At 36.5% G+C, this 206,005-nt stretch overlaps 26 protein-coding genes, 1 long non-coding RNA gene and 1 other non-coding gene across 40 annotated transcripts; 9 read left to right on the top strand and 19 right to left on the bottom strand.

Annotated features, from left to right (window-relative positions):
• Positions 1–16,918: 16,918 nt before the first annotated feature.
• LOC110610386 (FCS-Like Zinc finger 8) lies at positions 16,919–19,563 on the bottom strand. Its single transcript, XM_021750292.2, has 4 exons — positions 18,650–19,563; positions 18,437–18,483; positions 17,477–18,349; positions 16,919–17,312 (listed from the first exon to the last, which is right to left on the bottom strand). Exons 3-4 carry the CDS (start codon positions 18,325–18,327, stop codon positions 17,207–17,209), a joined length of 957 nt encoding a protein of 318 aa, XP_021605984.1. The 5' UTR covers positions 18,328–18,349; positions 18,437–18,483; positions 18,650–19,563; the 3' UTR covers positions 16,919–17,206.
• Positions 19,564–21,606: 2,043 nt separating this feature from the next.
• TRNAR-UCU lies at positions 21,607–21,679 on the bottom strand. The gene has a single exon. It is a non-coding gene; the product is annotated as a tRNA-Arg (tRNA).
• A 45,165-nt stretch (positions 21,680–66,844) lies between these two features.
• On the bottom strand, positions 66,845–67,977 carry LOC110611972 (uncharacterized N-acetyltransferase p20). The gene has a single exon (XM_021752564.2). The coding sequence runs from the start codon at positions 67,783–67,785 to the stop codon at positions 67,270–67,272; it is 516 nt and encodes a 171-aa protein (XP_021608256.1). The 5' UTR covers positions 67,786–67,977; the 3' UTR covers positions 66,845–67,269.
• An 87-nt stretch (positions 67,978–68,064) lies between these two features.
• On the top strand, positions 68,065–69,062 carry LOC110611971 (uncharacterized N-acetyltransferase p20). Its single transcript, XM_021752563.2, has 2 exons — positions 68,065–68,257; positions 68,343–69,062. Exon 2 carries the CDS (start codon positions 68,352–68,354, stop codon positions 68,916–68,918), a length of 567 nt encoding a protein of 188 aa, XP_021608255.1. The 5' UTR covers positions 68,065–68,257; positions 68,343–68,351; the 3' UTR covers positions 68,919–69,062.
• Positions 69,063–71,239: 2,177 nt separating this feature from the next.
• Positions 71,240–73,124, bottom strand: LOC110611974 (non-specific lipid transfer protein GPI-anchored 5). The gene is made up of 3 exons (XM_021752565.2): positions 72,050–73,124; positions 71,793–71,849; positions 71,240–71,596 (listed from the first exon to the last, which is right to left on the bottom strand). The coding sequence occupies exons 1-3, from the start codon at positions 72,366–72,368 to the stop codon at positions 71,463–71,465; spliced, it is 510 nt and encodes a 169-aa protein (XP_021608257.1). The 5' UTR covers positions 72,369–73,124; the 3' UTR covers positions 71,240–71,462.
• On the top strand, positions 71,552–72,161 carry LOC110611975. The gene is made up of 3 exons (XR_002487408.2): positions 71,552–71,693; positions 71,773–71,863; positions 72,020–72,161. It is a non-coding gene; the product is annotated as an uncharacterized LOC110611975 (long non-coding RNA).
• A 941-nt stretch (positions 73,125–74,065) lies between the features above and the next one.
• LOC110611480 (TELO2-interacting protein 1 homolog) lies at positions 74,066–84,454 on the bottom strand. Its single transcript, XM_021751854.2, has 17 exons — positions 84,000–84,454; positions 83,278–83,464; positions 82,274–82,582; positions 82,050–82,139; positions 81,095–81,577; positions 80,842–80,949; positions 80,107–80,237; positions 79,871–80,000; positions 78,877–79,237; positions 78,255–78,778; positions 77,983–78,162; positions 77,743–77,901; positions 77,335–77,409; positions 76,496–76,670; positions 75,937–76,133; positions 75,102–75,317; positions 74,066–74,812 (listed from the first exon to the last, which is right to left on the bottom strand). Exons 1-17 carry the CDS (start codon positions 84,206–84,208, stop codon positions 74,165–74,167), a joined length of 4,182 nt encoding a protein of 1,393 aa, XP_021607546.1. The 5' UTR covers positions 84,209–84,454; the 3' UTR covers positions 74,066–74,164.
• Positions 84,455–85,810: 1,356 nt separating this feature from the next.
• Positions 85,811–86,836, bottom strand: LOC110611483 (non-specific lipid transfer protein GPI-anchored 5). Of its 2 annotated transcripts, none has more exons than XM_021751860.2 (3): positions 86,399–86,836; positions 86,237–86,311; positions 85,811–86,149 (listed from the first exon to the last, which is right to left on the bottom strand). In XM_021751860.2, exons 1-3 carry the CDS (start codon positions 86,724–86,726, stop codon positions 86,022–86,024), a joined length of 531 nt encoding a protein of 176 aa, XP_021607552.1. In that variant the 5' UTR covers positions 86,727–86,836; the 3' UTR covers positions 85,811–86,021. The 2 variants fall into 2 exon arrangements, with proteins under 2 accessions (XP_021607552.1, XP_021607553.1); XM_021751861.2 differs by having other exon boundaries at positions 86,237–86,278.
• A 1,931-nt stretch (positions 86,837–88,767) lies between these two features.
• LOC110611482 (non-specific lipid transfer protein GPI-anchored 20) lies at positions 88,768–89,856 on the top strand. The gene is made up of 3 exons (XM_021751859.2): positions 88,768–89,221; positions 89,299–89,391; positions 89,478–89,856. Exons 1-3 carry the CDS (start codon positions 88,882–88,884, stop codon positions 89,705–89,707), a joined length of 663 nt encoding a protein of 220 aa, XP_021607551.1. The 5' UTR covers positions 88,768–88,881; the 3' UTR covers positions 89,708–89,856.
• Positions 89,857–93,266: 3,410 nt separating this feature from the next.
• On the top strand, positions 93,267–95,175 carry LOC110611685 (non-specific lipid transfer protein GPI-anchored 25). Its single transcript, XM_021752073.2, has 4 exons — positions 93,267–93,773; positions 94,095–94,157; positions 94,317–94,517; positions 94,608–95,175. Exons 1-4 carry the CDS (start codon positions 93,416–93,418, stop codon positions 94,742–94,744), a joined length of 759 nt encoding a protein of 252 aa, XP_021607765.2. The 5' UTR covers positions 93,267–93,415; the 3' UTR covers positions 94,745–95,175.
• A 1,424-nt stretch (positions 95,176–96,599) lies between these two features.
• On the bottom strand, positions 96,600–97,394 carry LOC122723330 (putative B3 domain-containing protein At4g03170). The gene has a single exon (XM_043955143.1). It carries the CDS (start codon positions 97,339–97,341, stop codon positions 96,601–96,603), a length of 741 nt encoding a protein of 246 aa, XP_043811078.1. The 5' UTR covers positions 97,342–97,394; the 3' UTR covers position 96,600.
• Positions 97,395–98,941: 1,547 nt separating this feature from the next.
• On the bottom strand, positions 98,942–102,899 carry LOC110611481 (probable RNA helicase SDE3). Of its 3 annotated transcripts, XM_021751856.2 has the most exons (6): positions 102,811–102,899; positions 102,679–102,732; positions 101,661–102,439; positions 101,410–101,571; positions 99,797–101,260; positions 98,942–99,486 (listed from the first exon to the last, which is right to left on the bottom strand). In XM_021751856.2, coding segments are annotated over exons 2-6 (2,649 nt in total). In that variant the 5' UTR covers positions 102,680–102,732; positions 102,811–102,899; the 3' UTR covers positions 98,942–99,243. The 3 variants fall into 3 exon arrangements, with proteins under 3 accessions (XP_021607548.1, XP_043811077.1, XP_021607547.1); XM_043955142.1 differs by lacking the exon at positions 102,679–102,732 and having other exon boundaries at positions 102,811–102,873; XM_021751855.2 differs by having other exon boundaries at positions 102,679–102,871.
• Positions 102,900–103,682: 783 nt separating this feature from the next.
• On the bottom strand, positions 103,683–105,579 carry LOC110610727 (proteasome subunit beta type-2-A). Its single transcript, XM_021750784.2, has 3 exons — positions 105,330–105,579; positions 105,117–105,240; positions 103,683–104,270 (listed from the first exon to the last, which is right to left on the bottom strand). Exons 1-3 carry the CDS (start codon positions 105,485–105,487, stop codon positions 103,944–103,946), a joined length of 609 nt encoding a protein of 202 aa, XP_021606476.1. The 5' UTR covers positions 105,488–105,579; the 3' UTR covers positions 103,683–103,943.
• Positions 105,580–110,937: 5,358 nt separating this feature from the next.
• Positions 110,938–116,248, bottom strand: LOC110610809 (type IV inositol polyphosphate 5-phosphatase 7). The gene is made up of 13 exons (XM_021750888.2): positions 115,549–116,248; positions 115,365–115,449; positions 114,845–114,913; positions 114,656–114,740; positions 114,445–114,549; positions 113,645–114,344; positions 113,341–113,534; positions 113,019–113,127; positions 112,788–112,936; positions 112,342–112,594; positions 111,594–111,666; positions 111,326–111,499; positions 110,938–111,237 (listed from the first exon to the last, which is right to left on the bottom strand). The coding sequence occupies exons 1-10, from the start codon at positions 115,555–115,557 to the stop codon at positions 112,372–112,374; spliced, it is 1,728 nt and encodes a 575-aa protein (XP_021606580.1). The 5' UTR covers positions 115,558–116,248; the 3' UTR covers positions 110,938–111,237; positions 111,326–111,499; positions 111,594–111,666; positions 112,342–112,371.
• A 5,226-nt stretch (positions 116,249–121,474) lies between these two features.
• Positions 121,475–131,524, top strand: LOC110611304 (DExH-box ATP-dependent RNA helicase DExH16, mitochondrial). 7 transcript variants are annotated; one of them, XM_021751536.2, is made up of 17 exons: positions 121,475–121,625; positions 121,794–121,932; positions 122,313–122,439; positions 122,959–123,080; positions 123,190–123,380; positions 124,704–124,844; positions 125,429–125,551; positions 126,796–126,873; positions 127,267–127,435; positions 127,851–127,963; positions 128,060–128,140; positions 128,732–128,797; positions 129,501–129,565; positions 129,753–129,798; positions 129,881–129,997; positions 130,271–130,362; positions 130,434–130,929. In XM_021751536.2, exons 2-17 carry the CDS (start codon positions 121,863–121,865, stop codon positions 130,546–130,548), a joined length of 1,716 nt encoding a protein of 571 aa, XP_021607228.1. In that variant the 5' UTR covers positions 121,475–121,625; positions 121,794–121,862; the 3' UTR covers positions 130,549–130,929. The 7 variants fall into 7 exon arrangements, 6 of the variants coding, with proteins under 6 accessions (XP_021607228.1, XP_021607233.1, XP_021607229.1 ...); XM_021751541.2 differs by having other exon boundaries at positions 121,560–121,625; positions 121,791–121,932; positions 122,316–122,439; XM_021751537.2 differs by having other exon boundaries at positions 121,560–121,625; positions 121,791–121,932.
• Positions 131,525–131,683: 159 nt separating this feature from the next.
• LOC110611305 (pentatricopeptide repeat-containing protein At3g22670, mitochondrial) lies at positions 131,684–133,530 on the bottom strand. The gene has a single exon (XM_021751542.2). The coding sequence runs from the start codon at positions 133,427–133,429 to the stop codon at positions 131,783–131,785; it is 1,647 nt and encodes a 548-aa protein (XP_021607234.1). The 5' UTR covers positions 133,430–133,530; the 3' UTR covers positions 131,684–131,782.
• Positions 133,531–133,917: 387 nt separating this feature from the next.
• Positions 133,918–135,779, top strand: LOC110611734 (protein RDM1). Its single transcript, XM_021752159.2, has 3 exons — positions 133,918–134,100; positions 134,785–134,959; positions 135,260–135,779. The coding sequence occupies exons 1-3, from the start codon at positions 133,933–133,935 to the stop codon at positions 135,619–135,621; spliced, it is 705 nt and encodes a 234-aa protein (XP_021607851.2). The 5' UTR covers positions 133,918–133,932; the 3' UTR covers positions 135,622–135,779.
• A 1,613-nt stretch (positions 135,780–137,392) lies between these two features.
• LOC110611732 (pentatricopeptide repeat-containing protein At2g22410, mitochondrial) lies at positions 137,393–139,805 on the top strand. The gene has a single exon (XM_021752155.2). It carries the CDS (start codon positions 137,627–137,629, stop codon positions 139,721–139,723), a length of 2,097 nt encoding a protein of 698 aa, XP_021607847.1. The 5' UTR covers positions 137,393–137,626; the 3' UTR covers positions 139,724–139,805.
• A 234-nt stretch (positions 139,806–140,039) lies between these two features.
• Positions 140,040–144,430, bottom strand: LOC110611733 (serine/threonine-protein kinase STY13). Its single transcript, XM_021752156.2, has 6 exons — positions 142,981–144,430; positions 142,041–142,162; positions 141,472–141,677; positions 141,185–141,359; positions 140,753–140,887; positions 140,040–140,397 (listed from the first exon to the last, which is right to left on the bottom strand). The coding sequence occupies exons 1-6, from the start codon at positions 143,291–143,293 to the stop codon at positions 140,188–140,190; spliced, it is 1,161 nt and encodes a 386-aa protein (XP_021607848.1). The 5' UTR covers positions 143,294–144,430; the 3' UTR covers positions 140,040–140,187.
• Positions 144,431–147,985: 3,555 nt separating this feature from the next.
• On the top strand, positions 147,986–153,691 carry LOC110611730 (protein tesmin/TSO1-like CXC 2). Its single transcript, XM_021752154.2, has 10 exons — positions 147,986–148,332; positions 149,390–149,550; positions 149,626–150,349; positions 151,120–151,595; positions 151,721–151,789; positions 152,166–152,346; positions 152,427–152,522; positions 152,598–152,664; positions 152,827–152,983; positions 153,068–153,691. The coding sequence occupies exons 1-10, from the start codon at positions 148,282–148,284 to the stop codon at positions 153,408–153,410; spliced, it is 2,325 nt and encodes a 774-aa protein (XP_021607846.1). The 5' UTR covers positions 147,986–148,281; the 3' UTR covers positions 153,411–153,691.
• Positions 153,692–154,204: 513 nt separating this feature from the next.
• Positions 154,205–162,761, bottom strand: LOC110611233 (protein NETWORKED 1A). Of its 2 annotated transcripts, none has more exons than XM_021751422.2 (4): positions 162,414–162,761; positions 161,554–161,825; positions 155,907–160,063; positions 154,205–155,573 (listed from the first exon to the last, which is right to left on the bottom strand). In XM_021751422.2, the coding sequence occupies exons 2-4, from the start codon at positions 161,654–161,656 to the stop codon at positions 154,431–154,433; spliced, it is 5,403 nt and encodes a 1,800-aa protein (XP_021607114.1). In that variant the 5' UTR covers positions 161,657–161,825; positions 162,414–162,761; the 3' UTR covers positions 154,205–154,430. The 2 variants fall into 2 exon arrangements, with proteins under 2 accessions (XP_021607114.1, XP_021607115.1); XM_021751423.2 differs by having other exon boundaries at positions 162,500–162,761.
• Positions 162,762–164,892: 2,131 nt separating this feature from the next.
• LOC110611234 (protein NETWORKED 1A) lies at positions 164,893–168,490 on the bottom strand. The gene is made up of 2 exons (XM_021751427.2): positions 168,354–168,490; positions 164,893–168,146 (listed from the first exon to the last, which is right to left on the bottom strand). Exons 1-2 carry the CDS (start codon positions 168,454–168,456, stop codon positions 164,914–164,916), a joined length of 3,336 nt encoding a protein of 1,111 aa, XP_021607119.1. The 5' UTR covers positions 168,457–168,490; the 3' UTR covers positions 164,893–164,913.
• A 5,175-nt stretch (positions 168,491–173,665) lies between these two features.
• On the bottom strand, positions 173,666–176,590 carry LOC110611235 (protein NETWORKED 1A-like). Its single transcript, XM_021751428.2, has 2 exons — positions 176,110–176,590; positions 173,666–175,792 (listed from the first exon to the last, which is right to left on the bottom strand). Exons 1-2 carry the CDS (start codon positions 176,210–176,212, stop codon positions 173,784–173,786), a joined length of 2,112 nt encoding a protein of 703 aa, XP_021607120.1. The 5' UTR covers positions 176,213–176,590; the 3' UTR covers positions 173,666–173,783.
• A 2,844-nt stretch (positions 176,591–179,434) lies between these two features.
• Positions 179,435–182,070, bottom strand: LOC110612368 (40S ribosomal protein S3a). The gene is made up of 7 exons (XM_021753140.2): positions 181,913–182,070; positions 181,775–181,822; positions 181,552–181,657; positions 180,409–180,546; positions 180,118–180,303; positions 179,820–180,020; positions 179,435–179,711 (listed from the first exon to the last, which is right to left on the bottom strand). The coding sequence occupies exons 1-7, from the start codon at positions 181,921–181,923 to the stop codon at positions 179,616–179,618; spliced, it is 786 nt and encodes a 261-aa protein (XP_021608832.1). The 5' UTR covers positions 181,924–182,070; the 3' UTR covers positions 179,435–179,615.
• Positions 182,071–184,389: 2,319 nt separating this feature from the next.
• LOC110612314 (leucine-rich repeat extensin-like protein 6) lies at positions 184,390–185,866 on the bottom strand. The gene has a single exon (XM_021753068.2). It carries the CDS (start codon positions 185,593–185,595, stop codon positions 184,504–184,506), a length of 1,092 nt encoding a protein of 363 aa, XP_021608760.1. The 5' UTR covers positions 185,596–185,866; the 3' UTR covers positions 184,390–184,503.
• Positions 185,867–188,353: 2,487 nt separating this feature from the next.
• Positions 188,354–189,801, bottom strand: LOC110611187 (leucine-rich repeat extensin-like protein 6). Its single transcript, XM_021751351.2, has one exon. The coding sequence runs from the start codon at positions 189,729–189,731 to the stop codon at positions 188,559–188,561; it is 1,173 nt and encodes a 390-aa protein (XP_021607043.1). The 5' UTR covers positions 189,732–189,801; the 3' UTR covers positions 188,354–188,558.
• A 4,109-nt stretch (positions 189,802–193,910) lies between these two features.
• On the top strand, positions 193,911–198,302 carry LOC110610633 (stress-induced-phosphoprotein 1). Of its 2 annotated transcripts, none has more exons than XR_002487241.2 (8): positions 193,911–194,161; positions 194,955–195,048; positions 195,139–195,189; positions 195,293–195,466; positions 195,663–195,842; positions 195,962–196,081; positions 197,011–197,099; positions 197,179–197,313. XR_002487241.2 is itself a non-coding variant. In XM_021750654.2 (8 exons), exons 1-8 carry the CDS (start codon positions 193,998–194,000, stop codon positions 197,919–197,921), a joined length of 993 nt encoding a protein of 330 aa, XP_021606346.1. In that variant the 5' UTR covers positions 193,916–193,997; the 3' UTR covers positions 197,922–198,302. The 2 variants fall into 2 exon arrangements, 1 of the variants encoding a protein (XP_021606346.1); XM_021750654.2 differs by lacking the exon at positions 197,011–197,099 and adding an exon at positions 197,846–198,302 and having other exon boundaries at positions 193,916–194,161; positions 197,179–197,312.
• A 569-nt stretch (positions 198,303–198,871) lies between these two features.
• LOC110610632 (sulfate transporter 3.1) lies at positions 198,872–203,451 on the bottom strand. 2 transcript variants are annotated; one of them, XM_021750652.2, is made up of 12 exons: positions 202,975–203,450; positions 202,680–202,887; positions 202,307–202,478; positions 202,116–202,181; positions 201,188–201,301; positions 200,815–200,931; positions 200,433–200,559; positions 200,056–200,342; positions 199,785–199,975; positions 199,607–199,692; positions 199,447–199,523; positions 198,872–199,364 (listed from the first exon to the last, which is right to left on the bottom strand). In XM_021750652.2, exons 1-12 carry the CDS (start codon positions 203,288–203,290, stop codon positions 199,176–199,178), a joined length of 1,950 nt encoding a protein of 649 aa, XP_021606344.1. In that variant the 5' UTR covers positions 203,291–203,450; the 3' UTR covers positions 198,872–199,175. The 2 variants fall into 2 exon arrangements, with proteins under 2 accessions (XP_021606344.1, XP_021606345.1); XM_021750653.2 differs by having other exon boundaries at positions 199,187–199,369; positions 202,975–203,451.
• Between the last annotated feature and the right edge of the window lie 2,554 nt (positions 203,452–206,005).

The following is a 206,005-nucleotide window of genomic DNA, read 5'->3' as shown; positions in this document are numbered from 1 at the left end:
TTTACTTGATAAATTTACATATACTTTATTTTTATTTATAAATTGGAATACAAAATAATTTGTTGGTCATGCATTGCATTGACGGTTGAATGTGACGCAAGAAGAAAATTGACAACATGAGCAAGGATGGACCAAGGAGTTTGATCTCCTCGTTTTCCCCGGCAATAATGCTGACTACTTTTTGGCATGATTACAGCAATAAGCTCTTTCAAACAATTCTTTTTTTTTTTTTTTCAAATTTTCATATCACGATCCATTATTTTAGGCAATCACATTACTTCTACTATTTATATATATATATATGCAACTCTTTTTTTTAGAAAAAATGAAATATTCATTAAAGACTTAGCAAACAACCTAAAGAATAACAATCCAAAGAAACTCCAGGCTAATCTGGGGGTCCAACTCGGATTCAGCAACACGATCTGACCATCTATGCACTGTCGCCGAAGGAAAATACAAAGTTCTCAAAACTGTTGGCTCCCAGACGAGATCATCAAACCAGACATAGGAAACTAATCAAAGCTAGGAGGAAATAAGGGATCAAAGGCAAACAACCCTGGAGCTCTAACAAACTCGGAAAAGCAGGATTGAGCCATGCAAGGAAGACATGCAGTTGCTTGCTACACCTTGTCTCTAGATTAAGATCAAGAGTAGCATAGATTGCTCCCTTAATGATCCTTGCAAAAGCAAACTTCCAAAGAAGAAAGAAAAAAAGACAACAATAGCTTCAGCTGCAAAAAGACACCACCAAAAAATAAAAAAGAAAAAAAATAACAATACTCCAACTCAGGGATAGAGAGGGAGACCCATAACTGGATCAAGGAAAGGGAGGCCTCCCCGCTCGCAGACCAAAGAGAGCTGATAAAACGGCAAAACAGAAGGGCAGTTGCCTAGAAAATGAACCAGCAAATTAAGAAAAAGAAAGTTTTCTATTCTGGTAAGAGAGAAGCAAATTTCTTACCAGAATATTCTTCCAATTTTCCATTAAACATGATGTCATACTGACATTCTTTAGCATCACCACTGAAATGGAAAGCAATCAATTATTAGAAGATTTCTCATAGATTTTCCACATTTAAATTTTGTGGTTGGTTTATGGATACTTTTCTCAGTCCATGCTACAAACGTTGCTTTCATCTTACATAGTAGTTTACAATCATCTTGACTTCATTTAGATTTTTGGACTCGTGGCCGACTATGATAGGTCTGTTTCATAAGCTTAATAATTTACTACTAAAAAAATTATTTTAGTTCTTTTTTCCTCCTTAGCAAATAAGTTTAGAGTCCTTCATTTCTAAAATGAAAGTTCTATGCAAAGACTATCAATTGAAAGATCTGGCCATCTGGGGCCTGCCTGGCCAGCTGCTGCTTGACATATAAATGCATTAATAATTAAATTAGAAGTATATATTTTTTTTTCTACATAAAAATTTAAGCACTTATTCTGACATGTACATCTCTCCAATTAATAATTTTATTAATATATTTATAAATGATAAATTTCCAACCCATTTAATTTCTGATAAAAAAAAGAGAAAAATATTATGTTAATTTTATATTAATTTAGCAATATGGAGAGACATTAAGTCAAGTTGCAACCAATGAAATTAACCAAATTGCTGCAATTTTGGCATTATTCTATTTATTGTAATGGGAAATTATATATGTTCATGATCAATCCTTTCTTCCAAAGCAAACCATCAAAAGGGTTCATTATTGAGATAATGAATGAAAGTAATAATCAACTAGTAAGTATATCATCAATTTCCACAAAATAAACATTATTGTCAAGTAGGTGTGTGTAATAATAATAATCTTTGCCTTTTGAAATATTCAGTAATAAATTAAAAGTTGATTATCAATTCTCAACATGAACATTTCCTAGTCAGAACAGCTATCATTACACTCTAAAGAGTCAAAAGAAATTGTGACTAAAATAGATTATTAAATCTTATGTTGATTATCTACCACCTTAATTAATTGTCTCACTGAGAATACCCTTTTTTTTTTTCAATCAAGAAAGGACCAAGAATTAATTGGGATTATTATCATTTAATCAGAAATTAATACTCATCATGTCAATAAATCAATTATTACAAAGACTTTGGTGGTGCACACAAGCACTTGCACTCTTAAATTTCATGTCAATTCAATAATGAAGAACCACATGCTTCCATGCTTCATGATTCAAACAATCTTGGAAAAAGAAGAACATCAGTAGACAAGCAACTCTAAATCTTGAGCTACTGAACTATAAACATTTGCTGAGTTAATTCCACATGACTCTGCAACAAAATTTTGAAGAAAAAACAACAATAAGAACATTCTATTGAGTTTTTGTCCTTGAAGTTGAAGTACTAGTTTTCCTTTACAGCTTGATTGTATTGTGCTTGTAGTGCCAATCTCTTAAATAAGTAACGATATGAGTTTGATTATAGTTAACAGCAAAAGGAAAAACTATGGTTCAAAATTCTGGCCAATAAAAATACATTAATAAAAGCTAGCTATGAGACAAAGAAAGTACTATTACAAAAGAATCTAGGGATGTTACTAACTTACTATTCATACATTTGAATTGATATTTCAGAGAGAAACATAAATATATTAAGTGTGGCCCATTTATGCTGCAAAAGGTTACCTTCAATAGTGTAAATTCATAATTACTTTTTTCTTTTTTAAATAGAGATTTTAAGTTTGAGTCTTTACTATAGAAGTATTTATAAAAATTTTAGAAAAACTCTTTATTCTCTTTTAATAATCCAGTTCCATATGACGTGAATTTAGATTATTTGAATCAGTAAATTTCGAATACTGTCTATAAACAAACAGAATCTCCAAAATTATTCATTATTTAAAGCTTCCTGGCTTTTCAAATAGAAACGCAAATCTGCAGTCAAATGTATACTGCTGATGTATATAGATCCACAAACAAGTTAAGGACAAATCTGTGGGGTTTGCTAGGCTTGAACAGTAGCCAATTAATACAACAGATGTTCAAGAATTGGCCAAGTTTTAGTTTGGTCATGTCATGCATCCAAGTAAGCAAGGACTTGTCCGGTAGATGCCAGGCAAAATTGCAGTGGCCACAATGGTTTTTTCTACTGGCTGTATCTTCCAGGAATCACAAGTTGATCCATTATGGCATTGGAAAATTGTATGTTGTCTGAATACAAGGACAATTCTTCACTAAAAACAAAATGGGTACTCGTTAATCTTGGAGTTTGATAGGTTTATTTTTCAATTTTTGGTATGCAAAAAAACAATAATCAAACTGGTTTTTGAGATTTCTCCCTGTATGGATATGTGCAATGGTTCCTCAATTAATTTATATTTTAATAAATAAATTTGAAAATATAGAGTTGTATTATATTGGTTCTCTTCTATTTAGTCGCCAAAAAATACTAATTAATCTTTTTTATTTTTTCACTTTTCTCTTATTTTCTTTTCAAACCGAAGGAAAATAAATGTTTTTTTTATATTAGCTATTTTTCTCTTTATTTTTCTTTCTTTTCTAATTATCTTTCCATTTTTTCCGTTTTCCTTTGTATCTTATTTTTCACTATTCCAAACAAGCTTATAAACATGGGTTAATAGTTTATGCCAAGTTATCTATGTATAGCCAAGCCACTCAAAGGAGATGTAAAATCAAAAGAAACAACAACTATCAACTCTTGTTTATTATTTGTCTAGTGAATTATGGCATTAGCTTGGATTCCCATTAATGGAGATTAGTTAGCCATATCTTAATTTAACTATATATAAATGCATAATCTTTTCCAGCATGGTTTCTGGGGGTTTTTAGCTCTATATCCATTGTTCTAGGTCAATGATTCCTCACATGGGATTTTGTGAGGAGGTTTGAGTTAGTTAAAAATTTAATGCCCTTCACATGGTATCCCACATGCATTAATCTTCTTGCTCTTACCTTTCAACCAAGGATTCCTCTCTTCCCCACCCAACCAATGATTCCTCATCACCCACTCCTCCTACCAAATATCATTTAACTCTTGCAACCCTAAAACCCTTCCTTATCATTGCCATTTTAAGGACTTACAAATATATATAATTAAGCAAGGTTTACTTTTTTATGTTTGTTATTGCGGGCAATCCTTTAAACCCAAAAACCAATTATACTCAATCATGATTTTGCTCTCCAATTTGCTTCTGCATGCTTGTCATCATCATCATAAATCATTGTCATTAGATGGAAGATGTTGGTTGGCTTTGCCTGTTATTTTATTAAGTGGGACACCATCTATTTTCATTTTTTATATTTGGGTACTTCCCCTTTGTGTTGTTCATTTTGCTTCAATCATATGGGGCTCAAAAAACTATTTCAACTTCCAACTCCCAGCTGCCTACTATTGTAGGATCTTTTGGCCTAAGCTCTGTAATTGCCAACAATGCCCATCACTTAAAAAAAAGAAAAAGAAAAGTTAATATTTCAATTAACTCGAATGTATTCGTAAATCCAAGTTGGTGTGGATGAAACAAAGACAAACTGGACAACACGAGACGACATTGATATGCCCATACCCATTATTTAGTAGATAAACACTGGAGCAAGTCTTATCAGGTGGGAACCATATGCCTAAAAGCCGCACATGCAGCTCAATGGAATAATTTCACATAAAAGTTATTCTTACTATATGATTAATTAAATTCAGTTTTTTTTAATAAAAAAAAATCGTACATATATAGAAAGCTGAAGTAAGTATGAACAGCAATAAATAATTCCCAAAATTAAAGTTAAATTTTTAATGTAGGAAAGAAATAATGGTTTTCATCCAGCACCAGTGAACATGTGACCCACTTAGATGAAACTGGATTTATTTGTGTTAATTGAAAAAGTTCAGTGCTGATTAGATCATTAAAGTGAGCCAACTTGAACATCTAACACCATTGCCAAATGTTAAATTCAAATGAAAAAAATTCAGTCCTTGTGAAAAAGAAAGACTGTAGAGGATTATAGTGATTGAACTTGAACTTATGGGACGAGACAAGAATTTATAAAATTTTTTGTATATATTTAAATATATAAATTCGTTCAATTGAAAAATAACATATTATAATAAAATATATTAAATATTATCTAAAATATAGAATTAAATATAATATTTTAAGCTGGTGTGTGTTCTACGGCTTTAAAATTAGGATAATGGGCCCAATTTTCAGTTGGGGGAAGGAGAGTAGAGAGAGTTAAATTTGGAGGACCCCACCACGTGGGAAGCAACATCAGCTTGCCGCATGAGCATTCCTGTCTCCTTCACATGTGGGTGGGCTAGCTATTGTTCCCAAATCTGACCTTCTTGTTGGTTTCTAATGCTGTCCAAAGAGTCGACCTGAAGAACAAATGTGTTTTTATGGTGGGGTTCAGGGAAAGTTGATGGACCACAAAAGAAGAAGCAATAAGAGATTTGGAGTTTGTACTCGCTGAGATTATGCATTTTTCAAGTTTACAACTTAAAGAGAGATGATGTTATGATCTCCCTTTCGTTAGTGCAGGGAAGAGTATACCTCGGCAAGTCTTCAACTCATATGTAATTAGCTTCAGTTTCCAGTAAATTTAATGCCAACAAGTTCATTCCTTTATTCTACGACAGTAATGAAATATAACCCCAACCAATGATGCGATTAAGGTGACAAGCTCGACATCTTCTGATCGAAGTCAGATGGAGTGAAACATATGTGATTCATTATTTGAAATAACAAAAGAAGCATACAGCAACATCCTCTGGAATTTGGACCCATCAAGCTTCCTCATGGTAGGATTCAAGATGCCTACCCATTTCCATCCACTGACCTGTATGCGTCTATCAAAACTGTAACTCTTCAAGGCAATCAAATTATTTTAACATCAGCAAAAATTTCCTTCCTACTTCCTAGGCAAGTAGAGCACCAGCAGGGAAGATCTCTGAAAGCACAGTGGCTTTAAACATGATCCCAAAGCTCATAAAAACCTCCAATGACCAACCATAAGTTCAATAAAACAGAGTGTGGGAGTTAGTATAAATATGCAATTAAATACCTAACAAATTCCAAGCTGTGACTAAGTTGATGGTAACATTTGCCATTCACATATCTAGCAACAGTGACAGGTTCACAACTCTATCCAAGCATTTTTACAAATACAAAAAATGCAACAAGAATTCCTGAAATAAGGAAGTATGACCTTCTTCGATAACCAAAAACGAGGGACAGAAACACTCCAACCAAACAGTTTATTCAAAAGAAATACAAAAAAGAAATATTTTGTCGAAGCCATTGAAATAGTAACTGTTGGAGACTCGGCTTTTATCCAATTATATTGCGAGCGCTGAGCAGCAGAAGATGCGGCCCATTCGCAATATTCTTCTTCACTAAGCATCGGCCTCATCTGTCTCTGAATATCCTAGGCCTCTGCACCGACTCATATGAAAACCTCTAGCCCGTGCCAAAATTAGCCTTGTAGTTTTATCTTATTGTAATGTTAGTATTTTACATTTATTTTCGTTTAAGAATTTTCTGTTTGGGTCAAATATTAAGGATTTATTTCAACACTGAAATACGACAAATCTCAGCATAATAAAAAAAAAAAAGAAAGAACTTGTATTTGTGATGTACTATCTGCATGGATGTCTCTTTCTTCCATCATAATAACGCAAATTCACTGTTAAAAATGAAAGGATTAGTCAAAAACAATGAGCAAAAGATAGAAGTAGAAACCACTAATTATTGTAAATAATTTATAAATAAAGGAAAATAACAAAAGCAGCAAAAAAAAAAAAAAAAAAAACAATTGAATATAGATGAGACATGCTAGGGCCATCTTAAATTTGATTGATTGCAACATTAATATTATTAAAAAAATTATTTTAATACATGATTAAGAGAATTCCTAAGATGCAAGACATCGAAATCAGAAGCCGTCTTAGTATGTTTATTTTAGGCAAAATGGAAATACAAACTTTTTACAAATAGATTAAATTAAATAAAATTAAAAATATTAGTTATAATTGAAAAAAAAAAAAACCAAAAGGTTTGGGTATTTTTTATTTTATTTGTAGGATTCCAAATGAGGGCAATCATTCTGCTTGGGATGCTAACAACCCTGTTTACTAATTTAAAAATTAGGTAAGAAAGTTGACAAGGAGATGATGACACCAAGTTAATAATCTCATTGAATGCTGCGTTTAGCATTTTCCTGGGAAACAAAGAGGGCAGGGAACCAATTCCTGGTGGCCTGCATATGGATAAAAGGGAGAAGTGAATGCAGCAAGAGCTATAGCAGTAGTAGAAGTAGTACATGAAAATTCTCAAGCCTTGATTATAGGCAATGGTCCCAATTTGATTCCAAATTAGGTCAGTCCACTAGCAGTGTTGGCTGCGCTGGGCACTGGGCAGCACGCATGCCCTAGGACCGCCTTGTCTGCCTCTAACATCCACCTTTTGATTATTATTTAGTGGGGTTTCATGCTTCACTTCTATAACACAAGACACGGTCCGAGCCAAAAATCTGAATCCTTTTAAGCTGTATTTTAATGGAATGAATAGAGATTTTATAAAACAAAGTAAGGTAATAAAAGATAAATATTTTTTTTTTTTGCACTCCAAGGTTTAGTCTGGTGGAAAGTGCATTCTGTAAGTTTGAAAGGTCTAAGTTTCGACTCCCCCAAAACCTATTTCTCAAAAAAAAAAGATAAATATTTTTTTTTATAATTATTAAATATAAAAAATTATTATCTAAACCGGATCTATAGAGGTTTGTTATATTCGTAAGAATATAAAGAGGAAAAAAAAAACTCGTGTGTGGGATTGAGCAAAATATTAGCGATAGCAACTCTTGAGCACTTAGAAAAAGCATAAAAATATATTGTGCTTTGCTTTATGCAGATGCCGCATAAGGCTTTAGTTCTTTCTACCATCAATTTTGGACTCTAAAAAAAATTCCCCTCAAATTCTCTTTCTTCTGCCTTCAAGGAAACTATACGAAACTAAAATCTGTAAATTTCCTTTTGAACTGCCATCATTTTAATTATTATAAAATAATTACAATATAGTTGTTCTTTAACTACAAAAAAGATAAAAATTTCTATTTTAAGATTATTTAAATGAAGGATAATATCGAAAAAAAAAGAAGAAAAATAATATTTTAAATAATAATATATTCATTTCCATATTAATGAAATAACCATTATTTATATTTGGGGACTGAAATCTCTAGCAAAAGAAAAGTTAACGATCCATATTCTATTCAAAGAAAACACAAGAAAACTATGAAAAAAAGGGATTACAACGAATTTTGGTGACAATTTTATTAGTGACCCCAAAGCATAGAGAAAAAAGGAAAAAGAAAAGAGAAAGAGGAAGAATTATTGCATTTCTTTCCATGATTGCATATAATTTATTTTAAAAAAAATTCCTTAAAGTTATGTTGAAATTTATATTAGACTGAAATTAAATTTTATTTATACTGAATCGATTTATTAAGAGATAAAATATTTTTAGCAAATATTTACTATATATAAAATAATAAATATTATAAAATATTCGACTTACACTGAAAAATACCGAATTCTAGAAAAAATTTTAATAAAGTAAAAACTTGTTGCTAATGATAATTACTTATAAGTATTATAGAGTCCTTTTAAAATCTTTACTCATGCAAATCAATTAATTTGGAGTAAACTTTAAATATAAAAAAAAAATGAAGATATGATGTCAGAAATATTATTGTGTCAATTTTAAATTACTAGATTAGATTTTCTCTTTGGACTATATTAAGGAGATGTTCTCCAGTATCAATTTAGTGCACTTAAAATAAGAGATACAGCTCTTATCTTTACCAACCAGACTAAAAATATTAGATTAAGATCATTCTGGTTAACAAAGACATACTCAAAATCATTAAAATAATCAATTAGGCTTGAAAAAACATAAACTAAATGAGAGAGGGGCTCTCCATAATAAGAAAAGAAAATAATCTACTTTAATTAAGCTCATTGGTCCTCTGTTCTTTCACCACAAGTTATATAAAACAAATAAAAGATAATGTAAAACTGATGCGGACCCAGACCACGCCTAATATTTGAAATGGCGGACCACCGTAAACGCAATAATTGATCAGTAAAACTTATTTTAATAATAATTTTTATTACGAGTGTTAAAATCACTATTAAAATCTCAATTCGAAAAATTCATCTAAAGATTTACGGTTGTAAAGTGCTTTCGACTATGTAATGGCTAGTTACAAGGCTTAAAAATATTATTTAAGACCTTAAAATGGCCTCTGAAATTTTTTATTATTATTTTTAAATTTTTTAAAATCTTTTTATATGTTTATTTAAAATAGACGTCATATTTTGTGAGATATCTTATTTTTCTATTCAGAATTATACGCTTTTCTCTAAATCTATTTAGAATTTACTTTTGAATACTTTTTACGCTGTGTCAAGTGATATCAGAACATGGCGACCAATGGCAATGACGGTGCTCTCCGTGACGATGATTAGGAGGGTGGAGCCCACAAGGGGACAGGATGTTACAACGATTGGAGCAACACTTTGAGCAACAGATAGAGCGTTTGTCCAGACATTTTGAAGAACGCTTTCAGGAGCTTGCAGATCGTCTGGATGCTTTAGGAGTCAGACCAAACAGGGAAAGGAATGATGATAGGAGACAACTAGGATATGCTGCTCGTGGTGAACCTATCAATAGACTAAACCCAACACGTAGGCAACTTGCTTACGAGGAGGATGATTCGGAAGAAGAATTCCATTTAGAATAACCTCGGTTCGATCTAGAACCACCTCGGTTCAATCGAAATCAACGAAGGGCTGGTTATGAACAGAGGTAGTACGAAGCTCGAGATAGTGGAGATTTTTTATTACGGGTAGATATTCCTTACTTTAATGATAGCTTAGGAATTGGAAAATTTTTAGATTGGATTGCTGAGATAGAAAGGTACTTCGAATATCCGGAGACTCTGGTAGAAAGGAGAGTAAAATTAGTTGTCTATCGTTTGAAAAGGATGGCTTCGGCTTGGTGGGAGCGAGTACAATCTAAGCTGAAAAGAGAAGGGAAATTTTCTATCCGAACCTAGTATAGGATAAAACATTTGCTGAAGTTAGAATTTTTACCACCTGATTATGAACAAATTCTGCTCCAACAGTATCAGAGGTGTCAGCAGGATAGTAGGACAGTTCATGAGAATACAACTAAATTTATGAGGCTAGCGGAGCAAAATAATTTGTTAGAGTTTGAAGGGCAACAAAATGCCTTGATATTTAGAAGGGTTACTATTGACTTTGAAAGACATAATTTGCGCACAAGTAATTTGATTTTTGAGTGAAGCAAAGAATTTAGCTCTAAAGGCTGAATTAATACAGCAGGAAAGAGGCAGGAGGAATTTTAGGAGATTCAGAGATGTTGTGGGATCAGAGGGTGTGAATAAAGCTACTACGAACTAGCTAGAGCATAGTAATTTTAGAAACTTTAACAGACAGCCTATGGGCAATAAGGTAGCAGGCAAGCAACCTTTGAATGCGGGCCGAGATAAAGAAGTGAAGAAGGTAGATAACCCCTATGCAAGACCTTATGTTGGAAAGTGTTATCAGTGTAATCAGTAAGGTCATAAATCAAATGAGTCTTTTACCCAGAAGATAGTTAACATGTTGGATCGAGAGAAAGAAGATGAGGAGATAAACTGTGAACTAGATAGGTCTGATGAAGAAGGGGGGAATATGAATTAGATGATGGGTAGACCTATGTTGTGCGGCGGATGATGCTAGTTCCTAAGTGTGTAGAGAAAACACAACGGCATCAGTTGTTCAGAACTCGTTGTACAATTAGTGACAGGACGTTTGGTGTTATAGTGGACAGCATAAGCTGCAAGAATATCATTGAGAGGGAGACTGTGAAAAAGTTGAAGCTGCCTGTTGAGAAGCACCTGAAACCTTATTCATTGGGGTGGATTAAATCTAATACTGAGAAAATAAACATGACAGAATGCTGTAAATTGCCTTTCTCTATAGGCAAATACCATGATACTGTATATTGTGATGTAGTAGATATGGATGTGTGCCAACTTTTGTTTGGCACGCCTTGGCAATATGATGTTGATGCGCAACATTCTGAAAGGAGTAATGCTTATAAGCTAGAGAAAGATAGTGTAAAGTTTTTATTGCTTCATTTGAAGAGTAAACCTGACATACAATATAAGAGTACATTTTTTACTTTGACAGAAAACTTTACTACTGAAGTTAAGGAAACAGGGCAGGTACATGTTCCGATAGTGAAGCAGATTTTGATGAATGAGCTTGAAAATTAAATAGAGGAGCAACCAGAGTCGGTTTGTCCTCTATTACAGGAGTTCAAAGAATTGATGGGAGAGGACACACCAGATAGGTTACCACCCATGAGAGGTATTTAGCACCAAATTGTTCTTATTCCTAGTGCTAACCTTCCTAATTTATCTCATTACAGGATGAATCCGAGAGAGAGTGATATTTTAAAGGGAAAGGTAGAAGAATTGCTGTGGAAGGGGCTGATTCGAGAGAGTTTGAGTCCGTGTGCAGTGCTAGATTTATTGAAGGATGAAAGCTAGAAAATGTGTGTTAACAGTCCGACAATCAATTGAATTATGGTGGGCTACAAGTTCCCAATTCCAAGGTTGATGATATGCTAGATAAATTGCATGGAGCGAAGTAGTTTTCAAAGATGGATTTGAAACATGGATATTATTAGATTCAAATTAAACCAAGTGATGAATGGAAGACAACGTTCAAAATCAAAAAGGGACTCCATGAGTGGTTGGTTATGCCCTTCGGGCTGTCCAATGCTCTTAGTACATTCATGAAGCTAATGAACCAGGTACTTAAATCATTTATTGGCAAGTTTATTGTGCTTTATTTTGATGTTATTTTCATATATAGTAGTAGTGAAAAGGAGCACATGGCCCACTTGAGAGCTATACTCGTTGCTTTGAAAGATAATCTTTTATATGTTAATCTCAAGAAGTGCAGTTTTCTAACTCAAAGATTAGTGTTCTTAGGATTTGTAATTTCGGATGAGAGTGTTCATGTTGATGAGACTAAGATTATAGCAATCAGAGACTGGCCCATGCCTAAAAACATTTCTGAATTATGCAGCTTCCATGGGTTAGCTACATTTTACAGGAGGTTCATCAAAAACTTCAGTAGTATTGCTGCCCCAATGACAGAGTGTCTGAAGAAAGGGAAGTTTCAGTGCGGAGAAGAGGCAACCAATAGCTTCACTGTCCTTAAAAAGAAGCTATGCACAACATTGATACTTATACTTCTACATTTTGACAAGTTATTTGAAGTAGATTGTGATGCTAGTGGAGTGGAAATCGGAACTGTTTTATCTTAAGAGAAGAGGCCAGTTGTATTTTTTAGCGAGAAGCTCAATGATGCAAGACGCAAATGGAGCACTTATGATAAGGAATTCTATTCTGTATTTTGTGCTCTTAAAACATGATAATATTACCTATTTGCAAATGAGTTCGTGCTTTATTTAGACTATGAGGCCTTGAAGTACTTACAATCCGAAATTTCTCGGATGTCGAAGCCTTCTAGAAGGGTAAAATAAAGATTTTCTAAAATGTTTTATATGTTTTTATGGTTTTAATAAAGAAAGAAAATTGAGTTTTGAAAGAAAATGTTTTGGAGGAGAAACTCATGTTCGGCCGCCGAACCTCATGTTCGGCCGCCGAACATGGTGGAGTTGCGGAGGCACTTTTGGCCCCCAAAGGTGGTCTGGCCAGCCACCTATAAATGGCCCCCTGTCCGAAAATGGGCGAGTTTTCTCTCTCCATTTCCGGGCAAGGTGAGTCTCCGCCACCCCCTTGTTGATCTTGTGTTTCCTCCTCAAATCCTTCAAGATTTTTATGAGTTTTTACCATGTTTTGAATATTTTAAGCTGAGATCAAAGTTTTGAGGCTTGGAGAACCCCGGAGCTCGTTCCTCCATATCTCCAAGTTTGGGATCGCATCTCCTCTCGATCTTCAAGAGGTAAGTGTAGATCCTCATCTTCTCTTATGTTTTTAAGTAAGTTTTATGAAGGGTTAAGGGGTTTTGATGCATGTTTAGGCTACTTGTAAAATGTTAGGGTTTATGTTAGTTAGATGGTAAATGTATGCTTAATGTGATGTTTGTTGGGGTATAGGCTAGTTTTATGCCCCTATATGCTTGATTAAGTGTTTATGCATGTTTTAGAATAGTTGAATGCATGTTGGAAAGTTAGGATGGCTGATTGTGGGATGGCAGAATCGGGTTCTGCCACCCAGGAGGATCCAGGTTCGGCCGCCGAAGCAAGGTTCGGCCACCGAAGCAAGGTTCGGCCGCCGAAGCAAGGTTCGGCCACCGAAGCAAGGTTCGGCCGCCGAAACAAGGTTTGGCCGCTGAACCTGCCAAAAGACGTTGTTTTGGCCGCCTAAACTCGCCCCCAAAAGTTTGGACTTTCGGCTCTGGAGGGGAGTTTCGGCCGCCGAACCTGCCCCCGAAAGTGGGTGAATTTCGGCTCTGTGGGGACCTTCGGCCGCCGAACCTGCCGCCGAAAGTCCCCTGCCCAGCCTTCCTTTGCCTATTTTTCCATGCATGTTTATGATGTTTTAGGGAATTTTTGGGGAGATGTTTAGAGTCATGTTAGAGTATATTTGGTCCCTCATTTGAGTCCACCTGTGTAGGATCGGACCTGAGGAACCGAGGTGATCAGCAATGAGATAACTGCTTCAGAGTTAGTTCAGAGTCAGCTAGAGGTGAGTGGAACTAAACTAATCTTTTATTTCGAAGAATCAAATGTTTTAAGCATGTTCATGCATCATGATATATAATAGGTTGTTTGCATTAGAATTCACGAATATGACGCATCGCATTATTCATTGTGGGTGTGGATGGACAACAAGACGACCCATTAGCCCTCTAGATATTATGTTATGTAACAGAAGTCCTGAGAAGCCCCACCGAGGGCCGGGCACAGAGCTTATGTATGTAATAGAAGTCTTGAGGAGCTCCACCAAGGGCCGGACACATAGTAGAGGGATTTTTGGGTCAATCTATCTGTGATGTGATTTGTTTGTGATGTGATGCATTTCATGAAAGCATATGTTTATTAAATTGTTTTTACTGTTCTGCTCATTGGGCTTTTGTAGCTCACCCGGCTTTTGTAGCTCACCCCTCTCCCCTAACCCCCAGGTTTGCAGGTTCAGGATAGACCGAGAAGTCGTCAAGGTTGAAGGTTGTATTAAGTGTAATAGTTTTAGTAGTGGACATGTAATGTAAAACGGTATAATATAATGTAATGTAGAGATATGTTTCATGGTTTAGTATTGTGTTTGGCCCTATTAGTAGTGGTAATCCCTTTTTGTACATGATCTATATGAAATGTTTTAATAATGAGAAATGTTAAACCAAGCTTGATGTATGTTATGTTGACCCAACTAGAGCATTTGATAAGGGCTCTAGTGTGGGGTTTTATGTCTACAGTTATGGTGCATGCACAGGTTAAGCTTGGTATATGAAAAGTTTAAAGTTTTTATGAAAATGTATGATCATGTATGAGATTTTATCAGATGTACAAGTTGTATGTTAGGCTTGCTATGGGTTCCGGTGACCTTAAGTCGATCTAAATCCTAGTGCCGGTAGCGGTCCGATTTCCGGGTTGTTACATGCATGCACGGTGGTGTCAATATCTGCAGAAGTTTTCTTTTATTTTGAAGCATAATTCGGATGTATAGAATTGGGTATTTGATGCTTTGAGCCGGAGGGTGACACTACTGTTGACTTTATGTAACAGCCCGGACGTGAACCCCGGCACTGTTACCGTTCAAAACTTTTCTTTCATACATCCAACTCAACCTGAACATGCACTGTACATAGTCATAATCATAAACATGATCCCTCTGTGGGATCTCATCAATGCCCCAATGGGCGATACATCATAAGATGAGTTGGCTTTCATGAACATGTATGGGATTAAACAGGTTTTCAGGATGTATGTTTGGCTTGCTACGGGTCCCGGCGGCCTTAAGTCGACCCGGATCCTAGCGCCGATAGCGGTCCGATTTTCGGGTCGTTACACTTTGAGTCAAGAGATAATTGGATTTGAGCAGTTGAAAGGAGAGTGTGCACAGGATGATGATTTTGTTGAGATATGGTTCCAGGTATCTACTAATCACCCAGTTTCTTCATTTTATTTATCTGACGATTACTTGATGCATAAGAACCAGTTGTGCATTCCAAAGACCTCCTTAAGGGAGAAGGTGATTAGTGACTTGCATAGAGTCGGATTGGCAGGTCACTTTGGGAGAAATAAGACTCTGATAGCCATCAAACAAAGGTTTTATTGGTCATACCTGAGAAGGAATGTCTGTATATTTGTGGAGAAGTATTACACTTGCCAGAGATCCAATGGCCAGTATAAAAATACTGGGTTATACTTGTCTCTTCCAGTTCCAGAAAAACATTTGGAAAGATTTATCTATAGACTTTATGCTGAGACTGCCTCCCACACAAAGAGGCATTAATTCTGTTTTTATTGTGGTTGATAGGTTTTTCAAGATGTCACACTTTATTCCTTGCAGAAAAACCTTAGATGCAGTCACTGTTGCTAGGTCATTCTTCAAAGAAGTCATCCGTCTTCATGGGGTTCTAAAATCTATTACTTTAAATCATGACAGCAAGTTCCTTAACTATTTCTAGAGGATACTATGGAAACTGTTTGACTCTTCCCTGCAGTTCAGCAGTACCACTCACTCATAGACTGATGAGCAAACAGAAGTAGTCAACTGAGCCCTAGGCAATCTAATTTGCAGTCTTTGTAGGGATAAACAAAAGCAGTGAGATTTTATTCTTTCTCAAGCTGAATTTACTTATAACAGTGTGGTACATAGTGCCCTTGGCCGTTCACCTTTTTCTGTTGTCTATATCAAGGTGCTACAACATATGTTGGATTTGATCAAGCTGTTAAAAGGTATAAATGCTAGTGTTCTAGCAAAGCACATGGCGGAGCAGATTATAAATGTGCAGAAGAAAGTCAAACAGAAGTTGGAGCAAGTAAACTCAAAATGCAAGCAAGCTGCAGATGAGCATAGACGATGAGAAGTCTTCCATGTTGGAGATGCAGTGATGGTGTTCCTGCGTAAGGAGAGGTTCCAAGTTGATACATACAGCAAGCTGCAGCCCAAGAAATATGGATCATATTCAATACTCAAACACATCAATGACAATGCTTATGTAATAGATCTTTCAGACACCATGGGTATCTCCAAGACATTTAATATGGCGGATATATTCAGGTACCATGACTTTGATATTTCTTTGTATTCAAATCTTCTGCTTCACTCAAGGTTGAGTTCTTTCTCAGTGGAGGAGATTGATACGAACGAGATGGACCGTAATACTTAGAACGGGCGAATCGGCCCAAACGCGATCACTGAACAGCAAAAAACTTTTTTACCATAACTTTTACCGTAAGTGTTAGAATCGCTATTAAAACTCTAATTCGAAAAACTCATCCAAAGATCTATATTTGTTTTGTGCCTTCGGCTATATAACAGCCTGTTACGAGACTTAAAAATACTCTTTAGGACCTTAAAATGATCTCTGAAATTTTTTTATCAGTATTTTTAAAATTTTTTTATACACTTATTTAAAATAAACACCATATTTTATAAAACAATTTATTTTTATATTTAAAATTATACACTTCTCTCAAAATTTATTTAAAATTTACTTTTTCAATATTTTTAATTTTTTTAAAAATTTTTTTATATACAAATATGACAATTTATTTTTTTATTTAAAATTATACACTTTTCACTGATATTTACTTTTGAAAAGCTGCGTTAAAAACCATTAGTCATCCATCATCATTACACCAACTTCTGAAACCAAAAACTGTGGACAAAACCATCATCAATCACCCAATAATTATCAATTAATATTCAACAAAATTCCAACTCTACACATAGTTTCAGCCTTTCACTCCCTTAAATTTTACAAAGGGGATGAATCACTGGAAACAGATTCATGAACCACCTTTGATTATGCTTAATAAACATCATTAACATTAATAATCTGGTCTGTCTGAATTTTGATGTGAAAAATTGGATGATCATAACATTACCAGTACAAAGTTGTCCTAATTGAAATGGTTTAGTTCTTGGGTGGCTGTTTGGTTTTAAGGAAAGTATTAACAGGAGATTTCATGAACAAGTTCCATAGACATCTTCAGGCTCCAGCTTATCTAATCCCTCCTCTAATAGCATCTCCTGGTATCTGCATTCTCTGCTGCAGAATGCTTTCTCACCTCTGCATCACAATTCAACCATTGCTTAGAATTACAATCAGAATTTTTTTCCATATCTGCAGCCAAATTCTAAGGTAAAGTTCCTTTTCTGATGTGAAAGTTACCAAACTTGCAGGATTTCGCAGAAAGAATTGGAAACATACCAGAAAAGGGAACTTGAACAAACCTGTACATGTAAATGTCTCTTCCATGCCCAAGATTCTTCTTGCAAGCATAACAGAAGCTTAAGAAATTATCTGATGAATAATTTGATCCTTCGTCCAAAAACCTAGTAGTCTCTGCCCTCGAATCAGAAAACTCAACAATACCACAGCATGTCTCAACAATGCAATCGTCAAATATATGGGTGGTTCTTGGATTAGGCCCATATGAGATCACACATGTATAATCCTCAGAAAGCTCCATCTCACTGGCAGAGAGACAACCGTTGAAAACACGGGGTGAATTTGGAGTATCCATACCAGAATTGGCTGAACTGCAGGCTGATTTCTTAGCTGGAGAATGAGAGAACCCAGAAGAGAAAGAACCCAATTGAGAATTCCTTGTTTTGATACCGAAATCAGCAGGAGATTTGGGAGATTCAGTTGGTGAATGAAATGGAGGAGGCAAAGGGGGAACTTGGATCTTTAACTGTGAGCCGAATAGAATCATTCTGCTTTCAGGTTTTGAGAAATTGGGGTCAGTTTTATCATCATTAAGAGCATCAACAATGCCAAGGCCAATGCCTTTGGAGTCTAGCTTGTCCCAGGTACGCCTGGTCTCCGATTCTGGGGTTTTAGGGGTGGGGAGATCAGGCAAGAAGGGATTTTTGAGCCCAGAGAAGGGTTTGCTATCGAGAATTGAAGTTGGGCTCATGACTGCCTCAGCTGTTTCAGAGAAATTCTTGAAGGTGAAGCCGGTAAACAACCTAGGAAAAGAACTGGGTTTTCTGTATTTGTTTGTTGGAGATAGAATTGTGCTAAAGTCCGCCATTAGAGCTTGCTTACTACTTGTTACTCTGGATCTCTTTCTTATCATCACTCAAAATACTATATTCCCACTGCAAAAAGAGCAGAATCAAATTAAAAAGACTTCTTAGCCGAAGGATAATCCAAGAAAAAAAAAAAGAAGAATGAGGGAAATTTACCAGGAAAAGTTTGTATCTTTACTCAGAAATAGCCATTTATTCCATGGCTGAAATCAAGACAAACCAAAATTTGATAGAAATTCGTGAGCTTGTGATTTGTTTGAATGTTTTTATTAGGAAAAGAAAGGCAAAAAAGTGGTGGCAGTACAGTCAAAACCACCATCTTTACTAAACCCAGAAATGAGAAAGACAAGAATAGGATCCATGAAGTACCTCCTCTCTCTGTGCTAAAGCTTTGTGAGCTCCATTTCTAAGCACAGGCGATAAATCAAAGGACGCACTTTCCCCCCGTCTTTCTCTCAATCTCCGCCTCAAACACTCAACAAGAATCACTGGGATTCAGAACCGATATGCAAAGAGATCCTCACGAGTCATGATCAAGAGAACAGACGTGCATGCACCAGACATCACCAGGCTCCAGTAACAGACCAAGCTTTTGTATTTTTTGTTTTGAGCTTTTCTTTCTTTTGGTTCTTTTCTTTTTTTTATCTTTCCTTTTTAAAGATGTCCTATATATAAATTCAGCGGTTGTACTAGCGGTATTTCAACTAAAACAAATAAATAAAAGTGAATTTATCATCATCAGAAAAACAAACAAAAAAATAAAAAAGTTCATCAAATTCGAAGCTCTGAAAGGAGACAAGACCCAAGTTGCGGAACCCCAAGAACTCATGCAAGTTAAAATTCCAACATGAAAACAAAAGAAGTGATTAAGGGTGCGAATGGTGAATGAATGATCTCTCACTTGTTCCCCCTTCCCCTTAGTGGGCTATCTTTTTCTATCCTTTTGGCTCATTTAAAGTTTAAGCCCCACTACATCAGTGACCAGACCTGAAAAATCGCCATGAAGCCGCAGAGAGGACACTGAAAGTGGAGGGAGAGAAAGAAAACTCGTGGGATTGAGGAGAGAGAGAGAGAGGGGGTGCATGGAAATTAGTGGGTTTGATAAAAACACTCCATTGGCCTAGAAATGGCAGTTTTTTTTTTCACGTTGGTTTTATGCCAAGAAGTGCGTTCTTCTATTTGGACAGAGGAGTTTGAAGTTTGAACAGTAAATTGTTAGATGATGGCTTGGTTTTCCTCACCAGAATCACTCGAAATGGGAATATGGAAAAACACAAACTCGAAGGCTGACGAGAGATTGCCCAACAATCAGTTTGTGATACATCAAAGTCACGCTCGCGCACGGCTTCTTCTCATTTGGCTCGGCTTCTCTGTTGTACACACATGACCACACCCACATGCACCCGTAAATTGGAGTGACGAGTTCAAAAAAAAAAAAAAAGAGTGACTATATGCTATTAAAATTGAAATAATTGAATAAATTCAATAAATTTAAATTTTTAATTTATTTTTTTTTATTTTTTAATTTAATTTGATTTGATTTTAATTTTTTAAAAAAAATAATTATTTATAATTTAATTTAATTTTAATAAAAAAATTAATAAAATCAAATTGATTAATTAACAATACTAATATTATTATTTTAATAATTTTATAAAAACTTTAAATATTTTAATTAAAATTTAAAATATTAAAAATAAAATATTTATTAAAAAATTTTAACTAATAAATTTAATTTCTATTCAAATTCACTCACTACACCATCAACAGATATATAAGTGACGGTAAATTCTACCCAGATGTTATTATATGAGTCAATTTACCAAAAATTTATTAAATTTAAATTCATTAATCTTAGGATTTATCTCCGTTTATATTCTAGTCTATCATTAAAGTGTACAGTGAGGTCCCTGGGGACAAAACCAGAGTTCAGTGGGCCCCTTTTGTCAGTGATAATTACTGGACCCGCTCCTTCTTATGCTATCTACTGGGACCTTAAACTCAGGAGAACGTCACGTCAGGGCTCAGGCACCGTTTTGGGTTCCTCTTCCTGCCATTATCATTGCCGATGGCCCATTGCATATTTAACTTCAAAACTATCTTATTTCAAAAAATAATAATATAATGAATTAAAATTTATTCAATAATAAAATCAAAATTTCTCAATAAATATATTATACTATTATCTAAAATCAGATGAACTAATTCTAGTTTTAAAGATTCAAGATAAGATCAAAAGGTTTTTTTTCTTTTAATTTTTTTTTGTTAAATTAACAGTTAAAATTAATTAATACACTAAAAATATTTTAATATATTTTTTAAAATAAAATATTAATTAATGAGTTGTTCTAATAATTAAAAATTTTTTGAAACAAAAACCCTTCATCTTATAATTTTCTATAGAATATAATGGCCCACAAACAAAAGTGGATCCCACACTACAGAGGGTGTTATGGTGTGTCATCACCTCAATAGTCAAGCCAGATAAAATATTTTTTTATTATTTTTGGAAATTAAAATAATAGTATTTAATGATAAGGTTAATTACAACAGCTACCTAGCAAAATGACAAGAATGGCCTTGGAGTTTCAATCGATGCTGATGCTAGACGGGGACAAAGTAGGAAGTGAATAACAGAAAGGCAGAATCTGGAGGGCCCGCTTGGATGATGAGAAGTACAGTGTTAATGATGGTGGTTGGTCAGGGATTACTACAATGGCCCACACTCCCACGCCACCACCTTTTCTATCACCACTCTTCCCCTTCGCTTCCCATACGTGAATGGAAAACGAAGATTTTTTGTTTTTTTTGTTTTTTTTAAATCGAAATTAATCTATTAATTTTATAACATTAAGATTATTGTTCATTTCCGTGCTTATCCAATAAATAAATTGTATTAAGAATTTCATTATAACATTTTTTTTAACACACAGTAATATATATTAACATCACTCCTAAAAAAATAAATAAATTTAGAAAGGATATATCATCTTATTTAACCCATTAATAAATTAAATTAAATTAAATGAAAAAAAAATTAACTGCTCAATCAAACTAAATACAACTTAATTAAATTAGAAATACAATACATGTATCACGACAATAATTTATTATTTAAAAAATTACTAAATACACTGCCCAATAAAATCTCTAAATTTAAATTAAAAAAAATTATGTGTAATATTATTATAAAACTTTTGATATTATTCTATGATTTTTGGAAAACTCAAATACATAATAATTTAGACGGCATAGAAAAAGCATTATTTTAAAATAAATTTAATTTTAGCAAATAAAAGAGAAAATAATTAGGAAAAAAAAATAAACACGCTCGGTGGGACTCGAACCCACAATCGTCTGATTAGAAGTCAGACGCCTTATCCATTAGGCCACGAGCGCTTGTTGCTTTCTGTTTATAAATTATTATAAATTGATTACTAATGATAAACCTTATTAAGGTAAAAATCGTCTTTGATAAATGCATTAATAGTATTCATAACAATTAAATTAAAATTAATTTGATCTAATTAAATTTTAACATATAAAAAATATTTTATAATATTAATGAATATATTCTAATTTTAAAGACATTAACAATTCAATTAAATAATATTGAATCATAATTTAAGATTTCTTAATTATTAGAATTAATAAAATATATTCATTTAAAATATGATTGATGAAACTTAAAAAAAAGTAATAAGAACAATATAATAATAATAATATATTAATTAAATTAAAACAAGCCTATCAAAATTATAATTTAGTGTTTTATTTAATTATAAAATCTACAAAATTATACATCAAAAATAGTAAAGAACGTAAATTATGTTTGAAAAAAAAAATATCAACCTTTTTTATTTTTAATAATACTAACAGATTTATAATAATTACTAAATCTATTGTGATCGTAAAAGCCAAATTGTCCCTAAGAAGAGGAACAGAATCTTGGAATTACATCATATATCCATCCAACTCTCAAGTGTGATCAAATGATTATCGTTGTGGTATGAGTTAAGGATTATAATTAAGATATGAATCTTGAAATCTTGCTAATGCTGCCGAGATCTGATAGTGATAAGATTGTAATATTTGGTGAGGTTAATGGAATCCTTAAAGAGTAAATAAATATACGTATTAGAATCGCATACAAGAAAGTAATAGAGCTATTTTAGATATATTAAGTGTTTTTCAGTAGCAGATGCGTAAACGGTATTTTCAAAAGATAACGATTATGATTTTATTTTTGTTTAGTAGGAATATATATTTATGGTCGTACGTAGTACGTAGTATGTCTATTGCATATCCCATTTGAAAAGATAATTATACTTTTGATAATTTTTTTAGGCAACGCGTTAATGATGGACGATTAATTCAATAATACTTAGCTGGTTAAGACTATACTTTGACACATATGCTATATTAGTATTATTATGATATGTGCATAAAAATTTTAGTACGATGGATAAATATGGACTTAAAACTCAATAATATTTAGCTGGTTAAAACTATGCTTTAACACATATGCTATATTAATATTATTATGATATATGCATAAAAATTTTAGTACGATAGACAAATATGAATTTAAAACCAACGATAGACTAGATCAATAACAAACTGAAATCTCTCAAATGTCTCGATCGAACTTTGGACCAGACTAATAGATCTTAATTTGTTATAACTAATAGTATCCAAATCAAAAGTTTACACATCAGGGTTTATATTTATTTATTATCACTTGCTAATAATCTTTATCTAATGTACAATGGGTCTGGTTTGAAAACCTCAACCCTATAACTATGCATATGTGAATATATGCTTTAATATGAATTATATTAAAGTAGTTAATAGTTATCTTGATTAATAAGTACCAATTAGGGGTCCATAACCTATGTGTCAATGATGCATTATTATTATGATAATAGATAGCACATAAAGTATATCAAAAGCAGGTTCCTTGAATTATTCAATGGATCTATAATTATTATATTCTCACTGCTTAACATAATATGATTTGCCCAGTAGATCCAAGAATCCTCATTACAATATCCTAGGGTTAGGTCTTATTTTATACTTGATGACCGCTGGATTTCCCTATCCCCAATTCTGAGCCTAGATTACGGCCACGACCCATGAAAGGAAGGCCCGCACGCCCTCTCAAAACAAGCCCAGATCATCAGACCCCTGAGGCCGGACTCCACCAGATTCTACCTCATCGAGGTCGGCCCAGCCCGTATAACCTTCCCATGGATTCCTTCTCCTCCTGGGTTCAGCGTCCAACCCAGCACTCGGCCCAGTCCAGAATCCAGAACGAGACTCGTCATACAGCCTGGCAGATCCGCTCGAGCGTACGCACGGGGGAGAATCAGAGGTTGTTACGCATGGAGCAGGCGCCTGATATCCTCGTACGCCCATATCTGTATGGCAGAGACGCGTGGCCCAACCAGATGAGAGCCGTCGTACGTCACCAGCAAGCAGAAAGAAAGGATAAAAGGGATACCCCTCTAGAGAGATAAGCCAAACCTTATTCTTCAATACCAAATGTAATACCCGGCTCGTTCAGGCATCGAAATTCCTACCGTCCGGTGGAATCTCGGATGTCGGATTCGTTTTAAGGGGTATGGCAAGGGTAACCTGAAGTTGTCTACACGGTTTTCTAAAGGTTTTCTAACATGGTTTTACGTGTTTTATGGTTTTGACGGAAAGGAAATGAGGTTTGAAGAGAAAAGGTCAAGGAGGGAAAAACAGAGGTTTGGCCGCCGAAGGTATGTTCGGCCGCCGAAGGTGGTAGAGTTTGTGCCCCTGAAAGCTAGGTTCGGCCGCCGAAGTTGGCTGAGGTGCGGGTGCACGTTTGGCTGCCAAAGATGGTTGACCAAGCCACCTATATAAGCCCCTTAGGTCGGTTCAAGAGGTAAGTTTTCTTCCTCTTCCCACCCAAGGTGAGCTCATGTCCTCCTTGAGATGATTTCATGATTTTTGCAAGTTCTTGCATGGTTTTTAATGATTTTATCCTTGTTTTGAAGAGTTGTGAGCTTTGAGCAAGGTTTTGGAGTTTGAAGCTCTTGAAGCTTGGTTTCTCCATGTTTTGAAGTTAGGATCACACCAACTCTAGTTCTTGAAGAGGTAAGTGTGGATCCTTATGTTTTATGGTGTTTTAAGCAAGGTTTATGGAGGGATAAAGGGTAGGTTTGCATGGTTTGCATGAGTTGTGCATAAAGGGGTTTATGCATCCTTTATGCCTTTGTTTGCTATATGTGGTTCTGTGATGTTGTGTGTGGGAGTTTAAGGTTGTTTTAAGCTCCTATAGGTGTGGTTAAGGGTTTGTGCATGGTTTTAAGAGGTTATATGCATGTTAAGAGGGTTAGGAAGGTGTAGGGAGGCTGTTGGTGCATGGATCTGGGTTCTGGAGGAACTCAGGTTCGGCCGCCGAACCCTTGAGGAGGTGGGATAGGCCGCCTAAACTCGCCCCCGAAGGTTTGGACTTTCGGCTCTGGAGTGGAGTTTCGACCGCCGAACCTGCTGCCGAACATGCCTGACTTTTGTCTCTGGAGAGGACTTTCGGCCGCCGAAAGTGCAGCCGAAGGTGCCCTGTTTTGCCTTCCTTTGCATGTTTTTCCATGCATGTCTATGGTGTTTTAGGGGGTTTTTGGGGAGATGTTTCAGAGTTATGTTAGAGTTGTTTGGCACCTCATGTGAGTCCACCTGTGTAGGATCGGATCTGAGGCGAGGTGTTTAGCTCCAGTGTGAGAGTTGGCCCAGAGTTAGCCACAGCTTGGCTTCAGGTGAGTAGAACTAACTATGCATGTTTTAAAGCGAATGGTTAAGATAGTGACAGTATGAGCATGAGACACGCATCATGGATGCCATCTGATACTAGGTTGTACTGCATTAGAGATCACGACTATGCTGCATTGCATTGTTCTTGTTGAGGGGATGGACCAAGGCGATCTCAGTAGCCCGCTACCTGTTATGTCTAGATAAGACCTTTGGGAGCTCCGCAGTTAGGGGCCGGGCTCTAGTACATGTAGTGACCTGAGAGTCCGTAGGGACCGGGCACCGACAGAGGGAGTTCTGGGATCATGTCTAATCCGAGATGTGATATGTTTGTGCTATGCCACATTCCATGAAAGCATGTAATGAATGAACTGTTTTATGGTTTCTACTCACTGGGCTCTAGTAGCTCACCCCTTTCCCTTAACCCCAGTTTTGCAGGGTCAGAGTTCAGCAGAGTGAGCTGTGGGAAAAGCAGAGTTTAAGCATGGGTTGCCGTATTTGGCTGTAATAGCATAGCTAGGTTGTGATAGAGTGGCATGTATATGTATGAAAGAAACTTAATGTATATGTTGATGCAAGATATGTAAAGATTAAAGGATGTTATGTTATGTTATGTATGTTTGTATAGTATAGTTGTGGACATGATGTATGGACATGATGTGTATACAGGTTATGCATGGAAAGAGCTTGTGGTAAAGAGATAGAGTATAATGAGATAATGTCTAGAGTTGTGCTTTGCCCAGTGTGTGCTGAATCCCTAGCGTATGCATGTGTCCTGTTTTCCGTTTCTTGATGAGAAATGTGTCAAGCTAGGCTTAACATATGCTGTGTTTCTAAAACTCCAGTGATCAGGGAAGAAAGGGTATAAAACCCCTTGACCCATCTGAGAGGGAAGAAAGGGTATAAAACCCCTTGACCCATAAAGGAAAGTAAGTGGGTTCTATGTTTTCAGTTTAGTAGTAGATCACTGGTGTAGGCCTTGACGGCTGTGATTTTAAGGTTAAGCCTGGTAGTTTTACAGAAAAGGTTTTCAAAGCTAGTGTTTAGTTGGCTCATGTATGGGATTGAGCAGGTACCCAGAGTTCAGTAGCAGGCTTGCTACGGGTCTAGGCGGCCTTAAGCCGATCTGGATCCTAGCGCCGAGCAGTTTGGAGCCGTTACAGAGGAGTATCGATTTCCTGGCTGTTACACCAAAACCCTTGTAAAACCCTATTCTATTGGATCTCAGATCATCAATTGGCGCCGTCTATGGGAAACGACGGAGATCTTTTCATCACCGAAGTTTTCACTCTTAACAAAACCCACTGAGATCCACGATGGCTAATCACCAAGAAAGTAACCTTAACGTCCCAAATGACCTAAGCTCTGCCCAAGAGGGGCAACAATTCTCCTTTTCTAGTCCTACGACATTAAACAACCAAACACCTGTTCCTCTTAATCCCTCGCCAAGTTTGGCAGGGAATACTCCCGCTGTTACCTTGTCTAACCAAGATCTTCAAAACATGGCTTTCCAGTTACAGAATACCGCCCACTGGTTGGGGCAGATAATGCAACAGAGAGGCCTCAACACCCCAGTAAATACACTCCCGGTTGCAGAGGAACCTCAGACCAATGACCCCCGACCTGCACCTGACCGTCTTCAAACCAGCAGCCGCGATACTGAAGAAAGAGGAAGAAAAGCCGGCGAAGAGGAAGGACTGGAGGCCCAAATCCATGCGAGGAGGGCGAGAGAGATGATAAAAAATGAGGAGGTGGATAACTATTCCGCCGAAATAACCGGGTGGACGGGAGCTGAAGCAGAGGAGGAGGAGTACCACCTGGAGAAAAAACCCAGTCCAGAAGACGAGAAGGTGGACCAAAAGTTGAAGAAATTGAGAGAACAGCTCCTCGCCGAGCTAGGTAAGAAAGACCAAAGCCAAACCTCTTTGCCTACTTCTTCCCCTTTCTCAAAGTGGGTGCAGCAAGAGACTGTCCCTAAGAAGTTTATGATGCCATCAATGGCGGCTTATGATGGAACTGGTAACCCGAGGGAGCACGTCATGAACTATAAGACCTTCATGGAGTTGCAAACTCTGTCAGATGCCTTAATGTGTAAAGTATTTCCAACGATGCTCTCGGGACCAGCGCGGGCGTGGTTCAACAGCCTTGAGGCCGGAAGTATCAGGAGTTTCGGAGACCTAGCCATTCACTTCATCAGTCGATTCATAGCCGGGGTGCCAGCAGAGAGGAAGACGAGCTACTTAGAGACAGTAAGGCAGAGAGAGGGTGAATCACTCAGAGAGTATGTCGCTGGTTTCAATATGGAGGCCTTGCAGATTCCCGATCTCGATGAAGGAAGGGCGGTAGAGGCAATGCAAAAGGGCACGACCTCTGCCGAGTTCTTCGGTTCCTTAAGCAGAAAGCCTCCGACCTCCCTGGCCGAGCTGATGCAGAGAGCGGAGAAGTATATAAGGCAGGATGACGCCTTAGTAACAAGCCGATTTGCCAAAAGGATGACAGGAAAAGAAAAAGCCTCAGAAGAAAGGAGGCCGGAGAAACACGAAAAGAAACACGGCAAGAGGCCCGAGCCGTACAAGCAGGCCTGGGAGCGAAGGGATCAAAGGCCTCCCCCTCCACGAGTCCCTGAGTCAAGATTGCCTCCCCCTTGGATCCCTGAGAAGCCGACTCCACTAAATGTGTCCAGAGCCGAAGTGCTCATGGCTATCCAGAATAAGGAATTCCTCCAGTGGCCCAAACCTATGAAGTCGGAAGCAGACCAACGGAATCCTGACAAATATTGTCAATATCATCGGACGCATGGCCACGATACCAACAACTGCTTCCAATTGATAGCAGAGATCGAGAGGTTAATAAAGAGGGGGCACCTCAAGAACTTTGTAAAGAAATCAGAGGGACAAAGGCCTCAATCCAGCTCGGCGGTTCAGGTGCTGAGGAGAACAGGAACGGGACCAGTGAACGATGGATCCAGCGGGACCATCAACATGATTGTTGGAGGAACGGGAGGTCGGATGGGCCGCCGAGGGAAGAAGAGAAATCGGGAGGGAGAGAGCAGCAGTACTGAGGTCATGCAAATCGTTGACCACTCTCCTATGACCATCACCTTCTCTTCAGAACATGCTCAAGGTATTCAGATGCCCCATGACGACGCGCTTGTCATTGAAGCCGTCATTCATAATTATCGGGTAAAGAAGGTCTTAGTGGATGACGGGAGTAAAGTCAACTTGCTACCATACCGGGTTTTTCAGCAGATGGGAATTCAGGAAGAACAGTTGGTCCGAGACTAGGCACCAATCAAGGGGATCGGAGGAGTACCGGTGCTCGTGGAAGGGAAGGTGAAGCTGGCTCTTACCTTGGGTGAAGCACCCAGAACTCGTACTCACCACGAGGTATTTTTAGTGGTCAAACTTCCGTTAAGCTATAATGTGATCTTGGGGAGGCCTGCACTGTTCAATTTCGAAGCTGTCACCAGTATCAGGTATTTGGCGCTTAAATTTCCAACAGAAGAAGGAGTGGGAATAGTCCGGGGCAGCCAGGAAGAGGCAAGAGCAGTATACTTAGCCACAGTAGCAGAACCAAGCTCCACTGAAAAAGCTTTTGACTCGGAAGTTCTAGAGGTTCGGGATGAGAAAACAGAAGCCAGGACAGAACCGGTGGGGGAGCTGGAGATCTTCCCTTTGTCAGAAGCAGAGGTAGAAAAAGTCTTCAGTCTCAACGCCGGCCTCACTAAAGAACAAAAAGCTGAAGTCATGGCCCTGATCCGAGGTCATGCGTCTAGTTTCGCCTGGAAGCCCTCCGACATGCCTGGAATTGACCCTAAGGTTATGACACACAAACTGAATGTACTCCCCAAGGCCAAGCCAGTAAAGCAGAAGAAGAGAGTAGTAGGGAGAGAGAAGCAGCAGGCCACCAGGGAGGAGGTGCAGAAACTCGAGGAGGCAGGCTTTATTAGGGAAGTTATGTACCCACAATGGCTAGCAAATCCTGTATTAGTCAAAAAAGCCAATGGCAAATATAGGATATGCATAGATTTTACTGACCTAAATAAGGCCTGCCCTAAAGATTGTTATCCACTTCCTGATATTAATAAAATGGTCGACTCTACGGCCGGTTTCGATTATATGTCTTCTTTGGATGCTATGTCTGGTTATCATCAAATCCCAATGGAAAGGTCGGATGAGGAAAAGACCTCGTTTATAACTGAAGATGGGACTTATTGCTACAGAGCTATGCCATTCGGATTGAGGAATGCCGGGGCAACGTACCAAAGATTGATGAATAAAATCTTCAAAAATCAAATTGGCAGGAATGTAGAAGTTTATGTAGATGATATGGTGGTCAAAAGCCCAAATTTCCAGCAGCACATAGCAGACTTGAGGGAGGTATTCGGGGTATTAAACCAGTACAGAATGAAGTTGAATCCAGCAAAATGTGCTTTCTTTATTAGAGGAGGAAAATTCTTGGGATTCATGGTGAGCGGAAAAGGCATCGAACCTAACCCGGAGAAGGTAGAAGCCATATTAAAAATGCCAGAGCCGACCTGCGTAAGGGACGTCCAAAGACTAACCGGAAGAGTAGTAGCACTCAACCGATTCATGTCAAGGTCAGCAGAAAAATGCTTACCCTTTTTCAAAAAATTGAGGAAGGTGCCAAACTTTGAATGGACAGAAGACTGCCAAAAGGCCTTCGCAGAGCTTAAAAGATATCTCAGCTCACCCCACGTGCTCAGTAGTCCTATGAAAGGAGAAGAACTCTTGATATACTTGGCAGCCTCAGAACAAGCAGTCAGCGCAGTGTTAGTAAGGGAGGAAGAAGGGGAGCAGAAACCCATTTTTTACGTCAGCAAGGTACTCAGAGATACCGAGGTCAGATATTCGAACATCGAAAAAATGGCTTACGCCCTATTGCTGGCAGTCCGGAAATTCAAAGTTTACTTGGAAGGCCACCAAGGAGTTGTGATGACAGACCAACCCTTAAAGAAGATTCTACGCAGGCTGGAAACTTTAGGTCGGATGTTGGCTTGGTCCGTAGAGATCAGCCCTTACTGTCTAGAATATCGACTCAGGACAGTTATAAAGTCTCAAGCTTTGGCTGACTTCATAGCAGAGTGCTCATTCAACGAGGGGCAGGGAGGATCATCCTCAAGGATAGCAGGACAGGAACGTGAGGGGGAGCCTCATCCAGAATTTAACTGGAAGCTGTATGTAGACGGAACATCAAGCACTGAGGGCAGTGGTGCCGGAATATTGCTTAAGGGGCCAGAGGATTTTAAGGTATGTTACGCCTTACGTCTAGAGTTCAAAGCCTCGAATAATGTGGCAGAATATGAAGCCCTGATAAATGGGATGTTGGTGGCACTGGAAGTGGGAGTAACCGATCTCGAGATAAACAGCGACTCTCAGCTGGTGATCAACCAAGTAACAGGGATGTATCAGGCTAAAGACCCCCTTATGCAGAGTTACCTGGCTAAAGTAAAAACTTTAAAAGCCGAGCTCACAAGTCGAGGAGTAACCATCAGATTTTAAAGAATACCCCGAGAGGAAAATGAGGAAGCAGATATGCTTAGCCGATTATCCAAAGAAGAACTGGAACAACTTCCCGATGAAGTGTACATACAACAGGTCCATACACCTGCTTTTAATAAAACTAACACAATATTGCAGGTAGAACAGAACCCGACTTGGATGACCCCTTACTTAGAGTACCTGGAGAAAGGTAAACTCCCCGAGGATAAAAATGAAGCCAAAAAGATAGCAGCTCGTGCCGCTAACTACCAAGCGATAAGGGGGACCTTATACAGAAAAGGAAAGTCCAGTCCGTGGCTCCGATGCGTGAACCCGGAGAGGCTACGAAGGTGATGGAAGAAATACATAGAGGCATGTGTGGAGCCCACGAGGGAGGAGGGACATTAGCTAATAAAGTATTCAGGCAAGGGTATTATTGGCCCACTGTTAAAAAAGAAGCAGAAGAGTTCGTCCGAAGATGCGACGTATGCCAGAGATTTGCTAATGCCATCAAAACTCCAGCCACTCCTCAAGCTAGCATATCCAGTCCATGGCCTTTCTCGCAATGGGGAATTGACATCCTGGGACCCTTCCCCAAAACCACGGGGCAGAGGAAATTTGTAGTGGTGGCTGTAGAGTACTTCTCGAAATGGCCAGAGGCAGAAGCAATAGCCACAATCACAGCTAGAAAGATGATAGATTTTGTGTGGGGGCATATCATCTGCAGATTTGGTGTACCCAGAGTGCTTATTTCAGATAATGGCCGACAGTTTAATTGCAGCACCTTCAGAGCTTTCACAACGAACATGGGGATCTGGCATAAATTCTCCTCTGTGGCTCATCCTCAAACTAACGGCCAAACAGAGGTCACCAACAGAGCCATCCTACAAGGATTAAAAAAGCGACTAGATGGGGCAAAAACAAATTGGGCAGAAGAACTCAACAGCATCCTGTGGGCACTCCGAACCACTCCTAGAGCACCCACTAAAGAAATGCCCTTTGCACTTGCCTATGGTACAGAGGCCGTAGTCCCAGTTGAATTGCAGATTCCTACTCATCGAGTCCAATTTGCTAGCGAGAGCACTAACGATGACAAGCTAAGAAGCAACCTGGATGTCCTTGAGGAAATCAGGGACGAAGCTCAAATCCGAACTGCCGCCTATCAACAACGGGCAGCACGATACTACAACCAAAAGGTCAGAGAAAGAAGCTTGAAAGTGGGAGATCTAGCCTTAAGAAACCTGGAAGCCACTGGAAAAAGGGCGGCAGCTAGTAAGCTAGCACCAACCTGGGAGGGTCCGTTCAAAGTAACAAAAATAGTCCGGCCAGGAGTATACCGGATTGAAGATATGCAAGGGAACCATGAGCCCCACGCTTGGAATATTCAACACCTAAAGAGGTATTTCCCCTGATATAGTTGTAAAGAAAAACATTGTATTCTGATAAATATGAAGGAAACAAGTTCTTTACACAATGAGATTATCTTTATTATCATGAATAATATTTCTCCATGAAAAAGAAAGGTAGGTGTATAGGATCCCGTAAGATCTCCTGGAACGAAAACAGCCGGTGAGGCCCCGAGGTCGTCTCGGAAATACAAAAATGACCAGGATCCCGTAAGATCTCCTGGAACGAAAACAGCCGGCGTGGCCCCGAGGTCGTCCCGGAAATACAAAAATGACCAGGATCCCGTAAGATCTCCTGGAACGAAAATAGCCGGCGAGGCCCCGAGGTCGTCCCGGAAATACAAAAATGACCAGGATCCCGTAAGATCTCCTGGAACGAAAACAGCCGGCGAGGCCCCGAGGTCGTCCCGGAAATACAAAAATGACCAGGATCTCGTAAGATCTCCTGGAACGAAAACAGCCGGCGAGGCCCCGAGGTCGTCCCGGAAATACAAAAATGACCAGGATCCCGTAAGATCTCTTGGAACAAAAATAGCCGGCGAGGCCCCGAGGTCGTCCCGGAAATACAAAAATTACCAGGATCCCGTAAGATCTCCTGGAACAAAAACAACCGGCGAGGCCCCGAGGTCGTCCCGGAAATACAAAGAAGACCGGGATCCCCTAAGAACTCCCGGGAAAACAAAGAAAAAATAGCCGGCGAGGCCCTGAGGTCGTCCCGGAAACACAAAGAAGATCGGGATCCCCTAAGAACTCCCGGGAAAACAAAGTAAAGGCCTTAAGACCATCTTTAAGCAAAAATTCCACATATCATATGTAGGGACAATGCATCAAAATACAGTTCCGACCTCACAAAAAGATGCGTCCAAAGGCATCAAAGAAAGGCCAAACTCCGATCTCCCGAAGGAGTTCGGAGCACTACGGCCAAAAGGTACTGAACTTAAAAAGTGATCGCTGACGCTAAGCTCAGCTTACAAAGAGGTCTAGACAGCAAAATAGCCCGGAAGATATCCAGGGATATACGAAGCATCACAAGCCATAGGCGTAAAAGCCTAAGTGAAGAGTAAAGAGCCGAGCTCTCAGCTCGGATATAAAAAAAATAAAATAAAATAAAAAAAAAACAATTCCATACGAAGCTGAAGGACCGCGCTCATAACTCGAGTTCGTCAAATAGACATCCGAGCTCATAACCAAGGAAGCCGAAAAAATTATTTACTCCCTCAACACTCATGCAATGAAAGGTTGAGGAGGTCAAGGGGGCAATTTGGAAAGAAAGGACCTCAGCTTCATTTCATGACAAGACAGAACTAAAAGCAAAAAGGCAGCCCTGCTAATCACCAGTAGAAGGTATGTGCTTTGACTTATAAGTTCAGACAATCGAGCTCATGACTAAAGGCTAATCTAGTTCAGAAAAAGCTTATAAATAAAAATATACAATGTAAGCATTACAGTTACGAGAAGGAGAGATAAATTATAAAGCAGCTCAAGTCAAAAGAAATTCAAATTTCATTAAGAATACAGGGTTGTTACAATCTATTTATCGGACGAGGTTGAAGGAAAGATAGTCCTTAAGGGACTTACATTTGTAAGAACATCCTCGCCTACATTATGTTTATTGTAATATCCGGCTAGAGTCCGGCACCGGAATTCCTGTTGTCTGGTGGAATCCGGGGTGTCGGAATTCTATAAAACAGGTAGGATTTATGTTGTACTAAGAGGTGTGATTTGTGTTGATGTGTTAAGGTTAATGGAAGTGAGTTTTGAGTTGAAATGACCTAAGGCAGTTGAGCCAAGTTCGGCCGCCGAAGGTAAGTTCGGCCGCCGAAAGTGCTCAAGGTTCGGCTTCCGAAGTTTAAGTTCGGCCCCCGAATGTTGCATGGTTTTGCATGCGATTGGGCAGCCGAAGCTGAGTTGGCTGGTCAGCTGAGTCATGGATTTTGACAGATGTTGGCCTCAGATTCTTGCCATGGAATAGGCCACGTCTCTCATGACTCATCTGCACATGTTTTGGTTGATTATACAGAAGGTTGAGGTGTTTGCAAAGGTGTTGAAAGTTGAGAGAACTCAAGCTACGTTTTTGAGGTTTTGAGAGGTTGAAGAGAAGTTGATCCGTTTCCCTTGTTCAGTACGTGTATCTTCCTGTTTACAGAGGTAAGGGAAGATCTAGAACCTGTTTATATGGTTTCTGAAGGTTTTATGGGGTTAAAGGAAAGAGATGCATACTTAAGTTATTAATGGTAGTTTTGATGATTTATGCATGTATACATGTTTATGTGTTATGTTTGTTTTGTTGTTTGGGGTTATTAGATAGTTTTGGACCCCTGTGAACATATACTTGAGTATATGTGTGTTGACTAGTTGAAGTATACATGTTTGGAGATGTTGAAGGGAAGGAGATGGTTTGCCGTTGAAGCTGAGTTCTAGATGAACTCAGGTTCGGCAGCCGAAAGTTCATTCGGCCGCCGAACCTCCTGCATGGTGGCTTGGTTGCCACAGCTTGCCCCCGAGTGTTTTTGCATGTTCGGCTCTGTTTGGGGGATTCGGCCGCCGAAGGTGCCGCCGAAGGTGCTTGAGTTTCGTCTCTGGAGAGGACATTCGGCCGCCGAACCCGCCGCCGAAAGTGTTCTGTCCAGCTTTTCTTTTGTATGTTTTGCATGAGCTTTAGAGTAAGATTAAAGGGATTCTTGGGTAGTTCAATAGAGTTAGTTTGGTCCCTCATTTACGTCTTTATGTGTTTATACAGACCAGAGGAACCAGAGAGAGCAGCAGTGAGTACTGCTCCAGAGTTTACTGAACCTGCAGAGTCAGTCCAGAGCCAGAGGTGAGTGGAACTAAACTTAGTGCTTTTAATGAAACAATGGAATGTTTTAGCATATCTCATGCATCATGATTATGCAAATAGGTTGACTGCATTAGTATTCACGAATATGTTGCATTGCATTGTTAATTGTTGGTGTGAGTAAATGCTGAATGATCCAATAGTCTCTGAGTTAAGACCAGGAGCCTTTGACTACGCCCTGGCAGGTATAGTAAAGACCAGGAGCCTTTGACTATGCCCTGGCAATGGTAAGTACAGAGGTGTTATACACATATACATATATGACAGGAAGACCAGGTGCTCGATTCTACGCCCTGGCACGGAAGTTACTGAGGCTATGTGGTGACAGGTTTACTCTTGATGTGGCTTGTCTGTGTTATGACGCATTCCATGAGATCATATGTTATGACTGATTTTATTATTCTACTCACTGGGCTATAGAGCTCATCCCACTCCCTTAACCCCAGTTTTGCAGGTTCAGTGGTCAGTGTACAGGGACAGTTCAGCAAAGTGAAGAAAGAGTAAAAGAGCTTGTAATAGTATAGAGTGGACATGTAAATTGTAAAGAGATGTTATAGTTGTGTATAACGTTAGAGTTGTGCTTGCCTTAGTTGTATTGTATTGTGTTGTAAAGCTTTTGTTACATACATGATCTGTATATGTATATATGTTTTATAACCAGGCTTAACAGGCATGAGTTAACCCATCTAGAGCAAGCTCTAGTCAGGGGTACAGAGTACAGAGTACAGAGTACAGAGTACAGAGTACATAGTACAGAGTACAGAGATAGTGCATGCACAGGTTAAGCCTTGGTTCAGCAAAGAGTTTTTATTTTCACAGAAAAGGTATCATGTATGAGTTTTACAGGTACACAGAGAGTATTGCAGGCTTGCTACGGGTTCTGGCGGCCTTAAGCCGACCTGAATCCTAGCGCCGGTGACGGTCCATTTTGGGGTCGTTACAGATTGGTATCAGAGCCCTAGGTTCATATGATCGGACCTATAGAGAGAGTGTCGGGCTCATAGAGATTAGAGTTGGTCAAGCACAATAGGAATCACGTCCACTAGGATAGGATGTTGAGTCCTGTCTTTTTGATGCTATGAGATGCATATGCATGTGTTTTGATGATTAAGATATATGTGTTTATGTGCTGATATGCTATAGTATGTATTGTTTTCAGAGTTAAGATGCGAGGAACTCGTCGATCAGCTCGATTGACTGGAGTCCCATCAGATAGTGAGGGAGTAGCTGCTCGTCCTCCTGCATTGCCAAGGGCAAGGTCTCAGAGATCTAGCAGGGAAGGTATGTCAATAGACCCTAGAAGGTCTGTGGACGAGAGCAGAAGAGGAATAGTTAGAGGAGGTAGATCAGAGGAAGAGAGGGAGGCTATGGAGACTGATCCGTCTATGGATGAAGGTATGGGAGAATCTTTGGGAGGTGTTCAGGCCTCAGGATTTGATTATCCAGCTGTTTTTCAGGATCCAGAGTATCCGATGGAGGGTATGTCGGAGTACTCTCGCTTTGACCCATATCCTACATACATGCCATATATGCCATATCCTCACTATTATCCATCATATCCACCATATCCTATGTATCCACCCTCCCCTATACATCCAAGTGCAGCACACCCAGAAATAAATGAACCAGTACCACCACCAGAACCAATAGCCCCTGTTGACAGACATCAACCTAGCTCCTCTGGAGGTAAGGTGCAAATGACGGAGTACTTGAAATTAGATGCTCCTAAATACAACACGGGAGATGATCCATTTGATTACCTCAGAGCAGTTAGGATGATAACTAGTGAGTTGGGAGCAGACGATAGGAGAGCCATTGAGATGGCAGGTTTCACATTAAAATGCAAGAAAGCCAGAGAATGGTTTAAGAACTATGTGGAACCCAGAATGGACAGCATATCATGGGGAGAGTTCGCCAATGAGTTTGCAGGGTGGGCTTTTCCTGATAGTTCCAGGGAGATGAAGATAATTGAGTTTGAACAGTTGAGACAAACAGATGAGATGACTGTTGATGAGTTCACAGATAAGTTCCTGGATCTGCTTCAGTACGTGGGTCAGGCCTATGATACTGATCAGAAGAAAGCAAGGAGATATACCATGAGACTTCATCCTAGGTATTCTTCTTTGATCCTTCCAGCAGAAAAGGAGAGTTTTCACTCTATTATAGATGCAGCCAGGAAGATGGAAGCTAGTGCCAATATTCAGAAACAGTCAAAGGCACAGGCTTCGGGTTCTAAGGCCCCCAGTTCAGGTTCTACAGGCAGTAAGAGATGGGATAGAGCGAGAGGAACAAGGAAAGGGTTCTGGAGTAAAGTCAAGTCAGGTCTGGGAATGGGTAGTGGCTCAAGCTCTGGCACAGCTGTTCCAGCATGTAGGAGATGTGGGAGACCACATAGAGGAACTTGTCAGTTGGGATCTACAGCTTGTTTTAGATGTGGACAGGAAGGGCATATTGCTCGAGAGTGTCCTCAGGTGACTTTTGTGGCACCTTCCAAGCAGATGAGTTCAGGCAGTGTAGCACAGCCAGTAGGGCAGCCAGCAGCTTCAGCTATGCCTCAGGGTAGTGGTAGAGGTAGAGGGAGAGGGGCAGCCTCTACTTCAGCAGCAGGTTCCCGAGGTGGAAATCCTGTAGCCCCAGCACGGATTTTCACCATGACTCAGGAGGAGGCTAACATGTCGAACACAGTGGTGTCAGGTAATCTCATCATTGGGTGTTCAGATGTGTATGCTTTGATGGACCCCGGTGCTTCTCATTCCTTTATTGCTTCGAGAGCCATAGAGAGATTGGGTTTGATCAGTTCTGAGTTAGAGTATCCTCTCTGGGTCAGTGGACCTAGATGTGACCCATCAGTGGCAGTGTCAGTCTGTCGTTTCAGTCCAGTATTCATAGAGGGTAGATGCCTTCCAGCTGACCTTGTGGTTCTAGACTTGACAGATTTTGATGTCATTCTAGGGATGGATTGGCTATCTGCATATAGTGCTACTTTGGACTGTAGAGAGAAGATAGTGAGTCTCAAAGACCAGGATGGGTCAGAGTGTGTCTTCAGAGGAGACAGGAGAGGTACACCCAGAGGTATGATTTCAGCCCTTCAGGCTCGTCGTTTGCTTAGGAGGGGTTGTCAGGGGTTTCTAGCTCAGGTGAGAGAGCTAGACAGTCAGGTTAGGGAACCAGCCGCAGTACCAGTAGTGCGAGAGTTTCTTGATGTTTTCCCAGACGAACTTCCAGGACTACCACCTGGTAGGGAGATAGAGTTTGAAATAGAATTGCTGCCTGATACCAGACCTATCTCTATTCCTCCCTACAGGATGGCACCAGCAGAGTTAAAAGAGTTAAAAGAGCAGTTACAGGACTTGGTAGATAAGGGTTTCATCCGCCCTAGTACCTCACCTTGGGGTGCTCCAGTACTTTTTGTCAGAAAGAAGGATGGATCCCTCAGACTTTGTATTGACTACAGACAGTTAAACAAGGTCACTACCAAGAATAGATATCCTCTGCCTAGGATTGATGATCTATTTGACCAGCTAGCTGGAGCAGATTGTTTCTCTAAAATAGATCTGAGATCCGGGTATCATCAGTTGAGAGTCAGAGAGACAGATGTGCCTAAGACAGCATTCCGGACCAGATATGGGCACTATGAGTTCTTAGTGATGCCGTTCGGGTTGACTAATGCCCCTGCAGCATTCATGGATCTCATGAATAGAGTTTTCAGCGAGTTTCTGGATCACTTTGTGATTGTCTTTATTGATGACATCTTAGTGTATTCCAGAGATGCAGAAGAACATGCCCAGCATCTGCGGAGAGTTTTGCAGACACTGAGAGAGCATGGTTTATATGCCAAATTCTCTAAGTGTGAATTTTGGTTGAGGAGCATTGCCTTCTTGGGACATGTGGTATCAGCAGATGGGATTGAGGTAGACCCCAGGAAGGTTGAGGCTGTAGCTAACTGGCCCAGACCTACTACAGTGACTGAGATTAAAAGCTTTCTGGGACTGGCAGGTTACTACAGGAGGTTCGTACAGGATTTCTCAAAGATAGCTGCTCCTATGACCAAACTGACTCAGAAGAACCAGAAGTTTATCTGGTCAGACTGGTGTGAAGAGAGCTTTGAGGAGCTCAAGCGGAGATTGACCACGGCACCAGTGTTAGCTCTGCCTGTCAGTCATGAGGATTTCACAGTGTTCTGTGATGCATCTCGAGTGGGATTGGGCTGTGTATTGATACAGAGTGATAGGGTGATAGCTTATGCTTCGAGACAGTTAAAGAAGCACGAGTTGAATTACCCCACCCATGACCTTGAGATGGCAACAGTTATCTTTGCACTCAAGATGTGGAGGCATTACCTCTATGGGGTTACATGCGAGATCTTCACTGATCATAAGAGTTTACAGTACATCTTGAGTCAGAGAGAGCTAAATTTGAGGCAGAGGAGATGGGTAGAATTGCTCAGTGATTATGATTGTAAGATCCAGTATCATCCGGGTAAGGCGAATGTTGTGGCAGACGCCTTAAGTCGAAAGTCACTAGGCAGTTTATCGTATATAGCAGCAGAGCGGAGACCAATAGTGATGGAGCTTTATAAGCTCTTCGAAGAGGGGTTACAGTTAGAGTTGTCTGGTACAGGTGCGTTGATAGCACAGATGAGAGTGACACCTGTGTTTCTGGAGCAGATCGCTCAGAGACAACATGAGGACCCTGAGTTGATGAAAATTGCCAGGACTGTTCAGTCAGGCAACAGTGCAGAGTTCCGATTTGATAGCAAAGGGATCCTTCGTTATGGGAGTCGACTTTGTGTACCAGATAGGGGCAGTGTGAAGGAAGACATTATGAGGGAAGCTCATAATGCGAGGTATAGTGTTCACCCAGGAGCCACCAAGATGTACCAGGATCTCAAAAGGATCTATTGGTGGCCAGCCATGAAGAAAGAAGTGGCGCAATTTGTGACAGCCTGTGAGGTTTGCCAGAGGGTGAAACTAGAGCATCAGAAACCAGCAGGAATGCTTAACCCATTGCCGATTCCAGAGTGGAAATGTGTAACGTCCCGAAAATCGGACCGCTACCGGCGCTAGGATCCGGGTCGACTTAAGGCCGCCGGGACCCGTAGCAAGCCTGACATAAAACCTGTGAACCCGTATAATCCCATACATGATCAACAACATGCATAAAAATTAAAACTTTTCTTCATACATACTGTCACCAACTAACTCAACCTGTGCATACTCTGAACATATACATAACATAGTCCCTCTGTGGGATCTCATCAAGCCTTAAAGGCAAAATAACCTGTGTTGAGTTAGTTTACATAAACATCATAACATAAGATCATGTACATACAAAAGGGATTAACAATATACTATGGTCAAGCACAACTCTATCCTCAATAACCTCATTACATAACATACTGAATATTTTTACATTTCATCATAATACAATTGTCATGTCCACAATCTAACTATTACATGCATATGACTTTTTCTCTTCTTGCCTTCTCTATCTATCCCGTACCTGCAAACCTGGGGGTTAGGGGAGAGGGGTGAGCTAGATGCCCAGTGAGTAGAACTATAAAAAGAATATTTAAAACATGCTATCATGAAATGCGTCACTGCGCAAACAAATCACACCACGGATGGACTGATTCAAAAATCCCTCAACTCCATGCCCGGCCCTATTATGGGCACCACAGGACTTCGTATTGCCCGGCCCTATTATGGGCACCACAGGACTTCGTACTCGGAGTTATTGCCCGGCCCTATTATGGGCACCACAGGACTTCGTATTCAGAAGGCTAATGAATCATCCTAATGTCCATCCACTATCATCTATCACAACAATGCAATGCGGCATATTCGTGAATTCTAATGCAAACAACCTATAATATGATCATGATGCATGAAGCATGATAAAAGCATTTCATTTCTTAATTTAAAAGGTTAAGTTTAGTTCCACTCACCTCTGGCTGACTCTGACAAACTCTGTAGCAGCTGGCTCACTGCTGGGGTCCTTGGTTCCTCGGGTCCGAACCTACACAGGTGGACTCCAATGAGGGACCAAACATACATAAACATAACTCTAATATATCCCCCAAAACCCCCCCTAAAATATCATGAAAACATCACATGAAAATATGCATGAAATGGCTGAACAGGGCACTTTCGGCGGCACCTTCGGCGGCCGAAAGTCCCAGACAGAGACGAAACTCAGGTAGGTTCGGCGGCACCTTCGGCGGCCGAAAGTGCCAGACAGAGACGAAAGTCTCTCTTCGGGGGCAACTTCGGCAGCCGAAAGGCCTGCCTCCCCAGCCATGTTCGGCGGCCGAAAGTACCTTCGGCTGCCGAACCTGGTTTCTGCCAAAGGGCAGAAACTTGGCTCCCTTTGCACATTTCGCCTCCAAACCTTCCAAACATGCATATTTTTCAACCAAAGCATGCATACAAGTTCCTAGGGGCCTCAAACATGCATATACCCCATCTACAACACTTCAATCACACACAATCAAGCTACATTGTTCAAAAAGTCATAAAAAACCCATAGGTTCAACATATAACCTAACATGCATTTCTACCCATAGATCTTGCATAAAACTTACTTAAAACACATAAGGAGCTTAAGATCGGCTCTTACCTCTTGAAGATCGAGAGAGAGACGACCTAAACTTGGAGACCCACGAAAATGAGCTCCTGAGTTCCCAAAGCTCCAAAACTTGGTTTAAATGTTCAAAACTTGCAATGTGAGTTTAAAACTCAAGAAAAATGGAAGAGATTTGGAGGAAGAACACAAGAGTTGCAAAGGGAAGGTCGGAAGCTTGCTGTGGCCAAAAATGGGAGAAAGCTCGCCCATTTCGGCTAAGTGCCCCATTTATAGGTGGCTGGCCAGGCCACGTTCGGGGGCCGAAAGTGCCTCCGCATCCATGCAATGTTCGGCGGCCGAACTTGACTTTCGGCGGCCGAACCTGAACTTCCCTAACTCATGCTTTCGGGGGCCTAACGTGCCTCCAAAACGCATGCATGTTCGGCGGCCGAACTTGGCTTTCGGCGGCCGAACCTGGGTTTTCCTCCAATGCTATTTTCATGCAAAAACTCATTTAATTCACACTTAAAATCATTTAAAATGCATGAAAACATTTTTATAAAACATGGTTCTACCCTTCTAGAGGTCTCCGACATCCGAGATTCCACCGGACGGTAGGAATTCCGATACCGGAGTCTAGCCGGGTATTACATTCTCCCCCCTTTAAGAACATTCGTCCCCGAATGTTCCTCACTAGCGTAAGCATAGCAAAACAACATAACATACACACATAAACACATAGAGACTAACCTTAAAAGAGATGAGGATATTGCCGGAGCATAGACTCCTGTGTCTCCCAAGTGCATTCCTCTATATTGTGGTGGTTCCACAGGACTTTCACCATCGGGATTTCCTTGTTTCTCAGCTTCCTGATCTGGGTGTCTAGGATCCGTACTGGCTGCTCAACATAGGTGAGATCCTCTTGGATCTCCACATCAGGTTCACTAAGAACCTTGCCCGGATCTGACACGAATTTTCTCAACATAGAAACATGGAAAACCGGATGGATTCTTGCCATAGAAGCAGGTAAATCCAGCTTGTACGATACATTCCCAACCTTTTGCAAGACTTCAAAGGGTCCGATGTACCGCGGAGCCAGCTTACCCTTCTTCCCGAACCGAACCACTCCTTTCATTGGAGACACCTTAAGCAATACCAGATCCCCCCTCCTGAAACTCTACTAGTCTTCTGCGGATGTCTGCATAACTCTTCTGTCTGCTCGCAGCTGTCTTGATTCTTTCTCTGATTAAGGGTACCACCCTGCTGGTGATCTCTACTAGTTCAGGCCCTGCCAAGGCCTTTTCTCCAACTTCCTCCCAGCAAACAGGTGACCTACACTTTCTCCCATATAAAGCTTCATATGGAGCCATCCCGATGCTAGCATGATGGCTGTTATTGTAGGCAAACTCCACCAAAGGTAGATGCTGCCTCCAAGAACCGCCAAAGTCCAGCACACACATTCTCAGCATATCTTCTATGGTCTGGATGGTCCTCTCTGACTGTCCGTCTGTCTGTGGATAGAAGGCAGTGCTGAAATCCAACCTAGTACCCATGGCATCCTGCAGACTCCGCCAAAACCTGGAGGTGAACTGGGGTCCTCTATCTGACACAATAGAAACAGGAACCCCATGCAGTCTGACTATCTCATCAATGTACACCTGCGCCAACTTGTCCACAGAATAGCCACTCCTGACTGGGATGAAGTGAGCAGATTTGGTGAGTCTGTCCACAATCACCCATATGGAGTCCAATCTGTTGGACGTCGCCGGTAACCCCACTACGAAGTCCATAGCTATATTCTCCCATTTCCACTCTGGAATAGGTAGCGGGTTAAGCATTCCAGCCGGCTTCTGATGTTCCAGCTTCACACTCTGACAAACTTCGCAGGCTGACACAAACTGTGCCACTTCTCTCTTCATAGCTGGCCACCAATAAACTTTCTTCAGATCTTGATACATCTTGGTGGCTCCGGGGTGAATGCTGTATCTTGCATTATGAGCCTCCCTCATAATGTCTCCTTTTAGCCCTATGTCATCTGGTACACATAAACGACTCCCATAGCGGAGGATCCCCTTGTTGTCGAATCTGAACTCGCTGTCTTTGCCTGACTGAACAGTCCTGGCAATCTTCACTAACTCTGGGTCCTCATGCTGTTTCTTAGCCACCTGCTCCAGAAACACGGGTGTCACTTTCATCTGAGCAACCAAGGCACCTGTACCAGACAACTCCAACTGTAGACCTTCCTCAATGAGCTTGTAAAACTCCTTCACCACTGGTCTCCTCTCTGCCGTGATGTGGGATAGACTGCCTAGTGACTTCCGGCTTAAAGCGTCTGCCACGACATTCGCCTTACCCGGATGATACTGAATCTTGCAATCATAGTCACTTAGCAGCTCCACCCATCTCCTCTGTCTCAAGTTCAAATCTCTTTGACTCAGGATGTACTGTAGGCTCTTATGATCTGTAAAGATCTCACATTTAACCCCATAGAGGTAGTGCCTCCACATCTTGAGTGCAAAGATTACTGCTGCCATCTCAAGGTCATGCGTGGGGTAATTCAACTCATGCTTCTTCAGCTGCCTAGAAGCATAAGCAATCACCCTCTCATTCTGCATAAGCACACAACCCAGTCCCACACGGGACGCATCACAAAAGACTGTAAAGTCCTCTCCACTAGATGGCAGGGTTAAAACTGGTGCTGAAGTCAACCTCTTCTTAAGCTCTTCAAAACTCTCTTCGCACTGGTCGGTCCACAGAAACTTCTGATTCTTCCTGGTTAGTCTGGTCAGAGGAGTTGCTATCTTTGAGAAGTCCTGAACGAACCTCCTGTAGTAACCTGCCAAACCCAAGAAACTCCTGATCTCTGTCACTGAAGTGGGTCGAGGCCAGTTAGCCACAGTCTCTGTCTTCTTGGGGTCTACCTCTATTCCATTCTCTGACACTACATGCCCCAAGAATGAAATGCTCCTCAGCCAGAACTCACACTTTGAGAATTTGGCATACAAGCCATGCTCCCTCAAGGTCTGCAAAACCAACCGCAGATGATGGGCATGCTCCTCTGCATTCCTGGAATACACTAAGATATCATCTATGAAGACAATAACAAAGTGATCCAGGTACTGGTTAAACACTCTGTTCATGAGGTCCATGAATGCTGCAGGGGCGTTAGTTAACCCGAACGGCATTACAAGGAACTCAAAATGCCCATATCTGGTCCTGAAAGCCGTCTTTGGCACATCCTCTTCCCTGATCCTCAACTGATGATACCCGGACCTCAGATCTATTTTGGAGAAACAACCCGCTCCTGCTAGCTAGTTGAATAGATCGTCGATCCTTGGCAATGGGTACTTGTTCTTAGTAGTGACTTTGTTCAACTGTCTGTAGTCGATACAAAGTCTAAGGGATCCATCCTTCTTTCTCACAAACAAAACTGGAGCACCCCAGGGTGAGGTACTCGGTCGGATGAAGCCCTTGTCTACCAGCTCCTGCAACTGCTCCTTCAACTCTTTCAATTCTGCTGGTGCCATCCTGTAGGGAGGGATAGAGATCGGTCGGGTTCCAGGCATTAGTTCTATCTCGAACTCTATCTCCCTAGCAGGTGGTAAACCTGGTAGCTCGTCTGGGAACACATCTAAGAACTCCCTAACCACTGGCACCGAGGCGGGCTCTCTAACCTGACTATTAAGCTCTCTCACATGAGCCAAATACCCCTGACATCCCCTCCTGAGCAACCTACGAGCCTGAAGAGCTGATATCAGACCTCTAGGTGTACCCCTCCTGTCTCCTCTGAAGACAACCTCAGACCCATCCTGACCTCTGAACCTGACTACCTTGTCCCTGCAGTCCAAGGTAGCACCATGGGTAGATAACCAGTCCATCCCTAGAATGACATCAAAATCTGTCAAATCTAGAACCACCAGGTCGGCGGACAAGCATCTTCCCTCAACAAATACAGGACTACACTGGCAGACTGACTCTGCCACAGATGGATCACACTTGGGTCCACTGACCCAGAGAGGACACTCTAACCCAGAAGTCATCAGACCTAACCTCCCCACGGCTCTCGGAGCAATAAAAGAATGAGATGCACCAGGGTCCATCAATGCATAAACATCCGAACAACCTATGACGAGATTACCTGCCACCACAGTGTTGGATGCGTCTGCCTCCTGCTGTGTCATTGTGAAGATCCGTGCTGGGGCTGACGGACCTTCACCTCTGAAACCCGCTAAAGAAGAGGCTGCTCCTCTCCCTCTGCCTCTGCCACTGGCCTGAGTCATGGCTGGAGCTGCTGGCTGCGCTACACTGCCTGAAGCTGTCTGCTGGGACTGAGCCATCGGGGCCGCTCTTGGACAATCTCGAGCTATATGCCCCTCCTGACCACATCTAAAACAGGCTGTAGTCCCAAACCGACATACTCCCTTGTGTGGTCTACCACACCTCGCACAAACTACATTATCAGCACCAGAGCTTGAGCCACTCCCAAATCCCAGACTGGACTTGACTTTATTCCAGAACTTATTCTTCTTACCCTTGGGCTTAACCCATCTCTTACTGCCTGAAGCTACTGCACTCAGGGTAGAGGGATCTAACCTTCCCCCACCCGGAGTTTTAGAACCGGAAGACTGTGCCACTGACTGCTTAACTGTCCCCTGAACGATGGCACTGGCCTCCATTTTCCTGGCCATGTCTACTATGGCATGAAAACTCTCTCTGTCCACTGACTGGATCAAGGAGGAATACCTGGAATGAAGTTTCATGACATACCTCCTTGACCTCTTTGAATCTGTGTCCAGACTCTGCCCAGAAAAAGGCAACAGCTCCATAAATCTGTCGGTGAACTCCTCCACACCCATTTCATCCGTCTGCCTCAACTGTTCAAACTCTATCATCTTCAGCTCCCTTGAACTATTGGGAAAAGCCCATCCTGCAAACTCGTTTGCAAACTCTTCCCAAGTCATGCTGTCCACTCTCGGGTTCACATAATTCTTGAACCACTCTCGTGCCTTCTTGCACTTAAGCGTGAACCCGGCCATCTGAATGGCTCTACTGTCATCAGCCCCTAACTCCTCTGTAATAGTCTTGACCTTCTCAAGATACACAAATGGGTCATCCCCTTTTTCATACTGGGGAGCACCCAATTTCATGTAGTCGGTCATCTTAACCTTGCTCCTACTAGCTGAGCTAGGTCTAGGTGGCTGAACAACTGGGGTTGCTGGTTCTGCAGGTGGTGGAGGTGGTGCGACATTTTCTGAGGTAGGGTTTGCTGGACTTGGATAGTAGGGTGGAGGTGGATACATTGGGTACTGAGAGTATGGTGGGTAGTATGGTGGGTATGGCATCTGTGTGGGATAAGGGGTGAAACTAGGGTAATCCGATGTACCTCCCATCGAATACCCGGGATGTTGTGAGAAATGTGGGTAGTGAGGTGGCTGTACAAATCCCGAGGCCTGAGTGCCTCCTTGGGACTCTCCCATTCCTTCTTCTGACATATTGACTCCCAAACTGCCATCCCTCCTCTGTTCTACGTCCATATCATCCCCCATATCCTCTGACGCTCCTCCCTGAACTGTCCCTCTGACTGATCTGCTCCTACCCAGATCCAGAGACCTTCTAGGGTCTCTTGCTACTCTGTCCCTGTTGGACCTGCTAGACATTGCCCTAGGCAATGCTGGAGGACGGGCGCTCATGCCCTCATCCTCAGGTGGTACTCCAGTCAATCTTGCTGATCGACGAGTTCCCCTCATCCTGTTTTCTGAAAAACAGTACACATAGCACAAACATTAGCATCATATGGTTCATGTGGGCACACATGAACCCGCATCACATACATCACATATCATAGCATATCATTAATGCACATGCATATAATCATGGCATTTCACATCATCATGCAAGACAGGACTCCACATCCTATCCTAGTGGACATGATCTTTTCCTATTGTGCTTGACCTTCTATGACATCTATGAGCCCGACACTCTAGGTCCGACCATATGAACCTAGGGCTCTGATACCACTCTGTAACGCCCCGAAAATCGGACCGCTACCGGCGCTAGGATCCGGGTCGACTTAAGGCCGCCGGGACCCGTAGCAAGCCTGACATAAAACCTGTGAACCCGTATAATCCCATACATGATCAACAACATGCATAAAAATTAAAACTTTTCTTCATACATACTGTCACCAACTAACTCAACCTGTGCATACTCTGAACATATACATAACATAGTCCCTCTGTGGGATCTCATCAAGCCTTAAAGGCAAAACAACCTGTGTTGAGTTAGTTTACATAAACATCATAACATAAGATCATGTACATACAAAAGGGATTAACAATATACTATGGTCAAGCACAACTCTATCCTCAATAACCTCATTACATAACATACTGAATCTTTTTACATTTCATCATAATACAATTGTCATGTCCACAATCTAACTATTACATGCATATGACTTTTTCTCTTCTTGCCTTCTCTATCTATCCCGTACCTGCAAACCTGGGGGTTAGGGGAGAGGGGTGAGCTAGATGCCCAGTGAGTAGAACTATAAAAAGAATATTTAAAACATGCTATCATGAAATGCGTCACTGCGCAAACAAATCACACCACGGATGGACTGATTCAAAAATCCCTCAACTCCATGCCCGGCCCTATTATGGGCACCACAGGACTTCGTATTGCCCGGCCCTATTATGGGCACTACAGGACTTCGTACTCGGAGTTATTGTCCGGCCCTATTATGGGCACCACAGGACTTCGTATTCAGAAGGCTAATGAATCATCCTAATGTCCATCCACTATCATCTATCACAACAATGCAATGCGACATATTCGTGAATTCTAATGCAAACAACCTATAATATGATCATGATGCATGAAGCATGATAAAAGCATTTCATTTCTTAATTTAAAAGGTTAAGTTTAGTTCCACTCACCTCTGGCTGACTCTGACAAACTCTGTAGCAGCTGGCTCACTGCTGGGGTCCTTGGTTCCTCGGGTCCGAACCTACACAGGTGGACTCCAATGAGGGACCAAACATACATAAACATAACTCTAATATATCCCCCAAAACCCCCCCTAAAATATCATGAAAACATCACATGAAAATATGCATGAAATGGCTGAACAGGGCACTTTCGGCAGCACCTTCGGCGGCCGAAAGTCCCAGACAGAGACGAAACTCAGGTAGGTTCGGCGGCACCTTCGGCGGCCGAAAGTGCCAGACAGAGACGAAAGTCTCTCTTCGGGGGCAACTTCGGCAGCCGAAAGGCCTGCCTCCCCAGCCATGTTCGGCGGCCGAAAGTACCTTCGGCTGCCGAACCTGGTTTCTGCCAAAGGGCAGAAACTTGGCTCCCTTTGCACATTTCGCCTCCAAACCTTCCAAACATGCATATTTTTCAACCAAAGCATGCATACAAGTTCCTAGGGGCCTCAAACATGCATATACCCCATCTACAACACTTCAATCACACACAATCAAGCTACATTGTTCAAAAAGTCATAAAAAACCCATAGGTTCAACATATAACCTAACATGCATTTCTACCCATAAATCTTGCATAAAACTTACTTAAAACACATAAGGAGCTTAAGATCGGCTCTTACCTCTTGAAGATCGAGAGAGAGACGACCTAAACTTGGAGACCCACGAAAATGAGCTCCTGAGTTCCCAAAGCTCCAAAACTTGGTTTAAATGTTCAAAACTTGCAATATGAGTTTAAAACTCAAGAAAAATGGAAGAGATTTGGAGGAAGAACACAAGAGTTGCAAAGGGAAGGTCGGAAGCTTGCTGTGGCCGAAAATGGGAGAAAGCTCGCCCATTTCGGCTAAGTGCCCCATTTATAGGTGGCTGGCCAGGCCACGTTCGAGGGCCGAAAGTGCCTCCGCATCCATGCAATGTTCGGCGGCCGAACTTGACTTTCGGCGGCCGAACTTGAACTTCCCTAACTCATGCTTTCGGGGGCCTAACGTGCCTCCAAAACGCATGCATGTTCGGCGACCGAACTTGGCTTTCGGCGGCCGAACCTGGGTTTTCCTCCAATGCTATTTTCATGCAAAAACTCATTTAATTCACACTTAAAATCATTTAAAATGCATGAAAACATTTTTATAAAACATGGTTCTACCCTTCTAGAGGTCTCCGACATCCGAGATTCCACCGGACGGTAGGAATTCCGATACCGGAGTCTAGCCGGGTATTACAAAATGGGAGAACATAGCCATGGATTTTGTAGTGGGTTTACCAGCAGCATCCAACAGGATAAACTCTATATGGGTGATTGTGGACAGACTCACAAAATCTGCTCATTTTCTTCCAGTTCGGAGTAACTATTCTGTGGATAAGTTGGCACAAGTCTATCTGGATGAGATAGTGAGATTGCATGGGGTTCCAGTGTCTATAGTTTCAGACAGAGGACCACAGTTCACCTCCAGATTTTGGCGAAGTCTGCAGAGTGCGTTGGGCACAAGATTAGATTTTAGCACTGCTTTCCACCCACAGACTGATGGACAGTCAGAGAGGACCATCCAGACCATAGAGGATATGCTCAGAATGTGTGTGTTAGACTTTGGCGGTTCTTGGAGGCAGCATCTACCTTTGGTGGAGTTTGCCTACAATAACAGCCATCATGCTAGCATTGGGATGGCTCCTTATGAAGCTTTGTATGGGAAGAAGTGCAGATCCCCTGTTTGTTGGGAAGAGATAGGAGAGACGGCTCTTGCAGGGCCAGAGTTAGTGGAGATTACTAGTCGCGTAGTGCCCGTGATCAGAGATAGAATCAGGACAGCGCAGAGTAGACAGAAAAGTTATGCAGACGTTCGCAGGAAACAGTTAGAATTCCAAGAGGGTAGTATGGTATTGCTGAAAGTGTCTCCAATGAAAGGAGTGGTTCGTTTTGGGAAGAAGGGTAAGTTAGCGCCACGGTACATTGGACCCTTTGAGATTTTGCAGAGGATCGGAAATGTGTCGTATAAGCTAGATTTGCCTGCTTCTATGGAGAGGATTCACCCGGTGTTTCATGTTTCTATGCTACGGAAATTTGTGTCAGATCCGGATCAGGTTATTAGTGAGCCTGATGTGGAGATTCTAGGGGATCTCACTTATGTAGAGCAGCCAGTACGGATTCTGGACACACAGATCAGACAGCTAAGGAACAAGGAGATTCCGATGGTGAAAGTTTTGTGGAACCACCATAACCTAGAAGAGTGCACGTGGGAGACGCGGGAGTCTATGCTTCAGCAGTATCCACATCTGTTTTGAGGTGAGTTTCCTCCTTTATTTGTGTGTTTAGGAACATCCGAGGACGAATGTTCTTAAGGGGGGGGAGAATGTAATATCCGGCTAGAGTCCGGCACCGGAATTCCTGTTGTCTGGTGGAATCCAGGGTGTCGGAATTCTATAAAACAGGTAGGATTTATGTTGTACTAAGTGGTGTGATTTGTGTTGATGTGTTAAGGTTAATGGAAGTGAGTTTTGAGTTGAAATGACCTAAGGCAGTTGAGCCAAGTTCGGCCGCCGAAGGTAAGTTCGGCCGCCGAAAGTGCTCAAGGTTCGGCTTCCGAAGTTTAAGTTCGGCCCCCGAATGTTGCATGGTTTTGCATGCGATTGGGCAGCCGAAGCTGAGTTGGCTGGTCAGCTGAGTCATGGATTTTGACAGATGTTGGCCTCAGATTCTTGCCATGGAATAGGCCACGTCTCTCATGACTCATCTGCACATGTTTTGGTTGATTATACAGAAGGTTGAGGTGTTTGCAAAGGTGTTGAAAGTTGAGAGAACTCAAGCTACGTTTTTGAGGTTTTGAGAGGTTGAAGAGAAGTTGATCCGTTTCCCTTGTTCAGTACGTGTATCTTCCTGTTTACAGAGGTAAGGGAAGATCTAGAACCTGTTTATATGGTTTTTGAAGGTTTTATGGGGTTAAAGGAAAGAGATGCATACTTAAGTTATTAATGGTAGTTTTGATGATTTATGCATGTATACATGTTTATGTGTTATGTTTGTTTTGTTGTTTGGGGTTATTAGATAGTTTTGGACCCCTGTGAACATATACTTGAGTATATGTGTGTTGACTAGTTGAAGTATACATGTTTGGAGATGTTGAAGGGAAGGAGATGGTTTGCCGTTGAAGCTAAGTTCTGGATGAACTCAGGTTCGGCAGCCGAAAGTTCATTCGGCCGCCGAACCTCCTGCATGGTGGCTTGGTTGCCACAGCTTGCCCTTGAGTGTTTTTGCATGTTCGGCTCTGTTTGGGGGATTCGGCCGCCGAAGGTGCCGCCGAAGGTGCTTGAGTTTCGTCTCTGGAGAGGACATTCGGCCGCCGAACCCGCCGCCGAAAGTGTTCTGTCCAGCTTTTCTTTTGTATGTTTTGCATGAGCTTTAGAGTAAGATTAAAGGGATTCTTGGGTAGTTCAATAGAGTTAGTTTGGTCCCTCATTTACGTCTTTATGTGTTTATACAGACCAGAGGAACCAGAGAGAGCAGCAGTGAGTACTGCTCCAGAGTTTACTGAACCTGCAGAGTCAGTCCAGAGCCAGAGGTGAGTGGAACTAAACTTAGTGCTTTTAATGAAACAATGGAATGTTTTAGCATATCTCATGCATCATGATTATGCAAATAGGTTGACTGCATTAGTATTCACGAATATGTTGCATTGCATTGTTAATTGTTGGTGTGAGTAAATGTTGAATGATCCAATAGTCTCTGAGTTAAGACCAAGAGCCTTTGACTACGCCCTGGCAGGTATAGTAAAGACCAGGAGCCTTTGACTATGCCCTGGCAATGGTAAGTACAGAGGTGTTATACACATATACATATATGACAGGAAGACCAGGTGTTCGATTCTACGCCCTGGCACGGAAGTTACTGAGGCTATGTGGTGACAGGTTTACTCTTGATGTGGCTTGTCTGTGTTATGACGCATTCCATGAGATCATATGTTATGACTGATTTTATTATTCTACTCACTGGGCTATAGAGCTCATCCCACTCCCTTAACCCCAGTTTTGCAGGTTCAGTGGTCAGTGTACAGGGACAGTTCAGCAAAGTGAAGAAAGAGTAAAAGAGCTTGTAATAGTATAGAGTGGACATGTAAATTGTAAAGAGATGTTATAGTTGTGTATAACGTTAGAGTTGTGCTTGCCTTAGTTGTATTGTATTGTGTTGTAAAGCTTTTGTTACATACATGATCTGTATATGTATATATGTTTTATAACCAGGCTTAACAGGCATGAGTTAACCCATCTAGAGCAAGCTCTAGTCAGGGGTACAGAGTACAGAGTACAGAGTACAGAGATAGTGCATGCACAGGTTAAGCCTTGGTTCAGCAAAGAGTTTTTATTTTCACAGAAAAGGTATCATGTATGAGTTTTACAGGTACACAGAGAGTATTGCAGGCTTGCTACGGGTTCTGGCGGCCTTAAGCCGACCTGAATCCTAGCGCCGGTGACGGTCCATTTTGGGGTCGTTACATTTATTTACAACTGTATCTGGAGGAAGCCCGGCATCCTTTGGGTCAAATGTCTTAGTATCAACAACAGGGGCAATCTCCAACCCTGGATTGAGGTCCTCCCCTCCAGATTCGGGGTCGCCTTTTTCAGACTCAAGGGCTCCCAGGTCCTCCCCATCCGACTCGGATTCTTCTTCAGAAGATACAGCCGACGGACCTCCGACACGACAGTCCCCTCTAGGCATAGGGAAATCATCTTCTCCATACAACACCGGCTCACCATCGGAGTCCACTTCAGCCATACGAAGCTTTACCAGAGGAGTATCAGGAGCATGCCTAGCCTCTCTTATACCGCGATTGTAACCAGTTACATACATGCGGAAGGCTTTCCGAAGAACAACAGCTTTCATGTCTGCAGAGGCTAGATATTCGTCAAGATGTGTTTCACAGGCCTCAGCTACAAATGCCTTCAACTCAGGAGAATCCTTGTAGTCCTGAAGGTGAGCTTCACAGGCCTGCTCAATCTTTCTTTTCAGCTCCTCCGACTCCTGATATTCTGCTAGACACCTCTCGCGTTCTAGCAGGACCTTTCCTTAAGCATGTTTCACCACCTTGAGCAGGGCTGAACATTTACGTTCCAAAGTCCTGACTTCATGGTTAAGCTGTTGATGGCGAAGTTGGGACTCCTCCGCCGATGAAGCCAGGACTCTGATACGTTTAGAGCTCGTGCTCAGCTCGTGCTCAGCTCCTGCTCAAGGACTTCCACCTGAGCTAAGGCCCTCTCCTTCTGAGCATTCACCTCATTCAGGCGAACTTGAAGTCCTTCAGAATCAGCCTTTAAGGCTTCATATTGGCACTGGACTTCATCCCTTTGACTTACAGCCTCATCTCTTTCCTGAAGAGCCGCTGTCATAGAGGACAGCTGCTTTAAAACTTCTACACAACGAACTTCCACCTTAGCTGTCCTCTCATCAGACTCCTGGAGAACCCTGCGAGTACGAGACAACTCTGCTTCCAGGGATTTGGTGTGCTTCGATGCCTCAGCCGCTTTGTCTTCAGCTCTTTTAAGGGCCTCCAACGCAGAGTGCAACTCCGCCTGGAGGGACTGGGAATGTTCCCGGGCAGCTATAAGATTGCCCCTGGCGTCATTGGTGGCAGATATATTCTCCTCCAGGCGCGCCTCTTCGATCCGGCGATCCACGGACTCCCGGAGGGAGTGGTCGCGAGCGTCCACCTCCATAAAAAGACCCGTCACCTAGTAAGGGAGGACAACCATCAAAAGAAAGAAATAAAGAAGACCGAAAGAGAGAGAAAAATAATTTACCATCAAAAGCATCTCCCTGATTGTATTCCCAAGCTCTTCACGAGATCGGGATCGGAAGGACGCTTGCTCCTTGGTAGAACTGGCTAAAAAACCAGTAAGGGCAAGCAGGCATGGATCCGAGGCCTCTGTAGCTCCGCCGAACATCCGTTCTCTAAGAAATTCGGCGACGGCATTGGCCGGAGATTGAGAAGTGATGTCCGCTGCGTTCAGAGTGTCGTTGTCAGTAGAAGACAATAGAGGCACAACAGGAACATTTTTTCCCTTCCCAATAGGAGGAAGGGCAGGAGAAGATCCTTGGGAAACCCTGGGCTTCTTCCGGGCAGGAGGGGCAGGTGTTCCATGAGGCGCTGGACGCTTGTCCCCAGTTTTCCCTACAGAGTCTCCAGACTCCGACCTGACCCCCACAGGGGCAGGGGCATCCTTGGCAGGCGCCTCCAAGACATCATCCTCCACAAGGATGATCTCTTTTCCCTTCCCAGGGGCCTCCTCATCCTCGGTAATGGGGGACTTAAGTTTTCCCCCTACCACCTCTTCAGAAGAACGAGCAAGACCCAACTGTGCCTGTTCAACGACCTCAGTCCGCTCCACAATGGCTAGAGAAACTTCCCTCACACCCTCTGAAGAACCTTGAGCAGACTTAGACTCTTCAATAGGCTTAATAGTCAAGGCCGACTTGCCACGACTAGAGGGCCGAGATGACTTAGAGCCTCGAGAGCTCAGCTTAGGATCTCAAGAGGAAGCCTTGGTAGGAGGTCGGCTAACTTTCTTGGAAGAAGCAACTTGAGCCACCTCTGCAGCGACCTCAGGCACAGAACGCCCAGCCCGAAAGGCATCGAAAATTGCATGCATATTATCCCAAGACAGGACTAAGTTCTTCGGATGCCTGATCTCTTCCATTTCAATGACAGAAGCTGCAAAAACACGAAACTATAAAGGATTAGCGCATTTTATAATATCATTTACAACAAAGAAACAGTCATTGGACGAGGCACTATACCCGTGTCCCAGATATCCCTAAGATTAGACACGAACATACACTTCTCGACGTCATACTTCTTTTCAACAGAAGTCAGTCGAAGCAATCCCACCTGCTCAATAAGGCTCAACCGGGGCAGGTCATTGCAGCCCGGAGGAACATCCTCCCAACTTAGATCCACTCCCCATGATAAGGCGGATTCTAATTTCAGCTCCGCCACAAGGAAATTCTCAACCCATCCCTTTATGGAATCCTTATAGCCCGTGAAAAGAGACAACCCACTACGAGGGGAAAAATAATAGAAATTCTGAACCGCCCTAACGAGACGGAAGAAAGTGACGAACAGACAGGCCGTGGGTGTGAAACCCCAGCTTCGGCAGATGGATTCGAAACAACTCATGAACAGAATAGAATTTGGGGATAACATCCGGGGGGTTACTCCGAAGTATCGGAAAACCTCGACAAAAAAAGGAGTAAAAGGGAAAGGTAGACCGAAATCCCTCTGTTTGAGAAAAAAGACTAGGCAACGCCCCCTCTCGGGATCCATCAAACCAGGGGGGGAGGGTTTGGAAGAACTATCCTTTCATTTTGGAAAGGAGCTCGAATAAGATAAAGCGGAGTATCTAGATACCTCCGAGAAATATGTTTATTTATGGTAGAAAAAGTGATATGCGACCTAAGATTAGCGACATCCGGGAGCTTTGGACCCTCCATGGAAGAGCAAAGAAGCGTACCTGAAAACGCAATAGGGTGGAAAAAATAGAAGAAGTTGCAGGAAAACAGAGAGCAGAAGAGAGCAAATTTCTTCAGAAGACAGAGAGAATTCAAAGTGAAAGGCAATAATGAGATGAAACGTTGTTCTGAGCAGTTTTGTCTTGGAGCGGCGCGATCATTAATTGCTCTCGAAGTTTACCCTCTCAACGGTTAGATAATAACTGGCGAGAAGGTAAAGGGGCAAGGAGATGACCGCTGGGCTTCTCCACCCCTACAAAGGACCAGGCCCACGACAATAGCCCATCAGCCGAAGGCCCACACGCTATCCGCATAAAACAAACTCAAGTCGTCAAAACCTTGAAACCGATCTCCAGTCGAATCTCTCCCTCAGGACGACCTGACACGCAAAATGCACATCATCACCGCTCAGGCAGTAAAAAACTAAGGAAAAAGAGTAAGTCATAGAAAGACCCAAGGAGACAAACAGGAGGAAGCATGATAAAGGTCAGACCAACCTATCACCTAAGAGGGATCATCATTGAGCAAAGGCCAGGAGCCCAGAACGAAGCGATGAAGATGCCTCAGAATCTTACAAAGTTATGGGTCAGAAGCTCAGCCCATTGATCAAAGACAGAGCTCACAGGTCGGTTAGTCCAGCTCGGAAAAAGTAAATTGAAAGCTAAGGGAACTTAGAGCTTGGCTCATTGAACGCAGACAGAGCTCACAGGTCGGTTAGTCCAGCTCGGAGAAAAGTAAATTGAAAGTTATGGGTCAGAAGCTCAACCCCTTGATTAAAAACAGAGCTCGCAGGTCGGTAGGTCTCGCTTGGATGAAGTAAACCGAAAGCGAGCTCGCAGGTCGGTCGGTACAGCTCGGAAAGAGTAAACTAAAAACTGAGACTGGCTAAATGGATCCTGGGTCGGGTTAATTAAAAGGCAAGAAGGAAAAAACAATATCGTAGACTTCTCAGAGAAAACCACGGAGAAAACAGTCTCAACATCTCATTCATAATAAAGAAGGAACAGTTCAAATATGAACGAAAAAATGAAAGTTTCATTACAGCACGTTACGAATACCCACATTACAGAATAAAAAGCTATCCTTAGAGGATTTACATGACCAGATACATCGTCTACGTTTACATCACTATCACCCATCACACTATCCTAGTTTTCGATACAGAGGAACTCTCGGATACGGAAAACGAGCTCTGTAGGTCGGCCGAGCCCCGCTTCGTTATTATAGGGGAACTGAATAAGTTGATTCCCATAAGCATTTCTCACTGTTCCCCTATAGGAAAACATTCGGTTGCCCAAATGTGATGCACGATACATACGAACAAGCTCAGATATTATATGCTGTTCGTATGTCACGCATGAAAAATATAAGTCTTCGAGTTACGGCTAATGTAATACCCGGCTAGAATCCGGCATCGGGATTCCTGCCTTCCGGCGGAATCTAGGGGGTTGGATCTCTCTAGAAGGGGTAAAATGTGTTTTCTAAAATGTTTTTCACATGATTTCATGGTTTTAAATGAAAAAAAGAATTGAGTTTTGAAGAGAAAAGACCAAGGAGGCATTTGCCAGGTTCGGCCGCCGAAAGTGAAGTTCGGCCGCCGAACATGGAAAGGCTTCGGGAGCGCCTTTGGCCTCCGAAAGTCTTGTTTGAACGAGCCAAGGTTCGGCCGCCGAAAGTGAGGTTCGGCCGCCGAACATGCATGAGTTTAGGGGGCACGTTAGGCCGCCGAAGGTCTTCGACCAGGCCACCTATAAAGAGCCCTCAGATCGGAAATGGGCGAGTTTTCTCCCCATTCTCGAGCTCAGGTGAGTTTTTGTCCTCCCTTGGCCGTTTTCATGTTCTTTCTTCATCTCCTTCATGTTTTCATGAGTTCCATGGTTATTTTGAAGAGTTTTAAGCTTGGATCAAGGATTTGGAGCTTGGAGACCCCGGAGCTAGTTTCCTCCACATCTCCAAGGTTCGGGTCACACCAACCCTCGATCTCCAAGAGGTTAGTGTAGATCCTTGCTTTTCCTTATGTTTAATGAAGTTTGAAGTAAGTTTTAAGAGGTTTTAATGTTTGAGTATGGGTAGATATGCATGTTAAGGTTTTTTTGTGGGTTTTATACCCAATGTATGTTATGTGATGTTTGTGTTGTGGAGTTTATGTTAGTTTATGCTCCTTTATGCATGTGGGAGTGAGTATGCATGTTTGGGAGAGAGTATGTAAGGATTTGGGGTGTTTTGAGTTGGTTTTTGGCTTGGCAGAATCGGACCTGTCGTCCAGAGGGGACCAGGTTCGGCCGCCGAAAGGAGTTTCGGCCGCCGAACCTGCATGGGAGGCAGTCTTTAGGCTGCCGAATGTGCCCCCGAAGGAGGGACTTTCGTTTCTGTCCTGGGGTTTCGGCCGCCGAACCTGCCGCCGAACCTACCCGAGTTTCGTCTCTGGAAGGGACTTTCGGCCGCCGAAGGTGCCGCCGAAAGTGCCCTGTCCAGCCGTTTCTTGGGTGTTTTCCATGCATGTTTAAGTGATGTTTAGAGAGGTTTTTGGGGAGTTGTTTATGAGTTGTTAGAATGTGTTTGGCACCTCATTCGAGTCCACCTGTGTAGGATCGGACCCGAAAGACCGAGGAGGCCATTAGTGCTAGCAGGTGCAGAGTCAGTCGGCGTCTGCCAGGAGGTGAGTAGAACTAAACTTAATGTTTTATTTTAAGAAATTCTAATGCCCAAAGCATGAGCATGCATCATGATTATGTATAGTAGGTTGATTGCATTAGAATTCACGAATATGTTGCATTGCATTATTTCATGTTGATGCTGAGGTAGGGTGGACCGAGGCGACTTCAATAGCCCATATCTGTCACGAGTCTTGTCTTAGTCCTTTGAGAGCCGGACAAGTACATGTAGGAAAGTCCATGTGAGCTCTCTGTGGACCAAACACCATGTCATGTATGTTACAGGCCTTTGTGAGCTCCTATGGGGGAGCCGGGCACCGACAGAGGGATTTTTGATGTCATGTCCATCCTCTGAGAGGAAAGTTGCATGCAAAAAGACAGACTCTCAGAAACCAGGGTCCGTGGGGAATAAATATTGCATAAGCCCCGAGGCGGACAAGATTATGTGATTTCTCTGTGCTATGATGCATTTCATGAAAGCATGTAATTAATGAACTGTTTTCTATGTTTCTACTCACTGGGCTTTTTAGCTCACCCCTTTCCCCTAACCCCAGTGTTGCAGGTTTAAGTCAGAGCCCAGAGGCTGCAGGGTAAAGTCAAGGTTCAGATATGCATGTTGTAATAGCTTAGATTATGCTTATGTTTAGTATTTTAGAAGTGGACATGTAATATAAGTTGATGTAATGTAAATGGAGATAATGTATGTAACTGATAGTAGAGTTAATGTTTATGGATTAGAGTGTGCTTGGCCCTATAGACTGGTTAGTCCCTGTTAATGCATGGTTATGTTTATGTTATATGTTGAGTTGAGAACCAAACTTGAGGCATGTAATGTTACCCCATTGGAGTATATGATGAGGACTCCAGTGGAGGTTTTATGATTATATGATTTTATGAAGTATGTTTCATGTCAGGATACATGCTCAGGTTAGGTTTGGGTTCAACAGATGTCCAGTTTTCATGTTTTTATGGTTAAGTTTTAATCATGTATGGGATTTGACCAGGTAATAGTATGTATGTTTGGCTTGCTACGGGTCCCGGCGGCCTTAAGCCGATCTGGATCCTAGCGCCGAACAGTTTGGAGCCGTTACGGCAGGGTATCGGTTTCCGGGCTGTTACAGTTGGTATCAGAGCCAGGTTCCTCGAGAGTACGGTGTTTTGATGCGAAGGTGCTCAGACATCGGAAAGAGGTTGTGCTAGATGTTAGGAGGGCAAGCACATTAAGAGAGATTGAGAGTAAAATCATGTCCACTAGGATAGGATGTTGAGTCCTGTCTTGCTTGATGATGTGTAATGCCATGTGTGATGCATGTGCATTTATGTTGTATTATGGATGTTGATAGTCCCTTAGCTGCGAGATGGCATGATATGTACTGATATGAGATGAGCTGAGAGACCAGGTATGGCCCTTGGCCCAGTTGGTCATGGCATGTTCTGCTATGTTGTAGGCTGTAGGTGACAGGTTCATCCATGATATATGTTGCATGAGGGGTCATGTGTGTATCACATGGACCATATGATATGATGACATGCTATGTGATGTGATGCTTATGTTTGCCTGTGTGCTTGTGTGCCTGTTGTGTTTCAGACAAGCTGAGATGCAAGGTGCTAGGAGCTCTATGGAGTCAGATCCATCTGAGTGGGAAAGTGAGCCTTTTCCCTTTGCAAGGTCGGGTGGAGATGACAGAGCAAGAGACCCTGAAAGGTCTGTAGAAGTCTGCAGAGAAGTTATGGTGCAGAGGAGGGATGTAGGTCTGCAAGTGAATATGGATGAGGAAAGTATGGAAAAGTCTAAGGATTCTAAGAGTTCAAGTTCAGGAGAAGTTGATCCCTCCATGCTGAGTACAGCTACCAAGAGAGGTAGAAAGTGGGGAAGAGCCAGAGCCCCTAAGCAATGGGGCAGGACTAGGAAGGGTAGGTTGTGGAAGAGGTTTAGGCTAGATGCTGAAGATGGTTCGAGTTCTGGCCGAGGTCCTACAAGATGTTTGAGGTGCGGAAGGTTGCACAGAGGGCCTTGTCGAGTTGGGACAACGGCATGCTTCAGGTGCGGACAGGAAGGGCACTTCGCACGTGATTGTCCTACTGCGCCCGGGAGAGTGTGGTCCCAGCAGCGAGCTGCAGGTGATGTGGCTCAAGCCAGTGATCGAGGAAGAGGAGCAGACACATCGGACACAGTGGTGCCAGGTACACTCACTTGTTCATGTTCTGATGTGTGTGTTTTGTACCTCTGGTATGTTCTTGTTAGTTGCTCTAGGAGCCCTCAGACGGTTGAATTGATAGCTTCTGGGTGTAGAGTGTTCTCTTTGGGTTAGTAGACCGGATAGGATCCATCTGTGACTGAGATTCAGGCCAGTGTCCGATGAGGGTAGATGCCTTCCACCCGAGCATGAGGTCCTAGACTTGAGTGTCTGGATGTCAGCCGGGGGATGGATTGGTTTTCTACTTGTGGAGCTGGTAATACTTGCGTCTGCAGCGCAAGGTGGTCGGGATCGAAATGCAGAATGGGTCTGAGGTAAGCTTCAGAGAGGACCGTGTAGGATGCCTAGAAGTTCGATGTCAGCTGTCAGGCTCGTAGAGTGTATAGGAATGGTTAGTAGAGAGTTTTAGTTGAGTTTGAGAGGGCAGCAGGCAGGTCTAGGAACCAGCCTTAGTGCCATAGATAGAGCGAGTGTTCAGAGGTTCCAGGCTAGTATCAGGTTTACCATCGGTCAGGGAGGTAGAGTTTGGTTTAGAGGTGGTACTCGGTACCAGAACCGTTTCTCTCTTTCCTCACAGGATGGCACCTGTAAAGTTATAGGAGGAGTGTAGGAGTAGGAGAGTGCTTGGTAGACAGGGGTTTTATCTGACTCAGTACCTCACTCTGGATTGTTCCAGTATGGTTGTGAGAAACGAAGGATGAATCCTTGAGACTTTGTAACGACTGTAAGCGGTTAAACAAGGTCACTACCAAGGGCAGGTATTCCCACGCAGGATGGATGATCTATTGAGACAGCTAGTAGGAGCTGTTTGTTTTTCCAAGATAGATCTGAAATTCGGGTACTACCTGTGAGAGTTAGAGTTAGTTTTGGGTTAGTAGTGAGAAGAAGCCAGTTAGTAAAGATGAGAAGAGAAGAGTAAGAGCAGAGAAGGAGGAAGATAGAGAAGGATCAGAGTAGCGCAGCAGAAGCTTGTGGAGTTTAGGAACCTGGGAGTTCTTACTCCAGCGTTTGGTGTCTCTCTTTGGAGAGAAGCTTTAGGATTCGCTTGCTTGATTGTATGCTTGTGTTTGTTGTTTTAACATTCGGGGACGAATGTTTTTGTAAGGGGGGTAGAATGTAATACCCGGCTAGAATCCGGCATCGGGATTCCTGCCTTCCGGCAGAATCTAGGGGGTTGGATCTCTCTAGAAGGGGTAAAATGTGTTTTCTAAAATGTTTTTCACATGATTTCATGGTTTTAAATGAAAAAAAGAATTGAGTTTTGAAGAGAAAAGACCAAGGAGGCATTTGCCAGGTTCGGCCGCCGAAAGTGAAGTTCGGCCGCCGAACATGGAAAGGCTTCGGGAGCGCCTTTGGCCTCCGAAAGTCTTGTTTGAACGAGCCAAGGTTCGGCCGCCGAAAGTGAGGTTCGGCCGCCGAACATGCATGAGTTTAGGGGGCACGTTAGGCCGCCGAAGGTCTTCGACCAGGCCACCTATAAAGAGCCCTCAGATCGGAAATGGGCGAGTTTTCTCCCCATTCTCGAGCTCAGGTGAGTTTTTGTCCTCCCTTGGCCGTTTTCATGTTCTTTCTTCATCTCCTTCATGTTTTCATGAGTTCCATGGTTATTTTGAAGAGTTTTAAGCTTGGATCAAGGATTTGGAGCTTGGAGACCCCGGAGCTAGTTTCCTCCACATCTCCAAGGTTCGGGTCACACCAACCCTCGATCTCCAAGAGGTTAGTGTAGATCCTTGCTTTTCCTTATGTTTAATGAAGTTTGAAGTAAGTTTTAAGAGGTTTTAATGTTTGAGTATGGGTAGATATGCATGTTAAGGTTTTTTTGTGGGTTTTATACCCAATGTATGTTATGTGATGTTTGTGTTGTGGAGTTTATGTTAGTTTATGCTCCTTTATGCATGTGGGAGTGAGTATGCATGTTTGGGAGAGAGTATGTAAGGATTTGGGGTGTTTTGAGTTGGTTTTTGGCTTGGCAGAATCGGACCTGTCGTCCAGAGGGGACCAGGTTCGGCCGCCGAAAGGAGTTTCGGCCGCCGAACCTGCATGGGAGGCAGTCTTTAGGCTGCCGAATGTGCCCCCGAAGGAGGGACTTTCGTTTCTGTCCTGGGGTTTCGGCCGCCGAACCTGCCGCCGAACCTACCCGAGTTTCGTCTCTGGAAGGGACTTTCGGCCGCCGAAGGTGCCGCCGAAAGTGCCCTGTCCAGCCGTTTCTTGGGTGTTTTCCATGCATGTTTAAGTGATGTTTAGAGAGGTTTTTGGGGAGTTGTTTATGAGTTGTTAGAATGTGTTTGGCACCTCATTCGAGTCCACCTGTGTAGGATCGGACCCGAAAGACCGAGGAGGCCATTAGTGCTAGCAGGTGCAGAGTCAGTCGGCGTCTGCCAGGAGGTGAGTAGAACTAAACTTAATGTTTTATTTTAAGAAATTCTAATGCCCAAAGCATGAGCATGCATCATGATTATGTATAGTAGGTTGATTGCATTAGAATTCACGAATATGTTGCATTGCATTATTTCATGTTGATGCTGAGGTAGGGTGGACCGAGGCGACTTCAATAGCCCATATCTGTCACGAGTCTTGTCTTAGTCCTTTGAGAGCCGGACAAGTACATGTAGGAAAGTCCATGTGAGCTCTCTGTGGACCAAACACCATGTCATGTATGTTACAGGCCTTTGTGAGCTCCTATGGGGGAGCCGGGCACCGACAGAGGGATTTTTGATGTCATGTCCATCCTCTGAGAGGAAAGTTGCATGCAAAAAGACAGACTCTCAGAAACCAGGGTCCGTGGGGAATAAATATTGCATAAGCCCCGAGGCGGACAAGATTATGTGATTTCTCTGTGCTATGATGCATTTCATGAAAGCATGTAATTAATGAACTGTTTTCTATGTTTCTACTCACTGGGCTTTTTAGCTCACCCCTTTCCCCTAACCCCAGTGTTGCAGGTTTAAGTCAGAGCCCAGAGGCTGCAGGGTAAAGTCAAGGTTCAGATATGCATGTTGTAATAGCTTAGATTATGCTTATGTTTAGTATTTTAGAAGTGGACATGTAATATAAGTTGATGTAATGTAAATGGAGATAATGTATGTAACTGATAGTAGAGTTAATGTTTATGGATTAGAGTGTGCTTGGCCCTATAGACTGGTTAGTCCCTGTTAATGCATGGTTATGTTTATGTTATATGTTGAGTTGAGAACCAAACTTGAGGCATGTAATGTTACCCCATTGGAGTATATGATGAGGACTCCAGTGGAGGTTTTATGATTATATGATTTTATGAAGTATGTTTCATGTCAGGATACATGCTCAGGTTAGGTTTGGGTTCAACAGATGTCCAGTTTTCATGTTTTTATGGTTAAGTTTTAATCATGTATGGGATTTGACCAGGTAATAGTATGTATGTTTGGCTTGCTACGGGTCCCGGCGGCCTTAAGCCGATTTGGATCCTAGCGCCGAACAGTTTGGAGCCGTTACGGCAGGGTATCGGTTTCCGGGCTGTTACAGCTTCAAGAAGATCACAGAGCATATATTCGAAGGCATCGACGGAAACTTGACTGAGTGCGACAGATCTCAGCCTCTCATAATACAGGTACTCCACACCAAAGGGGATAATAAATTGATCATTTTCGCCACCTCCATTTATATCAAAAGCAGACAACATAGACATCGGGAAAATTTCCTTCTCGAAGGGAGGTAAAGTCAAAACAGACCCCCCCAACAGCCCATAGCCTCTTTGGAGCTCGAACAACAACCAGAGGAGGAGGCCAGCCAGATGATCCGAGTAAAACAATTTCAACGACCTGCCAAATGGCTCCACCCATCAACCGCCCTATTAGGAGGACCTCGGAAGCAACCTTCAGACTCCCTCGAGGTAATATCAGATTTTCGAGAGGTTTGGACTGACCCATCTTTATCTCAGGTACTGCAAAAAGTTCCAAACAGAGACAAGTCAGGATAATCTTTTGTCAAGATAATGAAAGCAAGATTAAAGCAAACCCCTGGGACAACAAAGCAATGAAGCCCCGGGCTCACCTCAATCCGTTTGAAGAAGGCGTCAAATAGATCCTTTGCAGAAAAAACAGGAGAATCTCGCTGGAAGGAAAGACTCCCTTTCTCCGACAAAGGCCCTAGAAGTGAAGAGGAGTCAACACTGATATATGCTCAAAATCTGAAGTCTTGGCGCAAAATAACTCTAGACTCTAAGCCCACGATGTCAGGATCTTTAAAAGATATTCATGGGAAAGGAAAAAGAAGCATGTCCAGGCGATAATGACAGGAAAGTAAAGAAGAGCAGAGTATCTGAGAGGTAAGGAAAGGCCAGAAAGGGAAAGAGGCAGATAGGATTCAAGAAATGAGGAATGACAAAAAGATGAAAGGGAGTTATGAAGGCATCTGTACACGAACAGGCGCGGTCATAATGGTTCTCGATATTCACCCCCTCGGCAGTCAGAGCAATAACTGCCAAGAAGGTGAAGGGGCAATTGATGACCGCTGGATTTCCCTATCCCCAATCCTGGGCCTAGATTACGGCCACGGCCCATGAAAGAAAGGCCCGCACGCCCTCTCAAAACAAGCCCAAATCATCAGATCCCTGAGGCCGGACTCCACCAGATTCTACCTCATCGAGGTCGGCCCAGCCCATATAACCTTCCCATGGATTCCTTCTCCTCCTGGGTTCAGTGTCCAACCCAGCACTCGGCCCAGTCCAGAATCCAGAACGAGACTCGTCATACAGCCTGGCAGATCCGCTCGAGCGTACGCACGGGGAGAATCAGAGGTTGTTACGCATGGAGCAAGCGCTTGATATCCTCGTACGCCCATATCTGTATGGCAGAGACGCGTGGCTCAACCAGAGGAGAGCCGTCGTACGTCACCAGCAAGCAGAAAGAAAGGATAAAAGGGATACCCCTCTAGAGAGATAAGCCAAGCCTTATTCTTCAATACCAAAACCCTTGTAAAACCCTATTCTATTGGATCTCAGATCATCAATACTTATACTTCTTCCTACACAATTCAATTGCATCAAATCACACATTAGCAAATCAATAATTGAGCTGTAATATCATAACTATTAATTAATATAATAGACAGGAAGCTTTTCAATTTGCAATTCTATTACATACATCCTAATAATTTATAGTTGCCATCTAATTATCATTACATAATCTGATTAGTGAATTGAAAAATAATAGAAACACATACCTATTCATCCGTTTAAAATAAAGAAAACTTTCGCAAAGAATTTTATTAATTGATTTTTGTTTCTAGTAATTTTATTATTTAGAATGGGAGAATTATTTTTTTAATTTAATAAAATTTTATTTAAAAAATAAGAATTTATTTAATTTTTTATAGTGTGCATTTAGTCCACACGTGGAATTGAATTGAGAAAGTAAGTTATGCGAGAAAAAAAAAAGTAGGTGATAATAATAGTGTGAATTTGTTCTTACTGCATGCGTGCCCTATTGGAAACCATATTGTAGGACCCACATTTACATATTCCTTCTCATTTTATTTGATAGGATTGATGAGTGGTGGTGGCCCACTCTTTCATTCATCACCGTTTCCCTTTTTTTATTATTTTTATTTTTTATAGCAATAAAAAATTCTCATTGCCAGATTCTAATTTAATATCAAAACTTATTGATATGGACATTAAAATTTAATTAAAATAAATTAAATATTTTAATTTTAAAAATTATAAAGATTTAAATAGTTTTAGACAACAAGACAACTACAATGTCCTTGTATTGAATTTTGTCTTGCAAGGAATTTTGTATTTGTCACAAAATCAACTCAACGACAACTTCATGAAAAGAAATTAAAACTTGAAGGATGCCGTTTTGTCCTTTCGATTCTGTCGTCTTCTTATCTTCTTTAATCACGTGCTTGTCTTTCACCACTCGTTAATGCTTAATGCATAAGGAGATGAAAAATACACAAATGAAAAGGCTAAGTACGGTGAAGAATCTCACACGTTTTTCTTTTCTAACTTCTAATGCAAACCCAACCAATCAAATAACAACCAATCCAGGAGGTAACTGGAAGGCCCATGCAGTTCAGTTTGAATGGCCGAACTAGCAGAATTCTATAATGGGCCCACATTATTCAACGCCCCCATTAAATAGAGCTTAGGGTGGTTGCTCGTCTGCACCAGCAAAGATCAAGAACTGACATTTTTAAATTTTGGAAGATTATTCAATGCTAATTTTATTTAAGAGTATGCAACAACTGAGAGAGAGTAGATTGTAATCTTTTGCAATCTGTCCCTGAACGATGATTGATTTGGAGTGATCTCTTTGAACAACATGAATTAAAGAAAATTTGGAAAGGTTCCCTGCGGGAGGAATGAATATCTGGTTTTGAGAGTGGGATGCTCAAATGATAATTTTCTTTCTACTGATCCTGTAATTTTGTTTGTTATCAAGTGTTATGAAAAGGGTTGATTGCTTGTCATTACCAGCATAGATCAAGAAGTTCCATTCTTAATTTCAGTAATGACTAATGAGCATTCTATTACATCTAAAATTCATCAACCATAAGAAAAAGCTTAAAAAGATGAAGTAGGCATGGACAGTTCACAGAAACATGTCTGATGATAAGAAGCTGTAGATAAACATGTCTCTAATTTCACCTTTACAATACCCATATTTCCTTAAGAAACCTTCTTTCAAGAACCCAACTTTTTCAAGTACTCTTTGAGATCCCTTATTCTCTACCTCTACAAGGGCTTCAAGCCTGACCAAATCAGGAAAATCTTTGAACACACTTGAAACTGCAATCTTCAATGCAATTGTGGCTATCCCTTGTCCCCAGTGTTCTGCAGATACTGCATAGCCAACAGGTGCTCTGCATCTACAATCCCCTGATTCTGGCCTGATTGATACGTATCCTATTGAACGATCATCCAAACATATGGACTGACGCCAAGGATGGGGGATGGCAACCTTCTCTATATATTCTAAAGCTTCTTCCCTGGAGGCAATGGTGTTCCATCTTAGATATCTAGTTACTCTATCATCACTAGCCCATTTCAGGAACTCGTCAACATCGGAACAATTAAAGGGACGGAGTGAAATTCTTGAAGGATCCATGAGTGCAGGCAGTAAAATAACGTTAACAGGAAAGGAAATGGAAACAGGCAGAGGGCAATTTTGTTATGAGTTTGTTTCCAGATGGATAGGCAATGAAATTTAATCTCAGATTCCACATCTCTATCCTGTTCAATAATTTTCACCATTTGAAGAATATTTCCTTGGAAAATAAAAGGTTCTTAGCAGCCATGATTTGGCACTTGGTCAAAGGGGAAATTCTATTCCTGTCACCACTTAAATGTCTCCCTCAGATGTGCAGTTTCCCCGTGCCACTATTTGATTGCCACTTGTGCAACTTTTTGCCTAGGCTGAAGGGTCAAACAAGGCGGCCATCACCCATCAGTAGAATTATCTGTTTGTTTTCTCCTCTATTTGTCCTGAAATGATCATACAAGCTTTCCTTGCTCACCACTCGAAGCAAAGCAAAATTGACGTTAGCTTGAACCTAATTGGGTGACCGTTGCAGTTTGAGGTAGTTTATTGCAGCCATTCTTTATTTAAGTAGCATTTTCTCGGGTGTAAACTCAACGATTAATTGCTAATCTATTTTTCTGCAGGTGTACAAAATGGAACAGGAGTCTTTTGCACCAGCAGCAACAGACTTGCAAGAAGGGGGTGATCAATTCTCCAATATCTCTTTTCGTCCATTGGATGTCTCCGATGTTGATGATTTCATGGTCTGGGCTTCTGATGAGAGAGTGACTCACTTTTGTAGTTTTAACCCTTACACTAGCAAGGAAGATGGCATCAACTATATCAAAAACACTGTCATACCCCACCCATGGTTGAGAGCAATATGCCTTAACAACAGGCCTATTGGAGCTATTTCAGTGACAAAGAATTCTGGTAACGACGTATGCAGAGGTGAGCTAGGCTATGTTCTGGCAGCCCGTTATTGGGGCAAGGGAATTGCAACAAAGGCAGTGAAAATGGTGGCCAAAACCATTTTTAGCGAACGGCCAGAACTAGAGAGACTTGAAGCCTTGGTAGATGTAGAAAATGTGGGCTCACAAAGAGTCCTAGAGAAAGCTGGCTTCACGAGGGAAGGTGTTCTGAGAAAGTATTTTATTCGGAAGGGAAGGTCTAGAGACATGGTGATGTTTAGTCTTCTTTCTACTGATCCTGTAATTTGATTGTGTTATTGTTTATACAAAATCTTTTCTGGATATGTCAATTTAAAAGTTGATATCTGAATATGTAATTGCCTTTGGATTGGATCATAAAATTCAAGACCATCTTGATTCCAATGAACAACTGAACATCGTTTTCTCGTTCAACCTAAAAGCTAGGGTTTTGAAGTAATCAAGAACTCAAGCTTTGCCGACGTTAATATGGTTGGAATAGAATCCGTTAATGAAATAGAAATCCCCATGTTAAATAACCAGGGAAAACAGCAAGAGGTATTCGTTCACTATTCAACTCGAGCAGGGATCCATTAAGCCCAAGTAAAAGAAATCCTGAAGGCTCGCCCAATGGGTTAAGCAAAAAGGACTGCATTTTAAAGCAATGTACTTCGGGTGCCATTCGCGGCAAAGTGGACAAGATCGTCCGAGTCAACGACGGGTTCTGTTTCGGAACCGATTATACCCTCCCTCTCTGTATAGATTGCTTATTGCTTCGAGCATGACGATCTCTAGTCTCTACACCCTCGATCTGCTCGTTTACTACATACAGAACTCGAGTTCACCGATTACCTCTAGAATGCTCGTGCCCTCGGGATTACCTTCATTGACCCAAGCCCCTACGATTACCTCACTGGAAAACTCTCCTCCACGATTCCATCGTTGTGTTTAATCGTGTGGGTTGTTTTTGATCTTTCAGATTTGCATTTTGTATGTGATGTTTTTAATCGAGTGGGTTATTGGATTTTGAAGAGAATGGGAGTTTTATAAACATCTGTTTATTGATTAATTTGAAGAAAATTTGCGCAAAATGCTTCCATTGAAATTTATTTGGTGCAGTTATTGGATTTTGGATGCAATTTGAAGATGTGTAGAATCACCAAAGACTCTGAAGCAATGGAATGTTAAGATCATCCAGGTGAGCATTTGCTTCTGCTTCAGTTGCATGATGCTTAAAATCTTTGTTTTGGTTAGGGTTTGTTCTGTTGCTGCTTCCATGTATTATTTTTTCACTGTCCTTTCCATCTTGTTTGCTTTGTGACAACTAACAGGTAACTATAGAAAATTACTAAAATATGCAGATTAGCAAGAAAAAGTGACACCAGGATGGAACGGCAGCATTGGAGTTCAGACAACTGGACTCATAACCTTCTATATTTTGAAAATGTTAGATTGAATTTGAATTATCTATCAATTATGAGCTTGAGATAAAACTTTACAGTTTTCCCATGACATCAATGATCCATCTCTGGGTTTGATAATCCGAGCATGGAAAGTGTTTCTAACCATAGTGATGTAAACATCAAACAAGATTAAAAATAAAAAGAGATTGTTCTTACACTTGGGTTTTATATCCTGCATTATGAGCTTGTTTTAATCTGGCATTATCCATTGGAAGAACATTGATCTTAGGCATTGTTATAATACTCTAATTGGTAAAGAGCCATCCACTTTTGATAGCTGTACCAAGCCAATTTTTGTAGTAGCAGATTCTTTGCTTTTTGCCTAGGAATATTAGTCCATAACTCCATATCCTGTAATACTAGTTGCTATCCCTTGGCTTTTTGCGAGTGAATTTCATGATGCAATAGATCCTCTTATCACCGTAGTCCTTTTATATTTATTCTTCTAATCTTCACACATGGGTTAGAAAGGTGTTAGTATTTTCATTTGTCCATTTACGGCTTATGTAGTTAGGTGAATTAAAATGTATTTTCTAATACCTAATATTCTTCCAAATTTATAACTAATAATGGCCAAGTATTCCTTGTGATCATTTCTGGACCCAGAATTTCAATTCAATTTCCTTTGTTACTGGTATTAGTGCTTAGAGCATATGAGTAACTTGCATATTACATGGTGAACTATAAAAATTTTCAATTCTTTTGCTGCAATTATGAAAATGGCAAATGTATCATGAACATTACGAGATTTTGCAATGTGGTTCAACATTTTGGAATGTTAGGGATGCCTTGTTCTGTACTTATGGAGACGTCCAAGATAAGGTCATTCGTTGCTTATCTGTTGGTCAATTTAAATGCCGTTGGCTTGTTGCAGCTTATACTTTGTTTACAGTAGAAGTAACATGTTTGGAATACAGAATTTGCAGTGTTAAGGTCTGTTTTGACAATGTGCTTCCTTGCATTTTTCTGTGCTTAATGATCTAAGTTTGCTTTGTTAGTAGCATAAACCTTGGTGCATAAAATTATTGTCGACTTAATGCCCTTGATGAACTCTTAGGTAGTTTTTGTTTAGTTCGTTTTGGCCAGTTCTTTTATGCTCATCTTTATTCTGTAGTATTTACCCCTTGATATTTCATAAGAATTTGGCAATGGTATGCTTAGGCCAGCAATAATGGTTTTATTATGAAAGGGAAGAGAGCAACAAATCTATTCAGTAATACAAAAATATACGAACCTCAAATGGGGTCAAGAAAAATAAACAACATGCACCCTCAACCAAAGAGAAATCAATAATAAATTATGAATACAGTAATAATATCTGTGAATATGCAAGATTGAGAAATAGTGAAAGGTGGACTTGCTGATCAGAAAATCAGTATGTCGTGAAGGTTGAAACATATGAAGCTGCAAAAAGAAGGAACGCAAGCAATGAGATTGACAACTTCATGGAGCTTCCACTTGAGGTTCCATCTGCTTCTGTTGATGGTACTGTTTTGGATCCAGTTCCTACAACAAGACAAACAATTTAACCCAGTGAACAGAGTGAAGAATTTCTGCAAAAATTTTAATGGCTCACCAGCAAAGAAGCATTAGTACCTTATTGGTAAGCTAGTTCTAATGTTTTTGTATTGAACATTGTCAAATATATTAAAGTATAAAGCACCTCTATTTGTAATTTGCAGTTTATAAAATCATGCAATACCTGGAGTTCTGGTTGGACCTTCTGTTGTCCCTTCTGGAGAGGCGGCTGGAGAAGCAGCTGTTTACATACAGGTAGTGCAATTAGAATCAAGTCGGATTGAACCTTTGAATGTTCAGTAAATCTCTTTCCATTTAATTGGGATTTTTGCCTATTTTCTTTTTATTGTGTTCCTTGATCAGAATCTTTGAACTATTTTTGACCTTTGGAATCAAAATTTTAAATTTAAGGAGGCTGCGATTGACGAGAGAATTTCTTACCATTGCAAGAACTAATGGGTGGAGTCTGAACATTGCAAGCACCAGGTAAGGCGAGAGCCTGGGTCTGGTTGATGTTGATTCCAAGTGATGAGCCGCCACCCTTTAGAACCTCACACAAGCACTGGGGTGAAGAGCGAACAACACTTGAAAGCTGTGTGCAGCACTGTGAAGATGGAGTTGAGGTGTTCCCTGTGATGTAATTCAGGCATGGTGACATGCTTATTAACACGTTAGTACAACTAGACTGAGCCATAGCTCCTGCCCATAGCATGCTCACAACGATCAGAGCCAAACTCGTTGCTATTTCTCTGTGTGCCATTGAGTCTCTGAAAACGCCTGCAGAATTGGAAGATGTCTGTAATTACTTGAGTTTGATTAATGAGATGGAATTGGGAGGGAAAAGTCTGGCTTTTATAGGAATTTGTGATGAATTATGTGGGTGACCAACTATTCCTAATCTCATTAGGGGCTAATTGGTAAAAAGCTGAAGGTTTGAAACCTGGAACCTTGAAAGCTTTCTAGACGTGGCTTATGACCTTGTGTTGGTTACCAACTTCTGTCTTCAACCGAGTTACGGGTCTTAGGTAGAGAGTAAAAAAATGGGATTCAAACAGGGAGACTTTGAGAAAAATTCTGATTCCTCAGGGCTAAGCATTACGTGTTTCTGACTCCACCTTTACAAGAATTTGGGCTTTTGCCCCTTTCTCTTTTAGGATCCGACTCTTTGTTTGGTAAATCATGGGAGTGGAAGAAGTAAAATAATGAAAGTAAAGTAGGGTGTATATTCCTTTTATTTATTTTTACGTACTTCCCAAATAAAAAAGGAAGATGTCAATTATTCATTATTTTTCTTTCCTTCACTTCCCATATCCAACCAGGCTGTGAGAGATCTTATCTAGAAAGCAGAAAAATTCTAGTGAAAAAGGATTAAATGAGTGGGGGTACGTGTCTTTTTGCTTCGAAACTAAGAAAATTTGACAATGATACCATTTTCTCGCAAGGAATAAGGCACGAATGAGTTCTAAATAGTTTAGTATGGGCTAATTATTTATTGATTAAATATAAGATATACTCGGTGTACGGGGGTGAGCAGAATCCGGTTCAAATCGAAAAAACTGATCGAATCGAATCGATTTAAAAATTTGGTTCGGTTTTTTATACATTTCGGTTTGGTTCGGTTTTAAATTTCAAAAATTTTAGTTATTTCGGTTCGGTTCGATTTTGATCAGAAAAAATCGAAAAAATCGAACCGAACCGATTAGGGATAATAATATGTTTTTTCAATAATATAGAGAAATTAAATTATATTAAAATTAAAATATTTTAATTAAATTTTAAAATACTAAAAATAAAGTGTAAAAAATTAAAAAAATATTAAAAATCGAAACCGATCAAACCAAACCGAATCGAACTGAATCAGACCGGTTCGGTTCGATTCGGTTTCTGACCAAAATCGATTCGGTTCGGTTTTCATAAAAACTAAAATTTCGGTTTTCGGTTTATTCGGTTCGATTCGATTTTGAACCGAACCGACCGAATGCTCACCCCTATGACTGTACGCCACAATTTTTCTTTAGTTTAGTGTGATATTCTGAGATTAGCGAAGTGGTTTTTAAATGGGAACTACGCGTGGAATGGAGAAAAGAAAACACATTTCTTACTGATTTCGCCACGGACGGCAGGTAGATGATTATCATCTTTTTATTATGGATTTAATTCTTTCAAAATGATTTATTTTTTAATTAATTCATAAATTAAATATTAGTGTTGTGAATCCATATGGGCAAATTTTTCCCATAAATACAATCAATCCCTACAAGCCAAGGATCTGCCGAACGAGACTTCTCATATTAAGAAATCAACCTTGTCATTGGTTGCTTAATTATTAACTTATGCTTCGTTAGTGAAATTGGATGTCACCATATTTACATTCCCTTCCATCATCTTACTTCAAATTTGTAACCTCACAATTAGGTTCAAAATAAATAAAAATAAAAGCAATTTACAGAAAAGATAGAAAAAAAAAAGGCGAGAGAGATTATTAAAAAGAAACAGCAGACCACAATCCAGCTCTAGAAATAGACTAATGGCTAAAAGCTACGACTCTGTAAACACCTATACATTCTGAGTACTAAAAACAAGGGCATGTAGTTTCTTAAATACAGTTTCTACAGCAGAAAAGTCAATATCAAAACCGTAGCTTTGTCCTCCATACTGTACATAGAGGTATCCTTTAGGAGAAGATGGTGGGGGCAACAACTGAGAGATGGGTGGAAAACTTGAAGCAGGTGGAGAAGGCAGGTCTTTCTTCTTCAAAGAATAGTATACATCGGCTAATAGAAGCCAAATAAGGTCAGGGTCAATGGATGCAAGTCCATGTAAAGCATTAACAGATGCATCCTGAAGGCCAGAAACACCACTACAAGCTATCCCCACAACCAAACCGCTAACCTTCTTAAGGACCGCTTCCAATGATGAAGCACTTCTTTTGTTTCGGGATAAATCAGCTACCATGTTAAGCACTGCAACCTGGACTTTTAAGTTTGAAACTTCAGCCGCTGTGTCCTCTGAAGAATTAGGAATGCTTCTGTAAGGAAGTTGTAATGGAATTATTTCTTCTTTCGAGAAGGGCTTCCTCTGAAATGGAGATGAGGAAAGCAGTTTCCAAAAATGCGACCCATCAGTGTGGAAGCGGCGCGAAAAGAAATCTCCCCCACAGATTTGCACTACTTTGCTTACCACACTTGTACATCTCCTCACAGCCTGTCAAATGAATGAAATAGCCATTGAAGAGGATGCAACAGAAACAGTTTGTATGTAATAATAATAGTAACAATAATAATACTCCAACTCTTTTACAACATTGATCATAAATAGAGTATAATTATTTTATTTTATTTTTTTCTTCTCAGGCTAATCATAAAACATAATAGAGATTGGAGAATGAACTTGTTGCAACTTGCAAGTTAACTATTCAAAATTTTGACTAACAGTTAATCAAGATAGAATTTTGCATTTACAGTATATAAACTGAAAAAAGGTAAATACATACCACTGGTTTTTTATTTTTAATACAAGCAACAAGGAAGGGCCATATCTTATTCATTGCCGGAAGCAATCTGTTCTCATCAGTTCCTTCCTCTGCAGCATCCAAAGTATCATGAAGCTGATACAATGATTTTGAACGAATCACCTCCTCAATTGTTTCTTTAGTTTCCTTTCCAAACTGATAAGCTTCTTCCACTTTGGCAAGTGTTATGATGCCATCCTAAAAAAATCAGTAGTCATGGAAATGCAGGAGGACCACCCCTAAAAACTAATTCCATGGCGTAAAATTACAGCTACCAATACAAAGGTATATTTCAAACAAGCGATGGAATTAAATAGTTTATAGATCACCTTCAGATATGGAGGGGAAAAATAAACAAAGGAATGCATCACTACAATTAATAGTGGCCATCCATCTTTCTTTCCAACGAATTACATTTTCAACATTTTTGGTTTCATTAGATCCAGTCCAACAATGTCAGCAATGTTTAACAACTATAACATTCACATGATTGCTGCATGTGCAGCAGCAAGTAGTTAGAGGATGAGTGTGGAACAATTCCCATATCAGATGAGAAAGGGGGAAAAAGCCTTAAAAAGAGTGGCCCAGCAAAGTCGATTATATAATCATCAAAAGAAGCCCACAGGCCAAGAATAACGAGAAAGTCACATCCCTAGAGCGCAGACATAAAATACAACACTAATCTTCATAACAACTGGAACCATAATGCAAGAGGCGAAAAACATCTTTAAGTTTCTTATCTAACAGCAGAACAGCTTAAATTCACATATCACAAAAAACACACTAAAAGTTTAAGAACTATCAAAGTAACAGATACCTCAATTATATCCATGGCTATCAAGCATGTTACTTGCTTCACTGAAGTCAGTAGAGGGGTTGCTGCTGTTAAGCATGAACCAGCAATAGATCCGATGATTCTTCTGTATCTTTTGGAATCGTTCAACTTCAACGAAATACTCTCCCATTGCTCTCCGTGAGTGATATCTTCATCAAAAGAAGAACAAAATACTCCATCTTCCATAACATGTCAGGAAGGAAACCAAAATCATAGATACTTAGATAGGGAAAAAATCAGAAACATAATGAGCAAATTCAAGATAGTAAACTAACTGTTCATTATATATATATATATGTAAAATAAGGTGATTGCCCCACTCTCAATTGTTTTTTGAAACCCTGCTCAATGGCACAAGGACATCTTGGACAAAAACTTGTCATTATCTATTGATTTTCTCTGTAATACCCATGTACCCATATGTCCATATCAAGCACTGCAATAACTGATGCCACATCTAAATAAAAAAGGATTACATTACATAATATTAATAATGCTCATATACAGACAAATGGTGCAAAGCAGAACAGAAAGTAATCACCTGATTCCATTTGAGACATGTCAGTGTGATTGTCAAAATTTGATGGTGAAATTTGGCTTGCTTCTTCTCTAACTTCCTTCGTTATGTTGGATTTGACATGCATCAGATACGATTCTGCTCTAGTGGGCAATGAAGAAGCTTCACGTTTTAATGCCCTGGCAATTTCAGCCACAGCCTAAAAATAATAAAATCATTGACTGTAAGATAATTAGTAAGCCAGGGCAAATGACACTGATGTAGATTACAGTGGCAAGCACAGTGCTTCTAAAAATTGGCCCTTGAAGAAGAAATGTCAAAAATAATCCTTCACTCTAATGGTATCAAGCTTTGACTTGATAAAATTTTAAATGAGACTGAACTTGAAAGTGTCTTCAAGGCTGAACATACTTCTGTAAAGTTGGTTTTTGCCTTCTTATAATCTAAAATCACGTAAAAGTTCATAGTACCAAGACTTCAAGTCGTCAGGAGCTATTGTAGGCGAAACAAAAAGAGTGAAAGCAGGAGATATCAAGATGCAGGTACTGAGACAATAACACACAAGCTGACTGTTGTTGCTGTAAATTTTTCTGCCTTATCTAACGGGTGTAAAGGTGAAGAAACCTTAAATCTTTTTTCTGAGTAAAATATAGCCGTTATTCCTATATCAAAAAATTTCTTTTCAGCTCAGTTATTGGGACTAAGAATTTTAAACATATTGAATGGTACCAATGACCATGAAAGGACATTGAACTCTAAATAGCATAAGTTGCAATGGTCAAATTAGTGAAGCAAATTTAGGAACTTAATTTCAAAGCAAGCAAACATAGAGGACTGTAGTATGACAGGTATGTTAATATGACCTTCAAAAAGGGAATAGTTAATTCTGGGTGCTGATGCCTGGCAAGAATCTCAAGTTCTTGTGAAGCAGAACGCATCTGTACAATTTCAAAATTAGATCCATAAGCATTAGAATTCAACAAAATACTAGATGAAGTCAAATTCACAAACATGTACAACACCAACAAGATCAAAAGAAACCATGAGATGCCAGAATAGAAGTCAAGGAAGAAATATATGAACACAAGAGAGTGACAGGGTTTGTGTTTGCAGTTAAAAAGATAAGGTAAGTTAAATTAAATCTTGAAACAGCACAAAATAATAAGACAAAATTTCAATTAATTAGAAAAGGAAACAATTATCATGATTCCTCGGAAATTGAGCAAGTCAACCTTTTAACTTCTATAAGAATATTGAGTATGCAGTCATACCGGTTCCTCCAACAAAGGCAATATTTTATGAGCCACTCCAACATAAGAAAGCATGGAAGCAAGAACACTAGGCACATGCGGGTTAAGATCCAAATGACGTAATTGCTGACATACTGAATCAATTACGTAATCCGCATTTGCCAAGATTAATTGCCCGACCTACAGAATATTAATATAGAAAGAGTCATGAATGGCATAACCCTGTAGCAAACAAATAAAAATTTTGGTCGTACAACTCACTGTTGGATGGCCAGATGTAGAAGCAAGGACATGTAAAACAGCATCAGAAGCACTCCTAACATGGAAGTTTGAGCAAATAAGATTCTCAAGCAAAAGGTAAAGAGATGTGTGAAGAAATCCACTAGAAGAAAAATCTTTTCCCAGGCATACAGCAAAGGTGCCAATTCCATCAATAATAACCTGATTGACAAAACAAGAGGTAGAATTCTATCTTAGTAACAAGCACAAGGAACTGATTAATGATTCATCATGGAAGTAAAAAAGTAAAGTACCTGTTGTAGCATAGCAGTATCATGGAAGAAGTGAGAAGGAATTTCTTCAACTTCACCATCAAGTTGAATGTGAGATGGTTTGGAATCCACTGGAAGATCCCAAACTTCAGATGATAGAAATTCATGTAAAATTCTACCTATGCAATCAATCAAGTGACTCCTACAAGCCTTTGCCAGTGAAAACTTCCAAATAGATTGAGTAAGCTCAGAACATTCATCTGTGCAAGGCTGACCATCAGCAACACTTGCATCAAATTCTTGAATCTCGTGCCTCTTAACAATGGACTTCCGAAGCATTTTCATAAGACTATCGACCGACTGATCTGATAGGCCAAATATCATCTCATTCAAGATACATACTGCAGTGCTGGCCTGCCGCAGTAATTGTCCGGAGCCAGTCCTGCTATACCAAGATTGCCAGCTCTCTTTATTGTATCCTTTGATACGGACCTCGGATATAAGTTTGCGCAGGTAATCAAGTGGGATATCTATAACAACTGACATATACCCTTCACTTTTGAAATCTAGCAACAAGCAAGAAATTGACGTTTGAGTTAAGTACAAAAAGCATATAATGCACAAGTTTAACAAAAGAAATAGAATCTCAATGATATGAATTGACCTGCCATTAAAGATAAACCTACTAGTCTAAGAATTCCTGAAAGAGCCTGATATAATTTCTGACTGCCAACAGCAGCAAACCAAGGAGGCATACGGGGAAGTTTATAGTTATCATCCACAATTTCCAATTGGTATTGAGTTCTTCTTGCTTGACTATCTCTTAGCTTTATATCAGAAGGTGCAGAATCTATGATGGTTTGGTAATCAGTGAGAAAGTGAGAATTAGCTTTCAACTCAGCAACAGAAGGAAGAAATCCAACAGAGGATGGCCTTGCTGAAGTAAGTTTGTGAAGATCACCAGCAAACAATGAATTCTGACTCAGACAGAGGAAAAGAACATCCAAGAATCTTGCAGCTGTTACCTATGGGTATGAAACAGTGCACTTACAAATAGGAACATTTCCTTGTCATAAAAGTGAAAAATGAAAATATAGCCAGAACTGTCCACAAAAGGTACATGGGAAAAGTAGCAAGTTTCTGCCTCAGTAAAGTAGAAAACCAAACCAAGCTACTTATATATTCTCAATTCACCACATTATATTATCAATATTGTAAACAAGTTCCACTTCAAAGTGCAAGTGCAAGGTCCAATCTTGATCCACATGTTGAAAAAAGTTAATGATATGCAGTTACATGTATAATCCAAAGGTCTTTCAGTTGATGAGATGTATATCACAGGATCTTGGGAACTATCCATTAGCTATCTAGTTCTGCAAGTTGTTCATATAACAGGTTCCTCTAAGGATGATTTTGATTCACTGGATATTGAAGGATTGTTTTTTTAGTCAACTACTCAAGTTTTGCGCTCTCCTGTACATACTCTACATACTTAAGTGCAACCCTCTTTTCAGGCAATTTAATAAATTTATAACTCATCAATTTTCGAAATATTTGCTCCCAATGAGATAAAAAATACTGCACAATAATGAAAATCAAAATAGTTGAAAATTTTTATCTTCATAAAACTGCAATTAATAACGGACACAAACACATACCGGAGACAGAAGCTGTTCCAACACAAAGTGAGGACCAGAATAATATATGAGCACAAGCAATTTTTGAGCATGAGAGAGAGCGAGCGAGTCCTCGTTACCCATTACTACTTTTGGAAGCTTCTCAATGAGCCTTCACAATTTAAATACCAGAAACAAAAGGTCATAATAAGAAAATGAATCCAAAATGAGAACTCGATTAAGCTCAACATTCTGTATAATTTACACCAAGTGCAAACCTGCTAAATATTTCAGCAATATCATGTTGTACATGATGTTTTGCACTCGAAGAGAATAAATATCCAATAAATTCCTGAGCGGGTGCAGACACCTCTTCAGAATCATCAACAACCAAGACACAGAGGCACTCCTGCAACAATTTCCTATCAGAATTTGCATCAACTAAAGTGCACTTCAAAGGGTAAAATCCATGCATCTATTGAATAACTTTCCGAAATTAGGCAAGTGAGAAGTGTGCCTCATAGTCTCAGACAGGCTGATCATTGACATGTTAAATTAGGATATAATTTTTCAAGCAGTATTTTGCAGCCAACTCCTACAGGATTGGCTTCTATTAATAAAATGTAATTGGGAGATGGGCCCTCCACAAATGAAGCATGCTCTAGTATCTGATATTACAAATGCATCACAGTGAAATGAACTTATCCAATTGTAGCCTCTGGCTTCTAAGAAGGTTAGAAGACTCAAACTGCCAATAGAGACCATCACCACTGAACAATAAAACACTCCGAATAAATAACTCGATGCTTTTCATACACAGAAAACACAAGAGTGTAGCTCTTATTAAACATTTGTCAGCCACGCAGTCAAGAAAACTTAATAAAAAGAAGTATTTGTACCTGACAGATATTCCACTCCAGTAAATACTAGAAATTAGTAAATACAACAGCAAACTTTAATGAAGAATTGACAGGTTTATAGCACATAAATATCAATTTAAGTTCTCAGCTTACCAAAAGCATCAATCTGCTGTCCTTCAGAGTGTAACTGCACTTTGATAACAGTCCTTGTATGGCAGCCAGTAGTCCTCGTCTAACCTTCTTTGCTGAATGAACACATATCTAAAAGAAGGAAAAAGATTTAGCAGTTAATGGAATAACAAACACACACAGCCAAGAAATCAGTTGAGAATTTTAACTTCAATGTGTATGATATATCCTTGAGTACAAATTATATCTAAATACCAAATGAAATGCAAAAACATACATGTGGAAAGGTGGCACTCAATAATTTATCCAGATGCACTGAAGTTTTCTCAATCCAATCTCTTGTACGATCCACATGCAAAGATCCTATTTCCTTGCCAAATTTATTGTCCCTATTTATTTTTATATCAGATCCATGGGAATCCAAATCCACTGCTACACCAACTGATTCTTCAGCCACAGTTTTACGCGGACCTTGAGTGCTACTGGGCAAATGGCGAAGCTCATCCAGAAGTGAATGGAAAGGTTCATTCTTGTTTGAACTAAATCCAGACATCACATTTAAGGGTATGTCGAGGCTAGATACATTAGCATCATCCTGAAGAACTATCATCAAATACTCGGCCAACCCTCTAATTGCTTGTTCAGTAGCCTCTACACTTCCAGCAGCCCCACTAATTAATGTCTTTGAGACATGCAAAACTTTGGCAAATTGACTAACAACACCAGGCAGAAAGAAAGCTAGCGCATCTGCGGTACCAACCTGCATAGATGATTTCATTATGAAAGTTAGACAATATTGAATATAGGAACAAGCCATTTGCAATAGAAAGCAAGGAATAGACACAAGCTAGAATTGATTTAAGGATTTTTTTTTTCCTTCTCCTTTTCTGTTGAGATATTCTCAAGGTCAGTGTCTACAGCAAAGTTAATTGACTGACAGGAAAACAATCTGTGACTGAATATGTTCTATCAAGTCCTAAAGAAACATCCACCAAAATAGAACAATGACAATTAAAGTTCTCATTGCATCTCAACAAAAACCAACTCCCAAGAAAATCATAGTTGCTTCATAACAACACTATCCACCATCTTTCAAATTTGGACTTCAAGGGTTTCCACGAAAGGTAGGCTCTAACACGGTAAAATCTAATAGAGCACTCAGAAAGAACGCAAATAAATTACCCTAAGTGATGAACTCCAACCACTCACATCTAGACAGTCTATTCATTTACCTTAGATACAAGTATTCGTAAGGTAAAAAATGCTTCAACACGGATCTTTGCATTGCCTCGATGTCCTCGTGCTGCTTCAGTATCTGCAGCCTTTGCACAAAATCAATGGTTCCATAAAAAAGGATGAAATATCTAAGGAAAAACTAACATAAAAAAATTATATGAAGTGTTGGGAATATAATCAATTGTCATGAGCAAAAAGATAACAAGGAAAAGACACGTACCTTGAGAAGAAGTGATAGCCAATGTCCAACAGCAGCTGCAGCAGTTTGTGACTGGAGAAATGCAAGTAAACATTCTCCTCGATCTGAACGATATTTTGGAGTCCCACAGGCTAAAGCTTGTGTATCTACACTTTCTAAGAGTGAAGGCAAACCAAGGCTCTGTCTACATGAGCAAGCTTCATCAATGCAAGGAGGCAAACCTAGTATTAGAGACCTAAAACACTTGATTACTCCTTCACGAAACTCTTCTGAAGCCTCAAGGGGAGAAAGCATAGCCGCATGAGTCAATTTTTTCATAAGTACGACCATCTGTGCACGTGATCACATTTGGCAATTTGAGGCTAAATAAATATGTTCCGGTAATGTAAGTTACATGCACAATTGAAAAAAGGCTTCAAATATATGAAGAAGCATTTACTAGAGTCAATTAGGCTAACATCAAATTCCATGCAGAACAGAAGAGGAAAATGAAATGAATTTTCTCAATAAAATTAAAGCAATGCTTATGTAGATGATCCCCTTAAGGTATAGGATAATCTTTTGATTTTATGCTTCGGTCTACTCTTCTGCCAGGTTACAATAGACTTAAAATATCTGTCTTATAAACAATTCATCTCTTAGCAGTCTCTTGTTTGTATGTGAGACCTTTTTTGTTTGAAACAATCCTTTTTATGCATGGATGCAACCTCTTTGTGTCTTACAGTCGAGCCTCTTTCAGTTTTCCTAATTCCTATCAAAAAATAACCCAGCTAAAGGAAAAAGTTAGACAATAAGCTATTTGTTTTTCAGGCCAGTAAAATAGCACAGGGCATGAAATCATCAGGGGAGGGATCTCAAGTCTAACCTGTGAAAAGTCTAAATGTAAAACTCCATTCAAATGATAAAGCCATGATCCATCAACCAGGTGGTAATTATTTACATAAGAACATTGCTAAAGTGTGTATTGCATAGACATTTAAAAAATGGCTCATGTACAAGGAAAAAGATATTTCCAATTAGACCACCTGATCCACAGATCCCAAATGACACTTCTTCAGAAGCTCCTCCAAACATTGCAGGATGCCTTCCGCCACTTTATCACTCACTTTGTGAGGCAAATTTTTGGAGTCAGCTTTATCCTCAGCATCCTTCTTCGAAGTTCTACTACCAACTGCTGTATCCAATAGAAGCAGCAATGGGAACAAGGTATAGCTGAAACATTTATAAAGAAGCAGAATTGTTAAAGACAACTAAATAACAGACACACACACACACACACACACACAGCGCACATACACAAAAAATCATACTTATGGTAGATAATACTCGGAAACAATGCCACATGCCAATTATATCCAGTTGATAAAGAGAACAAGATTCAACATACACACAACTTGAAATATAAATAAATTAAAATATAAAAATAAGATAAAGAACTCAACTCTGCAGTATTTTTGCCATTACTACGTACTTGATCAAAAGTACCATAATTTTTAGTACCTAAAACAAGTTGTTTAACGGCATGCACTAGCCCATATAACTATATCCGTCTCTTAAAACAACCAGGCTGCTTATCTACAGTTAAAAGAGAACCTACGATGTCTCTCGCTAATGACTAGTGACTCAAAAATTCCCACTCCCTGCAGCAATATATATAATTTATTCCTGCTGAGCCAAAAATTAAGGCAAAGTAAACAATTAATTGAAATTGAAGACGAAATCAATAGACATATACAGTTGAACTTACTCGAAGAAAGGTTGGAGGGCGTCAGAAGGAGAGGTACGAAGGAACTGGAGGAATGAATGGATTGCAGAGGAGTCTTTTTTAGGGTTTTGGAGAAGGGCTAGAAGCTCCAAACAGTAGGGTTTTAGCAGCAAGAAAACACTGCTTCTATGTCGTGCCCCTTCCTCTAGTTGGTCGTCGTCTTCTACTGTGAGATAATCAAAATGTTCCATTCTGAGAACAAAGTTTGGTTCTCTATGGTTTGAGCTCTGGAAGATGACAGAGTCACAGAGAGGCGCGAAACTGAAGTTTCAGTTGTGGAGATTAGACGAAAGAAAAGAAGTGAAGGAAACGGGCATTTTGCAGTGCCTTGGGCCTTTTCAGCTCTGTTTAGACCTGCCTTTCCGTTGCGACATTTCTAATCCATGCCCTGAGAGAAGCGAGAGGAAACGAAGGGAAAGGAAACGAAATTAGAGGTACTTCTAGAAAGGGCCGATTTGAAATGGGAGTCCAACTCATTCAATTAGATTCAAACTAAATTAATTAAAATTAGATTTAGATTAAAAAATAGTTTTTTGATTTAAAAAATATATCATTGAAATTTTATAATTATTAAATTGACTAGAATTTTGACTGAAACAAAAATTAAATCTTTGAAATTCAATTTCAATCTAATCTAAACTTTTAAATTTCCGCTTTCAGTAATAAAATTATTTTTAATATTTTTAATAATACTCAATTATAAATAGATATCCAATATTATTTTTATATATAGCTCAATGAAGATTATTTAATTTCCTTTCAATTTTTTGAAAGAAACATCTGCACAACCTAACAGAAATTTTGCTTAATTTTTTTTCCACTCCCATTTAATTTATATTATTGCTTTCCCAAACAAATGATGGAAATGGGGAGCGAAAAATCGTTTATTCAACGATCTGATTAAATTTTAAAGGATCAAGCTGGCATTTTGCCATTAAATTTTAGTAGGTTGACGTAGAATTTGGAATTAGATGGAGCAGAGAGCACATCTAGGTTTAAATTGAGAAATAGAATTGGATAAATAAATTTTAATTTAATAATTTAATTAATTGAAATATTTAATTTGGTTCAATTATCAGATTATTTGATTTTTAGTTTAATTTAATTTAAATGTGTTAAATAACCGATTAACCGAATTAATCGATTTTATTATATTTTATTATATTAATTCTTATTCAACTCAACCAACACTTCAAACTCAACTTCTTTCCTCTCCTTTTTTTTTCAATCTAATCAGCAGACCAAGTTTAAACGTGTTAAATTTATAAATTTTAATTTTGATATAACTAAATTGAATCGAATTGATTTTTATCGATTTGATTCGGTTTGATTATATCTTAATAATAATTTGATTTGATTTCTAATATTTTTAAAATTCAATTTTCAATATTTTTAGTTTGATTCAAAATCCAACTTAAATTGAACTGATCGATTTCACCATCTAATCGATTTCACCGTCTAATTATATAACTTGTCGAAAAATTCGCACATAAAAACACGAAATTAAATCATCATTAATATAAGTGGAATATATCATGATTTTAAATCTGTTATTAATCGACTGTATATACTAAATATAAATCTAAATTATTAGGTTTAGAAATCAATAATTAAATTTAATTATAGTTAGAACCAAACTAAAATTAAAATGGACATTTTTAATGACATTACGACATCATATAATCATGTGTATCATTCAGATTTGAGAAAATATGAAATATAATATATAGTTTGTAGAGCTAGCGTGTTTCTAAAATTTTGAAGCTCACTGCATTAAGGTTAAACCAGAATAAGAACAAAAACCCTAAAAAGCTTGCTTTTTTATTATAGTAAGATAACAAAGCAAGTGTCACAACAGATTAAGCAAACACAAACCACTCATACGAGATCAAACACTTTAAACTGCACCTTTTGTGGAGGTACTATTACTAATACATTAAAACTAGCACAAAACACCACACGCATAATAAAGAAGAAGCTCAAAAGACACCCCCATATCTAAACTCAGAAGCTGCCAAAAGCTGAGACACATGAAGCCATGAACGTAGCAAAGACAATGAGCTGAATGGTCATATCCATTTTAAGACCATTGGCAGAGCTCGTCGCTGTAGATGGAACTGTTTTTGATCCTCCTGCACCCACCAAACATGAACATAATAAACTATAGTGGATGCTTCGTTTAGCTTGAAAACTAGAACGAAGATGAAATTTAAAGGTACCTGTCACTGAAGAATCAGCAGGCGAACCTTCAGGAGAACCCACTGGAGAATCAGAAATTGAAGGTCCATTAGCAGCTGCCCAAAAATTAAATTATCAAATGCCAAAAGAATTTTACTGGATTCAGTAATTCACTACGAAGTTACAGTGTTTTTTAGTCTTACCCTCATTGCACTTGCTAACAGGAGGAGTTTTCACATTGCAGGCAGCAGGAAGCGCCAAAGCAAGCGTCTTGTTGATAGTAACACCAAATGATGAACCACCGCCATTTAGTACTGAGCAGAGACATTTTGGCTGTGATTGGACAACACTAGCCAATTGCGAGCAGCAAGAAGAAGATGGAGTTGATGAGCTTCCTGAAACATAGTTTAGGCATGGAGCCAGGCCGATGATCACGTTGGTGCAGCCTGATTGAGCCGTGGCTCTTGCCCACCACAACATGGCCACAAGGAGAACAACTAAACCTGTACTGTTGATTCTCCTTGAGGCCATGTTGGATAGTGAAGATGATTCTTCAAAGTGTTACTGAATTCTTTTAATTAAGAGTGTCTGCAGTTGTACAAGATCATAAGCTGATGTGTGGACGGTGGAGTTTAGTGAGAGGAAAGGACTCGTTTATAAGGGCAAGTATTTTGATTTGTTTATTTGGGTGGTAAACTCTACATGTTAAAGCTTGGTGAACTAGAACAGACTACATGAGGTAAGATTTGCAATTTTTTATTAAAAAAATAATTAACGTGTCATTATTCAATGTGATGATGTTTAAGATTCATTGCACAGTAATTAAGCTGCTGGTTGATATGATCATGTGCAGCAGCAAGTAGAAGGGACTTATATTCTGATAACCTAACTTCCAAATTGATTATATATTTTGATATAGATTTGTAATTTTATGGATTTTCCTTAGTTGTCGAAATTTAAGATGCCCATCTCAAGAAAGAAAATTAATAAACAATTAGGATTTAGACGATATGGGCATCTGTCTTTTTAACTTTCTACTTCTGGAATATATAGCTTAGCCACTTGAAATTCAGAATTCATAAATAATTCTTATAGATCTCTAGATGAAATGACCATGTTGGCTGAGAATGAGATCATAACTTCTGGCATTGAGAAATTCTAGAGCGAGGAGGTAATTCAACGTAGGTAATTTTATATAAAAAAGTAAATAAATAATTTTAAGTAATTCGTATAAAATGGCAAGTAAATAAAAAAAGCATTTAAGATAAGACAGTCAGACCCAAAATTTATCTGAATTTATTATGCAAACTGGTCTATTAGCACATAATTTAATCCACGGTTGGATAGGCTGGGTTGATAAGACTCCGGCTGATCAGAGAGAAATCCAGCTCATCTGACATGATAGGGAGCCGGCCCAATTATGCCAGCACGAACGCTCGAAAAGAATTAAATGGTATTATGATGATGGTGGAAAGACCGTAACAGGTGGCACAATTATGCATCACTAGAGGACAAATAAAAAAGATACAACTCGGTCCACGGTTGAGCGGGCCGGGTTGATCAATGCCCGGTCTTATCAAAGAAGAACCCAGCTCATCTGACATGATGGAAAGCATGCCCAATTATACCAGCACGAGCACTAGAAGAAAATTAAATGGCCGTTTGATGACAGTGGAAAGACAGGTACACTCACACATACAACTTTATATAACAGAGGGAGCATTGGCGAATCGTTCAAACTAAATTTAATTATCCACTCATACTAAAATCGTATCATTATCTAATCCACTTTATTTTTTTTGGGAAAAAATTAGTATTATCCCTACATTAAATTTTTAGTAACTTGTCCTTCCATCTGATAACTCAAGAGATCCTAAGAGGTACAGAAAGAGAACACAAGGGAAAAGTTGAAGTTCCCTTCCTCATACCATAATTTTTTATATTCTTTTCTTTGTACTTCCCTCTTTACCGTAAGATTTAACTCTATCACCTCCGATTTCATACTGCCACTTATTATAAGTGGGCTATACTTTTGGTGGTGTGAGCGTGTTTATATATTGTACGGAACATTTATCTTAGACAGTCGACATTTGGTGGATCAACTTAGCTAAAGTAGCAAAGTCGCGTTACAAATATTTTAGATCCAAGTGAGGTCGTCTAGAAGAGATTCTCACACGGGTTTTCAATTATTGGTCGGGTGAGTACCTGACCTGACTTCCTCGGGCTAAACTCTTTTTGTTGTTGGCATTATGGAATCCACGTGGCACCTGCTTATTTGATGTGTGGATTCAAGATTTATCACCATGTTTATATGGATCCATCTTCCACCGTATAATTTTTCTAAGGGAAGATTGTATTATTGTATTGCAGTTGACCCTAAAGGGCAGACCTATCTAAAAAAAGTTAATCATGATATGGCTAATCAAGGGCCACCAAGTGAACAAAATGCCAAGTCAAAATAGGGTCCAGAAGATAATATACGTGGTTAACTCAAACTTCTTGGTTAACACAAGTTAGTTAAGGTAGTTGAGCTTTAATCTACCCAGTTTCCCTCCACTTCCCTACGTAAACTCCTTGTATAAATTCCCTAATTTCTCTACCTTCCTATCACACCAAACACCAAGATCCAATCATCTACAATTTTTCTTCAAACTTCAACAACTCCTAGCTTCCCACAAGAACCCTTATGGAGTTTTTTGTGCCTTTTCGAATGGTGTCAGTAATAGCAATAGCTTTGGCAGTTTTGATTTTCCCTGCTGCTCATGGCCAAATTAATACACCATGCACGCCTTCATTGATGTCTAGCTTCACCCCTTGTATGAATTTGCTCACAAATAGCAGCGCCAATGGCACTTCCCCAACTCAAGATTGTTGCAGTGCACTTAAGAACCTCACAAGTAATGGCATGGACTGTTTGTGCCTCATTGTCACCGGAAGTGTTCCCTTCCAGCTTCCAATCAATAGATCTTTATCCATCTCTCTCCCTAGTGCTTGTAACATGCAGGGCGTCCCAGTTCAATGCAAAGGTAAAATTTTTTTTACACATTTTTTTTTAAGTGCATGTCTAGTGAAAAACACAAACTAATCCATTCTTAGCTTGCAGCTTCTCGTTCCCCACTTCCTGCTCCAGGTCCTGCCTCACTTGGACCAACTCCGCCACCTGTAGTTTCTCCATCTCCTAGTCCTAGTCCTAAAGGTAATTTGCTTGTACATAGGTTATGTCTACTGGTCATTTCCATGTAGTTTGAAGCTTTAACACTAAAATTATATTCCTTGTAGCAGCTTCTGTTGTTCCTGAGCCAACTCCATCCACTCTTCCACCAGAGTCCAGCACAACACCAATCCTGACTCCACCATCACCAACAGTGGATACTGGAGCCCCAACATCGACTACCGGGTCCAGGATCCGCCCAGTTCTAACTCCTCCATCATCTGCTGCTATCTCCTCTTGCAGCTTTTCACATTCTTTTCTTCGGTTGGCAATAGGATTTGTAGTTCTGAAGTACTACTAGGTTGCTATTGTTCCATTTCTGTCCTTATTTATACATTGAGAAATATTCTTTTAGGTGTGTGAGTGCGACTAATGATTTTTTGGGATTATTCCATGATTGAGACACGTATTGGGCTATCATTTATCAAATAAAATTGATATATTTCTGTACAACACATTTGTTAGTGATTAAACATCTGTTTATTTTTGTCTAATAAAAATTTATTCCTTATTTTGCTACGTACTTTGTTGGCTGATGCAAGATCATGGAAGCTTGAAAATGTTTGCAGAAACAGCTATATATATATGCATCACAAACTGATGTTTAGACATCTGGAAAAGTGCGTATGATCATCAGCTAAATTTTCGGGCCTTTCTGAATTAGATAATTGATGCCCATTATTGTACAACCAGATCTGATGTAATAAAAAGAAATATTTTTTACATGATCATCCAGAAACATTAAGTTTCAAGCCTATTCCATTTCATGATATGCTCATGCATCATTCATGCCTCTGTCATCAAATAAGCCTCCTAGTTTGTTAAGTAAAGGTTGTGGATTGTGCTTTTGCAATTCCATGAGTCACAATCTGCATGACAGATCCATTCTCCTAGATTTATTTTGAATTAATAACTAATACTTATATAAGATAATGAAGTACTGATTTTACAAACAAATTAATAAAACCATAAAGCTAGAAACTTTCCCACTCTGCTTTATGAGTAGTAACAATTAGTCTGAGCATTGATCTTCTGATTTTTCCCATAATCTGAATTATTTAAATGTCTAACTAGATTCTGATTATTCTGAATTGTAGAGAAGTAAAGATGGTGAAAAGGAAAAGAAAAAACTGAGGGCACAAAGGGAATGATCTGAGTAACTTAACATACAAACCAGTAAATCACTGATACTGACAATTAGGACAGCAATCATGGGTTTAAGAAAACTGGTTACCTTAAGGTTTGTTTGGGTATCAGCCTTTCTGTTCTGTGTTTTAGCTCCCACTTTAGAAAGCCAAATCCAAGGCTGCTCTATTCAGGTATTTGACTTGGCACGATCCTTTGAAATCAAACAGGAACAATAATTGTGCAGCATCACAATCTTCAAGGGACAGCAACACACGCACCTTCAACTTGAAGTGAAAATACTTGTCCAAAATCAACTCCTACTCGCTTATCACAATTTTTCCGATCTACAGTGCTTCTGATACCGATTAATTTAAGTAATTTAGTACTATTTATTATATATAATTTTAATTTTCGATAGTTTACTGATTTGATGTGAAATGTGGGACATTTCACATCAAGCGACTGAATTTCACAAGAATAGCTGTTTAGTCGTTTAAAAAACTTGATTACAAAATTACAATAAAAAAAATTAAAACAAACTCCGACGCCTCTCAAATAAAAGCAATTTCAACTTTTTTAAAATAATAATTTTTTAATAATAAAATATTAATTTTTATTATTAATTTAAAATAACTTAATAAAAAAGGAAAAAGAAAAACCTAGAACAATGGGAGGGTTTCTTCCGCTTCCTAATGTTTTTTATTTCTCAACTTTTATATTTTAACTTTTAATTTAACTTAAAAAGATAACTAGTTATTAATATTTATAAAATGATATTTTATTAATTTATAAAATGATATTTTATTATTTTAAAAATAACCATGTTTGGAAAGATTGTGTTGTATATTTATATGATTATTGGTGATTAAATTTTATGATTATAGAATTAAGAAAACTCATCGATTCTCTAACCACCAAACCCTTAGTTTTATATTATTAATTATTATTTATAACAATACTATACAATCAAATCAAATAAAAAATAATTATAGAATCATGATAAACTATACAATTTTTGCGAATATTAAATAACACAACCCATTACAAAATTATATAATAGAAGCAATACCATGAAAAACCATACATTAACGATGGAGCATGGTAAACATAATACAAATAAGGCTAAAATAAAATAAAATTAAGCTTATTTGATAAGCACATAAGATACATGCATGCATAAAAGTATAGAGGCTTATCAAAACCTGGGCAGAGTACAGTTGATATACAATAGAGAGAGAGAGAATTAGTGAAGATGGCCACAATCAAAATTGGCTAACCTCTTCTTCTTTTGATGGGCTCATAAATTGGCAATCTTCGAGAACTAATAACAAAGCAAAGCTTGTTCGTCTGGAGATTACGAAACATCCATATGGTAACAAAATCTTCATTCTCTATTAAACCATGCTTTATGAAGAAATTTTTCCACCCTGTTGTTAGAACATAAACCTTTGAAGCCCAAAGCTTGAACGCCATGTCGTACTCATTCCCTTGCATGTCATACGTTTTCACTTTAATGCCTTGACAAGGATTCTCTTCTTCTCTGTTCAACAATGGCAAGAGACACCTTACAACGTCTGCTTTGTTCATAGTTAACCTGCTTTGATCAGGTCTTACGTCGCTTGAAGTCAGCTGCTTCTCGAAGGGCTTGCTGCACTTCCCTATGAGCCCGTCGAGACCCACAACTGGAGGAATTTCAGGCGGCTCATAGGTATCAAAGAACGTGTCTGCTGCAGGTTTCTCTAGCCGTGGTCGTAGCTGTGGCTTTGCTGCAGGTTTCTCTGGCCGTGGCTGTGGCTGTGGCTTTGCCTGCTGGCCTAACACACCATGGTTACTACCAGCCAAACCTTGACGAATTTTTTTGCTTTTGGTTCCTTGACGAATTTTGTTGCTTTTTGTTTCTTCCAATGCAGCAGCAATTAGGGGGTCAAGCTTTTTGTGCTTTAAGTAAAGCAGATCCTCAGCTTGCTTAAAGCAAAGCAGAACCTCAGCGGCTTCCTTCTCATCATATGAGGGTTCCGATGACGAAGGTTCCGTTGATGAGAGTTCCATTAATGTTTTTTTTTCAATATCTGACAATATATAAGATACTCTTGTTTAGAAATTTTAATTTCATACAGAGGTAATTAAACTAGGAAAGGATAAAACCTTTTCTAATTAAACTAGGAAAGTAATCTGTATCAATTTAGGAATAGTGTTATACAGTCCTATTCGTACGTAAAAACTAAAACCTAATTTATTTATAATGCATTATATTATAATTTGGTATATGCGATTAAGAAAATGTCCTGCAAAATAAATTACATGATAATTCCTTTGCTTGAAAGTTTCATTGGTTGAAAATTTTCTTTTCTTAAAAAATATGAGGTATAAACTGCATGCTTAATTTTGCGTAAAAAGATTATTGGTTAAATTGTTTTATTAATATTATGATGCATATATATATAAAGTACTGCTTTTCTATTATATAAAAAAAAACAGTAATCTTTTTTCTAATATTACTACATTATATAAAATTTTTTAATTAAATTAAAAAAACATTGATAATTTATAGAAAATAAAACACTAATAAATTTAGTTTGGTGATAAATTTATCTGAGTAAATACGAGAGATTTCAAATTTTAAAAAAAAAAACCTTATAACACCCTATTGCTTGCCTTGTTTCACATTCAAAAGTGAACATAACCCTGGGTCACCGGTAACATTTGTGTGATCAAAATCGATGCGGCATCGTTCAGTGAGTTGGACGGGTATTTTTGTCAACTCAGATGGACAAACCAGACCTCTTTCCCGCCATTATAAAAGGTACCTGCAAGTCTGTAACAAACCTCTAAACAAATCAAACCAACTAGCAAATTCTCCTCCTCACTTTCTCTCAAAAGCATGACTGCTATTTTTACTTCAATTTTTGCCTCCACTCTCCTCTTCGCCACTGCTTCGCTGCTCCCGCAATCACCGCCGAGTTGCATTGACGAGCTCGTCGCATTCTCCTCGTGCCTCGGCTACGTCTCCGTCGCGCCAAACAACCTGACTGATACGGCTACTTCTCAGTGTTGTGACGCCTTCTCTAAGGCTTTCAATTCCAGAGATGGTAACTGCTTCTGTTATCTTATGAGGCAGCCTCTCATCTTTGGCTTCATGCTTAACAAGTCGAGACTGGTTTCCTTGCCTTCTGTTTGTTCATCTGTGAATGGCGGCTCAGTAATGAAGTACAGAGGATCTCCGGAATTGATTTGTTCAGGTTTGGATTTAAATCGAATCCGTAGTTGATTTCATTGGATCTTTCTTGCAAAATCTTTTTTATTCAAACTCCACATGAAACGTGGTTGGTGTTAATTTTCATTTTTAATTTTGGGCGCAAATTATGAATTTATCTTTTAATAGACAGCTAAAAGAGAAACTATGATCACAGCTTTTGTATTGTCTAACGAAGTAGCTTCCTAGACTCCTAAAAAACCAAAGTAATTCTGTGAACTGTGAATCTGTGATGCCACATAATTATAATTTAGGTTCCATTACCAACGATTCCCTAAAACTATTATATGTATTCTTTGCACTACAGGATCGCCAGCGTTGCCCTCTCTCCTGAGCACAACAGCTTCTGTGCCTCCAAAACCGTATGATGGTATATATGCCACATGCATTTATTTCCATTTCCCTCTTTCATTCACAGTTCGTCTAAATTATTTATTTGGCAAAATGTTCTCTGCATCATTTCATTTTCTCCGAACATGATAGTTTCTGGGATTTTGTGGTCAATGCACGAATTTATCACAATTCGCAGGCCCAGATGTTGCGCCTTCTTCAACAAGCATGCCAGAAGAAAATGCAGAAACTTCACCCACACCGTTAAGTTTTACACCAGAACCTATTGTCGAATCGCAAGCAACACCAAAGCCCCTGCTAAAACCAATTCCTGCTCCAGATCCTGCCTCACTTGGACCAACTCCGCCACCAGTGGTTTGTCCATCTCCTAGTCCTAAAGGTATAATTTGCTTGTTTATTGGTCATGTTTATGGGTTATTTCCAAGTAGTTTGAAGCTTTAACACTAAAAAATTATATTCCTTGTAGCAGCTCCTGTTGTTCCTGAGCCAACTCCATCCACTCTTCCACCAGAATCCAGCATTACACTAACCCTGACTCCACCATCACCAACAGTGGATACTGGAGCCCCAACATCGACTACGGGGTCCGGGATCCGCCATTGGTAACTCCTCCATTCCATGACATGTTCATGCATGATTCATGTCTCTGTCATCAAATTAAGGCCCCCAAGTTTGTTAAGTAAAGGTTGTGGATTGTGCTTTTGCAGTTCCATGGCTCACAATCCTCATGACAGATCCATTTTCTCCTTGATTTCTCCTGCATTACTAATTAGTAATTATATAAGATAATGAAGTACTTATTAGACAAACAAATTAATAAAACCATAAAGCTACAAACTTTCCCACTTTGCTTTATGAGTAGTAACAATTAGCCTGAGACAAACAGAAAATCCCCTCAAATGATACTTAAATTACATTGATGTTCTGATTTTTCCCATGAGGTGAAATATATAAATATCTAATAAGATTCTGGATTAATCTGATTTGTAGAGAAGTAAGATGTTGAAAAGAAAAAGGAAATGATCTAAGTTAACGCATACAAGGCCAGTAAATCACTGATACTGACAATTGGGACAGCAATAATGGGTTTAAGAGAACTGGTTCCCTTAAGGTTTGTTTGGGTGTCAGCATTTGTGTTCTGGGTTTTAGCTCCCATCAAATAAAGCCAAATCCAAGTTGCTCTATTCAGGGATTTGACTTTAAAATCAATCAGGAACAATAATGCTGCAGCATCACAACCTTCAAGTGAAATGTCTGATATCCTTGTGTCTCCTCCACAGGAAATGCAGGTAGGCTTACTCAAACATTAAAGGGGCAGCAACACACTCATCTTCAACTTCAGGTGAAAATACCTATCCAGAATCAATTGTTTATGTGAAAAAGAGCGAGACATGAACGGGGAGAGACAAGGCCAAGATAGTGTTGTGCCACTTTTTTTGTTCTTCTCATTAGCTCTCTATTTCTGTTTAGCTTCATGTCTTGCTTAACGTCCTAACTCCTAATTAGCTTAGATTAGATGTGATCAGTATGTTCACAAACTTGCTAATATATATGTATATATATTAGACTTATTTTTCAAGAACAATAACATATATAAACTTGGAAATGTTCAAGGTTTCTCTTGTCTACAACTCATAGTTTCTTGATATGTCGCAGCAAAACATGAGAGAAATAAAAAATTATTTGAAAATTTTACTATTTAGTTCCTGAAACATGAAAAAAATTCATTAGTTAGCTTTTCGATTTTGAAAATTATATCGGTGAAGTATTAAAAAGTATTATTAATTAATCTTTTTATTAGTTTTAACTATTAACAACTTTATTATTTAATTCTTATAATATAAAAAATTTTATTAATTAATCTCTTAATTTTATAAAGATATCTACTAACCATTTTAACTCTTAAAAATCCAATATGATGTTTTGAGACTTTAGCATGTTTGATGTTTGATGAATTGCAAATTCTAATTGAATACTAAAAGAGCATGTATAAATAAAAAATCAATAAATAAATAACAAACAGCATCATCCATGCCAGAATAGCTATTTAGTTGGTCAAAAAATTTTATTACGAAATTATAACGGAAAAAAGCTAAAATAAACTCCCATACATCTATGTGAGGATCAAATTAGCGCAATTTCAATTTTTATAAAATAATAATTTTAATAATAAAATATTAATTTTTATTATTTAATTTAAAATAACTTAATTAAAAATGGGAAAAAAAGAAAAAAGAAAAACCTAGAACAATGGGAGGGTTTCTTCCACTTCCTAATGTTTTTTATTTCTGAAACTGGTTATTAACGAAAAATACAATAAGGAAATAATATTATGAAAAATCATACATTAACAAAATCATGAAAAATATCATCCGAATAAAGAAAAAAAAAAAGAAGAGTTTATTTAGTACTTAGATAATATACTTGCATGAAAGTAAGAGAATTAGTAAAGATGGCCACAATCAAATTTGGCTACCTCTTCTTCTTTTGATGGGCTCGTAAATTGGCAATCTTCGAGAACTAATAACAAAGCAAAGCTTGTCCGTCCGGAAATTACGAAACATCCATATGGTAACAAAATCTTCATTCTCTATTAAACCATGCTTCATGAAGAAATTTTTCCACCCTGTTGTTAGAACATAAACCTTTGAAGCCCAAAGCTTGAACGCCATGTCATACTCATTCCCTTGCATGTCATACGTTTTCACTTTAATGCCTTGACAGGGATTCTCTTCTTCTCTGTTCAACAATGGCAAGAGACACCTAACAACGTCTGCTTTGTTCATAGTTAGCCTGCTTTGATCAGGTCTTACGTCGCTTGAAGTCAGCTGCTTCTCGAAGGGCTTGCTGCACTTCCCTATGAGCCCGTCGAGACCCACAACTGGAGGAATTTCAGGCGGCTCATAGGTATCAAACAACGTGGCTGCTGCAGGTTTCTCTAGCAGTGGTCGTGGTCGTGGCTGTGGCTTTGCTGCAGGTTTCTGTGGCCGTGGTCGTGGCTGTGGCTGTGGCTTTGCCTGCTGCCGTGACACGCGGTGGTTACTGCCAGCCAAACCTTGAAGAATTTTGCTGCTTTTTGTTGCTTCCAAAGCAGCAGCAGTTATGGGGTCAAGCTTTTCGTGCTTAAAGTAAAGAAGATCCTCAGCTTCCTTGAAGGAAAGCAGAACCTCAGCCGCTTCCTTCTCATCATGTGAGGGTTCCATTGATGCTTTTGTTTGCTTTTTTATTTATTTTAATCTATGACAATATATATATATATATATAATTCCCTTATTTAGAAATTTTAATTTCATACAGATGTAATTAAGATCTATATACCATTAGATAAAAGGGGAAACAAGATTATCCTTTCCTTTCCTAATCAAACTAGATTACTCTGTATCGATTTAGGAATAATGGCATAGAATTCTATTTCTATATAAAGACTAAAACTTAATTTATTTATAATGCATTATATTAAAACTCATTAAGAAAATGCATTATATTTATTACCACATCACGTTTTATAGACATGATATAAATACAAATTTTTTTTTTCATTAAAAAACAAAAGAAAGAAAGAAGTGCTAGCTACCCATATTCAATTATTTAATGTGCTATTTATTTAATTAAATTTTCTTATATGTACATAAAAATTAAATTTTATATGTTGATTTTGAAATTTAGGCTTTTTATGTAATTAGCCTAAAAATTATTTTTTATTATAAGAGTCTTTTTTTTTAATTGGGTTATGGAGTCTTGATTTTTAAAACTATCAAAATAATAAAATAGTAATATGGATATTGGATAGTGTTATAACAGAGACTTATAATGCTATTAGTTAATGTAATTCAATTGGAATAGAATACCATATAAGCATATTCAATTACACAATTAAGTAACAATTCAATCACGTGAATGGTGGATATAAACAGTGAAATGTTGGTTGTCTTTTTTGTGTGGAGACAGACACTATTCCATAACAGTAATGATTATAGTGGTTATTATAGTTTTTATTAACTGTTTCAATGATAGATTCAAATAATTAATTGAATATTGATTAATTAAATATTATAAATAGATAGCTTACAGTTATAAGAGAAACGATGATTGCAGCTTTATATTGTCTAGCGTAGGAGCTTCCTTTCCTAGACTCATAAACCCAAAGTAATTTTGAGAACCGTCCTTTGATGCCACATAATTATAAGTTAGGTTCCATTACCAAGGCTTCTCTAAAACTATTATACGTATTCGTTGTACTACAGGATCACCAAAGTTGTCCCCTTCCCAGAGCGCAACAGCTTCTGTGCCTCCAAAACTGTTGTGCTCTGGGACCATATGATTCTAGTAAACATACCGCATACAATTATTTACATTTCCCTCTTTCATTCACAGTTCGTCTAAATTATTTATTTGGCAAAATGTTCTCTGCATCATTTCATGTTCTCTAATAGTTTCTGAGATTTTGTGGTCAATGCACGAATTTATTACAATTCGCAGGCTCAGATGTTGCTCCTTCTTCAACAAGCATGCTAGAAGAAAATGAGAAACTTCATCCCCACCGTTAAGTTTTACACCAGAACCTATTGTCGAATCTCAAGCACAACCAAAGCCACTGCTAAAACCAACTAGCTGTTCATCTGCGACGAAACATATTAGCGCCAGCAAAAGATTTTTTCTTCCTGAAGCATTAACTTCACTTGTCATCTTTTTGTTTCCTTTTTTCTGAATCTGAGTCCTATTATTTTCATTCTATCCGCAGTGAAGCCGTGCCTTTTGATTTCTGCTGCTTTGTAATGACAAATTTGTCGGTGCAATCCCTGATGTTTCAAGTAATTATTGTACAAAAAACCACATATTTTTCAAGCTAGCCTCCTCAATGGCATTACATCACTACATGTTAGAAGTCCAGCATCAGTGACTTTCCAGTAACACTAAAAATGTTCTATCAAAATCTTATGGCAAAAGATTTTACTTAGACGAGAAAAGGGGATGCTCAACTTGATTTCTCTTTTGCCATCCAATTTTCCACCATCAAGCACGTGGGCAAAACTTATTTATAAATCAAATCAAAATAAAAGTATATAAACATCAGACTTTTATATGCATGCAAGACTGAACAAATTCTACTTCCAACCATCAGACCACTCAGCTTCATCTGTAACTGGTTTTGGAATTTCTGGTGGAAAGGACTCTTCAGCCCGTCCAACCTCTTCGGTGTGCTGAGGGTTTTCTTCACTGTTGTCATAGTTGACACAATCCTCCTGTATTTGATACTCATCAACAGGATCCTGTCTGTCTGGGAGACCACAACCCTGATAGGAGTCATTGTCTGCACAATACCATAAAAGCTTATTCCAGTATGGGTCCTGCACATCGCAAATAACTAAAAATGAGCAAACACAAGATTGTATAGCCTGAAAATTACAACCGACTCATTTACAAGTGTGTCCTATGCCAGGGCATGTAAATTTCACACGTTAAAATTTGGCTCACGAGATGCAGCAATTACAAATATCCATATAACTGCACGTGTCCATAGCTTGTGCACATACAGAATTTATTTAGCTAATTGAAATGCTATCTCCAAGAAACTGCATAATTTATTTTTCAGGTTATGCAGTTTGTTTCCATTTGCTTTGATTAATATCTTATGATGACCTAAAGGAAAAGCAATACCTTGCTGATAATGTGTGGGTTGCCAATAATGATAAGTAAAGCTATGGCCCGGGTAATAGCCACATTAAACCTTCTCGGGTTGCTCAGAAAACCCAAACAATGGACTCTGTCAAACTCATTGTGTCTGACTGTTGATCTAACAGTTGAGACAATAATAACTTTCCTTTCTTGTCCTTGAAATTGTTCCACTGTGCCAACTTGGATATTTGGCATATCCAAATCATCCAACGCCTTCTTTAGTTTGAGTACTTGCTGCCTATAAGGTGTAATAACCCCAATATCAGCCTCATTCAAACTTCCCATTGCAGTGAGTTTGTTTATGAGCTCCACTACCTTGCTTGCTTCAATTCGATTAAACCATGATGGATTATTACCCTCCCTCTCATCACAGCCTTGTATACCAAAGAAGAGAACAGGAAAGTTCCTGCCTGGAAGAAGATTTACCATAGACAATAAGGAAGTTGTATCATCTGTAGACTCTTTGCTTGCAATTAATTCCCCTTCATAGAACAAATCTGATGGGAGATTTAGAATATCTGGGTGACATCGGTAGTTCCTAACCAGCTTTGTTACATAATTTTCATCCCCACTGCTGTAAGATTCACATTCAAAGAGCCTCTCCATGTATGATTTTCCCAGTCCGTAAGCCTCTGCATCTCTTGAGTATATTACAGGACCCAACTGCATGGGGTCTCCAGCAAGCACAACAACTGTGTTCCTATCACAAAGGTTGGATATAGGGACCATGCTTTCTGGCTCTGAAGCTTGGCCAGACTCATCCAGGAAAATATGAGAGAAGTGACCTCGCCCAATACCCTCAGAATAAAGAAGACAGGAGCTCATATATGTTGAAATGATGATCCTATAGCGAGTGAGAGCATTGAGTGGGGGACATTTAAAGAGACAATCATCGAAAAAACAAAAGCGAACATGATTAGGCTTGACATCTTCAAATGGACGGGAAGTTGCATTGAGTCTGAATATTTCATTGTCTCTAATATTAGCCACATTCTTACAGAGAAGCTTTTCCAGCAAGTGATCTGCTGCACTATTTGATGGTGCACACACAAGAATCCGGGCATCCTTCCGATTTCTATAAAGCTGAAGGATTGCCTCCACTATTGTAATAGTTTTACCTGTACCAGGAGGCCCATAAATGACGTAAGGCGGGGCTCCTTTGCAACCGAGAATCAACTCTATTGAACACATTTGCTCTTCATTAAGACTACAAGTTATAGGCACCAGAGAAGTGGTTTCAATAAGCCTATTTCCAGAGCTCTCAGAGGGAAAAAGGAGCTCCGTCTCTAAATTTTCAGCAGCATCTATAGCCTGATACTGTCTTCTCATGTTGAGTCGACTATACGTGAAATGTACATCATACAGATTCCCATTTAAATGGTGGCAGTGAAAAGCAGGGGCAAACTTCAAATAAACTTCATCAGCCTCAACTCGATGAATAAAGCCCTGAGAACACATTCATTTTTACAAGAAAACACAAACCTAACTGTAAAACAATACGGTGATAGTAAACAAAACAGATGAATATAACATGATGCAGCCACTGCTTTTTTTGATGCCAAAGCAATTGTTTTAAGCAGATAAGAAGAAGAAACCTGATATGTAGCGGTTTCATCTGAATTAGCAATCTTGGCAAAAATGTAATCTCCATGGACAAGTGAAGGTCTCCGCTCAGCAAGCCCTGGGACCATAAGGGACAGAAAATTCCCCTTCTTCCTCATCGAAACACCCTCCATGTCATAAGTTCTCATGTCTTCCTGGAAAAAAAAAATACATATACGTATTTCAAACAAATAGAGTATAAATTCAATAAATCATATTATTGTTCTTTCAAGCAAAAGATTACCTCCATTTGTATTTCTTCCATCATCAACAACATTTTAAAGTAATTAGCATAATTCTGTCTGGTGAGAACTCCAGTAATATAGTCAAGATTTTGCTTGCTCACAATCAATTCTCTAGTCTCCTTAGGAATATCATAACGAGGAAGCCTTTTCTTCAATGCCTGGCCCTTGGGTCTGACAGGTCGTGAACCACCAACAAATGTATCCACAGTAAATTGCTTCTTTCTTGTAGCTCTTGAATATGGCTTTCTTGAAGCCAAAGACCTGGATATGTTATCTTCAGCCAATAGAAAAACCACTCGCTCAATGCTATCAATTCCCACATCAAAATGCACAATTGAAGTGTACAAGCCAATTTCCTTCGGTCTGCAATTTAGCCAAACAGTTAAAGTGTCACCAGGTTGAAGCATTCTGTCCTCTAGGGCGTAAGACTCTAAAAAACCTCGGCCGTCATTCCCACCATTCGCCGATGGAGGCTCCATCAGAGAAAGTGTAAAAGAATTCTCAGGGTTGGAGGCATAAATTTTGGTCCATAGATCAACAGCCTCAGTGGTGGTGTTCTTAATAGTGATTGAATCCGCAACAGTTTCTCCAAGAAACACAGACCGAGGTTTGCCATCTATAAAGGGGAAAGGAACAGAAATGACGATGGGACCCTCTTCATTTGGATTATAACTACACACAGATTTATCTTCCTGGTAGTCTATGAACCCAACTTCACCTTTATCTCCAATAACAGAGTATTCATCATCATCCCATTTACCATCAATCGAACCCATCACTGGACACAAAAAAAAAAAAGTATTTCAAAAAAAAGAAATTCAGTTCAGCAACCTGCAAGCAATCTCAAGACACAGAATGCAAAAAGAAGGCACAAAATATGTAATAGAAATCACCATTAATGAAGACATGGAGGAAGAAAATAAAACAAAATAATCACAGATCTCAGGGAAACCCATTTTTCACTACTCCCATTAATCTAACATGCAAAAATGAAAACGGAGGAAGAAAAGCACTCACTCGTCTTTGAGCAGAAAGTTGAGAGGATTAAAAATTAGTGCGATGGATGAAACGCTGAGAGAAAATCAAGAGAAGAAGGGAAATAAGAGTGATATGGTTTGAGAATTGAGAATCATCGGTCACTTTACTTACCCCAGATAGACGTCGTCTTACTACTATAGAGTAGACGAGTAGTAGCCAATCAGTAACCGCAGAAAAGGGTAGGCGAGACTCGACTTTCTTTTAATTTTCCATAGTTTAGTGTAGGGTCGGGGCGGAGAGAGAGAAAATAGGGATAGTCCGCGTCGGATGGGTCCGTGGAACAAACTATGGGCCTGTCTACCTCATGATGGGTCCATTTGTATGCGAGGTTTTGAAGTTTTTGCTGGTTTATCATGAAAATTTGGAAAAACTTGTATGTGTACGTCTAATTTGCAGCCTCAGACATAAGATGAGGAAAATGTTTTCATAAATCTATTAATTAAAAAATATTAGAAACTAAATTAAAAATAAACTTTAATATGTTTTTATTATAATAATACTAAAATAATAAAATAATTTTTTGTATTTTTTCAACAGTAAAAAAATGTTTTTCACTCTTAAATTTAGTTTTGACGATTTTATTTAAATTTTTTTATTTTAGTATTTTATTCTAAAATTACAGCCAAATATTTTTTTTAAATTTGAGGGAATGTGGCTATACTTAAGTGGAAAGACATGCAACATCTTTTATTCTAATAACAAGAGATCCACAACGTCATAACATTTAGGTAAAAATTGGGCAAACCTTTCAATTTTAAACTAAATTATTAAAATTATAAGATTTGAATAAACTAACCAAATCGCCTTAACATTAGCTTTTGCAAGTTAATTGGCCAAACTTCAAAACCAAACATATGCTTAATTTCTCAGTTTTGAATTTAAATCTCATTTCTTTATTTTTTGAAAGAAAAATAAATGAATGAAAATTAATGAACTGTATTTCATATAAAATTGTATCATTCGAGAAATTATACCCAGCTATCTGCATGAAACGAAGTAATTCTTAAATTTAATTCACTTCCTGCTTCAGGGTGTAGGATGATCATGAATTATGCAAACATTCCAAATTACAACGTCACAAGAAGATAAGCAAAGTAACATATAAATTTTCCCCTTTTTTTGTCGAAAAAGTAACATATAAATTGAAGGAAAAAACAAGTGACTAACTAGTTCTGAACATTCCAATGAAGCAGTCGCTGTTGGCAACTCATAAACAAGAAATGCTAGTCCAAAGCGGAATTTTTCTAGGCCGCTAGAGCTTCCCTCACAGATTCACGCCAAGCATACTCCCTTGCTCCATCCTTGTCAACAATCTTGATCACAAAGTTTGGTGGTGCCACAACCAACCTGGATCGGATCTCCATTATGCACTTATCAACCAAATCAATTGCTTCTTCCACTGACATGCCACTGTGAAAGTGTCTGTCCATCATGGACAGGCAAAAATAAGATCCATACCCAAAAGCTCCCTTTTCAACCTTGTGAAGGGTAGCAATATAGTCAATGTAATAGAGAGAAGGACCAGTCTCTTTGTCATAGCCAGCCAAAAGAAAGTTCACAGAATATGGGTTCTGAAAAAACAAAATTCAAAATTAGCAAGTCATATATTACTAATTACTTGAAGAGAAGCTAAGTACTGTAAATGTAGTCCCATCAAAATTCAAAATTCAAAATCCAAGAGCTTGTTTGTGAAACTGTTCATACAAAAGCAGACACATCAAAATAGCATTTTCTAAAGTTGAAAAATCAAATATATATTGACTTCTATGCGTTCTCACAGCACACTAAAGACTACTGCTTTTTAACAGGCGCTCTCCACCAGTTTCTGATGTCTACATCTCTAATTCCTCAAAATCACTCCAGCAAATACAAGGTCACTCTAAATTTTTCATTCCAAATCTCACACTGGATAGGAAATGAACCTTTGTAGTAGTTGCCTCTGGTGAAAGCAAATGAAAGAAAGAATATGGCGAAAAGCACAAAAGAACAAAATGTAGATAATCATAACATATAAGATGAGAGACACAATTCAATTGGATGATGAAAACACACTAAGGACTATAAACCATGTAGATTATATAGCACATACCAACCTTTATGACCTTCCAAATATTGCAATATAGGCCTTTAATAAACAAGCTGAGCCACTTCCACTTCAGAGAACACACCAGAATTGAAAGATATCAAACCAAAATAATGCAACAACACATATCAGCAATTCCTTTTAATCACCACTCAAAGTAATGCTGCCACCATATTCAATCTATTCAATTCGCATCAAAGCATAAGAGATGCAGAAAACCTAACATCCTCTCACTAAAAGCAACAAAAACCCTTAAATCACCCCCAGCAAAGCAAGCATGCTGCCGACCCTGAACCCTAAAATCTGCACTTCGAAGAAAATGAAGCCAAATTACCTTTCTCAAAGCAGCAGCGAGCTCCCCTCGTGTAAAGTTAGCAGCAGCTGCAGTGGTCAAAGGAATTCCATTACGAAACTGATACAAAGCCACGTTCTTCTGTATGTATTCCGTAAATTGAACTCTGCCACAAAACTCAAAATTTTCAAATGCTTAAAATACAGAATATGGGTTTGTTTACGAATTTGTGCAAAGCATTAACGACTGAGAGACCTGTCGCCGGGCTCGCCGCTCGCAGCTATGAGCTTGTAGGAGTCAAGGACCATGATCTTGTCCTCGTTGGACTTGTGTACGAGAATGCTGTGAACGGCCGATGTATCAGCCGCTACAATCGCAAACCCGTTGCCAATTAGTCCAAACACGCACTCCATTCTTGTTGATCTGTTGGATCTTCTCGCGCGGCTTTATCTTTATTGATTTGACTTTGGTCAGTGAAGAAGGTGGCACAGGCGTAGGGATCTCTTCTTGAGGAACAAGTAGAAGAATTTTGGACTGAGTGTAAGGGTATTTTCGTCATTGTATTCTTCCATACGGTAATATTTAGATCAAAGAGAAAAAAATAATTAATAAAGTTAAAATAATAAATTTATATTATTTTTATTAATATATTATTTGATTTCTAGAATTTTATTATTAATTTATTTATAAAATTAATAAATTTTATTTTTAATACATATTAAAGAAAATATATTAGAATGTTAAAACTTTAAATTCTTTTTTAATGAATATATATATCAAGATTTATGAAGTACGGCAATTATATTAAAATGGTATAATGGCGTACTTATATTTTTAAAAGCATACACATGCTGATCATCAAAAAACAAATGGCCTTTGTTGTATCGTCTGATAAAGCCAAAGATTAACTTCTTAAAGATCAACGTTGATGGCTCATTCATAATGCTAATATGAAGGAATACGGAGGAAGTCTTATTCGTGACTGCAAAGACAACTGGGTATGAGAATTTACCGTCAGTTTTGAAAATTCTGATATCCTAGGAGCTGAACTAAAGGTCATATACACAGGGATTAACATGACAAAAGAGCTTGCAGTTTAGAATTTCATTCTTGAAAGTGATACAAAATGGCTATAAACATGTTCAATACAGAAAGACTCGAGTTTCAAATGAATTGCATGAAGAAATGTTGGCCATCATAAGGCTTCTGGGATCATACTGCTCATTCTCTTTCAATCACATCTTAAGACAAGCTAATAGATGTGCATATTGGATGACAAACCAAGTTTTCTTCTACTTTGGTGGACTGCGTATTCTGAAGGGGCTCAAGTTAAGAGTTGCAGCGATACTTGATTTACGCTGTTGTTGGGCTAACTAGTTAACATAATAGTTCCTATAGAGCACGTGTGCTCTTTCCTTTATTACCAAACACATATATATATATATATAACAGCATACATACCAAATTTTTTAATAAGAAAAAAAGGTTGGACAGCGTATGCCGCCTTTTCTTTCGGAACGCAAGTGGTTGTCCAGTAATAACACGTTCCAAAAAAAAAGGACTTCTGAAGGCCCAATCACACAAGCTTTAAGTAAAGAAGGCCTAAGGCCTAATAATGAAAAGGCTTGCTGCCCCTGCCAAAGGGAGAAACGGGATCACATGGGCTTAGCCCAGCATTAGTAAATTTTATAAAACATAAGAATTTCAGTCGATGGAAAAAAGAGATTTAAATAATTAATTTAACTTTTTATTAATTTTCAAATTTAGAAATACAATAGATTTTTTATAATTAAAATTAAAAGGTATAAAAACTCAAGTAAGTTTTCTTTATCATTTCTAAGTTTAAAATAAGAGAATTTTGATTAATATATGATTATGTCCGGATTCCATTGAATTGTTTTCTTGAATGATTTTTTTTTTAAAATAAAGTCAAAAAGTGAAAGAATTAATTCTAAAATAAATATAAATGAGAACAGAAATGGTAACATTCCATTCCAAAGATCTCTCAAACCTCTGTCAAAGCTCACACTAATATTCATTATACAAAACCCTAATTCCAGCCCTTTAGCAACAATAATTAATTTTGTTTCCTCAACATAAAAACTACTACTTAAAAAAAAGGTTCATGCATTGCAGAGCTTAAACCCCACATATCCTGCAAAACCCTAATTAAAATCCTGCATTCTTGCACCATTTGACACCAACATACAATCCATATATTTACAGTACTAATTATCAATGTCTTCCAAACGTTCTCGTGTTGTTCGGTCGTCGAGTCAGGTAGAGATTGGGCTGTGGAACCATATTCGGCCAATCGAGTCTCCGGTGGCTTTCTTTGAGAGGAAACACACCCTGATCTCACCTCAAAGACGGTTAAAGAGCTCTATCAGCCTCCAGTATCGGCAGAAAAGCAGAAGACTCGGCGGTGTATATTCACGTTTGGATTACCCGTGAACGATGCACGGATAAAGAACAAGAAGCCTGGTAAAGGGTTTGGAGAGTTTCTTAAAGCTTGTTTCTTGTGCAAGAAGAAACTACTTTAGGACAAAGATATTTACATGTATGGGTGAGTCTTCTTCTCTTTTCTCCTTTTCCCTGTTTAAACTAATATTAACAACTTGAATTTCAGTTAAATAGGAAAAAAAAAAAATAGAAATCAAAGTTTCTATTTTGATTGTATTTTATTGCATTGCCGCGTACAAAACATAAGGTAAGATATTGATTTTATGCTCATAGTTGGTTTGATGCTGAGCTTACATGCATAATATTGACTTCTAATCACCTGAAAACTTATCTGCAATCAAACAGTAATATATTACAGAAGAAGGGAAAAGGATTAGTTGTTCAAAAATTTCCAAGAGCACTAATTGATATGTGGTTTTGCAAGCTGTTGCAGTGTTCTTTAGTCTATGCAGTCATTCTTCCCAGAGTTGATTTTTCAATATTGCTTATTATAATAATAATTCTTTAGAATATATAGAAACTGCATCTTTTGAAATTCATTTGCTATATTTGCCTTAAAAATGCTTTCTTTGATTGATGCAGTTTCCTAGGTGCATTTTGCTCACTTGAATGCCGAGAAGGTCAGATGGATTTGGATGTGTTTGAGAAAGAAATTGCTAAAGCAACATCAGTAAGGTTGCAAATAGCAGGAAAGCTCTTCACAAAAGACGTGCACAAACTGGGATTTCACTGCTAAGTAGTTATTACTTTTTATTTTATTTTATTTTATTTTGTTTTATTTTATTTTTAATTTTTGAAGTATATGGACTGTCTTTAGTTGCAGAAGGGCACAGCTATAAGGTTTTTGTATCCAGATTTCACTTCTGTTTAGCAAAAGAGTGAAACGATTTTTCCTCTTAGCTGATACGCAAATTTTCGATTTCTTGTTTTACATTACGGACACTTAAGATTCTTGTTAACCTCTTCAAGGGGATTGTTCTCAATTTCAAAATCCCACAGATAAATTTTCTCAATTTCTTGTCTTTAGCTACCTTTTTGTGAAACAGAATGAGTTGTTCCAGATGTAAGGATCAGAGAAACAAGGCCACTCCATTGGCATGTTCTACAAAGAGAAAAAGAAAAACTCATGCTTTTGCTTTTAGTTTACAAGTTTAGCCAATGTAGCTTTCACCTTCCACTAACAAAGGAGTACAGATGATGTAGGCACCCCAAATTTTATAAAGAAATTTGTCAGGTTCAGGTTATCTAATACTCGGTGATTATTCCAATCATCAAGAACCATTGTCTAGATTTGTGATTCAGATTTGTTTATAGTTGGTTCCCAGTTAATATTATATCAGTACTACTGGCGATTTTACATTTTTCAGTTAAAAACAAAAACAATATACCTGGTAAATTGAAACAGAGAAGTATAAAAGGCAAAAGAAGAAAGTGGCAGCAGAATACATCATGACTTTCCAATGTGTGAGGTATGTTTTCTGTGTTTATTGCTTTTGAAAAATTATTGATCATCGTCACCTTGCTGATAAAAGAAGAGAGAAGAATGGTCCCTTTTTCAGTAAATCACACGCACAGACAGAGCAAGCATGGGACTTCAGATGTTTATCATGAACTTCAAAACATTTTTATGTCCCTGCTGTTTCTTCTGCAATGAGTGCAGGTTAAAGCATTTGTGCGAGGACTACAGGCACACCAATTTACTTTGCAGGTACTTGATTAAATGAAATATTGCCTGGCTGAGGAATCTGCTGAATTATGTGGTTATTAATCAAAATGATAGCTAACCAAGATTTTGTCATGTGGGAGGTGATCAATTATCTGACAAAATTGCTTGAATTGTGTACCCAATCAAGGTTTGCAACTTGTAAATCAAACCAATCAAAGGATTTGATGATAATATTAGATATCTGTCTAATTGGCAATGAGTAAAGATTATCTCACGTGCCAAGGAAAGTGAAAAACAAAATGAAAAGAGAGGGCCTATCCTTTAGCAGTTGGTTCATGAATCACGACAGGAACATTGACAGAGAATTTGCCCTCAAATGGGGACCATTTGCAATTAACCAATGTAAGAAGAACACCTGCTTGTAATGCAAAAGTTTCAATTGCTTATTTTTACTTTCATGCAAGTATGAAGTATCCATGTTCCCTTAATTTTCTGAGAAATTTTGGTTTTGTTGGATTGAAGATATCCATCTAGTTTTCAAATCAGAAGATGGGATTAAATTTATTATTATATTTTTTCTATGTATGATTATGGGAAAATATTTTTCATATTTTCTAATGTTTGGGACACTTACCCCTTGCTTGCAATCAAAGATTATCTAATATGTTTGTGAAATTCCAAGGTGAAGGGATTCACCTGCAACTATAGAAAACTTTTAGTTCTTATGTTTAGGGAAAGTCTTTGAATTAAGTTTGGCATCTTTTGACAGAGATTGTACTTTAGCAGACATTGCCCCATATGTCTTCCATCTTGAAGCAAAGAATATTCAATGCATTACTTAAAAGCCCTCATCCAATCAGCAACAGTTCATTTGGAAACTGTAAGAGAGTTGTTTTACTTTTACAACCTATTCATATGCCTGAACCTATTTCATTTACCCTAAAGTAAACAGAATTCTTTAATTTCAGGTTTCTTAGAAAAAAGTAGGTGCCTCATTTGTCAGCTTTGGACATTTAATATTACATTTGTTGCACTACTTGTTTTCGCCTTTTCTCTTTCCTCCTGTTTTATGGGCTATTCTCAACAGCAGTCTCTGCAAAAAAACTTTCAAATCTACTCTAAGATTCGGGAGACTATGCATACTTAGATAATCTAGATATTGGGGCAGAGGCCTCTAGATGAGTTGTTGTATCTGTTGGTATAATAGCCTAGCTAAAAGTTATTTAGTAGTTCTAAAATAGCTATTACAGGTCCATTTGCACCATTTTTTTTAATCCACCAACCCGACAAAAATTAGCCTAAATAAACCCATTTTTAACTTAGTCCAAAATAATTAATCTGAATTATTTAATAATTTTGAGCTACCTATTATAAACCTTACTTCGCCAATATCAGTATGGGATTCCACCTTCGCCAATATCAATATGGGATTCCACCGTTGGGATTGTAAAGTATAACAGGATTTGGTCATCAAAGGTTCTAGTCTTGTTTCTGCTTTGATGTACCAGAGAAAAAGGAGGAACCTTTCATTGACATACTAGGGCAGAGTAGGAAAAAGATGATGGAAATAAACTCATGATCCAGATCAAAAACTCCAAAGCTTGAGTCTGTAAATCATAGCGCTCAGTAAGCCTGCTAAAGCTGTAAAACTGTCTTGTGCTTTTCTAGTTTGCTGTTAACACCACAGTAAAAGAAGAAAAAAAGCAAAGCAGCAGTGAAGCTGTAGATTATCAAGACAATCACCTTTTTCAGTAAATTCATAATCATCCTCAACAACAAAGAACAAAGAGAAGAGCCATTCTGGAATCTATCATAAACTTTAATACTGTATAATTCTTTTTTCTCTTTTGCAATGAATATCAAATATATAAAATCTTTACTTGGCTTCAGTTTTTTCAAAAAAAAAAATCTAATAATTGTATTGATCATCATCTTTCAGTCATCAAAAACAAAAATGTTACATCAACTAAGAAAGAATAGAATAAATTAGTCTTTCGACACCCTCTTGGCAATTCCTGATGGAGTACGTTAATCCTGGAAAAAAGAAAAAGATCTTGTTCGTTATTAATTGCTTAGCTTTAACTTCAGCAAAAATGTGAAGGAATGAACAAGAATATAATACCTAATCATATTGCTGGACTGTGATACAGTACCAAGCTTGCCAGAGAGTTGGTTTTCATCAGTCAGGTTAGTGAACCATACGCTGACAGAAACTGGTTTGTTAGTGGCTAACTACATTTGATGATCTTTGATGATGTGTAGAGTTAATTAACTGACCAAATTACAAAATGTACACCTGAAAAAAGAAGAAAGTGGAGATAAGTTAGAGAAAGAAACAAAAAATGTACAGCAAAACCAAGAAAATTAAAAAAAGAAAGGAGAACACCAACCTTTTTCGGTTAGTGGGCAACGGAATGTCTCAATCACACTTCAAAGAAAAATTTTCTTCAAAGTGATTCCCGCCTACAAATGGGGACCATATTCAACATCAGAATAGGAACAAAGCTAAAGATTTTCTCAACAAAACTTGCATAGGAAAAGAGGATATCTATGTCTCTTATGTATAAACATTTTCGTATAGATTCACATAATCCATTTGCCAAATTACAAAGAGCAGCAATGTTCAGTTTGTTGCAAGATATTCCCTTGGTCTAATGGGCTTAGTGAGGACCACCAAAATGATGATCCCTTGCATGCCAATTCATTTTGGTACCCCCATCTATCAAAAAATGGAAAAGATGGTGAAAAGGGAAAAACATTTTGAAAATGGAAAGGTCAATAGGAGTTTCCCCTGATTAAAGATGTGCAGAAAGAAACTAGACTCTTTTGAAAATGTTTTAATGACCTGCTTATTGTCCATATGAATTAATCAATTGAAAATGTTTTAATGATTTGCTCATTGTCCATATGAATTCATCAATAATGGAAAAGAGAAATGAATGCCAACTATATGTTTGAATTATTCCCCTGTGAACTGTTAGCAGAAAAGTTGATGGGAGGCACAGGCAAAACATCTCCAAGCCTAGCTATTTAGCCCATAGAATATATTTTCAATTTGTGCGTGTGCAGGAGCAAGTTTTGAATGCATTTGTGCAATCATGTGCAGGTGTAACAGAAGGAGAGAGAGAGAGAGTATACCTAATGGGGGTCATAGCTATTTCCTCACCATCAGAAGAAGTTCAGTTCTGTGTACCCATGTGAGTATGGCAAGAGCTCTTCCACCTCAATTCTAGAACTGGAGTAGCTCATACTTTTCTTCAATTGGCCATGGCTAGACTCCACCTCTGCCCAAAATATGCCATAAACCGGCCTATGATCTGAGAACCTAGATTCTCCACGTACATAAGATAATTGCTGGAGGCCTTCTCCATACCATAAAATTCTATCACACCTTCACAAAAAATTATTCAATCAGAAATACAAATTATGATAATTGTGACTGACTGACTGCACATAACACCAACTTTAATCGCATGCTTCTTTTTCTTTTTTACTTAACCAATCCATAGACTTCATTGCATTTAAGGATATGTTTTTATTTTCTTGTTTCTTGCATAGTAGCTCACATATGTAGATGTTCTTACCAAGCTGGAGTTCGACGCTTCTCCTTTGGGTGCATATCATCTCCTGCATATCTGTCTGAATTAGTTGAATATTTGTATGTGGGTGGGAAATAAATTTTCCCTTCATTCCACCCTACAAAAACACGACCTCTTCTCTGCTCTATCCGCAACTGTGAGATATCCATCAGAAGATCAGATGAAAGTTCATTTACAAGTGATAGTAGAGTTCAGGATGTGGGTATGTAAACATGCCTGGTCATTCTCCAGCAATGCCCTCCAATTTTGCATCTCAACTAGAGCCTTAGCAGATCGATAAGAAAGGGCAATGCGATAATTCAAATCCCCAAGCCAAATAACTCGACTACATTAAAATATATACACCAAATTAAAACATAAGAAAAGAACAAGGTTAGGGACTAAAATAAATTAATTCAAATTTCATGTGAGATCATTATTTCCTTCCCATGTCTTTAGATTCCCTTAAACTGCTAACTTATTTAAACCCATTTGCAATTTTTGCTGATTGCAAGTAATGAGAGTACAGTTTGTTTTAGTTGATAAGAGACAAACTTACTCATGCTGAAGAATAGTTTCTGGGGACTTCTCATCTGCTGCACTATTAACACGTGGAAATCTTGTCTTCTTAAGAATCTCTATGACATCTGCATTCCTTCTTAGCTCATCACCTTCCTTCTGTCCAGAGGTTAGATGACTACAGATGAAGCAAAAGGTTGTTTCATGTAAGGACATGCTGACTGAAATAGATCCCTACAATACCAAGCAGAAGGAATGGTTCTCAGTTTAGTTACATGTTAGTGGATATGCACATCTTGGAAAAGCAAGCCGTATTAAAACTATGTGTTTCTCTTGAACAATACCTTATTCCCTAGATAACCCATTAATCCTCTGCCAACACAAGAAACTTTCATGTTTCTAACATGATCTCTCAATTCACTTCGGACCCATATTGTGAGGAATATGCCAACCATTTGCTTACTCGCCACCAAGCAGTACCTTGAACACCCTGGCCTCCTAAATCCATCTTCCACAGATGTAGATCCACTATAGGGACCTCCATAGGACATTGGTGAGTACAATACAGTACTTGGTGAATCCCCTGGTCCATTATCATCGTCTGATGAACCCCATCTGGAGTAATCACTAGACCTAGAGTAATCACTTGGCCTTGAATAATCACTAGGTCTGTGACCCCATCTATGACTGTGATCATAGTCACTTGGCCTGTGACCAAACATAACCCTGTCACAAACACTAAATCGCCTATCAAGTCTAGGTTGTGTAATTGAAGGGTCATTGTCCATTCTCCAGCTGTGTGTTGTCTGGAATGATCGGCGATGAAAGAAAGATGAGTTCTTCTGCCTGGAAGATCCCTCAAAATCGGCATCCATTTCTACAATTGGTTCAGGGATTGGAGATGGCGTATAACACCCACCACTGCCACTAGTTCCTGGAAGATTATTTAGAGTCTTTCTAATGAGGGCCAGCCATTTTTTGGCAGGTCCATTGTCTTCTGCACCAAGAACATTACCAGCATTCAAAGGAACTATCTCTTGAAATCTGAAATACAAAGGGAACAGACATTTACCCATTACTAATCAGCTATTAATTAGAGAGTTCAGCAACAAGAGATGATAAGATCACAGATGTGGAATCATACCCAAGAACATATATGTCTGCAGGAGGTGAGGCATGAAGCCAGTCATCGAGACTCAAATTACTTGGCGGGGATCTTCCTGCCACATTCCATGTAGCTACAAAAATGCTGCCACAGATTGCAAAGAGGAGATATCAGTACGTAAGCATCACAGAAACAAAACGAATTAGGGAAAAAAAGTGTTTAGGAAAAAATGAAATTTATGACAAAACACCTGTAGTTCTGCACATCTATGATTCGGGGATGGTCAAGATTCATTCTTCCTCGCCGAACCTGCTCTGGATTCTTGCTAAATTTCTCTGCATCAAAGTCAGGGCTAGAATTAGAGTATGTATTGAAGGAAATTCAAACTTAAATGAGGCATATTCTCCTAAAGATGTTCTGAATTCTTTTGATGCTGCACCTGTTTTACTTTTCTTGATAGTGCATGGCTCCCTTTCAGAGAAGCTAGTCCTGTATTCCATTTCACCCCCTGAAGAAAGAAAATCAATGCTAAGCATCATTCTTAATTTTGAAACAAAGGCCAAAAGAAAACGTATGGAGAAAATCAATTAGTAATAAAAACTAGGGAGGGGGATGACATTAACAAATTTGTTTGAAGAGAATAAATAAATAAATCCAGTAGATGTTAAGAATCTGTTGAAACAAAGAAATCAGACTCATAAAAGATCTTATTTTTTTCACTGGTTAGATGCCTGCAGTTAACTCCGACCAGCGCTACTATTTCGCAGAGGAGAAAGAAGTGATTGATACTTGAGAATTACAAGATCATAAAGCGCCAACTTTAAAAGCATATTCCTCTTCTTTTCTCAATTTTCTCAGCAACCAACCAGACGTTTAGAAATTGTACAGTAAATCAATTAGAAATAAAGTTTAGAACCTTTGATTCTATCAAATCCCAAAAAAAAAAGGAAAATGCTGACCTCCATGAACATCATCTGCTTGAAAGTCCTCAATTTTACTCCTGATATTGAACAACTTTCTGACCATTTTCTTGGACCATGATAACTTCACCAAGTAAAAAGAAACAATTAACATCATTCAAGAATAATCACCATTGCTTTACAGGCAAACAAAGTAAAAAAAAAAAAAAAAAAATTTAGAAACCTTGTTCATTTTTCCCGACTACTTCATACAGCAGTTCTTGCACTTTCTACGACTCCCCCTTTCTGCGTGTCGATTAATATCAGCAACAATTTCAGAAACTGAAGGAGTAGAATCCCATATCAGGAATTCTCTTTGCCCAATTTTCTGCCTTTGCTACGACAAGCTCTTAGACGAAAGGAGACAATAAGCACAGCTAAAGCTCTCTACAGACTCCAAAACTCTCATACAACCAAAATAAAAGCCCAACCAAAAAGGGACCAATCAACAAATGGGTATCTTGTTTTTAACTGAAAACTCTATAACCAGCCAAAGAGAGCTCAAATAATAATCCAAAGAGACCAAACAGCCAAGTGGTTTGTCTCGTCTCCTCTTCTAATGCTTATCATGCAGTATATGAAACACTGGGAAGGGCAAAGAAGCAAAAGCCCACAAAATATGAGTGCAATCAGTCAAGAAAGACAAATACTTTAATGCGTGGAAGTGAGATGAGATTCTTGAAGTAGAACAAGACAATGTAGCAAGTTTTAGAAAGAAAAAGCGCAGAGATTGAAAGCTTATAATCTTCTCTCTCTCTCTCTCTATGTTCCCCCTTTGAAACAAAGAGCCTCGTTCTCAGTGATCAGCAAAGTAATGAATTTGAACGGAATAAAGTGCGCAAGAGAGAGAGAGAGAGAGACACACACACACAGAGCCAAGACTCGGTCTTACGGGCTGGCTTTTCTTTTCTTGTTTCACAATTTTCAAATCTCAAGGCAGCCCCAGCATGCTGGGGCAAAATGGGCAGGTCGTTTATCGCGGGAACCCTCAAACAAAACGGCAATGGTCAGATAAAGAAAGCCTGCCCCCGGTCAATAAAATGCAAGTATATACTATAAAGTAAGCTCTGTAGCTATGCCCCTTCCCTCCAATCCTCACCCATTCTGGTCATCCATCAAAGTGAAAAAGCAGTTAAAGAAGGAAAAAAAAAAAGATAAAGGGGAATGTCTAATACTGCAATATTTTTGTTTCTGTTTCCATCTGTCTCTTTCTCTTTATATTTACTCTGATTTTATTATCTTTTTATTTTATTTTATATTTTTTTAAGGAATGTTTTGCAGAAGGGTACTGTGTATTTGAGGGCTTTTTTGAGACTTTTAGTATTTGTTTAGCTCTGTATTTGTTGAGTATTTTGTGGATTTGATTGCATGGATTGATGGACAGTTGAGATGGCAAGGAATGTAGGGAATTTTGTTGACCAATTTAGGGGATTCTTTTGGCTCAGCCTAAGAATTGTCCTTGAAAACAAGGGCACTTGTCCTAATATTAAGGGTCTCTCTGTGGCCTGCCCTGGTTTCCTTCCATTGATTTGCCCTTAAAATCTACCAATGCTATGGGTTTTTGGGTCAGTGTGCATTTTGAGCAATGAGAAGGTTCATCTCATTTTATAGGTGGCGGATCTTTGTTTTGCGTTTCGGTCACATTGATAAAAGGCACATAAATTGTTGAGCCTAACTGAGAAAAAAACCTGAGTTGCGCCCCGCCGCCCGCCGCCCGCCGCCAATGCTTCCTCTTTTATGGGTGGCTCCTCCTTAGACAGTCAACTCTAATCACTACTAGTCTACTAAATCGAAAACTGTAAATTTAAATTGAAAAAAAGTCTCCCTACGCAATCCTTTCTTTTCCCAATTCATTTTGAACATTAGTTTGAAACTTCAATTGAAGGGTATTAGTCAGAATCCAAGTGGGTGTTCTCATGATTGTTGGGCTTAGGCATTGATTATTAGCAAATTATATATTAATCCAAAGATAATTAAATTTATTAAGCCTGACGGCGGAGCCATGCCTAGTAGGGAGGTATTATAAGTAATTATAAGCCAGAAATTGGAACTGCAAATGGAAATCCTAATTTAGATATGATAATCAAACCATAGTGATGTAGTTTTTTGGATGGTATTATTGCCGTTTGGTCCCACCTAAGCTGAGGATTAGAGGCTGTTTAAAGTTTGTGATGATTTCCTGTATATGTTATCCCAAATAAAAACACATCTACCATCCAACTGTGAGGTGTCCCATGACTTGGTGTCTAGATTTGCTTTATTTTTTATAATAAAAAAATATTATTTTCCTATGATATGGGTGGTTTTATTTTTTTTTTAAGTGTTGTTAGAATTTGATATTCATAAAAGTAGCAACGGAGGATATTACCGTTTAATAAATCGATTATGTACAAATAGGGAGAGGAGATGTATTCGATTTAAATAGAAAAAATCAATTCAATTAAATTAATTTAAAATTTTAATTTATTTTTTATTTATTTCTGTTTAGTTTAATTTTTAGTTTTAATTTAAAAATTAAATTATACTGGTTCAATTCGATTTAATTTTTATTTGAAATCGATTTGATTTAATTTTTTTAAATATTAAAATTTAAAATTTTAATTTATTTAATTCACTTTGATTTTAAATTAAATCGATCAAATACTCACACTACTAATAAAATTTATTTTTAATTTAGTAGACTAAATTTTTATAATAAAATATATTTTTAAAGGAATTAAATTTTATTTAGTATTTTTAGAATTTTTTCTCGAAATCCTCCTATTAATTAAATTTATTGATTTGTCCATTTCTCACAAATACAAATTCAACGTCTGAGTGTTTTTTTAAATAGTAAAAAAATAAAAAAACCAAGTTTTAAATTTTGACAATTATTTCTCCTATAAAATTGTGACATTTAATTTTCAAAATTCTTTTTTTGTCAAAGAATTTGGAAAATTGGAATGTATGCAATTTTCCTAGAGGTGTTATAGTGACTGGAGTTTCATTGGTGTGAAATGGAAGGTTATGTAATCAGCCAAAAGATCAATTACCAGCACGAAAATAGTTGTTAATGTGGGTTCCCTCTTGTCTGAATTTTAGAAAGATAAGTTGAAATGGTTTCTGATGGGGTCTTTGCAAATCATTTCAAGCAATATGATTGAAATATGAAGTTTGAATAATGCAATTAAATTTGTTAAAGTGAAGTCTTCTATCAAAGGCAATGGGCCCATTTTGGGTAATTACACATCCTAAGGCCAAGAGCTCTACCCTACAATTTGTGACATTTCTTTTGTTATTATTTGATGATACTGAAATCTGAAAGTTATGAGATATGGCACATGATTTAAGTGAAATGATTCTACGTGAATAAATAAATTGGATTTAGGAACGAGGGTAATATACAAACTTTTTATTTACACCTTTCAATTTATTTAAGATAAAAAAAAAAAAAAAGAGAATGATATTTGAATTGTAATTTTTATATATTAAACAATTAATGCTTACTTAAATATTTATTCTATTCAAATCACGGGTAATTTAATTATTTTCAATAAAGTTAATATAATAAGGACAAATGGAAATAAGAAATTAGAAAAAAATATTCAATATTCATGATGCTTAGATATTTGTTGTGATTTCATTGCTTAAATGATGACAAAATATGAATTTTCATACAAAGTTTATATTATTTTTCATTTTTAAAAAATTATTATTGCAATTATTATTTTGAATAAAGTTGGAGTTTGAACTTTTGTGGAGATACAAAGGAAAGGGAAATAATGAACCGTTGGAAAATTAAAAATTTTGGGGCCTACATATCTAGGAAAAATTAAGTTCCAATATGACAAAATAGAAAATATCATATATCATTTCCCTCTTGCTATCTAATCCCAGGAAACACCATCTTCTCATGGGTCTGCTACTGCCTGCTAATTGCGATGGCCTGCCGCATTAATCTCCATCTTGAATTTTTGGTATCGAATCTCTTTCTATATGTATCAAGCAGTCATAATTATACATAGTGATATTCAATTTAAATTAAAAAAAATTTATTGAATTAAATTAATTTAAAATTTAATTTAATTATTTATTTATTTTAATTTAATTTAATTTTTAATTTTAAAATTTTTAATTATTTTAATTCAATTTAATTTTAATAAAAAAATTAAAAAAATCAAATCGAACTAATCAATAATAATAATATATTATTTTTAATAATATAAAAAATTTAGATCATATTAAAATTAAAATATTTTAATTAAATTTTAAATTATTAAAAATAAAGTATAAAAATAAAAAATTTATTAAAAATTCAAATCTATCAAACTGAATTAGATTGGTTCAATTCAATTCGATTTAATTTTTAATTAGAATCGGTTCGATTTGATTCGATTCAATTTTCATAAATATTAAAATTTCAATTTTTTAATTTATTCAATTTGATTTGATTTTAAACTGAATTGACCGATTACTCATTCCTAATAATAATCATGTATTTAATTCTTTCCGATAGTAACTATTTTAAAATTAGATTAGGAGATTTTGAATTAAATTTTTAAATTTTTTTATATTTAACTCAATATATATGTATATTCTTTTTAATAAAAATTTGATTTCGGCAAAAAAAAAAAGACTATAAACCATATATGTTTATTTCTTTTTACTTGGACAGTTAATTTCTAAAAATAAGAAGAACAAATTCACAATTTTGTCCCTAAATTTTGGGATAAAATTAGTGTTTTTTGCTCAATTTACACACTTATTTGCATTTAAAATCAAATTATTCCATTTGTCGGAATAATACAGAAATTAAAATTTTCATATTTTTAAAAATAAAATACTATTTTTAATATTTTTATTTTAAATTATTTTATATTTTAATAATAAAACATAAAGTAATAATTTCATATTTTTAGAAATATTATAATTATTATAATTTAATATTTTAATTATATAAGGACGTATAGTTTTATATAATGATATATATTTTAAAATATTTATTTTTTTAATCAATTCAATTATTATAATTTTATTTTAAATACTTTGAAATTTCTAATATTGAAAAATGAAAATAATATTTTATTATTAAAATTTTAAAAATGGTTGTTTTATTTTTTTTTTAGCAGAAAGGGCCTAATTTTATATAAAAAATTATAATTATAAGTTCACAACTACAAATTATGTAATAAAATTACCGATGAAATTATTAAAAACGTAACCGATAAAATAAATTATTGACATAATTTAAATATTAATAATAAAATTATTAATTATTTATTAGAAAAAGCCACCCATATAAGACATATATAAAAAAAGTTAAAGAAACATGATAAAGAATTCCAAGAAGATTTTCATCTTATTACTTAACTTTGCTTTTAATAATTTTTTTTCCAGTTGTACCCTTCCAGCCCTTCCTTGGTGAATCTCATGGCTTAAATCAAGATTTACGAGGCAGTCAAAGGATGCATACGAACCATTTTGATGATTTTCTTTAAGATTTTGGTTGATTTCTTTGCTTTTTGATGGCTTTGGATAGAGACCCCATTCCTCTTTGGCACAGTTTTCAATCCGTTTTTAAGGGCAAATTTGCTCTCACCTCTTTTGATTTTCAAATTCAACAGTTTAAGACACTTTCCTTTCTTTACATGTCATTAGCTTTATTAGAATCCCATCCATGTATATCCAACCTTCTCTTCACAATCATATATGTATTTTTTTGTGATTTGGACATTTTTTTTTCTCTCTTTCTCCATCTCATTTTAGGGTAGCCAAGCTAGAAGCTATGTAAGATTGTCATATTAATGGAGTAGGATCGAGAATAATGTTTTGAATAAATGTAAATATGATAAGGTGATTACTGGTTGAGAGCACAAGATCAGAAAAATCAGCAAATGGGTAATGGCCTAATGGGACACAATAGCCACTCACTGACTTGCATTTGACATGTGTGGTGTGCCTTCCATATTGCCTGTCAAATCATCAAGTTTTCTTTATGCTTTTCAGTTCCTGTCGTCCATGAAGAGCTGAACCAAGCAAAGCAAAGCATTGGGCCTGATCCTATCCAGCATTACCATTAAATTTTAGCTTTTGATTGTTCGTTCGAAGATTCAGAACATCGGGCTCAAATTGGGCCTTGCTATATTAAATATGGGGCCAGGGCCGGACACGTAGGTTCAGATGAAAGGAAAAGTTTGCAATAAAATTGAAAAACAAACCCAAAACTCGTGGGCACATGCTACGTTCGCAAATTAATGCGCTCGCTGAACGGCGAAGCCGAAGGTAACATGCTCATCTCCGAGAATCAAGTATAGTTTCTCGCAGCTTTTGGCTTTGAGTGTCCAATTGACCCGCATCTTGTCCTACGATTTCCTTATTGCGCTTTTTATATGACACAACGATTTCGTGTTTCATATTTCTGTTCCCTTTTCTGTTTCAATTCCAAAGCAGTGATTTTGGTCACCTGCAACACTCAGCATTCGTTGTTCAACCAAACGGCAAAAGAAAAACGCTGAGAGGATGGCTGCTTTGTTCCTTCGTTTTTGCCATAGAAAGTTTTCAGCTGTTGGGATTTCTCGCCTTCCAAAAGGTTCCAGTTTTTTTATTTTCGTTTTCGTTGAATTTGAGCAGAGTTATTAGTGTAGCCTCTGGAATCCTATTCTTTGCTTGTTGCAGAATTGTAAATGAGGCAAATCATTGGTTCTTGATTTCTTTTTCTTTTTTTGAAAGAAAATCATTCTGTACTCCTCAATGAAGCAATGTGAGATAAGAGATAAGTCAAATTGGAGAATATTTGATTTTTATTTTTTAACAGTGAATGCTTATTAACATTGGTGGGAAGACGTTTGTTATATTTGATCATTTATTTGAATGAAGTGGCTACTCGAATTTTGATCTGACTTGGATGACGCAATGTGTTCTTGATGGATATATTGCAAACTTAACTTTGTATTCCGCTTAAATATTTAGCAGACAACTTGGACACCTATCAGCTGCATTCGAAATTGAAGCATGGAACTTTACTTGGTGTCTTTGATTTGTTGAGAGAATATAGCAGTGGCAGTGGTACGACGAAGTTTGATTTTACGGACTTGACGTAAGAGAACTTCTTGCTGATACTGAATGTAGTTTTTTTCATGGGAAATGCAATTGCTTTTGCGACATTAGAAATTTAATCCATCCATGTTATATATGTTAAGCCTGCCCATTTTGTCTGATTGATGTTTTTAAGCAAAAAGAGGTGTACTTTTATTCATCATATTTTTGGAGTAGATTATAAATTATTCATTGATTCCACTTTTTCTTTTTATTTTTTGGACCTTTAAATTAAGATAGGTTATATTTTTACATGATAATTTAGAACTCCTAGCTAAGTAATTATGATCCTATAATTTAGAAAGAGATTGTTAGTTTAGTTCAATTAAAACAAATGTATATATTTTGTTAGGTTGTCTTCAATGAGTTTGTTCATTTAAATGACTCGGACATTTTCTTAACAAAGAAGAAGATGATCTACTGCTTCTGGTTTACAAATTCAAGTTAATCAATAAAATTGCTTTTATCTTTGTTCTTCTGGTCAATATCCTATTAACCAAGGTTTTTTTGGCCAGTGCAGTTCTCCTCATACATGGTACCCAAAGGCTCGAAAAAAGCGTCGCAAGGTTATTCTGCACGTGGGCCCCACAAACAGTGGTAAAACGCATAATGCTTTGAAGCAACTAGAATCAAGTCCTTCTGGTATACTGTTGCTGATGTTATTATCCAAACCATTCTGAAAAATAAGACAGAGCACATGTTGAATTTCTGATACATGTCAACTCTTTGCATTGGTTTTGTCGTGTGGTAGGCATATATTGTGGTCCTTTGAGGTTGTTGGCATGGGAGGTGGCAAAAAGGTTGAATAAGGCAAATGTTCCATGTGACCTAATAACAGGGCAGGAAAGAGAGGAAGTTGATGGTGCAAAGCACAAGGCTGTGACAGTTGAAATGGCTGATGTAACTTCCGATTACAGTTGTGCTGTTGTTGATGAAATTCAGGTGAAATGTTCGACTAATTGGAAGATTTATTTCACATCATATTGTCTAAATAAATATATGAATCTTATGCTCTGTTGAAATTCCCAATTGGAGCACATAAAATGAAATACAAACATCCTTTTGGAATAACATATGCTAGTTCTGTAATTATTTTAATTTGAAACATCTGTAAATTATTTTCTGTGATTACAGATTCCATATCTGTCTAGTCCTCATACATGCTAGCTCAATTTGGTCTCTATAATTTAATATTGATAATCTGGTTTACTTTGTTGTTTCTTCATGGGGGAGGGGATTTTACTTTACCTTTTTTTAGCCTTTAATAAATTTAATTTCCCTAAAAGGTCTTATTGTCTTTGTATCTTAAAAACTGATAATACCTGTGTTATTTTGGTATAACTGTATAACTATAAGTGACGGAATGGAATACATACATTAGGAGTTGAGGTAATGCTAAACCAAATGAAGAGGAGGAATAGGTTTTTACAGATTAGGGTTGGGGCGTGTAGAAAATTAGAATGAAAATATGACTACATTAGTAGTAGTGGATCTAATTACTTTTGAGAAAATAAGGAAAAATAGAAAAAAAAGGAACTATTAGCCTCACACCAAGTAAGAGCTTGGAATTACTCCTTTAAAAAAATCCTAGCTCTTTCTAGGGTTTGAATTGTATCAGTTCAGATGGCTCATGAAACGAAAGCATAAATTCCTCTAATCTGTCTTGACTGAAATTTTGAATGCTAATGCTTAGCAAGCATAGGTAAGACTCAAAAGTTGATCGTGAAATTTTACCGAGTAGGACTCCAATTCCTTGTGAAATTTGGACTTCCTAAGTAGAGATCCTCCTTTATTCCTATGTTGACTAATATTATTAATATAACTCTCAAAACGAAACTAACTAAAGACCTGTAAACATACAACTCCTCCCACTTCATCAGAACTATAAAAACTACCGAATAATATTTTTTTACTAAAACAATTACTAATTTTATAATGTAATTTGCCAAAATTATCTAATACATTTGCCAAAATCATTTATCTAATTCCCATATGGAGTTCTCTTATTTTCTGCATCAGTTTAATTTTCAAGTTCTTTAACTATTCAGTGCATAACTTTACCATTTTCAATATCAAAACAATTTGGGATAATTTTGATCTCAAGATATGCAGTTATAGTGCTATGTAATTTAAGATACCTTAGAAGCTCATTGGCAGATTACAATTTGTGTGGTGAATCTCATGATGAAGATATATGGGTATCAGGTTGTTTTACTTGAGCATTAGTGGATTTCTAATTTCTGGTATTTTCTAGTTTCTCTTCAGATGTTGGGGTGTAAGACGAGAGGGTTCTCATTTACACGTGCTCTTTTAGGAATTTCTGCTGATGAACTTCATCTTTGTGGGGATCCAGCTGCTGTTTCCCTTATCGAGGAAATACTCAAGGTTACTGATGATGATGTCAAGGTAACATAATTCTTTGCAATGCATATTCAGACTATCTTTTGCTTCTTTTACTTTGTCAGGGTATTAGCTATGTAGTATATTACATTCAGATTAATCTTTCAAGTTTCAACTGTGTGGACTAAAGACCACACGGATAAGAAAGCATAAATTTATTTAGTCATATTACCTTCATTTCATGCCCTATTAGCTGTTTTTCTTCACAAGACTGCTTTCTGAGAGAAATGCTAATTTTATGTGATGTCTTCTTTGATTTAATCCTTTTATAATAAGTTGAAAGACATTAATATTTTTGGTGACATGAATCAAAATTATGGTGCCTGGTGTGAATTATGGCTATAGAAATCTCTTCCTCTAGGAAGGAAGCACATATTGCAGCAAACTATATCAGACTTCATTTAATTGGTAGATACTTCACCCAGAAAATTGAAGGTCTGATCTGAAATCATGTCTGTTGGTGCAAGTAACTTTGTAATTATCAAGGAATTGATTATTGAATGCTGTAAATATGAGTTCATTTAATGCTGTTCCGTAAAACATCATGTTACTGAATTTCTAAACCTTTTTTTGTATTTCTGATACCTCAGGTTGAATACTATGAGAGACTTTCACCATTAGTTCCATTAAAGAAACCTCTTGGGTCCTTCTGGAATATACAAACAGGTGACTGCATTGTAGCATTTTCGCGTCGTGAGATCTACAGGATGAAGGTTAGATACTATTTCAAATCTTTTCCCCCCTTCTCCACCCAACACCACCCTAAAGAAAAAGAAATATGAATCCTTTTTAGCTGCATACTAGTGGTTACACTGTCATTTTCTCTTGCACCTCCATTTTTTTTTCATGTTTGATTATTTACTCTTGAATAAAATTCTGTAATCTTGCCGTTGGATAATCTTTAAAACAAATTAAAAGTTTGTAACTAACGACATGCATTGTTTGGCAGAGAAGAAAGAATGGAGGGCAATGTTAATGTTAATTACTTCTTGGTATTCTGATTAGGCCACTCAGCAAGTATGCTATACCACTCCCCATCAGGCTGTGTCAATCTGTTGGTTAAAACTGAGATGGTTTTAGCCGTTAGGATGATTGTAAAACTTAGAACTGTGACTTGATTTTGTGAATGTAGATAACTGCACTTTAGAGTTTCCGCCTGGGTGGAGAATGAAACATATATGTGACAAGGAGTTTGGTAATATGAGGAACAAAAAACTTGAGCTTGTATTGGCAAAGGCAAAAGGAGAAACAAAATTACTTAAATGGATAAGAGTCTACATCATTCAGATTTAGGCAGATTCCAATGTTGTTGGGTGCCACAGAGGTATTGCTTTGGTAAGATTGCTGCTTGAGAGTCCTTCAGATGGAGGAATTAATTGAGGTCATTTTGCTATTTCAACCATTGCATATATTACATCTCCAATTTTTTTTTTTTTTCTGGAGATACTAAGTCCTGCAGGCTTTTTAGCTGCCTAGGATTCAGGCATTGCCTTTAAGCTAGTTGAAAGATGATTATTCTGATAACTCCACCTAGTGCACTCCAGATTGTGGACTAGAAAGAAGAAAGAATAAGATGTATACCTCTGGGAAAAGTACCTCAGTCTACTGAAAGCTGTAATGTAACACCACAAACTGCCTAACTTGGAAGCAGTCTCTCATTTGCATGACGACTGAACTGAAGGGTTTTCATAGCTTATCATCTATTTTTGTTCTTAGCATCTTGCTCTTCGGCTTGAAGGATTGAAGTAGGAAGAAATGCTTTAGCCTTTGGTGCTAATATCTTAATGCTGAGTATTGAAACTCAAGAATGAAAATTAAGGGCTAACTTAGTAATCTTGGGGTGGAGTTTATTTAGATATTCTTATATGTTGTGCATATTACTTAATATTAGATTGTTAGAAATGTAAACTTTGATTGGTCTACTGACTTTTCTTTTTATCCTATTCATTTCTGCTAGAAAAAAATTGAAAGTGCAGGAAAGCATCTTTGTTCTGTAGTTTACGGTTCACTGCCACCTGAAACTAGAACAAGACAGGTGCATGTTATTTCTTTCTTTTGAGAATCTTTGTTTACCTCTCAGATATAAAGTCAAATAAACTCCAAATGGGTTCTCACATAACTCATTTCTGCATGCATTTTTAATTTTGCTATTATCAATCTCTATGTTTATTATGTAATTGATCTCCCATACAGTGAAGTATTATATATGGATCTATCTTCAGCCTATTGAGATTTGAGACATCTTTTTTTGGATAGTTGTCAGTAGTTCCTTCCATGCAAACCCTTTTTTCAATTAAAATATATATTATAGCCTATGATTCAAAGATTATAAAATCTATATGCAGCTAGGTGGTACTTATGTGTTATTTGTTCTACGACATCTATACTATTAGGAGTGGCTGGACTAATATGTTCTGTGGGATGGCAGGCAACCATGTTCAATGATGCTAGCAGTGAATTTGATGTTCTAGTGGCTAGTGATGCCATTGGGATGGGCCTTAACTTGAACATTTCTAGAATCATATTTTCAACAATGAAAAAGTTTGATGGTGTTGAGATGCGGGATCTAACAGTTCCAGAGGTTAAACAAATAGCAGGTATGTTATTGTGCATGCTTAAAGTGGGGAATAACATCTTGGTAGAATTTTGGCCTTATTATAATTTGTAACAATTTATGCATAAAACTTTGGCCTTTTTGTTACCATTTTACGGTTTTGAAGTCATTGTAAGGACTGAGCAATAGGTAGGTGGTTAAGCATGTGCTTGCCATGTTATGTTGTTGCGATATAATTATTTGCCATAATGTAGTTGATATGTTGCCAATGTCCGTATGCATGGTTGCAAATCATTGTTTTCTAGCCTAGTCAATTTTTTAATTTTCCCCTTGAATTGTTGGGATTTCGTGCGTTAGCATACAAGTAAACCTTCTAGCTAGTTAAGTCTTAGTTGAACTGAGTTGAGTTAGAATTTAGTGTAGTCCTTTCCCTTCAGTTTTATATATTATATTTGCAGGGCGAGCTGGAAGGTACAGATCAAAATTTCCTGTTGGAGAGGTGACTTGTCTGCATGCAGATGATCTGTCCTTACTTCATTCATCACTGGAATCTCCATCTCCCAATCTGGAGGTGATTAGCAAATAGCAATGAAGCAAAAAAATTTTGTTTTATCTCATGCCATTATCATGTTGCTTGTTCTAAATTTGAGTGATTTGTACACTGCAGACTGCTGGACTGTTCCCTACTTTTGATCTCATGTATATGTATTCAAGGTTACACCCAAAAAGTGGCATATACCAAATATTGGTAGGTTACTGTATAACCTTCTTTGTTTAATTATACTGGATTTATCATTTAATATACTATCGATCTATGTCTCACTTGCACATTTAATAGCAGCAAACAGCAAAACGTTCCCACTTTCTTCTGGTGCAGCTAAATTTAAGTTTTCTCTTGTAGTGTTAGGAAAGTTTTCTTCTCTATAGATGTGAATGCAGAGTTGTTTAAAGATAATTCTGCTAAATGAAATGTTTCTGTCCTTTCTCTTGCTCACGCTGGATTTCAGCATACTTTAAAGAAAAAACTTCTCTCTTATAGTAGGATATTCTGCTTTGCAGATCATTTACATATATTTATGACCTACAAGAAACTCTAGTTTTATTTTATTTTTAAACTCTATATTCATTTGAGTCTATTTTGCTCATGTAAATCTGAAACAAAGATATGGTGTCATAAGTCTTTGACTTTCTTATGCTACAGGTTTTATTCATAATTTAGGCTTAATTGTTGAGACTACTACATTTTTTTTGCTATGCTGTTTGATATTCATTTAGTCTCTCTGACTCTCCCCCTCAACCCCACACCCCCCCCACCAAAAAAAAAAAAAAATTGATGCAGGAACATTTTTTAGAGAATGCCAAATTGTCTCCAAATTATTTCATTGCCGATTGTGCGGAAATGTTGGTATGCATCTCTTTGTCTTGTTTCCTTTCCTATTAGCAGAAGACAGATGTATGCTTCTTTCAAAGCAAAGAAATAAGTTTCATTAGTAAATAGTTGTATGACATTTACAATAAAGTTCATTTCTTAAATTTAAAACATCATAATGGAATTGGCTTCTCATGTCAGCCTGAAATAATGACATTGCTTTGTCCATAAAAATTCTTCAATGACATTGCATTTTCTTGTTGATTGGAGATCTCACAACTGGTATTGTGGTGTTTGGAGAGGTCAAATACTACAACCTTTCCATTGTATGGATAGTTTTAGCATAGACTTGTGATACAGTTGCTGTCCTTTCTTGCAAAGTTACAATTTTTTTTTTTTTTTTGGTTCTTGACTTCAAATAACTTAGTTATGCACGAAATTTGCTTAATACTTTTCATAAGATTATGACTTGTAATATAATGAGGAACCAAAATTATAGGTCGTGGATTTTCCTGCAGATTGCATATTTTTCCCAATCTAATAAATGTCAGATTCCCCAAATCACCTTGAAACCAAAAAACTGTACCAACATATACAACTTCCCTATTCTTGTTAGTAACATAAGATTGATATCACATCCCCCTGCTCTGTCTCCCTCCTCTTTCCCTCTCTTCTTTTTTGTTGTCTTTGAATTTATAATGACCATAATGTCTAATTTATCCAAAATGTTTGGCATCAGAAAGTTGCTGCCTTTATCGATGAAATGCCTCTTTCACTGCATGATAAGTACCTTTTCTGTATCAGGTAGTCACACTTCACCCTCCACCAACAGCAAAGTGGTTAATTGTAGCTTTCTCCTTAGTTGTTTATATGATTAATTAGTTTCCTTGACACTTTTCACTGGCTAAAATTGTTCAGTCATACTATTTAGGGTAATAAATTTCAATACTTATCTTGGGTTTCAGATTTATTAATATTTCTTCATGTGCAGCCCAGTTGACATGAACGATGAGATCTCATCTCAGGGTCTTACACAGGTAAACTGTGGTTATATATTTAAATCAGATATGGTTTGTTGTATGGGAATAGTGAATCAAATAATTATGTTCGATGGATCAGTTCGCCGAGAACTATGCAAAGAAAGGCATTGTCCGTCTTAAAGAAATATTTACACCTGGGACACTTATGGTGCCAAAGACACAATCTAACCTTGAGGAGCTTGAATCTATTCACAAGGTCAGTTTATTTGCTATTAAAATTCTTAGGGAAAGGTGCATAAACCAAATAGAAATCGTGGGAAGGTGTCTTCGAGCACATGAAATTCATTATTTAATCAGTGAATCTTAAATCCTGAGAGAATTTATCATGGAAAAATCACTTTTATTTTATATAGAAGTGTTTTAAATTTCTTCTAGTTGAGTTTTAAAATGAAGATGTACTGGAGTCCATATTCAATTGTTAACTAGATTTATTTGTTCATGGATTATCCCTTTCTTGGCACAATTGAAGGTGTTGGATCTCTATATTTGGTTGAGTTTCCGATTGGAGGATTTCTTTCCAGACCGTGAGCTGGCAGCTTCTCAAAAATCTCTCTGCAGCCTGTGAGTGTGATTAAACCTTATTACGTCTGTTTCATTTAGCTTGTAATCTTATTGTTAGGCACACTTTGCAGGTTAATTGAGCAGTTCCTTGAAAGACTGGGATGGCAAAGGCCAACAGCAAAAAGGTTACGATCACGTAATGTATCAACCTCCTTATCGTCCAAAAATGTGAGGCGCTATCTGTGAACTACTCTCATCATCTACTACTACCACTTACTTGATGGAAGATGGACAAAGTATTAGCTAAAATCGTTCATTCTTTCCTTGTTTTTTTAATGCTGTACCGGTGGGAGTAGAGAAATCAACCTCCTTACTGCCCTAACGGTTCAAATTGGTATCAGACCAGCCAGCGGTTTGGGTTCAAGTTGGTCTGATATAGATTCTTTATCTCCAAATGTAACTTATAAATATAGCTGGGTGCATAATGAGGCTAACTCTTTCAATGATAAGAGTAGCTTCGTGCAGATTCTTGCAAGCTATAGTTAAATTTATATAGCATTTATTGTTCATATGATTTATAAACCGGATATCAGCAGATAGAAAGTTGAAAAGAAAAGTTACTTGGAAGTGTGATAAATTTTGGGAACATGCATAGGAAGATATTACATGCATAGAAAGATATTTGTAAATGTCATGAGGGAAATCTTTAATGATTTTATGTTCATATATGAAAATTTTTATTTGCCGGTGAAATTTGTGAGGTTATGTTTTATTATAAATATTACTTCTTGTGGATGTGGTTTTCTGTATGTCATAATTTTATTGTTAATTAATTATTTTTGTGTTACTTTTCATTAGGCATAATCATTTTCATATTTAGTTATGATTGATATGAAAGAATTTACTGGATTCTTTAAGTGGGAACCCGTTATGAAAAATAAAAGTGAAAACTGGTGCTAAAATAAGATGTATGAGAAGGCATGCTTCCCCACACTCCAAATAAAAAGATAACATATGATATTTTTTTTTTCTTATCAAAGATATATTTCATTCATTAAAACATAAAGTCTTTTATAGAAGACACAGTTTTAAGTGTAACATTTGAAACCGTCTCATGAGCAAAAATATGGATATATGGCAGTGATCAAATCCATGTAATTATTATCATACAAGTAACATACAACCAAAGCACTTAGAGATTATTCTCTACGTCAATTTTCCATTTTTAATGTGTATTCTCCCATTGCTAGTGTCAGTCGCTTAGAGGATGTATTCTACATCCTATTATCTAACCAAATTTCTTCACCACTTATTAGGAAATATCAAATATTTGACCAATGCGAAGGATATAACTGCAATTAAATCCTAGAATCAGAATAAATTGCTAAATTCAAATACTTGAACCAAATTATAAAACATACAAAGGTTTAAGCTTCGTTGATCATTAGGCCACTGCCAATGCGCATCTTTTAAGCCTTGGCTAGATTGGATTTTGCCCTTTAGCCTGTAACATCAGCTTCTGAATCCTTTCCTTGGCTTCAGTCATGTTATTTTGCTCAAGTTCCTCCACCAAAATCTTGTATGTCCCATCTTTAGGAATCATTCCCTTCAATACAGCTTCTTCAAAGAAGGAGGAAGCATGTTCAAGCTTCCCACTCTTACATAATCCACGCACCAGAAGCGTGTATGTACCAAGATCGATACTGACATTGTTCTTAAACATGTGATCCAACAGAAACTTGAGTACCTTCATTCTCTTCTTCCTGCAGCACATCTTCAGTAAAGGTGCATATATCTGTATATCTGGCTTGCATGAATCCTCCTCCATTCTTTGAAGCAACTTCAATGCATTCTCTTCTTGCAAATGACTACAAGCAGAAGCGATCATGGTTTTATAAGTCAACCAATCTCGATGAATACCTTGTTTTTTCATATCCTCAAAAATATCCCAAGAGTCCTTGAGCCTTCCAGACTGACTTAAGACAAAAATCAAAGAGCTATAAAATGAAGCATCAGGCACACAGTCATTTCTTTTCATTTTATCATAAACCTCCAAGGCTTCATTTACTTGCTTTGCTTTCCCCAAAGCAAGCATGATGATGGTATATGTAACCACGTTAGGCTTGCAACCTTTTTCTTGCATCTCATCTAAAATTGCATTGGCATTTCGAAAATCTTTGGATTTGCAATATGATTCAATGAAACTAGTGTATGAAACAACGTCAGGTTGAAACCCATGTTTCTCCATTTCTTCCATAGTCTTTTTTGCATCATCTAATTTTCTTGCTTTGCAATACCCATGTATCAAAACATTGAAACTATGGGAATCTGCAGGTATACAATCCTTAAACTCCATAAACACGCTATGAGCATTCTCAACGCTTCCCGCCTTAATCAATGCATCCATTAGTATATTCAATGCTTCTATGTCTTTACTTACACCAAACTTTTCCATTCCTCTAAATACCTCGATAGCATCTTCATGCTGGCCAGCTCTAGCAAGTCGTCTCATCACCTTGCCCATTGTAACCAATGTAATATACCCTTTCAACTTCTCCATTTCCTTAACTAATTCCCACATGAGATTGAACTGCTTGCGCTTCCCCAATATATCAACCATGGAATCATACAACTCGGATGTATGCGTATAACCTGTTTGATTCTTTGCCCAAGTGAACACCCCAAAAGCCAGAACCCAGTCATTGCTAAACCTCTTCAAAAGTTGTGAAATCAAAGTGTTAGTGGCATTAACACCGCATTCATTCAACCCTTGAACGACACTATCCGTTGATGGGTAGTGTTTCTTTAGGATTTCGCTCACTTTCTCGATATCACTAACTTCTGATTCAAACAGCAAGTGACTGCCAACCTGATTGAAGTTTCCAACGTTGGAATTCTGAATCCATTCGGCTACTGAAGGAATAACAAAATCGTCATCATTGTGATCGGTGATTTCTGGGTTTTCTTTGTGGCGGAGCCAAGTTGGGAGATCAGGTAACTCGGCCGTGTCGGAAGAGGCAGGAGGGAGAGGTGTCCGAAGAGGTTTAGGTATTAAGGAGTTGGTTTGGGGGGTTTTGGGGGAGGAGAATATTTGAACGAGCTTGTGAATTTGCTGCTTTGGAGGCATTTCCTTATGAGACACAGGAAGATTCACAGCAAAACAGAGAAATGAAAAGATTTGGCGGAAAAGAGAAGCTATTTAAGCGGAGAGTAACCTACATAGCCTTGTAAAAACGCCCCCTTATTTTCATTTTATTTTTATCTTTTATAGAATTTTTTGAGTTTGATTTAAATTCGATAATTTATTTAAGTTTAATTTTTTTAAATATGAATTAAAATTTAAAAGAGTGAAATTAAAAATTTTTAAATCTATTCAGATGCATTTATCACCGGTGTATTTAAACCTTCGTTGTACATAATTTTATAAATTTTAAATAATATAATATATTGTATATTAATGAAAAAGTATATGATTAATTATATTAACTATTAATTTATATAAAATTCATCAGACAATATAATCATGTTTTTATAAAATTTATTTATTTTTCTCTTATTATTAAATTTAACAAATTTATATGGAGTTATAGTATAAATGTGGGTTTCATTAGAATCTCACATGCGTATATTATGGATCCGGTTTTTCATAGGTCAAGGGCCCAAGACCTAACCCTGTTTGGCTTTCCCCGCGTTCTCCTCTATGTGCCTCTCGCGGCGACCTGTAAGTCCTATCACTCCTCTCACTCGTGCGCTCGGTCTCTTTCACTCCATCTATTGCTGCTCGATACATCAACCCAGGTAAGCTGATCTCCGCTAAAGAACGCCCCCTTATTTTCACCGGAGTCCATTCCGCTCCTTTATCTATCTTTCCCTCTCTCCTGGCCAATTGGGTATGGCCTCAGAATCCATGCCATTTCTTACATGCATAGGAAATAAAACAGATACATCATGCGAGCTAGTGGCGAATCGAGTGATTTCATTTTTATTTGCTAGAAAATTGCAAAAAAGAGAAGGAGAGGGGATATCCTTTTTCTTTTCAAATAGTTTTGTCGAAGAATTGCATTAACGAAGTGAAATGATGAAGCGATAGTGATTTTACAGTGAAATTTGAGTGTCTGTACTTTTATCACACCCCATATTTTCCTTCAAACTATGCCTTCAGTTTGGAGTACCAAAGGAAACTAGGTTTTCTGGTTGGGCATAGAAAATTTTTCAGATATTTAAAGGAAAACGCTTTGAAATTTGATTAGAGTAGATCTCTATGAAAGTGATTCTTGACTGGAAAGTGTTATTAGTATCGAGTAAAATTTTTTAAATATACAAGAGAGTTCATGAAACATCATCAATTACAATTAATACAGATGTAATCAATGTCGATCAATGAATGCTTTCCCTGTAAAAAAAAAAATCACTGTATGTGTTTGATTGCATGCTTCCTGAAAATTGTGTAGATTTGGAGTCTAGGTGATTCGTTTTCTGCAGGGTAGAATTGTCTGTATCATGAAGAGGACATTGCCGTGGAATGAGCAGACTGATGTTATATCAGATGAATCATCCTCCTCGGATGTAGATATGGATATTAATGATAGAGTTGATGGGCAGCAACTGTCCCCTAATATTACACTTGATCAACCTACAACTGAAATGACATCTGAAGGTATTTGGTTTTGGACCCTGGTTATTTTTTATTTTGGTTAACATTTTTATTTGTTTGTTTTCTAGCAAAGCAACTTAGTCTAGTTTTCTTTTTAATCAGCTATGAAGGAATTTGTAGTATAGCTAAAGATGTAATAATGTTATACTCTTAGTTCAAATTTAATGTGAGTTATGCATCTATATTTGTCATCTTCTCAGTGAACTACTGGGTAAAATTGTGCGCTATTTGATTGTTTGAGTCCAAATTTCTCTATACATTTTAATCTCACAGCATACAATGTGCTTTGCATTCCTGATGCAGTGAGCAGAAGAGCAGAAATGTATCAAGAATATATGAGTCAAGTCCCTATCCCAGCACATCATGGTTCTGTCATTCCATTTTCATCATGGGTGGAATTAGGCAAATCAATTAAGCAATTATATGGGCAACCCTTGCATTATCTCACCAACATTACTCTAACAAAGTGGGATAATCTGAGAGCTGCTAGTGAGTATGAACAAAAGCCATTGGATATGATGATTCATCCATGTAAGGCTGAAGCAACCATTTGGCTTGTTGAAGAAATTCACCGGCGTACCACATCTCACCATCATATCGCTGAACTTTGGCTGAAGGACCGAATGCACCATACTTATGTCGACTCCATTTTCCCCAAGATATGAAGCATTACATCATAGACAGTCACTCTGAGCTGATTCTGTGGGATGTTTTTATTTTATTTTATTTTATACTTCAGGTATGGGCTTTGATATGTATATTCTGTATCTATATTGAATTAGAAACTCTTGTGTTGGAATATCACCTTTTTCTCTTGCTGACATTCTTTTTAATTCTTAGATAGTTGTAGTTAGCATATGCCCTCACCCTTGTTGATTTTAAATAGTGTTCCTATGACTTGAAGCTGTGCATGCTGGTTGAATGCTTACTTTTTTATTAATTAAAGATCTGCAGATCAATAGCATCGAAATTTAGTCATTGGGTTATGGAAGTTGTAAATGAATATTTACCCCTCATACAATTCAATTACCAGTAACTGCATCAAGAAAAGAACCCTGCTGCAAAAGTTACTATTTTTATTATCTCATTCATTGATTTATCTGTTGTATATTTTGGACACTGCTATAAGAATATGAAGTTGGTCGTAGATGTGGGGTTATGATATAGGCCATTTTCATAATTTGAAAGTCGTCTTTCTTGAGCTTTATCATAGTCTCTGGACGTGGTTTTAGGTTCATCTTAGTTAGCTATTGATCTTCAGAGTGGTATAAACAATTTTCCAATACCATCTTTGATTTCTCCCCATCTCCACCTTTGGAAACGAAATTGAAGTTTGATTATGTCATTCAAGATAAACGGGAGGAAATCATCCAAATAAAGGGCAAATGCTCCTTTGTTTTGTTTTTTGGTTTCTACACATGCTACTGGTGTGGAAAGCAAAACCAAAAGCGAACACTCAATTGGACGCAAAAGCATTTGAGACGCCAATAAAGAGAGGGCATGCCCTCACGCACTTCCGGCTAACTTGTAATCTGCAACATTGATTAACTAGAAGAATATCCATCACTATGCACAAAAAATATGATTTATTTATTTATTTTTAATTTAATGTTTTATTATAAGTTTAATTTCAGTTTCAAAGTATTTTAACTTTAAATAATAATAATTATTATTAAGTAAATTTTCATTTAAATTTTTCTTAATTCTTCACTTACTTTTAGTTTTTAATTAACGTGTGATATGAATAATTAAAAATAATTTTTTTACATGAACTAATAGCAATAATATATAGTTTTCTTTAAAATATAATAAAAATTACTTTATTTATATATATTTTTTTAAAATCCGATCGATTGCTATTGATTCATTTCATATTATTTCTAATCTTGATTATTTTGAAATTTTATTTATCAACTCAGTCAAACAATATGAATTTAATAATTATTATTATTAGGATTACTACTTCCAAAAATTCCCATCAATTTTTTACAAAAATTTTGGGAAATTCTGATTTTTAAAATATTATCTATTTCCTAAACTATTTTAGAAATACTATTTCATTAAATAATGTGATAATTAAATTACAATAAATATTATAAAAAAATATTGTAAATTATTTAAATTAAGTTATTTTTAGAATATTTAGTTTAATTGTTAATTTTTTATTGATTAGTTTTATATTTATTAATTTTGAAGGGATTAATAATATAATTATTTAAAATTATAGGATTTTAATTATTATAATTAGTAACAATATTTTCATTTAAGATTATAGCAAGTTAATTAGTAAAACCTTCCTCTTTTGATTTTTTTTTTCAAACGTTAGCTCTTATAAACTATGAGAAACGGAATACTTCGTAAACAATAAATAGGGATGGGAGTTCTAATGGCAGAGATCATTATCATTTTTTTTTTTCAAAATTCAAGTCCATGGATAAATCAAGAAGGGTTAGCGGGTTACAGTTGATTCCTCCTTAAGCAGCTTAGCATTAGCATATGGCTAAACAACATGTTAACAAATCAAACTGGGTCTTCGAACATTTAATCTATCCTTAAACAATGAAGGTCTCGATATCCGAACCATTTAACCTATCGTTAAACTTCTGTTCATAGTTTCATGCCTGAGATTCGATTGCACTCATACCCTTATGCAGTTATTTACAGAAATCTATGATACGATATCGATGTTACAGAAATCTATTCTCTCCAAACATCCCTTTTCCTCTGTTGATATCTTCTTTCCGTCTCTCTATCAATCCCCAAATCCTCTTTTATCCTTTCAACCCATTCTCATCAACCTCCACCACCACAACAATCAAATGGAATTCGATCACCAATGTGATCATCACTCACCCCACTCTTTTAATCCTGGAGTCCTGCACTTCCATGACCCAGTTGACGCAAATCCAAGCCCACATGACCGTAACTGGTCTCATTACTCACACATTCCCTGTCAGCCGTGTCTTAGCTTTTTGCGCTCTCGCTGATACTGGTGATTTGAAACATGCCTATTTGCTATTTACCCATCTGGAAAACCCTAATACTTATATGTGGAATACTATGATTAGAGGGTACTCCAAAGCTAAGATGCCGGCTGTAGCGCTCTCCTTCTTTTGTCAAATGGTTCGAGAGCGGATTGAAATGGATACTAGAAGCTTTGTTTTTGGATTGAAAGCATGTGAGCGGTTTTCAAGAATTTTAGAGGGGAAATCGATTCACTCTGCAATTTGGAAGATGGGTTTTGTATCTGCCTTGCTGGTTCAAAATGGATTGATACATTTCTATAGCGTCCATGGGTATTTGATTTTAGCTCGTAAAGTGTTTGATGAAGTTTATTTGAGGGATGTTGTTTCTTGGACCTCGATGATTGATGGTTATTCTGCGCATAATTGTTACAACGAAGCTTTCAAGCTTTTTGATTCCATGTTGTTGAGTGATGTTGAGCCAAACGAAGTTACTGTGATTTCGGTTCTTTCATCTTGCTCTCGTAAAGGGGACGTGAGCGTTGGGAAGAGTATCCATGAATATGTAAAAAGGAAGAATTTGAATCACAGCTTGAATTTGATGAATGCAATTTTAGATATGTATGTGAAATGTAATTGCTTGGCTGCAGCAAGAGAGACTTTTGACAACATGAGAATTAAAGACGTGTACTCCTGGACTAGCATGGTTAACGGGTATGCTAAAAACGGTGAACTAGAATTGGCAAGGAAGTTGTTTAATGAGATGCCTGAGAGGAACGTGGTTTCCTGGAATGCCATGATTGCGGGTTATTCTCAAAATAACCAACCAAAGGAAGCTCTAGCATTGTTTCATGATATGGTGGACGCGGGCTTGTTGCCGATGGAGAATACTTTAGTGTGTGTGCTTTCTGCTTGTGGTCAGCTGGGGTATTTGGACTTTGGTCGGTGGATTCATTTCTACAGTGTTGAGCAAAAACACACAGAAAATAGTGTGATTTTAGCAAATGCGTTGATAGACATGTATGCTAAATGTGGAGCAATAGATGCTGCCGCAGATGTTTTTAACTACATTCCGGAGAGAGATTTGGTTTCTTGGAATTCCATGATTTCTGCGTATGCTAGTCATGGGCATGCCGAGCAAGCTCTTGTCGTCTTTGAGCAAATGATAGAAGGAGGACACAAGCCAGATGACATTACATTAGTGGGCGTCTTGTCAGCTTGCAGTCATGGGGGACTAGTCGCCGAAGGCCGAGCATATTTTCAGCAAATGGAAAGAAATTATGGTATCGAGCCCAAGCGAGAACACTACGCTTGTATGATTGATTTGCTTGGTCGAGTTGGCCTACTAGAAGATGCTTATGAGTTAATAACTAAGATGCCAATGCAACCGAGTGAAGCTGCATGGGGTGCTCTTCTCAATGCTTGTAGGATGTATGGGAATGTTGAACTTGCTAAGCTCTCAACTAAAGAACTTTTAGACTTGGATCCTGATGATAGTGGTATTTATGTGTTGCTTGCGACTACTTGCGCTAATGATAGAAGATGGGGCGATGTTAAGATGATCAGAAGCATGATGAGGGAGAGGGGGGTTAAGAAGATTCCCGGCCATAGCTTGATAGAGGTAGAGAGCGAGTTTCATGAATTTTTGGCCAGTGACGAATCCCACCCGCAATCTGAAGACATTTATAAAGCATTGGATGGAATATATTTGCAGTCCAAACAGGAGGAAAGTGTAACAAAGACATCTGAATTGATAAATCTGTTTACGTTTTATGATGATTCCACAAGATTATGTATGAACTAACAATCAAAACGATTTAAAACATGAATAGCTTGCTTTGTTACAGAATATTTCATTAAAATAAGGCGTAGAATTCACAGCAAAATTTGTTTCTGTATTGGAGTTAAATTTTAGCATGGAAAGGGAAGCAGTCCCCTGCTTTCATCTTCAGGGTGCCCCCTGTGCCGTCAGGGTTCATTTCACCACCCTACAATCAAACCTATTTACAAGACATCAGAGAATATTACACAAAATTCCTAGCACATATGCAATTGCCTCATTCGTTTAGCACCATCACATTAGCCTTGAAGGCTAACAAATTTTGGGATGCACAAAGAGGTAAACTTTATGAACCTTGCAACATGTTTTAATTACTGTAAAGAAAATGTCAGGCAGAAATCCATCAAAGAGCTAGTTGACATGATTCCAGCTGTGCTTTCAAATGAAATGAGCAAATAAAGAATGGAGAAAAGGGGGAAACAAGGAACTCAAGGACCACGGGCAGGGGCAAAACAGAAACAGGCAGGAGGAGCCTGATCCTCTGGAATCATCCCTCCTCCCTTGCTTGTATCAATGGCTTCTAACATTCTCACCACCTCAGCCATTTCAGGACGTTTTTCTGCATTTGCATCCCAGCATTTTCTCATGACAGTTGCTAAAGAATTTGGACAACATCTTGGAATCTCTGGTCGTAGATTCTGCAAACAAAATTATGCACAATTAATCTTCCACCATTGTTGAACTTCAAAAGTATGTCAAATTTTAGCAGTATGAAACAGATATCATGCTGCAAACAGAGAAAAATATAATATTATAAAATATATATATCAAGGAACACTTTAAGACTTCTGCAAGCAGATAATGATAGCTTTATGGATCTTTCTGTGGCGTGCATCAAAGCTGTATGATGTATTTCATTAGGTCTGCTAGATGAAATTGGTCAGAGAAGCATTACATAGCACCTCCTCAGGTCATAATATCGCAAATTTGAAACATCATAAAAAGTAGCTGTCTATGCAAGTCAAATACATGTTATCTATATTTTGAACTAACCTGTCGAACAACAGCAGATGACACATCAGCAAAGCTAAGGTCAGGGTAGGGCATATCACAGCAATAAATTTCCCACAAGCATATGCCAAAGCTGTAGACATCACAGCTTCTATTATATGGCTTGCCATCAAGAACCTACATAAAGTGTCTTGTTAGAAAGCATTCAACTAAAGTCAATTTGCAAATTCAACATTTTCATTTTTATATCTGTGCTAGTTTACCAATGAATGAAAGGTATCATTTTCAGATGCAACCAATGAGAAGATTAACTTTCACACTAGCATTTCAGAATATTTTTTCTCTTAATTTTCTTTGCAGTTACTGAAAATAGCTACTTGCTCTGAATAGATGAAAATAACATAGACACACAAAGATGGTTTGAAAATTTTCCTCATCAGAAAACATTATCAAATTTCCTGAATGAACCAATACCTCTGGGGCCATGTATCCAAGGGTACCGGTTTCACCCGTCATGTCCCTTGGATTCTGAGCTTCAACACGGGCAACACCAAAATCAGCGATTTTAAGAGTTCGATGAGCATCCAATAACATATTTTCAGTTTTGACATCACGATGTACAATCTTCTTGGAATGTAGATAGCTAAGTCTGCAAACAAGTAAAATAAATAAAAAGAGAAAAAGAAAAAGTAGAATCCCATCAATGATTAACTTATCTACAAAATTTTTCTAGCCAAAAATGACAGGTAACTGTAACTCACCCCCTAGAGAGATCCAAAGCCAGTTGGATCACAATCTTATAAGGAAGTTTCTTCCGCCTATTTCTTATCAAGTGCTGTTTTAGAGTCCCACCAGGGAGATACTCAACAACCACACAACATGCCCTGGAAGGGAGAGAAGATTGACCATCAGACATGTCTTTTGCAGGAATTTTGAGATTTGATGTTCCCATTGATGCTCCAACAAACTGTTAACAAAAACACAAAAGATTAAAAATACAACAGAAAAAAAAGAACCCTGACTTTAACGTATAAAATTGTGGGGTACATCCTTTTCCATGTACACAAGTTCCAAGTTCCAACTGCTCAGCATGCACGCTACATTTTGGTTGTTGAAATATCAACATGATAAAAAATGAGAAAACATCATAACAAAATCACACACATACATCAGAAGACAAGTACCAAGAAACACCAAACCAGCATAAAAGTGTGTAATTGTAAAAAAAAAAAAAAATTGCACAGCCCACAAATGCCACCTTATGTTTATGATAAAATGGTGATGTTTTCATGACAATTGAAGTAATAAGAGTTTCAGAATAAGTTTGTACTTTTGTGACATTAGGATGGTCAAGCTTGTGCCAAACAGCAACTTCTTGCCGAAATGATGACCGCAGAGCAGTGGTTTCAGCAGTTGTGGCAATACCATCCTCACCCCAGTCCAATAGCTTCACTATAATATCCAACAATATTGCAGTAAACATTCAACGTTTAGCTTTCTAAGCCCATTACGCATTACATATCAAATAAAACAAAATAAACAAAGCAAGTACAGTAGATCTCAATGAGAATGTTTTTCTTGTATAAGACAAGATTACTAGATAAGCATATGCACATCCCAATATCATGTGATTATTTGAATATTCATTAGCTGCAATTTCAAGTCTGGAAAATTTAATGATTAAAAATCATTTTTTACATTGACTATCTAATAACAGGAACAGGAGATCAGAAACATCCACCTTTCCCTCATAATCCCAAAACAAGAGTTCCACAACTGCAAGCACAGTGGTTATTTTAACAACAGATCATCTACTCAAGTTTCCACCTATTGATACCCCAAATACCAAACAAGTTGAGTGGTTTACCTGGTTGATCTTTTCTATTGATTTAAAATACACTGGATTGATTTTAGCAAATTATATATGAGGAAAAGACGGCATGAACAGAAAATAAGGTTGCTAGGATCAGTAATTGTTGCCAAAATCTGAAGCAGTGAAAGTAACCATTTTGTTAAGTCTTGGTGATGGTAGCAACTAATGTCCAGTAAAAAATTACATAAATCTCAACATATGTCGACCAAGGTTTCAAACAAAACCAACTGTAGTAGAGGTGACTACTGATAAGATATCTCAGGTCTGAAAGCGTAAAATATCCAACAAAGACACTCAACAAAAACCTAAAGAAACCTGAAAAATCAGAAGAGCCCTACAAGAGAATAGCTCAAGTAAACAAAGTGAGGAAGGGAAAAGGGAAAGAGCGAGAAATTACCTGCAACGTCTTGGTTATCGTAGATACCTCGATACACAGTCCCATAAGTTCCGTGAGCTATGACATGCCTTATATCCAATTTAGACAAATCAATCTCCCACACTTCTTTAGGCCTTTGGTTCTCAATGTTCCTAGACCAAACCCTGCTCAGGTGCTTCTCCAGCTGTACATCCAAGCTCTTAAGATCTACTTTATCTGCTCGAAAAATCATATCTTTGCTACTAACACTTCCTATACCTTTCACCGTTGATTGATTATCAGATTTCCCTTCCGCCGTGATACCCTCAGCATCACAACTTGTTCTTGAATCCATTTTTAAAGAACCGAGTAGAAGTATAATTCCTCAAATACCAAAGGTAGCCTTAAATCCCAAACAGCAATAAAAAAATAACAGAACCCAGAAACACCACTTTTTTAGTATCCTAGAAAGAAGTGATCCACATAAATTTCAAATTGTTCATCATCGTCTTCGAATTCTAATAAATATTTATGATAAAAGAACCAGCTATGTGCAATCGGCAACGAAAATTCAACAACAAGGCTCACCTAAGATCAAATTACCAATCAAATACTGCAGTAAAAAGTTTGATAAAATAGAAACCCAATTCACCAACCCAAAATCCTCCCATCCAATATTGACCTTATAACCAAAAGTTTATAATAGATTGCTTACCAATCAGAAAATGAATAAGAAAAATACTTTCTGTGCACTGCCTGAAAAAATTGACCTACAAAAACCCCAAATTCCCTATCACCAACTAATTTTTTATAGCATAAACTGATTTAAATAAACCACAAAAAAATACAAATAAAACAAAAAGTAAACCCTAAGAAAACGACCCAATTCCCACCATTATCTGAATGGAGACTAATGACCGAATACTTTTAAAAACAAACAAAATTCAAAACAATCACACAATAGAATTTCAATAAATAAACCTTCAAACAGAACAGCTTGCATTCAACTAAAATCCATAAAACCCAAATCCCACCTCTCCCTCAGAGAAACAAGTCCGTTAGGGAGAGAGAGAGAGAGAGAGAGAGAGAGAGAGAGAGTAAACGAGACGAGAAATTTGACTTTGAATTCTACAAAAACGGAGGACGAGAAGAAGAAGAATAAGAAAAAAGAGAGAAAGCACAGAGTCGGTGGTAGCTCATTGATTTCATCATCATCATCACCCTTTTTTAACTTCACCAATCAATTTAAATGGAAAGAAAGGAAAGATTTTGCGGCTAAAAACAAACGGAAAATGAAGATTCCTATTTGGGATTGTGAGCCACCAAAAACCCAAACAGAGAAGAATGTAGAGGAGAGCGAGGATTGTGCCTATAATAGCTCCGGCAAGAGAGACCGCTTCAAAATCGATAAGGAAAGAGAGAATTTAATGCGGAAGGAATTTAGAATTTTGAGCCAAACCAACCAACCAACCTTCATAAGTACAAAAACAAAATCCAAAGTACATACCATAAAAAGCCAATCTTTTTCCTTATATTCTTTATCTTAACGAAATTACCTGTATACTTTGCATTGACCCTATTACCCTCCTTTCCTTTTTAGAAAAATAATTTCTTTCTATAAAAAATTCATCATTAATTTTTTTTGGAAAAGTGTTAAAATTTAAATTATCCCAATTTCCTTTTTAAAAAAAATCTAATTTTAAATACCATAAAAAAGTTGTGTTATTTTTAATTAGTGAAAATTTTAAAGCATTGAATTATTATTTATATTCCCCTACTTTTTTATCATAAAAATGATAAATATAAAATAAATGCATCAGCATTCAATTTTAAAATTTTATGTGTTAAATGTTTTATATTATAATTAATGTGTTTGGATTTACAAGTATCTTTTGAAATCATGCATATTTAATTTTGATGCAGCCAAGTTGCATAGTATATTCTCGCCCATTCCATTTGGTCCCTCCTCCACGTAAGATAAATAAATAAATTAATATTTAATACGTGGAAATTAAGTTAAGAATATTCTAATAATTATGGAAAAACATGATGCAGCCAAGTTGAAGAATCAAATAGTAAGGTAACACTGAATAAATAAATAAAAAGGATTTATAGAAAGTTATAAAACATGCCTTAATTAAAAATTAATATTTTATTATATTCATAAATTTATAAATAATATTTTATAAAAAAATCTTTTTATAGATTAAAATTTAAAAAGTGAAAAAATCTCAAATTTGAATTCTTATATCTACATATGATAAGATTTTCGAATCTAAAGAGAGAAGGATACATTTTTATTAGATAATTCATCTTTCCTTATTCAATGCATTTTAGAGTTATAAAATAAAGAAAAAGTTTAACAATATGGAGATAATGATATTTTTATTAAATAAAAAATATATAATTTTTTAAAATAAATAAATAAATAAAATAAAATAAAATAAAAATAGAAAATATGATTATAATTATAAGAGATAAGAATATTTAAATTTGATTTCATTAAATCAATCATTGGATCAAGTTATGCTAATTGGCAAAGTTTTTTTCTTGCCGTCCCGTATAGAAATAGAAAATAATTATTGAAAAAAAATTATAAAAAGCGTGCTAAAAGTTCTAGGGATATAAATTAATCGAATCAAACTGAATTTTAAAAAGTTTAAATTTAGTTTGTTAAAATTTTTTTTCAGTCAAATTGAGTATTAAAAAGTTTAAATTTGATTTATTTAGTAAATAAATTTAAATGATTCTAATTTGTATCGAATTTAATTTCAAATAATTAACGAGTAGTTTAATTTATTTATATTTTATTTTAAAATTAATAAATTTAAAATTAAAATAATTTTAATTAAATAAATATATTTACAAATTAACTCATAAATTTATAAAAATAAACTTAAATTTTTGTTTTTAAATATTAACAATCCAAATATATATAAATTTAAGTGTTTAACTAAATTATATAAAATTAAATTTAAAAAAAATTAAATTTGACTCATAAAAATATAGATAGAATTTAAATTTATTTTTTTTATAATAGTAATATCAGTTTATTTAACGAAACTGTCCACGAATTTATTTACAAGTTTAAAAATAAATTTAACTCATAAATTTTAATAAATTAAATACTATAAAATTTAAATTTAATTTATTTATTAAATATATTTAAAAATTAAATTTAAATTTAAATAGTTTAAAAATTAAGTTAAATTCAATGAAATTTTTATTAAATTAAATTTTAAATAATTTATGTAGTGTTAATTTATTTATAATTTAAAAAGGCGTGACCACAGCATTTAAAACATTTTGCCTTTTTCCTTTTATATTTTTTAATTTTTAAATTTAGGCATAATTTAATTTTAACCTATTATTTTGCTTTTTTATACAGCGAAATTTCTATCGAAACTGATTGAATCAATTGATTTGGTTGTCCTCATCCACATTCGAGTGACACTTGTCTCTCCATTTTTTTTTTTAGAAAGGGCACCATTTAACTAAATTTCAATTGGAAGTGAAAGCTGGGGTTGGCGCTAGGCAATGGCCTTACATGTTTGTGAAATAGGAAACTTCATTTAGCAACACGCCAAGGAAAAATGCAAAACTTTCCAATGACCCATCAAATTAACCACAAATAAAATTTCAAAACCCATAAATAAAATATTATTTTTTTATAAAAATATCATTATAGCAAACAGTAATGGCCCGCTCTACAAGGCAACAAAAATATTACAAGAACACCACACTGCCACATGTACTCATCATTACCATTAACTGTGACTTTTCTTTTGGTCAGTTAACATCCCAAATTGAACAATTACAAGTAAAAACCACAATTTTGTATTCACCTGCATTAGCACAAAACTACATCGTACTTAACGCTAACTGCTGTCATATTTTTAATGTTTAATTACCGATGTCAATGTGTCAGCAGGTAATTAATAAAGTGTGAAAAGAAAGAGAGTTTTAGTCAGTCCGACGACAGTCGACATTATGATTTGGCCATGAAGTTTTTTGTTCACATTTCAGAGAATGTGGGGAGTTGGGAAAGAACATATATAATTTTACAAATAATAATAATATCATTATTTCACTTCATTCACCTCTGCTTAATCAAAGCATGGTGTCTCACGTGACACCCTGTCCTTTATGAGGGACACTCCTCCTGGGTTTATTGCACAATACATTGCATAATGTCCTTTGTTGATGTTTGCTTCCTCCCGGGGAAGTATTTGGAATAATTTTGTGTGCGAGGGTTTATTGGTTTTTTATCATAGAGCTTATTGATGTATTGGGTTTTTGGTCTTTTAGATACTAATCTAAAGGTTAAAAATTGAGATAGTGTTGACTACTGCAGGAAGTCTATTGAAGTTGGTGGACCTCATACCTACTATATAACCAACCTTTTGAAATATTTGCGCGGCAAAAATGAAATGTCTAGTTGGCACCCACCCACGATGGAAGTTGATGTTAGATTTGGACCGGTTAAGGCGTTTTGTCTATTATTTGATATACTTTTAAATCTAATAATTAAAAAATATTAAATATGATTTTAACTGCAAATCATTCTCAAATTGATTGTTGATACAATACGAGAATAATCATAATATACAATTGTCAGGAAATGATGGAATTTAATATCGGATATTTTTTTTTTGAAAATTTTAATTATGATATCATGAAATATAAAATTATGAATTAAATACTGCGTTTTTCTTATAATTTTTAATAAAAATTATAGAATAAAGTGAATAATATTTTGATTATAATATATTAATATTTTATTAAATTTAATTTGATTGTAAAAAGTATGATAAATATTTTATAGAGATTTTATATTTTTAATGTGATTTCATAATTAATAAAATTGATATTTATTAACAATATTTTGTTTATTAGTATTATTATTTTAAATTCGAGTAAATAAGAGCATAGCGAATAGAAACAAAATAGAAGCGACGAGAGTGTAGAGTAAGCGGTAAAAGAAAAGGTCAAAAAAGAAGAGAAAAAGAGAGAGAGAGAGAGAGAAGGTTCCTTTTTTAAAGCAAAAGGAGAGAGAGAGAGAGAGAGAGTTTTAATGGAGGAAGCACAGATGGCACGGCATATATTACACAGTTGTTGAGACTGTGGGGCTGGCGATGGTGGGTCATTTGGGGTTATCCCCACGAGAAAATCCACTTCCCCCCTGCTTTCCATCTTCTTCTTCAATTTCTCTACCTCACTCTATCTGCTCTCTATCTTTGCATACTCGCATTCAAACAAAGTCGATTCTGATACTCAACACTACTTTGGTTGCTCTCTGTGTCCGTAATTAGATTAGTATGCAGTGCTGCTTCTTCACTGGCCATGGATACCCCTGAGAAAACCCAGATCACTACTTCCCTTTCTAAATTCGAGGTCGTCACTATCCCATTATGCTTCTCTTCTTCTGATCTTTTTGCTTCATTTTGGCTTTTGCATGCATTTTTGGTGAACTGGGTTTTTGGTGTTTGAGTTGAGTTTTAATTACTTTGGTTGTGTGCATGTGCTTGATTTTGATTCTCTGTGGGTTTACCTGCCTGGGTCTTCTCGGATCAAGGTGTTGTTTCTTAAATTGGACATTCGCTTTTTACTTTCACGAACTTTGTCCTTTTAGTGTGAATTTCAGTTCAAAATGGTGTAGATCTGTTGTTGAAGTGAAATCTTTGCATTCTGGCTTCAGGGTTACCGTCTTTTCAAGCTCTAAGTGCTGTGTGCTGTTTGTTGAATTATTTATTCAAGGTCCCTTCAACTGCTAGTTTGACCAAACCTGGGAAGATCTTAGTTTATACATTTGCTGTGAAAATGGCTTTTTTCCTTACTCGCATCTAGTTGGTCTCGTGGTTTCAATGCATAAAGATTCCTATATTATCTTCCTTTTTTTCTTTTGGGGTTAAATTTGATTCACCAGTAATTTTCCCCCCGGAATCTAAGGTTACAGCATGGTACCTTGTATTTTATCTTTTTCAGTTTTCTAATCAATGGTCTTCTTTCTGTTCTAAGGGGCTGTTGAATGTTTATTGCTTGTCTAACTGATGCTTACTGCTTAGTTTTGAAACTTAAAATTTATATATTTTTCCGTAAAACTTATGCCCCTAGATTTTGCAATTAACTTGAAGTTTATTTATAGTGCTTAAAGTTCATCTTATCTGCATTTGGGTTAAAAATATTGCTTTTCTTTTCCTCCCCATAATCCTTTCTATTTTTCAGTACCCTTTTTCTGTTTAGTTTTTCTCAGTAGCCTTTGATTTAGATCAATCGGTTTAGTGTAGGTAACTGAAGTTAATGCTTGAGAATATAAACAGTCTTTATATTATTAAGTCAAGTGAAATTGTGTTAATTTTAGCTCAGGTACAATAATTGAGATTGTATTTCTCCTTCATCCGTTTGCTTCTTTGTTCCATCATCTTAGAAGAAGCTCTATTACTGGGTGCAGGATTCCCCTGTCTTCAACTATATCAATAGTCTTTCTCCTATCAAGCCAGTGAAGTCCATACACATTACTCAGACATTCCAATCACTTAATTTCCCATCTGTTCCGTCAATTTTCACTTCTCCGCATGTTAGTTCTAACAAGGAATCTAGGTTCCTAAGAAGGTAAATCAACTTTCCTTGTTGATTATTCATATGTACTGTAAACTACTCCAAAAACTGAACTATTTTATTTTTCAGGCATAACTGCTCAGATCCGTCAAAGTCTGAGTTCTCATCTGAACATGGGAATAAAGTCTGCAGTGATGCAGGGAGTGGTTTGGATGCGGCCCAGCTGTATGATAACTCATCTGAGCTACAGGAAAATTTTGATCCTGCGGTGTCTATTGGAGAAGTTTCTGTGGAACCTCCTAGTGAACATTTGAAATTTGCAATTGAGCTGCCACAGAGGTTAAAATATGATTGTGGTAGCCCAGAATGTGATGCAACACCTCGTTGTAGTCCTCAAATCGATTGTATATCAGAATTGGCTGGCGTCTCACAAAAATCTTCACCTGAATGTAATGTGCATCCACAGGAGATATACCACTCTGAGAAGAAAAAAGAAGCTTCAGATTGTGACTGGGAGAGTTTGACATCAGATGCTACTGACCTATTGATTTTTAGTTCTCCAATTGGCACCAATGTCTTTAAGGGGCTAATGCAGAAATCAGTGGATCTTGGTGCAAGTTTTTCTACTTCTCTTGATGATGTGCATAAAGTGCAAATAGATCCTGTTGATTCTGGAGATCAACAAGAGATAGAATATCCTTCAACTCAACCTGGAGAAACTATTGTGCCAAAGGAAATAAACCAGATACAGGACAACCTTGCTGCAAATAACAATCCAAATAAGTGCATGACTAGTAATCCAAGTGACGAAGTGGAAAATGATGTGGGAATGTCATCTCGAGTTGTTTCTAAGGTAAAAATTTCAGCTTGTTTTAATTGTGAAATTCATGGATATGGCCCAAATTTTGGATTAGTTTTCAAATTTTAGTATGATCAGAAGTACATTTCACCAACTATTACTGTAATGCGCCTGTCAGGTAAAGTAAAATATTGATTTTTAAGTGCACTTTTTCGAGGGGAAGCCTTAGCTCCAAATTTTGCTAGAAATGGGCACGTATAAACTAGTCATTTATTTATTGCACATTAATCATGGATTGTCAGTCAGGTTCTCTTCTTATTGCAGGAACTGTTAGGGAATGTTGGGAACACCATATGTTAGTTTTAGTTGTACCAAGGTGTATCCTTCCAACTCTATCAAGTTAGGCTAAAATATTAATTCAGTAAATTGATCTCGGCCAAACAGCTTATTCTATAAATATAACTCAGTAATTATGTACGTTTACAAATAAACTGTAAAATAGTGACTAATAGCATTGGCAACCATAAGAGATGTTTGTCTTACGGTGAGCATAGTTAATTATCCATATTAAAATGAAATTCTACCAGGATTTGATATTTGTATAGGGTAGCTGCATGATTCACATGCCATGCCACAAATTTCGTTGAATTTTGTTTCCTACTTCCTCAAAACTCTATCGGTTTCCCAGTGACCTTCTGATACTTATTGATGTTTTTGTTATTTTTGTGCTGTGCAGAATTGTTATGTTTTTCTTCCCATTCTTAATATACCATCAACTCTTTCTTTGGATGGTCTGATAACATTCTTTCTGTGTCTATTTATAGGCTGTTTCTATTTTGCATTGTGGCATGCGAAGGCGTTGTCTAGATTTTGAGACAGTAGGAGCTCGTAGGAAGAAATTAGGTGGTAATTCAAATTCAAGTACTTTTGTAGGAGGGCAAGCTGATGAGAAGCTTGCCTCTAAAGATAAACAATTAGTTCCTTTTAGGCCTGGCGGTGATTCTTCAAGGTGTGTTTTACCTGGAATTGGTTTGCACTTAAATGCTCTGGCAATGACTTCTAAGGATAGCAAAAGTGTGAAGCATGAAGCTTCATCTTCTGTAATAAATGTAACGAGCACTGCTGCTTCGTTTCACTCCCCAAATACGGGTCAAGAACTTGATGAATCATTGTCTTTAGCTGCTACTGATATAGATATGGGTCCAATTGAAAATGCTGTTCCACTTCTGGAAGATGTTCCCCAGGCATCTGCTTGTTTAGTTACTGAAGAATTCAATCATAATAGCCCCAAAAAGAAGAGGTATGCTTCTTAAAAAAGAATCTCATATGATTATCAACACATATTCTTAATCACTCAAGTGTTTTTACTTTATTATTATTATTCCATTTCTCACTCTTGAATATGATTTTGAACTTTATTTTCAGGCGTAAGTTGGATGGAGAAAGTGAAGCCTGCAAGCGCTGTAACTGTAAAAAGTCTAAGTGTCTGAAACTGTAAGTTATATTCTTTAGAAGTTTAAAATTGACAAGGAATTATATATTTCGTGAACCTGGGAGGCTGATTGCCAGTAGCCATGCGATGCAGTTTTCAGCTAATTAGCATAACATACATTTGCTATTCTTTATATTAGATTCCAGTGGCTGAATCTTTTCTAACAACAAGCTTTACACTTAGCTAGGTTTTTTCTGCAAATAGGGCATGAAACTCATATCAGGTAGTTAAGCTAGCATTCTTATTTCAAAAGAAGTAACTGTACACTATCTGTTCTTTGGCTGCTCTGCTGTCGGCTTTACAAATGCTCTGCCAGAAAAGAAATTGCATACTCTAGATAATGTCCATATTTTGAACGCTACCCGCTTTCCGTAACAGTTACTGTGAATGTTTTGCTGCTGGTGTCTACTGCATAGAACCATGTTCATGTCAAGAATGCTTCAACAAGCCTATGCATGAAGATACTGTTCTTGCAACTCGCAAACAAATTGAATCTCGCAACCCACTTGCATTTGCTCCCAAAGTGATTAGGAGCTCTGAAACTGCAATCGAAATTGGGGTTAGAATTTAAGAGTATCTTGCCTGTTTCCTTCATCTGTGTTAAACTTCTTCCTTAATTTGTGTGCTTCTGTAAACTAGGATGAATCCAGCAAAACTCCTGCTTCAGCTAGACATAAAAGAGGATGCAACTGCAAGAAATCTAGTTGCCTGAAGAAATACTGTGAATGCTTTCAGGTTTTTTTCTTTGGAGTACTCTCTGCTTTTCATTCTTCATAAAGACTGATTCATTATCATGGTTTTCTTGTGAAGGGTGGCGTAGGATGCTCTATTAATTGCAGATGTGAAGGGTGTAAGAATGCATTTGGTAGAAAGGACGGTGAGTTTTTTCATGATTGCTTTAGAAGTCATTTCCACTTGGAACCATCAGTAATTTTACTTCTATCAGTTTCCTGATCTAAAATAATGTAGTTGTTAATGTCTTGATGCTGATATAATTTCAAGCAGATTTTTTGAGCACTTTGTACTTTTTTGATTTCAGGATCTGCTCCTACAGAAACAGAAGCTGAACCAGAAGATGAAGCAGTAGGAGGTGAAAATAGCAGGGTTGACAGAATTTCGCAGAAAAATGAAATCCAGAATAATAAAGAGCAAAATCCAAATTCTGCTCTTCCAATGACTCCATTAGCACTTTGCAGGTTTTTATTTCTGATCTGTGTATTGCCTTGTACAGTGTACTACTACATTCTTGTTAGATCCTTAATGGTATTTTTGAATGCCAGACAATTGCTTCAGCTGCCATTTTCATCAAAGAGCAAGCCACCAAGATCTTTTCTCAGTATTGGATCATCTTCTGGATTCTGTACTGGCCAAAAATATGGTAAACCCAATATTCTCAGACCTCAGCCAAAGTCTGACACTGAACTACAAACCCCTGGTGATGATGATATGCCTGAGATCCTCAGAGGCAACTGCTCTCCAAGCACTGGCATCAAGACTTCTCCCAACAGCAAGAGGGTTTCTCCTCCTCACAGTATTTTAGGATCATCACCTGGTCGGAGGAATGGCCGGAAGTTGATATTGCAATCAATACCTTCATTTCCTTCTCTCACTCCCCAGCATTGAAATGAAATCTTTCCCATAAAGATCAGATGAAATTCTTTAAACCCTTGTCGTGTTGAGATGTAGTAGTGTGTCAGTTCAGCTCTCCTTGTACAATAATGTGCCATCTCACTCATAATGTCCAAGCACATCAAGTCATTGTATAGCATGTTGTAATTTTTCCCCCCTACAGTTTTTTTTTTCCTTTTTAAATTTATCTTGAGATAGCTAATGTGGATGCTTTTCCCCCCCTGGAGCTTTTACCCAATCTAAATTTTGGCGGTTCACAAATTAGTGTTTTTTTAATCTTCCTGATTTAACTTCTAATTCATTGAGCAGTGCACCTTGGTGCTTGGGAGGGATGTGCTTGATGCAAAGTAGCCATCCCCAGACCCCTGGAGCTTTGACAATATATGTAACTAACAGCTATCGGTTCACTGTGAGTAGCCAGTCTTGCTACAGTATCTGGAGGTATTATTGATTACTTTGCAAAAGGGTCTTGTTCTTTCACGTCTAAACTTTAATAATCTTTTCTTGGAATAAAGGAATGTAATTTTCTTTTAATTTAAAAATTATTATTAAAAATAAAATAAAATTTTTGCATGATTTTACTGTCCTTATAAACTAAATCATGTCAAACTAGGGGAAAAGAAAAAGCAATTGAAAAAGTTCATGATCTGCAAAACATAAAACCATATGAATCTGAAACTGTTATATAAGCATTTTTCCCTCGTAATCATTTCGGCTCTCAAGATGAGAAGTGCTTTTCCACTTCAATTGGTTGGCAGCTGCAGCTTACAGGCATTCTGGACTAGATGTGTAAGAATTATATACTGGATTGCTATAGCTGAAATAATAACATTAAAAATGTTGAGAGAAACAAACATAAAAGGACATCAAACTAACTAGATTAGGCAAGTTCTTAAATGTTCCCCTAGGCTAGGCTAGGCTAAAAAGACATCAAACTAACTATTCCAAGAAATGTTATAAAAATTAGGAATATATTTTAGCTAACAATATCAATCAACTCCTTGAGTGGTTGCCTCAATCTTCATGGGTTGAAGGTCTTGCGTAACCACAGAAACATGCCGCCTTCTTCCGTTTCTTGATACTTCTCCTGCCACCACTGTAGATGAAGTTCCTCAAGAAGATGCCTGTTCTACTTCCAGAAAACCTGCCTTTACCTTTGCTTTGCTTTTCATCCTCCAGTTTCAGCAGACTGTAATGGATGCTCTGTACCTCAAACTGCAGACGTCCAATCTGCTCATATCTTTTCCTTGCTTGTTCTGTCAGACTATTTCTGTGGACATTACCAGTCCCTTCTGATGCTATTGAAGTGTTTCCCTCTGAAGATGAGGGGCTCTTTTCAATATCTTTTGTCAATAGATCATTAACATCAACCAGCAGCATCACAGCCTCCTCAACTTCTTTTAACTGTCTTTTCACTCTTTCAAATTCAAAGTCATTGCCTTTCTTGCTCCTCTTCGTCATCTCCAGTTTCTTCTTCAAGTCTGTCACACTTGTTTGAAGAGACAATAATTTCTGGGTATCAGAAGCAAGTTGCTCAAATATCTTTCTTCTGCTCCCTCCTCCTTTATTGATGCTTGTAGACACCTCTAGTTTATCGATACCCACTTCCCTCTCGACCTGTAACTCTAAAGAGGGATTCCGACTCTTCTGTCCTGCATGATTGAACTGATGAGGCGGATTGACGATCTCCAACTGTGCAGCTACCTGCCTTTGTGATACACTAGCCACTGGATCAAGGTTACTCTCTTGCTCAGCAGATTCCCATAGCTTAAGCATTTGATTTTCAGCCTCGGAGTTTTCCATTTTACTTCTATACATTGGACAATTTGAAACCTGATCAAGTGGAATGTCTTTCATCAAAATCCCAATCTTCCCCTCGGAACTTTCAGCTTTACTGGGTTCAGTTCCAAGTTCCACCTTTTCCTTCTGTCCTCTAAATTCCAACTGTTCAGCCCCTTTCATTGAAGATTCTAGATTGACATTAGCGTTTTCTCTTTCCCGGGTTACAAGCCTATCCATTTCTTTAATCACAGCATTCTCAACTGCTTTAATTCTATTTTGTATCTTGAGCAGATCCGAAATTCCATCTGGCATTGTTTCATCACATGTTTGTTCTTGTTGGTGCATTTCCTGCGGTTGAATAGCCACTTCCACGCTCTGATGACACAAGAAAAAGATATCAAATTAATATGCACACTATCTGTACAAAATAGTTGAATGGAACAACACTAGGAGAAAACTTGCTTGGAGTTCTGACATACACATATCTCTGCCATAGTGAAAATTTTCAAAGAACAAGAGAATTAACCTATTAAAATCTTCACATTTACAAGGGGCATTTTGAACTTATATAATACTAGTAAAGCAACCATAATTCCTATTAGAATTTAAATCTTAAATCTGTCCCGTTTGACAATCAAGTTTCTATAAGTAGCACTCTAATATTCTAAATTGCTTTGAAGTTAATCTTGTGTAGGGAAAAAACTTTACCATCTCTCCTTGATTGCAAGCTGCAAAAGACCTTGTGCAAAGATTGTGCTCCAGAGATTCCACATTATTTGTTATAGAAGCTATGACTGGAGCATATGCAGACAATTGAGCCTTCATATCTCCAATTTCAATTTCCAGGAAGCCAAATCTTTCCTTCATCTGTTCAATTTTGAAGTCCTTGTGGGCATTTTCATTTTCAAGACTCTCACAAACTGCAGTCAGTTCATGAACTTTATTTACAAGCAAGACCTCACAGACAGAGGATGTTTGAAGATCAAAATAGAATGATGATGCCTCAGCCTCAAAGAGTTCAAACTCATAACTTATCTCTTGCAACTCCAAACTCAAGTTCTCTTCTTTAATCCTTCGTTCTTCGACTGCCTTGCATAATGAACTCACTTCTGACTCGAGATTTTCATTTGCTTGTTTAAGATATTCAATTTCTTTTGTCTGACTTATGCTACCTTTGGACAGCTCAAGGATCTGCTTCTCTATATTCTCCCTAGCCATTTTTGATTCTTCACACTCCCTTTTCAGTTCCTCAACAGTTATGCTCAATTCTGCATTCAAGTCATGTGCTGTCTTAAGCTTCTGTTCCACTTGTAAAAGGTCGGCAGCTTTCTGTCTAAGAAAATCCTGCCCAATTAAAATTTGAAAGTTCAATTGATCAGTTAAATCTTTGCCTTCTTGCAGCTCCTGGTGCAACCCCTCAATTGTTTGACTAAGACGTAGACTTTCTTTTTCTTTTATTTCCAGCTCCTGCCCCAACACCTCAACCTTCTCCTTGAGATCATTGTTCAGCACATGAAGACAGCTAAGATCTTTAGAAAGTGCCTCAAGTTCCTCCACTTTCTCAGTCCCAAAGCATTTGAAAACTGATGATACGCTACTGAGAGCTAGTACTTCCTGGAGACATTCACTGTTTTCCTCTTCCAGTATGCACATTTCCTTTTCCAGATCTGAAAATTTCTCAAGTAAACCTCTGTTTTCTCGAAGTGCCTTGAAGTTCTCTTCTTGCAATGCCCGGTAAGAACCCTGCAAATTTGCAAGATTTGCATATTGAATTTCCAGTTCAGCCTTTAATACCTCCTCCTGCTGCTCTCCATTACTTGCTTCCAATTTCAGTTGCCTGTTCATCTCCAGAAGTTCATGCTTATCGTTTTGCAGCACAGTACAGTGCTCCGCCATAATGTCAAACTCCTGCTTAAAGATCTCTTTCTCTGACTCAATTTCAGCACCCTCTGATCTTAGTTCTCCAAGTAAAGTTAAGAGCACCAAGTTCTCAACCACCAGTTGTTGCTTCTCATCCTCATTTCTCAGAAGAGAACCTTTTAAGCCCTCGATGTGATTCAAAATAAGGAGAAGAGGAATCTGCCCTTCTTCAATCCCATCCTCATGCTCATTGACTGGATCAAACTGAACAGCTCTGAACACTTGATGAACTCTCATTCTAAGCTTTTCAATTTCATCCAATAAGAATTCTACTTCCACTTGCTGCTCAAGATTCTCAGTCTCTAACTCTGATATCAGTTTATTCGAGAATTTGGATGCCTCAACATGTTTCTTGCATTCAATAAACAAAGATAAATTCTTCTCTTCCAAATCTTGTATAAACTTCTGCAAGATGAAGATCTCAACTTGAGAATTTGCAACTTTGTCTAGTTCTTCTTCATATTCTTTCTTACTCAATTTACTTTCTTCTTTCAGGAGAAGGACCTGATTCTCCAGATCTGCCAATCGGGACTCACTAGACTGTATATAACATACACGCTCTTGTTTTTCTATGCCAAAGTAACTCTGCAATTCTCTTACTTCATGGATTGTTGATTTTTTCTCCATCTCCAGATCAGTACATTTTTCTTCTAGTCTTGTAAATCTCCTTTCTAGGTTTCCCAGTCTCTGTTCAACATTTTCTAGCTGACTCGTGAGCGTGCTTCTTTCATTTTGAAGATTGGATTTCTCATCTTTGAGCATCAGACAGAATTCTTCCAAACCTTTTGATTTTGCCCTTAAACCTTCAACTTCAATATTTGCATGAGCAAGTGAATCCCCCAGCATGGCATCTCTGTCTAAGAGCTTTTGCATATTCTCAGTCATAGTTTGTAACTGAGAAAGCAGGATGGCTTTTTCAGCAACAATTCCAGATTTTTCTCCTTGAAGAAACTGGCAGGACTCCTGCAATTCTTTAACCCTCTCCATTGATCCCTGCAACTTGCTATTCAATTCTGATAGAGATCCCTCCAAAGCCACATTTCTCTCCAGAAGCTCACTCATGTCTCTCAACTTCTCATAGAGAGCTTCTTTTTCATCTCTGTCCTTTTCACAAACTTCTTTTAGCTTCAAGTTCTCGTCTTGCAAGTCCTTGACCTCTGAATTCAGGCTCTTAGGATCCAAACCTACAGAGCACAATTGCTCTATTAAATCCTGATATCTCCTATTCAAGCACTTAATATCCTCCTTCAAATGTTGGATCTCTTGCTGCAGAGAATTACTTTGGGCCACTTGCACGGAAAGATCCTGTTCAAGTTTTTCTTTAACTTCTTTCAGGCTGAAAATTTCATTTTGTAAACTCATTATTGAACTTCTGGAAGAATTATTCAGTTCATTGAGACTCTGATTCTCTTCCTTAACCCACTGGAGATCTTCCTGCAGCTCAATGTTGCCTATCTCCAAGTCCTTCAACAACTGGAGTTTCTTCTGAAGCTCTTGTGCCAAAACTCTCTGCTCCTCTTGAGATTGAGAGTGCAACTTCTGCAAAGTTTGAAAAGCAGCTTCAATTTGGACAAACCGTGAGTGCTCATTTTGCAGTGAAGTCTGAAGTTTCTCCAATTCATCTTCTTTCTCCAAAAGTTCTTGATCATTTGTTGCTATCTTCTGTGCCAGATTGTCTGCCTCCAACTGGAGAGATTGATTTGATCTCTCTAACAGAAAATACTGTTCTTCTACATCTTTCAATTTTGCAGCCCCCATTAGAATTTCACTGTTGAGTCTTTTGACATCTCCTTGGGCATGAGAAATTTCACCCTCCATTTTAGCTATTCTATCCAAACACTGCTCGTACCGAAGTTCTGCATCTTCTTTCTCTTTGTTCAAACTAGCAAGAGCTTCCTTCAGTGCTTTAACTTCAGTTTCTGTTCTTTCAATTTGTTCATTAAGCATTTTTGCATTTGCCTCTGAAAGCAAGATTTTATTCTCCAAAACTGATATCATTTCAAGACACTGGTTGTACTGAAGAACAACAACTTCCTTGTCAGCCTCCAGTGCAGAAAGTTCCTGCTTGAGATTATGAGCTTCTATTTCTGCTTTACTTGCTCTTTGGTTAAGTCCCTTTGCATCCTCTTGTGCTTGAGAGATTGTGTTCTCCAGGCTAGATATTCTTTCCAAACATTTATTATACTGAAGAAGACAAATATCCCTCTCAGATTCTAATTTAATGAGGGTTTCCTTCAGGATTTTGCCTTCAATTTCAGCTCTGCTTGCTCGTTCATCAAGCCCTCCAGCTTCTTCAAGTTCTCTTTCCAGGCTAGATAACTTCTGCAGGTTCTGCTGGTACTGAAGAAAAACAGCTTCCTTTTCAGTTTGAATCTCTGCAAGGGTTTTCTTCAAGTTTTCAACTTCAGTTTGGTCCCCCACCATTTCTTGGATGTTTGGGCATATTTTCATCTTTCCTTCTGAAACTTTTGAAACCATTACTTGTGATTCAAACATGTCATTGAGCTGTTTTAAACCCCTTTTGCTAGTTCCAGAGTCTGATCCTTCTTCTGGATGTTGATTGTTGCTTTTTCTTGCATGCAGATTGGACAAGGAGCCCAGTGCATCCTCGTGCAAGTCATCTGAGTGGAGTAAGGCATGAATGGGATGTGGCATTCGTGGTGTGTGAGGCTCGCCTTCTGGACCTGAAGAGCTTGAGGGTGAGTCATCAGCCAGCACATAAGGTACTTGGTTCGGAAATGCTTCTGCCATGGTTCGATGGGCTTGGCGTAGCTCTATAGTTGCATGACCATACCTCTCTGCTAGTGCACGGTAAGCACGGTAGAACTCTTCAACCAATTTCATCAGCTCTGGACGTTTTTTATAGTACATTTCTGCTCTCCTTGCGAATGAATCTGCATCTTCTTCAATGAGCTTGATCATTGCTTTTACTTTGGCATCCATACCTGTTTAAACAGATTTATGTTCATTAAGAGGATGACACACGCATTGCAAAAAGGTATATTGATGTGAACAAGTACCATAGCTTTACTACCTCTTACAAATTATAGCAATTTCATTAAGAGCATACGCATTTACTAGTTCAGCATGGAGAATGAAAGGCTTATAATCTATTGGACTATCCACATCTATTTCTCCACTGAAAAATGAAAGTGCACTCAATATGAAACCGCTAAAAGATTTCTGCAGAAGAACTGTAAGCCAAAATATTTTAGGCAAAAAATTGTCATTTATGCTGGCCTCAACCAGTGGCTAGAAGTGAAGAACATAGAATAAAAGTGCAGTCTTAATCATGACAAATGTGAATAACTTGGATTAAGAAGTTATCTTGTGCACAAGCATGTGCTATTTAAATTATTGTTCGCAACATTACTAAGATTTTTAGCTGTGATTTGCTGCATGAATATGGCATGAAGAGAAGAAAAAGAATGGGGTTTGAAAGCCAGCATATGCTGTTATAATCTACATATGGGTCAAAGTTCAACGGTTTTGTGCACAACTGATGGTTGTCAGCCACGACCATTATGCAGACAAATAAGATTCAAACCAGAAACTATTTTTGTAAGAAGAATGATAAAAGGTTTTCTTTAGACACGATATACGTGAAAGGTTGAGTACAGGAAATTATTGAGCTAATCAGGAGGACCAGGAACATATATATGTCTGTGTGTATATATATATGTATGTATGTTCCTGTTCAAGGTACAGGAGGACCAGGAACATACACACAATAGGGTCCCTTGGTTCCACTTGATCAAATAAAACGGCTGAACTGTTTCTCCTTTTTTTTATAATTTCTTTAAAAGGAAACTTTTTCCAGTTTGGCCTAGAACCAAATAAATCAGTTCCAGTCTCAAAGCCAGTTTTGGTTAATTTGGTTTTGAGTTTGACTGATTCCAATCAGTTTCCAAACCAGACATTGATTGAAGAACCTTATTACTACAGCGTAAGAAAAACTCAACATTTGAAATGATCAGGTTGGAAGATCTCAAAAAAAAAAAAAAAAAAAAACACTTTTAAGTACTTTCAAAAAGGATACAGGGGTCATAAGGTAATACAGCAAAAAGTTCATCTAATACCACTAAAGCCCTAGGGTCAGCTTAAACTGTACATTTTGTTCCTTAACAAACATTACTAACCATCACAAGTTCAATGTCTGATCCCATGTTCAACTATAAGCTTCGAGCTTCTATGAACTATGATTTCCACGCTAAATATTCTTCTTAGAAGTGTTTCACCTATCAGTTTTAAATACAAGGCAGTAAAGCTGAGGCATAGTACAAAACTATTAATTAATTTCAGCAGTAAAGTCTTTGCAAGCTTAGTTCTTTGTACGACCTTAGTATCACATGTTCCTACTTTTTATACAGTACAGTGCACTCAAAGATCAGGCCATTAGACAAGAGACATGTCAGATCTAAGAAAAGAATAAGACCTGTAAGATTTTCCTGAAGCCATTTTGAATTCTTCGGACTATTGTGGCTGTCCCACCACCAAGAATACAATCGCCTGGATTCTGAATGGGATAAGGTCGCCATGATTCCAGCCAAGAACAACAAAGCTACTGGTGTAGCCGGATCAAAGTTATTATGCACACTACCAGCTCAATTGAACAACAATCCACTGTTTCTCCAGCCAAAGGAACTCCTCACTTCAGTAAATTTCAAAGTGTAAATTGAAAGGAAATGAAAAATAAGATCTTCAAGCCTGCAATTGCAAATCATGTGAATAACGAGTTAAAATAATGAGAAAACAAAATCGAAAAAAAAAAAATCAATCCAGGAGAAATCAGGGTCAATCTACTCAAATATCGAGCATTCATTCTTTTGGTCATGAAGTAAGAAGCAGTAGTATGCAGCATTAAACATGATTGAAAAGAATGACCCCATTTAAGTCCTTTTGCAAATAAGGAAAGGAAAATCCAACACTCGGACCCAATGATTAAACCCAAAAAAGCTAGTGAAATCAAATCAAATCTACTCTTCAATCTTTGAAGAAAGTAGAAAATGCAATCTTCGTGCAAAGCACTTAGGAAAAAAGAAAAATGTCGAACGAATCACAAAGACTATAAAACTACCAAGAAAAAACAACCGCCGTTCACATAAACACAAAAGTAAGAACCAACAAATTATTGTACGGCGCAGAACACAGTACTACAATGTGATGATGGTTTTTGATCTGCGAGTTTCTCTTCCCAAAAGAAAAGGAAGAAAAAGAAAGAAACTTCAATCAATTGGGTATCCACAAAACTGAAAAAAATGATTACTTGATGGCCATTAAGTATCAAACACCTACCAAAAGAACAAACCCAGTGATTAGCAGCTGCGATGCTAAACTCCCAGCTGCATATCATACTAATCACCCCATATTCTCTCTCTTACCTCAGAAATGCTCACATAGAACGTCTCCCTTTCTCTCTCTAGAACGAGTCATCTGCATTATATTCAGAAAATTCGGTAGAGTTACTGTAAAAAAGGCTGACAGATAATGAGAAGATAAAAAGTAGGAAAAGAATTTGGTATAAGAGGAGATTTTATAGCATTCGGTATGTTCATATGAGGGGAGATTATTGTGTGTTTGATTATAGTTATGATTTGATAAATATTGGAGATACTGATAAACGGTCTCATTCTTTGTTTTTGCTATTTCTTGTGGTTACCTTTGAGATGGTGACAGGCAGAGTACCATGAAAAGTAAGTAAATTGACTAATCTGCCATTGCTTAAGATCTAAATTATGTTCTTTCTTGGGTTCTGAATTCTGACTCTTTCCTTCCCTTTGCCACAGTATCCTTCTCTCTCTCTCTCTCTCCAAACACTTCCAAACTTTCCCACATTTTCCTTTCCATTTCACATTTTCTTGTTTTAATGGTAATTTGTTTCTTTTAATATTTATACACAAATCATGAAATTTTTTTTAGAGAATATTTTACATCCTACACTTACTAGAAATGTAATGAAAAACACATTCAAATTTACCATTTATTTAAATTTATAAAATATTCTCACTATTATACAAACTTTCTACTTCAACAAACACCCTATATAAAATGTATGAGAAAAATGAAAAATATTTAATTATAAGACACAACGGAAAAAGTATTTATTAGTATGTTAAATGACTATTAATAATTTATTTTAAATATATTTTATTTTTTAAATTAATTAATTGCATAATTAAAACAATAATAAAAAGTTATATTTAATAAATATTTTTTTGTTTGCTTACAGACTACAGTTACAAAAATCATAATTATTGTAATTATTATTTATTTTGGTAATATAATATGTTGACTTAATTGTTAAAACCATCAATTAGCCTTAATTAAGGATTAAATATTAATATTTGTATTTAGATAAATTTAAACAATAAAGTAGATAATTAAGATTATTACTTTGAAAGATTAAGCATTATTAAGGAGGTGGCATCTCTTAATCAGAACTATTAAACACAAATTAATCTATGAAGTTCCTTCCAAGTTTCTCCATTTGGTAGAGGAGATGGCTGAATCCACCATAATTAGATGGACCCCTGCTGCCAAATTATTATTATTATTTCAACAAATAAAAAATAAAAACAAAAGGATGTCGAATAAATTTTTAATTTTTTTAAAGAAACAAGATTGATCAATTAGTATAATTTTAAAAATTTTTAGGAAAATGAAATGAAGCATAGTCGTAGACAGTACAAGGACTATGTACCGTGGGAACCCTATTGCCATACTACAATTAAGTTTCAAATTAGGGTTTGATGGTTACTCTCTACCAAATCTATGGTGCTTTTAAGGCACTATTGCTGGAAAATCACCGACCCAAGAGATGTGATCTACTTGTCTGCCTTGCATCTCTTTTTCTTTTCTCTCTCTTAAATTATTCTGGAAGGAAAGTAGATAAAGTTTATGTATTTGAAATGGATGTTGAAGGATGCACCATGCATAACGCTCAATTCATAGTTAAAGGCATCACCAACCATTGAAGGACAGCTTGTGGTTGAAGATCTTGAAAAGCAATGGACCCCCCGATATGTTTTGATCCACACCCGCAGGTTCCCTTCAGAGATTCTGAAAAGTTGTTGGAAAGTAAAAGGAATTACAAATATTTTGCAGGGTTTTGTGCTAGCAAGTGAACTGTGGCCATCCCTTTGCCCCCACATAATCTAGCTACCATATTTGAAAAGGAATATCCATGGAGATCCATCTCTAGTCTGCCTTGACCATTTGCAGCTTTCTTTTCTCCTACCACTTCCTTTCACATGGCTGGGGTGAGAATGCAAATGGGTATAATCTCTGTTCATTATATATAATCATACATACATTTTCTCACAATTATTATTTTCATATGCTAATAGTGTATTATACGATTTCTCCTTGTCAAATCTTGTTCATTAAGCTTTTAAGTTTTGCATCTGGTTTTTCTTTATACTTTTACTTTTTTACACTTTAAACTCTCATTTTGCCAAACAAACATCGTAAGAACCTAATTTGTTTCCTCATTTTGAAGTTATTTACTAGGCAGCCTATCTCAGCAAAAAAATAATCTAATTTCAAGAAAACTCAGAGCTAAAAGATTAAGAGCGAATTACCATGGCGGTATAAGGTAATATGGAATTTTACAATACAACCCTTATACGTAAAGCTATAGTTACATGACAAAAGCTCGAAGTGACCAATGAATGTGCACATACAGGAACTTTCAGGTCTTTTTTCATGGCATCGTAAAAGATTTGTGATGAGTATTGACATTTTGCTTTGGCTTGGCTTTTTCTTTTTTTTGTGTCCTTCCTTTCGTGAGAGCAATCTATGAGTCATATTGCAACAATACTTCCTGGAGACATGCACTATTTTCCTCTTCCAATATACACATTTTCTTTCTCAAATCTGAAAATTTCTCAAGTAAAGCTCTGTTTTCTTCAAGTGCCTTGAAGTTTTCTTCTTGCAATGCAAGGTAAGAACCCTGCAAACTTTCAAGACTTGCATGTTGAATTTCCAGTTCATCCTTCAATACCTCCTCTTGCTGCTCTCGTTTACTTGCTTCCATTCTCAGTTGCATGTTCATCTCTACAAGTTCATGCATATCCTTTTGCAGCATTCTATATTGCTCTGCCATAATGTCACACTCCTGCTTAAAGATTTTCTTCTTCGACTTGATTTCTGCGCCCTCTAATCTTAGTTCTCCAATTAAAGTTGAGAGCATCAAGTTCTCAATCACTAGTTGTTGCTTCTCATCCTCATTTCTTAGAAGGGAATCTTTTAAGCCCTCGATGTGATGCAAAATATCAAGAACAGGAATTTGCCCTTCTTCGATCCCATCTTCATGCTCATTGACTGGATCAAACTGAATAGCTCTGAATATTTGCTGAACTCCCATTTTCAGCTTTTTAGTTTCATCCAATAAGAATTCTACTTCCACCTGTTGCTCAAGATTCTTGGTCTCTAGCTCTAATATCAATTTATTTGAGAATTTGGATGCTTCAACATGTTTCTTGCATTCAAGCAACAAAGATGAATTCTTCTCTCCCAAATCTTGTATAAACTTCTGCAAGATGAAGATCTCAACCTGAGCATTGACAACCCTGTCTAGTTCATCTTCATATTCTTTGTTACTCAATTTAGTTTCTTCTTTCTGAAGAAGGACCTGGTTCTCCAGATCTGCCAATTGGGATTCACTAGACTGTATATGACATGCACGCCCTTGTCTTTTTTTGCCAAGGTAACTCTGCAGTTCTTTTGCTTCATGTTTTTCTTCTAATCTTGTAAACCTCCTTTTTAGAATTCCAAGTCTCTGTTCAACATTTTCTAGCTGACTCATGAAGGTGCTTCTTTCATTTTGAAGATTGGATTTCTCATCTTTGAGCGTCTGACATAATTCTTCCAAACCTTTTGACTTCGCCCTTAAACCTCCAACTTCAGCATTTGCACGAGTGAGTGAATCCTCCAGCATGGCATCTCTGTCCAAGAGCCTTCGCATATTCTCAGTCATAGTTTGTAACTGAGAAAGCAGGATGGCTTTTTCAGCAACAAGACCAGATTTTTCTCCTTGAAGAAACTGGCAGGACTCCTGTAATTCTTCGATCCGTTTCATTGATCCCTGAAACTTGCTATTCAATTCTGATAGAGATCTCTCCAGACCAACATTTCTCTCCAGAAGCTCATTCATGTCCCTCAACTTCTCATGTAGAGCTTCTTTTTCATTTCTGTCCATTTCATAGGCTTCTTTCAGCTTCAAGTTCTCGTCTTGCAAGTCCTTGACTGCTGAATTCAGGCTCTTGGGATCCAAACCAAATAAGCTCAATTGCTCTATTAAATCATGATATTTCCTATTCAAGTAATCAATATCCTCCTTCAAATGTTGGATCTCTTTCTGCAGGGAATTATTTTGGGCCTCTTGTATGGAAAGATCCTGTTCGAGTTTTTCTTTCACTTCTTTCAGGTTGAAATTTTCATTTTGTAAACTCATTATTGAACTTCCGGAGGAACTTTTCAGTTCATCAAGACTCTGGTTCTCTTCCTTAAGCCGCTGGAGATCTTCCTGCAGGTCGTTGTTGCTTATCTCCAAGTCCTTCAACAACTGAAGTTTCTTCTCAAGCTCTTGTGCCAAAACTCTCTGCTCCTCTTGAGATTGAGAGTGCAGCTTCTGCAAAGTTTGCAAAGCAGCTTCAATTTGGATAAACCGTGAGCGCTCATTTTGCAGTGAAGTTTGAAGTTTCTTCAATTCGTCTTCTTTCTCCAGAAGTCGTTGATCCTTTTTTGCTATCTTCTGTGCCAGATTGTCCGCCTCCATCTGCAGAGATTGATTTGATCTCTCTAACAGAAAATATTGTTCTTCTACATCTTTCAATTTTGCAGCACCTGTTATAATTTCACTATTGAGTCTTTGGACATCTTCTTGGGAATGAGAAATTTCACACTCCATTTCATCTATTCTTTCCAAACATTGCTCATACCGAAGTTCTGCATCTTCTTTCTCTTTGTTCAACCTGGCAAGAGCTTCCTTCAATGCTTTAACTTCAGCCTCTGTTCTTTCAGTTTGCTCATTAAGCATTTTTGCATTTGCCTCTGCAAGCGAGATTTTATTCCCCAAAATTAATATCATTTCAAGACATTGATTGTATTGAAGAAGATCAGCTTCCTTGTCAACCTCCAAGGTAGAAAGTTCTTGCTTGAGATTTTTAGCTTCTATTTCTGCTTTTATTGCTCTTTCGTTGAGTCCATTTGCATCCTCATGTGTTTGAGAGATTGTATTCTCCAGACTAGATATTCTTTGCGAACATTTATTGTGCTGAAGGAGACCAACATCCCTCTCAGATTCTAATTTAACAAGGGTTTCCCTCAGGATTTTGACTTCAATTTCAGCTCTGCTTGCTTGTTCTTCAAGTCCTCCAGCTTCCTTAAGTTCTCTTTCCAGGATAGATAACATCTGCATCTTCTGCTGGCATTGAAGAAGAACACCTTCCTTTTCAGTTTGAATCTCTGCAAGGGTTTTCTTCAAGTTTTTTACTTCAGTTTTGTCCCCCACCAGTTCTTGGATGTTTGGGCATGATTTCGTCTTTCCTCCTGAAACTCTTGAAACCAATACTTTTGATTCAAACATGTCATTTAAATCACTTCTGCTAATTCCAGAGTCTGATCCTTCGGGATTTCTACTGTTGCTTTTCATGGCATGCAGGTTGGCCGAAGAGAGTCCTAGTGCATCCTCGTGCGAGTCACCTGAGTCAACTAATGCATGAACTGGGTGTGGCATTTTTGGCATGTGAAGCTCTCCCTCAGCACCTGAAGAGCCTAAGAGTGAGTCATCAGCCAGCTCACAAGGCACTTGGTTTGGAAATGCTTTAGCCATGGTTTGATGGGCTTGCCGAAGATCCATAGTTGCATGATCATACCTCTCTGCTAGTGCACGGTAAGCACGATAGAACTCTTCAACCAATTTCAGCAGCTGTGGACGTTTTTTATAGTACATTTCTGCTCTCCTTGCAAATGAATCTGCATCTTCTTCAATGAGCTTGATCATTGCCTTTACTTTCGCATCCATACCTGTTAAAATATATTTATCTTAACTGAGAGAATTGCCTATGCATTGTAAAAAAAGTAGACTTATGCGAACAACAGTTCAAGTTCTTACAAGGGGCTATCCAGCGAACAATTACCATAACTCTACTACCATCATTTTATGCAGTAAAATGCACTCAAAGGTCAGTTCATTAGACAAGAGACATGTCAGATCTAAGAAGAGAATAAGACCTGTAAGATTTTCCTGAAGCCATTTTGAATTCTTCGGAGTATTGTGGCTATCCCACCACCAAGAATACAATCGCCTGGATTCTGAACGGGATAAGTCCGCCATGATTCCAGCCAAGCACAACAAAGCTATTGAATGGACTTTACAAAGGTCGGGTCCTTGCACCAGTGATAAAACCCAGGTATTGGATCCAGGCCAGGCTTTACTGGTGAATAATTTCTTCCAACCGCCCAATTGAACTCTTGTAGAGCCTGCTAGATTTTTGTTTCTCTTCTTGCACCTACAGGCACCTTAACCATCAAGAATCATAAAATTCATTAAAACTTCAAGGCATATGGTCCAAATTTACAAAGCTACTATGCAGGCCACCTGCTCAATTGAACAACAATCAACTGTTTCTCCAGCCAAAGGAACACCTCACTTCAGTAAATTTCAAACTGTGAATTGAAGGATAATGAAAAACAAGATCTTCAAGCCTGAAATTGCAAACCATGTGACTAAAGAGTTAAAAGAAATATATGAAAACAGAATCGAAAAAAAAAAAATCAATCAAGGAGAAATCAAAGGCAATATACTTAAATATCGAGCATTCATTTTTTGATCTCCCGAAGTCCATGAAGAAAGAAGCAGTAGTATGAAGCATTAACCATGATTGAAAAGCATGACTCCACATAAGTCTCTTTGCAAATAAGGAAAGGAAAATCCAGCGCTTGGTCCCAATGATTAAACCCAAAAAAAGCTATTGAAATATATCCATCTATGGTAGAAAATGCAATCTTCGTGCAAAGTGATCTAAAGCAGCACCTAGGAAAAAAAATTATTGACCAAACCACCATGACTTAGAGCTACCAAGAAAAAGCAACTGCAGTTCACATAAACACAAAAGTATGAGCAAAAAATTATCTTGTACGCGCAGAAGAGTACTACAAGGGATGGTGGTTTTTGATCTGCGAGTTTCTCAACATTAAAAAAAGAAAAGAAAGAAACTCCAATCAATTGGGTATGCACAAAACTGCAAAAAATGACTACTTCATGGCTATTAAGGATCAAACACACGTACCAAAAGAACAAACCCAGTGATGGGTAGTGATTAGCAGCTGCTGCTAAACTCCCTCCTCCATGTCGTACTAATTACCCACATATTCTCTTTCTAACTCAGAAAAACTCACACAGAGTCTCCCTCGCTCTCTCTACAATGGACTCTGTATTATATTCTGAGTTTGGTAGAGTTACTGTAAAAAAGGCTGACAAAGAAACACAAGATAAAAGTAGGAAAATAATTTGGTAAAAGAGTGTGTTTAATTACGATAAAACACATTTCACCTTGAAATTTTTAAAAACACCAAGTACCTCATCTCGCTTAATTCTTATTTTTTTTTTATTGAAAAATGGTTATTTCCAAAAAAAAAAAATATTGCATTTAAATAGAATGCAATATAAGAAAATAAAAAGATTAAAATGCATTAAAATCTTTAATTATATTTATATTAATATATGAAATAATTCGATCGAAATTGACTCAAATAATTTTTAGATATATTTTTAATTTGGTCTAAAATAGTTAATTCAAGCCATTTAATAGTTCTGTGCGAACTTGTCACACCCATTCTCTAATCTATAGAGGCGGATATGACTCAAAAAGATTTTTCCATGATATTTATATATATAACTACATACAACATGCTATAATTTTAAAATATTAAACATATACGAGAGGACTGATGGATGGTCTAGTCAATTCATAATATATTTACACTAAACAAAATACATTCAATACTTCGAATATACAATTTATACATTATCTTCCAAAATTATAAAAAGTTATAAAGGACTTAGAATTGATTCGATCTCCACTAGATTCTGAGTGGAAGAAGCGGAAGAAAGGACAATTAGGAGATGTAGACAGTTAGGAGTGGATCACCAAAAAGGATCTGTAATATTAAAAAGTATAAAGAGTGAATACAATTTATTCGGTGAGCAGATACATAAATAATAAAGAGAAAAAGATAAAGTTTAGGTATTTAATAATACCAAATATTTGGTTAAAATAAATCAGCTCAATAAAAACAATTTAATTCAATCAATATAAAATAAATTGAATATAAATTGTTAAGATTTCACTGCTAAATGATAAATTTAAAAATTATAAATGTGAAAAATAAAATCTGCATACACTCGTAATATATTTCATGTGGATAATGTTGACATCTCAGATGTGATAAAATAAAATAATGACAGCCTGAGCAATGCTGGCATCTTGGCCTCTATGATGACAATATTGGTCCAATAGCTAATAAAATACTGGTCATACACATGTGCAGAGCTACCCAAATGTGACCACCTGATATACGCTCCAAAAGTTGTTTATATATCATGCGCTGTTCCAAAAAAGTGTTATCTGTATGGTGCATATACAAAATGTAATAGGGTATTTATTCAACTGCACTTTAAATTCAATTTTTATTCATTCAAAAAATATAAATTCATTTAATCCATTCTCATTTTAAATAAATAAAATAGCATATACATATATAAGTATATTTAAGAAAAGTATCAATATTTGGGACAAATAACTTTAGATCGTAGGAGCACTCCTATTATCTATCTTGAAAATTGGGTCCTCCCCTATAATTAAGAAAAAAAAATATATCAAGTGATAAATAAATATTTTAGGATGAAAATATAAAACGTAAAATGCGAAATTTTAAATATATATTTATATATATTTTTTAAAAAAATTCGGTCATATTTCGGCATAGCTAGACCTCTCAAAATTACACAGACTCAACAAAAATACACAATAAATTGTAAATATTATTTAGATCAATCTATGAAAATCGATCCCAAAAAAATATAGAATCACATTAATTGGGTCTAACTAAAACTTATCTCTTTTTAATTCTCAAATTATAAAAATTATTATTTAATAGTAGAGAAAATAAATTATATCGTACTAATTCTAATAAAAGGAATAAAACTCACATCTCCGATGATTGGAGCTTGTGGAAGAAATTCTTGAATTTTTAAACAGGATATTAGTTTAAATAAGGATTTATGTAACATCCTCTAGGCCCACCAAGGCACCTGTATCAGACAACTCCATCTGTAGACCTTCCTCAATGAGCTTGTAAAACTCATTCACCACTGGCCTCCTCTCTGCCGATATGTGGGATAAACTGCCGAGTGATTTCCGGCTTAAGGCGTCTGCCACAACATTCGCCTTACCCGGATGGTACTGAATCTTGCAATCATAGTCACTCAGCAGCTCCACCCATCTTCTCTGTCTCAAGTTCAAATCTCTTTGACTCAGGATGTACTGTAGGCTCTTATGATCCGTGAAGATCTCACATCTAACCCCATAGATCTACTTAAAACGGTTTACAAGAGTAATGAAGTCATGTGTTTATAATATATAGAATGTGGACATGATGATTTGTAAAATGATGTAAAGTTATGAGTAGTTATGCAATGTAATGACATTGAGGATTAGAGGTTGTGCTTGCCCTATGTGTAAGGTATCCCTTTTAATGCATGATCCTAAATCTTTTTATGATGTTTTTTTGTAGACCAACTCAACATATGATGTTTTGTCCATTGGGGCATTGAGGAGATCCCACTGAGGGGTCATGTTTATGATTATGATTATGTTCCGTGCATGTACAGGTTGAATTTAGTGTATGATAGAATGAATGAAAGAAAAGTTTTAAATTTTTATGTATGTTGTTGATCATGTATGGGATTAAACAGGTTTTCAGGTTGTATGTCAGGCTTGCTACGGGTCTTGGCGGCCTTAAGCCGACCCGGATCCTAGCGCCGGTAGCGGTCCGATTTTCGGGTCGTTACAATTTAATTAAGAATTTTAGAAGTTTATGAATAGATTGGATTGAGGGAAGAGATTTAAATTAATATAAAGCAAAAATATTTTTTTTAAAAATAACAAAGGGTTGCTCTGTTTTTTCGTGGGAAAGAGATATGCTATGGTTTCGGGAAGGTCCCGAAACCAGAGCTTTTAATGCTTCTTTTTTTTTTTTTTTTGAAATGGGGGATGGGGAATTCGAACCTGAGATTTATCAGGTTTAACTGGATGCACTTACCATCAGGCTAAGTCTGGGAGTGTTTTTCATGCTTCCTTTTATCTTTTTCTTTCTTTCTTTATTTTAATAATAATAATAATTATATATATAAAGTTATGATTTTTATAAATGTGGTAGGATAAAATTATTATATACAATTTTAATTTTGCCGATGTATAAAGGAGCTATATATCTCAATACTATCTTTCATATATAAAGTAATTATTACATTTTTTCATGTAGATGCTTGATGTGGAATAAAGTATCATTCTTATTTCAATTAAAATATGAAAACATTTCTCTAAAATAAAGTAAATGAAATATGCATGGTAACTCATATTTATCATTTTTATTGTATAAAATATAAGGAAAGAAAATATTTAAGCACTTTTCAAATCTTACTTAAGGCATATGCACAGTCAAATTTAAGGTAAATTATATCATCATCCTCAATTTTAGAGTTTATTTTATGTTGGTCTCTGAATTTTATTTTATTACTAAAAATTCCCCTAATTTTAATTTTTTTTCCTTATAAAAAATTTCATTTTACTTGCACTAGCATATTTCCAAGTTAAAATAATGAAATTACCACCCTTTTCTATTTCTCTCTTATTTTATAACAAAATGGTAAAATAATATTAACAACTTTAATTAAATATTGCGTAAATAGATGAATATTGAAAATTTTAATATTTTGTAAAATAATATAAAAAAATTGTAACATTTTATTTTAATAATATAAGTAATAATTAATTTTATTGATAAATATAATAAAATGCAATACAACGTTTTTTTAATTTATTATAATAATAAGAACACTTAGGGTTAAAAAATTTATTTAGTTATATTTATATAATTAGTTCTTTAATTCAAGGCTTATTGAAAAATCAATCGTTTATGTGTAAAAATTAAAAACAAACTATATTAAAATATTCACTTCAAGATAGTGACGAAAACTTTTGTTCCTGATGGTAAAAATCCGTCGCTAAAGATTTTAGTGATGAATTTTTATCTCTCGCTTAAAGTATTTTGCATCAGATTTTTGACGACGAAATTAGTTCCTGCTGCTAATTTTCCGTCACAAAAAGCATGCAATTAAAATTGCTTACTAAATCCATCGCTGAACAGCCTATTTGCATTGCAGAAAGTCAAATTATATTAAAATTATAAACTAACATATAATATTAATAATAATGATAGTAATAATAATAAAAATAAAAATAATAAAATTGTTTCACCAATTATTTTTTCAATGATATTTAAAAATATTTTTTTTTTCAAGAAGAAATCCCAACCTTAAACCCCAAAAGAGCTTCCCCCTACAAAAATATGCGTCCAAGTACTTCTTTGACCACTGTGTTAACGTTCTTTATTCACTTCTCCTGTTGATTTCAGCTTTCTGCCTCTCATCTCAGGCTTTTTCCAGCATTTGAAGTGAGGATGATTCGTTTTTCCACAGTACTGACATGGAGGGAATTCTGTATATCTCTTCATTGATTCCTGAAGCTTGCTATTCAATTCTGATAGAGATCTCTCCAGAGCAACGTTTCTCTCCTGAAGCTCATTCATGTCCTTCAACTTCTCATAGAGAGCTGCTTTTTCATCTCTGTCCTTTTCACAGACGTCTTTTAGCTTCAAGTTCTCCTCTTGCAAGTGCTCAATATCCTCCTTCAAATGTTGGATCTCTTGCTGCAGGGAATTACTTTGGACCTCTTGCAAGGAAAGATCCTGCTCGAGTTTTTCTTTCACTTCTTTCAAGCTGAAAGTTTCATTTTGTAGATTCATTATGAAACTTCTAAAAGAACTGTTTAGTTCATTGAGACTTTGGTTCTCTTCCTTAACCCTTTGGAGATCTTCCTGCAGGTCATTGTTGCCTACCTCTAAGTCCTTCAAAAGCTGGAGTTTCTTCTGAAGCTCTTGCGCCAAATCTCTCTGCTCCTCTTGAGACTGAGAGTGCAACTTCTGAAAAGTTTGCAAAGCAGCTTCAATTTGGATAAACTGCGAGCGCTCATTTTGCAGCGAAGTCTGAAGTTTCTCCAGTTCATCTTCTTTCTCCAGAAGTTCTTGATCCTTTGTTGCTATCTTCTGTGCCAGATTGTCTGCCTCCAACTGCAAAGATTGATTTGATCTCTCTAAAAGAAAATACTGTTCTTCTACATCTTTCAGTTTTGCCGCCCCCGTCAGAATTTCACTGTTGAGTCTTTGGACATCTTCTTGGGCACGAGAAATTTCGCATTCCATTTTAGCTATTCTTTCTAAACACTGCTCATATCGGAGTTCTGCCTCTTCTTTCTCTTTGTTCAATCTAGCAAGAGCTTCCTTAAGTGCTTTAAATTCAGTTTCTGTTCTCTGAGTTTCCTCATTAAGCATTTTTGCATTTGCCTCTGCAAGCGAGATTTTATTCTCCATAACTGATATCGTTTCAAGACACTGATTGTACCGAAGAAAACCAGCTTCCTTGTCCACCTCCACTGCAGAAAGTTCTTGCTTGAGATTTTGAGCTTCTATTTCTGCTTTAATTGCTCTTTCATTGAGTCCCTTTGCATCCTCATGTGCTTGAGAGATTGTGTTCTCCAGACTAGATATTCTTTCCAAACATTTTTTGTACTGAAGAAGACCATCATCCCTCACAGATTCTAATTTAACAACGGTTTCCTTCAGGATCTTAACTTCATTTTCAGCTCTGCTTGCTCGTTCATCAAGCCCTTCAGCTTTCTTAAGTTCTCTTTCTAGGTCAGATAACTTCTGCAGGTTCTGTTGGTATTGAAGAAGAACATCTTCCTTTTCAGTTTGAATCTTTGCAAGGGTTTTCTTCAAGTTTTGAACTTCAGTTTTGTCCCCCGCCATTTCTTGGATGTTTGGGTATATTCTCATCTTTCCTTCTGAAAGTTTCGAAACCATTGCTTCTGATTCAAACGTGCCATTAAGCTGTTTTAAACCCTTTCTTTTAACTCCAGAGTCTGATCCTTCTAGATATTCACCGTTGCTTTTCACGGCATGCAGGCTGGCCGAGGAGAGTCCCAGTGCATCCTTGTGCAAGTCATCTGAGTCATGTAATGCATGAACTGGGTGTGGCATTTTTGGCGTGTGAGGCTCACCCTCAGGACCTGAAGAGCCTGAGGGTGAGTCAGCAGCTACCACAGGAGGCACTTGGTTCGGAAATGCTTTTGCCATGGTTCGATGGGCTTGGCGGAGCTCCATAGTTGCATGATCATACCTCTCTGCTAGTGCACGGTAAGCACGGTAGAACTCTTCAACCAATTTCATCAGCTCTGGACGTTTTCTATAATACATTTCTGCTCTTCTTGCAAATGAATCTGCATCTTCTTCAATGAGCTTGATCATTGCTTTTACTTTGGCATCCATACCTGTTAAAATATGTTTATCTTCATTGAGAACATTGCCCATGCAATGCAGAAAAGTAGACTTATGCGAACTACTACCTCTTACAAATCATATCAATTTGATTAAGAGGCTGTACATATACCAGTTCACCATGCACAATGAAAGCTTAGGCATAATTCAGAGCTGTTAATTAATTTCAGCAGTAAAGTCTTTGCAAGACCAGTTCTTTATAGCATCTTAGTAAAACATCACATGTAGTCCTACATGTTATACAATACAACGCACTCAAAGATCAGGTCATTAGACAATAGACATGTCAGATATAAGAAGAGAATAAAACCTGTAAGATTTTCCTGAAGCCATTTTGAATTCTTCGGACTATTGTGGCTATCCCACCACCAAGAATACAATCGCTTTGATTCTGAATGGGATAAGGTCGCCATGATTCAAACCAAGAACAACAAAGACTGGTATGGGCTTTACAATTCAGACTTTACTGTTTCTCCGGTCAAAGGAACTTGTCAATTCTGTAAAATTCCAGATTGTAAATTGAAGGGAAATGCACAACTTCTTCAAGCCTGAAATGGTAAACCATGTGAATAAATAGTTAAAAAATGTAAAAACAAAAATATCAGTGAAGGAGAAATCAGAGGCAATATACCCAAATATAAAAAATTCATTCTTTTGAAATCTCGAAGGTCCATGAAGTAAGAAGCAGTAGAATAAAGCATTAACCATGACTATAAAAGTACCAAGAAAATGCAAGCAGTGCATTGTATTCTGAGAATTTGGTAGACTTACTGTAGAAAAGGCTGACAAAGAATGAGAAGACAGTGGGAAAAGAATTTGTCTTAAAGAGGAGATTTTATAATATACGTATGGACATATAAGAATATGAGATGAAGGGCATTTCTGTCCGTCTCAATTATTAAATATTCAGCTATATAATAGTTGATTTGTAAAGATATATCATATTGTTTATTTATTATTAAAAAATATATAAAATTGATAGTATATTATATAACATATAAGATTTAAAAATATAGTAGGTAATAAAATAAAATTTATTTTTATGATATAAAAAATAAATATTATAACGGATTCCATTATTATTGTAATATTATATTTTTATTTATTTTATATTTATGATAGTTGATAAATTAACCATCCACTAAATGTTAAGTTTAGGGAATTAAATTTTTTAAAACTTAATAATTGTTAATATAATTAATAATTTTGATGTTACTACGGTTAAGGAAGTTTTAAGCTGACGAGCTATAACTGATCTCAATTATTAGGATTTGTCATTATTTAATAATTTTATTTTTTATTATAAATTTTTTATTTCGGAGATAATTTCTTTTTCTATTAATTTTATTCGTAAATCTAATTATATAGTTCATGCATTTGTTGATTGAGATTTTTTTTCCCGCCGCCTTCTAATGATATTTCTGAGTTATTGCTACCGAAACTTAATGAAATTTACTTTTTTATTCAAAAAAAAATAATTGTTGATATAACATCTTTTATATATTTTATTAATGTTACTTTTTTATATTTTTTAAATAATATCTCATATTAAGCTATATTTTATATATATTTTATATTATTTTTCTAATTGTTCACATATAAATATAAAATATAAAAAAATTGTGACAATTTATTTTTTAAAAAATTTATTTGTTTATAAATAGATAATAATTTTGTTATTTTTCAAAATTATTTAAGATTTATTATTAAAATTTTAACAAATATTATTAATTGTTACCCCATTATTTTATTTTTATTTTTTACTTTCAACGATTATTTCAGTAATTCTTAACTTTTAATTTTTTAACTTTCCACCAAATGGACTGTAAGCATAATAAGATATGATTAGTGTGTTTAACTGAGATCCTGATAAACGATCACATTTTTCAATTTTTGTTATTATTTTGAGATAGGAACAATAACCTGAAAATGGAGATTTCGACAACAGTTTAGTGCTATCTTTAAACTTACGTGTGCCTATTTTTGAAAAAAAAAATTTCATAAAAAGTAAATTAAATGATTTTTTTTTTTTGTGAATTATATGAAAATGCATTGCATTTATGTAGAAATGTAAAAACCTTACTAAATAGATTGCAACTCATTTCTAAAGAAAAATTGACTTAAAAAAATGTTATTTAATAATTTTATATCGGCTATTATATATAATTTCGATTTAACATAGAATAGAATTTAAGTATACAGCTGATTTTTACATATATTTTTTTTAAATTTCAAATTATTATTATTATTATTATTCCAAAAAAAAATTATAATTATAAACTCACCTCCGGCTAAAATAAGTTTGGTCTTGAAAATTTTGAAAACATAAAGTACCTAACCTCACCTAATTCTTAAAATTTCTAGTGGAAAATGTTTATTTCGAAAAAAAGCAATATTGCATTTAAAGAGTGGAAAATAGAAAGATTAAAATGTGGTATAAGTTTTTTATTTTAATAATCATTTCATCACCATATTTTTATCTAGACACAGGAAATAAAATTCATATTATTTAAATGCGTGAAAAATACGTTTTTTTTATTTAATAAATACATTTTCCATATATAAAGTAATTATTACATCTTTTTCGTGCAGATGCTTAATGCACACTCATACTGGATTGAAGCAATTAAAATATGAAAATATTTCTCTAGAATAAAGTAAATAAAATATGCATGGTAACTCATATTTCTCATTTTTATTTTGTAAAATAAAAAGAAGAAAAATATTTCCACTTGGGATTAAAAAAAAATCATTTAGTTGTATTATATAATTACTTCTTCTTTAATTCAAGGCTAATCGAAAAATTACAAACTAAAACAAACTATATTAAAATATTTTGGTTTGTGTTTCAGTTTATTTTTAAAAATTTAAAAATTAATTTATAAAATTCAATAGCTTAGTTCAATTAATAAGAGTGAATATTTTCTTTCTTTAACACTAAATCAAAATAAAGGTGTATACTTTTAACTCTTTGAAAAAATCAGTTAAGAATACTTCTAATTTATATTATTAATATGCACCTATCTTTTTTATTATAATATTTACAGTGATTATGAGTTTTAGTATAATAATAAATACATTAAAATTGTTTCAATCTCGCGACAATTTTATTTTAACAAAAAAATTTCATAAATATGTTGATGATAAAATATTAAAAATTATAAATTAGTATATAATAATAAAAATTTTGTAATCATTTTATAATTTTTTTTAATAATATTGAAAAATATTTTGTTTTGTGAAAAAAATTCCAAACCTTAAACCCCGAATTGAAATAAGCATCTATACATACAAATATGTGTTGAAGTACTTGTTTGACCAGTGATTAACCTTCATCCACTCCCGTTGATCTCATCAATAAGATAATTGTGCCAACTGATTTATTAAAAGTTCAGATCAAATAATATATTCAACCAATTTAAAATTTAGTATAATATCGTTCCAAAAATTAAAAATTCCACTGGACTCAAATCCACTCGAAATTATAAAAAAACACAGAATATTTCAATGCAAATGTCTTAATTAACACAAATGCACCATAGAGATCATATTCTATAAATTTCCTACATTAGAAATATCCTCGAGCCAACTCCATTAATATCAAATAATGGGAAATATATAAATGTTCTTGTAACTTTGGGCAACACGGCAACAGAATCTTTGATTATGCCAAAATAGGTCCTCCAAAGAACCATTCTGAATCAGTTCAATCAAAATATGCTAAACAAAAACGAGCAGCAATTTAAAACATTGTCTGCAATTTGATAAAAGGAGATCAACAGTAAATAAATAGCAAAAACAAAAAAATTTTCAAGCTCATACAGCAGCAGCTTCAGCTGGGGCCTCAGCCATTGTTTCATCTGCTGGCCTTTCCAACTTCACACCTACATCCTCTGAATAATCACCGTGAACCTGCATGATACAATAAGACCATAAGAAGCAGCACACATCTCAAAACTATTTCATTGATGATCCCAAAAGAGGTAAATATTGAAGCAAATATATGAGCAGAATACATGCCTCCATCAGTTTTCCAAGATCAAATTTTGGAGCTTTCAAAATCTTTACTTTCCGAATGAAGACATTCTGTAATGGGTAGATACTTGAAGTTGCCTTCTCAATTTCCTTGCCAATTATCTCAGGAATGAACTTTCGGACCAAATCCTTGAGATCAGAAGACGACGCTTGGGCTATCATGATCTCCCTCATTTTCCTACGGATCTGGTAAAATAAAAGCAAAATTTTGTCATAAACAAGCAATCTAGATAGGAAAATTCAGAATAAAGCATTCATCGTGAAAGGCAATATCATGCTTTACCTGTCTTATCTGACTGGATTGTGCATAACAAGTCCTCTTCACCTGGTTGGGTCGTCTCTTTGTAAACCCAATGCAGAACATCCTCAAAGTGTAATTATCAGTTGTCTTCACATCCACATGAGCTTCAATCAAGGTTTGCCACTTCCTCACCAAAGACCTCAACTTGTCTGTTGTAAAATCCATTCCCTATGTCATGCAGCAACGAAACATAAGAAGAGAAGCAGATAACAGACCTTTCAAAATCTCAAACAATACCATTACAAAGAAGAGTATTTATAAAATACACCATACCCAGAAATTTGTCAAAACATTCCTCCCTTGAACATCTTCGGCTCTCAACCGGATCTTTCTGTAAGCATGATCTTCATCACCCTGAAGGTCAGCTAGGGAGATCTCAAACACACGGTGTTTGAGTCCTTCAGAAGCAATCTGTTAGAAACCAAAGCAGATGTAAGATATACACTGGAATTTACATGCACACGTTGCTCACAAGCAGTGTGTGTATGTATTGCACATGACATAGGCACACACTACAAAAACCGTGTAACACAATAAAATTAACTTGATAAATATCGAAAACAGTTATTACTACAGGCTAATACAAAAATGAATGCTTCATTACCAAAATTTAACCAACAAAAAAGTTCTAACCGCGTTTGCAAGAAAAAAAGGGTGGGGGGCTAGTAGTAAAATGCTAATGCAAAAATGAATGCTTCATAACCAAAATTTAACCAACAAAAAAGTTCTAACCGCGTTTGCAAGAAAAAAAGGGTGGGGGGGTAGTAGTAAAAAGCACACTGCAATTTTGAATAAACTAGGAAAAACAAAACAAGAGAAAAGAAAAGAGCATACATCAACATCAAGCAAATAGCATATCAGCACTAGCACATGCACTTCAAAAGAAATTTAGATAAATGGCAGTTGACACTAGAATCAGGCAAATAGATGTTCATTTTTCACTTGTAAGGACATGAAGGTTGCATTATTGGTTTAACTTGTTGGATACTGAAGTGAACTGGCTGCTAACAAGTACACAGAGTACCATTCAATAAGGCAAATTAAAAAACACAAAGGGAAAGCTGAATCTAAATAGTTTCATCCCTCACTGTTCTCTCAGAATGTTAGGCAACTCGGAATATATAGCAACTAAACTAAGTCTGGCACCATTAGACCAACCCGCTAATTCTAAAATAGTTCAATAGCAAATATCAGCATCTAAATCACAGAGTAAAATGAGGTTATAACTAGGAACTTAAACCAATCACGATGTTACAAATACTAGCCAGTACTAAGTAGCTAATGAATATGCACCAGCAAAAAACAAGTGCTCAAAACCTAGATTCAAATATAACAATAACAATTATCCTTGTTTCAAAGACCAAATAAATTGCAGAGGTAATGAAATATCAATAAGTAGATATAAGGCATTCATACCTTAGTACCCTGCGTACGAGTAACAAGAGTCTTGCCCACATTCTTCACTTGGAACACAGATGGAGCTTTAATATCGTACCAGTCCTTCTTTGCAAAGGGATCCGCTCTACCGAACAAAATAAAAATTGAAATCAGAAATTTAAAAGCCAAGACAATAGTGATTTTCTTGGAGACCTTTCAAAGTGAAAGTAAACCAGAAAGGCAGATCACAAAAAGCACTCACGCCTTCTTCTTGCCTCCTTTCTTTCCCTTTGAAATTCTCTTGTTCTTCCTGCATAAAACAACGAAAACATATTACAGATAAACTCTTTTTGCATAACAGAGACAGAATAGAGAGAGAGACAGAGAGAGAGAGATGTACCCGACGGCCATGGTTGGTGGAGGTGAAGAGCTAAGGGCTGAGCTTTAGCTGCAGAAGAGGAGTAAAACGAGGACGGCTCTAAGCGCAAACCCTTGGCAGACTCAAAACCCTAATTTAGGGTGTGATTTAAATAGTTATCAGCGGAATGAACCTTGTGCTTCTTTCTGCTGTACACTGAGGGTTATTTGGTACTTTTATATGGAAGTTGGAGGGTAAATTTGTGTCAAACGTACGTTGGTTATTGCGGGAAGCAGTTGAACTACGTCGTTTCACTCAAAAATTATAATATCACACTATAAAATAATAAATAGTATATTAATAAAAATTAAATTTAAAATTTTTATTAATATATATAATAAAGTCCATAAAAATTAAAAAATATAGTTTAACTTTGGTCTATTGACCAAAATAATTTAAATGTTTTTATAAAATATAAGATTCCACTTGACTTTTTTATTATTTTCTAATTACTTATATTTTATTAAATAAAATAATTCAAAAAATAAAATTTTAACATTTTTAAATATTTATAAAATTTTTTATTTTTAAATTACAGTTTTCATCAACATGTGATGAAATATTTTAAAAGTTAAATTAAATATATATAAAAATAAAATTAATTTAATAGTAAAAAAATCATAAAATTAAAGAAAAATTACTTAACCTTTAAATTTTATTTAAATAAATGCATTAAATAGATAACAATATAAACTTCAAAAATGAGTGAGCATTCAATTTGAACATATATAAATTAAAAATAAAAGAGAATGACATAAATAATATCTCTAAAATTTGAAAAGTTAATACACATTCAATTTAAATAAATATATCCTATTTTATTATTTTATTGATTTTTTTTTATTATTGTCTCACTCACTTTCTTTTATTATAATAATGTATAATCCACTATTATGATGATATTTAATTTTATGTTATTTTCAAATTATTAATATTAATTATTATTATTTTAAATAAGTATTTATAATTTTTTTAATATTTATTAAAATTTAATATTTTTAAAATAGTATAATTAAAAGTCAATAAAATAAATTATTTTTTTAATATGTGTGAAAATTAAAATAAATAAAAATTATAAAATAAAAAATATAAAATAAATATATATTAAAAATAAATTTTTATAAAAATTAAATAAATTATTATAAATAAAGCATGACATTCATTAAAATATATTTTTAATGGTATAAACATTTGCAAATATATATTTCAATTAATTATTTATGGTTTATTACTATAAAATCATCTTTTAATTTTAATGGTATTTACGACAAAAATTTTTTATTTTCACTATGGTTGTAATATACAAATTAATAAATAATATAATATTTTAATACATGATTTACTGTTAAAATTTATTTTTTTTAAAAAAAATTATAACTCATTAAAATTTATTTTCGTATAATTTTAATTGTATAAATAAATTAGTAACTAAGTGATATAAATAAAAAAAAAACTATCACTTAATAATAAAAATGATATATAAACTTAAATTAAATAATGAGTAAATAATTTTAAAAAAAAATTTAAATAAGACTTGAATTTAAAATCTGAGAATCAAATTTTTTAGATTGAAAAATAATATCAATATTGATGAGGAACTAAATAATTAAAAAAAAATTAACAAATGAATTAAAAAGTTTTTGACGATTTAATTAAATAATTTTAAAATAAGGATAAATCGTAAAATGTTTTAAATATAAAAATCTAATATGCAATCACACACTATTATATATTTATATTCTAAATGAACTTTGCTAATTACAATTTTATAAAAACTCAATTACATTCAAATAAATAATAATTATATGCTATTTAATTTATTATTTATTAGTAATTTTAAATTAATATATTAAAATATTTTAATTTTTAAATATTATAAATATTACTCAATTTAATAAAAACTATTTTTTTTCAAAGAACGGGTAGACGATATTATATTTTTAAAAATAATTTTAATTATAATAAAAAATATAATTAAAATAATTTACATATAATTCTGATTGCAATACGTTTAAACGTAAATCTATAATTATAATTGAATTAAAAATCATAATAAAATTATATCCATTACAAAATTAAAATTTAAAGTTAAAATAAGAAATTTATTTAATTAAAATAAGTTTTTAATTCATAATTTAAATTTAAAATAAAAATAATAAAAATCTTATCAATTAATATAATGAAATTTAAATTTATATAAAAAACTCACTTAAAATTTAAAATTAAATAAAATATTAATATAATTAGATTAAAAAATTTTAAATAATAAAAACATTCTAATTATCAAATATAATTTTTTTCCTTGTTTTTTTAGAGAAATTCTCATTTTGTATTTTGATATTGCCACAAATTTAACTTTTCACATGCATAAAATTTAAATCCAATCAGATTTTTTTTTATACAAACCCATGGTAGAAAATAAAAAAAATTATTTTCGAGTTTAAAAATTAATTTAGTTTAACAAATTATTTATTTTTTCTTTATTAATTATATCTAGTGATCACTGGTCAACAAACTAATCGAATAGTGATACACTAAAGGCATATATTGGCAATGCCAACTCCGGTGGAGTTCTAACTCCGGGAGCATGTACTGGCTGCACATGCCGGATGTGCATAAAAAGACCTACATTCTTCAGGAGATCGCTGCAAAGGCCTACCTGGTATACAATTTCCGGTATCATCTTTCGCCGGTAAACGAATGCACACAGGTGACTCACCAGAGAAGTAATTAAACGAGAAAGTGAATTTTTCTAAGTTAGGCAAGGAACATACATTCTCAGGAACCTGACCCGATAGCTTATTATGTGCCACATTTAGCTGCTCCAAGCTCCTCATTTTTCCTATGGATTCTGGCAAAGTCCCACATAGCTTGTTAAAGCTCACGTCAAGAACTTTCAACCCAGTTAACATCCCAATATCTTGGCGTAAACAACCTGTCAATCCCAAATTAGAGAGAATAATCTCTTCAAGGGTCTCTGCCATTTTTGCCAAACTTGGAGGGATGGATCCACTAACGTTATTGTTGGCGATAACGAACACTGAGACAGGAGAATTGCCTAGATTTTCAGGTAAAGATGAAGCAAATTTGTTATCGTTAAGGAAAAGGGCATCAAGTTCTAGCTCAAAAACTTTGTCTGGGATATCACCGTGGAATTCATTGAATCTAATATCAAGATATTTGAGTGAAGGAAGATAAAGAACAATATAAGGAAAAGGACCACTAAATTGATTGTTACTAATGTCAAGTTCATAAAGAAGGTGGAGATGGATAAAGGTAGCAGGGATTGTGCCATAGAAACGGTTAGAGTTTAAGTGGAAGAGAGCAAGGTCCTTGAGGAGGCCGAGCTCTTCCGGTAAGAATCCAGCTATGTTGGCGTGATTCAGGTCAATTCCGGCGACGGTTAAAATGTGGGGGTCATCTGGTGCTGCTGCACAATAAACACCACTGTAATTACAAACGTCAGGCCCATACCAGTTGGCAGTAAATTCGTTGGGATCAGAAGTCATTGCATGTTTCCAAGCTTGGAGAGCTATGTAAGCCTTCATCAGCCTAGGGTTTGGGATGAAGAAGGGAGAAAAGAAGTGCTGGTGAGATTCAGAAGATAACAAGACGATAAAGACGACTACCCATAGAGCTCGACTGAGATTTGATGAGTTCTTCATCTTGGTGAATGATCCGCACACTAACGATCTATATATATATATTGATATCGAAACTTAGATTTTTTTTTTTTTTTCTAACTAATATACATTCAAGTTTCATATGCTCTTTAATATTTTCCAATACGATGTACAGCATAGCATGTGATTGGCAGGGTTGCCCACATGATTTTTTTTTTTTTTTCATTCAATGGAGGACTGAACAAATCGAATAATAACCGATGAACTAAGCTCTTTCTCCTCTTTTCTTCACTGCAAACGTGAGTAATTTTAGGATAGTTAATAGGAAAGATTAAAGGAAAACTAATCAAATTTCCTGGATGAAGTATATGAATCTATGTTGGTGGTTGGAAAATGAATAAATGTGGGTGGTTGGAAAATTAAATTGAGCATAGTGAAGATTGGGCAAGCAAGTGGTTATGTTGGATATATAACATGGTCTTGACCTAAATGTAGGTTTAATTAAAGAGATGAAATAAAGCTGTGTTTGGACCACATGCATCCATGAAGCTTTTTCTTTTTCTTTTTCTTCTTGGTAGGAACGATTAATAATGATAAATAAACAAAGATAAGACATCAACTGTCATGAACTGGAAATAGTACTCAAATGTCTTTAATGCAAACATGTTATCACTGTTATAAAGTTGCCATTTCTAGGACTAGGATTAGCTGTTCAAAAAATCAAGTGTCCCCTTTTCTCTATATTAGAAAAGAAAAGAGAAAATACCCTTTAAAACTCCTGAGAAAATTCATGTAAAAGAATGTAAGGGAATAAATTGTATGGATCAAACAAATGGAAATTCCCAGCAAGTGGGTAACCCTCGTAAGTTATATAAACTTTTTAATCCAAATATCTCGTAATTTGTTAATTTTTAGTTGTATTTGAAAATTTAAAAGTAAAAAATAAATTTTTATTTGATTTAATTAAATATTATCACATCTAAAAAGTTTTGAATTGTTAAAATCCAATTGTTTTAACATAAATATGTACACACCGGAAGATTACATCCATGATTCATTTCATTTAATGAATTATTTTACTAAACACTTTAAATAACTATATTTTTAAGTTATATATATATTTTTTCAAACTATAAATATAAATTAAACATTCATTTCTCTTATTACCTCTTTTAAACACTAAAATATATATTAATTATATGATTTTAAAAAGTATTCTGAATAAATGAATTTTCAAACAATCTGGCCTAAACTGACTTAAATAATTTTTAAACCTACTTTCCATTTGATTCAAAATAATTAGTCCAAGTTATTTAATAATTTCGTGCTAGCTATTATATACAATTTCGATTTTCTATCATCTCTCAATTTGGAACGGATTTCGCAGCGGAAGCAGACAGTTGACCGTTATACTCGGTATCACTAAATTTATGATGTTCTCGTCGCAACTGAATCGATTACAATTACTAACCAAGACTGATCTTCGGATATTATGGTTCGCTAATACTTTGAGCAGCTCCACTTCGACTCACACGGATAACCCTTGCAGTCCACTGGCTCTGCACAATTTATCTAATCTGATGACTTTGATACCAATTGAAATAATTCAGTCCAAACCGGTACAAATAACTTTTGAACTCACTTATCACCCAAAATAATTTATTGAAATTAAACCTTTAAAAGAGTTGAGATAAGTTAAAATTAAACCTTTAAAAGAGTTGAGATATACGAGTACTGAACAAAAAAATTCATTGTGGATCTCAGGGTGGCATGTTGCAATGGTGGCATCTCAGGATGGAAGCTCGCTTCACCGACATTTCTTAACACCCCTTGGCTATACGCGAGTGAGAGACTGAGCTCTGCCTCATCATCTCTCGGTGGCGCTCAATTCCTGTTTCAAGGCCAGAGTTGGTTTTTTCCATTAATTTCTTTTGGTTTGTTTCTAGTTATGCAGCGTCTATCCGACGAAAGATTTTGGGTGAAGGTTTGGTTGCTTCCCTGTGCTTGGTGGTAGTTGGTTTAGTTTGTCCCGGCGAAGCAGCCTGTTGCTTAGGTATTTTCTGGCTCCTAAGTTTCCTAGGTTGGACGAGTGGTTTTGGGTTGGACATAACTTGCTTTGTTTTGTTTGGTTGGCTATCTGGTTTGGGTCTTTCTAGGCTTTCTTTTGTAATTTTACCCGCTAGAATCTTGTTTATTTCAATCTCAATTATATTTAAGAAAAAAAAAAGAAAAGAATACGAAATATTTTAAATACAAAAGAAAAAAAAAGCCTTTTTTTATCAGCTAAGTAATATAAAATAAAAAAATCCAAACTATAACAAAGCAAATCGAACATTGCAACTGGTACTGGGGTTGGGAATAGCATAATAGGATACAATTTCACAATTAATAATGTTCTTCTAAATTAAAACGCCTAATCTATAAAATATTTCAAACGCTTTGTGAAAATTTGTCATTATATTAGAAATTTTATTTTTTGGATAATAAAGTTAAAAGTTTAAAAAATTAGTCATCACTAAAATAACTAAATTAAACTCTTTATATTTATAGTACAAGTCCATATTAAGACAAGAATTATTCTTCATTTGAATAGAATTTGTAAATTGTAATGAATTTCAATATCAATGCTTTCATATTAAGGAATGGTCCTTGTAACTTTCATTAGGAGTAGATAACTACCGTTTAATAGGAAATTAGGTGGTAAGCCTACGTTTCTCAAGACATAATTATGTGATGTGAACCCATCAACAAGAAAGCAACCATCTTTGGACTGATTGAAACATCTCAGCAAAAATTTCAGTTTTGAAGAGAAATAGTAACAAAGGAAATATACATTATTGTTCATTGAATCCGCAAACATGTACAAACATTCAAATGATAAAAGTCAGGCAATTCAATTATCCCCACGCTCTATACTTTTCTTAGTCCCTATTTTTCTCTGAATGAAAGGGACAACAATTGAAACAAATCAATTTTCTTATTAATATAATTAATATCTACCCTGGTCAAGGATACTGATAATGATGCACTGGTGGAGGCGGCGGAGGTGGTGGGGGTGGAGGTGGTGGAGGAGGAGGTGGTGGTGGTGGTGGTGGTGAGCACCCAGATGCATCGCACTTGACAGGATAAGTATAGAACGCCTTGCATTCCTCAGGTGATCGCTGCAAAGGTCTCTCAGGTATGCAGTTTTTCCGATCATCATTGGCCGACAACTTGAGGCAAACATGCGGCTCACTACAGAAATAATTATAAGAGTATGTGAATTTCTCCAACTTTGGCAATAAGCATATGCTTTCTGGTATCTCGCCAGAGAGTTTGTTGTGTGCCACATTTAGCTGCTCCAACATTTTCATTTCTCCTATAGAATCTGGCAATGAACCCACAAGCTCGTTGGAGCTTACATCAAACACTTTCACTTGGTTCAGCTTTCCTATATCCGATTGCAGACAACCAGTCAATCCCATGTTTATGAGTATTATTTGGCTGAGGGTCCCCGCCATTTTTGTCAAGCTTGAAGGAAAGCAACCGCTGATATTATTGTTAGCCAATACAACCACTGATACTGGAGAGTTGCCGAAGTTTTCAGGCAAGGAAGAATTGAATTTGTTGTTGTTGATGAAAAGGGCATCAAGATTTACATCAAATAGTTTAGAAGGGACATTGCCATGGAACTCATTGTATCTAATATCAAGAAATCTGAGTGAAGGCATAGAAAGAACAACAGAAGGAAATTCACCCGTAAATCGGTTGTTGCTAATGTCAAGCTCATGGAGAAGACGAAGATGGCGAAAACTATCAGGGATGGTACCACAGAAGCGGTTCGAGTTAAGGTGGAATAAAGACAAGTCAGTGAGGAGACCGAGCTCTTCAGGCAGAGAACCAGATATGTTCCCATGATTTAAGTCGACACCTGCAACTGTTATGGTATGAGGATCATCTGGGGCTGGTGCGCAATAGATTCCTGTGTAGTTGCAGACATTTGGGCCATACCAATCGGAGGTAAAGTTTTTAGGGTCAGAGGTGATTGAATGTTTCCAAGCTTGAAGAGCTACGAAAGCATCCAGGAGCCTAGGGTTGAGGGCGGGTGGAGGAGGAGAATAAGAAGCTTGATGAGATGGTTTAGAGAAGAATATTAGGATGGCCCAAAGGGCTAATGTGAGATATGAGTAGTGACTCATTTTGAAGAAGAAAATCCCATGAACAAATGATACCCAGATGTTAGAATTCGATATGTTTATGGCAAGAGAGAGTTGATAATTACTTAAATATATAAGAAGATTCCATGAAGAGGTTGGATGTTCCAATCAGTAATTTAGCATAAAATAATCTGTATTTAAAAAAGCATTTAGACTTTCTGATTATTAAATTATATAAAAATATATTAATAGTTTATTAATTAAGGAAAAAAATGTGACGTACATAATATGATTAGTGGAATACAGAGAGCTTTCGGATTTTAATAATTTGATCCCTTTTAAATATTAATGCTACGATCAGTACTCACTATCATACATGTATATCTGTAGTAATCTATCTTCAAATCTCCATCCTTCTTCTTCTATATGCAATGCTCTGGCAAGCATTTCCATGGTTTGATTGTGGAGAATTTGGTGACTGCTACTCACCAGAAACGCGGTGTATGAACTTCTGGCTTCCTGTTTTTGCATTGACAATAGGGCTATATCATCATAAATAATTTAACTCTTGTGCAATTAATTAATAACTAATTATTTTTGTGGCATTAGATATCTTGTAATTAATCTATTCAAATTCATTGCACGTTTGTTTAATCATTGATAGTCTCTTTCAATTTTAGTGTTTTTTTTTTCTTTTCCATTTGAATGTGTCAAAATCACCTCTGGTTTTCTTGTTTTTGTTGTGGAAGCACAGGATAGAAGGATCAGTTTTAGTTAATGTTTGGTTATCTATAAGAGATTATGAAAATCATTAGCTTCTTGGTGGTTGGAAATTTTGGAATATTTAATCATCACAAGGCAAGAATAAGTACCATATTGAATTATTCTAATTCAAATAATATATAATTTTTCCAAGTTGACAAAGTAAATTTTGGTTAATTATTAAGAATTAATAATCAATTTCATTAAATAGGACTTAAATGTTACCGCATAACATTGAGCAAATGGAATAGCTTTTCTTTCATATAAAGTAATAAATGGAAGGACTTGAATTTATGAGTCTCGTACTCAAAATGCTTTAAAGTATATTGCTTGTCATGGTTGCAGATTTGATAAGATCAAGAGAAATGAAACTATTTTCTTGAATCCCACCAAGAAATTAGCTTTTATTGCGGACTCTTCAGTGATACACTCATTTTTGTCCGTGTTTCATCCTACTATGAAATAGAGCAAATTAAAATTGCATATAATAGTTAGTATTAAACTATTAAATAATTTGAATTAACTATTTTAAAACAAGTGAAAAATAAATTTAAAAGTTATTTAAATTAATTATATATAATAGCTAACATAAAACTAGTAAATAATTTGGGTTAGTTTCGGCCGGATTGTTTCAATTGGTATTATAGTCATCATGAGTCAAAAATATTGTGTAGAGTTAGTGGATCTGCGAGAAAAGAACTACCCGTATAATAGAAGATGGAGTCGTTCGATATACTAGCGAACCACAATATCCGAGAGTCCGGTCCTGATTTAACAATCATATCCGATTCAGTTATAACGAGAACGTCGCAAATTTAGCATGGGATAGTGTGACGTTTATCTACTAACTTGTGGAAAATAGTCCACATCGACGGAATACTACAAATTCGAATCGTATATAATAGCAAACACGAAAATACTAAATAATTTAGATTAACTATTTTAATTAAATGGAGAGTATGTTTAAAAGTTATTTAGATTAATTTAGGCTGGATAGCCGTCCGAGGTTGGCTCTGTAAAAAAAGAGTTACCCGTGTGAGAAGAGATAGAGCCGTCCGAAATACTAGTGAACCATAATACTTGAGAGTTCGATACTGACTTAACAATTAAGTTCGATTCAGTATTCAGTTGCGATCAAATTTTTTATCGCAAAATCAAACTATTAAATAATTTGAATTAATTATTTTTAATCAGTGGATATCATTTTTTATCCCTAATTATAATTCAAACGGAATTTAAAATCCCGCACGTATTAAAACAATTTTAAAATAATTCAAATTGAATTTAAAATCTCGCAAGTATTAAAACAATTTTAATACTACTAGAAGTCTAATTTTTAGCCTGTGGTATGTGAATTATGAGTAGCTATAAACACTAATTTTGTTAATGAAAGATGATTAAATGTGACCAACTTTCAATTATTGTGGGCTAATTTAAAGTCAAGTGGTGGATTTGGTGGCTTTTATTAAGTAGCTGGCAAAAGACTCGGTTTTTTTTTGGGGGCTTTTTTCCATTCAAGCATAATATTGATATTGAAATAAAATTAATGTATTTTTTTAAAAAAATATTGTGACAATAACCATGGTTCTAATTTAATTCCACTTGCAACTGTACAAACCTGCTCTAAGTCATATGCATTTAAAGTCAACATAATAAAGTTAAGCTGAAAGGAAAGCATGCTTCAAACCTCAAATAGTGAACTCAAGAAATATTTGCAAAACGTATTTATTGAGAGAGAGAGAAAATTTATACACACATCTTGTTTGGATGGATAGAAAAAATATCAAAAAAGAAAAAAAAATTAATGCATCTATATATATAGAAAAATAAGATTCATATAAAAATAAATACGACCCGTATATTTATAATTTGGATTTATGTATACAGGAGTTGAAGTCAATGTACCAAACTCGATAGACCAAATCATAATAGGGCAGAGGCAACGTCAGCTATTCCAAATTTCACGTCTTGAATAATACATGCTTCCAACGGGTAGAGTTTTCATGTTATTCTTTTATTTCTTGTCCAGGGATTTTAATATTTGGTCTGACATCAGAACTACTGATCAATTACATCAAATGGGAAAAGAAGGAAAGAATTTTTCAAGAAATGAGAAAATTAACCAATAGCACATTAAAGAAAAGGGTCTCTTTCTTTGTCTTTTGGCTAAGGGAAATAATAAGTTGGTACTTAAATGGTTTATTTCTATGTCTTTTCTGGGATACCAAACTCTACTGAGATTGGTTCTTTTTGTTGTCTTATTCAGACATGCATGGCAGAGTAGTTGAAATTGAGAATGCTACTAAGATATTGGTCTAAGCATGCATGTCTCTCGTGGAAACTTCTTTTATTAATGTGTACTTAGGAAATTAAATCTCCCGTGGCGGCATGCCGAAGGCAAGACTTGGTCAGCAAGAGGTGCTGATGAATTTTTCCTTGAGTAGGTTGGAGAATTTCTTTTTTCTGGTTCAAATACATATTCATGATTTTATTAATATTGGAAATTAATATAAAAATAATTGTTAAACTTATGGGTTTTAATTTGAATTGTAATTAAATAAATTAATTTAAAAGAAAGAGAGTCTTGTTCTGAGTTTAGCATTTGCTGCAAGGATGATCAGTTTTGGGGCAGTGTCACTACTTGTGTAATCTTCAAACAAGTTTTTTCGTTTGTTTGGCATCTCTCCGTGGGCCTGGCGTGATTTGTTAGAGTCCATCGTTTTAGAGTTCGCCAACGGTCGGTTTTTACGGATATAAAATTTGATTCAATTAAATTTTATTAGGAGAAATTTAAATATTATATATTTTTTTCCTTTCATAATTTTTATCATCTTAAAATTATTATTTATTTATTTTATATTATAGTAGTACATAAATAAATTATTATAATTTTTTTAATTTTTAAAATAATTTTATTTATTTTATTTTATAAATAAATTATTATAATTTTATTGTTAAATTATTATAATGTTAATAGAATTAAACAATACAGATTTTATTATAATGTTAATCATGTATTTTTTTAAAAAATACAGAAACTAACACTTTATTTATGTGTACAAAATAATTTATGTTTCAAAAAAAATTTAAAAATATTTATTTAAAATTTTTTTTGATAAAATAATTTATTTTTATTGTTTAATTTAATTTAAAAAATAAAATATATTAAAAATATATATAAATATCTTAAATATTAGAAAATAATTTTTTTTTAATTAATTAAATTTTTAAATACTTTAAATATTAAAATAAAAAAATATTTTTCATCAAATAAACGGTGACCTAATAAATATTTTCTTTTTACTGCTTATGAGTTATGACGTTGCCCACGATCACAACCGCAGAATTTGTGATCGAAATTTGTAATTAACGCTCAGGATTCCAAATTGAGCACCCGCGAAGGAGGTCTGATTCTCGCTCCTGTGATTTTGTCGTTTAGTTTCAAAACGACACAACACAAAGCCACCAAGAGATCTCTCGTGAACCCTATCAAGTTACCGAGACAGTTATACTCCGAAGGAACACTCACACTCGCTGCTGACTACAATGGCGGGATCAGCTTCGAGTGCCTCTGCGGAAGGCAATGGTGGGGATGAGGTGTCTTTGAAAGAGAAGGGTAATGAGTTCTTCAAAGCAGGGAACTACCTTAAAGCTGCTGCTCTATACACTCAGGCGATCAAGCTCGACCCTTCAAATCCTGCTCTTTATAGGTAAGTGAACCAAAGTAGGTTTTTTTTTTTGCTATAATATTTTCTAATTGTTTTGTTTTGAGTTTTCATCGAAGTGGAAGGTTGATTGGTCATTAACTGAAGTTCATTGTTCCAATTGAGTATTCTTTTGTTTTGGATTAGCATTCTTATTTGTTCATATTTTTTTTGTGGGTTCACTTTCACTAGGAAATGATCGACTTTTTACACTTTTAGGAAACTAGCTGGGCTTTTATGCCTGAGCTAGGAATTAGAACGCAAAGTTATATATGTGTGGTAAACTATGCACTTCTAATTTAAAGCACTCGCGCCACACAGATCAAATTTATGCTGTTAAACGGTTGGCTTTTATTAATTTGATGAACTATTCTAAACCTTTTCTTTTTCATTTAATTTTGGTATCTGTCTGTAAAATGCAAAGCAAATGTTCTGTATCTACATCTTCGCCAACCGCAAAAGTGTTTGAATTGTTGAGTGAAGGACCGAGTGAAAACTTCATACTGTGTGGTGTGTTCATCTCCATCATTTCACCGAAAGAGTATGGAAAGTTTAGTTTTCCAGACAGTAGAAATTGGTATTTGTAATACCTTATTGGTTATTCTAATGCACATCAAAGCACCACATTGTTTAGAGACATAAGGTGTGCTTTTTTCTTTTTCTGCATGATGGCATTGCTGCTATCAATAAAGGTTAAACATTTTGTTACCTACTTGTGACAAAAAATGCAGAGGATATCTCTGTTTGCTAATGTGTTGTTTTTTTTATTGTCTATTGCATAATGTTAATTATTTCCCAGCAACCGTGCTGCTGCATTTTTGCAATTGGTTAAGCTTAATAAAGCGCTTGCTGATGCTGAGACAACAATCACATTGAATCCCCAATGGGAAAAAGTGAGTAAATGTACATTTTTTTCTTCTGCACAAGCTGAACTTAGTTTTCCTAAGTTGTTCCTTACATATTTCCATTTTGATCACCTCTAGGGTTATTTCAGGAAAGGATGTGTATTAGAGGCCATGGAACGGTATGATGATGTATGTGTCTTATTCTCTCCTCATAGTATTTGGTTGCTGTCTGTCTAGAGCATAGGAGTTTGGTTTAGTTCTGCTGATATTTTCACTATTAATATAAATACAGGCCTTGGCTGCCTTCCAAACATCTTTACAGTACAATCCACAGAGCACTGAGGTTTCTAGAAAGATTAGACGGATATCCCAATTGGCAAAAGATAAAAAACGAGCTCAAGAAGTGGACAGCATAAGATCTAATGTTGACCTGGCAAAGCACTTGGGTACATTAAAATCTGAAATGGTGTGTATCTAAGCAAAGAACCATCTTTCATGCCCTTTTACATTGTAATAAGATGTGCCTTATCTAGTGTTTTTTCTCTTTCCCATTCATAAAGAAGGTTCATTATCCGAATGGTGTCAGATGGGTCTCTGTTCATTGTCTCAGTGCTCTAATGTCAGCACTGAGCAAGGATTAATTTGTCTGTTTCTTATTGCAGTCTGAAAAGATTGGGTCTGAAGAATGTTTAAAAGAAATTTTCTCTTTCCTCATTGAAACAATGGAGACAGCAGTAAAATCATGGCATGAAACTTCTAAAGTTGATCCTAGAGTCTATTTTCTTCTTCATAAGGAAAAGACAGAGACTGATGAATATGCTCCAGTTGTCAATATTGACAAGGTATTGGTTCTTGTGTGTCTCCTAATTATACTTATTTTTTGCATCTTCTCTTTTGTTCTTTGTATGTTAACAAATTTGTTGGTTTGTGATGTTCACCTTTATTGCACTCATTTTTGCAGGCCTTTGAATCGCCACATACACACAGCGATTGTTTTACATTTCTTAGACAGTATGCTGAGAAGTCTTTCTCAAAAGCAGCTTGCTTAGTGGTGCCAAAAAGTATCATATCTTATCCCCAGGTAAAGTTTCACTTTTGCATAAATATAGTTGATAAGGCATCTTCTTGAGGAGATAAATCCCATGTCTTTTTATTGGCACAACATGCACATATAGGGAGATGTACCCCTACAAACATATAGAGAGATTAAAACGTCTCATGAATTGTTGCCAGATTTGCTGGCAAGGGTGTTTTAGAAGTCTTACTGTATGAATGTAGATGTGAATTCAACCAGAGCCTTGAAATCTCTCTGTCCTCTCCTGCAAACACAATTATTTTTATTGTGGAAACCTGTTGCCCTTAGTGTTTAGAGCTTGTAAAAGACTCATCTTCATCACAGTAGAAAATTTGATGAAAGACTGGATGGCAAATGATGATATTCTGGGTGGTTTTCATAGAAACCTTGATGCTATAGCTATGAGGTTTAACAGCTGTTAGTGTGAGAAGAAGGAACTTTGCTGGTGCTGCTTCCATCCACTGAGTGGTGCTTCCACTGGGTGCTACTTTGTCTTGCCACATGTTCTTTCATGGGTTTAAGGTTTTATATGACTATATTTATATGTGGCTTAGTTCACATTAAAACAGAGTCTGACACATGGTGTTTAAGTATTTGTCCATGTGGCATTCTAAAAAGAATGAACAAAATATTCATTTTGTAAATCTTTGAAAACAAAAGAAACAACAAACTCTATTAGAGCTTGACAAAGGATATTTAAATTAAATAAAAATTGCTAGCAAAATTATTGTTAACTAAAAAAATTATTAGTTATAATGGATATAATAATTAATGATACTAGAAATATAATTGAAGTTCTGCTCCTATCAGGATGGTTTTCTTGATTTGTTTTATTTAGTTTAAAGTTTATACAAATGTAATTGTGCAAATATATTTATTTTTTGTTATTACATATAAATTATTACACAAATTTTATAATTGTATCTGAAGTATAGGTTTATGGTCTGGTTTAAGTTTTGCTTCATGCTGCTGGTTCCTGTCATGTAGAGTAGTTGGTGGGATGCAGTGACAGATAAAATCTAGGGTATTTACTTACTTAATTCAGTTTTGTTGTGCATATGCTCAATAACAAGAAGTTATTGTTGATCACATGCATTTTGCAGGTGTGGAAAGGTCAAGGATCAAGGAAATGGAAGTATGGACAACATGACGGCTTCTTCGTTCAACTTGAGTCGCCTTTCTTGCGAAAATTGTGGTTTATTCCTAGCACCAGTGAGAAGGGTCAAACACTCTGCAGGTTCTCTCTCTTTCTCTCTCTCTCTCTCTCTCTCGTGCTAGCTATTCTCTTTAATTCTCCCTGCTTATGTGTGTGCATGCAATCTCATCCATTGGAAAAGCATTGGTTAGCATTAAACAAAGGTTCAGTTAGTATAGATGGCTAAATAGGGTAGAAATGATGGATTGTGTCATGTGTTGTTGCCATATAATTGCATTAAAGTCAAATGAAGAAAATAGTAGTTTCTTAAATAGCGCGATTATTCTAATTTTTAATGTTAACATACATTATGAATATGTATTCTGCTGTAGCAGATAGAGATGTTGTATCAAAATCAACAATTCTTCATCAGGTGGCACTTGGCCTTTACGAGCTTTCACTTCTAAAGAAACTCATGCAATGTGATTAATCCATTTATTTGTTTTCATGCGGATGCTTATTTTACCATACAAAACTTTGCATCCATTTTCCAGAACGATCATCTCATAGCACAACCACCAATGCTTTGTTTTTTTTTTTTTTTATTACACTCAACTCTTCATGCCTTTGCCCAGGGATCCAGAGCCTCTAGACATTAGCGCACATGAAGTACTTCCACGCTTGTTCAAAGAGAAGCTGCCCAACTCTTAGCAAATTCACACCTCTTGTGTAATATATTTTCTGAGGAGAAGGAATGTGCAATTTGATGGGAGAGTTGCGTATGAAGAAGACGAACCAGGCCCATATTTTGACTTGACTATGCTATTGGAGCTCCTGGATAAACTAATCACCTTCAACAAGGTGATTTTTTGTAGCCAAAGTGATGTATTCAATTTTTTATATGTATGTAATGGATTGTTGATAAAATATAGACAAGCAGCTATATGAAATATCAAAGAGGAGAAGAATCAAGCAAAGACAAATACTCATCACATGGTTAGCTAGTATTTAGTAGGTTTTTTCGTGTTGATTGAAATCGGAAATATGTTCAATTCGTAGTTTCATTTTTAAGAGTTCTTGACAGATGCTTGCAGAGATTGTTGATTTGATGCAATTCAACAGCTTTCTCACAGAGGGATAGAAAACCTGAAGTTGACAGATCTAACAAACACATTCATGTCATGGCCTCATGAGTGTGTCCGATACTCATCAAAATTCCTTTTTCCTTTTTTTTTTTCCAAAAAAACATATATTTTATATATGTTTGCAATTCATATTGGTGGTAGATAGAGGGACAAGAAGTATGAATGGGCAATCGTTTCCATTTCCTGACCCTGTAAAGAGCGGACGCAAATTCCAAGTAACAGATGCAGATGGAATTGAGATATTATTTCATTGTTCAATGCATCTGCGACGAAGGCCCGTATCTCTTATCAGTTTCTACAGTAACACATCACATGCTTAAGCCAAGTCCAACGTCATCTCTTCGACCCACCATAATTGAGCTCGTAAGGCGCAAGCACCACCATAAAAGAAGATGAGATAAAGAGAAATTGTTAAATTTAGCAGAATTTATTTACTTCATTAGCATCATTTTATTTGTTAGTTCAATATGTTGATTGTCATTATTTTAAATATTAATAGATTGGAAAAGGGGGCTTACAGTGTCAATCAAATTACTCACTCACGGAAAGCAAAACATGCTTTTGGATTTTATGAAACGAAGCACTTAACATTATTTTTGAAGTGTGAGATTACAAACTTTCACATTGATTCAAAGAGACCTTAGCTTGTTTGCGCCTCAAAAAATCATCTTATATTCTACTTGTGTAGATCCGTGAGATCGATTACATAGGATGCTGATTCGCTGGGCTGAAAGCATCACCGCCACTCAGCTGTGGTTGGTCCCCCCAGAAAGCATCAAATTAATTAAACTTCGCCACTCTTTTCTTCCATTTTTGCATATCACACATGACCTTGTGCATCAAATTCTTGAGCTGTAACTGTATTCGATTTGCAGGCATGTAACATGAAGTTGCATGCTGCTACAGCTTCTCCCACTGTAAGATATATCCATTCTTGTCCAATTTTTTCGATGAACTTTGCTTTTTCTAGCTTCTTAATCACTTCACTACGTGGGTTTGCCAGTACCAGCTACACTAATAAGCACACAAGTTAATTAACTTGCAAAGAAACCATGAAAATGGGAGGGTGATTTTTTCTTTTCCTTTCGTACCTTGAGACCTTTTCTGTCAGTGTTCTTCTCAACTTCTTCGAGCATGCTGAGCCCATTTGTATCTATGCTCCCAATAGCTGTGAATTGAACGGATTGAAACATTAGGGAAAACAAAATATATTCAATTTGGGCCGAAAAGTTCAAGAATTAGGACACCTACCACTCATATCTAGTATCACATATTGTAAAGTGGGTTCTCCTGTAGATTTTAGTCTGTCTTCCTCCTCATAAATCCATCTTGAAATCCTGAAAATGGAGTTAAAAAAAGCCAATATATATGATGCAGGTTTTCTTGTTGGGAGTTCCTAAAATTTAATTTCTTGTTTCTATATCTATACCTTTCCCTCAGGTAGTTTGCATTGGCAAAGTAGATGGGTGCATCAATCTGAAGAATAAGAACTCCAGGAACACAGTTAGCTGTCGGGTACTGATCCACACTTCTATAAATCATGGAATTGGGAATGTTGCCTAGGAGAAAAGTCCTTGGCCTTGCTACAAATAAAAGCATCCTTAGCAAGGAAATTGTGACCTGTATTTGCAAATTCTAACGGTATCAGGAATGCCCAGCTTAAAAATTTCTGTTTCTGATATGAAATGAGAGTTCCTTACAGCAATGACTAGGCCAATTTCGACACTTCCAAACACAACACCAATGTAGGCGCTGATGCAGACAAAAAAGTCGAACTTGTCGATTTTCCAGAGGTGAATAGCAGCTTCATAGTCAATAAGACCGAGCATAGCAGCAATTATAATAGAGGAAAGAACCACCAGAGGAGTGTAATGAAACAATGGGGTTAGAAATAACAAAGTTATCATGACAGCTGTGGCCATTACAATATTGGAGACTGCAGTCTTGCATCCTGCATTAAAGTTCACTGCAGTTCGCGAGAATGGTCCTGGATCATAGATAAAACTGTGTTAATTAAGACAAAGGGACATCTCGGATGAAGGTTGGGTTCTGGCTGGTGCAATAACACATGCAGTACCTGTAGTTAGGTAACAGGAAGTGCATGAACCTGCAATATTCATCATCCCAAAAGCTATCATCTCTTTGTTTCCATCAATGTGATAGTTCTTGAACATGGCAAAACTCCTCCCAACGGCTACTCCTTCCTGCATATTCATCTCTGTGTTAATGTTTTAGTGCTTCTTTGACCAAATACATAATTTGTCACTTAACTTTTACACAAAATACCGGTTAGCACCTGTACTTTTCATTATTAACTTTTCATACCTTATATAATTATTTAATTTTAAACTTTATAAAATATAATTATTAAATCTTAAACTTTATCATGTGAAATTATTGAACCATTAAAAATTATTTGACCATTATTATGGGGGAGAATCTAATATTAAAAGACTTACAGCAAGAGCTATAACACCAGTTATGATTCCAGTTTTAATGGCAGTCATCAGATGTGGGGACCCAAAAGCCAACTCAGATATAGAAGGTGGATTCAACCCTTTCTTGAGGTGCCCAATCTGGAGAAAATAAAAGAAAATTAATTAATAATTATTAGCCGGATGACAACAATGGCTCATCTTATTTGAGGTTAATTGTTGCTCACTCATCAAATACAATTGATGCGGTAGGTACATGGAGCCTTCACATCTACAGTAATCTAGCTAGTTTTTTTCTTTTGAAAATCTAGCTAGTTAATGATATATAAATCCAACAGATAATGTAATACTTATTTATTAATTTATTATGAGGTTTATATATAAATGTAGAACTCACAACTTGAACACCATGTTTCTCAGCGTGGGTGAGGTAGACAAGGACACTTCCAAGAACAACAGACGTCAGAGGTGCCATAGCATTTATCCAGAAGAACCATTTCTTTCTTTTGCTCTATTTGTCACCACCAACAATTCATGTTTCAGAAAAAAAAAAAAAGTGAAACAAATAAATAAGTCAGTAAACTATATAAATATCTCAAATCAGGCTTAAAATTGATTTAAATAATTTTTGTACTCACTTTCCATTTGACTCAAAATGATTAATCCAATTTATTCAACTCATTAGACTGTACATTTTTCTTGATATATTCAGATAATAGATGTACATTTTTCTTGGTATATCCAGATAATAGGTGAAAGTAATAGTAAATTATATTCGATTCAGAATTGCGATATTTTGCAGAAATTAATAAAAGGTTCGTTTTTTTTTTGTTTAAAAATACTGTTCAAAGTTTTGACTCAATCATCTTATATACGAAGGAAAGGACCCACATCATATGGCTGCAGTTTCTTTGTGAAACATTTTTCGATTGCCATTTTGATTGGTATGTGTTACATTTAGGGCTTTCAGCCACAAAGAAAATACTTTTTTTTTTTTGAAATATATATATATATATAAAATGGTGGGGGGCAACTTTGCATCATGATTATTTACATGAAATTGGAAATTCTTATTTTAGGATTTTTAAAGTAGACTTGTTTATAAAGAAACTTTGTTTCGCCAGCCTCATACAATTATTGTCGTTGGTTAACTGATCATGTTCCTTAAGTTTGGATAGCAATAGGTGGATAGATAGATGACTTGCAAGTTTCAATTTTCCTAAAATATTTAAAATACTTGATTAATCGGTAATCACAGTCCAAGCTTGAATTAGATGAAAAGGAGTTTTTTTTTTTTTTTCTTAGAAGGATTTAGATTTACTTACAAAGTATCTAGTGAGAATTAGGAAGAAGAGAAAACAACATCCCAAAACTCCACTTTCCCATCTCCACTGCAACCAGCACCGTCAGAATAACACAGTCATTATCAATTATAAGCTTAGCTATATTTAATGAAGATAAAAAAAAATCCTGAAAAAGCAAAAAATAGGTAATATATGGGTAGGAAATTAATTACCTGGTGTGTTTGGCTAAAGATTGATCGCATAACTGATACAAGATCAGTCCCATGAGTGAAATGGACCAACCCAAGAATCCCTTTCAATTGCTGAAGACAAACAACCGTGGCTGCTCCACCCATGAAGCCCACTATTGTTGCATGAGACAAGAAGTCCACGATAAATCCTAGTCTGTGTAATAATCAAAAAAATTATTATAAAACTATCAACTGTATTGCATGAAGCCATTAAAGCAAAACAAGGAGGATATGAATGAGATTTTTTGTTTTTGTGTGTCTTTATCCCACATATGAAAAGTTATTTATTTTAATGCATGCAATCAAGTGATGTTTGTAACACCATCATGAATTAATTATTAATGAGTCAACTGACCTTAAAAAGCCAAGAGCAGATTGGAAAACTCCAGCAAAGAAAGTAGCCGTTAAGGCCAACTGAACATAGTGCTTAGGATCCTCATTAGGGTTAACCACCTTCCCTAACATGGATGATATAAGAAGTGAAGCCACAGCAACAGTTCCCACTGCCAAATCTTTTGAGCTGCCTAACATGGCATACACTAATGGTGGGACAAAGCTCGAATCTGCATTCTCTAACCCGTAAGTTGATATCTTCAGATAAAAGAACATGTAAGAAAAAAAATAAAAACTAAACAAAGGCAGCTACTCACATAGGCCAATAATTGGAGGCAAGTTTGCAAGATTTGCGTAACTTATCCCTTGAGGAACAGCGAGACTGGCAATAGTAATTCCAGCAATAACATCAGCTCTGAAAAAGGCGAAGGTGTAACGAGGAGCCCATTCCAGGATTGGCACAAAGTAGCGCAATCCTAAAATGAACTTCCTAGATGGAGACTGTTTCTGGAACTGGCTAAAAGGATCGTCAGGGAAAAGGGTCTCCTTGAGAGCTGATTTTAGAGAGTTGAGAAATGGTTTTGTTGGAGGAATTGCAACAGGATGTGGGCGTTCGAAATCGGCATTACCCATATGATTTCTGGTCCAAAACAGAGATGTATAACGGTGTAGTTGGTGCAGCGGCAGAATTAAGAGTGGGCAAGGCTCGGTGACATAAAAATGTAGTTTGGTAGGAGCTGGGTTTAGAGAGATATAATACAAGATATGGGCAAAACTTGCAAATACTGAGAAGTGAAAGCTAGCTTGCGGATGCATATATAGAGGTGGGTGAGGAATGTGGAGGTCGGGGGATCCCCCAACTAATCTAACACGTGGTATTTCCTTCTAATTTTGAAGTGCATGAAAAATTTAAGCAGCACTTAAAATTATGATAGATAATAGTGGTTTCCCTGATCTCAGGGCTGTAGCACATACACGTATTATCACGAAATATTCCTGGAATTTCTAGAAGATAAACAAAATGATATTGAGTATCTATACATTCAATTAATCTATAATTTTATTAGAATATTCTACCTAATCTGTATATTATTATAATATTAATTTAATTTATTTACAAGCGAATTGAAGATGGCAGCTTTGATTAATAGACAAATTAAGGGTTTTTTATTAAAAAAATGGTCCAAAAATATGCTAAATTCAAGAATTTATGCACGCAAATAAAACTGCCAAATGGTGGTATTGCTTGGCGAGGAATTTAATTAATTAATAATATATATATATGTATTGAAAGAAAAGGCGAAGTTAGGCATTGGAAAATTCCTGATGGTTGCATCCATGAAGGGAACAGTGAGAAAATAAATTATATATATAAGGGGAGATAAGACTATCTATATATTCCTCATAAGATCACCTTTTATGTTCTATATAATATAATATTAATACATATTTTAAATTTTGTTTTCATCACAACATTCCATTAAAAAATAAATTATACTTTTAATGATTATTTATTTTACCTATAAATATAAATACTTAATTTTATTTAAAAAAATATATATAAAAGTATTAGATAAAAAAAAATCTAAACACTTATAATAATTCATATTTATATTTACCATTTTAAATTTTAAACGATAAAATAAAATTTTTATAATTTGCTACGATTATAATTAAAAAATTAAATTAAATTTATATAAATTAATAGTAAATTATAATATAGTTTGTCAAGTTTTATTTTATTAATAAAATATATAATTTTTTAATTTAATTTTTATATTGAAATTGAATATATTTTATATTTATTATATATAATATTAAATATATTATAAAATATTACATATAAAATAATATATATTAAAATATTTTATTAAATGTTTATATTCTATTATAAATTATGTATATATTTTTTATATTTAGAAAACTTTACTTTCTATTAATAATATATTAAATAAAATGAAATATTATATATTTTAATTTTTTATTAATATTTAAGATATTATATAAAAATAAAAATAATAAGCAAATAATGAAATTAATAAAATATAACATTATTGTAATAAAAATATATATTTAAAAATTATTTTATATGGTGTAAATGTTTCTCGCATGGAATCCAATCAATTTTCATAATATACAAATTTTTATATTTATAGCGGCAATTCTCGGACAGTTATTGTAGTGAACGATTTGATTTCTAGTTATAAGTCGGACATTTTATTGTTTATGGAAATAAAAACTCTTAGTTCTCGTATAAAATTTTTTTCGTAATTTTTTACATTTTAATAGTTGTTTCTCGGTCAATAGACAATGATTGGAAGGAAATCTTTATTAATGTGTAAGAGTCATGAATCTATTTTTGTAGTTAGTTTTTCTTCAAATTTTATTAATTCAATTGTTTTGGAATGTAACGTTCAATGGAGGTTTACTAGTTATTATGAGTTTTTGGAATCGCAACAACGACGTCAGTTTTGGAATCTCATTCGAGTTTTATCTCGTATAAGTTCTATTCCGTGGCTTTGTTCGGGAGAGTTTAATGACTTATACTCGAGAGATGAGAAAGAATGAAGCATATTTTTACCAAATTATCTTATGTACGGATTTGATTTTGGTTAAATGTAAATTTTTATTAAACTCTAGAACTGATATTTCTATTAGATAGATTCATCGTAATACTACTCTAATTGATCATATTTTGACTGAAGAATATATCAGGCATAATCATTTTTCTGTTTGGAATAATATCTCTCTTTATTTAATAAAATTTTATTAATACAATCAATAATTTTGCTTTAAAAAATTATATTTTAATTTACGGCTAATTTATATAAATTTAATTTTATTTTATTAATTATAATTATATTAAATTGAAAAATTTTATTTTTATTATTTAAAATTTAAAGTGTTAAGTATAAATTATTAAAAAAATTCTATCCCATATATATATAATCAAATTAAGGAAAGTTTAACTAGAAAGGATATTGGCAGAATATAAGCATATAAAACTCTTTTTTTATTATGGTCTTATGTTTATTTTAAATTAATACTTTATGTGGGCTCCTCCAATGAATTTCTCTTCCCTTTCTTTTGAAAAAGCAAACCAATAGGTAAACTATAAGCAATTTTTTTCAAATTTTTTCCTTTTTATAAATATTCCAATCACATGATTCATTGACATATAATTTGGCGGAATAACACTTTTTTGTCAGAGCAAAACTAATTCAAATAACTTTTTAAATTTATTTTTTATTTAATTTAAAATATTAATTTAAATTATTTAATAATTTTTATTAATTATTTTATAAATTTATTAATTTTTTTATAAACAATGGTACAATATACTTTTTT

This window comes from Manihot esculenta, chromosome 3 (genome assembly GCF_001659605.2).
Source record: "Manihot esculenta cultivar AM560-2 chromosome 3, M.esculenta_v8, whole genome shotgun sequence".
Classification (NCBI taxonomy): domain Eukaryota; kingdom Viridiplantae; phylum Streptophyta; class Magnoliopsida; order Malpighiales; family Euphorbiaceae; genus Manihot; species Manihot esculenta.
Note: the sequence above shows the minus strand (reverse complement) of the source record. Positions and strands in the feature narration are given on the sequence as shown.

Excerpts from the sequence above, each read along its gene's own strand:
- LOC110610727 (XM_021750784.2), bottom strand. The coding sequence starts at position 105,487 with ATGGAGTGCGTGTTTGGACTAATTGGCAACGGGTTTGCGATTGTAGCG. Across the intron at positions 105,241-105,329 it reads AGCGGCGAGCCCGGCGACAG|AGTTCAATTTACGGAATACA; the intron begins GTCTCTCAGTCG and ends GTTTTGTGGCAG. Across the intron at positions 104,271-105,116 it reads TCGCTGCTGCTTTGAGAAAG|AACCCATATTCTGTGAACTT; the intron begins GTAATTTGGCTT and ends TTGTTTTTTCAG.
- LOC110610633 (XM_021750654.2), top strand. The coding sequence starts at position 193,998 with ATGGCGGGATCAGCTTCGAGTGCCTCTGCGGAAGGCAATGGTGGGGAT. Across the intron at positions 196,082-197,178 it reads GTATCATATCTTATCCCCAG|GTGTGGAAAGGTCAAGGATC; the intron begins GTAAAGTTTCAC and ends TGCATTTTGCAG. Across the intron at positions 197,313-197,845 it reads AAGGGTCAAACACTCTGCAG|GGATCCAGAGCCTCTAGACA; the intron begins GTTCTCTCTCTT and ends GCCTTTGCCCAG.
- LOC110611972 (XM_021752564.2), bottom strand. The coding sequence starts at position 67,785 with ATGGATCCTTCAAGAATTTCACTCCGTCCCTTTAATTGTTCCGATGTT.
- LOC110611233 (XM_021751422.2), bottom strand. The coding sequence starts at position 161,656 with ATGGCGACCTTATCCCATTCAGAATCCAGGCGATTGTATTCTTGGTGG. Across the intron at positions 160,064-161,553 it reads GCTTCAGGAAAATCTTACAG|GTATGGATGCCAAAGTAAAA; the intron begins GTCTTATTCTTT and ends CTGTTTAAACAG. Across the intron at positions 155,574-155,906 it reads CTTGCAATCAAGGAGAGATG|AGCGTGGAAGTGGCTATTCA; the intron begins GTAAAGTTTTTT and ends TTGTGTCATCAG.
- LOC110611481 (XM_021751856.2), bottom strand. Across the intron at positions 101,261-101,409 it reads ATGAAACCGCTACATATCAG|GGCTTTATTCATCGAGTTGA; the intron begins GTTTCTTCTTCT and ends ATGTGTTCTCAG. Across the intron at positions 99,487-99,796 it reads ACCCACACATTATCAGCAAG|GACCCATACTGGAATAAGCT; the intron begins GTATTGCTTTTC and ends TGCGATGTGCAG.
- LOC110611685 (XM_021752073.2), top strand. The coding sequence starts at position 93,416 with ATGACTGCTATTTTTACTTCAATTTTTGCCTCCACTCTCCTCTTCGCC. Across the intron at positions 94,158-94,316 it reads GCCTCCAAAACCGTATGATG|GCCCAGATGTTGCGCCTTCT; the intron begins GTATATATGCCA and ends CACAATTCGCAG. Across the intron at positions 94,518-94,607 it reads TCCATCTCCTAGTCCTAAAG|CTCCTGTTGTTCCTGAGCCA; the intron begins GTATAATTTGCT and ends TCCTTGTAGCAG.
- LOC110611971 (XM_021752563.2), top strand. The coding sequence starts at position 68,352 with ATGGAACAGGAGTCTTTTGCACCAGCAGCAACAGACTTGCAAGAAGGG.
- LOC110611187 (XM_021751351.2), bottom strand. The coding sequence starts at position 189,731 with ATGAGTCACTACTCATATCTCACATTAGCCCTTTGGGCCATCCTAATA.
- LOC110611482 (XM_021751859.2), top strand. The coding sequence starts at position 88,882 with ATGGAGTTTTTTGTGCCTTTTCGAATGGTGTCAGTAATAGCAATAGCT. Across the intron at positions 89,222-89,298 it reads CGTCCCAGTTCAATGCAAAG|CTTCTCGTTCCCCACTTCCT; the intron begins GTAAAATTTTTT and ends CTTAGCTTGCAG. Across the intron at positions 89,392-89,477 it reads TCCTAGTCCTAGTCCTAAAG|CTTCTGTTGTTCCTGAGCCA; the intron begins GTAATTTGCTTG and ends TCCTTGTAGCAG.
- LOC110611483 (XM_021751860.2), bottom strand. The coding sequence starts at position 86,726 with ATGGCCTCAAGGAGAATCAACAGTACAGGTTTAGTTGTTCTCCTTGTG. Across the intron at positions 86,312-86,398 it reads TGTTAGCAAGTGCAATGAGG|CTGCTAATGGACCTTCAATT; the intron begins GTAAGACTAAAA and ends ATTTTTGGGCAG. Across the intron at positions 86,150-86,236 it reads TGCTGATTCTTCAGTGACAG|GAGGATCAAAAACAGTTCCA; the intron begins GTACCTTTAAAT and ends TGGTGGGTGCAG.
- LOC110611234 (XM_021751427.2), bottom strand. The coding sequence starts at position 168,456 with ATGGCGGACTTATCCCGTTCAGAATCCAGGCGATTGTATTCTTGGTGG. Across the intron at positions 168,147-168,353 it reads GCTTCAGGAAAATCTTACAG|GTATGGATGCGAAAGTAAAG; the intron begins GTCTTATTCTCT and ends ATATTTTAACAG.
- LOC110611305 (XM_021751542.2), bottom strand. The coding sequence starts at position 133,429 with ATGCCTCCAAAGCAGCAAATTCACAAGCTCGTTCAAATATTCTCCTCC.
- LOC110611974 (XM_021752565.2), bottom strand. The coding sequence starts at position 72,368 with ATGGCACACAGAGAAATAGCAACGAGTTTGGCTCTGATCGTTGTGAGC. Across the intron at positions 71,850-72,049 it reads ACCCATTAGTTCTTGCAATG|CTGCTTCTCCAGCCGCCTCT; the intron begins GTAAGAAATTCT and ends GTATGTAAACAG. Across the intron at positions 71,597-71,792 it reads AGGTCCAACCAGAACTCCAG|GAACTGGATCCAAAACAGTA; the intron begins GTATTGCATGAT and ends GTCTTGTTGTAG.
- LOC110611235 (XM_021751428.2), bottom strand. The coding sequence starts at position 176,212 with ATGGCGACCTTATCCCATTCAGAATCAAAGCGATTGTATTCTTGGTGG. Across the intron at positions 175,793-176,109 it reads GCTTCAGGAAAATCTTACAG|GTATGGATGCCAAAGTAAAA; the intron begins GTTTTATTCTCT and ends ATATTTTAACAG.
- LOC110611732 (XM_021752155.2), top strand. The coding sequence starts at position 137,627 with ATGATACGATATCGATGTTACAGAAATCTATTCTCTCCAAACATCCCT.
- LOC110611480 (XM_021751854.2), bottom strand. The coding sequence starts at position 84,208 with ATGGAACATTTTGATTATCTCACAGTAGAAGACGACGACCAACTAGAG. Across the intron at positions 79,238-79,870 it reads TGGAACAGCTTCTGTCTCCG|GTAACAGCTGCAAGATTCTT; the intron begins GTATGTGTTTGT and ends TCATACCCATAG. Across the intron at positions 77,902-77,982 it reads CTACATCTGGCCATCCAACA|GTCGGGCAATTAATCTTGGC; the intron begins GTGAGTTGTACG and ends AATATTCTGTAG.
- LOC110610632 (XM_021750652.2), bottom strand. The coding sequence starts at position 203,290 with ATGGGTAATGCCGATTTCGAACGCCCACATCCTGTTGCAATTCCTCCA. Across the intron at positions 200,343-200,432 it reads TTCCTGTTACCTAACTACAG|GACCATTCTCGCGAACTGCA; the intron begins GTACTGCATGTG and ends TCTATGATCCAG. Across the intron at positions 199,524-199,606 it reads TGTGATACTAGATATGAGTG|CTATTGGGAGCATAGATACA; the intron begins GTAGGTGTCCTA and ends TTCAATTCACAG.
- LOC110612368 (XM_021753140.2), bottom strand. Across the intron at positions 181,658-181,774 it reads AAAGGAGGCAAGAAGAAGGC|AGCGGATCCCTTTGCAAAGA; the intron begins GTGAGTGCTTTT and ends TTTGTTCGGTAG. Across the intron at positions 180,547-181,551 it reads CTCGTACGCAGGGTACTAAG|ATTGCTTCTGAAGGACTCAA; the intron begins GTATGAATGCCT and ends GGTTTCTAACAG.
- LOC122723330 (XM_043955143.1), bottom strand. The coding sequence starts at position 97,341 with ATGGAACCCTCACATGATGAGAAGGAAGCGGCTGAGGTTCTGCTTTCC.
- LOC110612314 (XM_021753068.2), bottom strand. The coding sequence starts at position 185,595 with ATGAAGAACTCATCAAATCTCAGTCGAGCTCTATGGGTAGTCGTCTTT.
- LOC110611304 (XM_021751536.2), top strand. The coding sequence starts at position 121,863 with ATGGCTGCTTTGTTCCTTCGTTTTTGCCATAGAAAGTTTTCAGCTGTT. Across the intron at positions 126,874-127,266 it reads CTGAAACTAGAACAAGACAG|GCAACCATGTTCAATGATGC; the intron begins GTGCATGTTATT and ends GTGGGATGGCAG. Across the intron at positions 130,363-130,433 it reads CAAAAATCTCTCTGCAGCCT|GTTAATTGAGCAGTTCCTTG; the intron begins GTGAGTGTGATT and ends CACACTTTGCAG.
- LOC110610386 (XM_021750292.2), bottom strand. The coding sequence starts at position 18,327 with ATGATAAGAAAGAGATCCAGAGTAACAAGTAGTAAGCAAGCTCTAATG. Across the intron at positions 17,313-17,476 it reads AGAGACATTTACATGTACAG|AGGTGAGAAAGCATTCTGCA; the intron begins GTTTGTTCAAGT and ends ATTGTGATGCAG.
- LOC110610809 (XM_021750888.2), bottom strand. Across the intron at positions 113,535-113,644 it reads TGGGTTATCTAGGGAATAAG|GGATCTATTTCAGTCAGCAT; the intron begins GTATTGTTCAAG and ends TTGGTATTGTAG. Across the intron at positions 112,937-113,018 it reads CATTGCTGGAGAATGACCAG|TTGCGGATAGAGCAGAGAAG; the intron begins GCATGTTTACAT and ends GATATCTCACAG.
- LOC110611730 (XM_021752154.2), top strand. The coding sequence starts at position 148,282 with ATGGATACCCCTGAGAAAACCCAGATCACTACTTCCCTTTCTAAATTC. Across the intron at positions 150,350-151,119 it reads CATCTCGAGTTGTTTCTAAG|GCTGTTTCTATTTTGCATTG; the intron begins GTAAAAATTTCA and ends GTCTATTTATAG. Across the intron at positions 152,523-152,597 it reads AATACTGTGAATGCTTTCAG|GGTGGCGTAGGATGCTCTAT; the intron begins GTTTTTTTCTTT and ends TTTCTTGTGAAG.
- LOC110611733 (XM_021752156.2), bottom strand. The coding sequence starts at position 143,293 with ATGGATTCAAGAACAAGTTGTGATGCTGAGGGTATCACGGCGGAAGGG. Across the intron at positions 141,678-142,040 it reads ACCATCCTAATGTCACAAAA|TTTGTTGGAGCATCAATGGG; the intron begins GTACAAACTTAT and ends TTTTGTTAACAG. Across the intron at positions 140,398-140,752 it reads CATCTGCTGTTGTTCGACAG|AATCTACGACCAGAGATTCC; the intron begins GTTAGTTCAAAA and ends TTTTGTTTGCAG.
- LOC110611734 (XM_021752159.2), top strand. The coding sequence starts at position 133,933 with ATGGATCCGGTTTTTCATAGGTCAAGGGCCCAAGACCTAACCCTGTTT. Across the intron at positions 134,101-134,784 it reads TGCTCGATACATCAACCCAG|GGTAGAATTGTCTGTATCAT; the intron begins GTAAGCTGATCT and ends CGTTTTCTGCAG. Across the intron at positions 134,960-135,259 it reads AACTGAAATGACATCTGAAG|TGAGCAGAAGAGCAGAAATG; the intron begins GTATTTGGTTTT and ends TTCCTGATGCAG.